The 288358-nt window shown below is 46.8% G+C and overlaps 5 protein-coding genes and 1 long non-coding RNA gene across 27 annotated transcripts in view; 3 read left to right on the forward strand and 3 right to left on the reverse strand.

Annotated features, from left to right (window-relative positions):
- Window positions 1-3166: 3166 nt before the first annotated feature.
- On the forward strand, window positions 3167-155556 carry UNC80 (unc-80 subunit of NALCN channel complex). 21 transcript variants are annotated; one of them, XM_083154458.1, is made up of 65 exons: window positions 3168-3411; window positions 5955-6003; window positions 7842-7998; window positions 9661-9956; window positions 10600-10723; window positions 11590-11663; window positions 12658-12800; window positions 12890-13151; window positions 18756-18887; window positions 19065-19281; window positions 20467-20607; window positions 21273-21541; window positions 23658-24026; window positions 25810-25953; window positions 26146-26293; window positions 27378-27526; window positions 30946-31109; window positions 35505-35603; window positions 41908-42158; window positions 42638-42744; window positions 43278-43337; window positions 47995-48151; window positions 53822-53994; window positions 57717-57929; window positions 58698-58869; window positions 66024-66157; window positions 69779-69944; window positions 76206-76409; window positions 78719-78813; window positions 79690-79890; window positions 82839-82946; window positions 83927-84065; window positions 84834-85015; window positions 85107-85238; window positions 85607-85793; window positions 90440-90571; window positions 90667-90810; window positions 92643-92743; window positions 96509-96595; window positions 99294-99477; window positions 99578-99672; window positions 101761-101850; window positions 102620-102721; window positions 103839-104019; window positions 105513-105781; window positions 108577-108711; window positions 109140-109281; window positions 110255-110351; window positions 110512-110682; window positions 112081-112173; window positions 112258-112476; window positions 112590-112790; window positions 114043-114166; window positions 114388-114513; window positions 114666-114789; window positions 115639-115845; window positions 117021-117205; window positions 118193-118358; window positions 119268-119447; window positions 120883-121021; window positions 123598-123654; window positions 132929-133010; window positions 140575-140737; window positions 148692-148904; window positions 153641-153879. In XM_083154458.1, exons 1-65 carry the CDS (start codon window positions 3320-3322, stop codon window positions 153739-153741), a joined length of 10020 nt encoding a protein of 3339 aa, XP_083010584.1. In that variant the 5' UTR covers window positions 3168-3319; the 3' UTR covers window positions 153742-153879. The 21 variants fall into 21 exon arrangements, with proteins under 21 accessions (XP_083010588.1, XP_083010590.1, XP_083010584.1 ...); XM_083154444.1 differs by having other exon boundaries at window positions 3169-3411; window positions 148692-148888; window positions 153641-155555; XM_083154447.1 differs by having other exon boundaries at window positions 3169-3411; window positions 140605-140737; window positions 148692-148888; window positions 153641-155555.
- On the forward strand, window positions 140755-143787 carry LOC146020886 (uncharacterized). The gene is made up of 2 exons (XR_014450849.1): window positions 140755-142339; window positions 142384-143787. It is a non-coding gene; the product is annotated as an uncharacterized LOC146020886 (long non-coding RNA).
- Window positions 155557-160241: 4685 nt separating the features above from the next.
- On the forward strand, window positions 160242-166319 carry RPE (ribulose-5-phosphate-3-epimerase). The gene is made up of 6 exons (XM_083154467.1): window positions 160242-160488; window positions 162656-162735; window positions 163202-163341; window positions 164966-165100; window positions 165612-165698; window positions 165795-166319. The coding sequence occupies exons 1-6, from the start codon at window positions 160367-160369 to the stop codon at window positions 165915-165917; spliced, it is 687 nt and encodes a 228-aa protein (XP_083010593.1). The 5' UTR covers window positions 160242-160366; the 3' UTR covers window positions 165918-166319.
- Window positions 166320-167746: 1427 nt separating this feature from the next.
- On the reverse strand, window positions 167747-230089 carry KANSL1L (KAT8 regulatory NSL complex subunit 1 like). The gene is made up of 16 exons (XM_083154468.1): window positions 229932-230089; window positions 224680-225717; window positions 207418-207553; window positions 202269-202460; window positions 182683-182801; window positions 182358-182538; window positions 180346-180490; window positions 180153-180266; window positions 179275-179370; window positions 176933-177024; window positions 176695-176843; window positions 174712-174760; window positions 173377-173486; window positions 173136-173295; window positions 170219-170459; window positions 167747-168968 (listed from the first exon to the last, which is right to left on the reverse strand). The coding sequence occupies exons 2-15, from the start codon at window positions 225693-225695 to the stop codon at window positions 170283-170285; spliced, it is 2736 nt and encodes a 911-aa protein (XP_083010594.1). The 5' UTR covers window positions 225696-225717; window positions 229932-230089; the 3' UTR covers window positions 167747-168968; window positions 170219-170282.
- A 6991-nt stretch (window positions 230090-237080) lies between these two features.
- Window positions 237081-256272, reverse strand: ACADL (acyl-CoA dehydrogenase long chain). Its single transcript, XM_083154469.1, has 11 exons — window positions 256089-256272; window positions 252334-252504; window positions 250550-250687; window positions 250299-250463; window positions 250150-250216; window positions 247722-247886; window positions 244467-244568; window positions 242764-242877; window positions 240638-240765; window positions 238762-238848; window positions 237081-237347 (listed from the first exon to the last, which is right to left on the reverse strand). The coding sequence occupies exons 1-11, from the start codon at window positions 256190-256192 to the stop codon at window positions 237254-237256; spliced, it is 1335 nt and encodes a 444-aa protein (XP_083010595.1). The 5' UTR covers window positions 256193-256272; the 3' UTR covers window positions 237081-237253.
- Window positions 256273-272081: 15809 nt separating this feature from the next.
- MYL1 (myosin light chain 1) overlaps window positions 272082-288358 on the reverse strand; it is a 17104-nt gene continuing 827 nt past the window's right edge. The window contains exons 1-7 of one of the 2 annotated variants that reach the window (XM_083152139.1): window positions 278326-278656; window positions 277529-277553; window positions 274422-274565; window positions 273821-273994; window positions 273652-273729; window positions 273349-273391; window positions 272082-272375 (exon numbers count right to left, since the gene is read on the reverse strand). In XM_083152139.1, coding sequence (XP_083008265.1) covers window positions 273363-273391; window positions 273652-273729; window positions 273821-273994; window positions 274422-274565; window positions 277529-277553; window positions 278326-278328 — 453 coding nt within the window. In that variant the 5' untranslated portion in view covers window positions 278329-278656 and the 3' untranslated portion in view covers window positions 272082-272375; window positions 273349-273362. Of the gene's footprint in view, window positions 272376-273348; window positions 273392-273651; window positions 273730-273820; window positions 273995-274421; window positions 274566-277221; window positions 277250-277528; window positions 277554-278325; window positions 278657-288358 lie in introns of those variants that run through there. The other variant, XM_083152138.1, reaches the window with a different exon arrangement.

Consider the following 288358-nt stretch of genomic DNA (forward strand, 5'->3'; position numbering starts at 1 on the left):
ATACAAAACCCCCAATTCCACGATGGTAATGCCCCACCCTTTTTCACGAGCTGGAAAAATGCAGGAATTCGGAGAGTAGGGCAACTAATAGACACATACACTCATAAACCACTCACTTTCATGGAAGCCTCGAGAGATTACCCAATCATAACCACCCTCAACTTAAATTTTATTCAAGCCCAATCATACGTAGACAGGGTCTCAAAACTTATTCCGGAAAAAGACTGGAACAATGACCTTGACAACGTACTCTTGGCCCCCCCTCTACCTAAAAAAGCGATCTCTACCTATTACAAGTTCCTCCGAAAGCCTATGGATTACACATCACAACGCACAGGCCTTAATCAATGGCTAGAGCACTTCCCCACCCTAACAACAGACACTTTGTTAAAAACCCTACAAACCTCAATCACGATATTCCCAATGGCCAAATTCTCGGAAATGTACCTAAACATATTCCATAGATCATATATTTCTCCCTCACGAGGATACCAAATGCAAATCCTAGATTCTCCGAGATGCTCCAAATGTAATAACTCTCAAGCAGACCTATACCACTGCTTATGGGCCTGCCCGTTAGTTAAGAAATTCTGGACAGAGGTCCGCGACTATGCCAACGAACACTTGGTTAATTACACCCCACTCACCCCGGAATGGGCCATTTTTGGCATCCTACCTGAGGAAACTAGAGCCCCTAAACCCATCAAAAAACTAATGCTGGCAATCTCATCGGCAGCCCGCAAAACGATCCTTCAAGTATGGATCCAAACCTCCCCTCCAGCCCTGGCAATGTTTAAAGATAAATTGTTTTTTATTTTTCACATGGATTGGTTGGAGGCTTCCCTCCAAAAAGATTCACGTACCAAACTGTTTTTTGCCACATGGAACAGTTATATGGAAACCTTACCCGTGTCAACTAAACAAACCCTTCGCCAATGTTTCCAGAATACCCGCTGGTACGAGGAAAGAATGTTACTCAACGATCCTCCGCTAATCCTAGAATAAAAGATTCCCCTCTTTTGTTAGGATAGACATCCTGTATACATATGATAATAACATGGCAATATATGTCTAAAATGTAACTCAACCCTACCTCATGTACTTGAACATTTTGTACCTGTATCAAATGCCTGAATGCTCAACAAAATATTTTGTTATGAATGATGCTTTGACTTAATAAAAAAGTTGTTAAAAAAAAAAAAAAAAAAAGATTAGTCGCCCTGTAGGTGGGGAGCAGGAGCTGGAGCCATTGACCTGCAATTTAGTCTTTTGAAATGTTTTAGAAACAATTTCCCTTTTTTTCAATAACCAGTAACTGTTCCCCTGTAGACTGCAGTACAGATACTAGTAATATTTACCTCAGGCTGCATACCTCCCAACTGTCACGATTCCGTCGGGACAGTCCCGATTTTCGGGTCCTGTCCCGACGTCCCACCCGCGGCAGGCATTGTCCCGCTGCGGGGGGTGGCAGTTGGGAGACCCCCAAATGTAGTAGAATAGACGCTGTGCGCATGCGCACAGCGTCTATTCTCGTATGAAAATGAGGTCACGGCTAATTAGCATAAGCCGCGCCCTCATTTGCATACGCCGCGCGAGTGTCCCTATTTCTTCACATGAAAAGTTGGGAGGTATGAGGCTGGACAGTGCTGTATCAAATGAATAGGCCACCGGCAGGTCTGTTTTTGACAGATGGTATTTATTATGCTAATTCCTTCCACTAACAATTTCACAGTTTACTGAAGATACTGTAGATGTACAGAGCGTACATACTGGCATAAAACACACCATATATTGGTGGTGCTAATGGGGAAAGTTCCAGATGTCTCCAGTTCACTTATGATTGTCAAACGTAACATTTGCTTGTCAAAAATGATGAATGATTGCTGGGGTACTACTGTGTGGCATACTGTGTGAAAGGGGTACTACTGTGGAGTAATATGTATAAGGGAAACTACTGTGGTATAACATGTATAAGGGTTACTAATCCGTGGCATACTGTTTTTAAGGGGTAATACTGTGTGTCATAATGTGTATAAGGAGCACTAGTGAGTGACATAACATGAATAAGGGGTACTACTGTGTGGTGTAATGTGAATAAGGATGCACTACTGTGTGGCGTAATTTAAATTGGTGGTGCTATTGTATGTCCATGCCCCTTTCCTATGCACACCATCCCTATTCAAAAGACTCCAAGTGCTGCGCTTGGGTCGCTTCGGGAGCTTTCAGACTACACATGCAAGGTCCGTCCTGGGACGGACCTGTGTCCCAATACTGGGTGTGATCCGGCATTTGCGGTCTGAAAGGGGTATATGAGATTGGGTTCGGACCCGTGTTTAACCCTTATTTTACCCCGGGTTGAAATGCTAGGTTGCTTGACCCGGGTTATTCACTTTGGTGCTTTCACACTGCACATCAACCTGGGTTGACAAGGCAAAGGGGTATTAGAAAGTGGGTGTTAGTTACAGAGTTGCTTCTAGTCACAGAGTGGTGTTTGTTACTTGTAGAATGGGTGTTAGTTACAGCGAGTGGGTGTTATTTACAGTGAGTGGGTGTTAAAGGCAGAGTGGGTGTTAGTCACAGGTGGACGTGAGTGGGTGTTAGTCACAGGGTGGGTGTTAGTTGCAGTGAGTGGGTGTAAGTCACAGGGTGGGGGTTAGTTACAGTGGGTGGGTGTTAGGGGGTGTTAGTTACAGTGAGTGGGTGTGTTAATGGCAGAGTGGGTGTTAGTCACAATGATTGGGTGTTAGTTGCAGGGTGGGTGTTAGGAGCAAAGTAAGTGAATGTTAGTTGCACAGTGGGTGTTAGTTACTGTACAGTGAGTGGGTGTTAAAGCAAGTGGGTGTTAGTTTCAGTGGGTCGGTGTTAGTTACAGTGGGTGGGTGTTAGTTGCAGAGTGGGTGGGTGTTAGTTACAGTGGGTTGGTGGATGTTAGTTGCAGAGTGGGTAGTAGTTACAGTAAGTGGGTGTTAGTTACAGTGAGTGGGTGTTAGTTGCAGAGTGGGTGGGTGTAACTTGCAGAGTGAGTGGGTGTAACTTGCAGTGGGTGGGTGGGTGTTAGTTGCAGAGTGGGTGGTTGTAAGTTACAGTGGGTGGGTGTTAGTTGCAGAGTGGGTGTTAGTTACAGTGGGTGGGTGGTTGTTTGCAGCAGAGCAGGAGCCGCAGTTCCCCCCCGCACCGCCGTCACTGTCAGGGCGCTGTCCACACGGGGAGGTGCTGAAAGCAGAAATCACAGGAGCGGACATTTTACCGAGCCGGAGTCCGGCAGCCGCCAGCTGCCAGCGGGGAGACACCGGGGAGGCAGCAGCCGGGGACAGCCGCGATGGTGAAGAGGAAGTGCTCGGACGGACAGGAGCAGGAGAGGCTGCGGGGGATCCCGCTCCCCATCCAGATATTCCTGTGGCGGCAGACCAGGTACCGAGACCCCGCATCTCACCCTTATCCAGATCTCACCCTCACCCGGATCTCACCCTCACCATCTATCTATCTATCTATCTATCTATCTATCTATCTATCTATCTATCTATCTATCTATCTATCTAATCGCTCCTCTATCTATCTATCTATCTATCTATCTATCTATCTATCTATCTATCTATCTATCTATCTATCTATCTATCTAATCTAATCGCTCCTATATCTATCTATCTATCTATCTATCTATCTATCTATCTATCTATCTATCTAATCTAATCGCTCCTCTATCTATCTATCTATCTATCTATCTATCTATCTATCAAATCTAATCTAATCGCTCCTCTATCTATCTATCTATCTATCTATCTATCTATCTATCTATCTATCTAATCACTCCTATATCTATCTATCTATCTATCTATCTATCTATCTATCTATCTATCCATCTATCTATTCTCTCCCTCTCCTATGTCCTATCTATCTATCTATCTATCTATCTATCTATCTATCTATCTATCTATCTATCTATCTATCCATCTATCTATTCTCTCCCTCTCCTATCTATCTATCTATCTATCTATCTATCTATCTATCTATCTATCTATCTATCTATCTATCTACCGACCAGTGAGAAGTGGACCAATGGAGAAGTTGCCCCTAGCAACCAATAAGCATCTACCTATCATTTTATATAATTTTCCAAATAAATGCTACTTCAAAGCCATTTGGTTGCTAGGGGCAACACATCCACTGTCCACTTCTGATTGGACTGCTGGATACATCAGCCCCTTAGTCGTCATTTCAGCCTCAACTGTTCCATCATTGCCTGTTTGCCATAGTGTATACTCATAGCCTAGCGAACAGGTCAGCACCACCCGCGCCACCCGCATCCCCTCGCCACCCCCATCACCTCGCATGCTGTCACAGGGGAGAAAAATCATTCGATGGTCCCCAACCATCGAATGATATTTCTCACCTTTGGTAATAAAAGTCATGTGACGTCATCGCCCACCTGGAGCAGGCATCGACCCACCCACGTTCCCAGGGGAGCGCCCAATGTTTTCATGGGGACATCCATAAAATGCTGGGTGTTCCCCAGCCTGCCAACGGCATTCGCACAGACGGCCGGCATATGCGCAGACCCCCCACCACCATCGAAACGGGGCCAAATTCAGGTCCGTCCGATGGGTCTGAATTAGGCCCATTGTACACTATGGGGGGAATTTACTAAAATGTAGGGATGCCAATCCCGGGGCATTGTTTCAATCCCGGGAACCGATATTGGCATCCCTAGTTCGCAGGCGTGTCCACGTACCCTCCCCCACACTGGCCGACCCACACATTTACTTACATTGGCGGGCGGGAGGCCGGGCGGCCAGGAGTGGAGTGGGTTTGGAGGTGCACGGTGCCTCCGGGCGTGTGCACCTCCTCCGCAGCAGCCGGAGAAGAGGCGGGCGAAGGAGAAGGAGTGGCAGCAGAGTGGGCGGTGTGGCATGCGCAGCGTGACCACTTACTGTCTCACTGCGCAGGCCGTACGCTGGGGTCGGGAACAGCTGGGCAGCGTCTGAGCGAGTGCTCAGACACTGCCTGGCATTAGAGTGTGCATACACAGTCTAATCCCGAAATCCCGGACCTTTTGGGGTCAAATCCCAGGATCCCGCCGATCCCAGGACTGGCCACCCTACTAAGATGTGTATTTTACTTCACATGGGATGTTGCTATGGGCAACAAATCAGAATCTACTTATTTATTTAGAACCCTCTAGAACAGGGCTGGGCAATTGCGGCCCTCCAGATGTTGAGGAACTACACATCCCAGCATGCCTTGCATCAGTTTCAGCATGGCCACATAGCAAAACTAATGCAAAGCATCCTGGGATGTGTAGTTCCTCAACATCTGTAGGGCCGCAATTGCCCAGCCCTGCCTAGAAGATAGTAGATAGGATCCGGTTGGTTGCCAATAGCAACATCACATGGCCTATGTATTTACATACAATACAATCAGGGCAGCCGAGAGGAATGCCGGGCCCCGGTAAAATGTTGGGGGCGTGGCCTAAGTGTGTGTGTGTGTTGTGGGAACCTCCCACACTTAGGCCACACCCCCAAAATGTTTAGAGGAGGGTGAAAGAAAACTCTAAAAAACTGTAATCTCAGAAGCAGCACACACCTACAGCATGTGCTGTGCTGACTGCAGGCTCAGCATGCCCTCTCACGCTGTCAGTGAGACACTCATGCTGAGCCTGCTGTCAGCACAGCACATGCTGTAGAAGTGTGTGCTACTGTTGTGTGTATTGTATTATACAATATATGTGTTGTGTATTATACAATATATAGTACAACACATAATACAGCCATCATAGATATAGACTATTACTTAACCACTCTGCTGTCATAAATAATATTTCCTGAGGAGAATAGTTCCATAGCAGGTATACACATTGTTATATGAACTGTGTGCACTTTAATTGTTCCTGAATTGCCCATTTAATTCATGCGGTAAATGGTATAAAATCATTGAAGTGACCCATTTATTATTTGCAGCGCCTTCCTGAGACCAAAACTTGGCAAGCAATATGAGGCGTCTTGTGTGGTACGTACCATGCTTGTTACTCCACTTTATATTATTGGATTATTTATGTCTATGTTTCTGCAAGTAGGCAAGTTGCTCACTGAAGCCGTAGCGCAGGTAATAAAAATTTGCAGGAATTACATTTATTTCTCTTAGATCTATTATTATTTTGGGAATTTTTCAAAAATATTTTGTGACTTTGTTTCCAGTCATAGGAAATATTCAGTTATGCGTAACTTTTTTTTATATTTCAAATTGTAGTTTTTGTACAGTAAAAATTGTAACACGTACATGTAGTAAGTCGTTTGGGTCAATTTTCAGTGCTTAGGATTTATGAGTACCGCAATATATTATTCAATTATTATTGCTATGACAACATGTTTGTGTTCCTATTCCTTTAAGTATATGATTTTTCTTTCCTGTTGCATATAATGAAACAAATTACAAACTAACAAATTTACAAATTTGTTCAAACATCTAAAACTGTAGTGATGGATGTTAGCTAAATATTTCACCAACATTTTGTCTGTATTGTATAATTTTAGTTTAGAAAATAAACGAATGATCTACGCAAGTGCAAATTTTCTTGTTGTATCAAACAATGATAAATCTGTAAAAATAAATCTATGTAAAAAATACAGGACAAATACATCGTACATTGTATTGTTCGAAAGTTTACCGTGATTTCCAGGGGTGAATGACTGAATGACAGCATTTTTATTCCATTAAATTCATACTCCCTTATAGTTATGAAAACATACCTGTAATGCGATGTTAAATAATATACAAATACAAAAAAATGGAAGAAAAAACACATTAACTAAATAAATAATTAAATTACTAATAATAAATAAAATATGACTGTAATTCCATAACCTTGAATATTACACCATGGGTCATTTTTGACCCGAACACCTTAGGTGTATGCAACACCCTAGGTAGGTTAAACATCTCCTCCCGTCTCCTCCCTTATCACTGCTTCATACTGTACATCTACCCCTCATTAGGGATGGCCATCGACCATCGATGATTAGAAATCATTGATGGTTTATGGCCGATGCAGAATAGTTTTGCCATCGATGGGGGAGAACCAGATGGTTTCCCACCATCGATGTAAAGCTTAAACAAATAGTTTTTTCCCTAAAGTGCCGGGACACGGAGCATAGCTCCGCCCCGACACCCACGAAGCCCCGCCCCCACATTTTGATTGGCCCGCAGGCCACTCAATCACAGAAAATGGATGACCAGCGATATACAAAAACATCAATGGTCATCCATTGAATAGTTATACACTATCGATGGCCAGTTGCACTTTTGCCATTGATGGCAACCATCGATGGCAAAGGCAACGATGGCCATCCCTACCCCTCATCAGAGGCATAGGGGCTTCTCTTGCCTCAGATCTATATTCATCCATGTTCCTGCCCTTCCAGGTAACTGACCCTCTAATAGAGTAACAATGTATAATGCAAGTCTGTATGAAACATGACCCCTAAAGGATGGGAATGGGCCCTCGGGCAGTGAGGCCCCCCCGGAGATTACTCCTTTTGGCCTGTAGGCCGGTCTGATCTTAACAAGGGATGGATGAGATGTTGTTGATGACATTTAGGTATGAAATGAACAATTACTTTTTGCTTTAAAGGCCCACACACACTAGAATGATTTTTTGTGGCCGATTGTCCGATTTCCGACCGATCGTCCGATATATCGCCAATTTTTACCGATAATCGGCAATAATTGGCCGGTCCGAAATTGGACAATCGGCCAAAAGATCGTTCTAGTGTGTGGGGGCCTTAAGATTCAGATGCCATAAAGTGCTGTCATTGTCATTTCTTCTCTCCTTTTATTTTGGACACAAGTCATTTGAACGGGTTCTCGTTGAGAACAAGCTGCACGGCCTCTCTCCTGCCCTCTCGGAGGCCATCCAGAGCATCTCCAGGTGGGAGCTGGTCCAGGCTGCCCTCCCGCATGTACTGCACTGCACAGCCACGCTTCTCTCTAACAGGAACAAATTAGGTTGGTACTCGCTCCCCTGAAATTCCACTTGTAAAAGTCCAGTTCTCCCATCTGTTGGGTACCAGGAATTCTGTGTCTGTGCCGCATCGTACCAGGGGCCTGATTCAGACCTGTTAGCAAGTTTGCAATTTTTGCAGGTGGACAAAACCATGCTGCACTGCGGGTGGGCAGATGTAACATGTGGAGAGTGTTAGATTTAGGTGAGTTATTATCTTTCTGTGCAAGGTAAATGCTGGCTGCCTTATTTTTACACAGCAATTTAGTTTGATCACACCCCTCCCAAGTCAAACTCTCTCTGCGCATGTTATATCTACGCCACCTGCAGTGCTGCATGGTTTTGTCCATCTTTAAAAATTGCAGCCCTGCTAACAGGCCTGAATCAGATCTCTTATCAAGGTGCAAAGAGAGGTGGGGGCTCAGGTGTTGTCTCCGTGCGGGCTGCGTCCTGTCTCGTGACACAGTTGCATGCAAGAGTCTACAGCGTGTGCTCAGGGCTCTGGGAAAATGAAGGCCACGTCCTCTCCATGTAATCATAATTTCTCTACTGTTCATGGTCAAATCTCCAGGAAAATGGCTAGCTGGCCATTATCCCAGTGATATGTGCTGCACTGACGTAGGACTCCAGAGAGGTGAGTATAATTAAACTCTGCAGGGTGTGCAGTGTGGGCTTACGTGCATTGCATTTCCTGGAACCGATCCATTACAGACATCCCCAGGAGTCTAATGGGCCCCACACACAGGGCAACATTCAGAGGCGGATTGGCACACCGGGAAACCGGACCATTTCCCAGTGGGCTGGTCCAGATTCCCCTCTGGCAGGGCCCCGACTGTGCGTCCGGGGCTGGTGTCATCCTAGATGCAAGCGGCCGCAGCCTGGTCACAAACGGCAGCATAGCCCAAAACAAATATGGCCGCCGCATATATGCAGTGGCCATATTGGTTTTGGGCTATGCTGCACTGTATGCTGTGACCATGCTGCGGCCGCTGGTTGCTCTCGGATGACGTCACCACCGCGGACTGAAGTGTGGCGGCGCGGCGGACGAAGTAAGTAGTACCCTGGGCTGTAGCGTCAGCATCCCCCCCCCCTTCCCCGGCTGGATTTCGCTCCCAATCCGCCCCTGGCGACATTCAGGCATTTTCTGAGCGATTTTACTAAATCACTCGCGGTGCCGCCGTTCTCAATCTGCCCAAGATTCAGAACATCCCGGTCAGATAAGTGAGCAGTCGCTCAGAAGCACCTGCTCATCTCCCGCATGTGTGTCGCGGGCAGATGAGCAGGGCCTTCTGAGCGCACAATGCAGCATTTCTGACCCTCCCCCACATGTTGAACCTCCCATTATGAATCTCTGGCACTAATCTCTCCATGTGTAGGGCCCTTTAAGCTATCTGGCCATTTAGGCCATAAGGCACAATAAATGATTTAATTATGAGGCCAGTTATTGCTTATAGATTAAGGGGGCGAAACAATTGTCCTTGTAGTAAATTCTACATATTTTCCCGTTTACAGTTTAAGTTGGATTGTAGCCCCTTCAAATTAGCCCGCTGCCCCAATACGGCCCCCAGACCAAAATAAGTCCCCAGAATTACCCTTTATACTGTAGTTAACTCCCTGCTTTGATGTTCCGATATGGTTCTGCAATTATAGTATCACTTTGTACGCAGGGCACCAGGATAAACTTGGCGTTGCCGAAACCAAGTTGCTACACACTCTGCACTGGATGCTCCTGGAAGCCCCTCAGGATTGCACTAATGATCGCTTTGGCACGGACCGAAGCTCTAGCTGGGGAGGAGGCAGTAGTGCTTTCATCCACCAAGAAAACCAAGGCTCTCCCCGGCTCTCCAGGAACAGCAACACTAATGAGGAGGACGAGAACAATCGCAGGAAGTTCCTACAGAATTCCATGGCCACGGTTGAGCTGTTCGTTTTTCTGTTTGCTCCTCTCGTCCACCGGATTAAAGTGAGTAGTCGGCATTATAATTTGCTGTTATGTATAAGGTGCCGCAAAGTGTGGGCAGCGCCGTACCGGGTAAACAGAGAAAGCAGTAACAGTATCAGAGCATAAAATACAGTACACAGTGGCAGACCATAGCCTATGTACATGGCATACTGTAAGTGCCAATTGTTAGTATCAAACGGCATTCTGGGTAGGGCAGATATCAGGGGCAGAGGTGGGGTATCTCACTTGAGCTGGCACGCACATCCAGAGCAGAAGCTGCAGCACGGTCCAAAATGTAATAAAAGGGAGTAACACTAACCGCCAGAGAGTCAGTTTGGAAAGGCAGTTGGAGGGGTAGGTGTGGCTTCCCTATTTGAATTTTGAACTGTGCTGGGGCCCCTCCCCTGGAGCCTCCCTTGGTGGCAAGTCAAGGATGAAAGATGATTCAGAGTGTCTGTACCCGAAATATGCTAGGAAAGAACAAGAGGGCGGAGGGCCCTGCCTGTACGAGCGTGTAAAGCGAGATGAAGGGTAAAATGTGTTATCACAGAGGTAATTGTTAGCAGTGTACTCGATTTTCATGTTTAAGGGGATTTTGTTAACCAGACAATAGCGTAAGTAAACCATGCCAATATTACTGACATCAAATGGGGTTTAATTGCAGGAATCAGATTTGACTTTTCGCTTGGCCAGTGGACTGGTGATTTGGCAGCCAATGTGGGAACACAGGCATCCTGAGGTCCCAGCTTTCACAGCACTGGTGAAACCGATTCGGAACATCATCACAGGTACATACAGTATCAAAGTTCTTATGCATTATTTATATGGCGCCACAAGGGATCCGCAGCGCCCAGAGTACATAGACGAATAAGCAGAACAGGGACTTACAGGTGAATACAATAGAGGACGAGTACAGGGCACATAACCATAGCTGCATCAGCAGACGGGACTGACATACAGTGTAAGTATCAGGGTGGCAGAGAACGTAGGATTTGGTGCCATCGAAGATGGTTTACGTAAGACAAGGAAGAGTATATGAGGGAAGAGGGCCCTGCTCGTACGAGCTTACATTCTATCATAGTCCTTATGTGGAGGTGGCTTATGTTACCACCATTGTATACATGCACTCGCCACACCCTAGCCTCTAACTTAGGGGGTGATTCTGTTCCCCTGTGAAGCCGCAGTAATTTGCTGCTTAGGAAACGGCTTAACACCGCCCGAGCGAATGCCCGCTCCCCCACCACTGAATCCCCTCGGTAACATGCAAGGGGATTTACGCGAATACATCCCCTCGCATGCTGCTGAAGGGGAGAGAAATCATTGCTGCAGTATGCTGCACATCTCCATACTGCACATCTCCCATTTGGAAATAAAACTCATAAACTGACTTTTATTTCATATGGTGTCCACCAAAGTGGTGGCGTCTTATGACGCCAGCCGCAAGCCCCCGGCCAGCATCGGCCAGCCTGCGTTCCCAGGGTCTGCACATGTCCAAATATGTACGTGTGGATGCGCAGACCCCCTACCATTGGAACGGAGCCAAATTCGCCCCCGTTCCGAACACTACTGATACACTGCCCTAAAGTGTTAAAGTCTGTACTGAATGGTAATAATGTGCACAAAAGTTGTAACTTCCAACTCATCTGAATTTCAGCAAAGAGAAGTTCTATGTCCAACAGCCAGAACCAAGTGGTGTATTCCCCAAAGCCGTATACTGGGCACAAACAGGTAGAGTGTACTTGCTTCATTTGCTAGAATACCAATTATTACGAAATCTCACTGAGCCAATGGCATGAATGGGAAATAATAGTGAATGTATATACATACAGGGTATACATTTTAATCAAAACTTAAAAACATGTTCTGATATTTATGATTGTTTACTTGTAATCACATTGGTTGGGTGAACATGTGTTCATGGGTCAGGGCTGGTGGTAGACAGGCAGTAATTATTAGGCAGAGCTGGGTCAGGGCTGGCAGCAAACAAACTGTAGTTATTAGACTGATGGGTCAGGGCTGGTGGTAGACAGATACTAATTATTAGGCAAAGCTGGGTCAGGCCTGGTGATAGATATTGTTGTGTCCGTGCTAAGATACCTAAATGTGCGAAGGGGCTGCTGATGGCAAACAAACTGTTATTATTAAACTGATGGGTCAGGGCTGGTGGTAGATAGACAGTAATTATTAGGCCGAGCTGGGTCAGGGCTGGTGGTAAACAAATGGTAAGTGTTAGACCGATGGGTCAGGGCTGGTGGTAGACAGACAGTAATTATTAGGCAGAGCTGGGTCAGGGATGGTGGCAAACAAACTTATTATTAGACTGATGGGTCAGGGCTGGTGGTAGACAGACAGTAATTATTAGGCAGAGCTGGGTCAGGGATGGTGGCAAACAAACTTATTATTAGACTGATGGGTCAGGGCTGGTGGTAGACAGACAGTTATTTTTAGGCAGAGCTGGGTCAGGGCTGGTGGTAAACAAATGGTAAGTGTTAGACTGATGGGTCAGTGCTGGTGGTAGACAGACAGTAATTATTAGGCAGAGCTGGGTCAGGGCTGGCGGCAAACAAACTGTAACTTTTAGATGATTCTTGATCAGGACACATTCTTAAGTTAAGGGACAGGTAAAAGCAACATAATCAGCAATAGGTAACAGGACACAAAATAAACTGTGCTCCCTAGAATTAAACTTTATACTGTAGTTAAACTCCCCATGTAACAACAGGGATTTGACGTGCTGTCAGAGGTGGCGCAGTCAGAAGGCTCCATCTCTCCCCAAGCTACCGTCTCCAGCTGCCAGAGAGCCAACTCATTCGATGGTTGTACGTCCTCCCAAACAACGCATGACAGAGGACCCCCCTTTCCGAGGTAACGCTGGAGTGAACACTTGCAATTCCCAAATAGCTTAGTTAGGGGGAAAGACCTTAATCCTTCTCTTGTTCCACATCGCCTTTCAGAACGTCTTTAGTGATTCCACCGTGTCAGAAGTCTCGTTATGCCACTTACTTCGATGTGGCAGTGTTGAGATGCCTCCTGCAGCCCCATTGGTCGGAGGAAGGAACGCAGTGGTCGCTCATGTACTACCTGCATCGGCTGCGGCACATGCTGGAGGAGAAGCCAGAGAAGTCTCTGGAGCCTGAGGAGCCCCCTCTGCCGCGGCCTCGCAGTAGCTCCATGGTGGCGGCTACGCCTTCCCTTGTAAATACCCATAAAACGCAGGTAAGAGCAGACACCAGGTTATCTCAGACGCTATATAATATCTTATTGCAGGTCATCCGTAACAAACCATCGGACTGTGGCTCCAACTTTCCAAGACCGTTTGGTTATTGGACTCAATTCCTGGCGAGGCGCCATCCGGTGATCTCCTGTTATCGAGTCAGCGATGTTTCAACATCTCACATGAAACTACATTCTATAAAGCTTGTAGCGGCGCAAAAAATATATATATATATATATATATATATATATATATATATATATATATGTTTCAGAATGGAATAGAGAAGCGCTTCATAGTGTAAAACTGTATTTATTTAAAAACACATACAGTGCTGCGGCACATAAAATCAAATGTGGACTCGTACCGTTAAGGTAACCGCTGTGGGCTGGTTACCACAAGATTTTTCAATAAAAGCCTCAGGCAAAACTCCAACCTCCGTCAGGACTCAGCCGGGTAGCTGGACACGCTCACCGCACGGGGAGTGAGGGAAGCGCGCCGGGAACTCCAAACAGGAACGGACGCGGTGGGGAAGCCGGGGCACAGGTACAGCAGACGTCACCAAACCCCGCCCTAACGCGTTTCGTATCAAACTTCGTCAGAGGGCGTGTTTGGTGACCGTCTGCCGGCGGCTTAAGAGTGAGCAGTGACCAATCAGGCTGTGGGCTCGCCGGAGGTGTGTGTTTCCAGGCAGGAGCCAATCAGGCTGTGGGTTTGCCGGAGGCATATACTTCCAAACCAAACAGTACATTTGTACAGACAACGAATACCAACAATTACATAAAAGTGTAACAAAATATAACATGATTGCAATAATCAGCAATATTATACAGTAAAAAAGGCAAGTTAATACAGTATATCAAAATGAATGGACAATATATACATCCAATTCCAAACAGTTTCTGTGGAGCAAGAACTGACAATGACAAGCAAAAATACATACAGTTGGCAAAAAGCCGGAGGACGAGGCTGATAATGAAATATAATATAATATATACATGAAAACCATACAAAGATAGTTATTCACAAAAAACAAGTACAAAAATTACAAAACAGTATATATATATATAAAAAGAGAGAAATCTTTGAAGAAAAGAGATTTAGCGATTAATGAACGGCGTAATTTCATACCCTTCATTAAGGCCTTGGGGTACTAGGCTACCAAGGGTGAGGATCCAGAAGGTCTCGCGTCTAAGCAACGCACGATCTCTGTCACCCCCCCTTCGACTGGACTCCGACCCCACTCCCCTTTTCATACTTGAACTTGAGACCCTGCTTAAAACTGGTTTAGCCAACAAGACTTTGTCTGTTGATGAGTTTAAGTATATGTATAATCCCAACCCCAACTTGGCCACGTTTTACCACCTGCCTAAGATCCACAAAGGGCTTGACAAGCCTCCTGGTCGCCCTATTGTGGCTGGTGTGGGCTCTCTCACGTCGAGAGTCTCTGAATTTGTAGATTCAGTTATTAAACATTATGTCCCTGAACTTGGGACCTATGTGCGGGATTCCACACATATGCTTCAACTTGTGAGGTCAATTGTTTGGGAAGAGGGACTAAATTGGGCCTCAATCGACGTCCAGTCTCTCTACACTGCTATCCCACATGAGGGGGGAATAGCAGCTGTGAGAGCGGTCCTTACACGTGATCCTTCCATCTCCATGGAAGCTAGAGAGTTTGTGTGTGAGTGTCTCAGATTTGTGCTCACACACAATTATTTTGAGTTCTTGGGGAACTGGTATCTACAGCTGTGGGGCACAGCTATGGGGACGATTTGTGCCCCCAGTCTGGCCAATCTATATATGGGGGAATGGGAATGTGATCTGCTTAAAGGTGTATGGGCATCTAAAATACATTTTTTTCATCGTTATATCGATGATATTATCCTTGTTTGGAGGGGGAATGAGAGTGAATTTAATCAGTTTATGGGTGAAATAAATGATAACTCTTTCAACCTTAAATTCACGTCCAATTTCCAGAGTGTAAAAATTGAGTTCCTGGACCTCCTTTTGAGTGTTGAAAATTTTCCACAAATTTCAGAGGTTGAGACATGCACATTTTTTAAAAGTGTTGATAGCAACAGCTATCTGGAGTATGAGAGTTGCCACTCAAAACCCTCGAAGAATAACATCCCTTTTTCCCAATTCCTGCGTTTGCGCAGGAATTGCACTAACATACAAACCTTTGAGGAACAGGCTCAAATTTACACTCAAAGGTTCAGGGAAAGAGGGTATCCGGCGAAAATAGTAGAGTCGGCATTTATTAAAGCAAGGGATTCAGTTCGTGAAGAGGTGCTCCAATATAAAGTTAAAGATCTTGAAAATAAAAACAGTGACTGCCTCTTCATTACAAAGTATAATGATGGAGAAAAACAGATCTCTAACATTTTAAAGAAACATTGGCATATTGTGAAATGTGATCCTGTATTGGGTAAACATTTGGAAGATGCCCCTAAAATTGTTTTTACAAGGGCCAAAACTATCAGTGCCTGGACATCTAAGAGCCAATTAGAGCCTGTCCCATCTGTGTCATCTATTGTCAACCAATCATCCTTCCTTACTCTGAAGGGTTGCTTCTCTTGCGGCAGGTGCAAGATTTGCTCTTTGATCAAAAAGAGCTCATCTTTTTTGTCGCATGATGGAACCACTTTTAGAATAAATCAATTTATTAATTGTAACTCAATCTATGTTGTGTATAAATTAACCTGCCCTTGTGGGTCCATATATATTGGTAAAACCAAACGCCCCTTGAAGGTCCGCATTTTGGAACATTTGAGGAACATAAAACATGGCGTGATTAACCACAGTGTTCCTCGACACTATAAGTCTTGTCACAATAGTAATCCAGAGGGCACTAAGGTTATGGGCCTCGAGTTGGTTCCGGTTGGAAAAAGGGGGGGTGACAGAGATCGTGCGTTGCTTAGACGCGAGACCTTCTGGATCCTCACCCTTGGTAGCCTAGTACCCCAAGGCCTTAATGAAGGGTATGAAATTACGCCGTTCATTAATCGCTAAATCTCTTTTCTTCAAAGATTTCTCTCTTTTTATATATACTGTTTTGTAATTTTTGTACTTGTTTTTTGTGAATAACTATCTTTGTATGGTTTTCATGTATATATTATATTATATTTCATTATCAGCCTCGTCCTCCGGCTTTTTGCCAACTGTATGTATTTTTGCTTGTCATTGTCAGTTCTTGCTCCGCAGAAACTGTTTGGAATTGGATGTATATATTGTCCATTCATTTTGATATACTGTATTAACTTGCCTTTTTTACTGTATAATATTGCTGATTATTGCAATCATGTTATATTTTGTTACACTTTTATGTAATTGTTGGTATTCGTTGTCTGTACAAATGTACTGTTTGGTTTGGAAGTATATGCCTCCGGCAAACCCACAGCCTGATTGGCTCCTGCCTGGAAACACACACCTCCGGCGAGCCCACAGCCTAATTGGTCACTGCTCACTCTTAAGCCGCCGGCAGACGGTCACCAAACACGCCCTCTGACGAAGTTTGATATGAAACGCGTTAGGGCGGGGTTTGGTGACGTCTGCTGTACCTGTGCCCCGGCTTCCCCACCGCGTCCGTTCCTGTTTGGAGTTCCCGGCGCGCTTCCCTCACTCCCCGTGCGGTGAGCGTGTCCAGCTACCCGGCTGAGTCCTGACGGAGGTTGGAGTTTTGCCTGAGGCTTTTATTGAAAAATCTTGTGGTAACCAGCCCACAGCGGTTACCTTAACGGTACGAGTCCACATTTGATTTTATGTGCCGCAGCACTGTATGTGTTTTTAAATAAATACAGTTTTACACTATGAAGCGCTTCTCTATTCCATTCTGAAACAGATTTTCCCTTAACCCTATGAGTCCTGGGTTCTTTGCTGGAGAAAGCTGCAGTCCTTTACATTCTTGGACTTAGTGTCTCACAGGAAAACATCTATCCTGTCTACTTTTCGTCTGGTTGGTGACCACATACAAGCGCAGATTCATCTCTCCTGTTGTTCTACATATATATATATATATATATATATATATATATATATATATATAACCACTGACTTGGGGAGCATTGTAGGTACTTGTGTATTTTGGCGGCGATGCGACGCGATATTGTACAATGGCATACAATTTAAAAATTGTATGCCATTGTATATTGCATACAATGCCATACAATGTGATGCGATGCGATTAAACATTGTATAAGCACCTAATGGGTGCTTACAATGTTAAATGCACCCCCACTCCACCCCCCCACTATAAACGTGAACCCGAAGCGTGGCGAGCGCAGCGAGCCCGTGAGGGGCGGCGGTACGCGTCCTCCTATTTTTTCATACCCCCACTATCCACGTCGGCGCGGAGTTGAGAATAGAAAGTGTGGCAAGCGCAGCGAGCCACCGAGCCCGAAGCGTGGCGAGCGGACGCGGATACCTTCACAGGTATCCGCGTCCCCTCGCCGCCAAATCGGGGGCACCGCCAAAATACACAAGTACCGCATTGTATACTGTACCGTTATCAGGGGAAAACAGTCACCAAATTGACAGTAGGTTAACTTTCATGATGTTGATATTGTGTCAATGACAGCATCCACATGAAGTGAATGGGTAAGAACCGAATCAGGACAACAGAAGGACTGATTAGATCCAGTCCAGGTTTTTTAACTATCTGCTGGAATCGTGGTTTGGCTAATTAACATCACCTGTGGTTTCCTGTTAAAAGTCTGATCAGAGCAGAGGATCAGGGCTCCCAATGCCAATTAGTGGCTGGGCAATAGGCTTGGGGTATGGTGACTATGCTATGGACCCTGGAGCATTGTACCCACATTGTAAAGCCTGTATATCGCCTGCTGTATACCTTCTATGCTGTATCCTGTGAATTGCCAAGCTGCCAACCCTGTATGCTGCCTACCTGCTACAAATAAAAGAAACAAGTTAGTTTTCATCCGGTGTATGTGATTTCTGTCACAATATGTTTAATAGGATAACAGTTAATTATTGATAGTACATGAGTGTTGACATTAGGCAGTAAATCAATTTAACCCCTTCAGTGGTGGGTTTTTTTTGGGAGCGCTCCCCACTGGGTGAGTTTTTATGGGGAGCGCTCCCTTAAAAAAAAACACCACTGCATCCCTGGGTCCGGCAGCGGCGCTGAACTATAAAATAGCCACTGCCCGGCCCTGCACTATCAAACAGCCACTGCCCGGCCCTGCACCCCGACTCCCCGTCCCTACCTGCTGCGACCCAAACTTGTCATAAGCCATAAATTTGTGAATGGCTAGCGGAAGAAAATGTAGCAGGATTTATTTGCGGGATGGCATCGTGTAGGCACATTGCTGCCCAGATGTATGCATATTATACCGTGTATCGCCCCCTGTGCAGATTCACACAGCAGCGATGTGATCCGAATTGGGTAGGGCCAACATCACACGTCTCCCATTGCACCTCTGTGTGGTCCGGAACAGCACATCGCATCCATCAAACACAATTGAATTTCCCACTATGTCGACATGTTCAAGTCAACATTCTCATGTCGACCCAACGTCAACATTCTGACCGGAGACATAACACACCAAACTGCCATTTTCAAATGGAAATCTTTATTCATCTTAAAGGACATGACCAAGTGTAACGAAGAAGACCGGTCTCTGGGCGCCGAGCCGTACGCCAAGGTGTCGCTGACAAACCTTCGCAGATCTGCAGTACCAGATCTCTCCTCTGACATCGGCATCAACATTTTCAAGCGGGTAAGATGCCACTCGGACTGTCTCACCATGCCTACACATGGCATATCTCTGTATGGGTGTGGGAACTATTTCATTGCAACTTTTTGGCATAGAATTTTCGTGTTATCTTTGTCTTTGAAAAAAAAAAATTACCTCCAAAAAGAGTAAAAGCTCCCCTGTTCTATGTATTATTTGTAGCTTAGGACCCGTAGAGACGACCGTGATCGTAAGGGGTCCATACCGTACCACCACCATGGGAAGAAGCGGCAGCGCCGGATTGGGATGCCCTTTCTGTTGCACGAGGATCACTTGGACGTATCTCCAACCCGCAGTACGTTTTCCTTTGGGAGTATTTCTGGTATTGGCGAGGACAGGCGCACTATTGAGAAAGGGGGCTGGCAGACCACAATCTTAGGTGAGTTTAGCGGCTGCACGACAGCTGTTACATGGCAGCCACATCTGACGTGTGTGTTTGGGCTGGTGGCACGTGTCCCAACGTGAAACCTGCTTCTTGGTTACATGCCGGTAACTGCTAAGCGGAAGGTGCCAAATGTATTCAGGATTGCAGGATGATAGAGTTATAGAGGGTGTGGATTTTTAGATAGACAGGTCTACCCCAAAAGGTTGACGGTCAAAAGGTCAACACAGTGAAAAAGTCTACAAAGGAAATACATATATATACTTATAGAGAATGATTGTTAGTAGCCCGATGTGGGTGGGATAGTCATGGTCGTGTAAAAATGTCAATTTAAATAAAGCTAAGCAAAATATTTGTATGAGATTCATCTCACATCTAGATGTACCGTAGGTGTGGACTATCCAGGGCTGGTAGGCCGGTCTAGCTGCCGGGAGGCCTGACTGAGCAGCCCCACCTCCCGGCGCACTGCACGGCCGCCATGCTGAGACGGGAGTACTGTGTGGGAGTACGTGTGCCCCCGTGACTGGTGCCGCACCCTCGTGACCCATGGCCACACCTTGTGATGCCGAGACTAGTCTTGCCATAGTCTGCCCCTGCCTAAGTGTGTTTTCAGTTCTAGATTTACAGGGGAATATATATTTTTTTAAAAGCGGTGTGGCTAGAGCGCATGAGGCAGGTATAGAATTCAGGTGAGTGGAAGTGCTCATGCATGCAATAACCCACAGAGCTGACACTCTCTTACACGTGTTACATGCTAGTACCAATCCCGCAGCATATAGGGCCTTATTCTAGTTCACTCTTTCTGATAAAATCCTTCTTAGATGGACAAAACCATGTGCACTGCAGGTGGGGCAGATGTTAATTGTGCAGAGAGAATTAGATTTGGGTGGGGTTTTACTTCAAAGTGAGATCTATATTGCAGTGTAACAATAAAGCAGTCAGTATTTACCCTGCACAGAACCAAAATAACTCACCCAAATCTAATTCTCTCTGCACATTTTACATCTGCCCCCCTGCAGTGCACATGGTTTTGTCCATCTAAGAAGGATTTTGTCAGCAAGAGTGAACTAGAATAAGGCCCATAGTGAGGTTGATATATGGCATGTTGGTACAGTACCTTAAGAACTACAAGACTATGGCCGAGTTTCCATTTATAATCGTTGCCATGTCCTTGTGCCGCAGGTAAATTCGCGAGGCGCGGGAGCTCAGACACGGCCACGGAGATGGAGAGCCTGAGCGCAAAGCATTCTCACTCCCATCACACGTTGCTGACTGACCTACCTGACCACTCCAACAGTCACGGAGATAATACAGTTAGAGAAGGTAGGTTACCTGTGTGAGTATGTATGAATGACGGCTTAGTCCCTATCTGCTCCTCCCACCAATCGCTGTCCTCACAGCTTCCTCTCTCCATAGCCAGCAAGTTTGAAACAGATCATTTTGCTTTCACTTTCTGTTAAGAAGTAATTTGGTCCGTCCAGTGGCCTCTAGTGGCCACTGGCAGTACTTCACCTCAGAGGTGAGGAGTATTTAACCAGATGTGTGCAGGACCGCCATCAGGGAGTATAGGGGGCTCTACATGTAACTGTCATGGCGGCCAGTACTAATGATTACATTTATTACTTCACTGAGAGTTTTCTCCATTACGTACCACTTGGTGATCCATTGAACCATTACTTTGTCTCCAATCCTGAAGCCAATATGGCTGAGCTATTTACATAGGTCTCAGTGATATTTTTGGTCTTCAGAAAAATGGCTGCTGCTTATACACCTAGGTTGGCGTTAGTTCACCTGACACTGGTGTGCCCAAGGATTTTTTGAAGCAGCTGTCCCCAACAGAATGGACTGAAACATAGATCCATATTCTGTCACATACTGAAGGCTATTGCCAGTGTCTGTTCTGTATGTGTATGAGGGGGGCCCTGCATGTGTCATTTGTACTCTTCATTCGAAGAGATGGTAACAAAAGTCACCCTGTCTCTTTCCAGTGAGGTCCCAAATTTCCACCATAACTGTGGCCACGTTTAACACCACCCTGGCATCCTTCAATGTTGGCTACGCGGATTTCTTCGCCGACCACATGAAGAAGCTCTGCAATCAAGTTCCCATCCCGGAGCTGCCACATGAACCCCTGGCATGTGCCAATCTGCCCCGCAGCCTGACAGATTCCTGCATCAACTACAGCAGCCTGGAGGACACTGATCACATAGACGGCACCAACAACTTCGTCCACAAGAATGGAATGCTGGATCTCTCAGTAAGGAAGCCTACAATGATCCAGTGTACAATAACGCTGTGGTGCACATAATGGCCCTTATTCTGGTTGACTCCCAAGGCTGTGAATTTTGCAGCCTTGAGAGTCCACCAAGGGCAGCCCGCTGCACGCACGGCTGGTGCACAGCTGCAGTCATTACTAACTGTCCCAGATCACCTAGCTGGTGCACAGCTGTAGTCCTTACTAACTGTCACATTACCCAGATCACCTAGCTGGTGCACAGCTGTAGTCACTACTAACTGTCACATTCCCCAGATCACCTAGCTGGTGCACAGCTGTAGTCATTACTAACTGTCACATTCCCCAGATCACCTAGCTGGTGCACAGCTGTAGTCACTACTAACTGTCACATTCCCCAGATCACCTAGCTGGTGCACAGCTGTAGTCATTACTAACTGTCACATTCCCCAGATCACCTAGCTGGTGCACAGCTGTAGTCACTACTAACTGTCACATTCCCCAGGTCACCTAGCTGGTGCACAGCTGTAGTCACTACTAACTGTCACATTTCCCAGACCACATAGCTGGTGCACAGCCGTAGTCATTACTAACTGTCACATTTTCCACATCACCTAGCTGGTGCACAGCTGTAGTCATTACTAACTGTCACATTCCCCATGTCACCTAGCTGGTGCACAGCTGTAGTCACTACTAACTGTCACATTTCCCAGACCACATAGCTGGTGCACAGCTCTAGTCATTACTAACTGTCACATTTCCCAGACCACATAGCTGGTGCACAGCTGTAGTCATTACTAACTGTCACATTCCCCAGGTCACCTAGCTGGTGCACAGCTGTAGTCATTACTAACTGTCACATTCCCCAGATCACCTAGCTGGTGCACAGCTGTAGTCACTACTAACTGTCACATTCCCCAGGTCACCTAGCTGGTGCACAGCTGTAGTCATTACTAACTGTCACATTTCCCAGATCACCTAGCTGGTGCACAGCTGTAGTCACTGCTAACTGTCACATTCCCCAGATCACCTAGCTGGTGCACAGCTGTAGTCATTACTAACTGTCACATTCCCCAGATCACCTAGCTGGTGCACAGCTGTAGTCATTACTAACTGTCACATTCCCCAGGTCACCTAGCTGGTGCACAGCTGTAGTCACTACTAACTGTCACATTTCCCAGATCACCTAGCTGGTGCACAGCTGTAGTCATTACTAACTGTCACATGTCCCAGATCACCTAGCTGGTGCACAGCTGTAGTCATTACTAACTGTCACATTTACAAGATCACCTAGCTGGTGCACAGCTGTAGTCATTACTAACTGTCACATTCCCCAGATCACCTAGCTGGTGCACAGCTGTAGTCACTACTAACTGTCACATTTCAAACCTGTTGCATTCATTCCTACTATAGATCCACAGGTTGCCTGAAAAGCATGAACTGTTGGTAGAACTTGAGGACAGGACTGGCCACCCCTGTTCTAGAAAGTGCTAAATAAATAAAAAGTAGATTCTACTTGGTTGCCCATAGCAACATCCCATGTGAAATAGAACCCATATCTTAGTAAATCCCCAATAAGAGCTGATGGCCTCATAGAATAGAGCGATGAAATCCAATAAATGAAACGGAAATGGTTTTATTTTGCTAATAAGTTATTAATCATGGGATAGTCATATATCTCCCAAAAAGGTGATGTGAACCCATCGCATTCAGTGGTCACATGAGTGAGGACGTTGAGGAATGCATACCTTAGCACCAGTAGCGCTCCTACAACCAGCAATCAGCTTCACTTCTCCTTCCTAAGCCCTCCCCCAGACTCCCATTGGCTGGTTTCACAGGAGTCTGGGGGCGGGCTCATAGAGGAAAGACAAGTTGAGCGCTGTGTTCCGGGTGTATTGAGAGCTCCATGAAAAATAGCGATACTGATCCACAGGTACGGCAGCCAGCACATACATCCTTGCATGTATATGATTATTTGTTTTAAATGTCCCCCACCCCCTGTAATTAGTGGTCTACGCTGCAGCCCACAGGCATCAGCCACTACTGCTTGGCACTATATAGCAACACTTTAATTATTGCCTACAACGCATCAATGAATGTTCCGTATGGTTGTTGACCCAACGTTTCCACTTCACCGTAGGTGGTTCTTAAGGCTGTATACCTGGTCCTGAACCACGACATCAGTTCCCGTATCTGCGACGTGGCTCTGAATATCGTGGACTGCTTGCTGCAGCTGGGGGTGGTACCGTGTGTTGAGAAGAAGCGGAAGAAGAGTGAGAACAAGGAAAACGAATCCGCTACAATGTCAGGGTCAGCCTCGGTCAGTGGGGAGAAGAGGCAGAGCGAGGGGACCTTCCAGATAATGGGGGCGGCCCGAGGGTCCAGCTGTGGATTTGGAGTTCCGTCCAGCGAGGGAACAAGCGGGGGAGGAGGAGGTGGAGGTGGCGGCGGAGATGACGGAAGCGGTGGGGACCGATATTTTGACAAGGATGAGAAGAACAATGAGAAGGTAATTGCAAGACACATGACTGGTGGTGGCGTAAGCGGTGGTACAGATGTCATTAACATCAGTCTCTGCCCTATTGGGGCTTACAGTACTGTGGGCGTAAACTCATGGGAAAACAGAGAGCACATACAAACTCTACACATTGCCTTATTGGGAGCGCTCATGCTGTACGGCAGCAATGCTGGCCACTGTGCCACAAGTGCCGCTAACTACGGTCATCTTGTATATCATTATATGAGACGTTTATATTTTCAGATATTGTACCTATATTTTATCTATTGGAAAGGGAATTATTACGAGACCAAATAAAAAAATATATTTTAATGAGACCGGTGGGTATATTTATTTATCACTTGTCAGGTTTTGTGACAATAACAAATTATTAATATGAAATCACTTTCAGAACCCTGCAGCGCTACTGCACGCGTGTGGCCTGCTGACCATGGTATACGGACGGCTGACACAATATCTAGGTCGAGAGCAGGTTTACATCATAACATGGTCAAAAGGGCCACACAAGCAATAGGTCACCATGGCAATTGTTGACACGTGAAATGTTTAACACGAGTTTTCCGGTATTTTTCCCATTTTGAGGACTGCTTCATACTTTATCATTCACGAGGACTCTGATTGAGAGCGTTAATGTGTGGCGAACGCAGCAATAGCAGAACAAGGCACCTGGCACCAAGCATGGCGTGCTCAGTCACCTGGCCTCAAGCATGGCGTGCTCAGTCACCTGGCCCCAAGCATGGCGTGCTCAGTCACCTGGCCCCAAGCATGGCGTGCTCAGTCACCTGGCACCAAGCATGACGTGCTCAGTCACCTGGCCGCAAGCATGGCGTGCTCAGTCACCTGGCCTCAAGCATTGTGTGCTCAGTCACCTGGCCGCAAGCATGGCGTGCTCAGTCACCTGGCTTCAAGCATTGCGTGCTCAGTCACCTGGCCCCAAGCATTGCGTGCTTAGTCACCTGGCCCCAAGCATGGCGTGCTCAGTCACCTGGCCCCAAGCATGGCGTGCTCAGTCACCTGGCCGCAAGCATGGCGTGCTCAGTCACCTGGCCTCAAGCATTGTGTGCTCAGTCACCTGGCCGCAAGCATGGCGTGCTCAGTCACCTGGCCGCAAGCATGGCGTGCTCAGTCACCTGGCCGCAAGCATGGCGTGCTCAGTCACCTGGCCGCAAGCATGGCGTGCTCAGTCACCTGGCCGCAAGCATGGCGTGCTCAGTCACCTGGCCCCAAGCATGGCGTGCTCAGTCACCTGGCCCCAAGCATGGCGTGCTCAGTCAACTGGCCCCAAGCATGGCGTGCTCAGTCACCTGGCCCCAAGCATGGTGTGCTCAGTCACCTGGCCCCAAGCATGGCGTTCTTAGTCACCTGACCTCAAGCATGGTGTACGCTCAGGTGTCGACATTGACACAGAAAAACTCATGTTGACCTATTGCTTGTGTCAACATTTATCCAGCATCGACCTTATACATGTCGAGTTTTTGGGGCCGACCTATTGATTGTGGATCTCATTGTCTGCGAGCTATACCACGCCGGCTGCCCATGCATGTGCAGGCAGCTATTCCTGGGCAGGATCCTACTGAACCCTCTCCCAGTAAGTTCTGTGATCTGTCGTCCATATCTGCTGCCATCCCACCATGTTATTATATTCATGGGTACTTAATATTGACGGTACCCATTTTGGGGGGCTAGTACCCAAATATTATTTGAAAAATAGGCCCCTAAAGCTCCTAGAATGTTACCATTGACAGTATATCTCTGTTCTCTTCTGTGTCGTCAGGATGAGAATATCCCAATCACCACCCACAAGCTGGCACTAACCATGCTCATTAAGCTGGTGAAATCATTAGGCTGTGCCTATGGCTGCGGAGAAGGGCACCGAGGGCTGTCTGGAGATCGCCTAAGGAACCAGGTATATTATATGGTAAAGTAAGTACCTAGTGGTACATTAAGGAATTCATTTGTGTCTGCTTTCATCAGTATTTCCCTTTGTTGCTTCATGTATTTTTTGTTGGCAAAATAATATACAGTATGTAGTTCCTGCCTTTAATCTGTCAATAAAGATGTAGCCCCATCTAGTGGTGAAATGCCTAACTGCATGTTTTTCTTTTTTCAGGCACAAAGCTGTCTCACCAAGCTATATAAACTGGATAAGGTGCAGTTCCGGCAGACGATGAAAGATTACGTCAACAAGGATTCACTTAATAATGTTGTAGACTTTCTCCACGCGCTTCTGGGATTTTGCATGGAACCAGTCACTGATAGTAAGATACATTTATGATTGGCCCTGTATCACTTTAGCACAATCAAATGGTGGACTTGGGCAAAAGGGCTGCACTAGCAATAGGCTGACATAGAAATTGTTGACACATGAAAAGGTTAAGATGAGTTTTCCCAAGTTTTTCCCATTTTGAGGACTTTTCCATATCAGGGCCAAAGGTAAATCAATCAGTAGCTTGATGTGAGGCCTGCCACTGTAGACAGATAATAGATGTGTATTCAGCATGATGTATTATTGGTTTGAGGTACTTTGCAGTAGGTAAGGAATTGGCCACCTACTTGTAGACAGCAAACGTTTCACTTACCAATAAGCAGAATAAGTGACAGTAACCTCATACTGTAGATGCAGATGTCAGTTTCCTGTTATGGAGCCCTTATTCTAGTTGAATCGGACGGATGCGTATTTCGGACAGGAACCAAGTGTTCTTAGCCCCGCCTACCGTACGGATCGCTCACGCCGTCCAAATGCGGTAAGATGCTGACCGAACGGACCGCGAGTGGATGTTTCATGTGAACACCTCCTCCATCTGTGGGAACCTCCCCCATCCTCCGATGGTCACTGACCATCGAATGATGGACCGAGTGGTCAGACAGCACCGAGTGCTCCAGACCACTCGGACATGTTTCCGTATGAAAGCAGGGATATGGGCGGGCAGCTGGCATCCGGCTATGTCATATGTCCGCCCCCCACATGTGCGTCACGGCCGCATTACCATACGTACGCCCAGCTTTCTCATGGGAATGCCCTTGGAACGCAGGGCGTACGCATATGGTAATGAGCCCAAACAGCCCTTCACGCTCGGATGTTTCCGTACGATAATTTTCTGCACGGACCTCACGCAGTGTTCGTACGTGTGAGGTGTTCGCACATGCGCATATACACCTCTGCACACGCGCAAACACCAACCATCGCACTCGGAGCCATCCGACTCAATCAGAATAAGGGCCATTGTAGGGATGTTCTTTTTGAAAACAACTTGACCGACGGTTTCATTGTATTACATTGGAAATTCTCCCGCATGAGAAGTGTGTAATTAGTTAGTATGTCTGGTTTATGTCTCTGTACAGACAGGGCTGGATTTGGGAATAACTTTGCTACAATGGATAACAAGTCCCCCTCTCAGGGTGTGGAGGGGATCATCGTAAGCTCCATGTTCAAGTCACTGATCACGCGATGTGCATCAACCACACACGAGCTGCACAGTCCTGAGAACCTGGTAAGGTCATTTATCATCATACCAAGGACACGTGTCCATATATCATCATACCAAGGACACGTGTCCATATATCATCATACCAAGGACACGTGTTCATATATCATCATACCAAATGCATGTGTCCATATATCAACATACCAAGGGCATGTGTCCATATATCATCATACCAAGGGCACGTGTCCATATATCATCATACCAAGGGCATGTGTCCATATATCATCATACCAAGGGCACGTGTCCATATATCATCATACCAAGGGCACGTGTCCATATATCATCATACCAAGGACACGTGTCCATATATCATCATACCAAGGACACGTGTCCATATATCATCATACCAAGGACACGTGTTCATATATCATCATACCAAATGCATGTGTCCATATATCAACATACCAAGGGCATGTGTCCATATATCATCATACCAAGGGCACGTGTCCATATATCATCATACCAAGGGCATGTGTCCATATATCATCATACCAAGGGCACGTGTCCATATATCATCATACCAAGGGCACGTGTTCATATATCATCATACCAAGGACACGTGTTCATATATCATCATACCAAGGACACGTGTCCATATATCATCATACCAAGGACACGTGTTCATATATCATCATACCAAGGACACGTGTTCATATATCATCATACCAAGGGCATGTGTCCATATATCAACATACCAAGGGCACGTGTCCATATATCATCATACCAAGGGCACGTGTCCATATATCATCATACCAAGGGCATGTGTCCATATATCAACATACCAAGGGCACGTGTCCATATATCATCATACCAAGGGCACGTGTCCATATATCATCATACCAAGGGCATGTGTCCATATATCAACATACCAAGGGCACGTGTCCATATATCATCATACCAAGGGCACGTGTCCATATATCATCATACCAAGGGCATGTGTCCATATATCATCATACCAAGGGCATGTGTCCATATATCATCATACCAAGGGCATGTGTCCATATATCATCATACCAAGGGCATGTGTCCATATATCATCATACCAAGGGCACGTGTCCATATATCATCATACCAAGGGCATGTGTCCATATATCATCATACCAAGGGCATGTGTCCATATATCAACATACCAAGGGCATGTGTCCATATATCATCATACCAAGGGCATGTGTCCATATATCAACATACCAAGGGCACGTGTCCATATATCATCATACCAAGGGCACGTGTCCATATATCATCATACCAAGGGCATGTGTACATATATCATCATACCAAGGGCACATGTCCATATATCAACATACCAAGGGCATGTGTCCATATATCATCATACCAAGGACACGTGTCCATATATCAACATACCAAGGGCACGTGACCATATATCATCATACCAAGGGCACGTGTCCATATATCATCATACCAAGGGCACGTGTCCATATATCATCATACCAAGGGCACGTTTCCATATATCATCATACCAAGGGCACGTGTCCATATATCATCATACCAAGGGCATGTGTCCATATATCATCATACCAAGGGCACGTGTCCATATATCATCATACCAAGGGCACGTGTCCATATATCATCATACCAATACCAAGGGCATGTGTCCATATATCATCATACCAAGGGCATGTGTCCATATATCATCATACCAAGGGCACGTGTCCATATATCATCATACCAAGGACATGTGTCCATATATCATCATACCAAGGGCACGTGTCCATATATCATCATACCAAGGGCACGTGTCCATATATCATCATACCAATACCAAGGGCATGTGTCCATATATCATCATACCAAGGGCATGTGTCCATATATCATCATACCAAGGGCATGTGTACATATATCATCATACCAAGGGCACATGTCCATATATCAACATACCAAGGGCATGTGTCCATATATCATCATACCAAGGGCATGTGTCCATATATCATCATACCAAGGGCATGTGTCCATATATCATCATACCAAGGGCATGTGTACATATATCATCATACCAAGGACACGTGTTCATATATCATCATACCAAGGGCATGTGTCCATATATCATCATACCAAGGGCATGTGTCCATATATCATCATACCAAGGGCATGTGTCCATATATCATCATACCAAGGACACGTGTTCATATATCATCATACCAAGGGCACATGTCCATATATCAACATACCAAGGGCATGTGTCCATATATCATCATACCAAGGACACGTGTTCATATATCATCATACCAAGGGCATGTGTCCATATATCATCATACCAAGGGCACGTGTCCATATATCATCATACCAAGGGCATGTGTCCATATATCATCATACCAAGGGCATGTGTCCATATATCATCATACCAAGGACACGTGTTCATATATCATCATACCAAGGGCACATGTCCATATATCAACATACCAAGGGCATGTGTCCATATATCATCATACCAAGGACACGTGTTCATATATCATCATACCAAGGGCACATGTCCATATATCAACATACCAAGGGCATGTGTCCATATATCATCATACCAAGGGCATGTGTCCATATATCATCATACCAAGGGCATGTGTCCATATATCATCATACCAAGGACACGTGTTCATATATCATCATACCAAGGGCACATGTCCATATATCAACATACCAAGGGCATGTGTCCATATATCATCATACCAAGGACACGTGTTCATATATCATCATACCAAGGGCACATGTCCATATATCAACATACCAAGGGCATGTGTCCATATATCATCATACCAAGGGCATGTGTACATATATCATCATACCAAGGAACATGATTCCTGTTGGGTGGGACTATGCTCCCCCCATGAACTTCTAAGCATTTCTCATTGACTGCCATAACCAGTGAGGCAGTGACTACGGACATATGAAGATTCCCAATCATGTGAAATTGGGCTGTCAATAAAATCTGAATAAAAACTAGGTTAATGACATTACTGCTACCATTTTCTCCTCCTTTGCAGGGGCATGCAGTCAGGGGAGGCAGAGCCGCACCTGTCATAAATGATTGAAAAAAAAACCCCACAAAACAGGAATAACTGCCGTGTGTTTCTGTCGCTGCTCTGAGGCTTAGTATAGCCAGCTAGGCTGCGGCCTATAATGCTGAACAATATTGTGAGCTCTGAGGTGGTCAATATTGAGTGCAAATAAGTGGAAATTAATGTTTTTGAGGTAAAAACATGCCGTAGGAACAAAAAAAGGGGCCAAAATAGTGTGATTTTAGCGGGTTTTATCCATTTTTGGAAAAAGACAGATCCAAAACCCCCCAAAAATTGAGGTGTTTTGGCAAAACTAAAACCAAAACAGAAAGGGAAAACTGATCCAAACACTGGAGAGGGCAAACATCTCTGTATCATTGTCGGGATATAATGGTGCACGTGTCTCTTTTGCCCCAGGGATTGTACTGCGATATTCGACAACTTGTGCAGTTCATCAAAGAAGCTTACGGCAACGTATTTCGCCGGGTGGCGCTGAGTGCCCTCTTGGACAGCGCAGAGAAGCTGACGCCAGGGAGAAAGTCAGATGACTCACAGGAGCCGAGGCCTTCAGGAAGCAAAAGGTTTGAGTTTCTTCAGAAGTAATGCCATGTTTATATATATATTATTTATTTTTGATTTGCTCTGCTGCTGAATCTGTGCTGAAAAAGCTTTTTACTTTTGCTCACCTCTTCATACTTTACCTGTTATATTTTGCACTTATAATGGATTCCAATAGCTACTCTGCGGGGCCTATGTACAAAGAGACCAATATTGTTAAAAACAAATATGGCTCCTATATTACATGGAGTATAGGAGTGTGCGGTCAGGTGACATGTATGACAGCTTCTTACAGTAGTTCAGTAACCTGAAATGCTGCAATTAGTACATTGTAGGAACAGACGTGTTTCCTGCATTCAAGCATATGTGAGATTCCACAAGAAAAATGATTTTTTTTTTACCTAAATGCTTGTTGACAGGGGATTAATGCTCATTGCCAGGGGTTTACATGCTCATTGCCAGGGGAAATATATATATATATATATATATATATATATAGTCCCGGGGCAAGGGGCAATATCTATCGCTACCCAGCAGCAGATACCATATGTAGGGCTAGGCCCATTGGAATCTGCAGCAGAGATCATGCGCCCCAGCAGCACCGACTCCCCCAAGCCACCGCTGGGGCTGCAGTGCCATTTTTAAGCCACTGGTGATTACTTTGGTATACGAGTGCCTCCATAACTGTGTCCATAAGTGTTCCTGGAAGGTTCACTAGGATGTATTGGCTGCCGCTCCATCTTCAGTTGGACGGGATGCACCAATCTCTTGTATTACGTCCCACCACCCATACATATGTACTTTCATATGCGACAAGTAATGCAAAGGGCAGCTCTCCTGATAATTGCTGCCATTTGCGATGGCCGGACTTCCAGGTTTGTGACCCGGGAGACCCTTTGTGCATGCGGTCCCTCTACAGCATTGATGTGGAGAGAAGCCCATAGGGTAACGTATGCTTTTTCTGGCATTACTCTCCACATAGAAGACCTGGCAGCAGGGTCATAGTACATATGGGAAGTGCGGCAAAACTGCAAAAACTTTTTTTTTTTACTGCAGTTTTTTAATAGTGCGGAGTATTCATGGCAGATGTGCAGTTATACCGCTTCATACATTACATTATGTCATGTGTATGTTTGTACATAGGCCCTGCTTTTTGTTCTGCTAAGGCTTATTTAATCTTCTGTGTTACGGAGACCCTCTCTCCCCATACCTTATCTACTTTCCTCATACTGCAAAATAGCTATATATGTGCCTCTCGTTTGCTTGGCCTGAATGCAAGTAACAATGGTCAGTCAGCAGTGATTCAGTAGGAAGGCTGATGGCGGTCAGCAGTGATTCAATAGGAAGGCAGATGGCAGTCAGCAGTGATTCAGTAGGAGGGCAGATGACAGTCAGCAGCGATTCAGTAGGAAGGCGGATGGCGGTCAGCAGCGATTCAGTAGGAAGGCGGATGACGGTCAGCAGTGATTCAGTAGGAAGGCGGATGACGGTCAGCAGTGATTCAGTAGGAAGACAGATGGTGGTCAGCAGTGATTCAGTAGGAAGGCGGATGACGGTCAGCAGTGATTCAGTAGGAAGGCAGATGGCGGTCAGCAGTGATTCAGTAGGAAGGCGGATGACGGTCAGCAGTGATTCAGTAGGAAGGCGGAAGACGGTCAGCAGTGATTCAGTAGGAAGGCAGATGGTGGTCAGCAGCGATTCAGTAGGAAGGCGGATGACGGTCAGCAGTGATTCAGTAGGAAGGCAGATGGCGGGCAGCAGTGATTCTGTAGGAAGGCAGATGGCGGTCAGCAGTGATTCAGTAGGGAGACAGATGGCGGTCAGCAGTGATTCAATAGGAAGGCAGATGGTGGACAGCAGTGATTCAGTAGGAGGGCAGATGGCAGTCAGCAGCGATTCAGTAGGAGGGCAGATGGCAGTCAGCAGCGATTCAGTAGGAAGGCTGATGGTGGTCAGCAGTGATTCAATAGGAAGGCAGATGGCAGTCAGCAGTGATTCAGTAGGAGGGCAGATGGCAGTCAGCAGCGATTCAGTAGGAAGGCTGATGGTGGTCAGCAGTGATTCAATAGGAAGGCAGATGGCAGTCAGCAGTGATTCAGTAGGAGGGCAGATGGCAGTCAGCAGCGATTCAGTAGGAAGGCGGATGACGGTCAGCAGTGATTCTGTAGGAAGGCGGATGACGGTCAGCAGTGATTCAGTAGGAAGACAGATGGTGGTCAGCAGTGATTCAGTAGGAAGGCGGATGACGGTCAGCAGTGATTCAGTAGGAAGGCAGATGGCGGTCAGCAGTGATTCAGTAGGAAGGCGGATGGGGTCAGCAGTGATTCAGTAGAAAGGCAGATGGCGGGCAGCAGTGAATCTGTAGGAAGGCAGATGGCGGTCAGCAGTGATTCAGTAGGGAGACAGATGGCAGTCAGCAGTGATTCAGTAGGGAGACAGATGGCGGTCAGCAGTGATTCAGTAGGAAGGCAGATGCTGGTCAGCAGTGATTCAGTAGGAAGGCAGATGGTGGTTAGCAGTGATTCAGTAGGAAGGCAGATAGTGGTCAGCAGTGATTCAATAGGAAAGCAGATGGCGGTCAGCAGTGATTCAGTAGGAAGGCAGATGGTGGACTGCAGTGATTCAGTAGGAAGACAGATGGTGGTCAGCAGTGATTAGAGATGCCAATCCCGGGGAGTGAGTGCTCAGACGCTGCCCGGCATTAGACTGCGCATGTGCAGTCTAATCCAGAAATCCCGGATTGGATACACCAATCCCGGGATTGAAATCCCGGACTTTTTTAGGCCAAATCCCGGGATCCCGCCGATACCGATCCCGGGATTGGCCACCCTAGCAGTGATTCAGTAGGAAGGCTGATGGCGGTCAGCAGTGATTCAGTAGAAAGGCAGATGGCGGTCAGCAGTGATTCAGTAGGGAGACAGATGGTGGTCAGCAGTGATTTAGTAGGAAGGCAGATGGCGGTCAGCAGTAATTAAGTAGGAAGGCAGATGGCGGTCAGCAGTAATTAAGTAGGAAGGCAGATGGCCGTCAGCAGTAATTCAGTAGGAAGGCAGATGGCGGTCAGCAGTGATTCAGTAGGAAGGCAGATGGCTGTCAGCAGTGATTTAGTAGGAAGGCAGATGGCGGTCAGCAGTAATTCAGTAGGAAGGCAGATGGCGGTCAGCAGTAATTCAGTAGGAAGGCAGATGGCGGTCAGCAGTAATTCAGTAGGAAGACAGATGGTGGTCAGCAGTGATTCAGAGCTTCAGAGCTAAATGCAATGTGTTTTATAGTGTGTACACACGGGTACAACCAGCATGAGATTTTGACTATATAGTCAAAATCGCATGCAGATCGTGTGCAGATCGCACAGGTTTTTAACCTTGCGATCCCATGTGCGCTCCCGTGACAGCACAAATCGAAACCCAGATAGACAGGGCTGCAATGACTATATAGTGCAAATCTGCACTGTATCGTCAAAATCGCATGCATGTCGGGTGGCTTGCCGTGCGATTCGATCCCGATGCGATCCAGGATGCGATCCGATCCAGGATCGAATAGCAAGCCTAACCGACCGTGTGTACACATGTTCCCTGTATGGTCTCCTATATGAGATATGTACCCTAAGGAGGTTATACAGTATATCCACCAATGGAGAGGGATATAAGTCTACGTGGACTTTAACACAGTGACCCACTGACCACCTTGCTGCCCGGAACGCTATCTTATAGTGATTCATGCAAATATGTGCCGGTTATTTTTTTTACTCAATTTCGCTTGCTTAGGTGACCTAAATAGAACCTCAGTCACTTTAATGATACCATCTGTGTACAACTAGGATATCCCGAAAACCTGGATGGATGAGGACTGCATGTGGGAACCACTGGTTTAGGGACATTCCTAATATGTTATTTGGTTGCAGCAAATCTCATGTTATATTCTCGTTCTTGTGGTCCATAAAAATGGGTGTAAACCGCCTCCTATGTCTGACTATGACTCGGTTGCAAGTCCAAAAAGACGCTTCTCACGTTTATTAACATAATGTCCGCATATTCCAACACATTGTGACCAGCTCGGAGTCAGGTACATGACTGTAATGCACAAGGTCCCCTGCGGGTGGCCCCACCTGCACTCTCTAGCAGCACGGTGTAATCTGGTTATATTGGTAAGTACTGTGCTGGTGCTGTAGCGGAGAACACACAGCTCTGTGTTGGTGCACTTGTGTTGCTGAAGCTTCCATGCTCTTCCATTTCACTGCTTGCTGCTGCTGCTGCTGCCGTTGCCACTGTGTTCCGCAGAGGAATTACAGGCTCCTCCTCCTTTCCGGCTCTCTGTCCTCCACTACTGATAACAAATCCGACGTGATGCTAGCTGATTATAAAGGGACTGGGGCACTGGTTGACCTTTCTCTCCTCTGGTTGGCCCTATTGTACCCTCAGACCAGAAGAAGCGAGTGCTCCTGAAAAGGGGCGGGTGTCCTATGGGCCCGAGGAATGCCGAAGTTACATCTCCAGCCACCCCCCGCAGACTCCAGAGCAGTAAGTAGGCAACTATTGCAAAAGACCCATATTGTGTCTGCTCTGTGGCCCCTAATGTTCTTACTGTCGTGTTCTACAGGGATCATATATTCATTGTCGGACCTCTTACCAGTGCTCAACTACTGTATGTTCTGATGTTATTGGTGATCCCAGTGCCTGATTAACCAATAGGCTGACCCAATTGACTCCATGCTTGGTAGCTATCACCCGTCCCGATGTACTGTGGGGGGTAAAGTTCTTAAGGTGACCGGCAGATAGCTGCGCCTTACTGATGGCACCACTACTTTATGTACATTGTGCCTAAAGCCAATGTCTCCTTCACACGCCACAAGCATTAGATCCTACATGCCAGTTGTATGACCTGTGTTGCATGCACATGGGGGGTTATACTGGTTGTTTCGCTCGGATGCGAATTCGCATGGCGCATGTGTTCGACCCCCACCCACAGGCCGCAAGGATGGGTACATGCACTTAGCGTACAGTCTGTTCGCCGCGGACGCACGCACCCTGCATCGTACATGCACAGAAATTACCCAGACACAAAACATCGGACCCCTTGTGAACGAAGGGGTACGTACAAACGGGCCTGAATAAGATCTATGGGCAGTATGACTGGCGAGCCCCTGAGCGCCCATACACATGTGTGTAGCAGCATTACACGGGGAGCTACAGGGGTATTATCCTAGGGCATCTGTGACCTTTAATCAGGCCCTGTGCGATCCCAATGTTTTGCTACCTGAATATACATTAATAGCATTACAACAGTGTTGCGATACTAGCACCGGAATTTTGACATCACAAAGGATATAGTGGCTGTCAGCATCTTGACAACATCCCCTGGGCAGCATAGTCCAGTTCTTAAACACCAATCTCCACAAACCAATGGAACACGAGGGCGTTGTCATGCTGACATAGGAGAGAGCTTTTCTCTAGCTGTTGGCACAATGCCGGAAGCACACAATTCTCTAGGATGACGTTGTATGCTGCCAGTAACCACAGGAGGTGTCTGGATGCTGCACTCATTGATTCACCTTAACTGCTTACTACACTAGCACCAGAACAGTGATGGTGCAGGGGGAACAGCAGGAAGATGCCAGTCCAATGCTGGCCATACACTTGTGAGATATTGCATACAATCATTCGAATTTCGACCATAGAGAGGCAGAGGGTGACAAGGGAAGGCAACAAGAGCCATAGGGTGACCGCAGAAGGCAGAAAATATCAGGGGGAGGCAGTGGATGACAGGAAAAGTGTTACAGGGAGAGACAGTGGGTAACAGGGGTACAGGCACAATGTCCTGCATGGTGCGGAGAACAAGTGGAATGTACCTTGGTGGAGACACGAACATAAAGGCCTCTTCTCTGTCTGTGACAGTGGACTCCACTGGGCAGGAATGGGCCCCTTAGTCCTCAATTGCTACACCAATGGTAGTTTTCGTCTTTCAATATGGTTAGATACCCCCCCAAACCATATACCCTATTGACTCCCGAATCACATCAGACCCGTGTACAGACTTCAGGTATGTTCTTTTGATTCTTTTGATGTTGGAAGCGCCCAGCTTATAGAAATATCAATTTTAGTTAACATAGATTTAATATGGTGAGGCTTTGATATATTCTTATATATAATATGTATACATTTTTAGGCACATGGCTGAGCCCTTGCCATGTTTGGTTCTAGATGCACATATGCAAGTGAGCTATATGCAACATGGACAAAAGGCTATATTTACCATATCCTCTCAGGTTACTGCCTTTTCCTTCTCACATGACACCATAAGAGATGTACATTTTAATTAAAACTAATCAGAACCACCTTAGGGCATCCTGAGTGGTTAACTTACAGATGGGGTACAGCCCAAATCATGAAAAACAGACCTGGACCATTCTGCCACCAACCGTTACAGTTGGGAGTAGACATTTGCTCAGGAAATGTTCTCCTGGTATCAGCCAAATGCATTGGACTGCCACATGGTGAAGTGTGATTGGTCACTCCAGTAAACATGGCCCCATTGGTCCATAGTCCCCTGACTGGCATTGCAAATGGTGATCTGAGGCTTGTTTGCAGGTGCCCAGACAATACTAGAACCTACACCCAGCAGGCTCCGGTTCTATAAGCTGTGGATGAGCTGTTGTGGCTCCTTGAACACTTCCACATTCTAAAAAGTGGCATATTTAAATTCTTGAAATTATTGGGAAGGGCTAAACTATTGCCTACTAGAGTTTTCCAGCACCCAGGAAATAGGATATCTAGAGAATAAATGCAAAAGCAGTATCACCTTCAGGCTGTTGTCTTTGTGTGACTCTCCTCTGGTGGGAAATTCCTGCAGGGGGGATTCCTGGGGCAATGTCAGGTGGGAACTGGCAGTGTGGACCAAAACCCAGTTGCAATTTTTTTTTTCAGCTGGAGGTGGAACCTCTGTGTCATCACAACAGAGCTATTTATCCATTTTACTTTTATATCGATCAACCTGTCTCTATAGCAGGTAAATGGGCGGTACCCAAAGATGGCATAGAATGGGTGGAAATCAAGACACTGAGATAAGAAGGCTTTGTCATGGGACTTTGAGGAGGCAGTGCACTCTTTGGTTTACACCAGGGCTGGCCAAACCTGTCCTCGAGATCTACCAACAGTCCACGTTTTCCAAGTCACCTAGCTGGTGCACAGGTATAGTCATTACTAACTGTCACATTCCCCAGATCGTATAGCTGGTGCACAGCTGTAGCCATTACTAACTGTCACATTTCCCAGACCACCTAGCTGGTGCACAGCTGTATTCATTACTAACTGTCACATTCCCCAGATCACCTAGCTGGTGCACAGCTGTAGCCATTACCAACTGTCACATTTCCCAGACCACCTAGCTGGTACACAGCTGTAGTCATTACTAACTGTCACATTCCCCAGCTCACCTAGCTGGTGCACAACTATAGTCATTACCAACTGTCACATTTCCCAGATCACCTAGCTAGTGCACAACTGTAGTCATTACTAACTGTCACATGTCCCAGATCACCTAGCTGGTGCACAGCTGTAGTCATTACTAACTGTCACATGTCCCAGATCACCTAGCTGGTGCACAGCTGTAGTCATTACCAATGGTCACATGTCCCAGATCACCTAGCTAGTGCACAACTGTAGTCATTACTAACTGTCACATGTCCCAGATCACCTAGCTGGTGCACAGCTGTAGTCATTACCAACGGTCACATGTCCCAGATCACCTAGCTGGTGCACAGCTGTAGTCATTACTAACTGTCACATGTCCCAGATCACCTAGCTGGTGCACAGCTGTAGTCATTACCAATGGTCACATGTCCCAGATCACCTAGCTGGTGCACAGCTGTAGTCATTACCAACGGTCACATGTCCCAGATCACCTAGCTGGTGCACAGCTGTAGTCATTACTAACTGTCACATTCCCCAGATCGCCTAGCTGGTGCACAGCTGTAGTCATTACTGACTGCCACATTCCCCAGACCGCCTAGCTGGTGCACAGCTGTAGTCATTACTAACTGTCACATTCCCCAGATCGCCTAGCTGGTGCACAGCTGTAGTCATTACTGACTGCCACATTCCCCAGACCGCCTAGCTGGTGCACAGCTGTAGTCATTACTAACTGTCACATTCCCCAGATCGCCTAGCTGGTGCACAGCTGTAGTCATTACGAACTGTCACATTTCCAAACCTGCTGCATTCATTCCTGCTATAGATCTACGGGTGCCCTGAGACACATGAACTGTTGGTAGATCCTGAGGACAGGTTTATGTTTCATAGGGATATAGAATAGTTAAAGTCGATGATTATATTAAGAGTTTATGGTGTATATTTATAATTAAGCAATTAAACAAATGGTGGCAGTGGTCAGTCTACATCCCCAACAGGAAAGTGTAACCCAAAATCTAAAAATAAAATTAAAATATTTGTTTCATTTGGTACTTTATTTACTGCCCTCGTGCAATAAAATATTACAGGAAGAGGTTGCGCTGCTATTGTTTGTAGTTAGGTTACCCCATATTTTACCGCTGCAGGCCATGTGACTCTCACTGTTGAAAGCTATAGCTTCCCATGGGGCTTATTAAATAGGGAGTACTTCAGCTTTAGGAACATACTTATACCCCTACGGCCATATATATATAGTACGTCATGATTTCTAGGAATATTGACTGCTTTTTGCGGTACTTATATGTTAGTTTGGCGCCTATTATAGTTAGTACGCTCATACCCCCACTATCCATGTCGGCATGGAGTTGATTTTATATAGTGTGGCAAGCGCGGAAAACTAAGTAAATAGCTTAGTGGGCTCCCAACTAACATATACGTACCCTTTTTACAATTATTTTTTTCTTTTGTACAGTTTTTTTAATTAGTATTTTGCGAATAAATTTATTCTGATGCACTGATGCTAAAGATTAATGAATTTATATCATGGTATCCAAAGTAGTGATGTGCGGAGATCCCCGTGTTTTTATGTTGGTGGTGTCTCTAATTCATTATCGTGTTTTAGTTTTGGCAAAACTACCCTCAAGTATGCCGGTTTTTTTTGTTATAAAACGATAAAAAAAAACATTGAAAAAAATCTTTAAAAACAGCTAAAATCATGTCCAAACCCAAAATCCGAATTTAAAATTGAAATTTCAATCCACTGGAAGATGTGAACCGGGACAACGTTACAATTGTCTGTCCTTTGGGAGATCTGGACTTGGTTTTGGTTTGGTTGGGATTTCCTCTGTATTTTGTTAATTCTGACCTGCATAGGCGAATCTAGGGGGTGGTCCGGGGGTGCACAGGACCACCCATTAACCCATTTTGTAGCTGAGGAAAGGGGCTTTCCAACGAGCCCAGCCCCGTGTCTCTAGCCCCCTGGGAACCGGAGATACGACCAGGCAAAGCTGGAACGTTTTCCCTATAGAATAACATGGGACCCACTAATTCCGACCCCTACCCAGTGCAATGGCTGCCAGTTCCCCCTTCGGCATCACTGAAGCTCGAGGTTGATCTCAGTCGAACCCAAATCGCTGGGTCTTCAATCTGATACCAGGCTGGATCCATATGGGTTAATTGGTTCCAGGGATATTGAGGTTAAACCGATTGTTTTTTTTTTTTTTTCTTAAATGTAATTTCATGACTATTTATGTTTTTTGAGGGCAGATTTCTCTGGAACCAAACAGCCCAGTTTCACGGGACCAAAATCATTCAAAGCCAACTCAAAAGTTCTTCAATATGATACTGGTCTCATGTAAATGGGTCAGTTGGTTCCGAAGATATAGCTGGTTGGTTAAAGGGGGGTAGGAAGAGGGGAGTGTTTGTCTCTCCCCCTCATACCATAAAATGCAGGCTGGTGTATAAGGGGTCAGCCTGGGAATGTCCCTGCATGATCCTGGGACCATATTCCCGGGAAAATCCCTGCATTTTCTATTGTGAAAGGGGTATTATTTCAAACAGCCGTAACCTGCAGTGCTCTGAATACAGCCGGGCAGCCCCCTGCTCTCTGCCCAGCTGTCAATGACTGTCACCCCTGCAGTTTCCGCTCCAATTCTTCTCCACGCTTTCACCTCAGCCCACCCCCCTTTAATCATGTGCGGCATCATGTGTAATGGGTACTATGGTGTGCGGCATCATGTGTAATGGGTACTATGGTGTGCGGCATCATGTGTAATGGGTACTATGGTGTGCGGCATCATGTGTAATGGGTACTATGGTGTGCGGCATCATGTGTAATGGGTACTATGGTGCCATCAAGCAAGAACCGCCTAGCAATGAGCACGTAGGTAAGCAGCACTTATGTGGCAAATATGTAATGGGCATTACAGTTTGATATGTATGTAATGGGCATCATGATGTGTGGCACAATGTGTAATGGGCATTATGGTGTGTGGCCTTATGTGTAATTGGCATTACGGCGTGTGGCTTTATGTGTAATGGGTATTACGGAGTTTGCTAAAATGTGTAATGGGCATTACTGTGTATGGTCTAAAGTGTAATACCACACCCCTTTTTGTGATGCCACGCCTCCTTCCCATGAGGCCACACCCCCTTTTTGGCGCGCGGCTACGCCGCGCAAAGGTTCCCCTACTATTATGTCTACATCTGGGACCACCCATTACCATAATTCTAGATTCGCCTATGCTGACCTGACCCATATGGCGCCCAATCACGGTTAGGACACGCAAACTATTTCCCATGCTAGGGTCTGTAAGTGACTTGTTAAATGATGAGAGTAACAGGTATCGTTGGGTAAATGTTCAATATTAAAAGGTAATATACTGTACATCTATGTCTTCTTTATCTGTTCGTTTCACAGCAACGTAGAAAATTTAAATGTCCACCCGGATCTGTCTCGCAGCGATGAGCAAATTCAAGGTGCAGGATTGGGGCGCAAAGATTTCTGGCGTAAAGTATTTAAATCCCAGAGTGCTGCCAGTGACACCAGCAGCCAATCAGAACCGGACACCTCGGAATGCACCACCGCCCACTCGGGGAACACCAATGAGAAGCGCTCAAGATCCAGGTCCCGCAGAATTTCACTTCGCAAAAAGCTCAAACTGCCTTTAGGTTGGTGATTATTCAGAATGGAATTAATGCATCCCCTTCTGTAATATATATGGTTGTTAGGTCACACAGAAGGTCTTGATAGATGCACATAGGTGTCTGTAAAAGAGCTGCGGGATGATATCCTTGTAATATCCTTTATATGTTATTGAGGTCCGTTTTTCTTAAAATGCCCAATTTTCAATTTGAAATAAATAATATTGCATGTACAGTATGATTTAATTCCTATTCCCAGGTATTTCCATTTATTGTCAGCTATACGGTTTATCATGGAATGCTTTTACAACTTTTCAGTCAAATTTAAGAGGAGTGACATCACTACTTTTCATAGTGATGACATCACTACTTTTATATGTGATGTCATCGCGAATTACTCACTCTAAGGATATATTTTACAGGATATTGTATTGTGCACTTATAGCAAATTCTTCTCAGTTAAATAATCGGGTGTGTTCTTGTCCCTCTTATCTGCTCTCTCTTAGGCAATTGGTTGAAGCGTTCTTCACTTTCTGGACTAACCGATAACGTTGAAGATCTTCTGGACATCAGCTCTGTGGATCGACTTTCATTTATCAGACAGAGCTCTAAGGTACTTAGGGGTCTATGGACTAAGCGTTGGAGAGAGATAAAGTACCAGCCAGTCAACTTAAATTATCCAATCAACTGCTATGTTAAAGGCTGTGTTTGAAAAATGACAGTTAGGATATGGTTGTTTGGTACTTTATCTCTCCCCAAAGCTTCTTACATGGACTTGTTAAGCAATAATGCATTTTTTTTTTCATATAATGTTTGATGGTTAAGGCTCTAGAACAGTCAATCTCATAGTGAAAAATCGGGGTTAAGAAGACAACAAACATAGACATAGATTACATCCCATCTCTATAAATGGCGGCAGCGGTTTTCTGGAGCTGTCCATTCTGTGCTTAGGCCTGTATTTGTGCAGAATTTGGCCTGCTGCCTCGTTTCCTAAAGCGGACTGATACAGTCACTGCCGGGACTATATATGTACCAGATCTTGGGGAAGGAAATTACAGAATTGGGGGCTAAAATGGCACCGTTAACATTTCTTACTAATCTACTAGAATCCCCACTGAACCTGTCTCCTCCTTCTCATTTGCATAGAGTGCCACTGGCATTAGGAAGAGGTTGCCAGCACAGGAGATGGGGGAGACAGTTAAAAAGGTAAATAGTTTTTAAAAAAAAGAAAAAACCCTTATAAGAAGCAAATTGGTAGCAAAACACACAGTGGGGCAGATGTATTAAGCCTGGTAAAGAGATATAGTAGAAGGTAATAACCAGTGGTGGCTCTTACCTCTGTGGAGGAGGGGAGCTGCCATGATCCCCTCTGCTGCTGGTGGTCCCTGCCACCAGTGCCCGCTGGTCCCCGCCACCAGTGTGCGCTGGTCCCCGCCACCAGTGTCCGCTGGTCCCCGACATCGGTGCCCGCTGGTCCCCCCTGCTGCCGCTGATGCCTTCTTGCCCGCACTGCCGGTCACAACCCCCGTTGCGGCCGTGGGACCGGTGCCTGCACATGCGCTGGCCCCCAGCCTCTATGGGCTGCTTTGGCAGCAGTCCATAGAAGCATATTTACGGGCCCAGGCCCGGCGTATGCGCAGTATCGTCCTTGGTACTGCACATGCGCAGAACCCGTTTTTATGGGCTGCCGCCACAGCAACCCATATAGGACTGCCTTGGGTGATTGGCAGGTTGTACTTCCAATAGGAAGTCAATGCCAGTGACAGTGAAGCCAGTACAGTCTCACAGACTGCATCTGGCTTCACACAGATTTGACCTTGGGGGGCTGCATCCCTGCAGAATATAGGTAAGAAACGCCACTGGTGATAACTTACCAGCCAATCAGCTATGCTTGAATAATGACAGATAGGAGTTGATTGGATGGTGTATTTTCACTTTATCTCCACTTTATCTCTTCAACAGGCTTAATAAATCTGTCTCAATGATACATAACATATATGCTATTTCTTAGCATGTGATGCTATGTAGAAACAGAAAATAATGTAGTTAAAAAAAAAAAAATTCAGTATTTATCGTTATTTGTTTATTTAATTTATTTTGCCCATGCTTTAATAGTTGTTCGGTTGCACTTGGAGCCAATATGCTGCCATTTGGGGCTATAAACGTCTTGTCCTCTTTGCTACACATACTTTATTTGAGTTACCTGCCAGTTTCAGACATGTATTTTGTGACGCCTAAATGAAATGTTGGAAATGATTGCAAACTGTCACAGTGTCTTTTCTTAGCTGTCAGACTCTCCTTGGTTAATGTTATGTCATATGTATGTGTCCTCATACACTGTGGCCTCAGTTGCACTACACAGCCCCTTTTTTAACCATATGTGTTCACTCAAACCCTATTTTATCCTTATTTCTTTGTAAGAATATCCTTATGTCTATCCCGTGCATGCTTAAATTGCTCTTCTTTCTTAGCCTCTACCACCTCTGATGGGAGGCTATTCAACTTGTCTACTACTCTTCCAGTGTCAGTGCATGTCCTCGTGTTCTAATAGTTTTCTTCATTTGAAGAATGTCTCCTTCCTGGGCCTTGGTAAAACCCTTGGTATATGTGACAGTCTCTATCATGTTCCCCCTTTCCCTTCTCTGCTGCAAACTATACATATTGAGATATTTTGGTCTTTGGGATGTCTTTATGGTGTCATGCACCATTTTACTTGCTCTTCTTAGTACTGTCTCTAATGTATTTATATCCTTCTGGAGATATGGCCTCCAGAACTGAACACAGTACTCTAGATGAGGTCGTATCAGTGACCTATTCAGAACTGGACACCGTATTCTAGATGAGGCCATACAAATGCTCTATACAGAACTGGACATAGTATCTAGATGAGGCCATACCATTGACTTATGCAGAACTAGACAAAGTGTTCTAGATGAGGTCGTACCAATGATCTATACAGAACTGGACATAGTATCTAGATGAGGCCGTACCAATGACCTAAGAACTGGACAAAGTGTTCTAGATAAGTTTGTGCCAATGACCTATACAGAACTGGACACAGTATCTAGATGAGGCCGTACCAATGACCTATACAGAACTGGACATAGTATCTAGATGAGATCGTTCCAATGACCTATACAGAACTGGACACAGTATCTAGATGAGGACGTAGCAATGACCTATACAGAACTGGACATAGTATCTAGATGAGATCGTTCCAATGACCTATACAGAACTGGACACAGTATCTAGATGAGGACATACAATGACCTATACAGAACTGGACATAGTATCTAGATGAGATCGTTCCAATGACCTATACAGAACTGGACACAGTATCTAGATGAGGACATACCAATGGCCTATACAGAACTGGACACAGTATCCTAGATAAGGCCGTACCAATGACCTATACAGAACTAGACACAGTATCTAGATGAGGCCATATCAGTGACCTATACAGAACTGGACACAGTATTCTAGAGGAGGCCGTACCAGTGACCTTTACATAACTGAACAGAGTACTCTAGAAGAGGTCGTACCAATGACCTATACAGAACTGGGTGCAGTGTTCTAGATGAGGTCGTACCAATGACCTATAAAGTGGCATTATTGATTATTTGTTTCTGCTGCTGATACCTCTCCCTATGCACCAAGCATCTGAATTACCTTCCTCATTGCTATGTTACATTGCCTGCCTGCATTTACGTCACCTGAAATAGTGACACCTAGATCCCTCTCTTCCTCAGTAGTACCCATTATAGTGCCAGTAATACTATATTTAGCCTTTGGATTTTTGATACCAAAGTGCATGATTTTGCATATTTTGGCATTAAACTGTAGTTGCCATGCTCCTGACTATTCCATAAGTGTACCTGGATCCTCAATCATTTGTTCTACCCCTCCTGGTCTGTCTACCCTGTAGCATACCTGCAATGTCAATAAAGAGATTTAAAAGCACTGGTCCCAGTACAGATCCTAGCACTCCTATAAACGGCTCCCCTCTTTTACATTTGAAGTTAAGTTTTTGTTACAAAAAGCTGCCCTGAGGGCTGGAGCACAGATCACATGAAGGCCCCCATACACTAGGGCGACTTGTCCCCGACTTCCCCCTGAACTTCCCCGGCTGCTCCCCGGGGGAGCTTGATTAGATAGGCACTTGATGTGCCATTTTTTACATGTGATAAATCGTCTCGATTTATCACATGTAAAAAACCCGGGGAGCAGGGGGGGGCCTACAGAGCAGGGCTGCTGGTGGGAGCAGGGGGGCTGGGGACGCTGCGGGGGACACAGGTGGCATAGAGCCGGGAGCTGTCAGTGCTAGAAAAAAAAAGCCTATACAATGAATGGGCAGCCTGTGATTGGCTGAGCGCTCTCTCAGCCAATTGCTGACTGGCTGAGAGAGCGCTCAGCCAATCACAGGCCGCCCATTCATTGTATGGGCTTTTTTTTTTATTCCGTACTGACAGCTCCCGCCGGCTCCCCCTGCCCGGCTCTATGCCGCCTGTGTCCCCCGCAGCGTCCCCAGCCCCCCCTGCTCCCTCTACCGCCGCGCTGCCCCACTAATTCCCAAGTCGGGTGGTCGGGTGCAGCAGGTCCGACCACCCGACGCAGATCCGATGCGCACGGGACCACGCATCGGATCTGAGGGGACATCAAAACTAGCCGATTTTGGTCCGATTTCGGCCAGATCCGACTGATCTGGCTGAAATCTGACCAAAATCGGCTAGTGTATGGGGGCCGGGCCTTGACACTAATCACATGTGATCTATCATAGCCAATGAGTACTTCCGATAGTTTGATGTCATTGAGAGTTTATCCCCTGAGACAGATCCTATCACTACTTTGGATGAAGATCACATTATAGTTAATATTTGTGAATTTATATAACTTTCCAGCAGTGGTGCAAGTAGAATTTTTTTCTTGGTGGTACTGATAGCCTCCACCAAAAATGGGCATGGTCATGTGTCATCAGGGGGCGTGGTCACACAAAGCTAGAGAAGTGACTAAATGACAATAGAGGCGTGGACACAGGAGACAGGGAATGAGAAACTGGGAATGACTGGGGGTGGGTTGGCTCTTGCTTGGGGGAGAGCTAGACAGCTTGTGCTTACAATAGTGGAGCCTGCTCTTCATGCTGTCGGCGCTGCTGATGCCTGTCAGTGTGACAGGCTAAATCAGCAGTAGCAGGTAGCTGCATACAGCACCAATCATAATGCTGGGTGGGCGGCCTGCAGATGCATTATATTTAGACTTAAAATGAAAATAGAAATGACAGTGGATCAGGGGTAAGTGGTACTACGTACCTGCAACATATTTCTTACAGGTACTCCGTACCACGCCGTACCCCCTTACTTGCAACACTGCTTTCCAGACAAAGGGAAAATTCTTGCCGATATGTTAAAAGGCGAATTTTACAGAAAATATAGGATTTTGCAAACAGTAAATGTCATATGTATATATTCTTATGATGTCTCTCCAGATTCTTAGTATCACCTATTACGAATGTTAAATGGCACTTCAGGTAATCAGCACCCAACTGTTATGTGTTTAAGCAATACCAGTTAGGAGCTGATTGGCTAGCTCACTATTGAATATTCGTAATGAGAGATCACAAGATTTCATTTCAAATTAAGGAGCATATTTAACAACCAGTGATATTCTTGTTCTTATCACTCATAATGAGTGCCCCAGACAATCAGCCCCTAACTGCCATTTTTTACAACACAATGGATGCTTATTGGCCACTTAACATCAATAACAAGTGATAACAAGACTATCACTCATTGGTAAATCTGCCCCTTAATCTTGATTTCCGAATGGTTAAGGTTGTGCAGAAATATTATATTTCTCCTTGGTGCAGGTGAAATTTACCAGCGCGGTAAAGCTGTCAGAGGCTGGACCGGGAACGGGGATGGATGGCGGGAGAGACGAAGAAGACAATTTTTTCAAGCGTCTTGGTAAATGGCGCTCAAGCAGAAGGAATACATCCAGGCTTCATCACACAGAAGAAAAAGATGGTTAGATATCAGGGTTTCTCTTTCTTTTCCTTTGCAATTATTTTACCTTCTTTCATTATAATTTTTTTTTTAAAAGCAATTTTGCTGCTGAGGCGACTTGCAATGGATTCACAACTTATCCGCTGCAACCTCCTTCCTTAGCAAAGCATGACCCCATAACAATTCCTACCATTCACGGTACTCCTATCTATACCAGTGACTCATCCTCTCCATTCATCTTTTTTCCTTTTTCCCTTTGTTCTCCTTATTCCTCATCCAGATATAAATTTAAATAAAAAAAACTCCTCAGAAATAAAGTATAGCGGTGCTTTGTTTTTCAAAGCGGACCGCTCAGCTATAGAGAAGGAGCCATTTTGTGAGCTGGTCCGATTATTAGCCAATCAGTTCACTAGGAGCGGATGACATCAGTGAGACATACGGCAGGTTATGGGAGAGGCTGCATTCTCATAAAGACAGCCCACAAAATGGCTGACTCATGCGTGGGCAATTGGTGATTGTATATATGACAAATTTTACCTCACAAAGGAGGCCTTGGTACAACAATCTTCCGCCATAGAACCTTCTGTCATTTCACTGCATGCTTCCTTCCGTATCCACTGCACTTTTTATTTTATTTTTATTTTGTAATAAAAATTTGGAGTCCATATCCCCCAAAAATTACACAATTAAGTAAATTCCTCCCGAAATGGATTCATTATCCATGTTATTATAATTTTATTTTTATTTTTTTTGCATATTTTGTACGGATATAATTTTTTTTCAATATCTCAAAACATTTTAATGAGATGAAAATCCCGCCCAGATACCTTGTTTTAATTATCTATTTTCTTCTGTGTTTGCATGTTCAGCATTTGCATAACCATTTCCAAATAAGACACTGTCCTTTTTGCATCAGCGCTTTAGAGAATTGTAATTAAACTGTATGGTCATACGGGGGTTCCTGAACGCCCTTACTGGTGTATAACAGGTGCTTTTAGATCTAGAATTGGGAATGATAGTCGTCTACTTAATCTTGTCAATATGGAGGTAAAACGCGATACTTTGCCCAATAAATAGACTCGTAGTAATAAACGCTACAAGGTTATTGTAAGCATATTGCTGCTACTACAGTATCTACATAGCGGATTCTATCAATCTCAGTTTATGCTGTGTATCCAGTAACTTGTAAGATTGCGCTAATGGATTATGGGTCTAATTCAGCATGAATCGCTACAGACGAGTACAAGTAAATAGCCGCCATGACAGAAAGGGAAAACGTCCCACGCAAATTTGAGAATAGATCGGCGGATCGCAATGCACTCGCAGGTCCATACGGAACATCGAAGAATCTTTTGCCATCTGTTCAGATGTGAGTACAGATGGAACCATCCTCATCTACGCGGCCTATGGTGCTTATTCTGACAATTCGTCGCAGCGCGCCTAGCCAATAAGTCTCACAGCATGGTGTATGGTGTTACCGGTGAGCGCAATACCAGCGATTATCCACCAGATGTCGCTTTTTGAAATCATCACTGCGCATGTGTGAGATGTCTAATACAAAGAAAGAATCCGCATTGCACGTTCGTGAAGTCTCCAGTGAAACGGACTACAGTGCAAGGACTACTTTACTGTACAGTACTGTACAGTATGTTAAATAGACATTTCTCTCTGAGAATACTATTGCATACACGTGCGTCTCATTTCGTTATTTATAGCGGCTATGGGGATAAGCGAGCGAGTATCTATCCTCCCTCCGCGCCGTAGCAAACTGCCTCTGTGTACCAAAGAGAAATGGGGTACCAATAGTATCCTTGGGCGCTGATCTTAAATGGGATCTTGGTGAGAGAGTGCCCAAAATAAAGAAACAAAGAAAAAAACACAATAGTGTATTATCAGAGGGTTAATGCAATGTATTAAGGTAATTTCCCAGCAAAAGATTATTGAGGGGACTCGTACACCAAAAAACTGATATGGTGTAATATCGTTTAAACCCCTGAACTCAAGTGGATATCGACAGATGTGCAAAAACCGTACCGTATTTTGAGGTCTACTGTTTTAAGGCAGACCTCTTAGGCTTTGGGGGGAGCGGTTCTCACACCAATCGATATTCCAGAAACTCCATATCGATATCCACTTGAGTTCAGGGGTTTAAACGATATTACACCATATCAGTTTTTTTCTCTCTCCATATGATATCGGAATTGGATGAATTGAGATCAGACGGTACAGAACCGCTCCCCCCCAATGCTCAGATTGATCTACCTGAACAGTAGACCCATATTCAGGGTACGAGTCCCCTCAATAATCTTTTGCTGGGAAATTACCTTAATACATTGCATTAACCCTCTGATAATACACTATTGTGTTTTTTTCTTTGTTTCTTTATTTTGGGCACTCTCTCACCAAGATCCCATTTAAGATCAGCGCCCAAGGATACTATTGGTACCCCATTTCTCTTTTGTATCTGTTTGTGTATGTTGGGTGACACATACAATCTAATAGTGACCCAGGGCAGCGATCAAGCGCCAGGTTAATTCAGAAAGCTACTTTGTTTCTCTGCCTCTGTGTACCATTCACCAATAATGAGATGCGTATGTGCCATATTCGCAGCAATGGGGCGCGGAAGCATCACACACACACATCCCATTCTCGGCAAATGACGCGGCTCCACCTGTATATCCATCCGCCGCAGGATTATCCACCCAGTTGTGGAGATGTGTATTGCATGCTGTATGTTGTTGTGCCTCCACGGGCCTCAAAACCCACGTCTAGGCACGCTGTCGGGATAAATAAGCATGGGTCCATCTGTAGGTGCGAGGTGGCCACTAATATGCGACGGAGAGGGGCTGGATGTGAAAAATGTTAGGTGTCCGTCCCAGAAACGCAAACTTCCTGTCAGTCAAACTGTAGCTACATTGTGTCAACGATCCGTATTCATTTTCAGTCAGTATTTGCGCAAATGCAGTGCGAACGGTACGCATGCGCAGTTGTTCGGCGATCGATCAATTTGCGAAATCTCTGACTAGCGATCCAGGCTGAATTAGGCTCCATATACTGGGCGCTGTGTATGCGGTACAGGCCCAATGCCATGAGCTGCGCAGTTAGCTATACTACATTTTGGGATGTCAGCAGGTGACGCTGTGATGGAGCTGACCTCAGGACACTGCCTTTGGCTGCAAACCATCTCTGTCTCTCTGCTCTTGTTGGTACCGTGCCTTGTGAAGTGTTGTAATTGGCTGGACGTTTGTTCTTTTAGCTATTTTCTGTCACACCTACAGTATTTGTGCAAAATTGCTAGACAGTAGGAATAAACCGTAACCTAGAGACTGCGCAATGGGCTACCGGCTACCGGCGCGGCACAAATGGCAGCTGTAACATTAAGATGCTGTTCCGTGTTGCCAGCCTCGGGTGATGGACAACATCGCCTTGTTTTATCCTGTCAGGTTTTGTTTTAGAATATTTGGCTGTAATTTCCACAGATACATCCTCACTGACACTACGAGACATCGGGGCAATTACTTTCTGGAAATTAGGTTTATATAGGAAATAAGATTTCCCCGGAGGTTTTGTGAGGTAATGCTGTCAGGGCCTGACCGGAATCCAGCCATCACTGAGACCGAATACCCACCCACAGCTAGATTTGCCTTTATTATGGCTTAAGGCAGGGCAGTTGGTCTACAGCAGGACTGGCCAAACTGGTCCTCAAGATCTACCAACAGGTCATGTTTTTCCAGACCACCTACTGTACTGTAGCTGGTGCACAGGTGCATTCATTACTAACCGACACATTCTGCAGATCCACAGGGGGGCGTAAAAACATGAACTATTGGTAGATCTTCGAGGACCAGTTTGGCCGCCCCTGGTCTACAGAATCTCACTGAACCAATAAAACAGAGCATTTACACTTAACTTCAACCTGTTATTATAATAGGAAATCAATTTAATGAACCCTTTACTCTTCCAGCTGGCAAAGAGGTTATGTTTGTTTAACCACTGCCAGCGATGCCACACTTAGTTGATTAGTACATTCTAAATGAAACATAAAACATTCTTTTGAATATTCCCATAGTACATAGTATGGTGGCCGGCCTGTTCTTGGTTCTCAGAACCGTCCTGTAGTTCACCGCGGCAACGACTTCCTAGGTTGTTGCTACAATACCCAACCCCAAGTCACAGGACATCAGCCAAGCGCCCAGTTCTAGGACCCGGATGCCGCAAGTTTAAAGTATAAACGGTACAATAATTCCCAAGCGTTTTTAACTAGATCAGATCGCATGCGATCAAATTGCATGCGATTTGCGTGCGATGCGATGTGATCGGGACCTAGTTCAAAAAGTACAGGCTGCAGAGACTTTGGGCCTTATTCTGATCGGTGCGGCCCGATCAGAATATGCGGCCGCAACCGTGCAGGCGAATCCCCGCCTTCCATACGGATCGCCACCTGCCGTCCGTACGCGGATATGTGGCGATCCGCATGAAATTGGACGGGGATACGCCTCCTCCGTCTTGGGAGCAGCCCCTGCATTCGATGGTCGCCGAACATCGAATGCAGGGCCGCACGCTCCACCAGGTCCCGCAACACAAGACCACACGGACACTTGTCCGTGTGAAATCATGTATGGGGGCGGGCAGCTGACATCCGGCGATGTCAGATGCCCGCCCCGTACCCACGCGTCACGGCCTCATTACCATGCATACGCCCCGCGTTTGCATGGGAACGCCCATGAAACGCGGGGCGTATGCATAGGGTAATGAGGCTAAGTAGCCCCTCTACGCCCCCTGTGCGGCGTATAAAGAATCCGTGCGGCGAAATCGCCTGCACATGCGCAGAGTGACCTCTGCACATGCGCAGACGATCAACATCGGCGGTCCGTCCGCATGCGGGAATATCCGCACCGATCAGAATAAGGCCCTTTATGTCCTGTGCAATGGGATGCCCGCGGGAGTGCGCATCGCACAGCACAATTGTACCGTGTATGAGCCCAGACTGACTTACATTTGCAAGCAGGGGAAAAATAATTTGTTGCAAAACATCCATTTGTAAAGCAGCAAGGATGTTCGGAGCATAGTGGGGGGCGGCATTTACACGCCCGGTGGGTAGCGCTAGAAGGCACACTAAGCAGTGTATTTTCGCTGCCAACCAGAATCACCCCCCCATGTCTCCAACATGCAAATTATTCAGATGTAAAGATTAACGTGAATGAGAAGATGATGCCGTCCTTTCACTTGTGCTTAATATACAGAGAACCTGGTTAGTTTTACTTTTGACTTGAGACAGACTGATATAGGTATAATGTATTGATTTCCCTAAGATATTCCACACCCTGCCCAAGATGCGCCAGCAATTTTGCTAATTACGATCTGTTAGACTAAACGCTCTAATTTTATTATAATGCGGACGCTCCGTGTATAAATTCTGATCGTTTAATCTCTCACTGCATGGACCCCAGTGTACATAGAAGACCATCCTAATTCTGCAGTGTGTGGAATACCTTGAAAGATCATCGTCTCTACATGTCCCCCCGCAATACGCTGGCTGTTGTCGGTGGTGCCGCCATTGCTTAGCTTCAGACCATGCATTAGATTAGAGCGCTGGGGTAAACCAGTCGGATGGGGTTCTGCAATGGTTGTTTTATTTGTGAGATCTTGTGCTCTTCCCCCCTCTTTTCTTCCCACCTTTGCCTCCTTCAGGATGCCAGAGCTTTGATGATCACGCCGCAGCCAATCAGGAAGCTGGGAAAAGTAAAAATGTTGTCAACCTGGGGGCAATCAGGCAGGGAATGAAGCGGTTCCAGTTCCTCCTCAATTGCTGCGAGCCTGGGACTATACCGGATGCCTCTATTCTGGCTGCAGCCTTAGATTTGGTGAGCCGTCAGGTTAATTGTTGGCTGATATATGCTATACATTGTCATATACATTGTCACATTTTCGAAACACTTTTAATTATGATGAATATCCCACCCCTCTATCAATTTCAGCCCATTGCATAATATTCCTTGGACAGGTATGGAATCAATTTTCTCTAGTGTTCGGGATTTCACTGTTACAGATGTGTACTGTACATCTATTATCATTTTGTTCCAAATAGCTTCATGGCGGTTAACAGACTTTGGCATTTAACCGAGCCAACCAGAAACTTTTTTACTAATACGACAAATGTACATTGCAGGGATACCCAAACTGACACTGGGCTTTCATGGACGACCCTTGGTCTTTTGACGTTTTACCCAGATTAGCGACTGAGTGCCACCCAGAAGCTATTGTAGCTTCTGAGTGGCACTCAGTCGTTATTCTGGGTAAAAAGACAAAGGGTCGTCAAAGTTGGTGTGCGAATTTGCAATCTGTTTGTAATCCCTTGCGGTTTCAAACACATGGGGTTGAGTACGGGATACCGGTACTTAGGATGCCGGTTTTCAGAGGACAGACAGCAAAATCCAATGCTGGGGATCCTGACACCTCCTAGGTAAGTATCCTCATATGCTCCACCTACCCCCTAACCCTACTACCTACAGGCTAACCCCTTACCCACCTAATTAGTGCCAACCCTAACCATACCTCATTAGTGCCCGACACCGACACCCCCCACCCCCCTGCAGCATAGCCCTACCCCACCCTATAATGCCTACACCTGATATTAGCATTAGCATATACAGTATTTGCAGGCACAATTATGGCAATAGACGCCAATGCCATTACAGGCTAAGGATTAGATTCAGACCAAGCTTAATCAGGAAACACAACAAAGGGGCCGATTCAGCATTTTGCCCCGTCCCCGATGGTGGGGGTCTCCAGATGCGCATAAATGATAATGCATGTATGCAAACCCCCGTGCGAACGCCTTGAAAAACTCGCCGAGGTGTAGGGATGGCCATCGTTGCCATTGCCATCGATGGTTGCCATCGATGGCAATAATTCAAACGGCCATATGCAATGGATGACCATCACACTTTCTACCTATCGATGGTCATCCATTTTGTTTGACTGATTGGCCTGTGGGCCAAGCAAAATACGGGGGGCGGGGCTTCGCGGGTGTCCTGGCAATTTGAATAAATATATAAAAGCAAACATCAGTTTTGCTGTGCCATCGATGGAGAGAAACCAACTGGTTCTCCCCCATCGATGGTGAAAGTATTCAACATCGGCCATAAACCATCGATGGTTTCAAATCATTGATGGTCGATGGCCATCCCTACCAAGGTGTTCGCAAATTGAGTGACAGGCGGGGGGGAGGGGGGGTGGTCGCTGGGGTCAAAAACGATGGGCGTGCCCATAGAAACACCTGGCGTTCGGTGGGGCATTTACCTGCTCGCTTGACAGCAAATATACACAGCCTAGCGAGCAGGTCTGAATTACCCCAAAATTGAAGACTGAGAATAGTGTAGTGTGTACTGTCATTCATCAATTAAAAATCATCATCTCATAGAATCAACCCTTCTAGACCAGTGATGGCTAACCTTGACACTCCAGCTGTTGTTGAACTACACATCCCAGCATGCCCAGCATCAGTTTTGGCATGGCCAAATAGCAAAACTGTAGCAGAGCATGCTGGGATGTGTAGTTCAACAACAGCTGGAGTGTCACTGTTCTAGACAAATATCTATTGAACACCTAATAACTATTAAACCACTTCAGTGACTGTTTTGTTTTATTTCTGTGAATACGATGGCGCGATGGCAGATTACTGAGGATGTTTATTCTGTTTTTATCATTGATTGTGGCACTTTGTGGTTATTTTCAGCTTTTTCCTCGTCTGGTTCATTCTTCTCCATTTGTGATTTGTGTCTGTGTCCTGTGATTCCATCTCTATCCATTTTCTCCTCACTCCTCCATCTTCCCATTGCCTGTCCTGCAGATGGCAGGTAAGACGAAATAAGACAGACTGACCCAAAGGGTACGTCATTCATTTTCCCACAGGTATATAATGTACGTGGCATCTGGAACCAGGCCACGATTAAGAGGCCAAAGTCCTATCTGGCCCGCTCAGCCCAATAGTCCCTTGTTTCTGAATGCACATCACAAAGGGACTCTGTGCTGCATGGTAGCACTGTGGTTAGCATCGCTGGGGCTGGGGGCTCAGTTCTGGCCAGGATATTAGGGAAGAGATTTGAGAGCATATGTAATAGCAGTTTGCCGGAGGTGCAGGTTGTTGGCCGAACTCAGAAGGTATTTTTAAGTGCCGCGTAAAAAAGGTCAGAGATCTGCTGACATTCCGCACCTTCAGCGAACTCAGGCGCTATGACATGGGTCTTCAAACTGTGGCCCTCCAGATGTTGTGAAACTACAAATCCCAGCATGCCTTGCCACAGTTTTAACACTCCCTTATAGCAAAACTGTGGCAAGGCATGCTGGGATTTGCTGTCTCACAACATCTAGAGGGCCACAGTTTGAAGACCCATGCGCTATGACATTTGCCCTGTGGAGAAAGAACAAGTACAGGTTGAGTATCCCTTATCCGAAATGCTCGGAACCATGGGGGGGGGGGGGGGTTTCTTCGGATTTTGGAGAGAAAAAAATTCATACTTACCTGGTCCCCTGTTGGTGCCTCGATGGTCCCCCGACATCCACGATGTCCCAATGGATCCACAGTGGCCTTCAGGATCCTCCTAAGTGGCATCTCCGGTCCCAGGGGTGCAATGCGCGAGGGCGTGCTGGTGATGTCACCGATGCGGCCGAGCATTCACGCAATGCACCCCTAGGACCGGAGATGCCACTTAGGAGGATTCCGGAGGCCGCTGTGGACTACGGGGGACGAGTATGAAAAAAAGGGGCTGAGGGAATATTCCGAAAAACCAGAGTTTTCGGAATATTTCAGTTTTTGGAATACACGGATAAGGGAGACCCGACCTGTACTAACCAATCAGCTCCTGGCTGATATATTACAGGCTATGTATGAAAAGTAACAGGATATTGGTTGGTCTCCACTTGACCTCCCTCCAAGCTTTAATTACCCCCCCCCCCCCCAAGTGTGCCTTGATGTACTAAGATGGGAGTTCTATTGAAGATGGGATGTTGCTATGGGCAACCAATCAGATTCTATCTTTTATCTTCTAGAAGGTGCAAAATAAACAATAAGAAGATTCTGATTGGTTGTTGTCCATAGCAACATCCCATTGGAAATAGAACTCTCATCTTAGTAAATCTACCACAGATAGAGATAGGCTCCAGCGGGGCAGGAATTAATGTGAATGCTTACACATATGATGTAAAGTGCTACAGAATGTGTTAGCATTATACAAATGGGAATCATTAATCATAGCGCCATTGTGGTCACTTGCCACCTGGGGACCACAGTGATATTTATGTAACATTGGGGTAGATGTATGAAGTAGTGATAAGGGAGGAGAAGTGAGCCAGAGGAGAAGTGGCCCATGGCAACCAATCAGCACTGATGTGCATAATATAAAATCATACAGAGCAGCTGATTGGTTGCCATGGGCCACTTCTCCTCTGGCTCACTTCTCCCTTATCACTGCTTCATACATCTACCCATGTACAGTGCATTTATACAGGTCATAATGTATGATGCATCAAGCTTGATGGATGGCTGGTCCCTTATTTATCCCCCTCTTTATTTTTCCCCTGGTAGGAAGCCCCGGTTGTGGCCAGGGCAGCTCTCTTCCTGGAATGTGCCCGCTTTGTGCACCGCTGTAATCGGGGCAATTGGCCGGAGTGGATGAAAGGACATCATGTGAACATCGCCAAAAAGGGCCTGTCTCGCGGTCGCTCACCCATTGTGGGCAATAAGCGGAACCAGAAGCTGCAATGGAATGCAGCCAAGCTCTTCTACCAGTGGGGAGATGTAAGTGGACCAAGGTGGTTTATGTTAACATCAGGTACTGTACATCCTATGGCAGTTTCCCAGCATAGGAGACCCTTATGACATGACAGCTCATCGGGATCTAACCTGTGATGTCACTCATTGGCTAATAAGTCCTGCTCTGCCCGTTCTATATCGTCTTAACAGAGCCATAGGTCATGCACTGTTTGTTTTTTATGCTTTGTCCTCTGTTCTGTAACTTACTGTGTACCTAGATTGTTCTCATTTCATAAGTGTGCCCACGACTCTGACCTCAGCTTCGTTTGACCTTTGGTGAGTGACTTTGGCTGCCACACCCTAAATAGCCCATTTATGACCACCATCCCCTTAGCTAGTAGCTACCCAGAATGACTAGCCTTGTGTTCCTGACTTATGGGTTCCACAGTTCTTCACTCCCTTGTAGGGTCCCTGGTGAATAAAGGGGTTCTCTTTTAAATTGCATGCTCCAGGATAGCTAGCACAATCAGCTCATGACACATTTGACTAATCCTTACAATCGGGGAGCATCCACCAAAATGTATAGGTAACCAGAAGGCTTTGGAGGCACATGTATTGAACCATGGAGAGATATAGTGAAGAAGTTGCCCAAACCACGAATCAGCTTCAAAGCAACCAACAGTTAGTTGGTTCCTTTGTCCAAGTTCTCCACAAGGCTCGGAACCTCTCCCATTGAGTCTTTGCTGTGTGCAGTCTACAATTAGGGCTTCCGGCCTAGTATTTATTAGAGGTATAATATTAATCTTCTTTCAGGTGATAGGTGCCCGTCTCAATGAGATTTGTCACAGTGAGAGCGAAAGTCCAGCTAACCTGCTGGGTCTTATTTATGATGAAGAAACCAAGAGAAGGCTGAGGAAAGAGGATGAGGAAGAAGACTTTTTAGATGACAGTAAGGAGACTCCATTTACTACAAGAAACCCTGCTTGTAAGGAACTCTGCTTTAGGAGCACTCTATTCTTTTTTTCTCTTGATAATTCGTGCTTGGAAATTTCAGACCGGTTTATCACCTGTTCCTTGCTTCTCACATCAGATCGGCCAGCTGTGTCTTTTTATACTGGGTCAGGAAGCATGATGTGTCGGGTGGATCCGTTGAGGAGCAACCGCTCCTGACCCGGTGTAAAGGATCTGGTATGGTTAGATTGCACTGAGTGACCAAGATGCAGGTGGCAATCCTACTCACAGGCTGTATGCACAGAACTCTTTGCACGTGCCTTTGGTAGACAGAGTAATAGAGGCGGCCCAAAAAGTTTGTCCTTGGATATGAGACTGAGGTAAAGTTTTCTAAACTCTCTTATCTATCTTTGCCGATCTAGAAGTATATTCCGTGAAAACTGGAAATTGTTGGGTTACCTAGATGGTAGAGCCAATCTGATTTCACACCAAAAATGTCAATGATGGCGTGCAACTCCGTATTGAGAAGACCTTTGTCCAAACCGGAGTCATTGATCTAATTTGGCCAATGTAGCTCAAAAGTTTATTCTAAGACAATGACCCGGTGTTGACTGTAGAGGTAGGGCACAACTTCATATTTCATTCACCCAACAATCTCTAGCAGAAAAATAAATAAATCTGGGACTGGTTTTAAAGATGAACTTGCCCAATAATTATATTGAAGTGCCACGTAACATCTCTCGATGATGTCCGTGATCTTTATTTCCTCGATGGGAATGGAATAAAGATTGCCATGTAAATTATCCATAGCTTCTGCATCCCCTAACCTAAACTGCAGCATCTGTTTGTGTCCAGATGGTCTAAGCTGTGTGCCTTATTGCTCTGTGGAAAATACTGTTAAATGTCATTAAGGCTCTTTTTTCTGTGCAGTCTGTCTTTACATATATCCAAGGCATTATGCTTTCAAACAGAAAACAACAAAAACTAAAAAAAAAAAAAAAAAAAAACATTTTGTTGGCTGACAATATAAACATGAATTCGAAAAAAAGAACAATTCAAAAATTAATTTAAAAAAATCGAGCAAAAACAAAAAAATGTCACCAAAATGTTGGTCTCGTGCCCATAAATTACAGGTTCATATAATGCCTTGGCCATATGTACACTTCAACTTTCCTGACTAGAAAATGTCCAGGAATGGGAAACATTTTCTAGTTAGCATTGATTTCTAGATTAAAGTAATAAACATTTTATGCAATGTTAAACCTAAGGTTTGTGATTACTTTAACTGTCAAAATAATATCAGACTAATTGTCTCGAAACAATGCAAATAATAACAAAATTGCATGAACCAGATGTTTCTTTTATCAGTTTTGTATTTATTAGTGCCAATTTAGATCATTTTGGTACAAGTCTTTAAGATTAAGTATATTCAGTCCCGCATTCTGTCTGTCGTAATGTTCAGACAGTCGGAATCCTGGCTCATTTTAGCCCGGATCGACAGTATATCGACAGGCGTGATTCAATGTTCTGCCTGTTCACTGTCGAAAAGGGGGCGTGTCGGCAAAAACGGCCTTGAATTGTCGGGATCCAGTTGTGAATTCGTCAATCCACTGCCGTTTTCTACAAAACAGTTCCGGCAGCATTGAATAGGCGGCCGCCGCTATTTCCCCTGATGGAAATAGCGATGGGGATTGAATACCCCCTATAAGCTGTTAAATCTTTGAAGATAAAACAATGCTCAGTATTCGTTAAGTAGGGTTGTGAAGGGAACTTATGTGAAACACCACATTTAGTTTAATAAACCAAAGTCCCAACTATACCCCTGTGATGATTTACAAAAAATTTATTGGTTGGCAACGCCAACCACATACTCTGGAAAGTTTTCCTTAAATGATTTCTTATTCTTTTTGATTATATCTGGGCACTGTCCCATATGTTTTCATTGTATATTTTGCTGTATTGAACACTACTTATGTGGTGGTGCACATGTGGTGACTCCAGCAGGGTTTAGGCTGGTTGGGAAGTTTAGAGATGAAGATCTTGTTTCATGAGAATTATGAAAAATCAACTCCACGCCGACGTGGATAGTGGGGGTATCCGCGTCCCCTCGCGGGCTTCACAGGTATCTGCGTCCCCTCGTGTGGCTCGCTGCGCTCGCCACACTTTATAAAATCAACTCCATGCCAACGTGGATAGTGGGGGTATGAAAAGGTCGTAGGACGTGTACCGCCGCCCCTCGCGGGCTCGCTGCGCTCGCCACGCTTCGGGTTTGCGTTTATACTTGGGGGGTGGCCTGGGGGTGCATTTAAGCATTGTAAGCACCCATTAGGGTGCTTAAAAGCACCCATTAGGGTGCTTATACAATTTAATATCGTATATGGGTCAAAATCGCATGCCATCGGGTGTATGGCATGCGATGCGATAAAAAATCGGGCGACTAATTTTCGTGGGTGCCGTGCTAGTACACAAGTACTGAAACACTTTTTAGCATCTGCGCACGTGCAGATGCTTGGTGCGAGTGGGCACTGCATTGTCGCTGTCCCGCTCGCACCTAGAAGTGTGGGTGGGCAGCATGGGATGGCGGCGGGGAGCACAGCCCATTTGAACGCCCAGCATTTCATGGACGTCAGCAGATGTCCGCTTCCCGCCCGCTTCCCGCACAGGGTGCTCGAAGATCTGAAAAACCACAGAGGTGTCTCAGATCTGCGAGCGCCGGAAAAATCATTTGATGGTCGCGACCAGTAATTCAAATGTGTATATTCAAATCATCCATTCGCAGCCCTGTGGGGGTTTGCAGCGTGCAAAGGTGGGTGGCATATTGGGGAGTTGCAAGGCTGCGAAATACTAGCTCTAACTTATATTAACAAACAAGTTTTTATCATAATGCACCATTGTCCGTGTGTTTAGCTGAATATATAAAAAAAAAAAGTTAAACCTAATGAACAACAGAAACATCTGGGTCATGCATAAATGCCTAAAATACGTATAAGGTTTCCACACTAGTTTGGAAAACTTCAATTTTGTTCTAGTTAAAGTGATCATTCTATGCTGATTATGTTTTCATGTAACAGCTTTTTATATATATTTTTTTTCATATTTATTTGAGAATATTCTTGACGTCAGATGTACAACCAGACCAAACGCCTTACATGTTTTGCATTCTCCAAATTTATATAAGAACAATCGCTCTTTTTAAAGAACCATTCACACGAGATCGTATTCCTAGACAATTTGGATTTCTGACAATTATTCCAATATAATTATGACCACTGTAGATAAACGATTGAAAAGAAAAACGAACAAAAAAAAACCCCAAACGATTTTAACCCTTTGAGTGCCAACAAATATGCAAAAAATATTGGCTAAAAATGGCAGCGCTGCTCACATTTGTTATATAAATTCAAATATAAAATATGATCTAAAAAAAAAGATTATATTCCTTATGTAAGGTAACATGACAGGTCATTATGAGGACTAAAAATGTTCGCTTGGCAATTTTCACACCAATTTTGACAAATTAACTTGGCACTCAAAGGGTTAATTCTGGTTGCATCTTTCTGACCTATTAATGTTGCTTTTCTCCAGTAGAGGTAAAAATACTGCATGCCTCCATTAATGTTGATTATTATGTTATCTTTGCATGGAACCTTATTGTAACATATTGTGAAACCAGTTGATCAAAATGATTTAGTAAAAGCAAAAACAATTGTTTCAAAAAATTTCCCCGTTGGCCCAGGAAAACTAATTTATGGCTGTTGCATTTTGAAAACACAAAACGTATTGATGTCTTGTGCCACTGAGCGAACGAATCATAAACTGCGGCCATTATAATATTATCTGTGCAGGATTTCATAAAATCAGTTTAGGCTTAAACCATGTTGCTCTACTGAGCTGACTCCAGGTACGGGGGGGGGGGGATGTTATTGAAAGATAGCATTTTCTTTTGTGATATTGCAGCTGCTTTTCCACGTTGCAGTTTGTCTAGAGCAGGGTTGGCCTCAAGATCTACCAACAGTCCACACTTTGCAGTACACCTAGCTGGTGCACAGGTGCAGTCAATACTAACTAGGGCATAAGAATGGTCGATCCCAGGATTCCCGGGATCCCATGTTTGGGAGTGGTGGTGCAAGGGCACGGCCAGTGGGCTGCTCAGTGTGACCTCTGACCGCATCATGCTGTGCAGAGCTGCACCGCTGGAACGGCAGCAGCTGGGCAGCATTTGAGTGAGTGCTTAGACTCATGCGCCGTCTAATCACAAGAAATCTGGGGATTCAAATCCTGTCAATCCTGGGGCCATATCTCTTTATCCCGCTGATCCTGGAATTGGCCACCCTAAACAAACTCACATTTTCAAACATGTTCTGCATTCTAACCGACACATTCCACAAATTCACAGGTGGTATGGAAAACATGGACTGTTGGTAAATCTCGAGAACCTTACTGCTTGCAGGAGGAATCCCGGTTCTGGTTAGGCAAAGCAAGTCGATTTCCTATCTTTGTCCCATTGCTCCCTGAACCACTTCTTGCTTTTCAAAGTGAAGTCCGTTCGTTTCTCATTTTGCTCTTATGTGTTTATTAAGCTACTTTGATAAAAAAAAAAAGGGGGCACGCAATTTGGTTTCTTACGTCTGGTGATCAGTCGCTTGCTACTTATGGCCATCATGATTCGCCTGATTGCCCATGTGCTTTTGCCACTGGTGCCACCAATATGCCTAATTCAGATGTGGATGGAGAGCGCACCGCTGCTGCTTCCAAGAAAGCAGCAGCGATGCACTACAATGCACTACAATAGGAATGCAGCAGGAGGCATCTGATATAAGTAGTCACCTCCTGCATCCATTAGTGATAGGATGCCGCATTTGATCACCCGCGACACCATTATCTTGCCGTGTTACCCATGGGGTGGTGTATTGTCCTAACCTTGGCCCTTATTCTGATCGGTGCGGATATTCCCGCATTCTTACGGAGCGGTCCGTACGCCACGGTGTTTTGCCGCGTGCGGCCATCGTCCGTAGAAACGCCCACGTGTCCTCCGCATTCGGACGGACTCACTCTTTAAGAACAGGGCGTGTTTACGGACGACATACAAACCATGCGTGTGCGGGAGAAACACTCCGATTCTGCACGGTATTACAGAGTATTACAGAGTATGCTCGGGAATACCGCATCCGAACGGGAGCCAAGCGGTGCTACCGCCCGTAAGCGGAGTATTTACGCCAAACAACCCACTATGATGTATATTCTGCAATACATCACATGACCCACTTATTCAATTACCTATCCTCATAAAAAAATGCTTCTTTGGAATTGGAATCAATTAGATGCCAATATATCCTTACAAGCATGCCTAACACATGCATTGCACACATTAACCCTTACAGCAATTGAAGCAGCAATGGTTTCAATTAAAGCACTGACAAGCGTCCTATTAGTGAGTAATGAGTAAAGGAGTAGATTCTATTGGGTTCAGGTGTTAATGCTTGTAGTCATTAGGCGGTACGTTCGCCTACCGCATGAACGAGTGGTGTCCGCAAAGCAATAGTACACTTGTGGACACCGCACATTTCTGCCCTTTTTGGTCGCGTGCATTCGGAGTGCTATCCGAATGTACGCCCCCCAACATAAGTGTACTCCCCCGTGTCCGCCCATGTTTCCGCCCCGTTTTGCCCACTTTGAAACTACGCCCATGTGTCATTCCGCATGACGCCCATAATACGCCCATATTTCCCGACTGATTGCGGTGCACAGTTTTGTACGGGATTTGCCCGAACAGGTACGGAGTCAATGCGTGGCACATGCGCGTTGCGTTCTCCACGCATGCGCAGACGCCGTAAAGACGCGATCCGAAAGTATGCGGTAAAGTACGCGTCAATCAGAATAAGGGCCCTTGGGAGGAAATCTGCACTCAATACTTTGTTCTCGTACCGTATTTATTCAATACAGTAGTTTACGTTCAAGTGGTTTCTCAAAATGTTTAAAACTTCGAGACATATCTGAAAGACCAATTATGGCAATGAGATGGAACATCAAATATTTAAGTGCATAACTATTTTAACATTGAATGTCCATAATTGCACAGATATTGTCTCGATACATACTGAATAATGTTAGGATATCAGTAAATGTTCAATGTTTGCAAAAGCCATTTCTCCTTTCTCTCTCATCGATCAGTTTATTTTGTGTTTACGCTTTACTTTTCCTCCGACTTTCCTCGCAGTTTACGCTTTCAGGTTCGCTTATGTTTTTTTTTGTTTCGTTTTGTTTTTCTCACGTCTACACCCTCTCTTGCCTAATGCGGTAATTGCTATCAGACATGCGTCTGGTCTGGAGCTAAAGCACAGCGTTGCTTCGATGGGAGACCTCCCCCCCGTCAATTCTGATGACAGCAGATGCTGATTTAATCCTCCTTGCGAATGGAATTCGGAGGCATTAAATCAAATCCTTGTATTTATTAGTCTGGCGTAATATAAAATGATTAGGAAGCATTGACAGAGCAGACAGCGTATACTTACCAGAGATCACTCATCATCGGTTGAACGATATCTTACGCCACTCTACTATTTATATACAATTATATTTTACCATATACTGTAACTTGCTTAGGACCAAAAAACTAAAAATAATGGTAAATAGTTGCTGTTGAAACTATTACCTTAATATATGTATTTACTCATTGCATACAATTTACATTTTTCTTAATCAAAGCAGCTATTGCAAACCAATGAGGTACCTCGCACCTCAATATAATAGTTTGCTCTAAGTTACTTAAGGCCTGGTTTATCGTTTGCTGTAAGTCATTGCAATTCTGTTCTACGTGCGAAACTAATGTTTTGTATGTACCAAAATGTGCCCATATTAGAGACTTTGGACCACATTTGCAAAGCATGTTATTGTTTGAAGGAATTTAGATTTTAACACCCCCCCCCCATTCAAATTATTCCTACACAATAGACTTTTTGCAAGCATTACTCTAAGCTGTGATAGACATTGCAATGGTAAATCTTTTAGAGTTTTCCCATTGGACGCTCTCCTGGATAGGCCGTCATTTTCCTATACTTTAGATCCCACTTTGACTTCTGATGACTGATCTCTGGCATGGGCTGTCTGGCAGTATCGGCCACAAGTACATGTGTTTTACTTGACACCTGAGCATCCTCTGCTCTCTTTACCAAAAATATCCATTTGTAGGTTCTGTAAACCCGACAAAGTGCGGCTGTCCTTTTGCGCTGAAGATGTCAGCGTGTCAGTTACTTCTGGAAATCACCACTTTCTTACGGGAAACTTTCCCGTGCCTGCCGAGGCCTCGAGCTGAGCCCCTTGTGGTAGGTGAAATATAGAAAAGTATCATTTATCAGACATTTGTTTCTATGGGCCTTATTCTAGTTCAGTCTTTCTGACAAAATCCTTCTTCGATGGACAAAACCATGTGCACTGCAGGGGGGCAAATGTAAAATGTGCAGAGAGAATTAGATTTGGGTGAGTTATTTTGATTCTGTGCAGGGTAAATATTGACTGCTTTATTTTTACACTGCAATATAGATCTCACTTTGAAGTAAAACCCCACCTAAATCTAATTATATCTGCACATGTTATATCTGCCCCCCTGCAGTGCACATGGTTTTGTCCATCTAAGAAGGAATTTGTCAGAAAGACTGAACTAGAATAACCCCCTATGTTCGTAGATGTACTTTACAGTGTTCTCTTACGTTGCTAGTACACACTGTAGCTTATTTACTAAAATATTTACATATTTACTATATGTCTCTTTCTTCTGAACAATTTGTTGTGGTAATTCTAGGGGTTTTACTTACTATGCGCCAGATTCTAAAACCCCAATCATGTTAGGGCCCAAATTTAAAAGGTCAATGCTTTTCCTAGTGAAATACAGCTGGTAAATATTGGGCATAAACACAATCTGAAATGTTGGGTTTTAGAATCTGCCTCTTAGAAAAATTATTATTATTATTGTTGTTATACAGACTTGGGGGCAGATTTATGAAACTCGGTGAAGTGATTAAGTTTTACTTTATTACTAGCCAGACCTAACTGTCAAGTTACCGGCTGGGTTTAAAAAATGGCAGTTAGGAGATGATTGGCTGGTGATAAAGTACCAGACATATTATCACTTCACCGGTCTTAAAAAATCTGCCCTTGAATTGCTAAAGTAGGTCAGTTTGTACAATAGGCAACATATCAGATAAAACTAGCTTAGGGGCCCATATCACAGAGTTTAATTATACGCAAGGTTTGTTAAAACTCTTTGGTGCTCCAGCCAGTTCATCCCAACTGTCATTTTTTTCAAACACATGATAGTTGGGAGCTGATTGGCTGGAGCATCAATTATCACATGCAATGAGGGTACTTGTTTCCTATCTGGGCGCCCGCTACGTTAATTGCGCACCATGCTATTCTCCGTATAAAAATCGCATCGCATCGGATACCACAAATGCACATACACGATATTGAACGATGCGATGCGATCCGATTTCGTTCCCGCTTTTATGGTTGGCCCATAGGATATATAGGAAACCCCCCCTGATGGTTTAAAATGCGCCTCCATTGTTAACGCCACCCCAGTATTGACGTCAACCCGAAGCGTGGCGAGCGCAGCGAGCCCCGCGAGGGGCGGTGGTACGCGTCCTCCGACTTTTTCATACCCCCACTATCCACGTCGGCGTGGAGTTGAGAATAGAATAGTGTGGCAAGCGCAGCGAGCCACCGAGCCCGAAGCGTGGCGAGGGGACGCGGATACTTCACAGGTATCCGTGTCCCCTCGCGGGCTTCACAGGTATCCGCGTCCCCTCGCGGGGCTCGCTGCGCTCGACACGCTTCGGGCTCGGTGGCTCGCTGCGCTCGCCACACTATTCTATTCTCAACTCCACGCCGACGTGGATAGTGGGGGTATGAAAAAGTCGGAGGACGCGTACCGCCGCCCCTCGCGGGGCTCGCTGCGCTCGCCACGCTTCGGGTTGACGTCAATACTGGGGTGGCGTTAACAATAGAGGCGCATTTTAAACCATCAGGGGGGGGGGTTTCCTATACAAATCGTGGGTTTGCGGGGTTATTACATTGAAATCAATGTAAAATCGGGTCTCAGGGACCATTTAACATTGATTCCAATGTAAAAATCGGGGTTGATCGCGTCACCGCATGCGATGCGATCCGATTTAAAATGAAATCGGATCGGATAGCATCGTATGCCATCGTACATCATTGCGTACCGAATCCGATGCGATACGATTTCTTTACGGTGCCGTACGTTGAAAACCTGGGCGCCCAGATAGGAAACAAGTACCGCAATGAGTTTTAAATAGTTAAAGCTCATAGATACAGTTGGAGCCCCTGTCAACTTTGTAGTGGCTCACCATGGCTAGCCATGGCTATCCTATTGTTCTCAGCAGCAATACAATACATAGAACAATACAGTAGGGGATTAGCATAGTAATCCTATTACTCACTTAATCCAATTAACAGGCTAAATGAGGAGGGCTCCATCTGTAAATGGGCATACTTGCCTATATTTGTGAATACCTCCCTGGGAGATACCAGGAGAGCAGAAGCAGCTGGGCAGCAATGGGGGGATGGGGATTAGCCAATTTTGTCATTACGCCCCATTCCACGAGGGGAATTTCTGCAATTGGAGGTTATTTGCATAGGGGCAGGGCTTAAAGAACAAATTCAGAATAGGATCATGTCATTAGGCCCCATCCCCTCTGCTGGGACCATGGTTTTAGAAAAGGGTCTAAATGTGGTATCTATGGTAGCACCCTTTTCTGTATTATTGTACCATTGGTTGTTCTTTTAATTCATATTTGGGTTTCCTCATACGGTACTATAGTACCCATTGGTGCAGAAATGTTACCCCCTTACCCCTACTGTCCACATTTTTTGGAACTAAGGAGGATTGGGAAATATCAATCAGAATACGGGGTAGAAGGTGAGAGCCTAATGTAGGGATAGTAGGAGATAAGTCAGTGACATTGATAAGAGGTCAATAATAGTGACCTACAGACTACCAAAGCAACAATATAAGTTGGCGTCATGGCTGCAAAATGATGATGCCAATTAAAGTTTTCCTCACAGTAAAATTATTAAGAAACGGATACATCTGAGGGGAAAAAAAAAGAAAAAAAGACAGAAATAATAACACAAAAATAAATGTATCCGTTTCTTAATAATTTTACTGTGAGGAAAACTTTAATTGGCATCATCATTTTGCAGCCATGACACTAGCTTATATTGTAACCAATCAGCTTACAGGAAGCATTTATCAAATACATTCCATAAAACAATTGCTGAGGTTGTTACGAGCAATTGCTGCAGTGATCATAGAAATATAGAATTTGCCAGCAGATAAGAACCACTTGGATCTAGTCTGACCCTTTTTTTTTTGGTCCACTCTTCCACCGTTTTCACTGCTTAATACATCACCCCCTTAAAAACAGTTCTTGGCCACTAACACCCAGACTTAGGTGTACATGATTGACATGAGATGAATAAGGCGGTCAGGCTGATTGAGTAGACCTCATAGAAGGAGAAGTGAGAGAGCTCAGGGGGTAGGAGACAGGAGACATTCTCCTCTATCACCATCAGCTTGCTATTAACCAGAACAATGGGTATGGTAGAGAAGAAAATTCTCGGATGAGAGGACAATGATGGAAGTGATGTTAGAAAGAGCCAGGTTGTAAGAGATGTCCACGACACCCCTGGAGGGAGAATAAATTAGCATGCCGAGCGTAGCGAGGCACCGGGCCCGCTGCATGGCGAGCCCGCAAGGGGGGGCGATCCACGTCCCCCCCTTGTCGGGATTTCGGCGGTCGGGATTTCGGCGGTCGGGATTCCAGCGTCGGGATTTTGAACGCCGGGATCCCGACCGCCGGGATTTCATACTGAATCCAATGGAACGGCAGATGTGTAATGCTTTTTTGTCCATGACGTCTCAGGACCTGGAGACCTGCCGGCTACGCTTGGACCCAGAGATGGACCGCCACCGGTATGAGAGGAAGATAAGCTTTGCTGGGATCCTCGATGAGAATGAAGATTCTAAGGACTCCCTTCACAGCAGTAGCCACACCTTGAAATCAGACACTGGCTATGAGGAGAAGAAAGGTATAGTGGTCCTATGCCACGGAATATGCGCTCAGTTGCCTGTATGACAATTGTGTCAGGAGGGAACTTCAGTGTATATTAGATGTATCAACCCAACATGACTTTGGGCAAAAGACCATTTTAGCCTGAGACTAAGGGGGAGATCTACTAAGATGGGAGTTCAATTACACATGGGATTTTGCTATGGGCAACCAATCCTACTTCATATTTATTTAGCACCTTGTAGAAGATAATAGATAGTGTCTGATTGGTTGCCCATAGCAACATCCCATGGGAAATAGAACTCCCATCTTAGCAAAGTTCCTCCTAATTGCTAAGTAATTCTGTATAAATTGAGCCACTTTTGTCTCCTATCAAAGGTTACTGTTTGCCTTTAATGTTGGTTTAAATGATACTGTAAATGTCCATGTATATAACACCATTTCCCCATTATGTGTATGGCTGAGGAGTGAGCCCGTAGCATTTCTGAACTCTGACGAAGTTAATCTTAAGTGATGTTAAGGGGCCTATTTATTAATATTCCTGCCATTGTAGTGATACGAGACACAGAAAGGGGTTTTGATGTCTGCACACAACTGGATTAGTGCCGTATATTATACGGCGCATAGGACCGCTATATGTAAATTTATCAGCGGGGGTGCCATCCTAACCAACTGGGGTTGAGAATCAAAAAAAAAAGGAGGAAAAAGGAGTTGTAAACAGATGCACTCCATTGATGGATGTATGACATATGAGAAAGAGTATTTCTCAGAAGTATAACTAAAAGTGGGAAGTCCTATTATCTTTATTAATCTTTATTGATAAGGAAACACACCACTGATTTTGCAAAATAGAAGAGGTTAAAATAAAAACAGACAAGTACACATATACAATTAGTGAAAAAGATATGAAAGATGTGTTATTAAGGTTTAAAAACTAGTCAGAAGAGGCTGAAGAATGTGGTGTCCAGTGTTACCAGGATTAATCCCACCAGGATATATAGAAGTTCTTTCTCACAAGAAAGGTTCCATTTATGATCTTTATTTATATTACTCACGTTATTGCCAACATTGGCTTTGTAACATACAATAAAAGGAAAATATTTTGGTCTCCACACAGGACTCAAATGAGTAATTATTAATGGCTACAATCTTTTTATGTTGTAGCTAGTTCAGAAAGAATTACTAGCTGGCATACTGCCCAGACAGATTAATGTTTTTATGTTGCAAGGAGTGTTTATTCATAGAGCTTTAGAATGGATACATTTCTCCTATACCATACTGACATCCAGTGGTTTTATTTGATATCACAGTATGAGAGCAATGTGTAGTTGACCACTCTGTATGCAACAGATCACATAGGCCCTTATTCTGAATCGTGCGGTACGGCCCGCGTGCGGCCGTACCGCCGATGTTTTCAGTCTGCACATGCGCAGAGGTCAATCTGCGCATGTGCAGCCCAATTCGCTGCAGACGTAGTTCGTCCGCCGCAAAGGGGGCGTATAGGGGCGTGAGGGGCTTCATACCCTCATTTCCCTATGCATACGCCCCGCGTTTCATGGGCGTTCCCATGCAAACGCGGGGCGTATGCATGCTAATGAGGGTATGACGCCAGTGATGGGGGCGGGAAGCTGACGTCGCCGGATGTCAGCTCTCAGCCCCCATACAAGCTATCACACGGACGATTGTCCGTGTGGTCTCAGCTTGCGGGACCTGGTGGGGCGTGCGGCCCTGCCTTCGATGGTCGCCGACCATCGAATGCAGGGGGCAGCTCCCACCATGGTGGAGGCGTACGCCCCACCATTTTCATGCGGATCGCCAGCCGTCCGTGTACGGACGGCCGTGGCGATCCGTATAGTAGGCGGGGATTGGTTGGTGCGGCCGGAGCCCCGTATGCGGCTCTGGCCGCACCGATCAGAATAAGGGCCATATAATGGCAGATCTGAGGTTGTGCTGCTAGCTCATAAATAATCACCCTTCAGAATTGATTAAAGGTATTGTATATAGTGGAGTCTATTGTTACTGATGTAGAGACCTAGATATCCTGGCTTATACTTTAACATATACGGAAGATACATTTCCTACACCTACATAACATCAGCCTACTATCTGACACTATCTTAGGACACGTGTTTCGCAAATAATGCTTCTTCAAGCTAAGCTAAATAATGCTTGAAAAAGCATTATTTGCGAAACACGTGTCGTAAGATAGTGGTGTGTTTCCTTATCAATAAAGATTAATAAAGATAATAGGACTCCCCACTTTTTTAGTTATACTTCTGAGAAATACTCTTTCTCATATGTCATAAATGCGCCAATGAAGTGCATCCGTTTACAACTCCTTTTTTCTCCTTTTTTTGATCATTGTGGTGATACAACAGATGTACTCCTCCTGGGGCCAGGAGCCACAGATGCTAGTGGTGCACACAGGATTGTGCAACCTCTACACTATATAGTGCAACAGGACTGAAAGGGAGAATGAAACAAGTGTTGCATCGTTGTATGCGCACATGAATAACCTAACTTGCAGCTCAGTAGGAGCAGTGTGGGCGCAAACTTTTTTAAGTTGTTACAGTGTGCATGACAACATATAATGCAATACTATCGGACTGCTTATCCAACCCCCTACCATCCAATTCAGGACTGGTATTCATATAGGGCTGAATGAGGCCCTAGAACTTAATAGTGTACTATGAGTAGATCATGTGGATATCCTGAGTGGCCCTTTGTTTCCCCCCTCCCCCCCCCTCCCCTCCTTCGCTTGAAAAACACATGAATTGTTCCATTCTAGACGTATAATTATACACATGTCAGTACTCATATATACAGTTGATTGTTTACAGATGAAAACCATGCCTTCATATACATGCTTATGTATATATATTTACATTTATGTATATATATATATATATCTTTCCAATGGTACTTTTTTTGTAAAAAAAAAACAGACACTATATAGTATTAGGTTAAATTATATTAACAATTGTCGTACTGTTTTAGTATGTGCTTACGTCTTGCTATAAAGTCTTGCATACAGTATGGATAAGGCTAAAAGGTTCCGTCTCTCTGTGATTGACAATGGGGGTCCATCCTGCGCATCAGACAAGACAATTAAAGGACACTTTGTAGCTGAGTGGTGTAAAGCTTCCTGCTACCGCTTGTATAACTGGTTTCCATCACTGCCACCTCTCTGGCCTCCTCATACAATACATTCCAACTGAATTATCTAACACCTACCTATTCTAAATGATCTGTGTTTATCATTACTGATCAAAACGATGGAACTCCATACACTAGAAATCTATGAGAATGGAGGTCAGAGTACGTACATATAACTCGGTTCTTGTGCCACTTTTTGTCTTTTTTTTAGGTTAGTGGTGTCTTTTTTCTTTATATCGTTATTCTGTGGTGCTGTCTCTAACAGGCCCCATTTTTTGGACTATGTACTTTTTAACCGTTTGTATATCTTATTGCAGTGACGTGTGATAGAGGCTAGCTTTGTAAGCTCTTTACACTTTTCTGCTGCAAAAGTTCCAAAGCAATAAAATTCTGCTACAAAAGTTTTTTTGCAAAACGCAGGATGTCTTCTCCAAATATGATTGGTTTCCGACTGATACTAGGCATAAAAAGTTTACATAGCAGCCGAAAATGACACGTAATGTTTATACAATACAGCTGCCTCTCCTTTCATCAAACTCTTCCCAGCTATGAATGCAAATGGGTCATTATTGCTGTACCATATATGCTAAGGACATATATTCTTTCGCATATGGCAATGTACAATATAAAAAGGCATATTGCAATATTCATAAATAAACATTGCAAAAAAAAAATCAACTATGTTTACAGCAATCAAAATATTGGAAGTTCCATCCAATATTTGGAACGTCAGTTTGGAAGTATTTGTACTGCTTTATAAGTTGTTCCGTGTTGGATACACAGAATATTATAGCGCATCTCCCACTGTTTTAAAGTATTTAAACTTTTGTATATTGTCTAGTAAAGTACTTGTAAAGTGTAATAAGATTCTCTTTTACACAAAACATAAATACTGTATATAAGATTTATGTGATTTAACTGCAGTGAGTATTCAACTAAAAATAACTGAAAATATGTATCATTTTATACAGATAATTTCCTAAGCAGCTGGCCTGTGTCCTGCCAAATAATGTAATTATTCCACGCGCCCCCCCATTGCAATGTTCTTGTGATATGTTTTTCTATATACTAATACTATCAATGAAGAGTTTGGTGGAAGGATACTATTGGTATAAACAGCAATATGATATACTGTGTGTGTTTATGTATTATTTTTAAAGAAGGAGAACCAATTCAAATGCTATATCTGATGCAGACCTACTGTAATGTAATGTTCTAATAATTATGTCTTCTTGTTAATTAGGCAGCACAATGAGTGATCAATTTACCAGCACCAATGGATCATTTACTAAATCAATTCCAAACTGTTTATGCAATGAGGGAAATATTTACCGTTAACAAAATATTTACAGTACTGTGGCTAAATATTTACATTAGCTACTGTAAATATTTATAATTGAAGGATTTTATTTGTTCCTACATATGCAAAATATAGCACCAATTACTGCCATTCTCTCTTTTTGGGCAAGATTTATTAAGCATTGAGAAGTGATAAAGAGGCTGGTGATAACGCCCCAGGTAATCAGCTCTTAACTGTCAAGTGACAGTATTGGGTTTGAAAAAAATGACAGTTGTGAGTTGATCACTTTATCACTTTACCAGGCTTGATCCATCTGCTCATTTGTCTGGGATCATAACTACATTTGCACAAATGCCGCAGTGGAGATACGTTACTTCCCAACCGCTGTACGGGATCACACCGTGAGCACAGTCAGAGAACATTAAGGCCAACATGTTCTTAAAAGTCCCCAAAAGACAATAAACTAGTGGCGAGGTGACGGAGGAGTCTAGTTACTAAGCCTTGGAGAGAGATAAAGTGAACGAGTATAAAATGGGCTATTTAGACCTGATTGCTTAGGTCCAAATTTGCCCCAATATTCGCATGTGCATGAATCAGTCAAACACAATGGATGACCATCGATAGTTAAAAATATTGATGGTCGTTCTTGCATTTTTTAGCACTATCGATGGCCCGCTGCACTATTGCCATCGATGGCAACCATCGACGGCAATAGCAATGATGGCCATCCCTAGTGCAGAGTTGGACTGTCTAGAGCAGGCCCCCTGACATATGATATATGTAGTAGCTACCCACACTATCGCAAATATCTGCTTTTCTCCTAAACTTTTTGAAGTATGTTATATATATATATATATATATATATATATATATATATATATATAGATAGATATATATAAGCACTTACCCCCTCTTACAGAAAAGGATGGGAACCGGCACACGGGCATGAAGTGAAAAAAAGTGGTTTATTGTACAAACATTATTGCACAAATGGATAGCTGTTCACCTGACAGCTGTTTCAACTGCATGGCAGCAGTTTTCATCAGAGGATGATGAAAACTGCTGCCATGCAGTTGAAACAGCTGTAAGTGGGGGTAAGTGCTTTTATGTTTCATATATGTTCCTGGCACCGGATTATTATCAATCATCAGCAATAAGTGCCATCCTGTGACACATTTCTTTATACATATATATATATATATATATATATATATATTTATTTGTGATTGTTATTAGAAGTCGCCAGAAATTTTATCTTTAGCAGCAGCTTACACAGAGATAACTTATAGATTCACAAAATACATTTTTTTGCTGACAATTTGGAAATAACAAGAAAAATACTTTTGTTGGGAAGTAGTTACTCAAAGTGCCAACAGTGTTATATGAACAGTGTTATGTCCATGGGGCATGCAATGTGTTATGTGATTTAAAACTTTTTATCCGGCGTCGGCATTATAACTATTGTGTTTAAAGTTCTAACGCTGTCACGGTTAAAATGCCTTAAATTACATTACAGTTGTGTCGGCATTGTCCTGTCAACATAATGCTTTTGACATTTTGACTGTTGACAAATCATTTTGGGCTTTTTAAGAACATGGATCCTATTGTTTTAAAGTATTGGCATTTGTTAAAATGTTGTTTTGAACCATACAACTTTTTTACAATATTGGCTGAAATCAGTAACTCATACCACAGCATACAGTATATATGTGATAATAAGCCAATCATATTGCACAGAAAGATAGACTGGTGCAAAATAAATACAACTAATAAGATACAAATCAGAGAAGGGGGAAACTTTCCTCTTGTGTTCTTTCAATGCAGTTCCCAGCAGGAAGATCAGGATAGGAGGCTCCCGCTTGCTCCAGATTAAAGGGACCCGCAGTTTCCGGGTGAAGAAAGGGGGCTCTCTGTCCAGCATTCGCCGGGCCGGCAGCCTAAAGAGCACCAAACTAACACGCCAGGACTCAGGGTCCGAAAATGAGGACATCCAGCTGTCACAGAGCAGGGACACTGTTACTGACATAGGTAACTCAGAGAGGAGGGGAGGTGTGGGAGGTAGGACACAATGATCTCTAAAAAGATCTAACAAGGACATAGGGAGAGATTGTCTTCTCAGGAGGACAACTGGAGTCAACACTCAATAGGTCGACAACATAAAGTGGACATTGACCAGGTCAGCGTAGTCAAAATGTCGGCACAAGCAAAATGTGGGCTCTAATTGGGAACCGTAATGTGGTGCACTCATTTCGAGTCCACATACTGAAACCTACAAATTGGCCCAAAAAATGTGTGCAAAACTCAAGTCGACCATTTTTGTGTTGACCTTTTTTGCATGTGTCGACCTGTCTACGTTGACCTTGTCACTGTGAACATTTAGTGTCGACCTATTGCCTATTGAACCCTTTATAACATAACTGTGAAGGTATTGGCTACAACAACCAAGCACAATCTAGCTCTCATTTTGTAAACTACTTTTTGAATCATAAAGCAGCCAATCCAATAGCAGCCAATCAGATTCTGTCTAACATTTGCTAGCATGTAATGGTCCAGAGATACACAGAATCTGATTGGTTGCTATGGGCAACGTCAACTTTTCATTTTTAGAAGCTTCAGTAAATTGCCCCCCTCAGTGACCCATCAGTGCCCATCGGAACAATGTATTCCTTGAATGACCGAGATCGTTACAAAATGAGTGTAAGAGTATTTGGGGAAAATTTACTAAGAATCTAAGATATGACCGATGGTGAATACGAATTCATACAACTGGCATTGGTCGTGTTTACGGAAAAATATGAATCATAAATAGGACAGATTTACTAATCTGCCATATTTACTGATTCGTATTCTGCCATATGCCACCGTATTCGTATTTAGCGGCCGCATATACGGCCGCTAAATACAACTACGAGTTGACAGCCTGCACGGATTAAATAAAAATGGCATGGGATCCCCCCCCCCCCCACGGTCATAACCAGCCCCGGGCTCAAAGAGCCGGTCCTGGTTTTAAAAAGCCATGGAACAAACCAAGTAGGGGTTCCCCACAATTTTGAAAACTGGCCCCAGACTCAAGGGCCGGTCCTGGTTCCCAAAATACGGGGGGGGGGTCAAATGTAAATGACATAGTAAATTAGGAATCACCGTTTGACTAATTGGTGATTCCTACAGATAGCGCAGGGCTTGTCTTTGCTGGGGATGGCGGAGGACTCGCCACCCGCCATCCCCCGCCCCGCGCCATCTGTATGTCGGAAGGGGACGCGCGTGCACGAGGTGCACGCGCGTCCCGTTCCGACGGAGCTTTTGCCCGGGTCCCCGCCGGCTTCCCCGGGTCCCCGCCGGTCCACACCGCCCCCCCGCAGCCCCCCGCAGCCCTGCCCGTCTCCCTGAAGCTGGAGACGGGCAGGACTGCACCCGCCGCGCCGCCTCGCCGCCCGGCTATTGAGACGCTCGTGCGTGGGAGACGCACGAGCGTCTCATTCAGCCAGAGCGCCAGATTGCTGGCGGATCGCCAGGGACACGGTCCTGGCGCTCCGCCAGCAATAACAAGCCCTGCTCCATCTGTACTTGTATTCTTTTGATGGCGTATGCATTTGTATTTGTAAATAGAAATATGAATACAGTATGCCGTAAATATGAATACAAATTGGCATATTTTTGACATAGTTTAAAATACACATAGGCAGTCATATTTGCATATGACTGCCTACGAATACGCCAAATCCTAGCGTATTTTCATTAGTAAATTGTATTTAGCCCTTTATGTAATATTGGGATAAATTCTGGGGATGCCCCTGATACCACAGATCTCCTGAATCTTCGATGAATAATCACTTTTTTTTATGTTATTAACGCTCTTAAATGCCTAGGGAATTACAGCCGGGTGGTTGACACCCTGAACATGTCCTCAATAATATTTTTAAATGTGAGAGAAAATAATATTACAAGTAAGGTTGTACTGTATGTAGTTACTCCCATATAACCTATTGTAGAAGCAGCCCGATCGAGTATAGATGCAATTCTCAGCGTAGACTCATGGCCACAATGTTCTTTGCAGATCTACTGTACGGTTTGCAGCATCTCTAAGATGCAGGGAATTCGTTCTCCATTTTTTTTTCTTGTCCCATCCCCTTGAAAAAAGGGGACATGTGCCGATAGATGTGCTTGTCATTTGCCAACCCAGCTAGCGATCAGTAGGGGTGGGAGTTGGGTTGATGTGTTGCATTGCTCTGTGGTGATACCATCTGTGCATGGCTGGGCTTTGCTGGGTGAAAATCTGCTGCCATGACAGTTCTTGTTGTGTAACCTTACGGCTTGTTGTAATGTTTGTTTCGGAGAAGAAGGGAGCCCCTGGAGCACTAGCGAGCCCAGCATTGAGCCAGATGGCAACATTAGCACCGAAGAAAGCTACCACCGTAACATGTCCTGGTTGCACGTAAGTACTATGTGAGATGTATTAAGCTCACGTCTAGGAGAAGTCCGCAGAATTTAGTTAACACCTAATACCTGCTTTCAATGCAACAAGAAATGGCCAAGGTCCAACTCTTACACAAAGATGCGCACCACCATAAAAATTAAATAGCTTGATCATCCCATAACAGGCACTGCTGTGCCCTGTGCTGAACAGTGCTCAAGCGATCATAACTAAATGCCCCTGGTAGGTGAAGGGTAGGCCATGATTTTTGGGTCACTAATAAGCTGCTCTTAGCTACCTAGTTGCCCAAACTTCAGAAAAGCTTCCACAGCACTTGGGGAAAAGATATAACATCTAAGTCCACACTAAGTATGATCAGGAGCAGGACGTGGACTGCAGCAGTGGGCAAGTACTCCTCTAACTACCCCCAGGGCATCACACCCGATGTGATGGCAACAGCAGTGGTCCCTATTTACGGCCCTGGCTCAATCCACCTGCATAGTCCCAAGAGTGCTGCATCTTCGGTCACCGCTGATCTGAGAACACATTATAATGCTGCATCAAGTAGCATTAAATCCCAGTTATCCAAGTTCATGTTATCAGGGAAGACGCACAAGGCTGAAGGGTACTGGAATTATGAGAGAAACACCAGGCACATTGCCCTTTGGAACACCCAGGAGGGGATCACAGTTAACAGGCTAGAGTGGCAAGATGAGGAGTGAAGCACATAAATACTGTGAACAATACTGTATACCAGCCGATTGAGAAAGTTCATTAGTAAAAAGTAGCCTTACAATATGCCATAGACATAAAATGAACTCATTTAGTATGAATACATTGTACTCAATGTTTGTTTTGCATTTGTATATACATTTACTTATAACTTTCATTTGTCAGGTAATGATCCTTTTATGCAACCAACAAAGCTTCATATGTACCCACGTGGATTACTGCCATCCACACTGCTACTTGCATCACAGTCGCTCGTGTGCCCGATTAGTCAGAGCCATCAAGTTGCTTTATGGAGACACGGTGGACTCGCACAAAGAAGACCACCAGGGTTGTGGCTCAGGAATCAGAGGCAAGAAAGGGAAAGAGGTTTGTTCATTCCATGTGCAGTTCCCTAAATATTCCAAATGTGTGCCTCACTAAACATTCCACATGTGCGCCTACCTAAATATTCCATGTGCATTTCACTAAGTATTTTACATGTGTGCCTCACTAAATATTCCATGTGCGCTTCACTAAGTATTTCACATGTGCACCTCACTAAATATTCCATGTTCTCTTCGCTAAATATTCCATGTGCTCTTCGCTAAATATTCCATGTGTGCTTCCCAAAATATTCCATGTGCGCTTCCCTAAATATTCCATGTGCGATTCCCTAAATATTCCATGTGCACTTCCCTAAATGCTCCATGTGTGCTTCCCTAAATATTCCATGTGTGCTTCACTAAATATTCCACATGTGTTTCACTAGGTATTCCACATGTGCACCACACTAAATATTCCACATGTGCACCTCACTAAATATTCCACGTGCGTTTTACTAAATATTCCTCATATGCACTTCAATAAATATTCCACATGTGCCCCTCACTAAATATTCCACATGTGCCTCTCACTAAATATTCCACACGTGCACCTCACTAAATATTCCACCTGCATTTTACTAAATATTCCACATATGCACCTCACTAAATATTCCACATGTGTTTCACTAAGTATTCCACATGTGCACCTCACTAAATTTCCACGTGCATTTCACTAAGTATTTCACATGTGTACCTCACTAAATATTCCATGTTTGTTTCACTAAGTATTCCACATGTGCACCTAACTAAATATTTCACATGTGTGCTTCACTAAATATTCCACATGCGTTTCACTAAGTATTCCACATGTGCACCTCACTAAATTTCCACGTGCATTTCACTAAGTATTTCACATGTGTACCTCACTAAATATTCCATGTTTGTTTCACTAAGTATTCCACATGTGCACCTAACTAAATATTTCACATGTGTGCTTCACTAAATATTCCATGTGCATTTCACTAAGTATTCCATATGTGCACCTCACTAAATTTTCCATGTGCGTTTCACTAAGTATTTCACATGTGCACCTCACTAAATATTCCACGTGCGTTTCACGAAGTATTCCATATATGCACCTCACTAAATATTCCACATGTGCCTTTCACTAAGTATTCCACTTGTGTTTCACAAAATATTCCACATGTGGGCCTCACTAAAAATTCCACATGTACACCTCACTAAATATTCCACATGCATTTCACTCAATTTTTCACACTCGCACCTCTCTTAATATTCCAAATGTGTTTCACTAAGTATTCCACATGTGCACCTCACAAAATTTCCATGTGCATTTCACTAAGTATTCCACATATGTACCTCACTAAATATTCCATGTTTGTTTCACTAAGTATTCCACATGTGCACCTAACTAAATATTTCACATGTGTGCTTCACTAAATATTCCATGTGCATTTCACTAAGTATTCCATATGTGCACCTCACGAAATATTCCACGTTTGTTTGAGTAAGCATTCCAAATTTGCACCTCACTAAATATTTCACATGTGTGCTTCACTAAATATTCCATGTGCGTTTCACTAAATATTTCATATGTGCACCTCACTAAATATTCCACGTGCATTTCACTAAATATTCCACATATGCACCTCACTAAATATTCCACGTGCGTTTCACTAAGTATTTCATATGTGCACCTCACTAAATATTCCACATGTGCACCTTACTAAATATTCTGCGTGCGTTTTACTAAATATTCCACATGTAGACCTCTCGAAAATACTACATGCGTTTCACTAAATATTCCACGTGCGTTTAACTAAATATTCCACATGTGCACCTCACTAATTATTTTACGTGCATTTCACGAAGTATTCCATGGGGTATCCCCAAAGGAATCCCCAGGCATGGGCTTAAAGAACAGGGTCATTCCCTGTACCCCAGAGGCAGTTTGTGTGGGTAATGGTTAAAGAATAGATAATATTATTATAAGAAGACTAGCAAGCCTTCCTAGACATGTCGACACATGGTACAATATGCCCCCTCATTCTCAGCCAACCAGCAATCCTCCATTCAGTTCTGTGCAGTGACTGGGTGGTTCATGCTGGCACTGGCTACTGGAAACTAGAACCCCTCACAGAAGTGCTAGATAGGGGTATGACATACTCACCCCAAATATGCACTAGATGGGTGAGTTCCTGAGCGGCATTAAATACTGTGTTGTCTGTGGAGTATGGGTGCAGCAAGTGGATTTCTGCTGACAAAATCTCCTAGCAAAACACAGAGAGCTTCTAACAAGTCTGGGACCCTCCTCTCTAACCTGCAGCGCTGTGGACTCTGGACACTAGGGGAACCTAATGCTGTCCCACAGTCTACTGCGCATGCAAAAGTATTTGGGAAAATGGTGCCGTGTCCATTTTCCCAGTGATTATCTTTCTGCATATATGCAAAACGCCAGGTAAGTGGTCATCACACCATTTTCCTGGTGATTTCTACAATGCTGCTGCTGATGTGAGGATAAGTATTGAAAAAAGTAGCGCACCCATTCCAAATACGCCAGTGCCCATTAGACTCCACACCTCAGAACTAGCCAGTGTCAATTATTATCATAGTGGGTCCATATCGGAGGGTGATTTAGAGCTCATGGGGTCCTAAGTGAGGCAATTATTTGAGGCCCATCTTAATTAAACAATCCCCTCAGTCATTCAGTGTATACCATCGGGGGGCTGCAGGGACCCCAGTCCTGAGCCCCACAATTTCCTATGGCAGCCCTGGCAGTGTGCATATCTGACTGTTAAGTAATCTAGACATGTATTCAAGGGGGAAATTTACTAAGATGAGCGTTCTATTTCACATGGGATGTTGCTATGGGCAACCAATCGGATTCTATCCATTATCTTCTAGGCGGGGCTACATAAATAAAAAGCAACATCCCAGGTGAAATAGAACTCCCATCTTAGTATATTTCCCCCATGTGTTTTGTTCCCACAGTGCTCAGACAAATCCTGTCTGCGGACCCCATCCCTTAAGAAGAGAGTTACAGAAGCCAACCTGGAGGGAAAGAAGGACAGCGGAATGCTGAAATATATTAGGCATCAGGTGCGTTACTCGTCTTCATCACCTACTATACTAAGACCAGATGTAAAGCAGGATGTAAATATTTTTTTAAGGTGCACATGGATTGTAATGGTTGTATCAATTAACCTACCAGTATATTTTTGGATTGTGGGAGGAAACCGGAGTACTCGGAGGAAGCCCACTCAAGCATGGGGAGAATATACAAACTCCACACAGTTGGGCCATGGTGGGAATCGAACCCATGACCTTACACTGTTAGACAGTAATGCTAACCATCGCCAGCGCCATCTGAGCTAGGAACACGAAGGAGTGCGCTGCCACCAGAAATAATGCCCAGTACACATAAACGCCAGCAGGACCCCTTTTCCTATCTTCTTTCCTTCCACCACACAATTTTTAGAGGTTACCCCAAATATTATATGTGTACAGGGGGAACACTGCAGTTATCAGAGATATGTGCTGTGGTTCCCTGTGTTCCAATGCAAAATCAGCTCCCTAGGGTTCTCTGGAGGCTGAATCTTTGTTAAATTTACCGAGCTCTGGAATATTCTAGACTGGCTCTGGCAAAGGATGGCATTAGCTGCAGTGGCCTATGGGCTACTCTTATCAGAAATGACCAGGAGTGGATTCCTCCCAGGCCATTGCACCCGCACATGCGTGGTCAGCAGTCCCTGCATACACAGCAATGCGCCAGGGTCTGGTGGTGTCATTGGATGCCACTCTGACTGATGTCATATTTGCAGCAGTCGTTAGGGTTAACAATTGCACTGAGCATGCCGTTGTCTGTCACACCAATGACACCTCCTCTGGGATGCCATGTGACTCTCTGTGCTTCCCATTGGCCAGGTTGCATGAGCTGTCTATGTGACCGCCAATATGTTTATGTAAGCAATAACTTTGCTAATGTTGCACAGCTTTATGTTGCTAATGGTTACAGGTGAGTATTATTCCCAGGACTATAGTTGTTCTTTATAAATAACTCATCTTCCCTTGTCACTCAGGTTATGAGCTTGTCCCCTGCTCCTCTGTCCTTGCTGATTAAGGCAGCCCCGATACTGACGGAGGAGATGTATGGGGACATACAACCGGCTGCATGGGAGCTCCTGCTGAGTGTGGATGAGCACATGGCCGGGGCCGCAGGTAAGACGTTCTCTCTCCTCCCGCAGGGGTCTTGTGGATATAAATCTTACTGATACGCCCTCGCTGGGATTGGGCACCTGGTACATGGTTTTAGATTCGGGATGTTTGTAGACACCACAGTCAGGGAACGCTACAGTAGTAATGTCCAGGTAGGGGCTGTGCCAGCTGGGGGCGGTGGGAGCACTCTGATTGGACGAGAGAGGACAAATAGATCTGCTGCTGCATACAATTATGTGGTTGGTCCCTCTTCAGGGGACTGACTACAATATCAAATCATCATAGGCCAGATGGGGGCAACTGGAAACCCCCTCTAGGTGTTTGCAGGATGACTCCTTATGTCAAGAAGCTGGAACTGACTCTGACTCAAGGGCAGTCGTGCACTGCACACACTGCATCCATTATATACACAACACTGCAATGCATATATCCTGTTTTAGTTTCCGTGGCGCGCCCATAAAACGCTGGACGTTCCCCTGCTGCCACCCCCCTGCCTGCCCCTCCTGGAGCGAACAGCCCGATGAGTGTGAAACTCCCCAAAGCTGTTTGCTCCCAGGGCTTGATCGATGTTGGCCGAATTGGGGACCCGCCTCGAGCAGGTATGGGCAGGCATACATCCGCAGGGGTACGTCCGGCCTTTCAGTGGGCACGCCCATGAAATGCTGGGCGGACCCCAGCTACCCCCCCGACACTGAATAAAACACACCAGCTAGATTTACATTACCAAAGTCTATAAAGTTAGTTATAAATAAAACCATTGTGTTCTTGCAGCGGCCATGTTCCTGCTTTGTGCTGTGAAGGTTCCAGATGCCGTCTCCGAGATGTTAACCTCTGAGTTCCAGCACCCAGAGGCAGGGCAGAGACTGAATGCTATTCTGAAGTTCCACACTCTGTGGAGGTTCAGGTATCAGGTGTGGCCTCGGATGGAGGAAGGAGCTCAGCAGATCTATAAGGTTTGCAGGAATCATGATCTGGGGACATTGTACAGAAATGTGTAAAAATTGGTCCGAAAAAAATCTGAAACTCATTATTTTGAATTGACAGATTCCTCCTCCCAGCATTAATTTCACTTTGCCCTCTCCCATCCTGGGCATGCCCTCTGTGCCAATGTTTGACCCACCCTGGGTCCCGCAGAGCAGCGGAAGTGTCCAAGACCCAATCAGTGAAGACCAGTCTGTAAGTAGATGGTTGTATGAAGGGGAGGGTACAGAGGGGGCGGGGCTGCAGCTCAGATCAAAATTTAAATACAAGAGTCACACTAACTGCCACCAACTGCCATTCCAAACTGTCTTAATGGTAGTGGGCGTGGCTCCACTATTTGAATTTTTAGCTGTGCTGCAGCCCCCCTCCCCTGGAGCCGCCACTAGTTATATGTTGAAGATTATTGTACTAGGCTCCTATTTTTGTTATAGAAAACAATACTTTTCTTACGGCCAGTTGTCTTACATTAATCTCTTTATATTCTGGTTTACAGTGTAACATCAGTGTAACATCATACTAACATCATACTAATTCATTCGTTTTTACTGTCTGTCGAACATCAGAAATCGTTCTCTGCTCGTGCCGTGTCCCGGTCCCACCAGCGAGCTGAGCACATTCTCAAGAACCTCCAGCAGGAAGAAGAGAAGAAGCGATTAGGCAGGGAGGCCAGTCTGATCACAGCCATACCAGTCACCCAGGAGGCATGCTACGAACCAACCTGCTCCCCTAACTCTGAACAAGAAGAGGAAGGTGCGCTCTGAGATTGATACCTGGGAGCGTGAGATTGATACGTGGGAGCGTGAGATTGTTACCTGGGAGCGTGAGATTGATACCTGGGAGCGTGAGATTGATACCTGGGAGCGTGAGATTGTTACCTGGAAGCGTGAGATTGATACCTGGGAGCGTGCGATTGATACCAGGGAGTGTGCAATTGATACCTGGAAGCGTGAGATTGATACCTGGGAGCGTGAGATTGATACCTGGGAGCGTGAGATTGATACCTGGGAGCGTGAGATTGATACCTGGGAGCGTGAGATTGATACCATGGAGCGTGAGATTGATACCATGGAGCGTGAGATTGTTACCTGGGAGCGTGAGATTGATACCTGGGAGCGTGAGATTGATACCTGGGAGCGTGAGATTGTTACCTGGAAGCGTGAGATTGATACCTGGGAGCGTGCGATTGATACCAGGGAGTGTGCGATTGATACCTGGAAGCGTGAGATTGATACCTGGGAGCGTGAGATTGATACCTGGGAGCGTGAGATTGATACCATGGAGCGTGAGATTGATACCATGGAGCGTGAGATTGATACCTGGAAGCGTGAGATTGATACCTGGAAGCGTGAGATTGATACGTGGGAGCTTGAGATTGATACGTGGGAGCGTGAGATTGATACCTGGGAGCGTGAGATTGATACCTGGGAGCGTGAGATTGATACCTGGGAGCGTGAGATTAATACCTGGAAGCGTGGGATTGATACCTGGGAGCGTGAGATTGATACCATGGAGCGTGAGATTGATACCTGGAAGTGTGAGATTGATACCTGGGAGCGTGAGATTGATACCTGGGAGCGTGAGATTGATACCTGGAAGCGTGAGATTGATACCTGGAAGCGTGAGATTGATACCTGGGAGCGTGAGATTAATACCTGGAAGCGTGGGATTGTTACCTGGAAGCGTGAGATTGATACCTGGGAGCGTGCGATTGATACCAGGGAGCGTGCAATTGATACCTGGAAGCGTGAGATTGATACCTGGGAGCGTGAGATTGATACCTGGGAGCGTGAGATTGATACCTGGGAGCGTGAGATTGATACCTGTGAGCGTGAGATTGATACCTGGGAGCGTGAGATTGATACCATGGAGCGTGAGATTGATACCATGGAGCATGAGATTGTTACCTGGGAGCGTGAGATTGATACCTGGGAGCGTGAGATTGATACCTGGGAGCGTGAGATTGTTACCTGGAAGCGTGAGATTGTTACCTGGGAGCGTGCGATTGATACCTGGAAGCGTGAGATTGATACCTGGGAGCGTGAGATTGATACCTGGGAGCGTGAGATTGATACCATGGAGCGTGAGATTGATACCTGGAAGCGTGAGATTGATACGTGGGAGCTTGAGATTGATACCTGGGAGCGTGAGATTGATACCTGGGAGCGTGAGATTGATACCTGGGAGCGTGAGATTGATACCTGGGAGCGTGAGATTGATACCTGGAAGCGTGGGATTGATACCTGGGAGCGTGAGATTGATACCATGGAGCGTGAGATTGATACCTGGGAGCGTGAGATTGATACCTGGAAGCGTGAGATTGATACCTGGAAGCGTGAGATTGATACCTGGGAGCGTGAGATTAATACCTGGAAGCGTGGGATTGTTACCTGGAAGCGTGAGATTGTTACCTGGAAGCGTGAGATTGATACCAGGGAGTGTGCGATTGATACTTGGGAGCATGAGGTTGTTGAATGACCCTCTATTATGTTGGTTTTTCAAATCTTATTACTAATGCCCTTTGGTGCGCTGGGGGTTAAATCCCCCTCCCTTGCAGCACATGGGCATTACTAGTTTGATTGAGCAGCTCTCACCACTGTTTTTATATGCAAGAGGCATGCTGGTTCCTGTAGTGCCACACGGAGGATTTAGGGGTAACTCCTGATAGGCTGGCTCCCAACTTAGATATATTGGTAAGTGCTGTTATCATGTAGCCTTACAGTAGACAATTATATGGCCCAGATTTGGGTGCTGTTGTCATGCAGTGTAGGACTTCCGGTATCAGAAGCCTTGACGAGGCCTGCAAGTTTATCATATCTTTTGAGATTGATACCTGGGAGCTTGAGATTGTTACCTCTATGCCCTAGTGTAGCGGTTCTCAAACTGTGAGTCCTGACCCCAAAGTGGGTCCCGACCTCCTCAGCATGGGGTCACGACTCCATATTGCTCACCATAAGGCTGATGACTTTTCTAATCTCAGTAAGTGATTGAAGGAGTCTAAAAGGTGTTGGATTGTCTGTTATTTTAGACTCCTCCCATCACTCTGTGCCTCCACAATGCTGCCATGTATGTGCTGTCTGCTGACTACACCTGTGATGTGATGGGTTATGGTATATCAGACTCCTCCCATCACTCTGTGCCTCCACAATGCTGCCATGTGTGTGCTGTCTGCTGACTACACATGTGATGTGATGGGTTATGGTATATCAGACTCCTCCCATCACTCTGTGCCTCCACAATGCTGCCATGTGTGTGCTGTCTGCTGACTACACATGTGATGTGATGGGTTATGGTATATCAGACTCCTCCCATCACTCTGTGCCTCCACAATGCTGCCATGTATGTGCTGCCTGCTGACTACACATGTGATGTGATGGGTTATGGTATATCAGACTCCTCCCATCACTCTGTGCCTCCACAATGCTGCCATGTATGTGCTGCCTGCTGACTACACATGTGATGTGATGGGTTATGGTATATCAGACTCCTCCCATCACTCTGTGCCTCCACAATGCTGCCATGTATGTGCTGCCTGCTGACTACAGATGTGATGTGATGGGTTATGGTATATTAGACTCCTCCCATCACTCTGTGCCTCCACAATGCTGCCATGTATGTGCTGTCTGCTGACTACACATGTGATGTCATGGGTTATGGTATATTAGACTCCTCCCATCACTCTGTGCCCCCACAATGCTGCCATGTATGTGCTGTCTGCTGACTACACATGTGATGTGATGGGTTATGGTAAATCAGACTCCTCCCATCACTCTGTGCCTCCACAATGCTGCCATGTGTGTGCTGTCTGCTGACTACACATGTGATGTGATGGGTTATGGTATATTAGACTCCTCCCATCACTCTGTGCCTCCACAATGTTGCCATGTGTGTGCTGTCTGCTGACTACACATGTGATGTGATGGGTTATGGTATATCAGACTCCTCCCATCACTCTGTGCCTCCACAATGCTGCCATGTATGTGCTGTCTGCTGACTCTACACATGTGATGTGATGGGTTATGGTATATTAGACTCCTCCCATCAGTCTGTGCCCCCACAATGCTGCCATGTACGTGCTGTCTGCTGACTACACCTGTGATGTGATGGGTTATGGTATATCAGACTCCTCCCATCACTCTGTGCCCCCACAATGCTGCCATGTATGTGCTGTCTGCTGACTACACGTGTGGTGTGATGTGATGGGTTATGGTATATTAGACTCCTCCCATCACTCTGTGCCTCCACAATGCTGCCATGTATGTGCTGTCTGCTGACTACACCTGTGATGTGATGGGTTATGGTATATCAGACTCCTCCCATCACTCTGTGCCTCCACAATGCTGCCATGTGTGTGCTGTCTGCTGACTACACATGTGATGTGATGGGTTATGGTATATTAGACTCCTCCCATCACTCTGTGCCTCCACAATGTTGCCATGTGTGTGCTGTCTGCTGACTACACATGTGATGTGATGGGTTATGGTATATTAGACTCCTCCCATCAGTCTGTGCCCCCACAATGCTGCCATGTACGTGCTGTCTGCTGACTACACCTGTGATGTGATGGGTTATGGTATATCAGACTCCTCCCATCACTCTGTGCCCCCACAATGCTGCCATGTACGTGCTGTCTGCTGACTACACCTGTGATGTGATGGGTTATGGTATATCAGACTCCTCCCATCACTCTGTGCCTCCACAATGCTGCCATGTATGTGCTGTCTGCTGACTCTACACGTGTGATGTGATGACATTCTGCAGTAACGTGCTGGGGTCCTGTCATTATTTTTATTGTTTGATGGGGTCCCAGAGCAAAATAATTTGAGGACCCTTTCCCTAGTGGATGGTACAGTATGAAATACTGCTTGTCGGCACAAGTTGGCTGAAAAAAACGTGAAAAACTTGTATCAACCTTTTGACAGTGTCGACTGCCCAACCATGTCTACCTTAGCCATTTGGACCTATTTCATGTGTCCACCTATGCCCCGTCGACCTTTAGTGGTGGACCTAATGCATGTCAACCTTTATAGTGTCAACCTAGCGACCATATCCCCTTATTTTAAAGAGTTTTAAGTAAAGTAATATTATACTGTGTACCGTTCAGTTCCTTTGGTGATATCCTGAGTCTCAGATGTATATGACTGGTGGGAGATGTATGAAAGCTTGGCGAGAGATAAAGTGGGGCGAGATAAAATACCAACCAATCAGGTCCTAACTGCCAGTGTCCAGGTGGTGTAACAGATGACAGTTAGGGGCCGATTGGCTGGTACTTTATCTCCGTCCACTTTAGCAAACGTTTTACGCGAATATATCTGCGATGAAAGCAAGCGGTTCAGATGACTGTGTGTCACTGCGCCGGTGGCGAGCGCAGGTTTCACCTCTATATTTTTATCCGCCAGTAGAAGAAGCCACGATTCTGAATTCCCGCCGTCTGTCCGTCAGTCCGTCCTGCACGTCGAGCACCTCTCACCGCAACTACTCGTTCCGCCGTGGCTCTGTGTGGTCCATACGCTCTGCTGTGAGCGCAGAAGGTGCATATCCGCCTCTAATTATCTGAGATGTAATCGATGTTTGCTTCCTCAGCGCGTACACAGCGCCGCCTCATTCTCCATAATCCATATTTCAGATGAGGAACATGCCACCGATCACACTGCAAACCATCACATGTCCCAGCCTCCGCAGCCCGTGTTTCCTGCGTGCATTTGCGCCGCTGTCCTGCCAATTGTTCATTTGATGGAGGATGGAGATGTTCGGGAAGACGGAGTTGCAGGTAAAACATTTCTACAAGCTTTGAACCATGATGCACTCAGTGGCAATCTGTGGATTTTTTTCTTATAAGTGCAACAAGTCGCCAATGGTGCGCTACAATGTGAAAACTAGTATTCAGAATCACGGTTCTATACTAAATTGGTCTTAACTGTTGCTGTGTTATCATTAGTGTAACACAATAAAGGTAATTGGTTGTTAAAGTTATTACAGTCTGGGGGTTCTTCAGATGTGGTTGGAGTTGCTTCCTGATGTGCAAAGTGCCAGTTATCTGTCTGCCTTAAACATGCACAGGAACCTTCCTGTCAGTGTGCGTGAACTGGGTCTGGTGACACAGGATGTAGGATGATTGACAGTTTGTTGTTGTTCGGAGGGTGGGGAGGAGGAGGCGGCCTCTGTTTGTGAAAGCGGAGGTGTGTTACCACCATATAGCAGTTGCACAGAGGTTTCCTGGCCTTAGCGACGGGTGTCTTGCACATCCTCATGGATGCTAATTAGTAGAGACAGGATGATATGCAACATAAAAAGCTTGAAATATGCATGCAAATATGCATGAAAAATACTTAAAATATGCATGAAAAGTGTTAAAATATGCTACATTAAATAATAAAAAAAAAGTTATTTTTAACTTATTTCTTTAAAAATCAGCATACAATTAGTTGCAAATAAACCTCAAAACTAGGCCCACAGCATCTGCAGATGTCTAGTTCTGTACACAGGATTTTTTTACTTCCTGGCTGCTACAGCAGACTGCAGCGTCCAAAGCTCTTCTTTCATCAACTACATGGACCCTCATCTCCAGCGCCGATGGATCAAATGTCAGCACAGCGTGTGAGGGCGGCGCAGTGGAAGACTTCCTCCCTGCGCCGCATACTCACTATGACTTCCTCCCGCGCCTCAGGATGTCACAACCCTTCCGCCCGCCGCCTCTGCTGCAGAAGTCTGCCGCTTGGTGTAAAGTCTCAGGCCAGGGGCAGGCAAAGGTTCAGGAGCTTTGTAATAGCATCCGCCCCGACTGACTTTTATCAACATGGATTGGCAGCCTAGAGCAGTGTCAGATATATCGTACATCCAAGGTTCCCCACACTGCGCACATATTGCCCCAGCCTGCACACACTACCACTACCTGGCCAGCAGCAGCAGGGCAAAGCAGTGCTGTGACTCGTGGGTGGGAAGAAGGTGAGGCCTAAAATACGCACCATCACTAGATTTTAGGTAAAATATGCAATAACCAGTGAGAATGGGCAAAATATGCAAATGCATATGAAAATATGCAAATGCATATAATCCTGGCTCTACTAATTAGTCTCATTAATAAACAAAAAAGTGATATTCTTGTTGTTAGCTCAAGTTTTCAACAGGGTCCATTTAATCATAGCCACTTCCAATCTGCAATTGACGCCATCCTAGTAATATCATTGATCATCGTGACATCCATTGTTACTTTAACTCCAGTGAGGAACATTATTAGACATATACCAGGACTACTTTGAGTTTCTGTAATGGCCCTATATACTAATATCTCTGGTGTGTACATAATACTTCAACTTTTAACTTTTCTAAGAACTGTTTAGTTCAGTGATGGCTAACCTTGACACTCCAGCTGTTGTTGAACTACACATCAAAGCATTCCCTGCTACAGTTTTACTATTTGGCCTTGCTAAAACTGATGCAGGGCATGCTGAGATGTGTAGTTCAACAACAGCTGGAGCGTCAAGGTTAGCCATTACAGGTTTAGTTGTTGCTCAGGGCTTTAAATCTAAATCAGCCAGTGGCTCTTGACTGCGCAGAATTAAGTCTGTACGTTACATTGCTCCTTTCTGATTGGTCACGTAGTGAGCGCAGTAGCCCAGCAAGTGCTCTGGAATTGCCTAATCGAGGATCCATCCACTGTCCTGCGACATTTCCTGGAGAAGCTGACTATCAGTAACCGACAGGTAACGTTCCCGTCTTATACAAACACAAAGAATGATTCCCGCACCAGTCTTTTATATTTGTGAGACTGTCCTATCTCCTCTAATATGAGTATTCCTTGGGGAAATTCCCCTATATTTTTTCAAAAAGGAGGTGCCACCTACTACTTAAGCAAAGACACACATTTTTACAAGAAAAGTAAGTATATTGTAAGTGCACTGAAAGTCACAATGTTTATTTTTAAGATTTAACTTTTATTTTATTCATTAAAAGGTGAAATATTTAAAATATGAAAAAGATAAAGAAAGAAATATAGTTTAAAATATCAATGACCCCTGCTCCCCAAACAAAATTATTGTAGGGTTCTCTTATCCCTGTATGCTTCCTATATGCTTTATATTAGCACTTTTCTCCCTGTTCAGTTTAAGGAAGAGATATTTTGTGCTCAAATGTTGCGAATTTCTATATTGCAATAGGGGCCTTATTCGAGTTCACTCTTTCAGACAAAATCCTTCTTAGATGGACAAAACCATGTGCACTGCAGGGGGCAGATGTAACTTGTGCAGATCGAATTAGATTTGGGTGGGGTTTTACTTCAAAGTGAGATCTATATTGCAGTGTTAAAATAAAGCAGCCAGTATTTACCCTGCAAAGAATCACCAAAAAATCACCAAATCTATTTCTATCTGTACATGTTACATCTGCCCCCCTGCAGTGCACATGGTTTTGTCCATCTAAGAAGGATTTTGTCAGAAAGAGTGAACTCGAATGAGGCCCTAGATCTTTATGTATCAGATCTTGTCTTTTCTGATTCTGTTCTATTCTATTAATGTGTGTGTTTAGAGTTTAATTTCGTTACATTCGATTGATGTAGCAAACTGACATCTCATATTTTCTGCAGACAGATTTTGTCAAATATTTTGCAGAGAGAAGTACAGTTTTTTGTTATTATATATATCTCTCATGCAGCTGTACTATAGTTCATAGATCATGATAGATTATACCTTGCGGGCTGACAGGGGCTGTGGGTTGGCTGTCAGAAATTGTATTGGTGTTATTATGATTTTATTGTTACTGACAGTATTTTACATAACCGCAAATTATGCCCACTGTATTATATATTACAGTACTTGGGGTTTAAGTTTTAATATTACTAATTGCACAGAGGTAATGGATAATTGATAACCTCTTTATTCCGTGCTCATGTATTGGAAAGGCACTGATTGTATTATGATTAACTGTCGCTGTATATGTCTCAGATTATAAGTTTTAAGATGTACAGACACTGAGCTATATCTGGTATTGGTGCTATTCAGTAAGCGATTATGTAACCCAGCTCATAAATCAGAAGGTGTCTGACAGACGTTCTGCCTTATGCAATGTGGCTTTCTGGAGTATTTTATTGCTGACAGTAATTCAAATACACGGTGTTTGTGCCTGCTGCACTAAGTGTTATAATACCTTGTGCTTAGGTTCTCTTTTCACGGATTGTGCAAATGTAATATACAGTAAATAACCATTTTACACTGTTTATTAATATGCAGATATTGCTTTTCAAGTGTACATTCACTGAGCTATATCTGGTATATATGCTATATAAATGATAGTCATACAACCCAGCTCATAAGATGGAGATAAATGGTTATTATTATGTTTGGTATGCTGCGGTAAATGTGAAAAAACTGCCGCTGACAGTTATTTCATAAATGTTATTATTGCCCACTGCGTTTAGTATCGCCGTATTGCGGGCTTGTTTAACAGTTCTCCGGCGGCTATGAGTCGGCTGTAACAAGCCAGAGAATATGCTCATACCGCCGCTGTCTATTATGAATGTCCGGGCAGCTCCGTGTCTCACGGGCTGCACGGAGGCTGTGAGCCGGCTCCTGTCAGCCGGACACGCACCCACGCCGCTTCTGTCACTGTATCCCGGCTACTGGTACAGACTGCTTAACTCCGTAACACATCACATACATTTCATTTCATTTCTACAACATTGAGTGCATTTTTAAAGAAGCATAAGAAAGGGAGCTGAGGTCATTGCTAGCCAACGACCGTTTCACCAAGCTTTCTCAGGGCATCAACCCTGAGGAAGCTTGGTGAAACGGTCGTTGGCTAGCAATGACCTCAGCTCCCTTTCTTATGCTTCTTTAAAAATGCACTCAATGTTGTAGAAATGAAATGAAATGAAATGTATGTGATGTGTTACGGAGTTAAGCAGTCTGTACCAGTAGCCGGGATACAGTGACAGAAGCGGCGTGGGTGCTTGTCCGGCTGACAGGAGCCGGCTCACAGCCTCCGTGCAGCCCGTGAGACACGGAGCTGCCCGGACATTCCTAATAGACAGCGGCGGTATGAGCATATTCTCTGGCTTGTTACAGCCGACTCATAGCCGCCGGAGAACTGTTAAACAAGCCCGCAATACGGCGATACTAAACGCAGTGGGCAATAATAACATTTATGAAATAACTGTCAGCGGCAGTTTTTTCACATTTACCGCAGCATACCAAACATAATAATAACCATTTATCTCCATCTTATGAGCTGGGTTGTATGACTATCATTTATATAGCATATATACCAGATATAGCTCAGTGAATGTACACTTGAAAAGCAATATCTGCACATTAATAAACAGTGTAAAATGGTTATTTACTGTATATTACATTTGCACAATCCGTGAAAAGAGAACCTAAGCACAAGGTATTATAACACTTAGTGCAGCAGGCACAAACACCGTGTATTTGAATTACTGTCAGCAATAAAATACTCCAGAAAGCCACATTGCATAAGGCAGAACGTCTGTCAGACACCTTCTGATTTATGAGCTGGGTTACATAATCGCTTACTGAATAGCACCAATACCAGATATAGCTCAGTGTCTGTACATCTTAAAACTTATAATCTGTATAATAAATAGACAATGTTTGGCCTTGGAGACATATACAGCGACAGTTAATCATAATACAATCAGTGCCTATCCAATACATGAGCACGGAATAAAGAGGTTATCAATTATCCATTACCTCTGTGCAATTAGTAATATTAAAACTTAAACCCCAAGTACTGTAATATATAATACAGTGGGCATAATTTGCGGTTATGCAAAATACTGTCAGTAACAATAAAATCATAATAACACCAATACAATTTCTGACAGCCAACCCACAGCCCCTGTCAGCCCGCAAGGTATAATCTATCATGATCTATGAACTATAGTACAGCTGCATGAGAGATATATATAATAACAAAAAACTGTACTTCTCTCTGCAAAATATTTGACAAAATCTGTCTGCAGAAAATATGAGATGTCAGTTTGCTACATCAATCGAATGTAACGAAATTAAACTCTAAACACACACATTAATCTGAGAGAATCAGAAAAGACAAGATCTGATACATAAAGATCTATTGCAATATAGAAATTCGCAACATTTGAGCACAAAATATCTCTTCCTTAAACTGAACAGGGAGAAAAGTGCTAATATAAAGCATATAGGAAGCATACAGGGATAAGAGAACCCTACAATAATTTTGTTTGGGGAGCAGGGGTCATTGATGTTTTAAACTATATTTATTTCTTTATCTTTTTCATATTTTAAATATTTCACCTTTTAATGAATAAAATAAAAGTTAAATCTTAAAAATAAACATTGTGACTTTCAGTGCACTTACAATATACTTACTTTTCTTGTAAAAATGAACGTTCCCGTCTTGTCTGTAGGCTCAGCAGTCATAGCTGTGTGCCCTGGGATTCCCCATCTGATAACGCCTCTCTATAATCATTGCAGGATGAGCTGATCTACATGCTGAGGAAGCTGCTACTGAACATCGGCGACTTCCCCGCACAAACCTCGCACATCCTTTTCAACTATTTGGTAAACGTAGCACATAAGTGTATTGTGGGCCTTCAGCTTTGTTAGCAAAGAAAACAAAGCACACAAATGGGTAAAGCCATGCTGTGCCGCAGGTGGGCCAGATGTAACATGTGCAGAGAGCTTTAGACTGTGCAGGTGGGGTGTGTTCAAACTGAAATCTGAATTGCAGTGTACATATACAGCTGTCAAACATCTATGGGCTACAGGCAAAAGCAGCCAGTATTTACCCTGCACAGAAACAAGGTTGCTCCAGACACAAACTGGGTTGCTTTTTGTGTTTTACTGAATCTGGCCCTCTCCACAACTGTCATTAATAAGACTTTAATGGACTGTAACGGATCTACAGCAGGGGCGGCCAAACCTGTCCTCAGGATCTACCAACAGTTCATGTGTCTCTGGGAACCTGTGGATCTATAGTAGGAATGAATGCAGCAGGTTTGAAAATGTGACAGTTAGTAATGACTACAGCTGTGCACCAGCTAGGTGATCTGGGGAATGTGACAGTTAGTAATGACTACAGCTGTGCACCAGCTAGGTGATCTGGGGAATGTGACAGTTAGTAATGACTACAGCTGTGCACCAGCTAGGTGATCTGGGGAATGTGACAGTTAGTAATGACTACAGCTGTGCACCAGCTAGGTGATCTGGGGAATGTGACAGTTAGTAATGACTACAGCTGTGCACCAGCTAGGTGATCTGGGGAATGTGACAGTTAGTAATGACTACAGCTGTGCACCAGCTAGGTGATCTGGGGAATGTGACAGTTAGTAATGACTACAGCTGTGCACCAGCTAGGTGATCTGGGGAATGTGACAGTTAGTAATGACTACAGCTGTGCACCAGCTAGGTGATCTGGGGAATGTGACAGTTAGTAATGACTACAGCTGTGCACCAGCTAGGTCAGGACTGGCAAAACCGGTCCTCAAGATCTACCAACGGTCCTCTTTTTCTAAATCACCTAGCTGATGCACAGCTGTAGTCATTACGGTACTTGTTTCCTATCACGGCCACAATCTGGAGTAATCGTGTCCCTTACTTAAGGGACACGATTACCCCCGATGGACCCGATTTCTTTTGAAATCAGGTCCATTTTGCCGGCTATGATACAATATCGGGGGCATCGCGTCGGTCGGGACCATTAACATTGTCCCGACGCGACCGACGCGATGCCCCCGATATTTCCATAGGCTTCAATGTTAAAAAATATTTTAACATTGAAATCTTGTCGGGAAAGTTAAAATATCGGGGGCATCGCGTCAGTCGGGACCATTAACATTGGTCCCGACGCGATGCGACGCGATGCCCCCGATTTTTGCATAGGCTTCAATGTTAAAATATTTTTTAACATTGAAATGGTGAAAAATTGTGAAAAAATGTGAAATGGGCCAATATGACCCATTTCACATTATAGATGTCCCCGTCGTCACCCCACGATAGACGCCAACCCGAAGCGTGGCGAGCGCAGCGAGCCCGCGAGGGGCGGCGGTACGCGTCCTCCGACCTTTTCATGCCCTACTATCCACTAGGGCGTGGAGTGAGAATATAATAGTGTGGCGAGCGCAGCGAGCCACCGAGCCCGAAGCGTGGCGAGCGGACGCGGATACCTTCACAGTTATACGCGTCCCCTTGCGGGCTTCACAGGTGTCCATGGCGACGCGGACACCTGTGAAGCCCGCGAAGGGACGCGTTTACCTGTGAAGGTATCCGCGTCCCCTCGCGGGGCTCGCTGCGCTCGCCACGCTTCGGGCTCGGTGGCTCGCTGCGCTCGCCACACTATTCTATTCTCACTCCACGCCCTAGTGGATAGTAGGGCATGAAAAGGTCGGAGGACGCGTACCGCCGCCCCTTGCGGGCTCGCTGCGCTCGCCACGCTTCGGGTTGTCGTCTATCGTGGGCTGGAGTTTACGCGCTTACATTTGGGGGGGTTTGGAATTTTTTTAATTTAATCCAATGTAAAATTGGGTCCCAGGGACCCAATTTACATTGGATTCAATGAAAAAAATCGGGTCCAAAATCGGTCGGTCGCGTCGATCGCATCGCATGCGACCAAATCGCATGCGATGCGATCGACCCGATTTTTCCGTCACGACCACCCCGATCTAAATCGGTGTGGCCGTGCTAGGAAACAAGTACCGTCATTACTAACTGTCACATTCCCCAGATCACCTTGCTGGTGCACAGCTGTAGTCATTACTAACTGTCACATTCCCCAGATCACCTAGCTGGTGCACAGCTGTAGTCATTACTAACTGTCACATGTCCCAGATCACCTAGCTGGTGCACAGCTGTAGTCATTACTAACTGTCACATTCCCCAGATCACCTAGCTGATGTACAGCTGTAGTCATTACTAACTGTCACATGTCCCAGATCACCTAGCTGGTGCACAGCTGTAGTCATTACTAACTGTTACATTTTCCAGATCACCTATCTGGTGTATAGCTGTAGTCATTACTAACTGTCACATTATCAAACCTGCTGCATTCATTCCTACTACAGGTGGCCTGACACACATGAACTGTTGGTAGATCTTCAGGACCGGTTTGGCCACCCCTAAGCTTGGTTATTTGAAAAACATGTACCGTTGGTAGATATCAAGATCCGTTTGGCCAGCCCTGGTGTAAGACCATCATATACTTGACAGATACTTTATCAGTCCTTGCCTGTCCCTAATCCCTATGAACCTCTCTTTCTCTTAGGTTGGCCTAATTATGTACTTTGTCCGTACCCCATGCGAGTGGGGCATGGATGCCATCTCTGCCACCCTGACCTTCCTGTGGGAAGTAGTTGGCTATGTGGAAGGTCTGTTCTTTAAAGACCTGAAGCAAACGATGAAGAAGGAGCAATGTGAGGTGAAACTTCTCGTCACAGCCTCGATGCCAGGTGAGGGATCACCAGGTCCTTCTCCGTCATTTCTCTCACTGGTTGATGAGTGTGAACATCACTGGCATTGTGTTACTGATGTGTTCTGCTGTTTGTGCAGGTACAAAGACACTAGTCGTTCACGGACAGAATGAGTGTGACATACCTACCCAGCTGCCGGTGCATGAAGACACTCAGTTCGAAGCTCTGCTAAAGGTGAGACAAGAATCTGGCGAATAAGAATGTAACAAAGGACAAAATGAGAGATATCAAATAGAAGGAAGGGCGCCACCTACAGCAATAACACAACACAACACCAAAATATGCAGAGAAACATTACGTGTTCCGTACCAAAATCAAATAAAAACTCTGCTTAATTTGTATGACTATATAAACAGTTCCAAAGACCAGTTTTCTCCAGGTAGATCTTAAATACCTTAAAAACATTGCATACAGATATGCCAACATACATTCGATACAAGTCACGTTTTACATAACGCCAAGCTCTGTTTGTAGTGCTGAGCATCTTATTTGCAACTTTTTCCATTAAAATAGAATCTTATTTGCAAAACGGAGCAAATAGGATGCACAAGCAGCATCTGATGATTGAAATAATATGCAGCATGCCTATATGTGTGCGACTAGCTGTACCTCTATACAATTTGCTACATTCCATTTCTAATTCAGATACAGTCGCATTGACATACTGTACTGATTATAGACATGCCAGATACCATTTTAATCAGCAGAAGCTGATTGTGCGTCTTATTCGCCTGACATGCTAAGTTGGCACCACTAGAGGGGCTGTTTGTAACGAACAGAGGCTAGATGTACATGGACACATATGTATTGTCATTATAGTAAAGTAAAAAGGAAGTTCCATACACACAGTTACATTCTGCATACAATCAGCGGCGTAGCTAGAATTTATGCGCCCCCCCGCCGATATCGGCAGCGCCGCCCCCCCTACCCCTCCCACCCACCTTCCCAAGTTAAGTTAAAACCACCCCTTACCCCTCCGCGTGCCACCGCCGCCGCATTCAGGGTCCGGCAGCCGGCTCCGTCTCCGTCTTCTCCTGCAGTTCTATAATGACCATAAGGGATGCTAGAGGAGGCCCGCGCCTCCTCTAGCATCCCAAAAAACTGTCTGCTGTTAGGGGGCAGCCATTTTCTGATAGTTATTTTTCATTAGAAGTACTGCAGCAAGATCTGCGCTGCGGCCGGGACTGGAGTCGGGACCCTGAATGCAACGGCGCTTGCGGCGGCTTGCGGAGGGGTAAGGGGGGGGGGTGTGTTAAACATAGTTGTAACTATAGCCCCGCATATCGGCGCCCACAGCCCCTCAGCGCCTCCCCGCCACCGCGGGGGCTGCGGGGCTATAGTTACGCCACTGCATACAATAAAAGCGAATCAGTGCTTATCTGAATCCACCTGAGGGCAGTACCCAACGCATTTCATGGTGCTGCCGTAAGTCACCTATGCTTTCTCAATGGGCACGGGCAGATATAGAAGTATATTGTTCTACATTTGTAGATTCCCTCTGTTTTTTTCTAGTGTCTTTATATAAATCCCGGAGTCGTTGCTCTTCCGTGAAAATGACACGACTACTATATAGTGAATAATGCACAATACGTGTATAATAGAGGGATGCGGTCATTTGGTCTACAGCATGATGGTCGACAGTCGTTAGGTCGACACCATTATGTCGACATGGGAAAAGGTCGACATGGGTCTAAGTCGACATGGGAAAAGGTAGACAGGTCATTAGTTCGACAGTGTCTAGGTCGAAAGTCAAAAGGTCGACATGGGGCTTTTCACTGTTTTTTGAGCCGACATGTGCCGAAAGGCGGTGTTTCATGCTCTACCATCCACTAGGGTGTGGTTGGAGAATAAAATAGTGTGCCGAGTGTAGCGAGGCACCGTGCCCGACGCATTGCGTGCGCAGCGAGCGATGCGAGGGGATGCGGTGCACTTTAAGCTGTGTCCATGTCGAATGTGTTGACATTCAGGTAAAAAAACAGTGAAAAACCCCATGTCGACCTTTTGACTATCGACCTAGACTTTGTCGAACTAATGACCTGTCAAACTAATGACCTTTTGACCTAGACCCATGTCAACCTTTTCCCATGTCGACCTAATGGTGCTGACCTAATGACTGTCGACCATCACGCTGTGGACCAATGGATCCGAACCCATAATAGAGATGACTGTCTGTGGATGAGGAATATGTTATATGTGGTTACGGGGACATTGAATCCATCTGATATAATAACACTGCACCTTTATCATTTCTGCGTCTTTTAGGAGTGTTTGGAATTTTTCAACATCGCCGATTCCCAGTCTGCAAACTACTTTCTTATGGACAAACGCTGGAATCTGACCCACTACAACAAGGTGAGTGTGAATCTGGCACTTACTGCATCAGACATGCCTGTGCGAATAATACAGAGCTTGCCAATGTGTCACAGATATTGTCAGCTCTGTAACCAAGGCATCACATAACTGACAGCAAGAGAACGGGATTACTACGAAGAATGGTGCATCCCCTCCCCACTGACTGACGTTTATTTGCAAAGGCAGGACAAATCATTCGATGGCTGGGCCATTTGTGTCCTTCTCAGTAACACTAATGCTGGGTACACACCTGACAGATTTGCCAAGCGATGCTACATGATAGACAATTTGTGGAGCCTAAGAAAGATATATTTTTTTTAACCTATGGACGGTCATCCATTTTCTTTGACTGATTAGCCTGTGAGCCAATCAGAACCTGGGGGTGGGGTTTCATGGGGATTGGGGGCGGGGCTATGCTCCGTGTCCCAGTCCCTTGAGGAAAAAAAACAAAAAAAACAATTCGGTTAAGCTGTGCCATTGATGGAGGGAATCCATCTGCCTCCCCCCATTGATGGCAAAACTATTCTGCATCGGCCATAAACCATCAATGAATCATCAATGGTCGATGGCCATCCCTACTATCAGATAATCAGAATGAGTGGTTGGAAATATTCTATTCTGCCTGATTATTGTATAATGGTCACCCGGCTTAATTGCTTATTGATTTTATCAGAAACATTTCCTTTTACTGTATGCCAATGGCAGATACATTTTGTGCTATAGACAGTGACTACTGTAGTATATACTGTATGTAATTATCTGTTCCCAGACCTATGTACGTGACATTTATCCGTTTCGGAGGTCAGTGTCCCCACAGCTGAATCTGGTACACATGGCACCTGAGAAAGGCCAAGAACTAATTCAGAAGCAGGTAGGTAACATTACATATTTCCCTCTGTATTCTAATTAAATGATATCTGCAACTAGCAAATACCCTCCTCTAATGCAGCGGCTCTCAATAATTATTATTATTATCCTTTATATGGAGCCACAAAGGGATCCGCAGCGCCCAGTTACAGAGTACAGCAGGCATGTCCAAACTGTGGCCCTCCAGCTTTTGTGGAACTACACATCCCAGCATGCCTTGCCATAGTTTTAGCATTCCCTAATAGCAAAACTGTGGCAAGGCATGATGGGACTTTCACACCAGCTGGAGGGCCAAAGTTTGGACCTGGCTTGAGTACAGTGGCTACAGTTGAATACAATAGTGGACAAGTTCAGGGTACATAAACATAGTTGAGGACACTGACATAAGTATCAGGGTGAGGGAAAACCGCAGGAATTGGTGCCATCGAAGATGGATTAAGTAAAGGAAGGAAAAACACACAGGGAAGAGGGCCCTGCTCGTGAGAGCTTACATTCTAAAGGGGAGGGGCAGACAGACAGGGGTGACACAGGTGGGGTAGATAGTGTCAATGGAACAGAAGGTTGCGATGAGAATTAGCTGGATTTGATGAATAAGTGGGTCTTGAGAGCCCGTTTGAAGTTTTGTAGAGAGGTGAAGGGGGTTATTTACTAAGATGGGAGTTCTATTGAAGATGGGATGTTGCCCATAGCAACCAATCAGATTCTATTAGTTATTTAGCATCTTTCAGAAGAAAATAGATAGAATCTGATTGGTTGCGAAAAGCAACATCCCATCTTCAAAATAACTCCCATCTTAGTAAGTAAACCCTGGAGAGTCTGAGGTAGAGAATTCCAGAGAAAGGGAGCAGCACGTGAAAAGTCTTGGAGGTACTGTAGAGGAGTGAGAGGAAGTAATCAGTAGGCAGGAGAGGCGGCGTGCATTAGTAGAGCATGGAGGGAAGGTGGGAGTGTATAGGGAGAGGAGGAAGAGATGTAAGTGGGAGAAGTGTGGGCTGTAGTACAGTACAGCTATAATACAGTACAGTAAACCAAAGTAGTAGTGATGATAGATTCAGTTTGGGCTAGACCCATATTTATCAGATTCTGAGGTCAGTCGTGTGTAATGTTTTCCATTCTCTCAGGTGTTCACTCGGAAACTGGAGGAAGTCGGACGCGTTCTCTTCCTCATATCGCTGACACAGAAGATCCCCACTGCCCACAAGCAGTCCCACGTGTCCATGCTACAAGAAGACCTTCTGCGTCTGCCTTCCTTCCCCCGAAGTGCCATTGATGCAGAGTTCTCGCTATTTAATGACCCACAAGGTACTTACTGTATACAGTATCTGATGCCAGGCACAAGGACCAACACCTAATTATTACTGGCTATTAAAGTGGTTTTCCACCATTGGTGCAGCCCATGATATTTAAGAATTAGCACCTCAATGTGCAGCTTTTGAGCCCATGTGATCTCCAGGAGAGAACAGGGCAGTGCCGCACAGCCAGGCTCGCTCCATTGTAGATGATGAGGTTGCCAGGAGTTAGTGTAGTACAGTAAGTGAATTGGACTTAGCTGAGGAGCTGAGATTACTGTGTAGGCATTGAGCGAATTTAATTCTGCTGCTGAATATTTCACTAACAGTGCTACCTGCTCTCTCGTTACTAAAGGACAGTGCTACCTGCTCTCTCGGTTATTAAAGGACAATGCTACCTGCTCTATCCTTTACTAACTGACAGTGCTACCTGCTCTCTCGGTTACTAAAGGACAATGCTACCTGCTCTATCCTTTACTAACTGACAGTGCTGCCAGCTTTCTACTTTACTAACTGACAGTGCTACAAGCTCACTCCTTTATTAACTGACAGTGCTACCAGCTCTCTCCTTTACTGACTGACAGTGCTGCCACCTTTCTCCTTTACTAACTGACAGTGCTACCAGCTTTCTCCTTTACTGACAGTGATACCCACTATCTCCTTTACTAATTGATAGTGCTACCAGGCCTCTCCTTTACTGACAGTGCTACCAATTATCTCCTTTACTAACTGACAGTGCTACCAGTTCTCTCCTTTTCTAACTGACACTGCTACCAACTAACTCCTTTACTAACTGACAGTGCAACCAGCTTTTTCCTTTACTGACAGTGCTATCAACTATCTCCTTTACTAACTGACAGTGCTAGCAGATCACTATTTTACTAACCGACAGTGCTACCCGCTTTCTCCTTTACTGACAGTGCTACCAATTATCTCCTTTACTAACTGACAGTGCTACCAGCTTTCTCTTTTACTAACTGACAGTGCTACCAACTATCTCCTTTTTCTAACTGACAGTGCTACCAGATCACTATTTTACTAACTGACAGTGCTATCAGATCAGTCATTTACTGACAGTGCTACCAGCTCTCTCCTTTACTATCTGGAAGTGCTACCAGCTTTCTCCATTACCAGCTGGCAGTGCTGCCAGCTCTCTCCTTTACCAGCTGGCTGTGCTACCAGCTTTCTCCATTACCAGCTGGCAGTGCTGCCAGCTCTCTCCTTTACCAGCTGGCTGTGCTACCAGCTTTCTACATTACCAGCTGGCAGTGCTGCCAGCTCTCTCCTTTACTAGCTGGCTGTGCTACGAGCGATATGTGACTAATATTAGGAGTCACCCAAAGCTTTATAACACCTGTATGCTGTTATGTTCACACGCACCATATTAGATTTGTAAATGTGAGTTTTTGTCCTGCGATATATATGTGTCCATGCCCCATGGAGGAGCTCCATACGTAGTGAGAACAAACTGAGGACATTAACCCGCTCCCCTCTGCTGTCCTCCAGGCGGGAAGGAGCTGTTCGGCTTGGATACACTGCACAAGAGCCTGTGGATAAAACTCCTGGAGGAGATGTTTTTGGGAATGCCCAGCGAATACCCATGGGGGGATGAGATCATGCTTTTCCTAAATGTCTTCAACGGAGCTCTGATTCTTCACCCGGAGGACAGCGCCCTCCTCAGGCAGTATGCCGCTACTGTCATTAACACGGCTGTACATTTCAACCATCTCTTCTCACTCAGCGGGTACCAGTGGATCCTGCCCACCATGCTACAGGCAAGTGACAGGCGTGTGGGCGTGCTTGGCACTACTAAGAGCATAAGCGAACACGGGTGGGGGAAGTAAGGCTGGAACGTGCAGAGAACCATCAAGGTTTTCAGCTTCCCTTACCTGATGTTTGTATATGTATGTATATACGCTGGTCATTCAAGCCTCGCTGCTGCCTGTGCTACCACCACCGCTGTCTGGCATCGCCACATTTTATAGTGATCGGTATACAAGAGAGAGCCACTATTATTGGCACAACATATGTAACACATAATATTGTACCCAACTGGAACCACTAGATCTGCAATGCATAGGCCGACAGACAATGGCCTCATTCTGATTTGATTGGTCCCCTGCGTGTTCGCACGGGGGACCGATTTTTGTGCCTCATATGCGCATGTGCAGGGATTCTGTGCGGCACTTCCGCCGAACTGCACTGTCAGCGTGGTGCTCGCACAGGGGGTGGTGGTGGTGCTTCAATATGGGAACGCCTAGCGTTTGATGGGTGCCCCCATGCAAACGCCTGGCGTTCCTATGTGAAATGTAAATGCGGCCGTGACGCGTGGTGCTGGGGGCGGGCGAATGACGTCCCATGACTTATATTTGCGAGCCCAGAAAAAATCCTGCTGCGGGCACATGTGAGGGTGTTTTCATAACATATTCCCTGGCATGTGTGGAAGTCTAGTTGCACACACGCCATTTTAGGATAGTATGGCCGCCATTTTGGTTCGCAGAGTTGCGCAAATAAAGTTTCCATACCCGAGTATGTGTGACAAAGTGGACCAGAAGAGTAGCCATACTATCACACATAAATTCATAAATACATACTGACACTAAGTAAAATGTAGTTAAAGGTTTAGAACGCCACACATAGCTTAGTTAGCCCTGCATACATCTGTCTGTATCATGTTTAGTACCGTTCCGTTCCGTTTCTTATGCGTAGTATTCCGGTCATTGCGAATATTTCGCAATAGACACGGCCCGATAGTTATGGACATAATCCATATTCCAGAGACAGTTTCTGTTGAAAGTAGGTAACAAAGGAATCTAGATGAAACTGGTTCTTATCACTGCTGACGCCGAAACCATCAAACAAAGGACTCTTAAAGTTCACTCCCCTGTACCTAGTCAAACCAGTTGTATCATCTTACCCCCCAATCACAGTGGACCTGACATACGATCTCTGACCAATGGGAATGGCCTTTGACCTCCCCCTTCTGACCCTATAAGATAGGTGACCCAGGGCTGCCCGGTCACTTCGGCACATCTACCTTTCCCTGACTTTCCACCGGGCTATAGTTCATCCCTGAACGATAGCGAGCTCTGACCGGACTGCGCTTCGCATATTTGATGAGACGGTAACGGTTGCATTAACGGTATTTATTCTTATTAGTATTGTTGGCTGATTGTGTCTTGTATCTGTTTCCTTCCCCCTAGCAGAGCCTGACATAGATATTCATTGTTAGTCTATTGTATTACCTGTTAAACCTGTATTTTCTATTCCTGTAACCCCCTTTGTCCATTAGGGACTTAAATACAACCTTTTTACGGAGTTCTTATCTCCATACTTCTATACTGTGGTTTGTGTCTGTTATTCGCATTTTGCGACAAAGGTATATTACGGACACTGTCCATAAAGGTATATTCGCAGATTAGAGACAAATTACTGCGAAGGGATCTCTTATTAAGGTATTGGTTCTTGGGTGTATAATACACAATAAAGGTACGCTACGCTGTGCTACGTTTTGTTCGCACGTAGTTAGGTATAAAGGGTACGCAGGTTACGGACATAATACGTAACCTGCGCTTTTCACTTATTGTTTCTTTGGTCAAAATTCATCAGCATTAACACATGATTGTAAGGCGATACGGTGGGGGGCGGAGATTCGGCAGGGCGGCACCACAAGCGAGCTTCGCAGCTTACCGAGCAGATCAGAATTAAGCCGAATACAAAATATTTGACATGCACAAAGTCGACATTAAAAAAAAAGTCAACATATCAATGGTTGACGCATGACACAGTTATCTTTTTTTTTTTCTTAATTTGTTTTGACCTTTTGTGTAATGACATCCACGTGGGTGCGTGCTACACTAATTGGGGATCCTTGTCCTCAGGTGTCGACATTGACACTAAGAAAATGTGGAAGATTCACGTCGACCTTTTCATGTGACAACCTTTTGCTTGTGTTTACTATTTTCCAGTGTCGACCTTTTGCATGTTGACCTTTTATGGTTAACCTACTGTCGACCTAGATATTGTCTTTGAGCTACACCACATCCAACAGACAATGAGGGTCCTTAATGACACGGTTACAGTTCAGCCGCTGCTGTGCAAACACAATTTTTTCCTATGTTATCTGGATTTGTGGCAATCACAGCTGAACACGGGCGCACTTGGCACCTCGTGTCACGGGCAAACATGTAATGATTGAAATGACCATTTAGGGGGGTATTCAATATGGGATTCCGACTGTCGGAATCCCGGGCCGTTTTCCGACAGTCGGAATTTACTGTTCTAGTTGTCGAGTGTCGGAAAGTCTGTGGATCGCCGAGAACGGCAGCGGATTGACATAAAAGGACCGTGAACTTGACAATCCGCAGCTGTTTCTGGCAAAACACATCTGACTTTTTAGAAAGTCGGATCTGACACCCTTCAATGTTGTCGTTAACTGCAGTATTGAATAGGTGAGAGTCGATATTTCCCTTGTCAGGAAAGTATCTGCTTCCGTTTACATGACCACTAATATCGCACAGTGTTGCACGCACCGTAACTCTACCTTTGGTATCTCCTCTATGTACCGTAGGTGTATGCCGACTATGAAAGTAACCCGCAGCTGCGCCAAGCCATTGAATTCGCCTGCCGACAGTTTTACGTTCTACACCGCAAACCGTTTGTGCTCCAGCTGTTCGCCAGCGTCGCTCCTCTGCTAGACCTGCCCGTAAGACGTGTCATAACCTGACTTCTTCTGTACTCCCCCTGCAATTCATATTTATTGTATTCTATTGTGGGATGTATTGCTACTATGCCAAACGAATCTTACGCTGTATTTGTTTCATGTTTATTATATTATGGTGCGGCTATACACATGTGTACATGCAAATATACGCATTTGCAGGCCCTGCCCCGTCTTCGTCCAGGCCTATGGGTGCAAGGTCTACAGTGTGTACTTGCCTATGGGCTCATACCCATGACTAACCAATGCACTGCTGTGGCAGGACTGGTAGTTACGGGCATCAGTGTGGTTTCAGTTAGAGTCTCAGTGCAACTCTACTGTGCAGCAGTGGCAATTGTTTGTGGAGGGTGAGCAGCACATACCCCTTGTCTCGGGGCCTGTGCCATTTACTAATACGCCATGTTGTTCCCCAGGATGGAGTGAGCAGCTCCTCGTCTAGCAAGGGAGTGTCTGCCCAGTGCCTGTTCGACCTTCTTCAGTCCCTGGAGGGAGAAACAGCTGACCTGCTGGACATCTTGGAGCTAGTGAAAGCAGAACGCCCCCTTAAATCATTAGGTAATTATAAAGCAGCTGTACAGACACAAATGTTATTCAATTCTTCTATCATTGAAAGTTTTCAGGCCAATTTTATAAAAGCACATGATGGGTGTCACCCAGGGCTTAATGTGGTCATGCAGAGGTGGGGGAACTCATTTCTATATGCCACCCCTCACTATAACCCCTGGTGTCACCTATGATCTGACACAGTAATTATTATTCTGGAAATGTGCGGTTCAATCTATTCTGTTACATTGGATAACATTACAGCCTGAGTCCTCTCACTCCACCAATAGCTGTATGGGAGCAGTAGTAGTAGTAGTAGTACGTTTATTTATAAGGCGCCACAAAGTGTCCGCAGCGCCGTACATAGCAAACAAAAAAACAAATGACAAGGTAACGTACAGGGTGTGTTGATAAAATACAGCATAAATAGGGGTATAGCTGGTAGAACTAAAATCAGCATCAGTTCTGAAGTAGGTGTCGGAATTGTCGAGAAGACTGAAGATGAAGTAGAGCAAGGGAAGAACAGGGCAGGAGCACTGGTGAGGTAAAGAGGTGGGTGGACGAACGAAAAACAATAGGATAAGTAGGAACGTAGGCAGGATAGGAGGATCAAAAGAGGTTAGGAGGAGGGATAGGCTAGTCGAAAAAAGTGGGTTTTGAGGGAGCGCTTGAAGGAGGTAAGGGAATCAGAAAGCCTGATGGGTGGCGGGAGGTTGTTCCAGTGCAGGGGGGCAGCGCGAGAGAAGTCTTGGACACGGGAGTACCAGCCAATCAGATGCATTTTGCTGTGGGAAGCTGAGACATTCATGGACATCAGCCAGTCTGTGTTTTAAGGGCCGATTCAGGTTGGTTCACAGTTTCCTGGGACTGACTATTTACATGTCAGTCCCAGAGAAAGTGCTGATGATCTTCTAACGACCAGGACTCTGTCAGTGTATTTGTAGTGCGTGATAAATGCTCTTATTTGGTTTCTTATTCTTTGCAGACTTTTGCTACGGCAATGAGGACATGGCCTTCTCCATCAGTGAGTGCATAAAGCTCTGCGTGACAGTTGTAGCCTACGCTCCGGAGTCGTTCCGCAGGTAACTGCCCCCTTTCCTTTGAGATATCTATTTGAAAATGAAATTCTAAAGAAGGGATTTATTACAGAACGCAATATAAAGCAGGGCTGGTATATTACTCAGTGTAGGTGATACTTTGCTGTTGTCTAGTATTAATCCTGTCCCTGTGATCATTCCTCAGCCTCCAGATGCTGATGGTGTTGGAAGCGATGGTTCCATGCTACCTGCAGAAGCTGAAACGTCAGACCTCCCAGCTAGAGACCGTGTCGGCTGCGCGGGAAGAGATTGCTGCCACCGCCGCTCTGGCCACCTCACTCCAGGCCCTTCTCTACAGCGTGGAAGCCCTGACCAGGTCATATACATAGTTAGATAAAGGACCACCAAGACTACAACGTGTCCTGCTTTGTGTTGGTCCAGAGGAAGGTCTATAGGTATTTGCGAACATATGTGATGCAGATGGGGTCGGTGCTGAAGTCCTTTGACGTCAGCCTCCCACCTCCAGCAGGTGGTTCACCTGTGTTTGCATGGGGACACCCTGCATTTTTCTGGAAAACCCACCGTTTTTGTGGGAACGTTTAGAAAACGCTGGGCATCCACACGCATCTGCCCCCTCTCCGCATAATAGCGCATGCGCAGTCCCCAAAACATCGGGACGGGGCCAAACTAACACAATTGCGAGTCAACGTGAATCGCCCCTATATCCACATGTGGCCACACCTAGGGACTTTGAGAAAACTGTGCATGTGCTATAATGTGCAATCGCATGTTGACGCGAGTTGACCTTTTCTGGGTCTCGAAGTTGACTCAGTATCCGGTAGGGATGGCCATCGACCATCAATGATTCAAAATTGTCAATGGTTTATGGCCGATGTTAAATACTTTTGCCATCGATGGGGGAGAACCAGATGGTTTCCCTACATCGATGGCATAGTAGAAACAATGTTTCTCTTTTTTTCCCCCTGTATGGACAAAAGAAGAAAAAAGAGAGTTGCAGGTTTGGACGCACACCTAATTGTATGGGAGGTTTTGTCTTTTTTAGAATATATTTTTATTATAAATGTCCTTCTAGTTTTTCTTTTATTGTGTGAAACTAGAGGGCATGAGGGCTGTTAGACATTGTGAAATAAAGAGGTTAAAATTAACATACTGTACAATTATGACATGAAATGACCATATAGTGAGACAAAAGAAATTGGACCGTGAAAAATAGAATAGTATTAAAATTGGTGCAGAGCTGGGGCTGTTTGTGCAGTTTTTGTAGTTAATACGTATGAGATAAATGCTGGTATATTTTTCCTTTATTTGTGGCTATATTGCCTTCCCCCGCTCTATTTTTTTCCTTCAAGGTGCCGGGACACGGAGCATAGCTCCACCCCCGACACCCGGAAGCCCCGCCCCCATATTTTGATTGGTCCTCCGGCCATTCAGTCAAAGGTGATGGATAACCATCGATAGCTAAAACTGTCGATGGTTATCTATCACATAGTTTCTGACTATCGATGGCTGGGAACAGAATCGCCATTGATAGCAATGCACTGATGGCCATCCCTACTATCCGGCCCTTCTTGGCAGATTAGTCAGTGCCATCATCACCCACTGAGCAATTATACTTACCTAAATCTCAGTATTGGATCTTCTTGAACCCCCTACTCTGATGAGGACTCTCACAATCTGACCAGTGACTTCTTCCCTTTCCTATTTTGTGATGAAACTCCCGTTTCACCCTGCTTAGTCCTGATTTTATTTTTAGGCCCATGACTGCTCCCCAGATGAGCCGAGGTGACCAAGGTCACAAAGGGGCCACAACCACCAACCACACCATGTCTGCTGGAGTCAACTTGAGGTATTGGCTTTCTTGACTGTCTACGGCACCTACGTTTCAGAATGCCCCATGTAACAGCTACGCTAATAACGTGCCATTCTCCAGAGATAACCTTCATCTGTTGGAAGAGGGTCAGGGATTGCCCAGGGAAGAGCTGGATGAAAGGATCGCTCGGGAAGAGTTCAGAAGGCCCCGGGAGTCTCTGCTGAACATCTGCACAGAGTTTTACAAGCACTGCGGCCCGAGGTTGAAGATTCTTCAAAACGTGGCTGGAGAACCACGGGTCACCTCGCTGGAACTCCTGGATGTCAAGTCGCACATGAGGTGAGGGTCCCATGGAATGGTGAAATATTTCACTGGCTCGATCCCGTGAGTCTGGCAGATTGATGATGGACCAGGAGATGGTTGGTAAAGTTTCTCATTTGGTATTTCTCTAGGCTTGCAGAGATTGCCCACTCGCTCTTGAAGTTGGCTCCATACGACACGCAGACTATGGAGAGCAAAGGCCTGAAGCGTTACATCATGGAGATGCTGCCCATCACGGACTGGTCAGCCGAGGCAGTGCGGCCAGCCCTGATTCTCATCTTAAAGAGGCTGGATCGTATGTTCAATAAAATACACAAAATGCCAACTTTAAGGTGAGCAGTGGCCCCAGAAACGTGCTTTGAGTTTCTGATGTTGCAAACCTTGAAGTAAGGGCATCGAAAAGCCATTTCTTCTGCTGCTGCCCACAAACACGGATGCAGTGGTTTCACTGGGCGACAGCAGAGGAAATGAGACCGCAAACTACAAGGTAGGTGAAGTCTGGATACACCCTGATATTACGTTACTACTCGTATACGCCTACAATTACTGTATGCTCCCAGAAGTGGAATAATTGCATGTACCAGTCATTTGAGAACCTCAAAGAGCGCGTAGGTGTTAAATGTTCAGACCGGTTGTCAGCAAGGCTGCAATTTTTGCAGATGGACAAATCCATGTTGCACTGCAGGTGGGACATAGGTAACATGCAGAGAGTTAGATTTGAGTGGGGTGTTCAAACTGAAATAAAGCAACCAGTATTTACCCTGCACAGAAACAAAATAACTCCCCCAAATCTAACTCTCTCTCTGCACATGTTACATCTACCCCACCTGCAGTGCAGCATGGTTTACGTAATGTCAAATCAATTTTATACTTGTATAATGCATACTATTCAGCATGGATAATGGAGGTGATGACATACAGTTATTGCAGTCATGTACGGGAAGCACCTTATTTTAATTTTCACTGCTTTGAAAAATACTAAATAAACTCAAATTTTGTTACTATGTGGATGGAGACAATGGGTCTGATTCAAGCTGGCTTGCAAAATCTAAATCTCTGTTATGGGCAAAACCATGTGCACTGCAGGTGGGGCAGATGTAACATGTGCAGAGAGAGTTAGATTTGGGTGGGGTGTGTTCAAACTGAAATCTAAATTGTAGTGTAAAAATAATGCAGCCAGTATTTACCCTGCACAGAAACAAAATAACTCACGCAAATCTAATTCTCTCTGCACATGATACATCTGCCCCACCTGCAGTGCAGCTTGATTTTGTCCATTAAAGAAGGAGTTTGCTTTTGCAAACCAACCTGAATCACACCCAAAGTACTGACCAATCAGCTCCTGTCATTTTTGAAACACAGCCTGTAACATCGCAGTTAGGAGCTGATTGGCTGGTACTTGATCTCCACCCACTTTATCTCCATAAGCTTTGGTACATTGACCCCTCAGTGAATACAATGGTCCTAGTTGGCTGATTACATATTGATCTTTCTCTGCTGGGATGTTGACTGCACTAATCACCTGGATCTTCCTCTTACTTCCGCCGTTTCCTTTCTCTAACCCATGCCCCTGTTGTATTGCAGGCGACAGGTTGAGTGGGAGCCTGCCAGCAATTTGATAGAAGGGGTTTGTTTGACTCTGCAGAGGCAGCCAATCATATCCTTCCTGCCTCACCTTAGGTCTCTGATCAATGTTTGTGTAAATCTGGTGAGTAAGCAAGAACCAATGGGAGCCCTCTGTTCTGTTACCGGGCCGCTGTCTGACTCTCCCGCGTCTGTGCTTAAGTCCTGCATGCTACATGGATGCACATGTGAGGGAGTAACCAGATATGTCTTGTCCCTTGTCTGGAGGTGTTTGGTTGTCTCCTGTCCTCTGTCTGGAGGTCTTTGTGTTGCTACTCAGTTGACCTTACGGTGTTTGCATTGCAGGTAATGGGGGTAGTGGGGCCCTCTAGTGTTGCAGATGGATTGCCTCTACTCCACCTCAGCCCGTACCTCTCCCCTCCCTTACCCTTTAGCACCGCAGTAGTCAGGCTGGTGGCACTTCAGATACAGGTGAGTACAAGCTGATTGTGACATGTTACTGCAGGAACCTAACGAGAAATATACCTGCTCATGTACAGCCTCGGAAATACGTCTTTGCGGAATGTTGGCAATCGGAGGATATTTATTTTATTTTATGTTTGTGAATGTCCTTTGTCATTCAGGCATTAAAAGAGGACTTTCCGCTAAGCCACGTGATCTCCCCCTTCACCAACCTGGAGAGGCGAGAGGGAATGCTCCTCAACCTGCTCATCCCATTTGTGCTGACGGTGGGATCTGGAAGCAAAGGTCTGACTTGGTGGCATCTCATATATAACGTAATTGATGTGCAGTCAATGAAATGTAGGTCTGCCTTCCTATCGTGAATTATCATTGGCTAGATGTAGGAGTTCGCAAGGGGAAACAAAACAACATGACTGAGGTTCTAGATCCCTTAAACCAAGGGTTCTTAAACTTGGTCCTCGGGACCTTACATGTTCATGTTTTCTAGGTCACCTGTGGATCTCTGAAGGGTTCCGTATGATTTCAAAATCCCGACGGTCAAAATCCCAACATAAAATGTATACAGGTTAAAAAGTAAACAAATTTTGCGGGTGTCTATGTTGAATGGACATCATATGTGTGTACTGCGTCCCCTCGAATCGCTCACTGCTCTTGCCATGCTTTGGACACGGTTTCAAAGAAAAATCATCAAAAAATCGTTGACTATTTGACCTGTCCACATTTTAAATGTTGGCATTTCGACCCTGTCTGTATTTTGACCTGGTTGTTATTTTGACTATCAGCCAATGGTTGTCGGGATTTTGGCCGTTGGGAAATTTGCATCTTTTGAAATGTGACAGTTGATCATACACCTGTGTCCAGCTGGGTGACCTGGAAAACGGGACCTGTGTGGGGTTCTGGGGACCAAGTTTAGAACCACCGCTTTAGACGTTACTCTCAAAGGGGAGGCTATATCAAAACTTGGAGAGCGATAAAATGAAGATGTTGATCAAAGCAACCAGTCTTTGAGATGACAGAAACTGATTGGCCTCTTCTCTACTTTATCTCTCTCCAAGGTTTGATACAAAGCTCAAACTGTTGTTCGTATTTTCTTTACGTCCATGTGATTGGCTTCTCCTGTCTTGCACCACTCAGACAGTCCCTGGCTGGAACAGCCTGAAGTGTTCCTGCTGCTGCAGACTGTGATCAACATCCTGTTGCCCCCGCGTATCATCAGTACTTCTCGCAGCAAGAACTTTATGCTTGAGAGCTCCCCTGCTCACTGTTCCACTCCTGGGGACACCGGGAAAGACCTCCGCAGAGAAGGACTCGCCGATTCCACCAGCCAGGCTGCTTATCTTGGTGAGAAATTACTAGGCAGCAAAGAACCTCACAGACAACAAGTAGTGAATGGGTTAGTACACAGTGACGTTATCATGGAGAGAGTGTAATGGATCAACTAGTTGATGGATAAATCCAAGGGTTGGTGAATGTTCATTAAATTATGAATGTGATCCTTGGTTTGCTTGTACCCTCAGAATTTCTTCTCTCTGCAAAACCATGGTTGGTTGGACGTATTGGCAATCTGGAGTTGCCCCAATAATTCAGTGGGATAGTTTATATATTTACCACCCTGCGTGCAGACAGTAGGGCGGTGGTGGCAGAAGGAGATGTGATTTGAGAGCTCTTCAAAGGTTGAAGGTTAGGGGGGTGTCTGGTTAGGAAGTATAGACGTTCTTCAAGTAGGGTGCAGCACGGGTTAAGTCTTAGAAGCTGGAATGTAAGGGGCAGGGCCAGCTTAACAGGATTGCACTGGGGCCCAAACCGACCCTTTTATGGAAATAAATGAAGGAAAAAAAACATATATTACCCTCCTGCGGTTCGCGCTGTCTTTCCTCATGCTTCTATACGGTGACTGGCTGTTTATTTGTTAATGGCTTCAGCTATCTACCAATCAGCTTGCTGTCAACCATACACTTTCTGGATGCAGTTTGGGAGGCAGGATGGGAAGGCTGCCCTGATTGGGTGTCATTCACAGTCGGAGTGGCTGGGCAGTATTCTACCTGCCAAGAAGCACCAGCCCACGCAGTCTGTCCCCGTTTGAAGGCCCCTATAATCGTGGGGCCCTGGACAATTGCCCAATATGCCTTTAAGATGTCCCTGTTAAGGGGATCTGAAGGTGAGGGTGAGTGAATTAATATCTGGAGGCGATCGGAAGTGAGTATGTGGTGCAGTGTGGTACTGCGGATGTGACTTATATCGGACTCATAGCGGTATATAGGATGGTTGTAATGGAGGAGAGACGGATGAGATGAATTCCAGATACCGGGAGGCTACAGTAGTCCATGTGGGGGGGAGAGAATGGGAAAGGGCCGTGGTGACACTCTTAGCGAAAGGGGGCAAGATATTGCTGGGAAGACATCAGATGACGCTGAATATGTGGGGTGATATAAAGCCACATCTACCTAGAGTACAATGATATTATTACATTTATACATTACACTTACCCATACTCGTACTGTAACATCATTTTCCAGCTCTGAAGGTTATTCTTGTCTGCTTCGAGAGACAGCTGGGAAGTGAATGGTATCAGCTGAGCCTTCAGGTGAAAGAGATGGCGCTGAGGAAGGTGGGGGGACTGGCCCTTTGGGACTTCCTGGATTTCATTGTACGGACGCGGATCCCAATATTTGTCCTCCTGAGACCTTTCATCCAGTGCAAGGTTCGCTCAGCTCCGAATTCAGAAACATTTATTGATATTTGATCAATGTATTGTTATCCTCCGCTGCAAAACGCACACATGCAATGGAACTAGAGATGGCCATTGGTGCAGTCACCATCGATGGTTGACATCGATGGTGATACTGCAAACAGCCGTCAATGGTAATAAACTATGTGATGTATGACCATCGATAGTTTTAGTTATCAGTTTCTTTGACTGAATGGCCCATCAGAATGTGGGGGCGGGGCTTCATGGGCACCAGGGGCGGAGCTACGCTCCATGTCCAGGCACCTTGAAGAAAAAAAGAGGGAAAAAAATTATTCTGCTTTGACATCAATGGAGGGAAACCATCTCATTCTACCCATCGATGGCAAAAGTATTTGAAATTAGCCATAAACTAATCTGTGATTTATAATCATCGATGGTCGATGGCCATCCCTAAATGGAATATACTGTAAGGTGAGAGGTATCAAACCTTCTAAAGAGCAGAGACATTGCCCCTAGCAACCAATCATTGGGGAAGGGTAGCTGATTGGTTGCTATGGGCAACCTCTCCGCTTGTCCACTTCTCCACTCTTTGCACTGTTTGATACCTCACCCCTTACAGGCAACGAACTAGACCCAGCTATTCGTGCTAAGAGATGGGAACGGGCCATGGGGGTTATTCTGGTTGAATTTGCAGCCTTGCAAGTCCACCAAACACCGCCAGGCAAATGCCGGGCCACCCCCGACCTCCCCATTCCACCCGCAGTGCCCACATCATGCTGGGCGTTCCCATAGGTGAGTACCCTGGCCCGCCGCCCCATGCCCCCTCCCAATGTTGGGCGAACAGTCTGTCTGTTGCGGCTGCACATACCCAAAACATCAAGCTTGCGTGCGAATTCGCATGCGCGCGAACAGACCTGAAGGTCCAATGTTTATCCAGGTTAATTGGTAGAATGTATTCCTTTTGTAGAACGCACAGTGCTTTTTTCCTCCCACCCACAGTTATTGGCGCAGCCGGCAGAAACTCAGGATGAGCTGAGCGCCCGGCAGCACATAGCGGACCAGCTGGAGAGACGCTTTATCCCGCGACCTCTTTGTAAGAGCTCCCTCATAAATGAGTTTAATAGTGAGTTGAAGATCCTTAAGGAGGCCGTACACAGCGGGTCAGGTGAGAGCTGTCTATGCAAAATATGGTGTTTCAGTACTTTTTGCCATTTTATCTCATTTATCTGTTCCAATCAAAGTATGATAGGCATACTTTGTGTATAGTTACATCATTTATATGAATTTAGATATATTTACTAGTTAGCCCGTAACAATGGCGGCTTAGTCCTTATCTGCTCCTACCTCCAATCTCTGTCCTCACAGCTCCCTCTCTCCATAACCAGGAAGTTTGAAACAGATCATTTTAGTTTCACTTTCTGGTAAGGAGTAATTTGGCCCATGGAGTGGCCTCTAGTGGTCACTGGCGGTACTTCACCTCAAAAAGGTTAGAAGGATTTACCTTTGTATATATATTATTTTATATCACTATATATATAGTTATAGTTTAGGGTGCTTGGATTCAAGGGGACACACTACAGCGATGTCGGGACAATTTGCCATATCGATACGACAAATTGCATACAACCATTGGGTCGCAGGCGTCACGATACAAGATATTGCATGCAAAGGTATAGAAATGCCGACAAGGGCGATCGCCCATCTCCCAGCTAATGGGTGGACCCAATAGGCTGAAATGGAGCCAGGAGCTCAGATGAGGCGTTAAGCAGCCTTGCGGTGTGGCCAGCCATGTGCCACCACCCTGGTCATCTTTACTGATGAGTATAAGAGAAATAATGGCAGTGCTGAGTCTGTCACGCACAAACCTTACCAAACCTTCTTCCAAAGAGGAGAAAGTTGAGAAGTTGCCGATGGCAACCGATCAGATTGTAATCATGCACTGGTAGCGACTCTCATTTACGATCCTGTATATTTAAAATGATACACTATACGTGCAGCGATTTCTAGCGATTGTATAAGGCATGTGGGACATTTACGTCCTGTTCCCCTAACCTCTTGTGTCGGCTTTATATAGCATACCAAGGGAAGACGTCTATCAGCACCGTCGGCACCTCCACCTCTGCCTACCGCCTAAGCTTGGCTACCATGTCTCGCTCCAACACGGGCACTGGGACTGTCTGGGAACAGGAGAGTGAGCACTCCCAGCAAGCATCGCAGGACACACTCAGTCGCACTGACGAGGAGGAGGAGGACAGTAAGTGGTGAAGCCAGTTCAGCAGCAAAAACTCATATTACAATATATACCTCTGACTAAACTGGAATCTGGGACATATAGACAATTCAGGAATAGGGACTCAGGGGTAGATTTGTTAAGCTTGGTGAAGTGATAAAGTGTCTGTCTTTATCACCTGCCAATCAGCTCCTACTGTACCTGTCATTTTTCAAACCAAGCCTGTAACTTCACAGTTAGGTGCTGAATGGCCGGTGATCAGCGGCGTAACTATAGCACCGCAGCCCCCGCAACCGCGGGGGGGCGATATGCATGTGCGGGCGCCGGGGGCTGCAGTGCTATAGTTACGTTACACCCCGCCGCCCGCCGCACCAACCCCCGCAAACCCCCCCATCCCCAGTCTTTACCTGTGTTCAGTATGCGCTGGTCCCCGCTCCCTTCTTCTGCTGAGGACCACCACAAAATGGCCGCCCCATATAGCACACAGTTCTCTGAAACTGTCTGCTGTATGGGGGCGGACATTTTGTGGTGGTCCTCATAGCAGAAGAAGGGAGCCGGGACCAGCGCGTACTGAACCTAGGTAAGACTGCGGGGGTTGGTGCGGCGGGCGGAGGGGCGGGTGAGTGACTGGGCGCCCTCCCTTTAACGGCGGGGGGGCGCCCAAAATGTAGTTACGCCGCTGCCGGTGATAAAGTACCAGCCACATTATCACTTCGTCAAGCTTAATAAATCTGCCCCACACTGGTGTTCAACTGCAATGCTTCTATATTTTTCCTTACAACATAGAAATGAAATACAAAATATTAGTCCCTAAGGGGCAGATTTATTAATTCAAATGGCTGGTACTTTATCAACGGCCAATCAGACCCTCATTTTTTCCTCATTTTTCAAACCCAGTCTGTAACTTGACAGTTAGGGGCTGCTTGGCCAGTGATAAAGTACCAGCCACTTTATCACTTCACCAAGCTTAATCAATCTGCCCTTACAATAGTCTTTTTCTAAGCTGCAAAAAATATCGACTTTTAAGATAATGGGCCAGATGAATCAAGCGTTATTTTGCTGTCAATGCCATTGTCGGAGGTTTGACTAATTTTCACATATCCACCACGGGCCTATAGGCTTCCATTAGCATTGCCCTCTGAGGGTGATCCAATCGGATTCTTCCCAGCACACCCCGCAGCATGTGCGTCATGCATGCGCAGATGGACTCCCGATTCACTAGGCCATCAACGTTGACTGGCAACATTTGGTTGCTGGCATCACAGCAGATGGCACCAAAGAAGAGGGGTACACCACCGGACTTCACCAGACGAGTATGACATCTTAAATACTCGTTGGAACGTTTTTCATCCAGGTCATAAAAGAAGGAAGCAATATATATAAACCAGGATAAAGACCAAGCACTTATCTCCAATGTCGTGCTTACAATCTCACAACAAATCTTTCTCTTTGGTTCTAGATGACTCGGTGAGCATGCCCAGTGTGGTAAGTGAACAGGACACGTACCTCTTGAGTGCCATTGGCAGAAGACGTTTCTCCAGTCACACATCCAGCATGTCTGTTCCCCAGGCTGAGGGTGGCATGCTTCCCAGCCAAAGGTAAACTGTGCTGTCCATCCAACGCCTAGAGGCCAGTAGCCCATGTAGAATGGGGACTAGTTGACTATACCATAGCTATCCCTCAAGAGTTGGGTCAGTGGTGGGAGCCGTCATAAAAACAGAGCATCACCTCATCCCTAAAATCGTCTATTCACGATGGTCCCCGAAACTGAAACAATTATGGGAATAATCAGATACATAATGATAATAATAATAATAATTCAAATAAATAGGTTTTCTGTTTCTTTTCATTTTACTGCTGAATAAATGACCATTTAAAATTAAATACTCTTTAATCATTCTATTTAATAGATAGGTTTTAGAGAAAAAAAAAAAAAACTGCTGGTACATAATGATTGCACCATGAGATTATTGGTACGTGTTGTCGGACGTGGGGCGGCAAACAGTAACACAGACTGATGCCTCCTACTGGTGTTGGCGGTGTACACAGCAGCGGTTAGGGACACGTTTCTGTATATCATGAGTTTCGTCCATGTTAGATGTTGTTATCTTGGCTGATTGTGGACCAGGACTTAGTGAGGAGTTGGATCCCACCGTCAAACTTCAGTACGAAATATAGAGACTTGGACATTTGATGGTATACTGTATAATCCTGATGTTGACATTGATCTACATTCTACGCTGTTTAGGTTACGTATATGACAGTTACATGAGTCACGGTCATGATTTCCAAGTGTTTCCGCGATGAATAGATTAAAGCAGCAGAACTAGTGTTAGTTGTTTTTGGGGTTTTTTTACCTCTTTTCCCCAAAATGTTGACATTAGTCGCATTATTGAATGCGCTGCTTAGCGAGATGTTGTCAGATTTAGGAGCTACAGTAAGTAAGTTGCGTGCATTTTGGCTGGATTGCGCTCCGGGAAATAAATGCGGATATTCAGTGGTGGCCGCTCTGGTGCGGACTTGTGCCAGCTCTGTCTCGGGAGCAAGAGGCCCAGCTGATCTGTTCCAATGCTCTACTGGCATAGCCCACAATTCTGTAAACCCAGCACGCCTATGGCTCACTCGCTTTATGCTCGGTTGTCCCCATATTGCCACTCTGTTACATTTGCTAACCCACAAGCCCACCCTGCTAGCCAGATGCTGGGGCAGTGGGCCAGTGACGCCATACCCTGCCTTCGACCGTGCACAGTTTGTGCGCAGTTCTGAATAAGGCCCCTAATGGTGGGTTCGGTGTCTCATCACTATAACCTTCTACATCTAAGGGAACGCATAATGTGCATTGGATACGACATTGTCTACCTTCAATGTTACTTTGAGGTAGACAATGTAACTTGCCTAAATATATGTTATGCTTTGCAGCACTGCAAAGCGACAAAACAATCATATATAGGAATTCCCATTGCAGCCCCACCTTTGTCAATCCCAGGCTCCAAGGGACCATGTGTACCAGACTTGGAAGCATTGGGAAGGTTGTCATAGTAACTAAACCCCGAGACATCCCCAGCTGTCACCATAAGGAAACTGAATCATGTAAAGCTAATTGGGGAAGATTAGGTCACTGTGCGCAGTATGACATCATTAATAGAACCGTGCTCAGCTGGACATATATATATATATAATCTGCTATGTTATTTACCTATATTGCATTATTGTTATGATTGTTGGAAAAGGCCGACTCCACAGCGTCGACAATTATTATATTTTCCCCATCCCACCCTGGACCAAATTAAAAAAAAAAGGTTATACAAGTTTCTCCATACTCTTTATTACGGGTGTGGATACGACCATACATTAGGATGACCACTAAAGGTTGACAGGGCTTAGGTTGACACATAGGTCGACATGACTAAGGTCGACATGGCCGGGAAGTTGACACAATCATTCGGTCGACAATGGGAATGTTGACGGTCACCGTACCTATTATATTCACCCTTCACTCATGTCGACGTTTTGATTGTTGACCTTCCCATTGTCGACTTAATGCTTGTGTCGACCTGTCAATCTTTAGTGGTTGACATAATGTATGTCAACATTCATATTGTCCTAACGACCGTGTCCCTTATGTTACCGTGTCAGACTTGAGTAACTATATAGGGGGTATCTCTGTGCTGGCCATATTTTGGGTACTGTGCTAATTATTTTAATGTACGGGGGAAAAATTCTTCTCGTTCAACAAAAAAGGGAAGAAAAATCATATAAAACCTATTCTGATGGGTATAAATGTTATTTTGGACTAAACTGATGGATCACGACCCCATTGGTTAATCAGGACTCTGCAATGTTACGCGTTACCCAATCCTAGTACTGCTGCTTTAATCCTGAGGCCACAGGCTCTTGTCCGTACCCCTTAGCTCCGGTTACCCCTTAATTCCATTTTATGGCTCCGCATTTCCCTCTCCCCAGCTCTCTCTCTGCCCCCCTTACTCTTGTACACCTAAAAGTGCAGAATGCAGAGAACCGTAGATGATTTGCTGTTGTTTCGTTCAGTTCTTTCAGTTACATATTTTGGTACCTTTTCAGTTTTTGCATGCAGATTTTCTGTTTTTGTTTTTTTGTTTTTGTTTGTTTGCTTTTTCTTTCCCTTCAATGCTTCATCTCCCTCCCCGTCCTGCAGCGAACCTAATGTTCTTGACGACACCCATGGGCGTGATGGCGCAGTCAGCCTGTCTAGGTATGAATGCTTCCTGTGTGTCATTTGTGATGTCGGGTGGGGAGAGAGAGGATTGAGGTGCGATCTCCTCCCTCTCACTCCCAATCTGTTCTCCATGATTATTTCCATGTCCCATTTGGGCTGGACGTAAGAGGTGCAGATCGCTCTCTCTATGCTCCCGCGATGGTTACAGAGTAATCGCTCCCGGTCAGGCATAATATCTTCACGCTGATCTCTGTTGGCGCACTGTTTGCATTTCCTGTATTCGCTGCCTAGCGTACTATTATTTATTTATTTCATTATTAACAGTTTCTCATATAGCGCACACATATTCCGCAGCGCTTTACAGAGTATAGTTAAACATTTACATCAGTCCCTGCCCCAGTGGAGCTTACAATCTATATTCCCTACCACATGTACACGCACACACAGACATTCTAGGGTTAATTTTTTTGGGAGCCAATTAGCCTAACAGTATATTTTGGGATTGTGAAAGGAAACCGGAGTACCCAGAGGAAACCCACGCAAGTACGGGGAGAATATAAACAAACTCCGCACAGTTAGGGCCATGGTGGGAGTGGAACCCATGTCCTCAGCGCTGTGAGGCAGTAATGCTAACCATTACACCGTCCGTACTGCCCCGTATATATAACACATGGTGGGGATAGAACCCAGGACCTCAGTGCTGTGAGGCAGTAATGCTATAACCATTACACGTCCGTACTGCCCCATATATATATAACACATGGTGGGGATAGAACCCATGACCTCAGTGCTGTGAGGCAGTAATGCTAACCATTACACCGTCCGTGCTGCCCCGTATATATATATAACACGTGGTGGGAATAGAACCCATGACCTCAGTGCTGTAAGGCAGTAATGCTAACCATTACACCGTCCGTACTGCCCCATATATATAACACATGGTGGGGATATAACCCATGACCTCAGTGATGTGAGGCAGTAATGCTAATCATTACACCATCTGTACTGCCCTGTATATATAACACATGGTGGGGATAGAACCTATGATCTCAGCGCTGTGAGGCAGTAATGCTATAACCATTACACCGTCCGTACTGCCCCGTATATATAACACATGGTGGGGATAGAACCCATGACCTCAGTGCTGTGAGGCAGTAATGCACCATTACACCGTTTGTACTGCCCCGTATATATAACACATGGTGGGGATGACCTCAGTGCTGTGAGGCAGTAATGCTAACCATTACACCGTCCGTGCTGCCCCGTATATATATATAACACATGGTGGGGATAGAACCCATGACCTCAGCGCTGTGAGGCAGTAATGTAACCATTACACCATCCGTACTGCCCCGTATATATATAACACATGGTGGGGATAGAACCCATGACCTCAGCACTGTGAGGCAGTAATGTAACCATTACACCATCCCTACTGCCCCGTATATATAACACATGGTGGGGATAAAACCCATGACCTCAGTGCTGTGAGGCAGTAATGTAACCATTACACCGTCCTTACTGCCCCCGTATATATAACACATGGTGGGGATGACCTCAGTGCTGTGAGGCAGTAATGCTAACCATTACACCGTCCGTGCTGCCCCGTATATATATATAACACATGGTGGGGATAGAACCCATGACCTCAGCGCTGTGAGGCAGTAATGTAACCATTACACCATCCGTACTGCCCCGTATATATATAACACATGGTGGGGATAGAACCCATGACCTCAGTGCTGTGAGGCAGTAATGTAACCATTACACTGTCCGTACTGCCCCGTATATATAACACATGGTGGGGATAAAACCCATGACCTCAGTGCTGTGAGGCAGTAATGCTAACCATTACACCATCCGTACTGCCCCGTATATATATCACACGGTGGGGATAGAACCCATGACATGACCTCAGCGCTGTGAGGCAGTAATGTAACCATTACACCGTCCGTACTGCCCCGTATATATAACACATGGTGGGGATAGAACCCATGACCTCAGTGCTGTGAGGCAGTAATGCTAACCATTACACCGTCCGTACTGCCCTGTATATATAACACATGGTGGGGATAGAACCCATGACCTCAGTGCTGTGAGGCAGTAATGTAACCATTACACCGTCCGTACTGCCCTGTATATATAACACATGGTGGGGATAGAACCCATGACCTCAGTGCTGTGAGGCAGTAATGTAACCATTACACCATCCCTACTGCCCCGTATATATAACACATGGTGGGGATAGAACCCATGACCTCAGTGCGGTGAGGCAGTAATGTAACCATTTGGCCCTTATTCTGGTTCACTCGCAAAGGCATATTCCTTCTCAAATGGACAAAACCATGTGCACTGCAGGTGGGGCAGATGTAACATGTGCAAAGAGAATTAGATTAGGGTGGGGTTTTTATTCAAAGTAAGATCTATATTGCAGTGTAAAAATAAAGCACCAGCAAGCTCAGGCCCGGGTAATTAGTACCCGCTCCCCCCCCCTTCGGCAGCCCTGTACATCAATACATCACAGAAATTATACTTTGGACACAGAACTTTTGCTTGCAATATGATATGTTATATGTTAATATGCTAGTTAGTTTCCTTGCAATATGATATGTTGACATATTGATGACATGGTTGTAACGTCAACATTGTTGACCCTGATAAAATGTTGATAGGATCGAATGTCAACTAATCATGCCTCATGGCCCAAAAGTGGCCTAACTGCTCCCAGCAGCTGCAGCAGCATCTTCCCGGTCCCAGCAGTCATGTGACTGTCACTTATTGCAAAGTCATGTGACTGTGTGGTTATCCAATGAGTACACTGACCCTTTCGGGGCTCGGAAATTAAAAAAAAATATATTTTGCAAATAAAGTCTTCCATTGTCTCATGCAAACCTGCCGACATTATTCGGTTTTACACCCGCTGTCTGCCAATATGGTTTGTCTTGACAGACAGTGCCAACCATGTTAAAAATACAGAGATGGCCGGTGATTACTCTTAACGATGAGATTATAAGTGGCGCTGCGCAGAGAGAGATCGCACCTTTACCGTTCAGATCCGTAACTTAGTACAACTGTGGCTCTGTGTCTAGAATCGTCCAATCTCTCACCTGTTCCTTACCAGGGGCTAATCGAAAGTGGTCTCCAAAACTCCTTGCAAAATAAAATCAGAAGTTAAAGTGGGGGTTTTATAACAGGGACTAATTTTGCTAACTCCGTCACTGTGCACCCTATAAATGCACACACACATGCGAGGTGGTCGATGTTGTGCAATGTTGGAATTTACTTAACCGCAGCTATTTGGTTTAGAAATAATTTTCCATTTTGGCACAGAGATTTGTCATGACGATAATGCTAATCCCTATTATACTAGCTCTGTTCCACGCCAATGTATTATTACCAACCATCGGTTCAATCATGGCTCCCTCTGATACAAAGGAGACGCTGAGAGACGCTGTATTAGTAGATTGTCAGTGGTCCTTGTCTGTAGCTCTGATCTAGAATTATACTCTGTAACCATTAGACAGATGTATTCGATGTCCCATTGTCATCCTTCATTGTCATTGTTACTAATGTGTAATTATGCTGTTTAGTGACTTAAAGACCGACAGCGACCGTCTCGATAACGTCCAGACAGTTCAGGTGGGCTGATGAGATAGCGGTATTCCCCACAGGGCGTCCGATAATACTGCCAAGTGCTGACACACGTGCTCCCAGGAAAGTATCCAAACTGCCAGATCCCCAGTAAAGTGGGACAGGAAAAGAAAAGAATTTCGTCATTGTCACCTCAAAAGCTGCAGTGCCGGAAATTGCTGCATTTGGGGCCGGGTAATGATGACGGAAATCTCATTGCCGTGCCCCCGGTCACTAGCCTCCAGGACTTCCCCTCCCAATGTTGACAAGTATTGTATCTACCAGTTGACTTTCCACAGTGAAGGCGGGTGTGGGTTATTCGGCTGACCAAACTAAGGTCAACATGCATTGAGTCAATCATTGAATGTTGACAGACCTTAGGTTGGCACATGAAAAAGGTCGACATTGGGAAGGTCCACAGTCAAAAAGGTCGGCATGGGGTTTTCATGTTTTTTTTGCCCTGAATGTCGACACAGTCAACATGGACACCAAAAAAGTGCACCGCGTCCCCTCGCATGGCTCGCTGCACTCGGCACACTATTATATTCTCCCTCCGCGTCCTAGTGAATGGTAGGGCGTGAAATACTGCATGTCGGCTAAAAAAAAACGTGAAAAATGTATGTCGACCTTTTGACTGTCAACTTTAACAATGTCAACTTAATGCTCGTGTCAACCTAAGGACCCTGTCAACCTAAAGACATTTTCATGTGTCGTTCTAAGGCCTGTCGATCTTCAGTGGTCGAACAAATGTATGTCGACTTTTTGCATGTTGACCTAGGGAGTGTATACCATGAAGACATCAGTTCTGTGGCCAGTAGTTACGAGACTGTAGTCTGCGGCTCTGTTAGAGAACAGTGACATCACTCCGAATTGCTACATTGCTTCCCACAACGATTGTCTCTACTACATGACTGTTGTACTGATCCCCGTGACCTGCGTCGCTCATCTGAGGCTCCGTGTGTTTCACATTTCATAACCGTTAAGAAACTTGAAAGGTCTATGTCGCCTCAATCCGCTAACTGCCGGACAATGGGGATCGTTTATTGACTTATTGTCATATTTGTTTGATGGCGCAGTGTTCCGTGGGATCCAGCTATAGCGCAGCCAACTGCTCCCCGTTGCGTCTCCTTTATGGGAACAAACATAAACAGCCTGAGCCGTAATCTAATACAAGCTGTGCTGGCGCTGTTGGGGATTAAGCTTGTACCATACACTTTTATTGCCACTCCTTATAGTGAGACACAATGGTCTCTTAATGGCAACTAAATCCAATTATCTGTTTTAGTGATCCCATATTTTCTTTCTTTTTATGTTATTTAAAAAAAATAAAGATAAACATTAACGTTGCTAAGAGCTGTGATGTTAGTAAAACATTTCCTTTATGGCTCTTACAAGTGGGAAATGGTGAGCGGTATAATTGCGCATTTATCACTTCACAAACAGGCTGTGGGCTGTATCACCGTAGTGCAGTAACCCTTCGTGATTACTGTGCAGCAGAGGTTGTTAGATCACTGGCAGGGGAGGCTCCAGGAAGAGGGCGGGGGGCTGCAGGACAGGGGAGCCACGCCCACTGCCACCAACTGCCATTCCAAACTGAGGGTCGGTAGTGTCTAGGTCAATAGGTGGACCCCAAAAAAGGTTGACATGAAAGGTCGACCTACCTAGTGCATGTCAACAATATGGTGTCGACCTATTGACATCCTTGACACTGTCCACCAATCATCCGGAAACCATATTTTATAAATTAAAAAAATGATGTGCAAATCCTAAAACATCCTGGGGAAAAACTATAAAGGTCCTAAGAAATTCCTACATAAGGTCCTACAGCAACAGTATCTGATGCTAATAGCAGGGGTGTAACTCTCGGAGACATTGGAGTCGCCAGCGTCCTGGCTCCCAGCCCTGAAGGGGGCACCTGCATATACAGCAGCACCTGTGTGGTTCACAGCGGGATCCAGGTGTTACCACTGCTCTTCCTATGGAGCTCTGCAGCGCACCTGTTACTGCTGCAGTGTTAGTTGTCTCTGTCCCAGGAGCCCTGCTTACACCTGGAATAAGGGACCATGTGGCTCTCATCTGGTACCGCTCAGCCTGTGCTGCAGCAAGAGACAGTGCACCAATAGGGTTAAGGGGAGGGGGTACCAGACTTTAACCTGCCTCTGGTGACTCAGAGGAACCTGCGCCTCTGGCTCATAGCCCTTTACATTTGCAGCACAGATTGCAGGTAATTATACTGTAGATTACAAATGGCTGAGGCATGGTTTGTGGCGGTTACGGTCGACACCTTGAAATCGTCAACATACCATAGGTCGACATTGAAAGTAGGTCGACACAAGCTTAAGGTCAACCTGGGCATGGCTAGCACCTGAAAGGTCGACATGCACTTTTTCACGGTTTTGTAGTCTATGTCGACCTAAGTCGACATGGACGCCGTATAAGTGTCGGCTCCTCGTATGGCCGGCTGCGCATACCAACACTATTATACTCTCACTCTATGCCTACTTGGATTGTACAGTATGAACCAAGTTGGTCTACATAAAAAAAGTGAAAAACGCATGTCGACCTTGTGGGCGTCGTCCATGCCCATGTGACCTTAAGTCACTCTCGACCCAGAGACTGCGTACCGTTTGTGACCAAATAATCGAGGAAGTTTATGAAATAGTTCCGTAGGTAGGTATTTACATAGAAACACTGGGTTTGCTGCCACAAACTGACCTGGATGTGCAGCTGCTGTGTTCTTGTGTTTGTTTTATTTGAGGTCGGTGTTCGCTTTTATTTTGTTGGTATTATTGCTTTAGTCTTTCCTTACATTGTAATAGAAAGTATATTAATGTGTGTTCTGTATTGTACTGTAAGTAGTGAGTGCACAGTTGGCTATTCCGTGGAGCGTCACTGTTCTAGAGCTCGAGGCTGTCATAGATCAGTTCCCAAACTGGGTGCCGCGGGGAACTTGCAGGGATGCCTGCATACCTCCCAACTGTCACGATTCCGTCGGGACAGTCCCGATTTTCGGGTCCTGTCCCGACGTCCCACCCGCGGCAGGCATTGTCCCGCTGCGGGGGGTGGCAGTTGGGAGACCCCCCAATGTAGTAGAATAGACGCTGTGCGCATGCGCACAGCGTCTATTCTCGTATGAAAATGAGGTCGCGGCTAATTAGCATAAGCCGCGCCCTCATTTGCATACGCCACGCCCCCTTTTCGGGCGCTCGCGCGGCGAAGCCGCGCGAGTGTCCCTATTTCTTAACATGAAAAGTTGGGAGGTATGTGCCTGTAGTTGGTGGTCCAGGATCAATTCATATGATTTACGGTGACTGTAATGGGTTCCCGGCCTCCATTCGTAAACTATGCAGACAAACAGTAGCAAATCCTGTCCCTCGCCACATAGCTGACCGGAAGGATGGCAGATCAACATAGTTTACTGAATTTCAGATTTTCTTCTGAATTTCTCAATCAGAAACGTTTGGCCCAGGGGTGCCATGAAAAGAAATCTGATAATGTAGGGAAAAAGTTTGTCAATATAGCTTGATTTATTATATACTGGTTGTGCTTTATCATAATATTCGTTCATGTTGTAAAACAACCATAGCAGTCAAAAGTTCATTTATGGTACTTGATTTCTGTCCATTTCCTTTGGTGTTATATATTCCAAAGAACTTGACTAAAATATGGCATATTTATATTTATGGGGGGTGTGGTTTCTTGGCCTCACGGGAAATGCTGCACCCACAGGCCACGCCTCTCCATCTGCTAGGCCGCCCCCAGTTCCTCTCTCCGCTGAACAGACGGAACAATTGAGAGGTATGGCCATATAATGCCATGTGGGCCCCATAGCAACATTTTGTGGGGCCCCTGTGCCAATACTTCTTGAGTGTAGAGACATCTCCCACTAGCAGCTATTCATTTTATGCCCCATAATTGTTTTCTAGACCATTTTGTGAACCACAATAGCGCCTTAGTTAATACCAGCGTTTGTCTGTGGCTTCGCTCGCGTGGATGGAAAAAAAAAAGTACTTGACACACAGTTTAGGATATCAAAATCAATATATGGTTTTAGTTTTATACGTAATCATACAGAGCTCCTAGCAGAATATCAGAGGGAGTTTATGATGAAAAACATTGTTTCCCAACCTCGGTCTCCACACAGAATCAAAAATAAAATAATTATCTCCACCTGTGGATCTTTTAAAATGTGCCAGTGTAATAAATGCACCAGTGCACCTGCCTTGAGACCTGGAAAACGTGAACTGTTGGGCGTACTTGAGGACCACTGGCGTCGCAGAATACAAAGGACATGTTTAACTGTCTGTATATATGGAAGTCAGGCTTTCGTTAGCATATTGCTTTGTTCTCAGGAATTGCTCAAACACACATAGGAATGCTATAAGTTGTGGTGCGGGCACTACCATGTTTCCCCGATAATAAGACACTGTCGTCTTTATTTATTTTTTTGGAACAAAAAACACCATAGGGCTTATTTTTGGGTAAGGGCTTATTTTCATTAACATTGACAGCAATTTCAGTCCTGCTTTTACCTAATCCACATTATGCCCCTCAGTCCTGCCCCTCACCTCTGCAGTCTTCAGCCTTTTCTCCGTACAGACGCCGCTTGGGTGGTGCGCGGTCATGTCACGCGCAATGCCCAATGCATCCCTGGGACCGGGAGGCTTCAGTGGTACCAGGGCTGCTACTGTCCCGCAGCAGCATCCATTTCTCCATTTCATGCAGGGCGGGGGTGAGGGGGATAGTGTGGGCGGAGCTGAGAACATTGTACCAGTAGTTTAGCGCACAGACTCGAGAAAATGGGGATTTTGGACCTTGGTCCAGAAATAAGGGTAGGGCTTATTTTTGGGGTAGGTCTGATTATTGGGGAAACACGGTATAGGGTTGTGTGTTCCTAGTGCAGCTCAATAGCTTGGGAGTGTCATGGGTGTGTAAGCCTGCTTCCTTAGTGTGCAAACAGAAATTGGGCGTCTGTTTAAGATGGATCTTTTGGCAACAGCTTGGGCCGATATGAGCCCCCTACACTTGCGGATGTCTGTGCTGTGGATGGAATAGGCCCCACATGCACACATGCACACATACAGATTTTCAGTATTCCCTTGCATAAGGACATCATTATTCCACCGCAAATCAGGCCCTTTGTGCATCTTTGCAATCCAGAATCTGCGAACGCACCATCGTACGTAAAGGGGAGCGTGCGCTGTCATTCCAATGAAATTAAATGGTCCAGCTGTAGTGCAATTATTGCGTACAGAGCATTCAAAGGCTGAATTTATTCATTTTTACGGCTATTTGTGTTTGCTATAAAGTGCTTTGAAGTTTTTAATAAATCCGGGAAGAACTCAGGGTTACTAGAAAGCAATGCTGAATTCTTCTGTCCCCATACCAACAGTAGATGTGACGCACAGTCTGGCCACTAGGGGTCAGGCAACAAATGAACTATGCTTCCTCTACCAGACAGGAACGTACCATATCTGGTCTTATCTGCCCAGAAAATTAAATGGTAAGAAAATGAGTCCTTGGTTTGACTACATGATTGAAGTCCTCATTCCTGCGCTTTAGGACACCCGATGTTCTTATACTTGCACTTAGTTACTCACTTGTCGTCCTTGTCAATGTCTGCCATACTTCCTTGTCATGTGTACGCATTCCATATGTTAACACTGTTAACACTCAACAGGGTAGCCAGTGTGCAGAGCGAGCCGGGCCACCAGAACCTTCTCATCCAACCACCCTTGGGGAGGAAGAGAGGCCTGAGGCAGGTAAGGACCGCATAATGCTGCGGATGAAGGGTCAAGCAGGTGGCCCCTTACTTCAGCGAGGAAGTTTGTGTCCTTCAAGCCATACACAAACATAGGAACGTCAACTATGTGTTTGTCACCCCCCCCCCCCTTCAAGTTCTATGTTTATGTTTTCAGTTCATCCTGTTTCTCCTACGTCCAACTGTATTTCACCGTCCTCCGGCCTCATTTCCTCTTCATCGTCTTGCGTCCCAACATTTCACGGCGCTGGGATACATGATGTCGGAATTACGCCGGAGCTTGAAGCGTCTCCTGTCGGCTGCCAAACATTGTTGGATTCTCTGTTTGATTATGAAACTTACAATGTTGTTCCGCCTACTCTGTGCTTACCCTGCGCTTACGTTCTACGCGAACTGCATGTGTCATGCTTATTGGGGGACATTTATGCGAATTGGTGCAGATTACAGTATATAAGCCTATAGCAACATCAAAAAAAAAATTAGGTACTGCCGCCCTTATGACGTTACTATGGGCAACAGGATTTTTTTTTCCTTTCAAGTGATTTCTATATAAATGCTTTCCTTGAGCAGAAGCATCGTAGATGGAATAGATGACACGGGGACTGGTTATAGGAACTGGGGTACAGTGGAGTTTGCCATAAAAGTCAATATATTAGTACACATGTATGCTAATTGTCGTAGATGCTATCAATGCTTTAATAACCATAAAGCTGAGGTTTATAGAGGTTTTACCAAACCTCTATAGAAGGTTTGGTAAATGTCTTCCTCTGGGACAGATGTACTAAGATTTGGAGAGTGATAAAGTATCACCCAATCAGCTCATAACTGCCATTTTTCAAAAACAATTTTTCAAACATAGGCCCTTATTCAGATCTGATCGCAGTACAAATGTGTTCTCAAAATGGGAAAAAACATGTGCACTGCAGGGGGGGGGGGGCAGATACAACATGTACTGTATATAGAGAGTTAGATTTGGGTGTTAATTGCTTCTGTGCAGGGTAAATACTGGCTGCATTATTTTTACGCTGCAATTTAGATTTCAGTTTCAACACACCCCACCCAAATTTAAGTCTCTGCACATGTTACATCCGCCCCATCTGCAGTGCAGCATGGTTTTGCCCATTTTGAGAACAAATTTGTACTGCGATCTGAATAAGGGCCATAGTCTATAACATGGCAGTTAGGAGCTGATCATTTATCTCGCTCCGCTTTATCAATCTCCCAATCTTAATACATCTCCCCCTGTGTGTTATAAAGCTGCCGTCTGTGTCTGTGTTTGTGAGCTGTACTCTCTTACTGCCCAAAGTCGGTGAAGGGAGGATAATTTCTGCATATAAACAACAGTAAGTGCTAAAGTATCGGAGGCTGTCCATTACAAGAGTAATACATTATAACAAAAGCTGAAGAACGGTTCTTTTTCTGTTGACGTTATCGTTTTACTTCTAAAGCCACATTACATTAATCATGGAGCCTGTTATGTGATATCTGCTTATTACCCCCCCCCCCCCATATTCTTATTGTTTATATATATCGCTAATAATCTGCAGATATATACATGACCTTATCTAGTTACTCAGCGATTTCAGTTTCCAGACTGTACAGGTGAAAGATGTGGTTGGACAGCACAGAGCACTAATATAACATTATCACGCCCTGACAAGATTCCAAATGTGAAGGTTCCTTTAGGAATGGGATGATGCATTAATAAGCATTGTCACCGAGTACTACTCCCAACACGATTACATTTCCATCATTGTAACGCTGCACAAGGACAGTGCTGGGGACATGACAAATGCAATGCTACCAATAATGATTCTGTCAGCTACACACAGTGGAGGAAGCCAACATACTTGAGAATGTTGCCTGTCAATTAATTGGACACCAGTGACATCACTGAAACATATATTGCTTATGTCACTGGTGGCTTATCTCAATAGGGTTTGGGATCATTTATTTATTTATTTTATTTATTTATTTACAGTTTCTTATATAGCGCAGCAAATTCCGTTATAATGTGGCCGAACCTAAGCCTGACCCTAACCCCAAACATAATCCTGATTCTAAATCCAAAAATAAATCTGACTCCACCACCAAATATTCATACCTGATCACACCACTGCAAATTGGCAAGGTGAGGGAGTGGATGAGTGGGGGTGGTAATCGGACTTTTTTGGGAGTGGCAAGAAAAACGCTGGGCAAGCTGAAAAAAAGTGCCAAGCCGGCTTAGGGGAGGGTGTCTGACGTCAGTAGGAGGCCGGATACACCTATATTTAGCGATGACATATACCCCGAGTAAAAATCATTCGATTAATATTTGCAAGAACCCCCCCAAAACACCTGCAAATAGTTGTTGATAAATAGGCCCCCAAATTTTTTACTGTACCATATTTGCGTCACTTAATCCATTTGAGCACAGAGGTCAAATATTCGCTGCAACTTTTTGAATCTTGCATAACGTTTCCAAAGTTGCGGCAAGAAGTACATAAGTCCTGTGACATATCTATCATGTGCATAGAACTGATAAGAACCACTTGGCCCATCTACGCACACACTTACACACTAGGCTTAATTTTTTGTTAGAATTAACCTACCAGTATATTTTTGGATTGTGGGAAGAAAACACAAGTGCGGGGAGAATATACAAACTCCACACAGTTAGGGCTATGGAGGGAATATGAGGTCATGAACTCGTGCTATGAGGTCATGAGTTCAATTTCCACCAGAGTACCCACAGCAAACCCACACAAGTGGGAATTGAACTCATGACCTCAGTGCTGTGAGGAAAAGAGTTCAATTCCCACCAGAGTACCCATATGAAAACCACGCAAGTAAGGGGAGAATATACAAACTCCACACCGTTAGGGCCGTGGTGGGAATTGAACTTATGACCACAGTGCTGTGAGGACAAGAGTTTGATTCCCACCAGAGTACCCAAAGGAAACCCACACAATTACGGGGAGAATATACAAACTCCACACAGTTAGGGCCGTGGTGGGAATTGAACTCATGACCTCAGCGCTGTGACGCAGTAATGCTAACCATTACACCGTCCGTAATGCCCCCAACCCAATATGTACTGCCTGTACTACCTCCACTGTGTGTAACAACACTTACAGCGTACGTTTCAGTTGTTATCAGTTTGTGTATATTTTTATTTTTAACTATTCTGCTCAGACTATTTGAAAATCCTAATTCTAGGTGATATTACACCCACCCAGCCCTTTCTGATATCAGCGAGCGGCATTGATCCGACATCTTTCTAAAGATACCTTCACATTCTCAGGATACATAAGAATCCAAGTCTAATATGAAATAATTATTCGCATCATTCACAAATTTGTCCAGTGTCCTAAATATTTATTTGCTGCCTCATAAAAACAGAAAATCCACATGGAATATATGATTTATTTCGGATTTGAACAAATACTTGTTACGCATCCACGTGACTGATTTGTGGCCACGTTTTCTGTGTCGCTTTTATGTGAAATGTCGCCGTGTCCACGTGGCTAGAAGCCCGGAAGTATTCTGATATAATGGGGCTCATTTAGAGTTGGACGCATTTATGTAGAAAAAGACGCCTGAAGGATAAATGGTTGCTAATGGCAACATCACCTCTCTTCATTTTTAGAAGCTTTAGTAACATTTACCCTTTTGTACAACTAAAAAAACATAATTATTCACAACAGTTGTAACAAGTGTATATTTACACCTATTCACATTGTACAAATGTGAATTGACAGAGAGAGGGGGGGGGGGGGTATTCGCCAGTCTCAAAATCTGAAATTTTCACCCGTTTTTAGGGTGAATTGGATTTGCCCCATTCAACCCAAGTGCCAATTTTTCACCTGGGCAAAAAAATCCAGCATCGACGAAAACCGCGTGGATCAGCAAAGTTGCTGCAAATCCACGTGGTTTTGTCAGATTTCGGATGTTTTCGCCTATTTTTGCAACCATTTTCGCCCATCGAATGTCATGAAGCATTATCACAAGAGAGGGAGGCATTTTTATATATGTAGTAAAATATACAAACGTTCACATCCTCCGTTTACCCCATTAAATACCCAACACAGATATTATTTCCTGCAGCAGTAATAATAATAATTATAATGTTATTTATATAGCTCTTTTCTCCCATCCGGACTCAAAGTGCTTTACATTTGTCTTGAACAAATTATTTGAATCAACAACCACCGCTTGATGTGATTATATAGCTGATTAAAGAATTAATGTAGTAATATAAAAAGAAATCAGCTTACAGTAGGTTTCACAATGGGGCAGATGAAACTAAGGGCCTAGTTCTGGTTGATTCGGCCCCTGGCGTGTTCGCACCGGGAACCAATGTTTCTGACCTGTCACTCCTGTGCACATACATATTTGCATACGCGCATGTGCAGGGCTTCTGTGCGGGAACCTTCAGAGACTTGCATAGTCTCCGTGGCGCTCGCACGGGGGGTGGGGGGGTGTTATAGAGGCGGGCAGGGGGGCGTTTGCATGCACCCAGGAAACCGCTGGGCATCCCCATGCAGACGCAGGCGGGCACCTGCCTTCCAGGGGGGGGGGGGTGGTCTGACCTCAGGACGTCATCAGCCCACCCAATTTTTGGACCCGGACCCCGCAAGTCTAACAGCCCAGACTGATTTGTGAGCAGGGTAGAAATCGTTCGATGGTCGCGACCATCGAATGATTTCGGCCTTGCACGCTACCATACAAATGGATGCAATACATCCATTCGCAGTGGGGCGGGGATAAGTATTAAAATTGGATATCTGTTTTCATCAATAAATGCAATTTTTCTACTTTTACTTATTCAGGGCTCATAGTGTAGGGAGCTCTGGCCACACCCACACAAAACTGACCATGCCCACATGTCACTGGCCACACCCACAGGTCACTGCCACACCCACGCAGACCCACATGGCCCTTAATCCCCGGCCCTGGCAGTCAACAATACGACTAAATATACAGATTTTCCATGTGAATTCACACACACAATGAAAAAAAGCATAAAAATGGATTAAATCCAACTCTAAATGAGATCCTATATCCTTATATTACACAAGTGATGCTAATATATATTTATATACTCATGATTAATGTCTGTATAGAAGGGACATTTGTGGTGTATTCATTCTGAATACTGCTGTAATTCCGTCAGCATTTATAAGGAAACCTTGTTATTATAAGGAACATATACCGTAAGTTAATACTACTATTCCTAGTCACCGTGCATTTCCGTGACCTGTATATAAAGCCCACAAGCTGGTGTCTTATACAGTCAGTGGAACCCGTCTATGACATATACACAGTATATAGTGTACAGCAGTTATACTGTACAGTTGGATTTGCTATCCGAGCATCATGTTGGTTTGGCCGTATTAATATCACGCACAGAGGTTACAGGTTCCCGTCTTTGCTAACGAGCAGTTGCAGACATCATATAAATTTGTGAGTGATATAATATATTATTTCGTATTACAGCCATTTGCAGCCTATCCCCCTTTGTTCTTGCATGCTTCTAATATAAACATCTGTCTGTTCCATTGTTCTTAGCAAACAATTGCATCAACAATTACAACAGTTATTTCTTTTTAATGTCAGTTATTGTTTATTTTGCTGCATGAATTAATTATTGCAAGTTTGCTTTGTTGCTGCAATGTTGCTGCAAAACTGGTTTATGGAAGAGGCCTTTAACTATTAAACTTTTGATTCTTTCCTCTTTCTACTTAGGCAACTTCCAAAGGGGTGTGCATCACAGGATAGACAGATGGGCATTCTATTGAAGATGGGATGTTGCTATGGGCAACGAACCAGAATCAACTTCTTAGCACCTTGCTTTTAGAAGATAATAGAATCTCATTTGTTTCCTACAGCAACATCGCATCTTCAATAGAACTCCCGTCGTAGTTAATAAACCCCACAGTGTCAAGGTCGATAGTCAATAGTTCAACATTGACAAAAGGTTGACACAAGCCGACGTGGAAAAGGTGAAAACATGAAAATGTTGACATGAGTTTTCCACTTTTATTGGTGTTAATGTTGACAGCTGATGACATGGACCGCCAATTAGTGTAGTCCGTACCCCATCATGTCTCGCTTTGTGCACCATGCTTCCAGCCAGGTGCCTAGCTCCACTACCGTTGGCACACCTTACCCAATCATAGTCCACGTGGATGTTAACTAATGATAAAGCCAGAGGGAAAAATTGTGAAAAACTCAAGTCGACTTTTTCATGTGCAATACGTGTCATATCGACATTTTGCTTGTGCCGAATTTGACACCAATGATGAACTAGTGTGTGTCGACCTTCGATCTCATCCTTGTGCATGTCAACATTTTGACGTTGATTCATTGAGTGTCGACCTCTACATTGACGGATTTGGATCCTTTTCCAAGTATTCTGAAGTTGCTAGGTCTGAATTTGGCCAGGGTTTGATATAAGAGAGCAAAAAGCCTTAAAATACAAGTTTTATATAGACCAGGGGTAGGCAACTACGCCAACTATTGTGGAACTACAAACTCCAGCATGCCCTGCACAGTTTTAACCTTTCTAAAGAGAAAACTGTGGAAGGATTTGCTGAGAGTTGTAGTGCCACAAATATATATATATATATATCTATATATTGAAGCCTCTATAGCAGGCATGTCCAAACTATGGCCCTCCAGCTGTTGTGAAACTACAAGAACCATCATGCCTTGCCACAGTTTTGCTATTAGGGAATGCTAAAACTAGGCTAAGGCATGCTGGGATGTGTGGTTTCACAACAGCTGGAGTGCCACAGTTTGGACATGTCTGCTCTATGGAATTGTAAATATTATGGGTGGTATTCAATCCCAGATTCTGAGTATCCAAAACTCCCCAACAGTCGGAATCCCGGTCCGTTTTCGCCCAGCTCGACTGAAACTCGACAGACGGAATTCAATTTTCCGCCTGTCTAGTGTCAGAAAGTGAGAGTGTTGGCGAAACGGGCACGGATTGTTGAGAAACGGACGTGAATTCGACAATCCGCTGTCGTTTGTGACAAAACAGATCCAACTTGTTTTAAAGTCGGATCTGTTTCGTCGGAATCTGCCTTCAATACTGTCGGAAATCGCAGCGGTGAATAGTCGGTGCCCACTATTCCCCCCCTCGTAAATAGTCGCCAAGATTGAATACTCCCTTAAGTGGCTGTTTTACACAACGTAGGTGATGTTTTAGGTTCAGTTGCCCTGTACAGAGTCACATTGCCGCTCCTTAGATATTTGCTGTGTTCTCATTGGCTGCCGAACAGTTCCACCAACAATCCTTTAGGTCTCGGAGTAGATGTAGTTGAGTCCCAATGCAGAATTTGGCGTATACCCTGCAGCATTTATTAATCAGGACAAATGAAGTCATCAGTCTTTATGTTTGTGACGGAGATGCGATACATTATGGGTGGAACTGCATTGTAGCCGCCACGCAGGAAACGCAAATATGCAAGCAGCTAATTATTGACCGTTAGGGTTCTCTGAACCGCCTGTGCCCAAGGCACCCATGCGCCTGAATCTTCCCGAGTGTTAATATGTCCCCCTGTATTACGGTGTAACAGGGGGCTTTCTCTCCTTCTCACCTGGTTCAGCTACGAAGGCCTTTGCTCTCCCGTCAGAAAACTCAAACTGAACCAAGAAGCCGGCACGGAGCAAGACTCTCAACCACCCGCCGCAGCATCCAGCCCCGGACCAAGCAGATAAGCGCGGAAGATCAAAAAACAGGTGAGATTCGGGTTTTGTTTACTGATTTGTGCAAATGTATCATTAAAGTACCCCGAATCTAAGTTACACCTATTAAGAGTCCGTATAGAAGGGAGGGTTCTGCGATTGGAGCAAAACATAATCAAATATTGAAATAATGTCAAGTCAATTGTAATTGAAGTTTTTGTTTTCGCACCCACCCCAAAAAATATATATATATTCTGAAAACCTAAGGTTTTTGGAATATTCCGGTTTTCGGATATCCGGATAAGGGATACCCAACCTGTAGTCTTCAAAGTATTTATTTTTAACTATATATGAGTAAAGTCTACAGGCAGATTATTGTAGGTGCAGGATTTACAGCAGGGTATTAACTCCCGTGTTGGGTGCTATTCAGTTACTGCCTCTGGTAAGCCTCCCTGAGGTTCAAACAGAAATTTGCAAAAGCTAGTGCTTCCGGGCTAGTTGCTAGGCAGGTGGTAATCGTATGGCTGCGGGCACTTAACCTGGCAGTTATATCTAACAAAGGGAAACACTTGTGTTTACAGAAGAGGGGGCCAGGTGCACGGTTCAGGCTCCGGCTGAGCCCCCACCTCAATGGCCGGCAGCCCAGTAGACTCTGAGAACTAGGGTCACTAGGACACCCCTAGTGCTAAGCCAAACTCTAGTGCCCATGGGCAGGTCTCCAGAGAAATGGTGCAGCTGAGAAATAGGTAACAGTGAGATACAGGTCAGTGCACCGACCAGGTAAAAGCCGAGAGTGCACACTCGTTAACACTACTAAACCCATTGTATAAATAGGTCTTTCAGGGTGGTAACATGTGCAATGTAATGCTAAACAATATACAATCCGTAGTTACATTTCTAGTACTGTAGACCCCCACCCAGAACACCCAGAACATCCTGAATTCTTCATTGTATGGACACACCAAGGTTCCTGTGACATCCTTAAGGACTGTAGTCCATGGTGATCAGTGGCGGCTCCTACCTTACAGTAGGAGGGGGGCTGTCGCTGGCCGCGATGCCGGCACCCCCACCCTCCGCCGCTCCTGCTCCCCGCCGCTGCTGCCGTTGCAGTCCCCGACGCCTGTACAATGATGACAGATGCAGGGACCAGCACCTGCAGAGTACCGTCATAGGTACTGGGAATGTGCATGCCTCTGTTTCTTTGGGCTGCTTTGGCTGCAGTCCACTGAAGCCAAAGGGGCATCCTGGAGAGAAGGAACACCTCCCAATGGGACTGACTTGGGTGACTGACAGTTCGGACTTCCAATAGTCCAATACTGCCAGTCACATTGAAGACAGTGCAGTCTAACAGTGGGGGATTTTACCAGGGGGGGGGGGGGGTGTGTCTGCCTGCCATGAAAACCGCTAACTGATGGTGATACAGTTGCTGCAGATTTTCCGGTAGTCCTCATACTACGAGTCTCTGGTTACACCACATCTCCAGGGGACCTTTTGGGTTTAGATCTGCTAACTGCGGAGACCATTGGAGCCCACCGGACTCATGGACATATTTGTGGCAGCAGCTTTCAATGACTTGTGCATTACCCTGCTAGAATGCTCATGTTCAGCAGCGATATAATCAGGTAGCCTGCAGGTGGCAGCTGTGGGACTGCTAAGGTGCCGTCTTCATACTGCTAAGGTGCCGTCTTCATACTGCTAAGGTGCCGTCTTCATACTTTCATTTGAAGAGCTGGAAAGTGGGTATTGGTGGCAGTGTGCTGTTGAGGATGCAGTAGGTTGGCAGTAGTAAGTTTTGCCTACGGTGTCGAGAAGGGGTGCCGGACGCGGTCCCGACAGTCATTTACCCGACGTCGGGATCCCGACTGTCAAAACGCCGACAGATAGGTGCCCAATGGCCACCTGCTATTTTCCCTCATGGGGGACCACGACTCCCATAGAGGAAGAATAGAATACGCGAGCCACCTTTGTTGCCCTCACCATGCTGTCTGAGTCCGGGCAGTCGGGATCCCAACATCGGGCTAATGACTGTCGGGATCCCGACTGTCGGTACCCTATACCACACCCGTCGAGAAGCTTTCCACCAGCCCTGACCAAGTTAAAGGTCAGTATTGGTGGAGGGATTCAACAGATTAAAACCTAAGACACTAGAGAATAACTGCGCCTCCTGTAACAGGACTTTTTTTTTTGTGGGGGGGGGGATGAATGTAGGTGGGTGGTTTGTACGAAATAGTTTGTTTCAACATCCCAGACAAACTATCCAAACAGGGCCCCTCCAGCAAGCCTGGGCCCGGGTAATTAGTACCCTACCTCCCCCCCCCATCCTCTCAGCTGCCCAGCTCATGTGCATTTTTTGTACATCCCCCCCCCCCCCCCCATAAGGGTGATTTGGTGTGTTGTCCTTGCAACATCACACCAAATTGAATTGCCCCGTTAGATTTCATTGAGAACTGGTAAGAAGCTGATGCAGTGGTTTGGGAATGTGATGCCAGGGGTGAGGGCTTCTTCTTCACCAAAGGGGGGTCAATATAAATGTTATAAATATAAATCATTATTAGTATTTGTAAAGAGATGACTCTGAGCACAGTGCGAACCCCATTGTATTATACAGAATGTAGTAAAAGAACCAGCAGTGCATAGTGTAAATGAATTAAGGACATGGTAACAGAAGCCTTGTATAAGAAGAACTACAAGTCAGCAGCCAGGGCTTTCTGGAACCAGTAGTGCTAGAGTAGTGTCAGTAGTGAAAATTCCAATTTTGGACTTATCATCGCCCACACAGCTAAGAGCACCAGGGATATCAGCATTCGATTATTGATATGTCCGTAGGTATATTTTTTTTAATTCAAGTTGCATTCTCCTAGGGAATTCAGTCCTATGCTAAACAGACTGGGTCTCTCTTTTACCCCTACAGGCAGTGGCGGATCCAGGGAGGGGGTTATTAGGGTGACCTCCATCCCCTGTAGCACTTTCCTCCCTGAGTCCCTGCCTACAGCAGTCAGGCCTGATTTAGCAGAAGGGTGCGGGTTTGCAGGACATCAGGACAGGGCTGTTATAGAGGGCTCTATGTATCACTGTTGTAGTACGACCATGACCGTACAACGGAACCCCCCCCCCCCCAACACACACACACACACACACACACACCCTTTCCCACATATTAGTGACAAACTGAAGGAAGGCAGTATCATTTTTCTTATTATTATTTGTATACATTAATAAGGCGCTTCAGTGACGCCATCTTGTCCTGCTTGACGCCCAGCTATGACCGGCTTCCGTCTGTTGCGGGAATAACTGGTTCCCGGTTGGTAGATCTACATTATCTAGATAGACAGCCAATAGGTTTTTCCCAAAATGATGACAGGGTAAACATGTCGAAAAAGGTCGACATGCAATTTTGTCGAATGGGTCAAACTGTTGACATGAAAAGGGTAGACATATGACAAAGTCGACAATCATTTTTCTTTTTTTTCTTTACAACCGGCTTGCTATTCGGGGGTACATGATAGACTAATTGGGGTCCATATTGACAGTTCTTGACACTGACGCCAACATTTAACAAAATAAAAACAACATGTTGACCTTTTTTATGAGTACCTTATATCATGTCAACATTTTGACCCTGTCGACCTTTCCCATGTTGACCTTTTGACCCTGTCAACCTATTGCATGTCGACCTATTGATTGCTTATGAAGACACTGCCTATCTAATATTCCTCATCCAGAATAACTGGGGGGCTCCACTTAATATAAAACATTAGAGGTCAGAAATAAGAATCAGAACTATTGAACTAACTATTTCTTGCCCCCCCCCCCCCCCGCCGAAATTTTGCCCCCCCCCTAAAATAAAGCCTGCGCCCCCCCTTAAAATAAAGCCTGCCTCCCGCCTCCAACCCCACTACTTACCCCTCTGTTCTCCACCACCGGGACCCGCAGATCTACTTGCGGCGGCCTCCTCTATCATCCTCAAAAACGGTCTGCTGTAAGGGGGCGGCCATTTTGTGAGGGCCATTTTCATTAACAGAAGCCTGCCAGGAGGAGAGCCGGGACTGCAGACAAGAGACAAGTAGATCTGCGGGTCCTGGCAGCGGAGACGAACAGAGGGGCAAGGTTGGTCCCGAGCCCCAGCAGCAGTACAGCGCATAACAGCCCCGCAGACCCACGGCGCTCACACTTAATCAGCACCTTCCCGCGTCCGCGGGGTCTGCAGGACTATTGTTACCGCCACTGGGGATAGAATACACAGGGGACATATATTCACTGCGCTGCACAGCGCCTAGGCAGCCATCAGCACCCGCCACTGGTCATTGCAGCAGCCAGGTACGTAACAGATAAGCAGAGACAGTACAGTTATCACACAGGGAACACTTACCCGCCGAACTGCACAGCGCCTAGGCAGCCATCAGCACCCGCCACTGGTCATTGCATCAACCAGGTAGGTAACAATATAAGCAGAGACAGTACAGTTATCACACAGGGAACACTTACCCGCCGAGCTGCACAGCGCCTAGGCAGCCATCAGCAGCACCACTGGTCATTGCAGCAGCCAGGTACATAACAGATAAGCAGAGACAGTACAGTTATCACACAGGGAACACTTACCCGCCGAACTGCACAGCGCCTAGGCAGCCATCAGCACCCGCCACTGGTCATTGCATCAGCCAGGTAGGTAACACTATAAGCAGGGACAGTACAGTTATCACACAGGGAACACATACCCACCAAGCAGCACAGCGCCTAGGCAGCCATCAGCGGCGCCACTGGTCGTTGCAGCAGCCAGGTAGGTAACACTATAAGCAGAGACAGTACAGTTATCACACAGGGAACACATAACCGCCGAGCTGCACAGCGCCTAGGCAGCCATCAACGGCACCACTGGTCATTGCATCAGCCAGGTAGGTAACACTATAAGCAGAGACAGTACAGTTATCACACAGGGAACACATACCCACCGAGCAGCACAGTGCCTAGGCAGCCATCAGCGGCACCACTGGTCATTGCAGCAGCCAGGTAGGTAACAATATAAGCAGAGACAGTACAGTTATCACACAGGGAACACATAACTGCCGAGCTGCACAGCGCCTAGGTAGCCATCAGCGGCGCCACTGGTCATTGCAGCAGCCAGGTAGGTAACAGATAAGCAGAGACAGTACAGTTATCACACAGGGAACACATACCCGCCGAGCTGCACAGCGCCTAGGCAGCCATCAGCGGCACCACTGGTCATTGCAGCAGCCAGGTACGTAACACTATAAGCAGAGACAGTACAGTTATCTCACAGGGAACACATACCTGCCGAGCTGCACAGCGCCTAGGCAGCCATCAGCAGCACCACTGCTCATTGCAGCAGCCAGGTAGGTAACAATATAAGCAGAGACAGTACAGTTATCACACAGGGAACACATAACTGCCGAGCTGCACAGCGCCTAGGTAGCCATCAGCGGCGCCACTGGTCATTGCAGCAGCCAGGTAGGTAACAGATAAGCAGAGACAGTACAGTTATCACACAGGGAACACATACCCGCCGAGCTGCACAGCGCCTAGGCAGCCATCAGCAGCACCACTGCTCATTGCAGCAGCCAGGTAGGTAACAGTGGGGCAGATGTATTAAGCCTGGTGAAGAGATAAACTGGAGATAAATTGGAAGGAGATAACGCACCAGCCAATCAGATCCCAACTGTCATATTTCAAACACAGCTGATTGGCTGGTGCGTTAACTCTTCCAAGTTATCTCCACTTTATCTCCAGTTTATCTCTTCTCCAGGCTTAATACATCTGCCCCAATATAAGCAGAGACAGTACAGTTATCACACAGGGAACACATAACTGCCGAGCTGCACAGCGCCTAGGCAGCCATCAGCGGCGCCACTGGTCATTGCAGCAGCCAGGTAGGTAACAGATAAGCAGAGACAGTACAGTATCACACAGGGAACACATACCCGCCGAGCTGCACAGCGCCTAGGCAGCCATCAGCAGCACCACTGGTCATTGCAGCAGCCAGGTAGGTAAAAATATAAGCAGGGACAGTACAGCATCACACAGGGAACACATACCTGCCGAGCTGCACAGCGCCTAGGCAGCCATCAGCGGCGCCACTGGTCATTGCAGCAGCCAGGTAGGTAACAATATAAGCAGGGACAGTACACTTATCACACAGGGAGCACATACCTGCTGAGCTGCACAGCGCCTAGGCAACCATCAGCGGCACCACTGGTCATTGCAGCAGCCAGGTAGGTAACAATATAAGCAGGGACAGTACAGTTATCACAAAGGGAACACGGTACTCTTTACCTAGAACGGCGCCCGCGATTAGAATCGCGGGCGTCGGGGGTAAAAAATCGCGGGTAAATCGCGGGTACATAAAAATCGTGTACCCGCGATCACCGCGATTTTCCCATAGGGAACAATGTTAAAAAGCCTGATTGACCGCGATTTTACTTTAAAATGCCTCAATGCCCGCGATTTTCACATAGGAATCAATGTTAAATGGGCTACAGAGCCCAAATAGGCACAATTAACCCTTAAATGTCACCCCAAATTTTGTACGCCACCCCACGATCCACGCCAACCCGAAGCGTGGCGAGCGCAGCGAGCCCGCGAGGGGCGGCGGTACGCGTCCTCCGACCTTTTCATGCCCTACTATCCACGTCGGCGTGGAGTTGAGAATAGAATAGTGTGGCGAGCGCAGCGAGCCACCGAGCCCGAAGCGTGGCGAGCGCAGCGAGCCCCGCGAGGGGACGCGGATACCTTCACAGTTATACGCGTCCCCTCGCGGGCTTCACAGGTATCCGTGGCGAAAAGCGGACACCTGTGAAGCCCGCGAGGGGACGCGTTTACCTGTGAAGGTATCCGCGTCCCCTCGCGGGGCTCGCTGCGCTCGCCACGCTTCGGGCTCGGTGGCTCGCTACGCTCGCCACACTATTCTATTCTCAACTCCACGCCGACGTGGATAGTAGGGCATGAAAAGGTCGGAGGACGCGTACCGCCGCCCCTCGCGGGCTCGCTGCGCTCGCCACGCTTCGGGTTGGCGTGGATCGTGGGGTGGCGTACAAAAATTGGGGGGACATTTAAGGGTTAATTCTGCCTATTTGGGCTCTGTAGCCCATTTAACATTGATTCCTATGTGAAAATCGCGGGCATTGAGGCATTGAATGCAAAATCGCGGTCAATCAGGCTTTTTAACATTGTTCCCTATGGGAAAATCGCGGTGATCGCGGGCATCGCGTCGCGGCCGTTTATGTACTGCCCGCGATGTCGCGATCACCGCGATGGGCGCCGTTCTAGGTAAAGAGTACCGGGAACACTTACCCGCCGAGCTGCACAGTGCCTAGGCATCCATCAGCGGCACCACTGGTCATTGCAGCAGCCAGGTAGGTAACAGATAAGCAGAGACAGTACACTTATCACACAGGGAACACTTACCTGCCGAGCTGCACAGCGCCTAGGCAGCCATCAGCGGCGCCACTGGTCATTGCAGCAGCCAGGTAGGTTACAGTATAAGCAGGGACAGTACACTTATCACAAAGGGAACACTTACCCGCCGAGCTGCACAGTGCCTAGGCATCCATCAGCGGCACCACTGGTCATTGCAGCAGACAGGTAGGTAACACTATAAGCAGAGACAGTACAGTATCACACAGGGAACACATACCCGCTGAGCTGCACAGCGCCTAGGCAGTCATTAGCTACCTAGGTAGGGTTACCATTCCCAGTCATTATATCTATGACTGAGGAGGAAACCTGAAACCTCCTAAAGATGACGAAAGAAGTTTCCTATAGCAACGTATGAAAGCTGAACTGAGTGGTTACTATGGGCAACTTCACCTGTTTTTTAGAAGGCTTGATACATCTTCCCCTTAAGTTCCTGCTGCCTATTTCTGGTTGTTTTATATTTGAATTGTGTTGACGTTAGTCCCCTTGTAACGCACCCACTATAATCACTGTGCTCGGATGACATCATATATTACCTGCCTTATCACGCCCCCTTCTACTTTTTTTTTTTTTCCTGCAGCGGATCAGAAGAGATCTGTAACCTTTACTGAGACACAACCTCAGCCATCCACATCCCATGCCGATGTCCCTCCCATAGCGCCACCTTCTGGCTGCAGCCCTGCACCATCCATCAAACAAGTGTCTGCAGAGAGCCCTGTGCTCACATCCTCTCCATCCATCACTGTAGCTGACCTCCACAGCCAGACTGACAGCCAGGTAACACCGCAAACAGGTTAGAGCACGTGTAACACACCTCCATTACACACAGGTGACAGCTGCCGCCACCGGGAGACTAGACCCAGATCAGTAATGGGCTAGTAGGGGTTTTAACCCTTTGAGTGCCAAGAGAATTTGCCAAAATAGGTGTGAAATTTGCCAAGCAAAGATTTCTATTCATCATAATGACCTGTAATGTTAAATAGGAAATATCATATTTTTGTACACAACATTTATTATTTGAATTTATATAACAAATGTGGATGTTGACACTCAAAGAGTTAATGACCTTTGACCCTAATGACTTTAACCGTTATAGGGGATTGATGAAAGTGTCTAAAAAGTAGGCTTGGGGTGTTACCCGTAGCAACCAATGCAATTCTAGCTATCGTTTTATATTTATTACCGAAAATTGTTCTGATTGGTTGCTGTACTTCTCCTTACAAAGTAGGTTAGATAAGTCTCCTCTTATAGACGTTAGAGACCCGGGGATATGATCAGCATCTTACTCTCTCCAAGAACGTCCCCGGAATACAACTGCTACTATAACTCCGCCCCCAGGATCTGTACACAGAGAGGATTGGCAGGTGATAGTACAGTCATCTTGGGTTTATCTATTGATGTTGAGCATAGCAACCAATCAGGTACGATCTATTATTTACTAGAAGGTGCTAAATAAAAAAGAAGTAGAATCTGGTTGGTTGATATCTTCAATAGAACTCCTATGTTAGTACATTTGCCCCTCAGCCTCTACAGCTGTACTAGAAAGCAGGATTCCACTGAAAATCCATAAACTTGATCTCTATTTGTGTGTTAACATAACTAGAAATCGTACGCATACAGAATTTAAAGTTTGGTGGATCAAGCCTGTTTCGCAGACCTTACGGCCCCCATACACACGCGATTTGGGCATATGTACGAAATCTATCTGATGCGCGATGTCAGACAGGCTGCACATAAGATAACTGGTATGTGCAGCCGTCAGCATCGCGTCGCATCCTATACGGTCTGTAGTAGTACCGCTGGCACACACCTATCTGCAGAGCGGGGAAGCGGCGGGCAGGAGAATTTAAAAAAAAAAAACATACAAAAAAATGGACAGCCACTGATTGGCTGAGAGAGCTCTCTCAGCCAATCAGCGGCCGCCCATTCATTTGCACGGGTTTTTTTTTTTCAAATTCTCCTGCCCCACTATTGATTGACAGGCAGTAGTTTGACACATGAAAAAGGTCAACATGCACTAGGTCGACAATGACAAAAGGTTGACATAAAGTAAAGGGTAATATGCCAAATGTCAATACAGTAAAAGGTTAACGCAAGTTTTTTAACTTTTTTTTTTTGGTGCCTATATCGATATGGCACACGATTATAATCTCAGTTTATGCCGACATGGATTGTGAAGTAAGAACAAATCAGTTAAAGGGGGAAAAAAACATGAAAAACTGATGTCAACGTTTTCGTGTGTCGGCCAATGACATTTGGACAGTTTTGCTCGTGTCAAACTTTTTGTCAATGTTGACCCATGGCATCCTGACCTTTTTCATGTTTCAAACTTTTCCCTGTTATTCTTATTGTTATCTTTTATTTATATGGCGCCACAAGGGATCCTCAGCGCAAAACAGGGACTCACAGTTGAATATACTAGAGGACAAGTACAGGGGACAGAACCATGGCGGCATCAGCAGACAGCACTGACATATCAGGGTGGTAGAGATTTGGTGCCATCGAAGATGGTTTAAATAAGAGAAGAAAAAGCGCATGAAATGGCTAAAATGGCTAAAAACAGCTGAAAACAGTCTGTTTTTAGCCATTTAATTCAGGAAGTAAATAAAACCTATTTAGATGCATATTTCTTAATATTTTTGCAAACATCGCATGGGTGTGTCTTGAAAACCATCGTATTGTCTATCTATATACCTTTGATCTCTTAATCCCGGCCCATGCTTGACATGCTGGGACTAGTTGGGGCAGGACGGGGGCAGCGCTGGCTTATTGCATGCGATATACAGCATAATGCGGTCCTTTACCATACAATGTATCGTATGCGTCCCTCAGCAAGGGAACGCACAATGGATCAGAATCGGAGGTTAGGCACATATGATTTGGGTACTTTTCATCCGATTTCTCATTCCGATCAGTGAGAATCGGGTGAAAAGGGACCAAATCTTATAAGTGTATGGGCACCTTTAGTAACTGGACTGCCAGCGCCTGATGCCCCTCACCACTCAACAAACCTTGAACCCAAAGCACCATCTCCTCCCCTTCTTTCCCCTTTTGTAACCTTCCCCTTGTACCTGAAATAACCAGTCGGAGTCTAGTATTTTTGGTGAATTAAATGGTCACAATTCATTAACTTGAGTAAAAATTTACTGTTACTTAATTTGGGTGGCAAAGATAACACTGCGGTCCACCAGCCCTTATCACAACTGAATCATGTAACCGCCTGGGGGGACGGGATCCCCTTCTCGCAACTGACAACCTGTAACCGCCGGGTGATCCCGTTTTGCCCCCCGACGCCAGGCCTGGTGCCCCACCTTGGCTGGCCCGCAGTGCTTCTGCCCCGGACGCCAGGCCTAGCGCCATACCATGGCTGTTCCGCAGTACTTCCAACACCGCTAGGTCCTAGGACCGCAGCCCGCCACCCTACAATAACCAATGTAAATTGACCCTTATTGTTGATTGGGGTTCTTGTGAAGGATGAGTGATAAATAGATTTTCCTAACTGTGTTTGTATAATAAGTAATGTCCCAGGATAATTTGCGCTATAGGTCCTGAATGTATAAATGGCGGAACATGGAACATGGATGTTCCCCTCTCTGCATGGGGAGCATTCTGTATGAACTACGGTATGGTGCATAAAGCCCAGCAAAAAAAAAAAACAAATATTGGATCAAAGTTAAAATAAAAGGAACTTGAAAGACCCCAGATTATTTTCTGTCCAAATAAAGCAGTTTGCGCTAAGTGGATGCTGTTTGATGTAATGCCAGGCTCCGTTGATTATTATTTCAAAGACTTGAAACATCTGAGAAGCGGCTGCAGCCTGTTGGTTTGAAGCTGGACGTATTTGCGGCAGTAAATACATTTGCAGCTTTATCTCCCACATTCCAGCCAGACTGTACATTCCATTTTCTATGATATATTAAAATATTTCAGTATGACTTTAGATAACATCAGACCAGTAAGTAGGTCGTGAATATTCAGCATCGATGCTTATAGTGCCACAGGGGCTATTTCAGACTTGACCGCAGTGCAGATTTTATTTCAAAATGTGAAAAAACATGCTACGCTGCAGTTGGGGCAGATGTAACAGGTGCAGAGAGAGTTAGATTTGGGTGTGGTCTGTTCAAACTTAAATCTAAATTGCAATGTAAAATTAGAGCTTAAAAATACCCAGTGTGTATGGCCCATTACTCTGCACAAGTCGCATCTGCCCCACCTGCAGTGCAGCATGGTTTTGCCCATTTTGAGCATACCTCCCAACTTTATTTATAACATGTGCGTTGCAATCGGGACAGTTGGGAGGTTTGAATTGAAGCACAAATTTGTCATGCGATCAGGTCTGAATTAGGCCCAGAGTCGCAACAGTGGGCAGCAGACAGGATCTGATTGGTTGCCAATAGCAACATCACATGTGAAGTAGAATACACATCTTAGTAAATTTCCCCCAATGGGGTAAATTTTACTAAGATGGGAGTTCTATTGAAGATAGGATGTTACCCATAGCAACCAATCAGATTCTGTCATTTTCACAGTGCCCGGGTGCTGTCCTACTGCGCTATACTCCTTCTACATGATTCCCTCCTACATCCAATCCCAGGAGCAGATAATAAATGTACCCCGTCTACTGCGCTGTACCATCTCTCTGCATGCTTCCAGTCCGCACTCTGATTGGTGGATAGTTAGAGCGACTTACCAATCAGTAAGCTAAAAGCCATTCGCTGCTCTCAGCTCCGATTGGGTGTAAGTCACAATCGGAATGGCTGGGCAGCTTTCTCTACCTACCTCCCAAAGGGTGCCGGATGACGTCCCGACAGTCGGGATCCCAACGGCCAGTCTAACCGACATCAGAATACGAATGTTTAAATGCCTGACAGTTGGAATCTCGGCTGACGGGGGTTATTCTCCCTTGTGGAGGGCCACGACCCCCATAGAGGGAGAATAGAACCTGTGGCGAGTGCGGCAGCCACTGAAGTGAGCCCGCAAGGGGGCTCTTTGCACACGCCCCCCCCCTTCATGTCAGAGTGCCGGCGGATGGGATTCTGATGTCGGTATACTGACTGTTGGGCAGTCATACTACACCCCCTCCCAAGAAGCTCTGGAGGCACTGGTCAGGGGTAGGCAAATGTCCCCAGGCCGAACCCACCCCTGCTTGAATGCCCCTAAAATCGTAGTGCCCTGGGCAGCTGGCCAGAGTGCCAATAGGTTATGGTGGTACTGACGATGATGCCAAACACATTTAAGTGAAAACATGGTGATTAGGGGCCTGATGGTACAATGATTATAATCTTGACTGGCATCATCAATCAGCATGCCTTCTGTCGTCGTACCTTATCTTCACATGTCCTGGAATTGAGAAGTTGGCAAGGTTGGTCTAATAGGGATAATAATAATAATAATAGCAATCTGCTCTGCAGTGCTGCCTACAACTCTGCCTACCTACACATGTACTATAGACATATATAGCCTTGTTACTAGTATGGGTTATCTCAATATCCCTGTGACCTAACTGCTCAGCTGTCTCTCTTATTGCAGAGAAGAGCCCGCTTCCGGGCGAAGGAGGACAAGCAGAGCAGCCGGGGAGGAGCAGCAGCATCCCCGCTTCTCCACAGCTCCCTGTCGTCCCATCTGTCTGACCCCGAGGACTTCTCTGGACTGGAAACCAGCAGCTTGCTCCAGTACACAGACACCGTCCTCCATATCACTGAGGACAACGGGATGGAGAACCCCCTAGTCTCCAGACACTTTAACTTCAGTCACACCGAGCTGGGGGAGACGGACATTGACCTGGATGAATCTCATGTTTAGCTCAGCCTCTGTTAATGTGGCGTGTATTGTTCTCTGGTGCCTGGCGGAACCATGCTGGGCACTCGCCAGGCCTCCCATGTAACCCTTGTTTGCTCTGGAGGGTGTGTGTGTGTGTGTGTGTGCTGCACATATGATATTGCTGCTTTGCTACTTGGTGTAATACCGGGCGGATAGGCCTGCCTGGTGTAGGACCAAAGAGAGCTACTCTCAAACTTACGTTGCTGGTGTGGTCTGACCTACGTGTCGATGGGCTGTTGTCTCCTCATCCTGTTTATCACCATCCCTTGCTATAGAAACGTACAGGAGGCGTATGCCATAGAGCACTTGGACTACCTCAGATGGAACTGGGAACTATTTTTGCAATGCGTGGTTGTTACAGGAACGTGCCCAGACTATTGCCACCCACTGCTTCATCTTGTACTGTCAATGCATTCTTACAGGCCAATCACTCAATTTAAGGAAATCCTGGCCTGCATTTGGCACCAGTTCAATGTAGAGGAGCGCAGAGATTTTGGAAGAAATACATGTATAAAGAGCGCACCCTTAAATAAAAAAACAATGTAAATAATGGTAACTGTCACTTCCAATCCACAATAATTGTTTTCAGACTCACCTGCGAGGAGTATGGGTCATTGGTTCGACCAAATTAAGGCCGACATACATTGGGTCAGAAGGTCGATAGGGCTTAGGTTGACATGGCTAAGGTCGACAGTGGTAAAAAGGTTGACACAAGCATTAGATCGACAGTCAAATGGTCGACAAGAGACTTTCAGATGTTTTTGCCCCGACACGGGCACTTCGGGTACTCTATTCTCCCTCCACGCCCTAGTGGATGGTAGGGCATGAAATACCGCCTGTCGGCACATGTCGGCTCAAAATAAAAGTGAAAAACTCATGTCGACCTTTTGATTGTCGACCTTCCCATTGTTGACTTGTGTCTCCCTTTTGACTCTGCGAACTTTAGCAATGTCAACATTTTTCATGTGTCGATCTAAGCCCTGTCGACTTTCAGTGGTCGACCCAATGCATGTTGACCTTAATAGTGTCGACCCAACAGCCGCATACCCCTGCGAGTACCAGTTTTATTTACAACAGTGTAAGATTATATTATATTAGACTTCCTCCATGTAACCTCAGTGATGTCATTAACCTTAGTGATGTCATTAACCTTAGTGATGTCATTCTGGTTATTATGGCTGGATATAGGGTTAGCTTCAGGCTACGACACTGTGGGCCTTATTCTAGTTCACTCTTTTTGACAAAATCCTTCTCAGATGGACAAAACCATGCAGCACTGCAGGGGGCAGATGTAAAATGTGCAGAGAGAATTAGATTTGGTGAGTTATTTTGTTTCTGTGCAGGGTAAATACTGGCTGCTTTATTTTTACACTACAATATAGATATCAGTTTGAAGTAAAACCCCACCCAAATCTAACTCTCTCTGCACAGGTTACATCTGCCCCACCTGCAGTGCACATGGTTTTGTCCATAAGAAGGGATTTGTCAGAAAGAGTGAACCAAAATAACCCCCTGTATGAGATTATGAGCAACTTCAGCAAAGTAAAATGTGTTTCTAAAATATATATGTCGTAAAAAATGAGAAATAATGTTCTATGTGATGTACAAATAAATATTTATTTTAAAATGGTAATAATGTTCTTATCACAGATCTCAGTAATGGAATAACACGCAATAATACAGCGCTCTCAGTAAAGGTCCGGACACACTTGCCGCTGCCGATATGGATGGGCACGGGCACCTGGTACACACCCACTTGCCGATGCCAGCGGGTGGCGAGTGTCAGCAGGGGAGTGGATGCCATGCAGCATGGTGGCCCTCGTTAACCATCCGCTCCCTTGTCTTAAAATGCGGGAGCGCTCTTCATCCGTCATTGGAGGCGATAGTGCTCATTATACCGCCCAGCGCGTGCGCGCCTTGACACCAACAAGGAGGCTGCAGGGTGGATTCATCAGGAGGCTTTTACATGTGGCTAAATACAGGACTTCTTGGCAAATGTGTTCTACTCTAGCAATATTTCTATCAGTTCTGTATATAGCGCACACATATTCCGCAGCGCATTCCAGAAAATATTACATTCACATCAATCTCCGCCCCAGAGGAGTTTACAATCTACTGGGTTTATTTACTAAGCCTTTGAGAGGGATAAAGTCGATGGAGATACTCTACAAACCAACTGGCTCCTAACTGCCATTTTCCCAATTGTCACCTAATGTGTGACAGTTAGGAGCTGCGTGGATGCTACTGTATAGCTGTGGTGAGCTCAGCACTCCAGCAGCTGCTCCTGGCAGTAAATAGATGCAGAGCACCGGATGAGCGGGACTGTCACACTAAAATCCGGACGATTGGTGGATACGATTGGAATAGAATGATGTTTGATGTAGCACAATACTCACCTCTCATCCGCCATAACTACTGTTGGACAGTCCTAGACTGAAAGAAGTTGGTGGGATAGGGCTCAAAATACCCCTACCACATCCCAATATGCCACAGAAACGGCACACACATCCCAATATGCCACAGAAACGGCACACACATCCCAATATGCCACAGAAACGGCACACACATCCCAGAGCCCCCGCAACACCAGAGACACAGACAGATAGCACCAGAGCTCTTGTGCTCCCCCCCTGGGCCCCGATTGCAGGGGGATATGTGCGTCGCCTCTCTGGTGCTAGCAACGTCCTCTCACTAGGCTCCATGAAGCAGCAGGGTAGCAACAGCCTAAACCTGTGGGGAGGAGTTTAGCATGTAGTAGCTTCCTATTGGAAGCTGCTACTGCTCACCAGCTGGTAACTCCTCCCCCTCTTGGGCTGCCAGCAGGGGCGGATCCAGGATAAAATGACAGGGAGGGGCACCATGATAAAAAAGGGTTTGGGTGGGGGAGGGGCGGTGTTAGTGGTGCCAGTGTACATGCTAAGAGAGCGGCAGGAGAGGGTGGGAATGGAATTAAAAATAGGCCCTGGCATTTAAAGTATGCAGTCCCACCATGGCGACAAAAGTGAAGGATGTAGTTGAGCGCGCGCCAAAGGCGCGCTCCAGAAAAGGGTGCGTGGCCACTCAACAGGGGGTGTGTCAACACCATATACAACTTCTACACATTATGCAACAAAATACTAGACCCCATTATACTTGCCCCTTACACATGATGCCAAATGGAATGAGCCAAAATTGACATAATTCCACATGGATTGAGCCAAAATTCACATAATGCCACATGGATTGTGTCAAAATTCACATAATGCCACATGGATTAAGCCAAAATTTACATAATAACACACACGGGGCCTTATTCTAGTTCACTCTTTCTGACAAAATCCTTCTTAGATGGACAAAACCATGTGCACTGCAGGGGGGCAGATGTAACATGTGCAGAGAGAATTAGATTTGGGTGAGTTATTTTGTTTCTGTGCAGGGTAAATACTGGCTGCTTTATTTTTACACTGCAATATAGATCTCACTTTGAAGTAAAAAACCCCACCCAAATCTAATTCTCTCTGCACAAGTAACATCTGCCCCACCTGCATTGCACATGGTTTTGTCCATCTAAGAAGGATTTTGTCAGAAAGAGTGAACTAGAATAAGGCCCACGGATTGAGCCAAAATTCACATAATGCCAAATGGATTGTGTCAAAATTCACATAATGCCACACGGATTGAGCCAAATGCATAAAATGCCATACTGATTGAGCCAAAATTCACATAATGCCACACGGATTGAGCCAAAATTCACATAATGCCACACGGATTGAGCCAAAATTCACATAATGCCACACGGATTGAGCCAAAATTTACATAATGCCACACGGATTGAGACAAAATTCACATAATGCCACATGGATTGAGCCAGAATTCACATAATGCCACATGGATTGGGAAAAAATTCACATAATGCCACACGGATTGGGAAAAAATTCACATAATGCCACACGGATTGAGCCAAAATTCACATAATGCCACACGGATTGAGACAAAATTCACATAATGCCACATGGATTGAGCCAGAATTCACATAATGCCACACAGATTAAGCCAAAATTCACAATACACTTCCTAAACAGGGACATTGTCCACCAAAGGCACGCATTAAACATTTACACCATAATGTCCATTACACGTTAAGTTACACGCCATTATGTCCATTATGTGTTATGCCAAACACCATAATGCCTATTAAAAATTGTGCTACATAAGTGCTGCTTCTCTGCATGCTCATTGCCAAGAGTTCCATGCTCATTGCCAGAGGTTCCATGCTCGTTTCCATGTGGGATTACATGCTCGTGGTAAATGGGGGACAGCCCCCGCCAGGCAGAAGTGATAGCCACTGACAGTGTCAGAGCCTGGCTGTATTCAGAGCACTGCAGGTCCCGGCTATTTGAAATAATACCCCTTTCACACCAGAAAATGCATTCCCAGGTTGGCCCCTTTTACACCAGCCTAGTCCCTGCATTTTCTGGTGTGAGGGGGAGAGAAAACCACCCCTCCCCCCTTTAACCAGTTATCTCATTTAACCGGCTATATCTTCGGAACCAACTGACCCATTTACATGAGACAAGTATTATATTGAAGAACTTTTGAGTGGGCTTTGAATGATTTTGGTCCAGTAAAACTGGAACGTTTGGTTCCAGAGTAATCTGCCCTCAAAAACATGAACAGCCATGAAATTACATTTCAAAAATAAAGAAATAGGTTTACACGCAATATCTCTGGAACCGATTAACCGATTTGGACCAGCCTGGTATCATATTGAAGGACCAGCAATTTGGAATTGAATGAAATAAACCACAAGCTTCTGTGATGAAAGGACGGGAACTGGCAGCCGTCGGAACCGGGTGGGGGTCGGAATTGACGGGTCCCATATTATCCTATGGGGAAAAAACGTTACAGGTTTGCCAGGCGATATCTCCGGTTTCCGGGGGGCTAGAGACACGAGGCTGGGCTCATTGGAAAGCCCTGGTCCTCAGCTACAAAATAAATGACAGGGGGGGGGCACATTCCCGGGTGCCCCCCCCTGAATCCGCCACTGGCTGCCAGTACATGGAGTGATGACAGCAATAGCTTCCGACAGGAAGCAATTCTGTGCAAAACGCCAGAGCTACAGTGCTTCTATGGGCTGCTGTCTGTGCAGCCCAGAAGCAAATCCTCTGCAGTGAGCATGGCCAGACGTCAGTGAGTCAGTGATGAGTGTGATGCAGCTGAAGGAAGGTATGCATTGCACCAGAGAGGGGCATGGAAGTTTATTTTATTTTAATTATATTTGTGTGTAGATCTTTATTAACCCCTTGAGTGGTATGCCTGGAAATTTCTCGGGCTCAGCTGCGCTGCCGCAGCGGGCTGTCCGGAAAATTTCCGGGCATACCACTTTACATTAGGTGCGCACCAGTAGTGCCTCCATCTATCATTCTTAATTTTCTAGCTTAATTTAAATCTCTCATGCTGAATCTCTGGCACAAATCTCCATGTGTACACAGCAGGCCGGGCGATAGCGATGGCTCTGCAGCGTCCCTATCGCCCAGACGCATACCTCCCAACTTTTGACCTGAAGAAATAGGGACACAGCGCCCGAAAAGGGGGCGGGGTGTATGCAAATGAGGGTGCGGCTTATGCTAATTAGCCGCGACCTCATTTTCATACGAGAATAGACGCTGTGCACATGCGCACAGCGTCTATTCTACTAGATTGGGGGTCTCCCAACTGCCACCCCCCGCAGCGGGACAATGCCTGCCGCGGGTGGGACAGCGGGACAGGACCCGAAAATCGGGACTGTCCCTCTAAAATCGTGACAGTTGGGAGGTATGCAGACGAATACCCTGTGTGTATGTACACCCATTTATGGGATGGGTTATGTTATATCACTCTCATAGGGGGTTATTCTAGTCCATTCTTTCTGACAAAATCCTTCTTAGATGAACAAAACCATGTGCACTGCGGGTGGGGCAGATGTAACTTGTGCAGAGAGAATTAGATTTGGGTGGGGTTTTTCTTCAAAGTGAGATCTATATTAAAGTGTAAAATCATGCAGTCAGTATTTTCCCTGCACAGAAACAAAATAACTCACCCAAATCTAATTCTCTCTGCACATGTTACATCTGCCCCCCTGCAGTGCACATGGTTTTGTCCATCTAAGAAGGATTTTGTCAGAAAGAATGAACTAGATTCGAATAAACCCCATAGTTAGGTTAGGTCACACTGGGACACAGAGCGCAGTGTGTGCCGGGAGATGTAGTCTTCAGCCTGGTTCTAAGCACATGTGACAGCGGGAACTACAACTCCCGGAGTTCCCCGCGCCGCTGGCTGGCCGGTCACGTGGTGGGAGGGGGCGCGGCTTGCGGTGGGGGCGGTGCTGCTGTAGCTAGTGGATGCTCGGCACAGTATAATACCGTGCGTCCTGCCCCGCACTGTGTATATATACCGTGTGACCGCAGCGGCCCCGTCATGGCCTCCGGGTGTAAGATCGGTCCGTCCATCCTGAACAGCGACCTGTCCCGGCTGGCGGCGGAGTGTGAACGCATGCTGCAGTGCGGGGCCGACTACCTGCACCTGGACGTCATGGACGGGTGAGGGGGGCCCGGGGGTGTGTGTGTATATATATATATATATATATATATATATATATATATATATATATATATATGTGTGCTGTGATAGTGTAACCCTCCAGTGTCAGGCCGCGGTATTGCACACTGTACCGTGCGGCGCTCCTCCTAGTGTTATCCCATGTGCTGCGCTCCTCCTAGTGTTATCCCATGTGCTGCGCTCCTCCTAGTGTTATCCCATGTGCTGCGCTCCTCCTAGTTTTATCCCATGTGCGGCGCTCCTCCTAGTGTTATCCCATGTGCTGCGCTCCTCCTAGTGTTATCCCATGTGCGGCGCTCCTCCTAGTGTTATCCCATGTGCGGCGCTCCTCCTAGTGTTATCCCATGTGCGGCGCTCCTCCTAGTGTTATCCCATGTGCGGCGCTCCTCCTAGTGTTATCCCATGTGCGGCGCTCCTCCTAGTGTTATCCCATGTGCGGCGCTCCTCCTAGTGTTATCCCATGTGCGGCGCTCCTCCTAGTGTTATCCCATGTGCGGCGCTCCTCCTAGTGTTATCCCATGTGCGGCGCTCCTCCTAGTGTTATCCCATGTGCGGCGCTCCTCCTAGTGTTATCACATGTGCGGCGCTCCTCCTAGTGTTATCCCATGTGCGGCGCTCCTCCTAGAGTTATCCCGTGTGCGGCACGGAGCTCCCCTCGGTGATATCCCATGTGCGGAGCTCACCGCGGTGGTATTCCATGCTGCCTAGGACACTGTGCAGCACTCCTAGTGATTCCCCCATGTGCGGTGCTTCTAATGACCCTATACACAGCGCTCCTCCTAGTGATTCCCCCATGTGCGGCACTCCTCCTAGTGACCCCATATTCAGTGCTCCTCCTAGTGATCCTATGTATTAGTTGGTGTGATGGGAATCCCCTCTATGCCTGAGTATCACTGCTGGGGAGACATGGAATTATTGCTGAGCGCCAGTGACTCAGCTCTTTACCAGCTATACTATTACTTTACTATATAGAGGCTTTTTCCATAGGGATTAGTTTGACTCTGCTGTGTCCTGCATAGGACCACACATTATAGATACATGTATCAGGTCCGTGTCCTATTCCTGTGTACAAATCTGACTCTGTTGTGTGGATTGTTACAAATGTGTGCTCAGTACACACCCACATCTGTTCTTATAGAAAGCTCAGTACAGTCGCCCAGCGTACTTCCTCAGTGGTGTAGCTGATGTGATAAGCCGTGGCCATAGCAGTTCCTGTGTCAGTTATATGGTGCAATCCTGATACTTAGCTACAATGGGATCATTCAGAGAAACAACATTTACTACTGTATTACTCAAACTTACAATAAACTCAGAGAAGCGTCCGTCCAGCACTTGTGCACTGGGCCCAAGGCATGAGAGAGACCCAGAAGCTGGGGGATTGGTATTAGTGAGATGTGGGAGGGGTCAGATATGGGGTGAAAGGGGACAGATGTGGGGTGGGAGGGGACAGGTGTAAGGGGACAGATGTGGGAGGGGACAGGTGTGGGGTGAACGGGGACAGATGTGGTGAGGGGTCAGATGTGGGGCAAAATGGGACAAATGTGGGGAGGGGTCAGATGTGGGAGTGGACACATATGGGGTGGAAAGGGACAGATATGTGGGAGTGGACATAGATTTTGTAGGCGTCAGATATGAAGTAGGAGAAGTCAGATATGGGGTGGAAGGGGACAGGGATGAAGAGGCAGTTGGTGGGGGAGGGGACAGGGATGAAGAGGCAGTTGGTGGGGAAGGGGTCAGAGATGAACAAACAGTTGGTGGGGGAGGGGACAGAGATGAAGAGGCAGTTGGTGGGGGAGGGGACAGAGATGAAGAGGCAGTTGGTGGGGAAGGGGACAGAGATGAACAAACAGTTGGTGGGGGAGGGGACAGAGATGAAGAGGCAGTTGGTGGGGGAGGGGACAGAGATGAAGAGGCAGTTGGTGGGGGAGGGGACAGAGATGAAGAGACAGTTGGTGGGGGAGGGGACAGAGATGAGAAGCTGGGGGAAGACACTGGACACGGTAGTGGGGAAACTTCTGTATCTTCATGACTTATTATAATACAAGTTTGAATTTGGTGATGGGTAAGACAGAGTGAACCGTGCATGGATTACATCATAATAAAGGCCAATATATACGTCATGGTGACATTGTCCTGTTCTCATTGCAGACATTTTGTTCCCAATCTCACATTCGGACATCCAGTGGTGGAATGCCTGCGCAAGCACCTGGGGAACGACCCATTTTTCGGTAATGTTTGTACTTCAGATGATGACGATGATCCACACTTCCTGTCTTGCTTTCCTGCAGCCACTGTCATGTGCTGCACAGTAGTGTGTCCTCCACATGCCACACCCGTGATCAGTGCTAGAAATCGCATGCTAGTCTATGCACAACATACATGTGATGTGTCTAGGTATTTGGTATTCCACGCTTTGTCACACTGCTGTCATTATCTTTGATTGCAATTATATTTATGTTGTCTAGTATCCTGCATCATCCAAAACCCAAGCGGATGCTTATCCATGCCTGGGGCGGTGATTTCTGCTGTGGTGCGTCTAGCACAGTGTGGTCTGCATATCCGTGCTTAAATACAGACCACACTGTGCTAGAAGCAACACCGCAGGACAGAGGAACTGCAGAGGGGTTGGAAGATGCAGGGTGCTATATTGAACACCAATATGGTAACCGTCTGCTAATCACGTGTGTCCCACAGACATGCACATGATGGTGGCAAAACCAGAGCAGTGGGTCAAACCTATGGCAGCTGCTGGCGCCAACCAGTACACATTCCACTTGGAGGCCACGGACAACCCTGGAGCCTTGATTAAAGATATACGGGAGAGTGGCATGAAGGTAGGAGAAAAGACGACGCATTGGCAAGTATAAATGTCTCCGTCATGTCTATTGTCAAATGACGCTTTGAATGTTGATGTAGGCCAGGGATGGGGGAACCTTCGGGCGTCCAGCTGTTGTTCAACTACACATCCCAGGATGCCCTGCTACAGTTTTACTATTTGGCCATGCTAAAACTGTTGCAAGGCATGCTGGGATATGTAGTTCAATAGCTGGAGGGCCGAAGGTTCCCCATCCCTGATGTAGGCCAATGATGGCTAACCATGACTCTCCAGCTGTTGTTGAACTACACATCCCAGCATGCCCTACATCATTTTTAGCATGGCCAAATAGCAGAACTGTAGCACAGCATGCTGGGATGTGTAGTTCAACAACAGCTGGAGTGTCAAGGTTTAGACATCACTGATGTAGGCTGTGATTATCAAGCACAAGCGGGATTCAAAACCTATTATAAACCACTGACTTTTAAAATGAATAACCCCTTAGTACACTGACACCACACACACACACACAACTAATCCCTTAGTAATTTCTCCAACACAAACTTTCTGCTTCACTTTGTTTTGTACCGTTACATTAAAACGTCCGTTAATGCTCCTCTGTCACATCTGTGTCCCATAAATAAAAGACGGTACTTGTTTCCTAGCACGGCGCCCATCGTGGGTCATCGCATACCTTAAGTTAAGGTATGCGATGGAAGCGACCAAAGTGATTTTTGGGCTATTTTTAGCCTTTTCCCGACAATTAAAAAATCGCATCCATCGCATGCCATTATAATGGCATGCGATGCGACCAACGCGATTTAACATTGAGTGCATTGTATTCAATGTTAAATTCCTATGTAATATCGGGTCCATTGTATGCCATTATAATGGCATACAATGCGACCGATGCGATGGACCCGATTTTACATAGGGAGCAATGTTAAATGGCCCAATGGACCTGATTTTTGATTGTATACCCACCCTGATGGGTAATTTGTATGTCAAATGCCCCCCCATTGTTAACGCCACCCCACGATGAACGCCAACCCGAAGCGTGGCGAGCCCGCGAGGGGTGGTGGTACGCGTCCTCCGACCTTTTCATACCCCCACTATCCACGTCGGCGTGGAGTTGATTTTATATAGTGTTGCGAGCTCCGTGAGGGGACGCGTAATACCTGTGAAGTAATGCGCGTCCCCTCGCGGGGCTCGCTGCATTTGCCACACTATATAAAATAAACTCCACGCGGACATGGATAGTGGGGGTATGAAAAGGTCGGAGGACGCGTACCGCCGCCACTCGCAGGCTTTCTGCGCTTGCCACGCTTCGGGTTGGCGTTCATCATGGGGTGGCGTTAACAATGGGGGGGGGGCATTTCACCCATCAGGGTGGGGATACAATGAAAATTGGGGTCCGGGGGGCATTTAACATTGGGCCCAATGTAAAATCGGGTCTCATGGACCATTTTTACATTGGTTCCAATGTAAAAATCGGGTCCATCGCATGCGATTTGGTTGCATGCGATCGACGCAATTTTTTTTTAGGACCCGATGGATACAATTTTAATCGCTGGCGCCGTGCTAGGAAACAAGTACCTAAAAGATTATATTAAAACATTTTACCCTAATCCGATCTCTTTTAGGTGGGGCTGGGTATTAAACCAAACACTACGGTGGAATATCTGGCACCGTGGGCGAGTCAGATTGATATGGCGCTGGTGATGACCGTAGAGCCTGGTTTCGGTGGACAGAAGTTCATGGAAGACATGATGCCAAAGGTGACAGTTGCACTCGGTGTCATTTTTTTTTTTTTACCGCAAGAGAAAGATAAGCAGATAAGTCTGGCTGTGTATTTACATTTAGGGTTCGGTTGGGTTGCGGCTGACGCCCCCTTGTGGTGCACATATACACCGCAGTTACAGTAGTCCTGATATTTCAGATTTTTGCATGCACCCCTATGGGATTGTGGACAAAAATGACATGATTTCGGGGTGTTTTGGTGCGCTGCTCAAACTGAAAATGTGATCCAGACTGTCGGGTTATATTTCCTGTCTGCCCAATGGTGGGGGAGTGCGTATAGGAACTATAGCTCCCGCACCACATTTCCCAGCATATCTGCTATTCTCCCAGCGATCTGTGCAGCAGAAATGGAGAGGTAGTGCGTGTAGCGCCAGACCCACTACAGGGACATCCATGGGTCCTCCAGTACCATGAAGTCTAGAACCTCCCTATGAAATAACTGGTGCTGTAATAAGTATCTCTGCTCATTATTGATGCATCATTCACCAGGTGCAGTGGTTAAGATCCCAGTTTCCATCACTGGACATCGAGGTGGACGGGGGTGTGGGAGTGGACAATATCCATCGATGCGCAGAGGTAAGAACCGGTCTGCAGTCTGTTACCGGGCCTTGTGCAGATCATGGGTGCAGCAGGTGAGCGGTCCGTAACTCCTAACGTGTCGTCCTTTGACAGGCTGGTGCTAATATGATTGTCTCTGGAAGCGCCATTATGAAGAGTGAAGACCCGCGCTCTGTGATCAACCTGCTCCGGAACGCCTGCTGCGAAGCAGCGCAAAAACGCTCATTAGATCGGTGAAGCCTGATTCTGGTACTGTAATCCGACGGCTGAAGGGACCCCCTTCCTGATACAGAAAGCAGGCCTGGGATACAGACTAGGGTGGTATACCACGGACCACCCGCAGCAATGCAGAAATTTCCAGGGGAGAAGAACAAAGACGTTTTATTTAATACATTTCAAGGTCGTGTTTCTGGAATTTATCGTTTTGTTCTATAAATAAAGTGCTGCTTCCATTTACATAACTCAGACTGAAACGTAATAGACTGAAACGTAATGTACAATGTGAGCTGCGCTATGTTGCATCTCCAGTTCTATTTGATTACAGGAAGTTACTATCCGCACAATGCCATATTCCGTGTCCTGTTTGCCCCCCACGTGCTTATTTATGTGGGCTAATAAACCATGCCGCTTTCTTTTCTATGGAAGACATTATTTTTCTGAATGTTTTTTAAATCCTGGCACGTTTTACATACTTATTAGGGGGGAAAACCAATGTACTATTAACTTCCTTTATGTATTATGTTCTAATTTTAAGCGGACTGATCGGTTCTCTCTTAGCCAGATTCTTGCGTCCACGTGAAGCAGACGATATTTTAGGTGAATACCAAAACCGTTTTCAGCCTTATGGAAGGGGAGGGGAGGGGGGGGGGGGGGAAATAAAAAGGTGTTGATGGAAGTGATTTCACAAATATTTCAGCTGTTCTAATGTTCATACAGACTTGTGGCACTCCAGCTGCTGTAAAACTACTACTAATCCAAATGGCTGGGAATGCTGGGATGTGTAGTTCCACAGCAGCTGGAGTGCATCTTCTCTAGCAGCATGTGAGTGAGGTGAATGTTGTGCAGCCACGGACTTATCTTGTACTTGTGATGCCATTACAGGTTGGGTATCCTTTATCCAAATTATTCTGAAAACCATACATTCCAGAATGTGGATTTTTTTGTTGTTGCTAAAAGCACTACTGGGGACATTTGTAACTGGCACTACTGGGGACATGATATGTAACTGGCACTACTAAGGATATCTGTAACGGCACTACTGGGGGCATGATATGTAACTGGCACTACTAAGGATATCTGTAAAGGCACTACTGTGGTCATCGGTAACTGGCACTACTGGGGGCATGATATGTAACTGGCACTACTAAGGATATCTGTAACGGCCCTACTGGGGACATCTGTGACATCTGTAACTGGCACTACTGGGGGCATGATATGTAACTGGCACTACTAAGGATATCTGTAACGGCACTACTGGGGACATCTGTAACTGGCACTACTGAGGGGAATGATATGTAACTGGCACTACTGGGGACATCGGTAACTGGCACTACTGGGGCCATGATATGTAACTGGCACTACTAAGGATGTTCGTAACGGCACTACTGGGGGCATGATATGTAACTGGCACTACTAAGGATATCTGTAATGGCACTACTGGGGACATGATTTGTAACGGGCACTACTGGGGGCATGATTTGTAACGGGCACTAAATTTCTGCAAGATAATGATTGCTTGGCATTTAATTCAGTATCAGTACACAAACTTTGTTTCAGGTTTTGAAACCTTGTGTTATGCACAAATTATATATATATATATATATATATATATATATATGTGTGTGTGTGTGTGTATTTCCTGTGTTTGAACAACATAAATGTAAGATATATCATTGAAATATAAAAATATTCTGAAATACGGAATAATCCGTTATCCAAAATATTCTGGGCCTGAGCATTTTGGATAAGGGATACTCAACCTGTACTTAGCAGTGAGTCTGGAGCTCCCAGTCACATCCACCACAAAACACATGGGGGAATCAGGAACGAATGCAGCCCACACACTGTCTACAGAAATAACTTTATTATAAAACGGAACCTGTGAAACGCTCACAGCTTGCATAACAGTCGTGTTCTAATCCTTTCTTCCGAATAGAATTAACTCTTCTAGTGCTGAAATACTGTCTACAGGACCAAGATGCCCGCATAACTGGTCATTGTATTCTACAGGCAGGGTGGACTACGGGTGCTTTACCCATGACAAATATTTAACACTTAACCTCTACGTTGGATGTATTCAACATGCAGCCTGCCAGCCGCTGTGGAACTGCACATTCCAGCAGTTAGGGCATGCTGGGATCTGTAGTGCCACAGCAGCTGAAGGTCTGCAAGCCACGTCCCGCTGCTCTTTGTCCTGTAACCCTACTATTATGAAGATGGGGGTCTGCACACTTGTTAGCCACAAAAAAATAAAATAGTCCGAACGGGCTCAGCAATGGACCAAGTGGTTTTAAAAATGTTCCTGGCACCAAGTTCAGGAAAATGTAAACTTTACAGTGCCAGCGCTGTCCCTATCCTGGTGCGTGGGATGCAGCCTGCACCCAGATGTGACACCAAAGTGCCAGCACTTCTGCCGTGACAGGAGTGAGGTGCTAAAGTGCGATACTCTCCTGCAGCACTCATTCAGCACTGCGGACAGCCCCGTCTCCGGGAATGCTGGAAACTCCCCCGTAGTGACTAACACTGGGTCCCTGTGAGGTCACGCCTTTTTAGGCAGCCATGCCACCAGTGCGGCGAGGGGTGGTGGTGTTAATGCGCAGTGCGCAGTGGTTGACACTACGCTCGGTGACGCCTCAGGTCTACACTATGGGAATCGGTCATACCGCTTATTACAGACAAAGTTTAGTTTTAAACATTTAACAAAACAGCTACAACCAGGAAATCCTGAATTATACGACACTGCTGCAGTAAGGAACCATACGAATAACTGCAGTAAAAACGTTGCAACAACGGAGATCGGGTGCTGGAGGCTGAACCGCCATTTGTGCTGCAATGAGCTAAGACCTTTTGCAACTGTCCAACTATCACCTAACTGTAGCAAAAGTCCCATCCATAGAAGTAAATCATTCTAATTAGTCAACTTTTAACTAAATAGCCTCATACTTGCTCTGACAGACGCCCAGTGAGCGTGAACAAGTGCCAGAGTTGTCGCAGTGAAAGGAGTGCGCACAGTGATCGGAGATCCGGTCTGGGCTTGCTGAGTGATCATCTGCAGGTCTTCAGCCACACCTGTGTACAAGAGAGGCAAGACTCAATATACAGGGTAAAGGGGTAAGTCATGGCGCAGTTCTGGAGAATAGAAATCGCAGATCGAGCTTTATATCCTGAGTAAGGTACATATATCTCTAGTGCGTGACGTACACATCTAATCTGCACACGTGTGCTTTGGTATTACTTCTCACCTGTACAAACACAGGCGTGGATAATTATACTATGTGTATATACAATACTTGGGGCGTAAAGCTGGCAATGGCCTTGAAGACGCTGACATCTGGTGTAACCGCTGCCCATCTGGCTCTGTGACCGGATGCGGTCAGACATGGGGACAATCCGGCAGAGGGGTGTGGTATAGGGTTCCGAAAGTCATTATCCCTACTGGCCGGACTCAGACAGCGGGGTGAGCGCAACAAAGCCCCTTTGCGGGCTCGCAACGCTGCAGACACTTTGGCTCGCTAGGATCACCACTTATTCTATTCTCCCTCTGGGGCGTGGACCCCCACGAGGGAAAATAGCGGGTGACCGTCAGGCACCTGTCTGTCGGCGTTTTGACGGTCGGAATCCTGACTGTCGGAACCGCGTCCGGAACCCCCCGGCAGAGTAGGGTTCTAGGGCACAGAAGATCGGTCTGTTCTGGTGAGCAAGGAGAACGTAAAGGGCAGAGGGCCGTTACTAAGCGGTGCTGCCACCTAGAGCCTAGCTAGCCTATATACCATTGCTGCTCCTGTGGCACCAGTATGTGTATTGCAGAGGGCCTGCACCGCGACCTGAACAGCCGCAGACTTTGCCTGTACTCAGAAGCCATCACCACTATCAGCGCAGCGTTGCACCAGTCCTGTCTGAAAGAGGAGCATTGTGTATATTACAGCACCGCTGAGTCACCCATAGGGAGCTCATGTAAAAGTGTCACATCGCCTCCCAATTACACCCGTTCAGTGTTCTGTAGAGATCTGACTTCAGAGTTAAGATGGGCCTAATTCAGACCCCATCGGAGGGGGACGAATTCTGCCCTGTTTCCGATGGTGGGGGTCTGCGAATGTGCGCCTGGGCGGGTGGCTGATGTCACATGACTCCAGCACCCGCCCTCTTTTCAGCCATCTCCGGCAGAGGGGCACTGACATGCGACTATACGCAGCCTAGCGAACCGGTCTGAATTAGGCTCTATGTCTAGTACTACAGATCTGTAATGATGTGACGGCCCCTTAGCCTGCAGCGCTAAACCGGGTCCAGGAGGCCCATTTACTACACAGACTTATTTGTACCTCATCCCTCTGCCAGGGCTCAGACGCCGGCCTGTGAGCCTGCATTAGTATGCAGATTGCTCCGTCACTTCTCGTCGCGGTTACTGCTGGAGTGTTGTTCCTCGCCGTCTGCCTGCGGTAAGGGCTGCGGAGCATGTTGAGTTGACGGCTGCGGAGCATGTTGAGTGGCACTTTGTGTGGATAGTAACGCCGCAGTCGCTGCTCCTTGTAGCGGAAATGTTCTGCACTCCCAGATCTCTACCTGCCACACAAACACATTAAACAAATGCCAATATTTAAAACCTTGGAAATCGAAAACACGTAATGAGACAGATTTATGTCTGTTTTTTATTGATCTCTTGAAAAGTAAACAATATTTCTGATTGTGTTGCATGTGCCAAAATGCAGACTGTACCTGCAGGAAACCCGTTGCCAGAGACTTTCTGTGTACAGTGTCGTGTGAATAATATAAATATAAAACATAATCTCAATATACAAAATAAAGGAGACAAGCGGCCAATGAGTGCAGAACTATCAAAGTTATTCCTTAACCAGGAGGAAACCATGTATAAATCGTATTCCATGCAGTTGGGTCATAGGAACAGAGCAACAGCAATTAGCCAGGTGACAAGGGGGAGTTATTCTGCAGGGAGGAGTTAAGCCGTGGGAGGGTTTGGTTAGGCTTAGGTGCTGCGTGGCAGGATTAGTAAGCAGGAGGGACCAGTTAAGATGTGGGGTAGAGTTAGGCAGGGGGAGGAGTCAGACTGCGGTATTCTCCCACCTAGAGTCTATCCCTCCTACCTAGTGCCTAACCCTCCCCCTCTACATTCTAGAAATGTCGTTTTGTCATTACAGTTAATACTGTGAACACGTTGACATTCTGAAGGTTGACCTTATGACTGCATGTGGTCCTTAAGCATCTCTCACAAATAGCTTCTGGCATATTGCAGTAAATTAACTTAACAGCCTGCAGTACAGTACTGTTACGGTGACGTCAGGCTTCCTGACAGTACTGGTGGGTGATGTCAGGCTTCCCAGCAGTACAGTACTGGTGGGGGACGTCAGGTGTCCCTGCAGTACAGTACTGGTGGGTGACGGCAGGCTTCCCTGCAGTACAGTACTGGTGGGTGACGGCAGGCTTCCCTGCAGTACAGTACTGGTGGGTGACATCAGGCTTTCCTGCAGTACAGTACTGTGGGTGATGTCAGGAATCCCAGCAGTACAGTATTGGTGGGGGACATCAGGCGTCCCTGCAGTACACTACTGCTGGATGACGGCAGGATTCCCTGCAGTACAGTATTGATGGGTGACATCAGGCTTTCCTGCAGTACAGTACTGTGGGTGGTGTCAGGCGTCCCTGCAGTACAGTACTGGTGGCTGACGGAAGGCTTCCCTGCAGTACAGTACAGGTGGGTGACATCAGGCTTCCCTGCAGTACAGTACTGGTGGGTGACATCAGGCTTCCCTGCAGTACAGTACTGTGGGTGGTGTCAGGCGTCCCAGCAGTACAGTACTGGTGGGGGACATCAGGCGTCCCTGCAGTATAGTACTGGTGGGTGACGGCAGGCTTCCCTGCAGTACAGTACTGGTGGGTGACATCAGGCTTTCCAACAGTACTGATGGGTGACATAAGGCTTCCCGACAGTACTGGTGGGTGAAGTCAGGCGTCCCTGCAGTACAGTACTGGTGGGTGACGGCAGGATTCCCTACAATACAGTAATGGTGGGTGACGGCAGGATTCCCTGCAGTACAGTGCTGGCGGGTGACGGCAGGCTTCCCTGCAGTACAGTACTCGCGGGTGACGGCAGCCTTCCCTGCAGTACAATACTGGTGGGTGACATCAGGATTCCCGACAGTACTGCTGGGGGACGTCAGGCGTCCCCGCAGTACAGTACTGGTGGGTGACGGCAGGATTCCCTGCAGTACAGTACTGGTGGGTGAAGGCAGGCTTCCCTGCAGTACAGTAATGGTGGGTGAGGGCAGGCTTCCCTGCAGTACAGTACAGGTGGGTGACATCAGGCTTCCCTGCAGTACAATACTGTGGGTGATGTCAGGCATCCCAGCAGTACTGGTGGGGGATGTCAGGTGTCCCCGCAGTACAGTACTGGTGGGTGATGGCAGGATTCCCTGCAGGACAGTATTGGTGGGTGACGTCAGGCTTTCCTGCTGTACAGTACTGTGGGTGATGTCAGGTGTCCCAGCAGTACAGTACTGGTGGAGGATGTCAGGCGTCCCCGCAGTACAGTACTGGTGGGTGATGGCAGGATTCCCTGCAGTACAGTAATGGTGGGTGACGGCAGGCTTCCCTGCAGTACAGTACTGATGGGTGACATCAGGCTTCCAGACAGTACTGGTGGGGGACGTCAGGCGTCCCCGCAGTACAGTACTGGTGGGTGATGGCAGGATTCCCTGCAGTACAGTATTGGTGGGTGATGTCAGGCTTTCCTGCAGTACAGTACTGTGGGTGATGTCAGGTGTCCCAGCAGTACAGTACTGGTGGAGGATGTCAGGCGTCCCCGCAGTACAGTACTGGTGGGTGATGGCAGGATTCCCTGCAGTACAGTAATGGTGGGTGATGGCAGGCTTCCCTGCAGTACAGTACAGGTGGGTGACATCAGGCTTCCCTGCAGTACAATACTGTGGGTGATGTCAGGCATCCCAGCAGTACAGTACTGGTGGGGGATGTCAAGTGTCCCCGCAGTACAGTACTGGTGGGTGATGGCAGGATTCCCTGCAGTACAGTATTGGTGGGTGACGTCAGGCTTTCCTGCTGTACAGTACTGTGGGTCATGTCAGGCGTCCCAGCAGTACAGTACCGGTGGGTGACGTCAGGCTTCCCTGCAGGACAGTACCGGTGGGTGACGTCAGGCTTCCCGTAACTACAGGTCGGAACGCCGGATGAGGCTAATTAGATGCAGTAGTGAGTGTGTGCTCTCACCTTCTGCCGCTGCAGATCACCTGCAGACTGGATGCTTTGGGAACCAGCTGCACTGGGAGATGTTTCCTGAGGCACAGGTGATACTGAACTAGGACTGCAGCTCTCTTCATCGCAGAGGAACATGTTAGCTGACCACACACCCAAGCTATGGCCAGAACACCTGCAAAGAGACTTGGTTGATATATATGCTTGGAATAAAGATACAACGGAAATTGCATAGACGTGACCTTGGGGGCCGAACCTGCTTCTTTTGGGGCATTTGTTCTCTTTCCAAAATAACCATCGTGCTTTCTCCCTCTGCTCATACTTCTGATGTCGGCAAGAGTAAGCCTCGTCCGACAGATCTTCCAGCTGAAACGGCAAAGACCAAATACGGTGAATAAAACCCACAGGGATATAACGTGTCTTTGTGGGGTAAGTTAATCAGAAAATGTGCCGATTATCATGTATGTGGCATGCTGTGCATAAGGGGGGCGTACTACTGTGTGACATAGGGCATTATTCTAGTTCACTCTTTCTGCCAAAATCCTTCTTAGATGGACAAAACCATGTGCACTGCAGGGGGGCATATGTAACTTGTGCAGAGAGAATTAGATTTGGGTGAGGTTTTACTTCAAAGTGAGATCTATATTGCAGTGTAAAAATAAAGCAGTCAGTATTTACCCTGCACAGAAACAAAATAACCCGCCCAAATATAACTCTCTCTGCACATGTTACATCTGCCCCCCTGCAGTGCACTTGGTTTTGTCCATTTAAGAAGGATTTTGTCAGAAAGAGTGAATTAGAATAAGGCCCATACTGCGTATAACAGGTTTGCCGTATATAAGGGGTGTACTACAGTGTGACATACTGCGTATAACAGGTGTACTGCTAGGTGGCATGTTGTGAATAAGGAGCGCACTACTGTGGTGTAGTATATTTTATTATTAGGCTATTATGCCCCCTCCCTATGAGACCACACCCCTTTTTTGGCAGGGCACCTTAAGTGCACACTATCGCTGTTTAAAGTATTGTGTGGGAGTGTGTGTGGTGGGGACCGGTGCCGATATCACATGGGTCCCTACATTATTTCTGACGCACTGACAGAGATTAAATACTACACAAAGGGTGCACAGGTGCCCACGTTCCCAGTGCCCATGGGCCCCCCTTCTCCCTTACTCTCCATTTTATTGTAATACGAGGAATATGAAACCCTGGATGTAGAATGAGTGTGACCACAAACGTTGGAACAAACAGAAAATTATTTTCAATGCAAGCGAGGCATATTATCTTCCTCTGAGCAAACCAAACTGATACTGATAATCTCCTAGCTACAAACATTGTCTCCGGTACCTGGCGTATTACTGTACACAGACCCAGAAGCCTATGTGAGCCACATCCAAGGCCAAGTACTTATCTCTGGCTCAAAATAAGTCTCCGTTCTCCCAAGCGTTGACAGTCCTAAGGCCCAGACAGAAATCCTTTGTCCTGTACCTGATGAGCTTTGCCAAGTGTGTTCTGCAGTAAATTAACTACTGCGCCCGCCATCTATATTGAATGTTTTCTTATAGCAGATAAAACCAATCAGCCAACTGACCTCTTCGCTGGGGGCAATTTCCAAGGGTTCATGGACCACTTCTTTCCAACTGTAGACGGAGAAGAGTATTTTAAATTAGAAGCGCATAAATGTAAATCAGGTTCAGATACAAAGTAGGTAAATATTTACCCTCAGAGCGACAATCAAATAAACAAGGCAAGCGAGTGAACAATCAAACTGAGCAGTTACCTAAAATGTCCTAAGAAGCATTATGTCCTTCAATCTGAAATTTGATTGCACGTAATAATAAAATAGGCTGCCTATGTGTAAGGTGACATTTATCCGTCAGTTAAATCCTTTTCTTGAAATCTATCGGGGACACTGGAACAATGGGGCATAGAGGTGCAGGCAAAAACAAGGGCAGTACATTTTTTTTTTCAAAAACTTGGGCTAAGAAATCAGGTGAAAAAAGTGTCAAATCGTACGTGTTTTATGTACGATTCCGATCTGCGGTCCTGTATTTGGATATCATAAGTGCTTCCACTAGGATTTGTCGGATCCCACAGCACTTGCTAGGATCGCATACAATATATTGTATTAAAAGGACTGCATACGGCGTATTGAATAATTGAATCCTTGCCCCCCCAAATAAGATCCTGCCCCCATCGCAAGCGACTTCTCCCCTTTACTTGCTCCACTGGAACATTATTGAGCAGGAAGATCATGTCCCACCACAATAACTTAATGTACAAGAAGAACAAAGCGTATTGGTTGGGAATCCAGTAATTTTCGCACACATCCAATTGGTAGACACTGGAGTCATGGGGACTTCTCCAAGCTGTCCATACAGAAGACAATGCTCTGACGTTCTATCCTCTTATAATGCAAAAACAGACCCTACTGAAAACAGGACCATGAAGAATTTAAAAGGTAGATATTATTGGCCAAGCCAAAGTGACTACCATTATATTGATATCACCCTTTACTTTTAACCTTTATTTAGAATACTTGGAGACATAGGGCCGTATTCAATGCTGCCGGCGAGGGGGTTAAACGTCGGGGATCGCTGAAAACAAGCGACCCTCGCCGTTTAAGCCCCGCGCCGGCCGCTCACCCTATTTTAAGTTCCAGGGGAACCCTTGCTGTCAGAGGACAGCGAGAATTCCCCCAAACAGCGTGGCTTGCGGCTAATGCAGGGAGCCCGCTGCATTTAGCCACGAGCCTCCCTGTTTTAGAGGCCGCAGACCCGGTTTCTCCGTCGCTGCAAAAACCTAGTGAGGGGGAAACGGCGTGTGAAGGGGGGTCAGTTGAATACTGACCGACAGAGTCTATACTACGCCATAAACTTGTGTATACCCAAAATGACCCATGTGTTTGTTTCCATTTTAAGCAGGATCAATACCAGGACTTGATATGCAAGTATTCAGGAATTGTAACTATTTGTAGGGATTGAGAATGAACGGGCTCAAGACACACCATCGCAAAAAGAACGGTTGTATTTCCCTCTAATCCTATATTTAAAAAAGAAAAAAAAACACATTATAAGCATTAACCACTACTGTGGCAATCCTGAGAATTTTCCGGGCTGTGCCTCAGTGTCCAGTCTGGCAAGCCCGGAAAATTCTCGGGATTGCCACTGCTTAGAGCCGGGCAGCGCTGCTGAGTTCAATCACTGAACTCAGGCAGCTTCGGAGCTGCCCGGCTCCCTCCCCTCCGCCGCACCTCCTCCTCCCCCCTCCCCTCCAGGTTTTCTATTGAAGTCCCCGGCTTATGACAAGCCGGCTGCCGGGGACATGGACGGGGTGCGGGTGCGCAGGTCCGGGCAGCCGCTGATTGACAGTTCAGCGTCGCTGCCCAGACCCAGAGAGGCAGTGGTGTTTTTTTTAAGGGAGCGCTCCCCATAACAAACTCACCAAGTGGGGAGCGCTCCCAAAAAAAAAAACCCCACCACTGAAATTTTTGGTAACTATCCTGTGCAGGTTGGATAATAAAAAGAAACACTAGGGGGCGACACATGACTGAAACCAGAATTATAGCAATTACCTGGGAGTGATGATTTCTTTGTACTGTAATTTCTCCACTTTAGCGGGTGCGACCAGGTTCATGGGAATCACAATGTTGTTAATGTCGTACGAGGCCCCATTCCGCAACCTGCGTCTGGTCGCGCTGTATACAATACTGGCGGCGGGCATCTAACATGAAAACCACAAGAAGTAAAACATAAAAAAGACTGTTTTTTGTATGTTCAGCTTTTCCGTATTCTGCTTTATAGCGGGACAACCTGTGCAGCGGATTTCTGCTCAGACAGAGTCCTATTGGCGACATCATCTTGTGTAGCGCGGCTGAAGGCGTCTGCCGACAGAGGGTGGGTTCCTGTGGCACAGGAGAAAGGAAATCGGTGGCATTACTGGGACAATGTATCGCTCTTACCGGGAGAACTCTAGAAGGAGCGATGTCCTTTTATTGCGCTATAAATATCACATACAGATGTGTCCGTACCCGCCACCTGCCAATCGCCCCATTTAGCGCACAACAGAGTTTGCAACTTGTGCCCAAACAGAAATGCTAAGTACCTAGTACACTGGAAGCATACGAACAGATGTATCAAGTGATAAACAACCAGCCAATCAGCTTCTACCTGTCATTTTTTTCAAACCTAGCCTGTGATAGGGCAGCTAGGAGCTGATTGGTTGGTTTGTTATCACTCCCCATTTTATCACTTTTTGAAGCTTAGTACATCTGGCCTTAAGGCACAAAACTGAGAAAAATGACAAAACATAATCTAGGGCCCAGGTTCTCAAACTGGGCCCTCAGGACCCCGCACAGTGCATGTTTTCCAGGTCTCCTCACAGAATCACAAGTGAAATAATAAGCTCCAAGTGTCAATGAGTAATGACTGCACCTGTGCACCTGCAGGGTGACCTGGAAAACGTGAACGTGAGTTTGAGAACCCCTGATCTAGGTAAAGGCGCATACACATCCCCGAAGCCACCAATATCGGCGGTCGTGGGGACCGGGATGTCCAATACTAGTTACCCCATTGTGCATCGTTATGCATTATCTGCGCCTTTATAACAATTCCTGTGCTACCAAAAAACAAATGTTATTATCTAGTACACTCATTGGCGTGTGCAGCTCCAGGATGTCACCCGCCGAGAGGTGACACTAAAATACCTGCCCCTCTTCAATGTCACTAACTGGGTGGTGCACTGTAACTGCACCAGGCTCCTCCCACAGTGCTGGCACTGCAGTGAGATTGTCAGCTTCAGGTGGCAGCCCAGTATCTCCAAGACCCCATTTGTGATGAAAAAGGGGCTGGTCCGTGAGGCCACACCCCTTCATACAAAGCCACACCTCTTGAATCCACAACCGCTTTGTTATACTGCAATATACAGCAGTGTGCTTCAAGTTCATCTAATGCAGGTCCGTCTTTTCGTATGGGCTTAATGGGCACTTGTCCAGGGGCCCCAGGTGTATAAGGGCCCTATTCTGATAACTGAGGATCCCCTTTTTCCAGGGATACCAGAATTTAGAAAATCGGCCCTGGGGAACTGGAGATATCCAACTTCAAATCAGTAGTACATATTTCCCAGTCATATTTCTCAGGTTCTTTCTGACTTAGAGTTTTCCTGATAGTATATTCCAAAAGCTGAGACTTTCCCCTTTCTGTCGACCTTAGCGGCTTGTCTCTATCCTACCTAGAAGCAGAGATATCCGCCTTCCAGCAGCTGGTCCCTGCTCCAGCTCCCCAAACATCTGGTGTACAATTTTATATTTTTGGCAATGGATTGCTCTGGCTCCTGATCTCTGATCCCCAAGTCCCCAGCACCTCCTAAAAGTTGGGACTCTAGGTTTTTATACTATTGAAGGCTAAGAAATCTCTTTCCAGATAATGGCGATATCTGCAGTCAAACAAGCTGCCCTTCCACCGGAAAATGACGAATATTAAGCCCACTCCATTATCCAACCATCCCCTGTGTATAAAACACCCCCTATACATCCCTGGAAGTAATTTACAAGGGACCCTTCATACAGCTCAGTGCCCCCTTCCACACGTTAGTGTTCTCCCTCCCACCACCTGTGCAGTAAAGGAGTAATTAGCAGAAGTTACTGCTCCAGGTCCTACATGTTGAATGGAAGATAGAGCACCCCCTGCCACCCGTGGGACATCAAAGCTGCTGCTGATAGCACCCCCCACCCCTAGGAGGGGAGAATGGGTAAGGGCCCCAGTGCATTGCTTTGCCCAGGGGCCCACACTGCTGTTAAGACGGCCCTGATCTAATGTTATTAACCAATCACCTGCCAGAGTTTATTATACTGACACAGGACCGCTGACAAAATACCCTTACAGAAAAAAAACTCCCCCCCCTCAGCGGAGTGGTACCAGTGTCCCCCATATGTTCCCGTCTTCAGGCTACACTGCAGGTGGGCGAGTAACTAAGGCCCCTGCTGTAATCAGGCCAAGATAGAGGACTGTAGCACTAGCTAAAGTTTTGAATGAAAAAGTTACACAGTGGTTTCCAAACTCGGTCCCGAACGCTCCAGGTTGTAAGGACAACCATGCTTAGGCACAGGTGACTAAATTAGTACTGTTAGGACGGTTTTCCACTATTCTGATTTTACCGGCCTCCGCCAGGCTTCCGGGTCTTCTCTCTTGGCTGCGTGTTTGGTAACCAGGCCTGAAGTGGTCTGTGCAGTCCTTGCTCCACGGTGCAGTTGCTAGAATCAAACATAGATAAACATGAAAGTGCAGTGAAAGCAATTAGGCTGGACCAGGGGTTCTCAAACTATTGTGCTCTGGGACCCCATCAGACAATATTACTGGACCCCAACAAGTTGCTGCACAATGGCCGCCACACGTCACCCCAGCAGATGGCACATGGACGGCAGCATGGTGGAGGCAGAAACAGAAGTGGAGTGACCGCTACTGCCATCACTTCATTTCTTACACAATAGCAGAGACAAGCTCTTTTTGGAGTCCCTTCCATGCGCGTGTTTATAATATGTTCATGCGAGTGTTAAAGTTTTTACCTGCTGCAAAGGTTTTGAGAATGACAGGGAGACAGTGGGTGACAGGAGGAGGCAGTGAATAACAGGGAGGAGGCAGTGAGTAAAAGCAGGTGATGGGAAAGCAGAGGGTGTCAGGAAGAGGCAGTGGGAGACTGGGGAGGCAGTGAATGACAGACAAGGAGAGGCAGCGGGTGGCAGGGAGGAATAGAAAGTGGCAGGGAGACAGAGGTTGAGGAAGTGCAGAGGGCGGCAGGGAGAGGCAGAGAGTGGCAGGGAGAGGCAGTGGCTGATCACTGACTGAGAGATCAGAGAAATCATCAGCCTGACGGAGTTGCGTTCCCATGCTGAGATGGCCGCGACCTACTTTGGCGTAAAGACCCACAGTTTGAGAACCGCTGGTCTAGTCCAACATCCAGGAGAACATTTTGGTACCTTTTACACTCATTAATTTATATACCACAGATTATTATTTTTTATGCCACTAAACATACCGCGGGAGGGGTGTCTCCTGGCCTTGTGTGCGCATAGTGAGCTGTCCAGTGCATCTCCTTTAATGTCCTCGTGATTCTTCAGCAAAGCCTCAAGATGCAAGTACAGCGGCCGATCTAGGAACAGAAAGGAACATGCAGATACCGTATCCACAGCACGGATGCCACTGCGCCGGGAATCTGTGTTTCTGCTTACCGCATGGTAGTGACAAGACAGGGTGGAAGTGTGGCTCGATCCCGCAGACCATCTGCCGCTTGTCACAACCGATCCAGGTGGACCTGTGCTTTGCGGATTGCTGTGACTGATTGCAACCATAGACAGCTTTGGGCGAGTGTACAGCCTGCAGTATGAAGACCACAACCCTTGTAAGTGTCAAGCAAACATGAAGACAATTATGCAGCTTAAGCGTCCGGCGTTTCTATTAGATGGAACATTTCTGAGCGAGCGATGAGGTTGTACATATTTACACAAACTAAAAACAAACAAATAAACAAAGACAAGAAAAGAGTAAACAGGGACAGCCAATCAGCATTCATTACTAGAGTACAACAATGCTGGGCAGGAATGCGTTGGGAATGGTGAAGAACGCATACAGCAGGCCAAGTACAGTATAGCTGGCAGTGACAATGCATTCCTCGCATTCCTGACTTGTTCCAAGCTCAGCAGCTCCCAGCCTGCAGGGCCACCTGTCTATACACAGGAGAACATCAAGAGACTGTCACGTACTAAGGGCCGGGCAGTGATTTAGGGCTCGCTAAGCAGGCCCTAAGACTGGTATCCGGACGCTGGGTCAACAATGTCTACGTCAACAGTCTAGGTTGACAACAAAAGGTTGACATACTGTATACTTGGTCGACCTTGACAAAATGCTGACATGAGCAAAAAGTCAATGTGGCAGTGGTTGACTTGAATAGGAGTTTTTAAAAAAAAAATGTACTTCCTCGTACTTTACCACCCAAGTAGACCGATTGGGAATGGTAAAGTGTGCCGAGCACAGGAAAGCGAGCCATGTGAGGGTAAGCGGGACACTATTTAAGGGTCCATGTGCTCAGGTGTCGACAATGACACCAAAAAAACCTGAAAAACTCATGTCGGCATTTTCATGTGACTACTTTTCCATGTTTTGCTTGTGTTGACCTTGGGTCATCATCGCCCTTGTGAATGTCGATATATTGACTCTCTATCAATGGACACCATTGACCCTTTTATCTGTAACTATGAAGACCTTGCGTAGGGCAATAAAGATGGAGATACCACCGATCTTACATAGAATCACATAGCGGCCCTTTAGGTTTTATTTTATGGATGTCACAGAGGATTTTTCGCTGACACAAACCATCGCAATATCCTTAAACCCGCCCGGGGCTCAGCTTCACGGTAAATTCATTTCTCCGATTCCATTTGGGGTCATTGTGGGGTTTGGTTATTAAGATGGGAGTTCTATTGAAGATGGGATGTTGCCCATAGTAACCAAACAGAGTCTACTTCTTATTTAGCACCGTCCTAGAAGATAATAGAATCTGATTGGTTACCCATAGCAACATTCATCTTAAAAACTCCCATTTTAGTAACTTTACCCAGGTGACCACAGGGTATGCAGGTCCTTTAGACTAATTACTAATTAGGCATTTGAGAGTTGTCAGCTTGATTGGGTCAATAATTTCAAGTCATTATTGGGGCTAAAAAATGGCCTCAAATTACCCCAAATTAAACTTTTTCATTTCTACAGTATATGCAACACAAATTGAAAGTATTAATTTCAATAAAAATAATTACATTTTAGCTTTTTCTTTTTCACAAATTTAAAGGGGCCTCAAATTATACCATAATCTTATATATATATATATATTTTTTTTTTTTTTTGCATTTTTGTTTCATTTTATTTGTAAATTTAAAAAAAAAAACTTTTTTCCTTTTTTATCATTTTTTTTTTACTTCCAGATACTGTATGTCCAGTCATCTCTATCTCAGTCAGCCCCTCTTGTCCTGTTTAGATGGTTTATTAAATCTCCCCAGAAAACCACCAGATTAGACCTACCGTACAGCCATCTTAGGGGTGTCAGTGTCCCACAAGTTCCTTGGGCCGTCTAGCACCGCTAGGGGGAGCAGATCGTCCTCTCTATCTTACCGCATAGCACATAGGTGGAAACGGGACTGATGTGTAAAATATATAATATGTCTCTGTAATTTACATCTACAAGCCTCACCAAATGTATAGGTGTGTAGCCCGGGCACAGTCTATAGAGGTTCCGTTTGTAATACAGCTGCAGGGGTCTGGTGCGGGCCGAGCTTCTTCCGGGAGTGGCGTAGGCTTTGGCACGGATCCGCTTCCTGTTTCTTACTGGTTGCTGCTTGTTAAATCCATTACAGGTGGTGGGTCCTGATGTTCTAAAAGGAAGCAAACCGCTCAGCCATGACTAGAAGGAAGAATGTTCCCATAGCTTACATTGGCCACGCTGGCCCCGGAGACGCAGTCCTGGTATCCATTTCCTGTCTGCCTTGTAGAGCGCAATCTCAGCCGCTGGGCCTTACCCATGAGGGAATCCGGCAACCGCCTTGTCACGCGTGAAGGGTTTAACTGGCTGTGTAGGAGACAGGCTCCCGGGGTCCGCCGTGATCAGGCTGCTAACCATTTCAGTCAGCTGGGCACTCTGCAAAACAAGGCAAAGGATGATACCTAAGGGGATGATTCATGTTTGTACGCAACGCCGATGTCCACGGAACTGAGCGATTATCAGACAGTGCATACTCCGCCATCGCACGGCGCACTACGGTCACAATCGTTTTCAGGGCCTTTATATGCGATCGTGTACATAAAGAAACATGGTGCAAGCATCGTTACAGAGTCATTGTTCAGATGTCCTGTAGCGCTCCCAGGGGCAGATGTATTAAGCCTGGGGAAGAGATAAAGTTGTTATACAGTCGAAGATGATAATGCACCAGCCAATCAGCTGTTTGAAAAATGACAATTAACAGTTTGACTGGTGCGTTACCACCTTCCACTTTACTTCCACCTAGGGCCTGATTCTAGTTCACTCACAAAAGCAAATTTTCTCTCTAATGGACAAAACCATGTGCACTGCAGGTGGGGCAGATGTAACATGTGCAAAGAGAGTTAGATTTGGGTGGGGTATTTCGTTTCTGTGCAGAGTAAATACTGGCTGCTTTAGTTTTACACTGCAATATAGATATCAGTTTGAAGTACAAAACCCACCCAAATCTAACTCTCTCTGCCCTTTTTAGTGAATTGTCTTTTGCAAGTGAACCAGAATCAGGCCCTTTATCTCTTCACCAGGCTTAATACATCTGCCCCTAACTAACATATTGTAGTATGTATAGCGCAGCAAAGAGGAGTGCGTGCGATCGCACACTGCCGTTATGGGTGATTTTCCTTTAATAGATATTAAGAAAACCCCCAGCGTGATTTGTATCATCCGCTGCCCATGCATGGACTCTGGTACTGTGTAACTGGCAGCAGTGCCAGATTAAACCTTCGGGGGGCCTGGGGCACTTCAGACAGGGGGGCCCCCTTGCTCTTGTTATTACTGGCCGCAAACTGCATGGGAGAATATTACACTGACAAAACATAGAGTAAAGGCAGTATAAACTTGGTCAATGGGTAACTGCAGGGAGGAGATATATATATACATACACACATACACACATACACACATACACACATACATACACACATACATACATACATACATACATACATACATACCACATGAAAAGCCTGTGTTTGTCCCTTTGCACCTTACTCTGTAGGACTTTAGGAGACCTCACAGTCCCAGTGCTGCCTCTGATTAAAAACCCTCCCATGACTAGGCTGCTGCTGTCCTCCATGGGCCTGAGAAGCATGTAATGAGCTCCACCAATCAGAGCTCAGCACAGACCTCTCAGCCTCTGCCCTCTTGTGCAAAGTGTCATGGGACTTAGTAATGCACTGCACACTTGTGCAGTCAGTGTGCCCTGACTCCTGATGCTCAGCACCATTAATCATTGTCATTTTGGCAGATAGGCGAATGCACAAACCTTTAGCTAAAAAAATAATAATAATAAAAAAACATGCCAACCACAGGGGGCCCCTAGCTAGAGGGGGGCCCAGGGGTACTGAACCCTTTTGCCCCTGCTTTAATCTGGCCCTGACTGGCAGCAGAATCCCCTTCAGCCTGACTTGTATCATCCGCAGCCCATGCATGGACTCTGGTGATGTGTAACTGGCAGCAGAATCCCCCCAGCCTGACGTGTGTCATCCGCAGCCCATGCATGGACTCTGGTAATGTGTAACTGGCAGCAGAATCCCCCCCCCCCCAGCCTGACGTGTATCATCCGCAGCCCATGCATGGACTCTGGTACTGTGTAACTGGCAGCAGAATCTCCCCAGCCTGACGTGTGTCATCCGCAGCCCATGCATGGACTCTGGTAATGTGTAACTGGCAGCAGAATCCCCCCCCCCCAGCCTGACGTGTATCATCCGCAGCCCATGCATGGACTCTGGTACTGTGTAACTGGTAGCAGAATCCCCCCAGCCTGACGTGTATCATCCGCAGCCCATGCATGGACTCTGGTAATGTGTAACTGGCAGCAGAATCCCCCCCCCCAGCCTGACGTTTATCATCCGCAGCCCATGTATGGACTCTGGTACTGTGTAACTGGCAGCAGAATCCCCCCAGCCTGACGTGTATCATCCGCAGCCCATGCATGGACTCTGGTAATGTGTAACTGGCAGCAGAATCCCCCCCCCCCCAGCCTGACGTGTATCATCCGCAGCCCATGCATGGACTCTGGTACTGTGTAACTGGTAGCAGAATCCCCCCAGCCTGACGTGTATCATCCGCAGCCCATGCATGGACTCTGGTAATGTGTAACTGGCAGCAGAATCCCCCCCCCAGCCTGACGTGTATCATCCGCAGCCCATGCATGGACTCTGGTAATGTGTAACTGGCAGCAGAATCCCCCCAGCCTGACGTATATCATCCGCAGCCCATGCATGGACTCTGGTACTGTGTAACTGGCAGCAGAATCTCCCCAGCCTGACGTTTATCATCCGCAGCCCATGCATGGACTCTGGTACTGTGTAACTGGCAGCAGAATCCCCCCAGCCTGACTTGTATCATCCGCAGCCCATGCATGGACTCTGGTACTGTGTAACTGGCAGCAGAATCCCCCCAGCCTGACGTGTATCATCCGCAGCCCATGCATGGACTCTGGTACTGTGTAACTGGCAAAAGAATACCCCCAGCCTGACGTGTGTCATCCGCAGCCCATGCATGGACTCTGGTAATGTGTAACTGGCAGCAGAATCCCCCCAGCCTGACGTGTATCATCCGCAGCCCATGCATGGACTCTGGTACTGTGTAACTGGCAGCAGAATCCCCCCAGCCTGACGTATATCATCGGCAGCCCATGCATGGACTCTGGTACTGTGTAACTGGCAGCAGAATCTCCCCAGCCTGACGTGTATCATCCGCAGCCCATGCATGGACTCTGGTACTGTGTAACTGGCAGCAGAATCCCCCCAGCCTGACATATATCATCCGCAGCCCATGCATGGACTCTGGTAATGTGTAACTGGCAGCAGAATCCCCCCAGCCTGACCTGTATCATCCGCAGCCCATGCATGGACTCTGGTACTGTGTAACTGGCAGCAGAATCCCCCCAGCCTGACGTTTATCATCCGCAGCGCATGCAAGGACTCTGGTACTGTGTAACTGGCAGCAGAATCCCCCCAGCCTGACGTGTATCATCCGCAGCCCATGCATGGACTCTGGTACTGTGTAACTGGCAGCAGAATCCCCCCAGCCTGACATATATCATCCGCAGCCCATGCATGGACTCTGGTAATGTGTAACTGGCAGCAGAATCCCCCCAGCCTGACGTGTATCATCCACAGCCCATGCATGGACTCTGGTACTGTGTAACTGGCAGCAGAATCTCCCCAGCCTGACGTGTATCATCCGCAGCCCATGCATGGACTCTGGTACTGTGTAACTGGCAGCAGAATCCCCCCAGCCTGACATATATCATCCGCAGCCCATGCATGGACTCTGGTAATGTGTAACTGGCAGCAGAATCCCCCCAGCCTGACGTGTATCATCCACAGCCCATGCATGGACTCTGGTAATGTGTAACTGGCAGCAGAATCCCCCCAGTCTGACCTGTATCATCCGCAGCCCATGCATGGACTCTGGTACTGTGTAACTGGCAGCAGAATCCCCCCAGCCTGACGTGTATCATCCACAGCCCATGCATGGACTCTGGTACTGTGTAACTGGCAGCAGAATCCCCCCAGCCTGACGTGTATCATCCGCAGCCCATGCATGGACTCTGGTACTGTGTAACTGGCAGCAGAATCCCCCCAGCCTGACGTGTATCATCCGCAGCCCATGCATGGACTCTGGTACTGTGTAACTGGCAGCAGAATCCCTCCAGCCTGACGTGTGTCATCCGCAGCCCATGCATGGACTCTGGTACTGTGTAACTGGCAGCAGAATCCCCCCAGCCTGACCTGTATCATCCGCAGCCCATGCATGGACTCTGGTAATGTGTAACTGGCAGCAGAATCCCCCCAGCCTGACGTATATCATCCGCAGCCCATGCATGGACTCTGGTACTGTGTAACTGGCAGCAGAATCCCCCCAGCCTGACGTGTATCATCCGCAGCCCATGCATGGACTCTGGTACTGTGTAACTGGCAGCAGAATCCCCCCAGCCTGACGTATATCATCGGCAGCCCATGCATGGACTCTGGTACTGTGTAACTGGCAGCAGAATCCCCCCAGCCTGACATGTATCATCCGCAGCCCATGCATGGACTCTGGTACTGTGTAACTGGCAGCAGAATCCCCCCAGCCTGACATATATCATCCGCAGCCCATGCATGGACTCTGGTACTGTGTAACTGGCAGCAGAATCCCCCCAGCCTGACGTGTATCATCCGCAGCCCATGCATGGACTCTGGTACTGTGTAACTGGCAGCAGAATCCCCCCAGCCTGACGTATATCATCGGCAGCCCATGCATGGACTCTGGTACTGTGTAACTGGCAGCAGAATCCCCCCAGCCTGACATATATCATCCGCAGCCCATGCATGGACTCTGGTACTGTGTAACTGGCAGCAGAATCCCCCCAGCCTGACGTGTATCATCCGCAGCCCATGCATGGACTCTGGTGATGTGTAACTGGCAGCAGAATCCCCCCAGCCTGACTTATATCATCCGCAGCCCATGCATGGACTCTGGTACTGTGTAACTGGCAGCAGAATCCCCCCAGCCTGACGTGTATCATCCGCAGCCCATGCATGGACTCTGGTAATGTGTAACTGGCAGCAGAATCCCCCCAGCCTGACATATATCATCCGCAGCCCATGCATGGACTCTGGTACTGTGTAACTGGCAGCAGAATCCCCCCAGCCTGACGTGTATCATCCGCAGCCCATGCATGGACTCTGGTGATGTGTAACTGGCAGCAGAATCCCCCCAGCCTGACTTATATCATCCGCAGCCCATGCATGGACTCTGGTAATGTGTAACTGGCAGCAGAATCCCCCCAGCCTGACCTGTATCATCCGCAGCCCATGCATGAACTCTGGTACTGTGTAACTGGCAGCAGAATCCCCCCAGCCTGACGTATATCATCCGCAGCCCATGCATGGACTCTGGTGATGTGTAACTGGCAGCAGAATCCCCCCAGCCTGATGTTTATCATCCGCAGCCCATGCATGGACTCTGGTAATGTGTAACTGGCAGCAGAATCCCCCCAGCCTGATGTTTATCATCCGCAGCCCATGCATGGACTCTGGTACTGTGTAACTGGGAGCAGAATCCCCCAGCCTGACGTGTATCATCCGCAGCCCATGCATGGACTCTGGTACTGTGTAACTGGGAGCAGAATCCCCCCAGCCTGACGTGTATCATCCGCAGCCCATGCATGAACTCTGGTACTGTGTAACTGGCAGCAGAATCCCCCCAGCCTGACGTATATCATCCGCAGCTCATCCATGGACTCTGGTGATGTGTAACTGGCAGCAGAATCCCCCCAGCCTGATGTTTATCATCCGCAGCCCATGCATGGACTCTGGTAATGTGTAACTGGCAGCAGAATCCCCCCAGCCTGATGTTTATCATCCGCAGCCCATGCATGGACTCTGGTACTGTGTAACTGGCAGCAGAATCCCCCCAGCCTGATGTGTATCATCCGCAGCCCATGCATGGACTCTGGTACTGTGTAACTGGCAGCAGAATCCCCCCAGCCTGATGTTTATCATCCGCAGCCCATGCATGGACTCTGGTACTGTGTAACTGGCAGCAGAATCCCCCCAGCCTGATGTGTATCATCCGCAGCCCATGCATGGACTCTGGTACTGTGTAACTGGCAGCAGAATCCCCCCCCAGCCTGACGTGTGTCATCCGCAGCCCATGCATGGACTCTGGTACTGTGTAACTGGCAGCAGAATCCCCCCAGCCTGATGTTTATCATTCGCAGCCCATGCATGGACTCTGGTACTGTGTAACTGGCAGCAGAATCCCCCCAGCCTGACTTGTATCATCCGCAGCCCATGCATGGACTCTGGTGATGTGTAACTGGCAGCAGAATCCCCCCAGCCTGACGTTTATCATCCGCAGCCCATGCATGGACTCTGGTACTGTGTAACTGGCAGCAGAATCCCCCCAGCCTGACGTGTGTCATCCGCAGCCCATGCATGGACTCTGGTGATGTGTAACTGGCAGCAGAATCCCCCCAGCCTGACGTTTATCATCCGCAGCCCATGCATGGACTCTGGTACTGTGTAACTGGCAGCAGAATCCCCCCAGCCTGACGTGTATCATCCGCAGCCCATGCATGGACTCTGGTACTGTGTAACTGGCAGCAGAATCCCCCCAGCCTGACGTGTATCATCCGCAGCCCATGCATGGACTCTGGTGATGTGTAACTGGCAGCAGAATCCCCCAGCCTGACTTATATCATCCGCAGCCCATGCATGGACTCTGGTACTGTGTAACTGGCAGCAGAATCTCCCCAGCCTGACGTGTATCATCCGCAGCCCATGCATGGACTCTGGTACTGTGTAACTGGCAGCAGAATCCCCCCAGCCTGACGTGTATCATCCGCAGCCCATGCATGGACTCTGGTACTGTGTAACTGGCAGCAGAATCCCCCCAGCCTGACGTATATCATCGGCAGCCCATGCATGGACTCTGGTACTGTGTAACTGGCAGCAGAATCCCCCCAGCCTGACATGTATCATCCGCAGCCCATGCATGGACTCTGGTACTGTGTAACTGGCAGCAGAATCCCCCCAGCCTGACATATATCATCCGCAGCCCATGCATGGACTCTGGTACTGTGTAACTGGCAGCAGAATCCCCCCAGCCTGACGTGTATCATCCGCAGCCCATGCATGGACTCTGGTACTGTGTAACTGGCAGCAGAATCCCCCCAGCCTGACGTATATCATCGGCAGCCCATGCATGGACTCTGGTACTGTGTAACTGGCAGCAGAATCCCCCCAGCCTGACATATATCATCCGCAGCCCATGCATGGACTCTGGTACTGTGTAACTGGCAGCAGAATCCCCCCAGCCTGATGTGTATCATCCGCAGCCCATGCATGGACTCTGGTACTGTGTAACTGGCAGCAGAATCCCCCCAGCCTGATGTTTATCATCCGCAGCCCATGCATGGACTCTGGTACTGTGTAACTGGCAGCAGAATCCCCCCAGCCTGATGTGTATCATCCGCAGCCCATGCATGGACTCTGGTACTGTGTAACTGGCAGCAGAATCCCCCCCCAGCCTGACGTGTGTCATCCGCAGCCCATGCATGGACTCTGGTACTGTGTAACTGGCAGCAGAATCCCCCCAGCCTGATGTTTATCATTCGCAGCCCATGCATGGACTCTGGTACTGTGTAACTGGCAGCAGAATCCCCCCAGCCTGACTTGTATCATCCGCAGCCCATGCATGGACTCTGGTGATGTGTAACTGGCAGCAGAATCCCCCCAGCCTGACGTTTATCATCCGCAGCCCATGCATGGACTCTGGTACTGTGTAACTGGCAGCAGAATCCCCCCAGCCTGACGTGTGTCATCCGCAGCCCATGCATGGACTCTGGTGATGTGTAACTGGCAGCAGAATCCCCCCAGCCTGACGTTTATCATCCGCAGCCCATGCATGGACTCTGGTACTGTGTAACTGGCAGCAGAATCCCCCCAGCCTGACGTGTGTCATCCGCAGCCCATGCATGGACTCTGGTGATGTGTAACTGGCAGCAGAATCCCCCCAGCCTGACGTTTATCATCCGCAGCCCATGCATGGACTCTGGTACTGTGTAACTGGCAGCAGAATCCCCCCAGCCTGACGTGTATCATCCGCAGCCCATGCATGGACTCTGGTACTGTGTAACTGGCAGCAGAATCCCCCCAGCCTGACGTGTATCATCCGCAGCCCATGCATGGACTCTGGTGATGTGTAACTGGCAGCAGAATCCCCCAGCCTGACTTATATCATCCGCAGCCCATGCATGGACTCTGGTACTGTGTAACTGGCAGCAGAATCTCCCCAGCCTGACGTGTATCATCCGCAGCCCATGCATGGACTCTGGTACTGTGTAACTGGCAGCAGAATCCCCCCAGCCTGACGTGTATCATCCGCAGCCCATGCATGGACTCTGGTACTGTGTAACTGGCAGCAGAATCCCCCCAGCCTGACGTATATCATCGGCAGCCCATGCATGGACTCTGGTACTGTGTAACTGGCAGCAGAATCCCCCCAGCCTGACATGTATCATCCGCAGCCCATGCATGGACTCTGGTACTGTGTAACTGGCAGCAGAATCCCCCCAGCCTGACGTATATCATCGGCAGCCCATGCATGGACTCTGGTACTGTGTAACTGGCAGCAGAATCCCCCCAGCCTGACATATATCATCCGCAGCCCATGCATGGACTCTAGTACTGTGTAACTGGCAGCAGAATCCCCCCAGCCTGACGTGTATCATCCGCAGCCCATGCATGGACTCTGGTACTGTGTAACTGGCAGCAGAATCCCCCCAGCCTGACGTATATCATCGGCAGCCCATGCATGGACTCTGGTACTGTGTAACTGGCAGCAGAATCCCCCCAGCCTGACATATATCATCCGCAGCCCATGCATGGACTCTGGTACTGTGTAACTGGCAGCAGAATCCCCCCAGCCTGACGTGTATCATCCGCAGCCCATGCATGGACTCTGGTGATGTGTAACTGGCAGCAGAATCCCCCCAGCCTGACTTATATCATCCGCAGCCCATGCATGGACTCTGGTACTGTGTAACTGGCAGCAGAATCCCCCCAGCCTGACGTGTATCATCCGCAGCCCATGCATGGACTCTGGTAATGTGTAACTGGCAGCAGAATCCCCCCAGCCTGACATATATCATCCGCAGCCCATGCATGGACTCTGGTACTGTGTAACTGGCAGCAGAATCTCCCCAGCCTGACGTGTATCATCCGCAGCCCATGCATGGACTCTGGTGATGTGTAACTGGCAGCAGAATCCCCCAGCCTGACTTATATCATCCGCAGCCCATGCATGGACTCTGGTAATGTGTAACTGGCAGCAGAATCCCCCCAGCCTGACCTGTATCATCCGCAGCCCATGCATGAACTCTGGTACTGTGTAACTGGCAGCAGAATCCCCCCAGCCTGACGTATATCATCCGCAGCCCATGCATGGACTCTGGTGATGTGTAACTGGCAGCAGAATCCCCCCAGCCTGATGTTTATCATCCGCAGCCCATGCATGGACTCTGGTAATGTGTAACTGGCAGCAGAATCCCCCCAGCCTGATGTTTATCATCCGCAGCCCATGCATGGACTCTGGTACTGTGTAACTGGGAGCAGAATCCCCCCAGCCTGACGTGTATCATCCGCAGCCCATGCATGGACTCTGGTACTGTGTAACTGGGAGCAGAATCCCCCCAGCCTGACGTGTATCATCCGCAGCCCATGCATGAACTCTGGTACTGTGTAACTGGCAGCAGAATCCCCCCAGCCTGACGTATATCATCCGCAGCCCATCCATGGACTCTGGTGATGTGTAACTGGCAGCAGAATCCCCCCAGCCTGATGTTTATCATCCGCAGCCCATGCATGGACTCTGGTAATGTGTAACTGGCAGCAGAATCCCCCCAGCCTGATGTTTATCATCCGCAGCCCATGCATGGACTCTGGTACTGTGTAACTGGCAGCAGAATCCCCCCAGCCTGATGTGTATCATCCGCAGCCCATGCATGGACTCTGGTACTGTGTAACTGGCAGCAGAATCCCCCCCCCAGCCTGACGTGTGTCATCCGCAGCCCATGCATGGACTCTGGTACTGTGTAACTGGCAGCAGAATCCCCCCAGCCTGATGTTTATCATCCGCAGCCCATGCATGGACTCTGGTACTGTGTAACTGGCAGCAGAATCCCCCCAGCCTGACTTGTATCATCCGCAGCCCATGCATGGACTCTGGTACTGTGTAACTGGCAGCAGAATCCCCCCAGCCTGACGTTTATCATCCGCAGCCCATGCATGGACTCTGGTACTGTGTAACTGGCAGCAGAATCCCCCCAGCCTGACGTGTGTCATCCGCAGCCCATGCATGGACTCTGGCGATGTGTAACTGGCAGCAGAATCCCCCCAGCCTGACGTTTATAATCCGCAGCCCATGCATGGACTCTGGTACTGTGTAACTGGCAGCAGAATCCCCCCAGCCTGACGTGTATCATCCGCAGCCCATGCATGGACTCTGGTACTGTGTAACTGGCAGCAGAATCCCCCCAGCCTGACGTGTATCATCCGCAGCCCATGCATGGACTCTGGTGATGTGTAACTGGCAGCAGAATCCCCCAGCCTGACTTATATCATCCGCAGCCCATGCATGGACTCTGGTACTGTGTAACTGGCAGCAGAATCCCCCCAGCCTGACGTGTATCATCCGCAGCCCATGCATGGACTCTGGTACTGTGTAACTGGCAGCAGAATCCCCCCAGCCTGACGTGTATCATCCGCAGCCCATGCATGGACTCTGGTGATGTGTAACTGGCAGCAGAATCCCCCAGCCTGACTTATATCATCCGCAGCCCATGCATGGACTCTGGTAATGTGTAACTTGTATCATCCGCAGCGCATGCATGGACTCTGGTGATGTGTAACTGGCAGCAGAATCCCCCCAGCCTGACGTGTATCATCCGCAGCCCATGCATGGACTCTGGTACTGTGTAACTGGCAGCAGAATCCCCCCAGCCTGACTTATATCATCCGCAGCCCATGCATGGACTCTGGTAATGTGTAACTGGTAGCAGAATCCCCCCCCCCCAGCCTGACGTGTATCATCCGCAGCCCATGCATGGACTCTGGTACTGTGTAACTGGCAGCAGAATCCCCCCAGCCTGACGTGTATCATCCGCAGCCCATGCATGGACTCTGGTACTGTGTAACTGGCAGCAGAATCCCCCCAGCCTGACTTGTATCATCCGCAGCCCATGCATGGACTCTGGTACTGTGTAACTGGCAGCAGAATCCCCCCAGCCTGACCTGTATCATCCGCAGCCCATGCATGGACTCTGGTGATGTGTAACTGGCAGCAGAATCCCCCCAGCCTGACGTATATCATCCGCAGCCCATGCATGGACTCTGGTACTGTGTAACTGGCAGCAGAATCCCCCCAGCCTGACTTATATCATCCGCAGCCCATGCATGGACTCTGGTAATGTGTAACTGGTAGCAGAATCCCCCCCCCCCAGCCTGACGTGTATCATCCGCAGCCCATGCATGGACTCTGGTACTGTGTAACTGGCAGCAGAATCCCCCCCCCAGCCTGACGTGTGTCATCCGCAGCCCATGCATGGACTCTGGTACTGTGTAACTGGCAGCAGAATCCCCCCAGCCTGATGTTTATCATCCGCAGCCCATGCATGGACTCTGGTACTGTGTAACTGGCAGCAGAATCCCCCCAGCCTGACTTGTATCATCCGCAGCCCATGCATGGACTCTGGTACTGTGTAACTGGCAGCAGAATCCCCCCAGCCTGACGTTTATCATCCGCAGCCCATGCATGGACTCTGGTACTGTGTAACTGGCAGCAGAATCCCCCCAGCCTGACGTGTGTCATCCGCAGCCCATGCATGGACTCTGGCGATGTGTAACTGGCAGCAGAATCCCCCCAGCCTGACGTTTATAATCCGCAGCCCATGCATGGACTCTGGTACTGTGTAACTGGCAGCAGAATCCCCCCAGCCTGACGTGTATCATCCGCAGCCCATGCATGGACTCTGGTACTGTGTAACTGGCAGCAGAATCCCCCCAGCCTGACGTGTATCATCCGCAGCCCATGCATGGACTCTGGTGATGTGTAACTGGCAGCAGAATCCCCCAGCCTGACTTATATCATCCGCAGCCCATGCATGGACTCTGGTACTGTGTAACTGGCAGCAGAATCCCCCCAGCCTGACGTGTATCATCCGCAGCCCATGCATGGACTCTGGTACTGTGTAACTGGCAGCAGAATCCCCCCAGCCTGACGTGTATCATCCGCAGCCCATGCATGGACTCTGGTGATGTGTAACTGGCAGCAGAATCCCCCAGCCTGACTTATATCATCCGCAGCCCATGCATGGACTCTGGTAATGTGTAACTTGTATCATCCGCAGCGCATGCATGGACTCTGGTGATGTGTAACTGGCAGCAGAATCCCCCCAGCCTGACGTGTATCATCCGCAGCCCATGCATGGACTCTGGTACTGTGTAACTGGCAGCAGAATCCCCCCAGCCTGACTTATATCATCCGCAGCCCATGCATGGACTCTGGTAATGTGTAACTGGTAGCAGAATCCCCCCCCCCCAGCCTGACGTGTATCATCCGCAGCCCATGCATGGACTCTGGTACTGTGTAACTGGCAGCAGAATCCCCCCAGCCTGACGTGTATCATCCGCAGCCCATGCATGGACTCTGGTACTGTGTAACTGGCAGCAGAATCCCCCCAGCCTGACTTGTATCATCCGCAGCCCATGCATGGACTCTGGTACTGTGTAACTGGCAGCAGAATCCCCCCAGCCTGACCTGTATCATCCGCAGCCCATGCATGGACTCTGGTGATGTGTAACTGGCAGCAGAATCCCCCCAGCCTGACGTATATCATCCGCAGCCCATGCATGGACTCTGGTACTGTGTAACTGGCAGCAGAATCCCCCCAGCCTGACATATATCATCCGCAGCCCATGCATGGACTCTGGTACTGTGTAACTGGCAGCAGAATCCCCCCAGCCTGACGTGTATCATCCGCAGCCCATGCATGGACTCTGGTACTGTGTAACTGGCAGCAGAATCCCCCCCCCCCCAGCCTGACGTGTATCATCCGCAGCCCATGCATGGACTCTGGTACTGTGTAACTGGCAGCAGAATCCCCCCCCCAGCCTGACGTGTATCATCCGCAGCCCATGCATGGACTCTGGTAATGTGTAATTTGTATCATCCGCAGCCCATGCATGGACTCTGGTACTGTGTAACTGGCAGCAGAATCCCCCCCCCCCCCCCTCCCAGCCTGACGTGTATCATCCGCAGCCCATGCATGGACTCTGGTAATGTGTAACTGGCAGCAGAATCCCCCCAGCCTGACGTGTATCATCCGCAGCCCATGCATGGACTCTGGTACTGTGTAACTGGTAGCAGAATCCCCCCAGCCTGACCTGTATCATCCGCAGCCCATGCATGGACTCTGGTAATGTGTAACTGGCAGCAGAATCCCCCCAGCCTGACTTATATCATCCGCTGCCCATGCATGGACTCTGGTACTGTGTAACTGGCAGCAGAATCCCCCCAGCCTGACGTTTATCATCCGCAGCCCATGCATGGACTCTGGTACTGTGTAACTGGCAGCAGAATCCCCCCAGCCTGACGTGTATCATCCGCAGCCCATGCATGGACTCTGGTACTGTGTAACTGGCAGCAGAATCCCCCCCCCCCCCAGCCTGACTTATATCATCCGCAGCCCATGCATGGACTCTGGTACTGTGTAACTGGCAGCAGAATCCCCCCAGCCTGACGTGTATCATCCGCAGCCCATGCATGGACTCTGGTAATGTGTAACTGGCAGCAGAATCCCCCCCCAGCCTGACATGTATCATCCGCAGCCCATGCATGGACTCTGGTACTGTGTAACTGGCAGCAGAATCCCCCCAGCCTGACGTGTATCATCCGCAGCCCATGCATGGACTCTGGTACTGTGTAACTGGCAGCAGAATCCCCCAGCCTGACTTATATCATCCGCAGCCCATGCATGGACTCTGGTACTGTGTAACTGGCAGCAGAATCTCCCCAGCCTGACGTGTATCATCCGCAGCCCATGCATGGACTCTGGTACTGTGTAACTGGCAGCAGAATCCCCCCAGCCTGACGTGTATCATCCGCAGCCCATGCATGGACTCTGGTACTGTGTAACTGGCAGCAGAATCCCCCCAGCCTGACGTATATCATCGGCAGCCCATGCATGGACTCTGGTACTGTGTAACTGGCAGCAGAATCCCCCCAGCCTGACATGTATCATCCGCAGCCCATGCATGGACTCTGGTACTGTGTAACTGGCAGCAGAATCCCCCCAGCCTGACATATATCATCCGCAGCCCATGCATGGACTCTGGTACTGTGTAACTGGCAGCAGAATCCCCCCAGCCTGACGTGTATCATCCGCAGCCCATGCATGGACTCTGGTACTGTGTAACTGGCAGCAGAATCCCCCCAGCCTGACGTATATCATCGGCAGCCCATGCATGGACTCTGGTACTGTGTAACTGGCAGCAGAATCCCCCCAGCCTGACATATATCATCCGCAGCCCATGCATGGACTCTGGTACTGTGTAACTGGCAGCAGAATCCCCCCAGCCTGACGTGTATCATCCGCAGCCCATGCATGGACTCTGGTGATGTGTAACTGGCAGCAGAATCCCCCCAGCCTGACTTATATCATCCGCAGCCCATGCATGGACTCTGGTACTGTGTAACTGGCAGCAGAATCCCCCCAGCCTGACGTGTATCATCCGCAGCCCATGCATGGACTCTGGTAATGTGTAACTGGCAGCAGAATCCCCCCAGCCTGACATATATCATCCGCAGCCCATGCATGGACTCTGGTACTGTGTAACTGGCAGCAGAATCTCCCCAGCCTGACGTGTATCATCCGCAGCCCATGCATGGACTCTGGTGATGTGTAACTGGCAGCAGAATCCCCCAGCCTGACTTATATCATCCGCAGCCCATGCATGGACTCTGGTAATGTGTAACTGGCAGCAGAATCCCCCCAGCCTGACCTGTATCATCCGCAGCCCATGCATGAACTCTGGTACTGTGTAACTGGCAGCAGAATCCCCCCAGCCTGACGTATATCATCCGCAGCCCATGCATGGACTCTGGTGATGTGTAACTGGCAGCAGAATCCCCCCAGCCTGATGTTTATCATCCGCAGCCCATGCATGGACTCTGGTAATGTGTAACTGGCAGCAGAATCCCCCCAGCCTGATGTTTATCATCCGCAGCCCATGCATGGACTCTGGTACTGTGTAACTGGGAGCAGAATCCCCCCAGCCTGACGTGTATCATCCGCAGCCCATGCATGGACTCTGGTACTGTGTAACTGGGAGCAGAATCCCCCCAGCCTGACGTGTATCATCCGCAGCCCATGCATGAACTCTGGTACTGTGTAACTGGCAGCAGAATCCCCCCAGCCTGACGTATATCATCCGCAGCCCATCCATGGACTCTGGTGATGTGTAACTGGCAGCAGAATCCCCCCAGCCTGATGTTTATCATCCGCAGCCCATGCATGGACTCTGGTAATGTGTAACTGGCAGCAGAATCCCCCCAGCCTGATGTTTATCATCCGCAGCCCATGCATGGACTCTGGTACTGTGTAACTGGCAGCAGAATCCCCCCAGCCTGATGTGTATCATCCGCAGCCCATGCATGGACTCTGGTACTGTGTAACTGGCAGCAGAATCCCCCCCCAGCCTGACGTGTGTCATCCGCAGCCCATGCATGGACTCTGGTACTGTGTAACTGGCAGCAGAATCCCCCCAGCCTGATGTTTATCATCCGCAGCCCATGCATGGACTCTGGTACTGTGTAACTGGCAGCAGAATCCCCCCAGCCTGACTTGTATCATCCGCAGCCCATGCATGGACTCTGGTGATGTGTAACTGGCAGCAGAATCCCCCCAGCCTGACGTTTATCATCCGCAGCCCATGCATGGACTCTGGTACTGTGTAACTGGCAGCAGAATCCCCCCAGCCTGACGTGTGTCATCCGCAGCCCATGCATGGACTCTGGCGATGTGTAACTGGCAGCAGAATCCCCCCAGCCTGACGTTTATCATCCGCAGCCCATGCATGGACTCTGGTACTGTGTAACTGGCAGCAGAATCCCCCCAGCCTGACGTGTATCATCCGCAGCCCATGCATGGACTCTGGTACTGTGTAACTGGCAGCAGAATCCCCCCAGCCTGACGTGTATCATCCGCAGCCCATGCATGGACTCTGGTGATGTGTAACTGGCAGCAGAATCCCCCAGCCTGACTTATATCATCCGCAGCCCATGCATGGACTCTGGTAATGTGTAACTTGTATCATCCGCAGCGCATGCATGGACTCTGGTGATGTGTAACTGGCAGCAGAATCCCCCCAGCCTGACGTGTATCATCCGCAGCCCATGCATGGACTCTGGTACTGTGTAACTGGCAGCAGAATCCCCCCAGCCTGACTTATATCATCCGCAGCCCATGCATGGACTCTGGTAATGTGTAACTGGTAGCAGAATCCCCCCCCCCCAGCCTGACGTGTATCATCCGCAGCCCATGCATGGACTCTGGTACTGTGTAACTGGCAGCAGAATCCCCCCAGCCTGACCTGTATCATCCGCAGCCCATGCATGGACTCTGGTGATGTGTAACTGGCAGCAGAATCCCCCCAGCCTGACGTATATCATCCGCAGCCCATGCATGGACTCTGGTACTGTGTAACTGGCAGCAGAATCCCCCCAGCCTGACGTTTATCATCCGCAGCCCATGCATGGACTCTGGTACTGTGTAACTGGCAGCAGAATCCCCCCAGTCTGACGTGTATCATCCGCAGCCCATGCATGGACTCTGGTACTGTGTAACTGGCAGCAGAATCCCCCCCCCCCCAGCCTGACGTGTATCATCCGCAGCCCATGCATGGACTCTGGTACTGTGTAACTGGCAGCAGAATCCCCCCCCCAGCCTGACGTGTATCATCCGCAGCCCATGCATGGACTCTGGTAATGTGTAACTTGTATCATCCGCAGCGCATGCATGGACTCTGGTGATGTGTAACTGGCAGCAGAATCCCCCCAGCCTGACGTGTATCATCCGCAGCCCATGCATGGACTCTGGTGATGTGTAACTGGCAGCAGAATCCCCCCAGCCTGACGTGTATCATCCGCAGCCCATGCATGGACTCTGGTAATGTGTAACTGGCAGCAGAATCCCCCCAGCCTGACCTGTATCATCCGCAGCCCATGCATGGACTCTGGTAATGTGTAACTGGCAGCAGAATCCCCCCAGCCTGACGTGTATCATCCGCAGCCCATGCATGGACTCTGGTACTGTGTAACTGGTAGCAGAATCCCCCCAGCCTGACCTGTATCATCCGCAGCCCATGCATGGACTCTGGTAATGTGTAACTGGCAGCAGAATCCCCCCAGCCTGACTTATATCATCCGCTGCCCATGCATGGACTCTGGTACTGTGTAACTGGCAGCAGAATCCCCCCAGCCTGACGTTTATCATCCGCAGCCCATGCATGGACTCTGGTACTGTGTAACTGGCAGCAGAATCCCCCCAGCCTGACGTGTATCATCCGCAGCCCATGCATGGACTCTGGTACTGTGTAACTGGCAGCAGAATCCCCCCCCCCCAGCCTGACTTATATCATCCGCAGCCCATGCATGGACTCTGGTACTGTGTAACTGGCAGCAGAATCCCCCCAGCCTGACGTGTATCATCCGCAGCCCATGCATGGACTCTGGTAATGTGTAACTGGCAGCAGAATCCCCCCCCAGCCTGACATGTATCATCCGCAGCCCATGCATGGACTCTGGTACTGTGTAACTGGCAGCAGAATCCCCCCAGCCTGACGTGTATCATCCGCAGCCCATGCATGGACTCTGGTACTGTGTAACTGGCAGCAGAATCCCCCCCCCCCCCAGCCTGACTTATATCATCCGCAGCCCATGCATGGACTCTGGTACTGTGTAACTGGCAGCAGAATCCCCCCAGCCTGTCGTGTATCATCCGCAGCCCATGCATGGACTCTGGTAATGTGTAACTGGCAGCAGAATCCCCCCCCAGCCTGACATGTATCATCCGCTGCCCATGCATGGACTCTGGTAATGTGTAACTGGCAGCAGATTAGGAGATACAGCATTACACAGCAGTCTTTGTTCTGGACCATAGATTTGCTTTTTTTCAAGGCTTTCGTCAGAATTTCCCAGCATTAGTCACTGATGGACAGCGCACGGTTCCCTCTGTCCGCACGACTGAGCAGCAGGACAGTTTTACCTACAAACCTGCAAACTCATCGACCGGTCACATGAGTTACAGTGAAGCAATAGATTTCTCGTTAATAAGAAACGTAACATCTGACATTCTACACGGACACCAGGCGCGGGATTCCGAATCCGGCGCTATAATGATGTTTATTCATCTGTGCACGCGTCTGAGTTTTGTACATACAAAGTTACAGTACGAACTTTGGGGGTCATTCTGGTTGGCTCGCTATGCAGCAAAAGTTCCCTTCTCAGCGAGCTTTCTAACACCACCCGCCAGGCACGCAAATGGTCACCGCCCCGCCATGCTCGGAACACCCCCCCTCCCCCCCCACCACTTAGCGAATGGATGTTTTGCATAAACATCCATTTGCAGGGTAGCATATGGGGGGCAAAATCATTCGATGGTCGGTGACCATCGAATGATTTTTTCCCATGCTCGCAATTCTAAGTCAGTCTGGGCTCACTAAGACTTGTGGCGTCCGTGTCTGAGAATGGGGCGGGCAGCTGCCTGCCTGCGTTTGCATGGGGACATCCAGCGTTTTCGTGGCGGCTCTCCTTCCCGCCCCCCCCCTCTCCATCTCTGTCACCTCCGTCCCGCCCAAAACCCTGCCTCCCCCCTGTGCGAGCATCACGGCGACTATGCAAGTTGCCGAAGCCCTGTACATGCGCATATGGGGCAGAAACATCGGTCCTGGGTGCAAACACGCCGGGGACCGAATCAATTCGAATCAGGCTCTTAGACACATGGGGGTTTAATTACTAAGATGGGAGTTCCGTTGAAGATAGGATGTTGCCCATAGCAACCAAACCAACCAATAGGGCCTAATTCACACCTGATCGCAGGCCGGGAGCGATTATCGATAGACTGCATGTGCGTACGACCCATAGTACGAATGCGTGACGCCGTCCTGTGATAAAATCCTGCTACTTTTTTTCATCTCTGGCCTTGTGCAAGGTGATTGGCAGGACGCCGGCATTTGGGGGTGGTAACCGGACGCTTTTTCTGGGAGTGTCAGGGACAATGAAGGCGTGCCCAGATGTTTGTAGGGAAGTCATGTGACGTCAGCTCCGGCCCTGTTTTTATCGCAGGCACAAAGTAAGTCCTGGGCTACACACAGACTGCGCACTCTGGGGAATCATTGCATGAATGGCTTACGAATGGATTTGCAGCTATTCAAAGGCTTGCACAGATTTCGCTCTGGCGTGACAGCGTATACCTGATCGCTGGCTCCAAAAACTAGCAGTCGTGCAATCAGGTCTGAATTAGGCCCATAGCATTATACTTTATATACCGCAAGACTGAGCACCACCAAATGAGACGGCCAGAGTACACGCAAGCACCTGAAATAGGTTTCACTGTGCAGCAACTTTAAGTTAATGTTAAATCCATTAAAAATTCATCATGAAGTTAAAGCGGCTCTACATAGCTGCCAATGGGAAGGCGGAATCCCGTCACGGTTCTGCGCACTAGAATCACGTGGCTCAGAGACTCGCCGCGCCGCGGTCTGGGATTATCTGCCTGCTGTGCGACATTACCTGCTTCTCTATGTTTCTCAGGAGCAGAGTCGGGCTGCTAGGAGACATGTCTAAGTCCTTCACAGGAGGCAGATCTGTGTCCTTTGGGGCCGCCGCCAGCCTCCCTGCAGGACGTAACAAGATGCCTTTATCTGGGAGATGTGATTCTTCCCTGAGAATGTGATCCGAGGGCTCTGCAAACACCAGCGTCCCCTAGGATACACAAATAACAGCGGCCTGGTTAGGAACGCTAACAAACATTTAGCAGCATTGTATAGGACGAGACCACACACATTATAACAGGCAAGTCGTCAGTTGTAACGTATATAATAAGGATGCTGTACAATGATTGCTGCAATGTAACATTCCCCAGTTCCTCATATCCAAAATATACAGTATCCCCCCAACACGGGTATTACACCTGCTTACAGGCCTCCTTGTGTGCCCTAAATATACAGTATCCCCCACACCACGGGTATTACACCTGCTTACAGGCCTCCTTGTGCGCCCAAAATATACAGTATCCCCCACACCACGGGTATTACACCTGCTTACAGGCCTCCTTGTGCGCCCTAAATATACAGTATCCCCCACACCACGGGTATTACACCTGCTTACAGGCCTCCTTGTGTGCCCTAAATATACAGTACCCCCCACACCACGGGTATTACACCTGCTTACAGGCCTCCTTGTGTGCCCTAAATATACAGTATCCCCCACACCACGGGTATTACACCTGCTTACAGGCCTCCTTGTGCGCCCTAAATATACAGTATCCCCCACACCACGGGTATTACACCTGCTTACAGGCCTCCTTGTGTGCCCTAAATATACAGTATCCCCCACACCACGGGTATTCCACCTGCTTACAGGCCTCCTTGTGTGCCCTAAATATACAGTATCCCCCACGCCACGGGTATTACACCTGCTTACAGGCCTCCTTGTGTGCCCTAAATATACAGTATCCCCCACACCACGGGTATTACACCTGCTTACAGGCCTCCTTGTGTGCCCTAAATATACAGTATCCCCCACGCCACGGGTATTACACCTGCTTACAGGCCTCCTTGTGCGCCCAAAATATACATTATCCCCCACACCACGGGTATTACACCTGCTTACAGGCCTCCTTGTGCGCCCAAAATATACAGTATCCCCCACACCACGGGTATTACACCTGCTTACAGGCCTCCTTGTGCACCCTAAATATACAGTATCCCCCACACCACGGGTATTACACCTGCTTACAGGCCTCATTGTGCGCCCTAAATATACAGTATCCCCCACACCACGGGTATTACACCTGCTTACAGGCCTCCTTGTGTGCCCTAAATATACAGTATCCCCCACACCACGGGTATTACACCTGCTTACAGGCCTCATTGTGCGCCCTAAATATACAGTATCCCCCACACCACGGGTATTACACCTGCTTACAGGCCTCCTTGTGTGCCCTAAATATACAGTATCCCCCACACCACGGGTATTACACCTGCTTACAGGCCTCATTGTGCGCCCTAAATATACAGTATCCCCCACACCACGGGTATTACACCTGCTTACAGGCCTCCTTGTGTGCCCTAAATATACAGTATCCCCCACACCACGGGTATTACACCTGCTTACAGGCCTCATTGTGCGCCCAAAATATACAGTATCCCCCACACCACGGGTATTACACCTGCTTACAGGCCTCATTGTGCGCCCTAAATATACAGTATCCCCCACACCACGGGTATTACACCTGCTTACAAGCCTCCTTCTGCACCCTAAATATACAGTATCCCCCACACCACGGGTATTACACCTGCTTACAGGCCTCCTTGTGCGCCCAAAATATACAGTATCCCCCACACCACGGGTATTACACCTGCTTACAGGCCTCCTTGTGCGCCCTAAATATACAGTATCCCCCACACCACGGGTATTACACCTGCTTACAGGCCTCATTGTGCGCCCAAAATATACAGTATCCCCCACACCACGGGTATTACACCTGCTTACAGGCCTCCTTGTGCGCCCAAAATATACAGTATCCCCCACACCACGGGTATTACACCTGCTTACAGGCCTCATTGTGCGCCCAAAATATACAGTATCCCCCACACCACGGGTATTCCACCTGCTTACAGGCCTCCTTGTGTGCCCTAAATATACAGTATCCCCCACACCACGGGTATTTCACCTGCTTACAGGCCTCATTGTGCGCCCTAAATATACAGTATCCCCCACACCACGGGTATTACACCTGCTTACAGGCCTCATTGTGTGCCCTAAATATACAGTATCCCCCACACCACGGGTATTACACCTGCTTACAGGCCTCATTGTGTGCCCTAAATATACAGTATCCCCCACACCACGGGTATTACACCTGCTTACAGGCCTCCTTGTGCGCCCTAAATATACAGTATCCCCCACACCACGGGTATTACACCTGCTTACAGGCCTCCTTGTGTGCCCTAAATATACAGTATCCCCCACACCACGGGTATTCCACCTGCTTACAGGCCTCCTTGTGCGCCTAAATATACAGTATCCCCCACACCACGGGTATTACACCTGCTTACAGGCCTCATTGTGTGCCCTAAATATACAGTATCCCCCACACCACGGGTATTACACCTGCTTACAGGCCTCCTTGTGCGCCCAAAATATACAGTATCCCCCACACCACGGGTATTACACCTGCTTACAGGCCTCATTGTGCGCCCAAAATATACAGTATTCCCCACATCACGGGTATTACACCTGCTTACAGGCCTCCTTGTGCACCCTAAATATACAGTATCCCCCACACCACGGGTATTACACCTGCTTACAGGCCTCATTGTGCGCCCTAAATATACAGTATCCCCCACACCACAGGTATTACACCTGCTTACAGGCCTCATTGTGCGCCCTAAATATACAGTATCCCCCACACCACGGGTATTACACCTGCTTACAAGCCTCCTTCTGCACCCTAAATATACAGTATCCCCCACACCACGGGTATTCCACCTGCTTACAGGCCTCCTTGTGCGCCCTAAATATACAGTATCCCCCACACCACGGGTATTACACCTGCTTACAGGCCTCCTTGTGCGCCCTAAATATACAGTATCCCCCACACCACGGGTATTACACCTGCTTACAGGCCTCATTGTGCGCCCTAAATATACAGTATCCCCCACACCACGGGTATTACACCTGCTTACAGGCCTCCTTGTGCGCCCAAAATATACAGTATCCCCCACACCACGGGTATTACACCTGCTTACAGGCCTCCTTGTGCGCCCAAAATATACAGTATCCCCCACACCACGGGTATTCCACCTGCTTACAGGCCTCATTGTGCGCCCAAAATATACAGTATCCCCCACACCACGGGTATTACACCTGCTTACAGGCCTCATTGTGCGCCCTAAATATACAGTATCCCCTACACCCCGGGTATTCCACCTGCTTACAGGCCTCATTGTGCGCCCTAAATATACAGTATCCCCCACACCACGGGTATTACACCTGCTTACAAGCCTCCTTCTGCACCCTAAATATACAGTATCCCCCACACCACGGGTATTACACCTGCTTACAAGCCTCCTTCTGCACCCTAAATATGCAGTATCCCCCACACCATGGGTATTCCACCTGCTTACAGGCCTCCTTCTGCACCCTAAATATGCAGTATCCCCCACACCACGGGTATTACACCTGCTTACAGGCCTCCTTGTGTGCCCTAAATATACAGTATCCCCCACACCACGGGTATTCCACCTGCTTACAGGCCTCATTGTGCGCCCTAAATATACAGTATCCCCCACACCACGAGTATTACACCTGCTTACAGGCCTCCTTGTGTGCCCTAAATATACAGTATCCCCCACACCACGGGTATTACACCTGCTTACAGGCCTCCTTCTGCACCCTAAATATACGGTATCCCCCACACCACGGGTATTACACCTGCTTACAGGCCTCCTTGTGTGCCCTAAATATACAGTATCCCCCACACCACGGGTATTCCACCTGCTTACAGGCCTCATTGTGCGCCCTAAATATACAGTATCCCCCACACCACGGGTATTACACCTGCTTACAGGCCTCCTTCTGCACCCTAAATATACGGTATCCCCCACACCACAGGTATTACACCTGCTTACAGGCCTCATTGTGTGCCCTAAATATACAGTATCCCCCACACCCCGGGTATTACACCTGCTTACAGGCCTCATTGTGTGCCCTAAATATACAGTATCCCCCACACCACGGGTATTACACCTGCTTACAGGCCTCATTGTGCGCACTGAGAATGCAAGGAACCTGACAATACGATACTGTAAAAGGAACAACCATGTGACTGCAGATTGGCTGGTTTCCATATATTTTGTCGACGTTCTTACTGTCGACATAAGAAATGAGAATGTTGACATGCTTAGCACAATGACATTGACAATATCAATATTCATGCCGACACAGATGAATTGAAGAATGCCAACAAAACAGTGCGTCGTCAAACCGATGTGTCGTCAGGACACCCACAAGGCGGCAATTGAATTTGCCTGTCCAGCTATGGTGTCGGCCAATGCATCAAGTGTCGGCAGACTGTCCGTCCATTCAGCCTGATGCGCAGATGTATATGGAGATTGATAAGCCATCGCATGTGCTGCACCGCTGACGTGATATATCTGTAAACTATGTCGTTTATAGGTGTGAGCATTAATAGATTGACAATGTATAATTCCACAGTCAGATTAACGTGCACTGAGTTGACATGGGGGCCTGCAGCCTAACCCTAATGTCAGCATTCTGCAGAATGCTGACATTTTACATGTCAACATGCAAACTTTTTAGACATGTCAACAAGTTCCACAGCACCCGAGGCCAAAAAAATATTATTAACAAATTCAGAAGAAAATAAGAAATGAACTAAATTGTGTTTATATATAATTCACTTCTGTATGACCACATGTTTTACTATTGACAGGGAGCCATGGCACACAGTCTGAGAACCGCTGGTGTACAGTGATACAGCACTGAGATACAGACCAGAGTGTGTTAGAAGCACCAGAGCAGAGAACGACATCACAGCACTGATATGCAGAACACATGGATATCAGAGGTCAGTCGCGGAATGCCCCATTATGTACACATCACCTGAGCTTCCAGTAAGCGGGCAGTACTGTACCTTCCGCCGCCGGATCGCACCATGAAGATTGGCGTGTTGCTGGATTCTGTACTCCAGCTCTGAGATCTCAGCCTGAAGCCAGGCCCAGCGACTCCCGAGTTGCGCTCTTACTGACAGCCAGTCCCGCTCTGCATTACTGGGAATACACAGAATAGATTTGTTAGTTGACACTATAAGACATACAGCAAATACGGGCATTTCTATAGACAATAAAGATATATCGGCACCGGGGACAGTAGCAGGTGGCGAGTGTGGCTGGGGCGGGGCCATAGCCAGATTAAGGTCGGGATGCAGGGCATACTGTCAGGGGGCCCCCCGGCTGGAGCGCACTTTATATCACTAGCTGTCCCTCTTGTGCAGCAGCAGAACCAGGCAGTCAGAATGGGCCACAATCTGATATAAACCCCTCCACCTTCCAACTTCTCAGGTGCCCCAGGCACCCCCAAGGCTTACGGTGCCCACACACTAGAACGATTTTTTTTCCGAACGCTCGATTTACGACCGATCGGAAGATTTTTACTGCAAAATCGGCCAATCTCGATCAGATGCACGCTCCCGCAGATCTTTTGCTAAATCTTCTGATCTTACATGCTGCATGAAAGATCAACAGATTCATAGGAATCAAGATTTCATGGCTAATTTATGCGCACAAGTTAAGTTTGCAGATCTTTCTAGTGTGTGGGCATTTTTAATCCGGACCTGGGTGGGGCACCTGCCAAACCGTAGCACAGGTGTACTAAGGCGTGCTCGGGGAGGACAGACACCTACCGTGCTGCTGAACAGCTGCATAAAATGGTTTATCTCACCAAAATAAATGTGGACTAAATAATATTATGCGAAATACTGTGACTGTGAATATCTGCATATACAGGCTGTGGTATAACATACAGACATGACAATCGGGTATGGGGTGTAGTGTCGACCCAATTAAGGTCGACACTCGATAGGTCGATCACTGTTGGCCGAAAGGTCATAGGTCTACCCTTTAAAACGGTCAACATGGCTTATATTTATATAGGATTAAGCACGGGGCGACAGGGGCGGGCGCCCCGGGGACCCCACATGTCAGGGGCCCCCACAACATCACTGCTGCAGCGGGTGGGTGGCAGGCACCGGGGTCGGGAGGGCAGGGGGTCCTGCAGTCAGCGGCGGGGTCCCTGCAGCGGATGGGAAGTGAGCGGCGGGGTCCCTGCGGCAGAAGGGAACTAGTAGTGCTACTAGTTCCCATCCACCACAAGGACCCTGCCGCTGACTGGCCATACGCCGCAGGGACCACGCTGCTGTCTTCATATCCATCCCAGGGACCCCGCTGCACGGATCCCCACTGCCCCGGATTCCCGCTGCCCAGGTACCACCTGCCTCCGTGGGAGGGGGGGGGGCGCAATTTTGTTGTCTAGGGCCCACACAGACCTTAATTCAGCCCTGATATATATAAATATATATATACACACAGTATATAAAAGGCTAACTACTGTACTCATTTGTCAAACACAGCCTGTAACATGGCAGTTAGGAGCTGAATGGCTGCCGCTTTATCCCTCTCCGAGGTTTAGTACATACACCCCACAGTCACACTACACTGCACGGTTGCACCCCAGGCAGCCGTATGACCTGTACTATGCTGGAGAAATGAATATATTTGTTTGTCACCACACGGGGCGATCAGAGCTGGCAGACTGCTGAGGACACATAATAAGCGTTTGCACATCCTGCTGAGTACTGGAAGCGTACCCTGTTGTTTCCATGGCACAGCCCAGCTCACAGCTGGCAATCCGTACACTAGTAAGCACTTCTCAGATCCTGGGAGGCCAATTACTTATCACAACATGCCTGCGTGCATCATTGTATAACGCAGACATCATCGCGGCTGCCGAGATGTGCTTTTTATTATGTCAGAGATCAACGTGATGCGGAACAGACCCACAATCCTGCAGGCCAGACATGCTGTAGTCACAGAGCTATGTTCTAAATAACAACCCAGATCCTGATTGACTGATATATATACATATAATATATTAATTATCATTTTTAATTAAAAATTACTTATGTTTATCCGTATATTTAGCTGGGTGTGGATCATTTGGTCGACACGTCGATTGGCCAAGCACTATTGGTCGAAAGGCAAAAGGTTGGCAAAGCAAAAAGGTTGAAAAAGGTCGGCATAACCAAAAGATCGACACCGGGAAAGGTCAACGTGAGGTTTTCATGGTTTTTTTTATGTCTATGTCAGCAGATGTCGTCATGGTCCCCGTACTGCGCTCGCTAGCCATGCTTTGGGCACTTTCATATACTCCCTGGGAGCATATGCCCACTGGGATGGTAAAGTAAGAACAAGTTGGTTTAAAAAAGAAAATCATGAAAAAATGTCGACCCTATGAACATTTCGACCTTTCTTCATGTGTTCGACCAATAGTGGTTGACCAAATAATGGCATGCCATTTAGCTGACTAGAAATACACATCTTTTTTTTATTCTGTTTTTCTTTTTTTTTTAAGTGTTTTTTTTTTTTTCAGTTTCTTTATATCATCAGAGACTGGAATAATAACCACATAAAGCTGCTTGTTGGACACATTCATATCTAATGCAGGGAACACCTGAGATGTGTCGCCTTTTGGGCAATTAAACAAATGCTCATGTAAAGACAAGGCTGAAAAGACGTCAAAATGAAAAAACTTTGACTGAAATTAAAAAAAATCCAGAAATCAGTCAACCACCAAGTCTTTATGGCTAAATGTATTTGATCGCGTTTCGTCAAAGTCGCCAATCATCAGAAGCTTTGCCCGGTAGATTTCACACAGCAATAAGAATGAATGGTGAACAAATTGGAATCGGAGAAAAGGATTTAACGGTAAGTAAAAAATCCTGTTTCCTCCTTCATCCACCAGGTGTCACTGAAGTAACAGTGGGGAGGTCCCAGAGCTCCCAACATGGGCGGGGCAGCGCTGAGATCCTCTCAAGACTACGCGACTAAACTGAGAAGCAGGGTCTGCAATGGTATCAAATTGATAAAACCTGACAAAAGCCTTTCGGCCCGACCAGGCGGCTGCTCGACAGATCTGCTGCATGGAAACCCCTTGGGCTGCCGCCCAGGAAGGACCCACCGAGCGAGTAGAATGGCCAGATATGGTAGAAGGAGGAGGACGAGCATCTGCAATGTACGCCTGTCTGATAGTAAGACGAATCCACCTCGATAGAGTCTGCTTGGTTGCCGGCCAGCCTCGCTTTCCCGGATCATGGACCATAAACAGAGCATCCGTCTTTCGAAAGGAGGCTGTTCTATTCACATAGATGCGGAGAGCCCGCACCACATCCAGAAACCTGTCAGCCTGTGAATCCCCTGCAAACACCGGGACTACAATTGGCTTGTTTATGTGGAAGGCCGTCACTACCTTTAGGAGAAAGGCCTTGCAAGTGCGAGGTTCCGCTCTATCTGTGTGGAAAATCAGGAACGGTGCCTTACAGGATAGAGCCCCTAGGTCAGAGACTCTCCTGGCTGAGGTTAGGGCCAGTAGAAGCACTGTCTTCCAAGTGAGATATTTTAACTCCACGGTATCCAAGGGTTTGAACAGTGAAGCTTGTAAGAAGCCCAAAACCAAATCCCACAGAGCCGTTGGGGGCCGGTAGGGTTGTTGGATGCTTAGAACTCCCTGGAAGAAAGTTTGTACCTCTGGTAGGATGGCTAACCGTTTTTAAAAGTAAATTGACAAAGGCGATACTTGAACTTTCAGGGAGCTCAATGTCAAACCTGAGGACAGCCCCCCTTGTAAAAAGAGAAGTAGTCAAGACTTTTTAAACAGACTGGGGGAGACTCCTCGCCCCTCGCACCAAGAGATGTAGGCACGCCAGATACGATAATAATGTGATGATGTCACCTCTTTCCTGACTCTCATCATTGTAGGGATGACCGCAGCAGGAATGACAGCCCTCTTCAGGATGGACCACTCAGTAGCCAAGCCATCAAATGAAGACGCCCTAAGTCCGGACGGACGAAGGGAGCCTGACTGAGAAGGTCCTCCTGAAGGGGCAGAGGGCATGGCTCGTCGACGAGCATGGACGTGAGGTTGGTGTACCAAGACCTGCAAAGCCAATCCGGAGCCACCAAAATGACCGTGGCCATCTCCCTCTGAATGCATGTAACACTCGGGAACATCGGGAATGGCGGAAACAGATAAACAAAGCGGTACGGCCAAGGCATCGTCTGAGCATTCACTCCCACTGCCTCTGGATCCTGGGTAGAGGGGTAACTGGTGACTGCGTCTTTGGAAAACCTGAGGATGAAGGCACCACTCTCCTGGGTGCATGTCGTGTCGGCTAAGGAAGTTGGCCTCCCAATTTTCCACCCCTGGGACGAACAATGCGGAAATGGCTTGCGTGTCCAGGGCCCAGAGGAGAATTTGACTGACCTCCCTCATGCCTGCCCGGCTGCGAGTGCTGCCCTGTTTGTTTATATAGGCCACCGCTGTGGAGTTGTCGGACTGAACTCGAATTGGTTGGTCTTGCAGTAGATGTTCTGCCTGTATCAAGGCGTAATACACCGCCCTGAGCTCCAGAATGTTGATGGACAGGAGGGCCTCCTGAAGAGTCCAGAGACCCTGAAACTATTGACCCAGGGTGACTTCTCCCCAATCCTGGAGACTTGCGTTTGTGGTGAGGAGTGTCCAATTCCAAACACTGCAGCTTTTCCCTTTCTGAAGATTTGCGGAGTTGAGCCACCATAGTAAGGAGAGCCAAGCTTGAGGTGATAGGATCACTGTGGTGGAGACACAGGTGAGAGCAGGACCACTGATTTAGGAGACAAAGCTGAAATGGCCGGGAGCAAAATCGCCCCTACTGAACTGCCTCGAACGTTGCCACCATTTTTCCTAGCAGTCTGGTGCAGATATACACCGTCAACCATTTTACCTTTAAAATTGCTCGAACTAGACTCTGCAGGGACAGGATCTTCTGACCGTGTCCATAATCATCCCCAATAACAGCAACCGTTGTGTGGGTTGGAGTTGAGATTTTTGGTAGTTTAGGATCCACCCATGTTCGATCGAGTCGATTGTGTTAGGTGAAAACTGTCCAACAACGTCTGCTGTGAGCGGGCCTCCAAAAGGTCATCGAGGTACAGGATTACCATGACCCCCTGTGCCCGTAACAACTCCATCATGACCGCCATGACCTTGGTGAAGATTCTGGGTGCAGACGGGAGGCCAAATGGCAGGGTTTGAAATTGCTAATGTTGATCCCGCACCGCAAATCGAAGATACCCTTGATGCGGTGGCCAAATTGGGACATGTAGGTAGGCATCCCTGATGTCGAGAGACATCAGGAAGGTGCAGCCTCTCCATCCTCTACCTTAAGGGCCTGTCTTACCATGAATATAAGGTCTTCTAGACCCTGAGAAACTGGTTCAGGCTTCTCTATCCCGCACTGTCCGTCTCACGGAACCTGGGGTTGAGGTGCCAGGTCTTTTTGGAGGACACCACAGTGTCAGGAGCCTCCAGCCGCGGTAAATGGCGCCAGTGTTAAAAAAATTGTCTGCCGTCGCGTGAAACTGGGGAAGCTGGGAGTGTAGAAAAACTCTGCGCACTCCCCGGCGAGCTCCGTCTCCTACAATGGCGCCATATTTTTAAGTAGAAGAGGGAGGAGCTGGCCACACTCTCTAAAAGTGCCCATGCTCCCTGCAGTCACCCTTCTATTCCCCACTGTTACTCCAGTGACACCTAGTGGATGAAGGAGAAAGATTGCTATGTTGCCTGCCCAGGTGATGCTGACCCTGAATCATGCAGAGTGCAGTCATTTTCCAGCGAGTCTCTTCTGCCAGTTCCATAATGTCATCTACAAGTGCTTTTTGGGAAGCGATAAATCTGGGGGGGGTCCAGCTAATCTGACCGCCCTCCGTCACTCTTTGCCTCTGCAATGAGATCTAGTGAACTGATTTAATAGAAGGGATGTGAACACATGTTGGGATCACTCCATGGTATGTGCTGTATGGAATGCAGGCTAGTATTGCCATTCTGCACAATTACATAAGCTGGAACATTCACATTACTGTTTCCACCTTCCCACCAGTCATAACAAAATCTCACATTCATGCAGTTATTACAGGGAAGCGGCAACTCCCAGTATCACCCCACCAGGAATCCACAAATATGTTGGCTTTTCATTTAGAAATATGACAGTTACTGAACTCTTTACACTGATTGTTCACTATCGCTGCACGTGTTGTGGAGGTTATCAACTTTTCAAAATAAAGAATAAAAAAAAAAAGTTGCCTAAGCAGGATTTCAGAATTCCAAAGCGCCCAGGAGGATTACTAGCACGGTGCCTGGAGCATCAGTTTAGCAGAGTAATGGCGCGCCTTGCTTTGGAACACGCTGCAGAAATGCTATTTCAGTTTGTAGATCAAGACTGCTGAAAAAGATGAAGGTGTGTAGATCGGGCACTTTTTGGGGCCTTCCGTGTGGTGAAGAGGGGTATGTAACCAGTGTCACTCCACAGGAGAATTTTGCACCTGTGCAGTGCCCCACCCAGGAGATTTCTTTATATCCTCTCTTGGATATCTTTTTCGAATCTACTGACCCTACTCCCTGGGAACATCTCCACAACCATACAACGAATCATTCAGTCATTTTGTTGTACGGAGTATGCCTTCATCACCCATAACAAATGAATCCTGTGTCCTAGGCCCACCTCCCCACTTCCCCCCAAGAATTAACAACCTGCGTAGATTTGCCAGAAGTCGGGTTCTATCTAGGTTTTATGGGATCATGTTGCACTTTGGTGGAGAAATCAGAGCAATAATAAGCTCCAGTCACACAGATGTGATGTTTATACTATATCATAGTTTAAGGGCCGGCGCCACCACTGGGCAGCTTTAGGCATTTGCCTAGGGCGACGGCCACTGGAGGGCGGCAGTTTGGAGCAGGTCCTCCCCCCCCCCCCCCCCCCAGATGGAGGTGAGCGGAGGTGAACTCCCCCTCCCCCTGGCTATATGCAGCAGGGGGGTCCGTGCGGTCAGAGGGGTCCCTGCGGCGCTATTCGGCAGAGGAGGGGCTATATGCAGCAGGGGGGTCCGCGTGGTCTGAGGGGTACCTGTGGTGCCCCCACCGCAACTTACAAGAAGAGAGGGAGCCGCCCGCTGTACCGCCCAGCCGGAGTGAAGTGCTGCCGCCCATCAGCATCCGGCGGCGCGGTAAGCACTTCTGGGTCTGAAAACACTGGCCGCACACGGATGGGCAAGTGCCTAGGCCTAGTAGTTTTAATTGCTATTAAAGTAAACACTAGAGGGTACGCTAATACCCTGTATACTAACTGGGAATGGGTCGACTCAATTAAGGTCGACATTCATCGGGTCAACCACTGATGGTCAACACGGTTTAGGTCAACACCTGAAATAGGTCAACATGGCTGTCGACAGGGTTGGAAGGTTGACAATGGGAAGGTAGAGTCAAAAGGGTCGGCATGACATTTTCACGTGTTTTTGACATGACCTGTTGACATGGACACCGTCTAAGCCGCGCCCCCCTCGCATGGCTCGCTGCACTTGGCACAATATTTTATTACCCCATCGTAGTAGATGTTTGGGTATGAAATACCGCCTGACGGCACATGTCGGCTAAAAAAGAATTATGCAAAAAACTAATGTCGACATTTTGATCTGTCAACCTTCCCATTATTGACCTAATGCTTGCGTCGACCTTCCAGCCCTGTTGATCCAAGCCCTGTCGACCTTCAGTGGTCAACCCAATGTATGTTGACCTTACTTGAGCCGACCTAGTGACCATATCCCCACTAATTGCCGGTCCACATGCTTATAAAACAATAAAAATTCATGCCGACCTTTTCCGTGTCAACCTTTTCCAGTGTTGACCTTGTGCATACTGACCTGTTGACTGTCAACCTAGATACCATTGATCCTATTATTATTAATATAAATTTATTAATAATAATAATAACCCAAAATCACTGAGGTATGCATCCTAGGATCCCTACCCCAGTGACCTCAGCAACTGTAACTGTGTTCTTGACAACTGTCAGGTAAAATGTAAATATTTAAATGTTTTTTTTTTTTTTAAATAAAGATGTTTTTGTTTTAGTTTGGATTGTTTACATCTCAACACTGATTTTAGCTCACCAGCTCAGATTTTGATCAAATTTGGCATATGGAGAGTATTTATATATATATGTAGTATGCGCAAAATTGCAAATTTTGTTATTCAAATATCTCACGCTGTTTCCAAATTCTGGCTATGTAAAGTTTTCAAAAATCTGTCAAAAACGCACAACCAGCATATGTTCAAAAAGTCATTGCAGCTCTCCTAATCCAGCTGGAGCGGTGGTGTCATTTTACAGGGATTTGTCTGCCCTTTCCTACGATATACAACACAATAGGCTTTGTGGAGAAACTTTTTCCAAATTCGAATTTACATTTTTTATCATGATTATCTTAAATCAACAAAAAAGTGTAATAAATTTCAGGAAATACTTTATATTAATTTTAAATGTTTGTCAAAATGTAAAAGTGGAAGGACAATGGGTTTATCGTTAAAGATACTTTTAAAGCAAGGTTGTTTATTCAAAACAGTCGGGTGTATTACAAGAAGTAATGGGTAATAATAGTTGGAGCTTTAGGGGCGTATTCAATCGGGTGTGGATCGTTTTATCGACCATAGTTAGGTTGACAGTCATTAGGTCGACAACGTTGGGTCGACAGGTAAGAAGGTCGACAGGGTTCTAGGTTGACAAGGGTCAAGGTCGACAGGTGTCTAGGACGACATGGGACAAGGTCGACATGGGTTTAGGTCGACATATGCGTTAGGTCGACATGGGTTTTTTCCAGTTTTTTACCCGAATGTCGACACAGTGGACACAGTTGGAAGTCAACCGCAGCCCGGTAGGGCATGAAATACCGCCTGTCAACACGTCGGCTCAAAAAAACAGTGAAAAATCCCTGTCGACCTAACAACCTAACGACCTGTCGACCTAACCCATGTCGACCTAACGCATATGTCTACCTAAACCCATGTCGACCTAGACAACTGTCGACCTTGACCCATGTCGACCTAGAACCCTGTCGACCTTCCCACCTGTCGACTCAACGGCATCGGCCTAATGATTGTCGACCTAACTATGGTTGATAATATGACTGTATGCCATTCAATCTTGGACGAGATTTTCACCAGGTGAAAAAAAAGGCAAAGATTTCCCTTTCAGTATTAAATCATGGACATTTTTAGTACATTTTTGTCCACGCCATTTCACTTTATTGGAAGGGGGGGAATCGGCATGGCAAAAACGGCCGCAAAAACAGGCAAAAACTAATGTGAATTTGCAATTTCGCCGATACATGCGGTTTTCAGCCAGGCAAAAAATTAGCACTGAGATTGAATAGGGCAAATCAAATTAGTCCGAATACAGACCATAGGGTCAAGTTTATATAAGACATCTAGTAATACATAGTACATCAGGCTTCCTGGGATAGGAGAACATCGATGAACATACTGGATGAAGGAAGGACATCATCTACATTCTTGTTAATCACATAAGCAAGCCCCACCATTTCTTGTTATACACAACGGATATACAGATGGAGTCCCTCTCATTTAGCCTCAGCACCCGCCAGAATGTCCCCGCTGGCGATCACTGGCTGAGAGGGGACACGTCAGACTGGGACACGCAAACGTCTCAGACGCAGGCGCGTCCCAGTCACTGTCAATGGCAGAAACCCTGCTCGTCTCCACTTCAAGGAGATGGACAGGGTTAGGGGGGAGGTGCGGCGGCGACCAACAGGGACCGGAGGCGAGGCAGCGTGGACTGACGGGGAGCTCTGTCGGAAGATGGCGAAGGCTGGCGATTCGAATGCCGGGCTCATTGAGGCTGGCCTGAATGAGCCGGGCTCCCTCTGTATCTGCTTTTATTTGTATCTGCATTTACCTGGAGTTTGTCTAGAGATTTTGTAATGAATACTGTAGATCAGTGATATTCAACATTTTTAAATTTGCTGCGCACCAAAAAAATATTTTAAAATTGCCAAGGCACACCATCAATCCCCCATAGGAAAAAAAACACATTGGCTCCCCACAGGAAAAAAAAAACCCATTGGCCCCATATGAAAAAAAAAATCACACTGGTCTCCACAGGTAACTAAAAATAAAAGATATTGTCTCTCACACATGAAAAAAATTACCATTCACTAGCGGCCTCGCCAGATGCATTTATATAGTGGCTTTTTAATACTATTGTAAAGTGCAATGGAACCTGCTGCGCTCTATACGAAACTGTAAATAAATAAATAAATAATTGTGTATATTGTCATTCATTTTAAGAAGGTATTTTAAGAAAGTAATAAACCACTTGCATATATTCTGGAGATCTTGACAATAAAACATTTATTCTAGGCTGTTTCACTCGTGTAGGATACAGTTTTCCTTTTGTACAGTGACAGACAAGTGCCTTATTTATATGTAAACTGGGGCCCCCTTACTTACAGTGTGTTTAAGTTCAAAATTTAAAAGGGTAATGTTTTTGATAGCAATTTAAAAGCTATTAAAACATTGCCCTTTTAGATTTGAGCTTAAGGCCCCCATACATTAGGCCGACTTGTCCTAGGGACAAGTCGGACCCAATTTACCTGCGAGCCGCCCGGCAGCTCCCCGGGAGGCTCACATACAATTTGGCACTTGATGTGCCATTTTTTACATGGGATAAATCGCATGCGAGCTGCAGGGCGGTGAGGAGTAGTGGGGGCGGGCAGCAGCGGCGGTGGTGGGGGCGGGCAGCGGTGGTGGGGGCGGGCGGCGGGTGCGGTGAGCGCTGCTGACCTGGCCGGGCAGTGTACTTACACATAGCAGCAGCGGGGACAGGCAGCGCAGTGGCGGCTATTATATTTTTAAAATACTTGTCAAATGACCGGCCGCTCTCTGATTGGCCGGAGAGCTCTCAGCCAATCAGAGAGCGGCCGGTCATTTGACAAGTATTTTAAAAATAAAATAGCCGCCACTGTGCTGCCCGTCCCCGCTGCTGCTATGTGTAAGTACACTGCCCGGCCAGGTCAGTCAGCAGCGCTCACCGCACCCGCCGCCCGCCCCCACCGCCGCCCGGCCAGGTCAGTCAGCAGCACTCGCCGGTGCTCAGGGACCCGCTGCCCGCCCCACTGCTCCCCCGGTGTCTGCATGCATATGCCTGTCAGGTGGCAGGCATATGCATACAGGGAGGTCGGACGTGATCGTATGTACAGACCGTCCAACCTCCCTGATCCGGTCCGATGCGCACGGGACCGCGCATCGGATCGGATCAGATATCACACACCTACGATTTTGGGCCGATTTCACCCGATTATCGTCCCAAAATCGCATAGTGTATGGGGGCCTTTAGACACACTGGGGAAGATAAGTACATAACACCCCCCCCCCCACACACACACACCCCTCCCCCCCTTGCAGAACTGCTCCCAGAGGCTGCAATCTGATGGCCTCTGTAGTAAATGAAAGAATAAGGTGCTTAGTTTTACACAGTAACTTGCAATATTTAATAGGCTTACCATACTGTCCCTTTTACCCTTTGAGTGCTAACATCTCTGTGAAAGATGTTCAATGGTTAGCATTACTACCTCACAGCACTGAGGTCATGGGTTCTATCCCCACCATGTGTTATATATACGGGGCAGTACGGATGGTGTAATGGTTAGCATTGCTGCCTCACAGCACTGAGGTCATGGGTTCTATCCCCACCATGTGTTATATATACGGGGCAGTACGGATGGTGTAATGGTTAGCATTACTGCCTCACAGCGCTGAGGTCATGGGTTCTATCCCCATCATGTGTTATATATACGGGCAGTACGGATGGTGTAATGGTTACATTACTGCCTCACAGCGCTGAGGTCATGGGTTCTATCCCCACCATGTGTTATATATACGGGGCAGTACGGACGGTGTAATGGTTAGCATTACTGCCTCACAGCGCTGAGGTCATGGGTTCTATTCCCACCATGGCCCTAACTGTGCGAAGTTTGTATATTCTCCCTGTGCATGCGTGGGTTTCCTCCGGGTACTCCGGTTTCCTCGCACAATCTAAATATATACTGGTAGGTTAACTGACTCCCTTTAAATGAACCCTTATAATGTTTGTGTATATGTGGTAGGGAATATAGATAGCAAGCTCCACTGGGGCAGGGACTGATGTGAATGCGCTATATACATAATTGGTATTAAGCCCATTTCTTGGGCTTGATATCAATTGAAATGTTTCATTGTTTGTTGAAAAGTTCAACAGGGGTACTTCATGTAGCTGCAAGGGGTTAAAAGAGGGAATTTACAGTAGATCATTAAATAGGAAAAGCTTTACCTGTGCGCTGGGCTGTTACCTGTGCGATGGGCCGTGAGGCAGGCCAGGCATGCAGGAGGCTGTTACCTGTGTGATGGGCTGGTGAGGCAGGCCAGGCATGCAGGAGGCTGTTACCTGTGCGATGGGCAGGTGAGGCAGGCCAGGTATGCACGAGGCTGTTACCTGTGTGATGGGCTGGTGAGGCAGGCCAGGCATGCAGGAGGCTGTTACCTGTGCGATGGGCTGGTGAGGCAGGCCAGGCATGCAGGAGGCTGTTACCTGTGCGATGGGCAGGTGAGGCAGGCCAGGTATGCACGAGGCTGTTACCTGTGTGTTGGGCTGGTGAGGCAGGCCAGGTATGCAGGAGGCTGTTACCTGTGCGATGGGCCGGTGAGGCAGGCCAGGCATGCAGGAGGCTGTTACCTGTGCGATGGGCTGGTGAGGCATGCAGGAGGCTGTTACCTGTGCGATGGGCCGGTGAGGCAGGCCAGGCATGCAGGAGGCTGTTACCTGTGTGATGGGCTGGTGAGGCAGGCCAGGCGTGCAGGAGGCTGTTACCTGTGCGATGGGCTGGGGAGGCAGGACAGGCATGCAGGAGGCTGTTACCTGTGCGATGGGCTGGTGAGGCAGGCCAGGCATGCAGGAGGCTTTTACCTGTGCGATGGGCCGGTGAGGCAGGCCAGGCATGCAGGAGGCTGTTACCTGTGCGATGGGCAGGTGAGGCAGGCCAGGCATGCAGGAGGCTGTTACCTGTGCGCTGGGCTGGTGAGGCAGGCCAGGCATGCAGGAGGCTGTTACTTGTGCGATGGGCTGGTGAGGCAGGCCAGGCATGCAGGAGGCTGTTACCTGTGCGATGGGCTGGTGAGGCAGGCCAGGCATGCAGGAGGCTGTTACCTGTGCGCTGGGCTGGTGAGGCAGGCCAGGCATGCAGGAGGCTGTTACCTGTGCGATGGGCTGGTGAGGCAGGCCAGGCATGCAGGAGGCTGTTACCTGTGCGATGGGCCGGTGAGGCAGGCCAGGCATGCAGGAGGCTGTTACCTGTGCGATGGGCAGGTGAGGCAGGCCAGGCATGCAGGAGGCTGTTACCTGTGCGATGGGCTGGTGAGGCAGGCCAGGCATGCAGGAGGATGTTACCTGTGCGATGGGCCGGTGAGGCAGGCCAGGCATGCAGGAGGCTGTTACCTGTGCGATGGGCTGGTGAGGCAGGCCAGGCATGCAGGAGGCTGTTACCTGTGCGATGGGCCGGTGAGGCAGGCCAGGCATGCAGGAGGCTGTTACCTGTGCGATGGGCCGGTGAGGCAGGACAGGCATGCAGGAGGCTGTTACCTGTGCAATGGGCCGGTGAGGCAGTCCAGGCATGCAGGAGGCTGTTACCTGTGCGATGGGCCGGTGAGGCAGGCCAGGCATGCAGGAGGCTGTTACCTGTGCGATGGGCCGGTGAGGCAGTCCAGGCATGCAGGAGGCTGTTACCTGTGCGATGGGCCGGTTAAGCAGGCCAGGCATGCAGGAGGCTGTTACCTGTGCGATGGGCCGGTGAGGCAGGCCAGGCATGCAGGAGGCTGTTACCAGTGCGATGGGCTGGTGAGGCAGGCCAGGCATGCAGGAGGCTGTTACCTGTGCGATGGGCTGGTGAGGCAGGCCAGGCATGCAGGAGGCTGTTTGCTTTGCACATTCCGCTTTAGTAAAGTAACAGTTTAATAACCCATGACTTTATACAGGCTGCAACTTGCTGCTGTTTAATTGTACATAATTAAAACCAGTTCAGAATGCCTAGTAATGGGTGTGCTGGCAGCTCAGTAATGGGTGTGCTGGCAGCTCAGTAATGGGTGGGCTGGCAGCTCAGTAATGGGTGGTCTGGCAGCTAGATTATTCCAAGTTCAGCATCAGATTTCAGGTATATTTACAGTTTACAGAATTTGTAATTTTCTGGCTATTTGTCAGAGAATATGAATGATAAATCAACATGACAATGATCCAAAACACAATGCCAAGTCTACCTGTCATTGGCTACAGCAGAATAAAGTGAAGGTTCTGGAGTGGCCATCTCAGTCTCCTGACCTCAGTATCACTGAGCCGCTCTGGGGAGATCTCAAACGTGCAGTTCATGCAGGACAGCACAAGAATTTACAGGAGCTGGAGGCTTTTTGCCGAGAAGAATGGGCAGCTTTACCATCTGAGGAAATAAAGAGCCTCATCCACAACTACCACAAAAGAGTTCAAGCTGTCATTGATGTTAAAGGGGGCAATACACGGTAATAAGAGCTGGGGTATGTAAACTTTTGATCAGGGTCATTTGGGCAGTTTCTGATGTCATTATGATGTAAAAAGAGTAAACACAGTTGTTGGACAATAAATGGCTTCACACAACCACTAACCATGAGTGACAGAAAAGTCTGTGAGTTATCATTCATATTCTCTGACCAGAAAATCACAAATTCTGCTGGGGTGTGTAAAATTAAGAGCACACCTGTAAATATACTGACAAATTATATTCCAATTAAAAAGAAGAAAAAAAAAAATTTTTAATCCATTATCTGGTCTCAAATCCACTAGTGTAGTGGTTCACAAACTCTGTCCTCTGGATCCCACACAGTTCATATTTTCCAAGTCACCGGGCAGGTGCACAGGTGCACTCATTACTCACTGACTTATTTTTAAAGATCCACAGGTGGAGTTAATTACTTCACTTGTGATTCTGCGAGGAGACCCGCAAAACATGCACTGTGTGAGGTCCTGAGGACCGATATTGAGAACCTGTGCACTAGTGACACCGGCTGGTGAAGCTGCCAGAGATACAGGTCAGGACAGAGCTAATTGGGGGCCTCCTGCCAGTAATTATACCACCGTCTTCTCTGAACAAACAATGATCTTCTTTACAAGTGACGAAGATTGGAAAATATTTTCTATTACAGATTTACTGATTGGTTCTACTGGAGACTAGCAGCGAGTGGAGACGTCTATCAGCCTTCGCAATGCAGGGGGGTGGGGGGTTAATGATCACCCTGGTCTGCTCTCAGTCTGGGCAAGTCACCATCGGAATATTCATGTCATTGAATAACAATTAGTAACTCCAGGGCAGATTATGTTTCATTGTAAAACCAAAGGGAGGGCAGGTTACTGTGCGGTTTTACAACTATGAAGATAAAAAAGATTGTTTGTCCTCACTTATTCCATACACCAGGATTATAATGATCCCAGAAGGAAATCAGCAGATGGCACAACTGGTGAACAAATCCTATTAATAGGAGCAGATGCTGGGTAACCGCCATGCAGTGGCGTATCTGTAATGGGCGCAGTCCCAGGGGGAGCCCACACCACACCATTTGCATAATACCTCCGGAGGGCAGCAGCAGGAGTGCTGATAAAATCCCCATAAAAATGGCGCGGCTTGCATTGAAGAAGTGGGCAGCGGCAGGTTTCTAGCATCCAAACGAAATGTCCCAGTTGGACGCAACACGCCAGGAGCAGTAATGGCGGACTACGGGGATCATCAGACTCGTCCTGCCCCAGCATACTTTGCGCTCTGCCTCCTGTGCATATTTGAGCGCATGCCAAGCGGAGTGGCATCTTCACATCCGGTACTTGTTTAGTTTCACAGCGGCAACGGGCGCACAATCTAGCTATGAATCTTGGCAGCTTGCCAGACTGCCTTAAGCTACTTTATCAGCGTAGCGCTGCCTTACTTCTGTAATCTACGTTATCAGCGTCCTACGCCAACTCCGCGGCAGCCCAGTGCTGACAGCCCAGAAATAGACAGCCAGCGTAGCTCGGCAGCACTTTTCTAAGCTACGTTATGAGCGTAGCGCGGCAGCAGCACTACGCAAAGCTCCGTTATCTGTGTAGCTGCCTTACTTCAGCTATTTCTCTGTGGAACTACAAGTGCCACAATGACCTGTCAGCCTAGTGACTGAGCGGCAGCCCAGCGCTGACAGGTCATTGTGGTACTTGTAGTTCCACAGAGAAATAGACAGCCCGGCACACCGCTAACAAAGGGGGCGTCTGAATTTTGCGTCTACTACTTAGACGCAAAATTCAGACGTCTAAGTACAGCACCAGCATACTGTTCATTTAGACGTGGATAGTGGGGGTATGAAAAGGTCGGGAGGACGCGTACCGTGTCCGCTCGCCACGCTTTAGGATGGCGTGGATGGTGGGGTTGTTTCAGGAACACATTCGCACCTGTCATATCATGCACCTGAGACAGTAATGACTTAGTCGCGAGAACTAGACGCTGTTTCTGACAGTGACAGTAATTCTGACTAGAAAAAGACGCTAGACGCTTTTAGAACTAGATGCTAGACGCTTTTCAGTACATACAATGACTACACTACTCGCGTAAACAGTACTGCCTACTCTGACTACACTATGCTACTTCTCGCGCCGCTGATAACAGATTACAGATGTAAAACAGCTGGGGAGCTGCCAGAATTCAAACACGCGCTGCGCTGATAACGTAGCTGAGAGAAGTTTGGCAAGATTTATCGCTAGAGTGTGCGGGCGCTGCCGCTGTGAAACTAAACAAGTACCTCACGTCCTGCCGGGCAGCCGCTCATTACATACGCATCATGCATATGTAATGGACGGCTGCCGGACGAGCAGCAACACAGTCTAGGGGCCAGATGCACCGAGCTTCAAAAGTGATAAAACGGAGAGTGATAAACAACCAGCCAATCAGCTCCTACCTGACATTTTTCAAACACAACCTGTGACATGGCCGGTAGGAGATCAGATACTATATCAATACATTATTTTATAAAACTTTGTGGGCGCACCTTTCCATCTGACCTGCCGGACGATGACGTGGACAATCAGCTGTTGTTACAGTAGGTATGTCACAATATACTGCATTGTCCTACAGCAGATCATACTGTATTAGTGTGCACAGTGATGTGATATATTAGTGACTACTCATCAATGATTTACTTCATCCACTGTTAATGGATCACTTACCAGTCATGCGTTTTATGAGCATATTCACCCCAATTCTCATCAGAGCTGCTTTCCGTAGCATCAGAGTCCAACTCCTGCGCCAGATGGTTAATAAGCCCCGCGGTGGGTACACAAAACTTTGTGACGGCAGCTGGCATTGGCTGACATGCTGCATTACCAGAATCTATATGCATGCCATTGGCCGTTCCCAGTGGGGCCAGCACCTGCGCATCTCTCTCTGTGCAGGTACTTGGTTGGCTGGCAGAACTCCGATGCATCTTCAGCTTCTCAATCTGATTGGTCACAAAGCCACTTATCTGTTTGCTGCAATGTTCCGCAGCATGCGTTGCCAAGAGCAACCGCAGGCGCTTTTGGTTTTGTTGTGCGCGGTTTAAGAGCATTTGTTGCCGATTCAGACAATTCAAAAATACCAACTTTGCTTCGCTTTCCTTATCGGCGGCATTCTGCGGTTCATGTTCCGAGCCCAATAAATCGGACGAGACGCAATTACTAGTAAATGGCATGGCAAGACTTTCCTCCTCTATTATTCTGTGTAACTTGGATTTTGGGTCAGGGAACCCATGCCGGCTTCCAGCCACTGTCATGTCCCAGAGTTTGTGCACATCAGCTAAGACCTTGCTCACTCTGCCGGGGAAGAGTTGCCTTCTCACCTTTTTTTCAGCCAGCGGAGGACTAGCAACTTTCTGCGCGAGGGACCCCTGACTGCAGGCGCCTTGCTCCATCTTCCGTGCCGCATCGCTCTTATGTTCTAGATTCAAACCAGAACTGGATGTCAGCAAAAAGAGCGTTTTGTAATGAGCGGAGGAAAGCGGCTCGGCCTGCTTAAAGCTTGTTAAGTCTTTGTGCAGACGCAAGTCCGTACCAGCAAATACTGCACTAGAACAGTTGGCTTTGGAATTGGACTTGGAAGTACCCAGGCACTGGCTGGCATCGGTGCTCAGGCTCCTTATACCAAGAGACGGAGGGAGGTGAAGCTCCGGATGGTGGGTTACTGTATCTGTAAGAACTGGGGTCATTTTGCAGAACGTTTTAGTGGCCCTGTGAATAAAGACATGAAAAGAATATTTATTATTACATGTCATTTATTTAGGCAAATATACACTCCGCTATGCGTATGGAGGTGTACACTCACACATCCATTTGCACGCGAGCGTACGGCCCCAAAAAAAATCAATCGATGGTCACCGAACATTGAATGATTTTTTTTAGCATTGGCAAATGAAAAGTCAGCCCAGACTGTCTTTTGTTTGCCTTGGAAATGTCCAAGAATGGGGCGGGAGCTGATGGTACTGGGACCTCAGGCGCCCGCCCCATCCAGGCTTCGATACGCCTGTGTTTACATGGGGACGTTTTTTTTTGGCGCACCCACCGTTTTTGTGGTCACGCCCAGGAAACACTGAGTGTCCCCATTGGCCACCCCCCTATGTGGGAACGCCACGACGACTGTGATAGTCCTTCACATAGCGGCCCTGCACATGCGTATAATCGCTGTACGCTTGCGCAGAGCCGCACCATCGGTCCGAAGACCAAATTCAGGAAAGAGCCCAGGTAACAATTGGCAGCATTATTCGTAGTACCCAAAACAGCTGAGGTTTAGGGAAGCACAAGAGTTGTCCGCATAGTACCAGGGGGGACTGTCGTTGGTAGAGATGAATGAACACAAGTGAGAAGAGATGCGGGTATAGACGATTGCTGAGTAGGAGAGAGCAGTAATGGAAGAGCGACAGAAGAGGGCTGTGAGAACAAGAGGGCCCTGCTCCAAGGAGCTTACAATCTAGAGGCCATTTATTTATGACTGCAACTTTGCTTAATGCTGGGAACCTGTTATTACATTATTATCAGAACAATAGTAAAACCACACAACAGAACATTATCGCCCACATCCAACGTTACAGTTTATCATTAACAGCCTGTTTATGGAAATTCCGCAAAAAAAAATGTAAAGCCTTAAGTAATTGGAAATAGATGAAGTCATCGTTATAATGATGTGTGACTGGCTCTCTGGGAAAGGTCACAGTTATAAACAGAACAAAACAAGTTCTAACTATAAAAGAAAAGTACTGTAATATTCTACGAGTGACAAATCTCTATGCGGCATTGTGAATGAAATACAGGACTTACTACTACCGAGTGCTCAGATCCCAAACAGCGCACATTCTCTGGGTCTCCCCAAAAAAGGGGCCCAGATGGAAATACAAACTGGGGAGAATGAAGCCTGGCTTTAAACAACATAAAGCTACACATGGGGAAATTAAAACAACAAAAAACAGAAATTACCATTGTACAGGTCGAGTATCCCGTATCCGAATATCCATTATCCGAATTATTCCGAAATACGGACATTCCAGAAAGTGAAAAAAAATTTTTTTTTTTGCTAAAAACTCACTGGGGACATTTGTAACAGCATCACTGGGGACATGATAAGTAACTGGCACTATATATGTGCAAGACAATGATTGCTTGGCATTCAAATTCAGTGCTGAGATAGTACACACATTTTGTTTCACGTTTTGAAACCTTGTTTTTTGAACAATTAAAATATATTTGTGTGTATTTTATGTGGTAATAAAATATATTTGTGTGTATATTATGTGTTTATACAGCATAAATGCAAGATACTTCAAAATACATCATTGAAATATTAAAATATTCCGAAATACGGAATAATCCGTTATCCAAAATTCTCCTGGTCCCGAGCATTTTGGATAAGGGATACTCAACCTGTATTCATTTTTATAGGTTGGAATGGTTCGAAATTTAAAATCAACTTTTTCGAATGCATAGGAAATTTCAAGAGGATGGGGCACCAAACCGGTTATCTTGCCTAGGGCCTCGCGGGATCCTAATCAGGTCTGAATCAATGCCTTGTGTAGAAGGCGATGTATCCGGTTCATCTCTGTAGCTTATAATGAGTAAATGACCAATCAGAGCTCTTAAAGAAAACAACAAGCCAATAAGGTGCCCCTTTTGTTTGTGGTTGGACAATTAACTGATGTTAGAGGGGGTATGGGAGGACACTATTAAGATCGACCTATATTGAGTCAACCGCTTAAGGTCAACACCTGAAACAGGTCGACATGGTCAAAAGGTCGACATAAGCATTAGGTTGACATTGGGAAGGTTGACAGTCAAAAGGTCGACATGTGTTTTTCACGTTTTTTAAGCCGAATGTCAACACAGTCAACATGGACACCGAAAAAGTGCACCACCTCCCCTCACATGGCTCGCTGCACTCGCCATGCTTTGGGCTTGGTGCCTCGTTATGCTCGGCACACTATTTTATTCTCCCACCACGCCTTAGTGGATGGTAGGGCATGAAATACCGCCTGTCGGGACAAAAACACCCCCTAAAAAAAACATTTCGACCTTTTGAAGACAATAATATTTTATATATAGCTTCACCCATGTTGACCTAGAACCCTGTCGACCCAACGGTGTCGACCTAATAACTGTTGACAATACAATCCACACCCTTAGGAACATCTATATTAATATTTATAAACGGCTAAATACTCATCTCTGAGGGGAAGTACCACCAGTGACCACTAGCGGCCACTCATCTGACCAAATTACTCAACAGAAATTGGAAGCAAAATGACCCGTTACAAACTTCCTGTTTATGGACAGAGGGAGCTGTGAAGACAGAGATTGGAGGTAGGAGCAGATAGGGACTAATATTTAATAGTAGGAATGTTTTAAAAGTTTAAATAGTAGGAATGTAGACATTTTTTATCTCTGCAGTTTCCTTTACGCATGACTAAAATATGAAGGGTCTGTAAGTAATGGCTAACAGGGAATAGGGAATATCAGAGATACCTTTGGCATTAAACAAATTATAGAGGTATATACACTTTAAGGTTATCTGTCCAACCATCCAACTGGCTGGTAATGTATGGGAGAAAATGACAGCGGCCCATTTGCTCTCAAACACTGGGACAATGACAAAAGCGATTGCTCTGACAAATTGCTTTTCTTTAGTCACTTTGGCTGAATGACCATTTTTTTACCGTCTCTGTTTTCTTGTCTGAAAAGAGACAAGTGTGTACGGGGCAGCGGTGAGCGGTGCTGCGTCATCGCTGCCGGCCGCCGCTCATCTGCTGGTATTACCTGCAGATGAGAGACAGAAAGGACGGCTTTCCATAGGGTCCTGTTATGGAAAGCTGTCCACTCACAGGGAAGATGGCTGGGCAGGCGGAAAAACGCTCAGTGTGTATTATTGGCCGACCACGTGATTGTTCCTCTAGACATCGTTGATCCGTCGACTGGATACGATTTTGTGAACTCTGCTCCTGGAAATATGGCCTACAACAAGTTCAGGCCACCCAATACCCTTTCAGGGCTGCTTGGGTGAACCTGGAACCTTAAAAGGGACTATGTAATAACCAGACCCCGATTAAACCCCGGACCGCCGGACCGGACATCAAAATCTGCAGTCTGGAGCTGGTGGTGTCTGGTCCAGGGGGTGTCTTGTCCAGCGGGGGTCCCTGTGATAGCTTACACCAGGGACATGGGGAAGGGGAGATTACAGCCTCCCCGTGTGGTCCGGACCATGCGTTTTTTGCGACATGCCCGGATCATACAGGGAGGCTTTATTCTCCCCTCCTCCTCTCCCTGGAGACAGGTGTCACAGGCAGCCCCCCGGACAGGAGTGTCCGGGGGGGGGGGGGGGGGGTAAAAACCGGACTGCATTTTGGAGCATGTAGCGTCCGGTATGCCAGCCCTACCAGGCATTTTACATACATTACAAGTTCTAACAACTATAGCTGCCAGTATTTACTAAACCAGGAAACATTTGTTATGTAAACATGCACAGAGTGTAAATATTTTAGTAAATAAATATAATAGTGCAGGAGTGGCTATGGCCAGGTGTAAAACATCGATGGTTACTACCAAAGATCAATGGGTTCACTGCGATCGATGGTAACGTTGGAATGGTGGATGTGATGGGGGATCTAAGGGTCTTTGCCCCAAAGAAACTCTATGCTTTCCCTCACCATTCCTGCCATGGAGTATCATGGAGCTGTCGATTGCAAACTATTCAATAGAATATATGTACTTCGCACTTTGGCGTAACTTACTCGCCCGCCCCTGCGCAACACAACCAGCCAATCACAAGCGCCCACGCCGCTGGCCGTGCGCACCCTTCTGAGAAGCACGAGCCGACCGCTATGTGATGGACGCCCGGACCCCCACCACCACCACACCGTTGCGACACGCTAAGCACGGCTACGGTCGGGACCATGAGCGGTTACCTTGTCCGCGGCTGCTGACGTGCAGGCTCCGAGGAGCAGACACCGTTCCTCACGATGTCGTCTGATCGTTGACTCCCGACCCCAACCGCCGCCGCGGGCACAGCTCGGTTACTAAGTATAGTATACTACTACTACTACGAAGTGATGGAGAGAGCACAGAAGTCACTGGACCAATCCGGCGGGAGGGTAGGCGGAGACTGACCAATCAGGTGGCGTATGGTAAATAGGCGGTCAGGGACGTCATTGGGCAGCCAATCGCTGAACGCGGAGATGGGTTATTTATTTATTTATTTCTGTATTAAGTTTAATGGGAATCGAGGTGGGCGTGTCTATGCAAATGTTCACCGCACGCTAGCCAATCCGGACAGAGGCGTGGGCGGAGGGATCGCGCTGAGGGGAATGCTGCGCTGGAGGCGATGTCCCGCGTATTAATAATAAACATCATCATGTAACGTGAATGCAGCAAATAGTGCCCCAGCCTGACTCACACACTCTGACTGACTGACTGCGTGTGTGCTGCGGCTGCTGGGTGTTGTTACCCGTATGTGACAGCACTACATGCACCTGGCCAGATGTCACAGCCCATCCCATGTGATGTACTACACATACTGTACATAGATATACTGTATAACATACAGTACATAAAGCCATGGGTAAACGTTGTGAGAGTGACACAAACATTCATTATCACAGTCTGCTGCCTCAGTTTTAGGGGCCCATTTATCATTCAGTTTTGGGGACTTAGCAGCAAATATTAAGTATCCCCTGATGTATCAGAAGGGACAGCAGTAGGAATCTTTGATCTATGCTGCGATCCCTTCTGCACCGCTGTTTGCCGCATCCCCCCCCCCCATGGTTTCTATGGGGGATGCATAGCTGCCCGATGTATCAACGGGCAGCATCGCTTCACATCCCTGGGCTATCGCCATTCTGAGATGGGTATATACCTTACGCCACCTGATTGGTCAGTCTTTGCCTACCATCCCGCCCGATTGGACCATTCGGAGATGGCGGTAGCCCATTGTAGCCTATGGGCCACACACTGGTCGGGTCGGCGGGGGTTCAGCGCTAACCGTAATGTTCCACCCGGATCGCATTTACAATGCGATCTGGGTGGAACATTACGGTGATAAATGGGCCCCTCTATGAGGCCAATTTACATATACTACAGAATGTCATGAAGATGTGATCAGATGAATTGCAATGTCCCTCTTTGCCATGACAATAAATTTAATTCCAATAATATTTCCTCTGCATTTCAGCCACAAAAGGACCAGCTGACGTCAGTGATTCTATAGGTGCCCATTCTGTAGGTGCGGACGTCAGTGATTCTATACGTTGTGATTTTAACATACGTTTTGAACTTTTAAAGTTCAAAACGCATCGCATAGGTTAAAATTGCACCGTATATCTGCGGGGATGCGATGCGCGTCCCCGCGGATACAATATTGTATAGCACAAAAAGTATCTGCAGGCAGTACTTTTTGTGCTACATCGCATCAGTTTTGTAGTACATGCGATGTGATGCGATGTCCATTAGGTAACTATAAACTAAAAAAAAAAGAAAGAGGCTAACATCGCATCACATCCCCCTACAAGTGCCAAAATCGCACGGCACAAATGAAGTTCAAAACGCACAGCACACATTTCGCAACGTGAATGGGCACCTTAAGGGTGAAATTTAATAGGATGAGAGATTCAGAAAGTGAAAGATTTGGTAAGACATCTCCAAATCTCTCACTTTCTGAATCTTTCATAGTTAGCATTACTGCCTCACAGCACTGAGGTCATGGGTTCTATTCCCACCATGTGTTATATATACGGGGCAGTACGGATGGTGTAATGGTTACATTACTGCATCACAGCACTGAGGTCATGGGTTCTATCCCCACCATATGTTATATATACGGGGCAGTACGGACGGTGTAATGGTTTGCATTACTGCCTCACAGCACTGAGGTCATGGGTTCTATCCCCACCATATGTTATATATATGGGGCAGTACGGACGGTGTAATGGTTAGCATTACTGCCTCACAGCACTGAGGTCATGGGTTCTATCCCCACCATGTGTTATATATACGGGGCAGTACGGACGGTGTAATGGTTAGCATTACTGCCTCACAGCACTGAGGTCATGTGTTCTATCCCCACCATGTGTTATATATACGGGGCAGTACGGATGGTGTAATGGTTACATTACTGCCTCACAGCACTGAGGTCATGGGTTCTATCCCCACCATGTGTTATATATACGGGGCAGTACGGACGGTGTAATGGTTAGCATTACTGCCTCACAGCGCTGAGGTCATGGTTCTATCCCCACCATGTGTTATATATACGGGGCAGTACGGATGGTGTAATGGTTACATTACTGCCTCACAGCACTGAGGTCATGGGTTCTATCCCCACCATGTGTTATATATACGGGGCAGTACGGATGGTGTAATGGTTAGCATTACTGCCTCACAGCACTGAGGTCATGGTTCTATCCCCACCATGTGTTATATATACGGGGCAGTACGGATGGTGTAATGGTTACATTACTGCCTCACAGCACTGAGGTCATGGGTTCTATCCCCACCATGTGTTATATATACGGGGCAGTACGGACGGTGTAATGGTTAGCATTACTGCCTCACAGCGCTGAGGTCATGGTTCTATCCCCACCATGTGTTATATATACGGGGCAGTACGGATGGTGTAATGATTAGCATTACTGCCTCACAGCACTGAGGTCATGTGTTCTATCCCCACCATGTGTTATATATATACGGGGCAGTACGGACGGTGTAATGGTTACATTACTGTCTCACAGCACTGAGGTCATGGGTTCTATTCCCACCATGTGCTATATATACGGCAGTACGGATAGTGTAATGGTTAGCATTACTGCATCACAGCACTGAGGCCATGGGTTCTATTCCCACCATGTGTTATATATACGGGGCAGCACGGACGGTGTAATGGTTACATTACTGCCTCACAGCGCTGAGGTCATGGGTTCTATCCCCACCATGTGTTATATATATATATATACGGGGCAGTACGGATGGTGTAATGGTTAGCATTACTGCCTCACAGCACTGAGGTCATGGGTTCTATCCCCACCATGTGTTATATATATATATACGGGGCAGTACGGATAGTGTAATGGTTAGCATTACTGCCTCACAGCACTGAGGTCATGGGTTTCGATTCCTACCATGGTTCTAACTGTGTGGAGTTTGTATATTCTCCACATACTTGCGTGGGTTTCCTCCGGGTGCTCCGGTTTCCTCCCATAATCCAAAAAATACACTGATAGGCTAATTGGTTCCTAACAAATGAACCCTAGAATGTCTCTGTGCGTGTGTACATGTGGTAGGGAATATAGATTGTAAGCTCCATTGGGACAGGGACTGATGTGAGTGTTCAAATATTCTCTGTACAGCGCTGCGGAATATGTGGCACTATATAAATAACTGGTAATAAATAAATGATCACAGGTGAAAGTAGTGGCCAGGACAAGAGGTCACGCTGCCATGCTGATTGAGGCAGAATAATGGGGTACATACACTGGGCGATTGTAGCCATTATTTCTTTATTTTCCGTCACTTTGTAGTGTGTCACGTTTTTGATGGACTATAGGTACGACCCTTATGGGCTGCCGCACTCCCCATATTACCAAGGCTCTCTCCTTTTGGGGCTGAGCTGTGGTCCTCAATACCAAGGGGATGCTTCGGTTAACCCTGGGGAAGTTAGGGCGAGCTGAGCCACAAGGCAGAGGGATCCCCATTTAGGGTCTCTCCAAGCTTTGGTAAGGAGGACCCACTGATCCCTATTTTCCACTATAGGTTTTGCAGGTGTCAGGGGAAGTAACAGGGCCCTTCTCCTTTTTTATTTGTAGTTACTTACAGATTCTGTTGCGCTTTACAACTGATGACAACACTGAAAGAACAAACTGGGTAACAACAGACAGACATAGAGGTTGGAGGACCCTGCTGCAAGCTTACAATCTATAGGGAAATAGGAGCATATCTCCCAACTTTTCAGCTTCCCAAAGAGGGACAGTGCGCTCTGCACCGAAATTTTGGTGGCGTGGCCTAGCGGGAAGGGGGCGTGGCCAAAGCAGCCTGAGCTCGGCAACTACTGGCAGCAGGATCCCCACGTTACTTTGCCCTCTAGTAACAGCTAAACATAGCTGCTAGAGGGCGAGCTATCTGTTCTGCAACATGCGCACTACATCTGCCTTTGGCACCGCTCATCTGCAGTGTTTGTATAGTGCGCACATGCGCACTACATCCGCCCATGATAGCTATGCGCTTACAGGCTGTGATAGATCCTTCTGGCAGTCACTGTTATATACCTACCGCAACCTCCTGGGACACCGGGACGGGCCCTGGAATTCGGGACTGTCCCTCTAATATCGGGAAGGTTGGGAGGTATGTAGGAGGGAAACACAAGGACAGGCACGAGTAATAGCATAGCAGTCCCACCAAGTTGCAGTTCCAGAAGGAAATCTATATAATACATAAGTGTCTCTGAGGGTTAGGTGGGTGATAACTAAATATGATAGGCTTGCCTGATGAGGTGAGTTTTCAGGGAACGCTTGAAAGTTTGGAGGCTTGATGAGAGTCTAATTGTAGGAGGGAGGGCATTGCATAGGGTGGGAGCAGCCCGGTGAAAGTCCTGTAATAGTCAATGGGAGCCGGTGATCCGTGCAGAAGAGAGACGCAGATCTTGTGCAGAGCGGAGCGAGCGAGATGGGAGATATTTGGAGAGGGTCCAAAGGTACGTATACGCTCCCTTTGCACAATTCACTTTGTGCACTGGGTGAATGAAGTCACGCCCCTCAGGCTTCAATTAAAAATATAAGATAAAGACTGTGACAGATCACTCAGCACTGGCCAGTCCCGGGATGGGGATCAGTGGGATCCCGGGATTCGACCCCAAAACCACCTAGACTTCGGAATGAGCCTGTGCAGTCTAATGTCAGGCAGCGTCTGAACACTTGCTCAGACGCATGCACGGTCTACCGCTTCAGATTTCTTGGTCCAGAAAGTGACCGATGTAGAAGAGTTGGCACACAAATAGTCCTGGTTTGAAGGAAAGTAATACTTGAGCACAGGTAACTTCATTAGCAGTTATTTTGATTTAACCTTCTGTGCTCAATCAGGAATATCCTGAAAACCTAGACTGTAGAGCAGGTTACACACAAGTATGGAACAGAAGGTGACTTGTGTGTGACTATGGCAGGTAAAAACATTGCAGGACTCACAGGACCATCTTCATGCTACACTTAATGAGCTTGGTATTTACATCTGTGTAGACTAGTCATTGCCTGGAATAGGTTTACAAATGCAGCACAGCCAATAGATCAGATCCCAAGGCGTAATACAGCAAAGGGACTGGTGAAAGACTATGAAGCCGTAGTGAGCAGGGCCAGCGCCACCACTAGGCAAATCTAGGCATTTGCCTAGGGCGCCGGCCACTGGAGGGCGGTATTTCGCCCCCCCTTGCCGCCCGGGTACCTGTCCTGCAGTGTAAAAGCTGGCGGCGGCAGCGGGGGTCCCTGCAGTCAATAAGAAATAACGAGCGCTATCAGCCGGGCTATGCGGAAGCGCTTCCGTTTTGGAAACACTGGCCGCACGCTGATTGGCTGAGATTCAGCCAATCAGCGTGCGCCGTGCGGCCAGTGTTTCCAAACAGAAGCGCTTCCGCATAGCCCGGCTGATAGCGCTCGTTATTTCTTATTGACTGCAGGGACCCCCGCTGCCGCTGCCAGCTTTACAGCACCGCAGGACAGGTACCCGGGCGGCAGACACCGGGGCGCCCCCACCCCAACTTGCCTGGGGCGCTCTGGTGCCTTGCACCGGCCCTGGTAGTGAGGCTTCATTTGCATTTGACCTTTAAGCCCAATACATACGGGGCAACGGGGGAGCCGGTGCTGAGCGATGTGTATAACCACGGATCGCTCAGCACACATCTTTACACACCCGTACAATGCCAATAGGCAAAACGCTGCAGCCGCCATCGCTATACTGTGTACACAGAGACCAATCCGGGCTTACTTTCTAAGTGATGTAATCAGGTTGCTTATATTAAAAAATTGCCCCATGTGTACAGGCCTTTACAGTAACTGGAGGCTGTTTATTTGCAGAAGTCATCACATTGTAAACATTTATACCAGTCACTTGTTTGTTTTTCATTACACATTGTTTGCAAATAAAAAACACACAGTATTAGCTAAACAAAGAACATTATATTTTAAAATTATACGCTTTTTTATAGTGAATACAAATGTTTGCTTGCCAATTTCCACACTTGTTTTGACAAATTCACTTGGCACTCAAAGGGTTAAAAAACCCTTTGAGTGCCAAGTGAATTTGTCAAAACAAGTGTGGAAATTGGCAAGCAAACATTTGTATTCACTATAAAATGACCCGTAATGTTTACCTTATATAGGAAATATAATATAATTATTATAATTGTTTGTTTATTTTTTTGTTATTTATTTTTTGAATTTTTAGCAGATACTTCACACATCTCACAGATGTTGGCACTCAAAGGGTTAATACCGCTACAGTATCTCTTCCCCCCCCTCAAAGGGTTAATACCGCTACAGTATCTCTCTCTCTTTCTCTCCCCCCCCCCCAGGGCTTTCGTTTGATGTGTCTAGATAGATGCTCAATGGGTCTACCCCAAAAGGTTGACAGGGTAAAAATATCGACATTAAAGAAAATAGACATGACAAGACATGAGTTTTTCATGATTATTTTTATTTATTTTTTAACTGGCTTGTTCTTACTTTACCATCGATGTCGGCATAGCCGCCATGCCAGGGTACACATTCCTCTAATAATGGAAAAATCATGTCTACCTTTTCATGTTGACTTTTTTGACCCTGTCGAGATATTGACCCAGTCGACCTTTTGCGGTAGACAGACAAACTCCAGCTGTTGTTGAACTACATATCCCAGCATGGCCAAATAGCATATATGTAGCCGGGCATGCTGGGATGTATCAGCCGGGCGCCAAAGGTTCCCCAAATATCCTGTTAATGTGAGAAGCTGTTGAACAGTAGGTTTATTCTGTGTTTGAGGTTTTGTGAAAGTATTTAAAATAATAATAATAATAATAATAATAATAATAATAATAATAATAATAATAATTTGTACTATAATAATTTATTATTTTCAGAAGACAAACAAACAAGTCAGTTACAGAGATTTTAATTTTTCTTTTTAAACAGTTTATACACTAGGAGGCACTTTTGTTGTTATCTGGTCAGATTGCACAATTGGATGAATTACAGGCACCAGGTGACCCCACTGAAGACCATCACTTATCCTGTACAATCGTTCTTGCAATGAGCTCCTTCATAATTTCATTGGTGCCCCCGTAGATGGGCTGGACACGGGAATCTACAAACGCTCTGCAGGAATAAAGAGAGGGGGCAGGTTTTCATTTCATGTAAATAGATGTTCTGCTCGTTCTACCGCCATGGTCGGACTAACTAGTGACATTCTAATCACAGTGATGGTGGATTTAGGGATCCTCGCCAGCAACAAAGGGATGGGGTCCCGACAGTCGGGATCCTGACACTCATTTTCCCGACTGTTAAAACACAGACAGCCGGACCACGACCCCCAGGAGGGAGAATAGAATAGGTGCGAGCCACCGTGCCCACAGCGTGGCGAGCCCGCAAGGGGCTTTGTTGCGCTCGCCCCGCTGTCTGAGTCCGGCCAGTCAGGATTCCGACTGTCGGAACCATATACCACACCCCAACAGAGCTACTCCTTTACCTTCATTATTTTCTATAACCATCCTTTTTTTTTTTTTTTACTGAAATAAGAACTCCACACACACACACCTCTGTGGAAATATCCAAATACACACTATTATTAATAATATACTAAATAATAATAATAATAATAATAATAATAATAAAAAGAAAAGCCTTATTTTTTTTTTATATGGTAATTAACATTCAATTTAAGTCTACTCTTCCGTTGCTGTAGCAGAACTTCAATGAAGATTGAGGGGCTCATCCCAGATCAGAGGGATCTCTTTGCAAGTATGAAAATAGTCATCGTTCGCATATGGCAGGACAGGCCAACCTGTGGCTCCCCAGATGTTGTGAAACTACAAATCCCAGCATGCCTTGCCACACTTTTAACACTCCCTTATAGAAAAAAACTGTGGCAGGGCATGATGGGATTTGTAGTTTGACAACATCTGGAGAGCCACAGGTTGGCCCGGCCTGGCATATAGCGTACAATGGAGAATAGAATTTATTCATCACTGCGGCTGGGGACACCAAGGCCCATTTATCATATATTATGTGCTGCCAATTCCCCGAAAGGAGTTAGCAAGAATCTCTGATCCCTGCTGTGATCCCTCCTGCTCCACTCACGGCCACATCCCCCATAGGTTTCTATTGGGAATGTGATGCTGCCCAATGTATCAACTTTAAGCACCATCACAGGGGGGACCCTGGGCTACCGCCATTCTGAGACGGCGGTTGGCCATTGTAGCCTATGAGCTACAGACCAGTGCAGTTGGCAGGTGGTGGTGGGTCTGGTGTAACATGTGCAGAGAGAGTTAGATTTGGGTGAGTTATTTTATTTCTGTGCAGGGTAAATACCGGCTGCTTTATTTTTACACTGCAATATAGATCTCACTTTGAAGTAAAACCCCAGCCAAATCTAACTCTCTGCACATGTAACATCTGCCCCACCTGCAGTGCACATGGTTTTGTCCATTAGCCAACCAAATGTGCTTTGCAAACCAACCTGAATCACCCCTTTAATCCTGTTACACTATATTGCCGGTAAGAATCTACTTACTTTGCAATGGGGTATTCCGACATGTAGCCCCATCCGCCGTGTAGCTGGACACATTCTGTGGCCACTTTATTCTGCAGCTCAGACGCCCTGCGGGATAGGTAGCAGCCAGCCAGTTACATTACAGAACACAGAATATACATGCTGCCACACATCACCACGTAGTACATAAATAAAGGAAGATTTGTACAAAGAAATTTGTAGGGTAAAGCTCAGGGGGTAATTCAGGCCTGATCACACGGGTGCAAAATTCACAGCGGCCAGCGTTCAGTTAAGCCACTGCCCTGCTACAGTGAAATCCCCCCACGTGAATTCATGTGCAAATGGATGTGTATGCTGTGCGAAGACGTCGCAACCAATCGAATATGTTCAAAACCATCTGGCATCCATTGGCTGATTTATTCACTGGACGTCAGTCATCGTAGGCTCAGAGTAACCAGAGACGTACTCGGTGGTGCGATGGGCTTGGTGCTGACATCACACACCCTCCCCTGCAATGCTCAGGCACGCCTATCCTTTTCCTGGACACTCCCAGCAGTTTCCTAGGCACGCCTATCGTTTTCCTGGACACTCCCAGCAGTTTCCTAGGCACGCCTATCGTTTTCCTGGACACTCCCAGCAGTTTCCTAGGCACGCCTATCGTTTTCCTGGACACTCCCAGCAGTACCCTAGGCACGCCTATCGTTTTCCTGGACACTCCCAGCAGTACCCTAGGCACGCCTATCGTTTTCCTGGACACTCCCAGCAGTACCCTAGGCACGCCTATCGTTTTCCTGGACACTCCCAGCAGTTTCCTAGGCACGCCTATCGTTTTCCTGGACACTCCCAGCAGTACCCTAGGCACGCCTATCGTTTTCCTGGACACTCCCAGCAGTACCCTAGGCACGCCTATCGTTTTCCTGGACACTCCCAGCAGTACCCTAGGCACGCCTATCGTTTTCCTGGACACTCCCAGCAGTACCCTAGGCACGCCTATCGTTTTCCTGGACACTCCCAGCAGTACCCTAGGCACGCCTATCGTTTTCCTGGACACTCCCTGCAGTACCCTAGGCACGCCTATCGTTTTCCTGGACACTCCCAGCAGTACCCTAGGCACGCCTATCGTTTTCCTGGACACTCCCTGCAGTACCCTAGGCACGCCTATCATTTTGGGATTTGCAGTGCTACATCAGCTGGCAAGCCACAGCGACTGTGCTCTGGCCGAAGTACCGTTGTTCAGGCAACCAATTGTTACCATGAACAATCAGATGAAATGCCTTAAATGACGCAGAACGCAGAGCAATCCGTCAGCCGCCATACCTCAGTGTACAATAGCCCGGAACTTTATGTGCTTGTAAAACGGGGAATTTAAAGCCCACTTTCCTCGCACCAGACAGAGAACGTCATGAAAAGATCAAGTGGGAACAAACCGCCAAAGTTGTGAGAGCTGAAAGGGCAGCGCCATGGAGACGAGGACGGGGGTCACCCCCGGTAACCCTTTCAGCATTACAGGTGCTTATAGCTCGCGGCAGCGATGCTGTGAGGTGCACGGGATTTAGTTAACCCTCTCAGTGACAACTTTGCTGTGAGAGAGGTGTAAAATATCCGCTAAAAAAGGCCAGCAACTTTTTTTTTTTCCGGGGGCGCAATATTTAACAAGACCTCAATTCATTGACTTCATTTGCCAACAATAACGAAAGTGGTTCATATTCCTCAACCACGGCGCTGGTATTCTTAGCGAATATTATGCATAACTCACAGCAACGTTGGCACTCAGGGTTAATAGACAGAGTCAGCTACTGTACATTATATCCTGTAGTAACTGGGAAGTTTGCCAAACACATGTAGGCACATACAGGAGGCTGCGTGTCCATGGAACGAGCCCCCCTCTCATACATACCAATATTTCGCCATGGAAGCGGTGGCAGAGTCCAAGCGTTTCTCCGAATGAAGCCGGAGACAGCTGTCCAGAAAGGCGCGACCCACGCAGACCTGCGTCTTCAGCTCCGCCAGCTTGTGTTGCACCGTCTTCAGAAGAATAAAAAAAAAAAATGATATCATATACAGAATTGTAAATCAGATGCTGGGAGTCCGTGGTGGCTCCTGGGGGGGTTCAGAATTCAAATAGGGGAGCCACACCCACCACCAGTGAGTCAGTTTGGAATGACAGTTGGTGGCAGTGGGTGTGGCTCCCTATTTGAATTTTGAACAGTGCTGCAGCCCCCGCCCCTGGAGCAGCCACTGCTGTGGACATTGTATTAGTAATAGGCAGGAACTAAAAATGCAGGGGGTCTCCAGTTGGGTCACAGTCAAGTCTAGGTAGATCGTCAATAGGTCGACGTGCACTAGGGTTGACATGGCAATGGTCATTACATGTAAAGGGCGACATGAGTTTTTCACAATTTTATTTTGTTAGCATCTACGCGGACACCGATCAGGAAAGGTTAAGTGTACCAAGCGAGGCGCCTGACCGGAATGGGTGTGGATCAGTTGGTCACCAGCAAGTTGTTAGACAGTCATTAGGTCGACATGCAGGAAGGTCGACATGAGTCTAGGTCAACAGTCAAAAGGTAGACATGGGGTTTTCGCTGTTTTTTGACCCGAATGTTGACACAGTCGACATGGACACAGGTTAAAGTGCACCGCGTCCCATCACATGCCTCGCTGCGCTCGGCACACTATTTTATTCTCCCACAACACCCTAGTGGATAGTAGGGCATGAAATACCGCCTGCCGGCACATTTTGACCTTTTGACTGTCGACCTAATGATTCTGTCGACCTAGACTCATGTCGACCTAATTACTGTCTAACAACTTGCAGGTGACCCAATGACCATATCGCACCTAAAGGATGGCAAGCGAAGCACACTACATTAACTGGCGGTCCACGTCGTCAAGTGTGGGCATAAAAAAAAAAAAACTGAAAATGTCGATATTGTCATGTGTCGACCCTTTCCACCCTTTTGTCACTGTCAACCTAGTGCATGTCAATGTTTTGGTGTCGACCTATTGACAGTCTATATAGACATAGTCTGAACTAATCCACACCCAAATCCAGAGAATGCACAATGATAGTGTAACATTGTATGGGAGCGCCCCCTGCAGGACAAATGCTATGATCAGTTATATTCTTATTACGTTTTATTTATATGGCGCCACCTAGTGTCCGTAACAACATCTTCAATTGTAAAGTGAAAAACAACAATCTTACATAAACAATTCATTGTAAAAAGGTCCGAACAGACAGCACATGGGGATAAAACACAGTAATGGCAATGTCTGATCACCCGCTCAGATGCTGCCAGGCTGTTCCTGACCGCGGCGTGATGTGGTCAGAGGTCAGGCTGTGCAGGTCGCACCACTCTGATCCACCCCTGCCATCTTCCCCGCTCCCAGCCGCACGGCCCATCCATATAAGTTTTTTTTTATTAGGGCGGCCACTCCCAGGGAATAACAAAAATGCCCCAGTATTGGCATCCCTATCTATGACCCAATGTCCCGAGAAGGGCCAGCGGGGAGTGGTTATTTGGGGTTATTCAATCTGTTCCAATATTTTTCGACGAAAATATGGACACTCACCTATTCAATACTGCCGTTACTGATAGCATTGAGGGGTGTCGGATACCCCATTTTTAAAGTCGTATCAGTTTGGTCGGAAACTGACGCGGATTGTCGAATTCACATTTTCCGACAATTTGCGGACTTTCGGACACTCGGTACATTGAATACCGACTGACAATGTACGGTCACTCGTCCCAACAGTCGGAATCCAGGATTGAATTATCTCCACTGACTGGGAGTGCCCAGCAGAGAACAAGTGGGCGGAGGGCCCTGCTCGTGATGGCCAACAGTCTAGAGCAGTGCTATGTTTGGGCTTTAGGATTGTAACTCGTGTTGTAGGCATTTTCCATTACATTAACTGCCTAATTATTGGTGATCACAAAGCTTCCTGAGGGTAACATGCTGGTCTAGAAGAACAATGTGACATTACACCCCAATGTATCAGCGGTTATTAATAGGTATTACCTGTAAGTGCGCAATGGTTTTTCCGAAAGCTTTCCTTTGTTTGACGTAGTTCCTGGTTTCTTCAAACATGAACTCACAGCTGGCAAGTGCCATGTCCCCGATGAGAAGTCTCTCCTGCAGGGTAACGGGAGGGAACAGTGAAATTTAACAAATAGCGCAATTGTAATAGACGCAAACACGTATCAACAGTTTTTCTGTCAAAATGGATTTTGTGTTATTTAAATTAGCTGTTGGCGTAGTATGTTCTGCAAGTTGAAGACCCCGTGACAAGCACTTTAGGCGGCCTGGTACAGATGGAGCTGGCCTCTTTCTTGCAGGGGCTGGAGAGTCTATCGCTAGCCCCCGCCAGCGGTCGGGCGCGTCCTGTGGCTACGGTGCTTTCACCACCGCCTCCCCCGGTGCCCCTATCCCTGCCAGTCTCCCTGAAGTGGAGATGGGCAGGGACCCGCAGCGGCGCTGTCCAGATACTGGGACGCGTGTGCGTGTGAGACACACGCGCATCTTAGTCAGATGGAGCGCCTCTGCGCCGGCGATCGCCAGATCAAACATGCTGGCGATCCCCGGCCAAGAACCAGGGGCGCTCCATCTGTAGGTCGTCTTAGAACAGATTCGCTGCAGAAGACCGCGTGTGTGTGGCCCCAGGGGTATGGGTCATAGGGCGAACTATAAAAAGGTTGACCGCTATTGGTGGACAAGCCATAGGTTGACAGGGTGGAATGGTCGACACAAGCAATATGTCGACATGAGTTTTATTTTAGTTTTTTACGTTTTTTTGGGGTGTCTGTCGACATACAATCGGCACATTACATTACATTCTCCCTCTAGGTCCACTTGGAAAGTAAAGAATGAAAAACTCATGTCGACCCTTCTTCACAGCAACCTTTCCCATGTTGACCTATTGTATGTGTCGACCTATTGACCATGTCAACCTTCCTTGTTTTGACCTATGACCTGTCGACCAATAGTGGGCAACCTATTTATTGTCGACCTGCTGACCATCACGGATTGGATTACGCAGGAGGTGGACAAGGAACCATGGGCCTCATTCAGAGAAAAGAGAAAAAAAACGCACTGCGCTAAATTGCGAATGGATCGCTAATCTCTTTTTTTCGCAAATCTATTTGCAATTCCCAAACCATTGAAAGGTTTTTGCAGTCTGCGCATTGCGAATAGCTCCGACCCTTTCACGAATCTGCAACTGAGAGGCGCTGATGTCACAGACCCACCCATAAAACCCCTGGGTACACCTGTGGGGGGTTTTTTGGACACTCCCAGAAAGCGTCCGGATCCCACCCTCAAACGCCGGCTTCCCGTCAGTCAAACTCTGTCCGCTTTGCGTTTACAATCCATATGTATTTTGTTTCGCTAATCGACCCCGCGAATGCGCAGTTGTATGAGAATTGCTCTTTTTGCAAATTCTCTAATTAGCAATCGAGTCTGAATCAGGCCCTCTGTGCGGTGCAGTAGTCATCCGACTGCGGGGATATGGTTCCGTCGGATCAAACCAATCAACCCAATTGGCGATCAGACATTAGAACATTATGATGAATAAAAAAAAAAAAAAAAAAAAGTTTGCTTGGCAATTTTCACACCAATTTTGACATTCACTTGGCACTCAAAGGGTTAATACGCCACACAAGACCTTGGTCACCATCAGTGACATTACGGGATACAATAAAGCTTTTGTTGTTATGTAGACGCACCTGAGGTAGTTCCGCCATCAAGTAATAGAAGCCCTTATTTTCCTCTCCTAATAGAGCGTCTGCAGGAAGCCGGACATCTTCAAAGAACAATTCTGCAGTGTCCTGAAATTAGGTTACAGATGCTGTTAGAGGACGGGAGTACAGGACTCACTTAAATGTAGGTCTCCATAGAAACCGTGTTCTTCTGATATACAAAGGAGTATATAAAGATCTACAGAACAATGTTCAGTCACATAGACGACGGAACATCATCACATGGGACCACAATGGCACTAACTGTGTGGAGTTTGTATATTCTCCCCGTACTTGCCTGGGTTTCCTCCGGGTACTCCGGTTTCCTCCCACTATCCAAAAATATACTGGTAGGTTAATTGTCCACAAACAAAAATTAACCCTAGAATGACTGTGTGTGTGTACATGTGGTAGGGAATATAGATTGTAAGCTCCACTGGGGCAGAGACTGATGTGAGTGTTCAAATATTCTCTGTACAGCGCTGCGGAATATGTGTGTGCTAATATATACATACACACACACACACACACACACACACACACACATATATATATATATACACACACACACACATATATACACACAATTTAAAACATAAAAATGTCGATAGGTCAAAAAGCCAACATAATTTATTCTTTCAAACTTTCTTGCCCGAGGCATGGCGAGGGGATGCGGTACACTTATACAGCGTATAACATGTCGACATAGACACCAAAAAAATTTAACAAAATGAAATCGACTTTTTGACCCGTTGACATGTTAAATGTCGGCATTTTGACCGTCTATTAATGGTGGTTGGTATTTCGACTGTAGTAAAATCATACTGAACCCCTATATTAAATTACAAGAGACAGAGAAAAGGTAAAAAAAATATAAAAAAAACTGTGGCCCCCACTGTATAAATGATTGTAGAATGCCTGTGGTGTAGTATAATATAACTTGAATAATGGGTACTTATATGTTAGTTGGGCGCCCACTATACTTCGGGCTTGGTGGCTTGCTGCGCTCGCCACACTATATAAGATCCACTCCATGTCGACATGGATAGTGGGGGTATGGGCGCCCAACTAACATATAAGTACCGAATAATGATCTGTCCCATATTGACACACTGAGGCAAACTGAATTAAGCATAAGGTTCTGATGGGACATGCGGCTGCACACCAGATGGGAGTTACTACGAATCGTTGTTGGACTTCCAGGTTTAAAATACACATTTACTCACATGATTTATTTAAAATTATTATTATTCCATTTTTGAATGTTAGTTAATGTGTCAGGGGCGTAGCGCCAATTTTTGCGCCCCCCCCCCCCCCCCCCCCGCGGGATCATTTTGGCACCCCCCCTCCCTAAATTTAGCACTGCCTCAGGCTCCCCGTTCTTACCCTGCCTCCCCCGCCGCGTCTGTATTCCACCGGGAGTCGGGACCGCATATCTACTAATTTGCGTCCCGGCGCCTGGCTCCTTGAGTGGCGGGGAGGCAGGGGCCGGGCACAGTAAGGAGAGGGGTGGAGGGCAGTGGCCGGTGCCAGCATCCGGCGCCCACGCAGCCCCCGCTCCCCCAAGCAGCAGCCGGGGCTGCCTTACGATATCTACGCCACTGAAATGTAGATAGAGATATACACCTTTAGTAGGGTTGGGATCATTTGGTCTACTGCATTATGGTCGACATGGGAAAAGGTCCACATTGTTCTAGGTAGAAAGGTCATTAATTCGACTGGTCGCTAGTTCGACATGTCATTAGTTCGACAATGTCTAGGTCAATAGTGAAAAGGTCGACATCCAGTTTTTTTTACCTGAATGTCAACACAGTCGACATGGACAAAGTTTCAAGTGCACCGCATCACCTTGCATCGCTCGCAATGCGTCGGGCACGGTGCCTTGCTACGCCCGGCACACTATTTTATTCTCCCACCACATCCTAGTGGATGGTAGGGCATGAAATACCACCTGTCGGCACATGTCGGCTCAAAAAGCAGTGAAAAACCCCCATGTCGACCTAGACATTGTCGAACTAATGACCTTAAGACCTAGAACCATGTGGACCTTTTCCCATGTCGACCTAATGACTGTCGACCATAATGCTGTAGACCAAATGACCACATCCCCTTTAGTAAATATTCCCCTTAGTCTTCAGATTTAAAGGGACAATAATATTATATACAAAATCAGGGGGTAAAATTATGGTACTTGTGTATTATCACGGCGCCCCCGATTTCCATCGTAGGGCATTGTACAACCACAAAATCGCGTTGCATCGCATGCGATATGATCGTATGCGATGCGACCCGATTTTAAGTTGTACAAACACCCAAATGCCCCCCAGACCCGATTTTTGATTGTACACCCACCCTGATGGGTAATGACTATGTTAAATGCCCCCCCATTGTTAACGCCACCCCACTATCAACGCCAACACGAAGCGTGGCGGTACGTGTCCTCCGACCTTTTCATACCCCCACTATCCACGTCGGCGTGGAGTTGATTTTATATAGTGTGGCGAGTGCAGCAAGCCACCGAGCCCGAAGCATGGCGAGCCCCGCGGAATACGAGCCCGAAGCGTGGCAAGCCCCGCGAGGGGACGCGGAATACATGTTAAGTAATCCACGTCCCCTCGCCGGGCTTGCTGCGCTCGCCACGCTTCAGGCTCGTATTCCGCGTCCCCTCGCTGCACTCGCCACACTATATAAAAACAACTCCACGCTGGATAGTGGGGGTATGAAAAGGTCGTAGGACACGTACCGCCGCTCCTCGCGGGCTCGTTGCGCTCGCCACACTTCGGGTTGGTGTTGATAGTGGGGTGGCGTTAACAATGGGGGTGCATTTAACATAGTCATTACCCATCAGGGTAAATATGGGGTCTGGGGGGTGGCATTTAACATGGAAATAACCCCAAATCGGGCATGATCGCATCGCATGCCATTAAAATGGCATGCGATGCGACGCGATGTTAAAATTGTATACTCAGCCTGGGGCAAGACGGAAATCGTGTCCCATTGAATTCCATCGCATACCTTAATGGGCGCCGTGATAATACACAAGTACCAAAATTATTAAAGCTTTTAAAAGCCCATATACAATCAGACTGTAGCTATCATTTTTATATTACATCCTACAAAATAATGGAATCTGATTGGTTGCTAAGGGCAACATCACATCTTCATTTTCAGAAGCTTTAGTACATTTAACCCCCAGGTCTCTTTTGTATTTAATATTACTGCACCTGCCAAACATGAGGTTACCTGCGCCTTCAGGCCGATTTTGTCCAGCTTCCGCCCCTTCACAAAGCCTTTCGTGCCATTGTCCACCAGGAAGAGGCTGATGCCGTGAGCAGGGGTGCGTGCTTCGCGGTTTGTGACGGCGACCACAATGACAACGTCACTCAGCCAGCCATTTGTGATAAATACCTGCAAAAAACATACACGGACCGGTGTCAACAGTGTCGGCAAAACTCCCAGCTAGCGATTTGGAAGGGGGTGAAAAAAATTTAAATAAAAAGTGTATAGGTTTCGTTGTGCAGGAACAAACATTCAGCCCAACGCTGCTCCTCACCTCTATGTCTTGTGTGCCGACAGCCAATAGTCAGGGATGGAGAAGTTTTGGCCCTTCAGTTATTTTTCAACTACACATCCCAGCATGCCCTGCTAACATTTTGCTATTTGGACAGGCTAAAACTGTAGCAGGGCATGCTGGGATGTGTAGTTCAACAGCAATTGGAGGGCCAAGAGTCCCCTATCCCTGCATTAGGTGCCTGACGAAGTGCTGCGCCGTTCAAGAGCGCAAAGCCGCTGGAACTACAGTGAGGTTTTGTCATTTTCACAGGCTGCGGACTAGCTCTTTATAAACTGCTCCGCAGACGCCACAGACAGGATACAGTAAAAGAGCTCTACGGAGAAATGCTGAACTATATGGTCTTTCATTTATTGATTTATACAAATTGTTTGTGTACTAGAACAATACTGAAATAAATAAAAGCAGCTGGGAATACAGCTGGGTGCGTACTAGACGATTTTTTTGGGATGATTTTTCTTTCATCCACTACGTGCACAGTACTGTGAACTCTGAGTCGTTCTTGGCGTCTACTGCTTAATATGATGGTATCATTAACGATGTTTAGCACGTCTTACAGTGTGTGCGCACTACCTAACATTTATACCGATCTCTCGTTGACGGTCAAACTATGCACGATTTATCGGTCACACATTGGTAAGATTTCAGACTGTATACTGTTTGGTTGGGCTAAATACCTTAATAAATACCCCAAAAACTCCACAAGAGTGATTCACATATAGCGCCATAACAGAACAACAGTGCTCCGTGTGTCAGCCTGTCCCCCTAAACCAGTGAGGTCATGCTGTCACACTTCGGGGGTGAGGCTGCCAGCGTTGGGAAATAGAGCACTGCACTGCTTGGGGCACCCTAAGGACACGCCAGGATGCTCTGCAAGCTGCCGTTACATAACAAACCTTGGGCGCTCTGTTTGGCGCTGCTGTAGCGCTAATAGCTCAGGGTGCTGACACCCGGCATGCCGTAAGCGGGCGCACGGAAGGATTTTCATGGAGGTCTGACTGTTACTGATCAGCACCCGGTACCTCCTCAGGTTCTGCATCTGAATTTCTTCTTTTTATAATTCAAGAATCTTGTTTCCATAACGATGTACTCAATGTTGTGTCATTATATTGCTCTTCGGCTACCTCCCTCTCTCCCTGGTAGAACACGCAGATGCTCCCCAGTACAGGAGGGAAGGCTGACGCTTCTGGGGCCAGGTCTGGAGCACTTCTCCAATATCACCAAGGTTTAATGACTGACCCCCTCCCCCCCCCCCCCCCACACCCCACCCCACTGCCTGGGGCTGCACTGCAGGTAGTGTGAGCTCAGAGACGGATGAGAGTCAGGTCATTTGCCCAAGCTGGTTCTGCCAGACAGCTGTCACCCTCGGATGCTACACCTCAGGCGTATACGCAGATCAGACCGTCATTCCGAACAGAGTTACTGGTTAAACACGTCCAGACTTAGAACACGTTTATGACCTTAGTCTGAGATACTACCCCACCTACAGATCTGCAGCGCTCAGCAGGGACCAGCCCGCCACTGTCTACAGCACTTACGGACGGTATGGGATCATTAAGTCGATCGTGTCTAAATCAACAGTTAAAAGGTTGACAGTGAAAAGGTAAACATGATTTTCTTATATTTTTCTTTTTAACCGATTTGCTCATACTTCATACATCCAAGTAGGCATAGAGCCATGCGAGGGGACGAGATACACTTACAATGTGTCCAGGTCCCCCCCCCAAAAAAAGAAACTACAAAAAACTCATGGCGACCGGTTTCCATGTTGACCTTTTGCTTGGCGGGCGGTGCCAACCTGTTCACTAGTCTGAGAGTATATGCAGCCTAGCGAATGGGTTTGAATCGGGCTCCCTATTGCTACGCGGAGGGAGCAAACACTTTTACATTTTTTCTGTGCAGGGTAAATACAGGCTGCTTTTGCATGTAGCCCACATAGACAGCTTTAGTTTTACGCTGCAATTTAGATTTCAGTTTGAACACACCCCACCCAAATCTAACTCTCTGCACCGGTTTGGTTACAGCTACCCCACCTTTTTGCGCTGCTAATAAAGCTGGATCAGGAAGGGGGGGGGGGGGAGATTTAACACAATAGCCCACCTTACTGCCATTTAAGATCCAATCACTTCCGTCTTTCTTGGCGTTTGTCCGCACCCCCTGCAGGTCACTAGAAACACATCAGAAATAGTTACCGCTTATATCACCATATTCTGTATCAGTTGTATATCAGCCCCTGTACTGTAGCTTACCTGCCGGCTCCCGGCTCAGTCATTGCAATGGCCCCGATCCATGTACCAGCTGCCATTGGAGGAATATATTTCTGGATCTGGCTCTTGGTACAGTACTTGGAGATATAAGGCATCACTATGTCGGAGTGTAGGCTGAACCCTGGTCCTGTACAATTCACATACATCCTGCAGATAACAGACACAGCAGAAGGTTCTAAGAGACAGGAACTGTACGGATGGCAAGAGATACAAGCTACTGATTGGTTACTTACTGCTCCTCCCATACAATGGCAGCAGACAGGAGATCACCGCCGATTCCACCATGTTCTTCTGGGATATTGACGCCGAGCAGCCCCTGCTGTCCAGCCTTCGTCCACAGTTCCCGGCTCACCTCTCCGGCTTTCTCCCACCTGAAAGGACAGAAAGGCCGAATCATACATCAGGGTGCGAGTCTGCGATGTGTCTTATATGGTGATTGCCGACATTAATGCAGTCATGGAGAACAATCGCTCATGCAGGTTATCCATCAGCCTGGAGCCCTGATCACACTGTTCTCAGTCACATGCTGCTCTCTGCTACATAGAAATACCCGAGGGCACTAGTGTATGGTGTATTAGGCCACCACAATGTTGGTCGACAGTCATTAAGTCGACATGCAGGAAGGTCGGCAGGGTCATTAGGTCAACAGTCAAAAGGTTAAAATGGGGTTTTTCACTTTTTTGTCCCAAATGTCAACACAGTCGACATGGACACTGAAACGTAGCACCGCGTCCCCTCCCATGGCTCGCCATGCTTCAGGCACACTATGTTATTCTCCCACCACGCCCTAGTGGATGGTAGGGCATGAAATACCGCCTGTCGGCACATAAAATTATTATTATTATTTTTTTTAAACCCCATGTAATTTTGACTGTTGACCTAACCCTGTCGACCTAGACTCATGTCAACCAAATGACTGTCGACAATCATGCTGGTGACCCAATGACCGTATCCCGGTATTGGCGCCACCACAACAAGATCTCCTATACGGCACTGTGTACTAGTGAGATTGTACTGTATGTGCCCCAAATATTGAAGATCTAAGGAACCAGGCATTACTCAGTTTAAGCTCTAGACCATGGGTCCTGAAATTTCGGCCCTCCAGATGTTGTGAAACTACAAATCCCAGCATGCCTTGCTACAGTTTTAACACTCCCTTATAGCAAAACTGTGGCAAGGCATGCTGGGATTTGTAGTTTCACAACATCTGGAGGGCCGCAGTTTGAGGACCCATGCTCTAAACATCACTAATCTGGGTAATTCATCTTTGTCATTTCTGTTAGATACTATGGGAGGCAAATCAGCCTGACCGTAAAGTTAATTGAAGGATCAAGCATCATAGTCTTTTATGGGAATGCGAACAGCCTATCAGGCTCACAGCTCTGGAGCTCACACCTGATTGACTGAGGGGAGTCCCTTTGACGTCAGTGGGATTCCACTTTAGCTTCGGGGAAGAGCTGCATGTGGCTCCTCGGTCCGCTGGTACAGGTATATAGTTGTTGTGGGGTTTTTTTTTGGGGGGGGGGGGTTGTACCCTTGGGGTGCTACATGGACAAAAGAGGACAAAATCTACGCCGAAGCTAGGTGAAATGTTTTTTTTTTTTTACACAGCACCCTAATGGATTCTACGTGGACAAGGGGACAGATCTCCGTGGCATAGGCGAGTATGTGATTACATTTTCACTTTCTATGGTGTTTTGTCTATTTGTCCCATTGAGCCCTTTAATGCCCTGCATGCAAGTACTTGTGGTTCTTCAAGACTCTGCATGCAGGAGAGGCCTGTTCGGACTACTTTTAAACAGATTAATTACAAACAACCCTGGGTGTCGGGCTGATCAGAACTCGGGACTGGTTATGCGGGTGTGTGTGTGTCTGTGCAGGCAGCAATGCTAACCACTACGCCAACCATCCTAGTACATCGCATGCAGCATCCTGTAACTGGTAGCACTGACAACAGTAACAGAATGTTTATGATTCCTGGTTAATCCGGATTATGGACACGCGCTCGTGTACTTACTCTGCATGGTACGGCACCACCTCCTGCTGGAAGAACCTCCGGACACTCTCTCGGAAAATGTCATGATCCGCAGTTAAGATGCCTCTTGTTCCGATGTCCATTAAGGATTTGGCATGAGAAGGCTCTGGCCGTAACGCCTCCTCTCCGGGGCTGGTCTGAGTGTGCTGGCATCTAGGATTAAGAATTACAAACAAACTATTTATTATAAAAAGTTTGTTACCATGGTAATTTATTATTTTAGAGAATAGATCCAAATGTCTTCAAACAACAAGATATCACCTGCCCTGCGTGGCCCTAGGGTAAGGTGCCCACAGCGGTTTGTTAAATCGCTTTCCCATTTTTGACAGATGAATGGAGAAGATACTGAAGATTATGTAGGGATCATCCCAACACTGTGAGCGGTACAGATTACAATGTGAGGGGGGGGGGGGGGGGGGGGGGGGGGGAAGGGTACGTCAGGAAGTGTTTGATTTATGTCCTGCTTATGATGCTGCTGAATGCATTCGTAATGAAACGCCTCAAGGGCAGCAAGTACAATGAGATTGGAGATGGAATGAGAAGCAGAAATACACAGCCTGCAATTCCCTCGCATGTCTTAGCATGCTCTGTAAGTACGGTCAGGCTGGCAGCAATCAGGATCACACCGGCGACGGAATTCTGACATCACTGGAAATGGCAACGCCGGAATCAAGAACAGCCGGTATGCCGGTCATAAGTATGCTGGGATCTCTTAGCGTTGGCCACAGGATGAGGGGGTTAGGCATTGAGGGGGAGATTTAGGGTACGAGGGAAATGGTGAGTATACTCCGCCTCTTTTGGATTCAGATCATCGCAATGACACGATCTGTGTTCTGAACGCCGACATCCCGGCATCCGGACATCTGTATGAATTCCGAGGCATACGGAGGCAATATCTAATGTGGCTGCTCCCACTTATGGGGATACCAGTTCCTCGGACAGTCTGGTGAAACCTTAATCATAGCATTAATAACGGCGGCGAGCTCATACCGCAGTCTTCCTCTACTGCACTGTTCCTGGTGGGGGGCTGGTGTGGCGGATACACAGTGGGACGGGTTGGGATCGTTTGGTCTACAGCATGATGGTCGACAGTCATTAGGTCGACATGGGGAAAGGTCGACATGGGTCTAGGGTGACATGGGTCTAGGTCAAAAGGTCATTAGTTCAACAATGTCTAGGTCGACAGTGGGTTTTTCACAGTTTTTGAGCTGAATGTCAACAAAGTCGACATGGACACAGTTTAAAGTGCACCGCATCGCTCGCTGTGCTCACCATGCGTCGGCACGGTGCCTCGCTACACTCTGCACACTATTTTATTCTCCCACCATGCCCTAGTGGATGGTAGGGCATGAAATACCGCCTGTCGGCACATGTCGGCTCCAAAAACAGTGAAAAACCCCATGTCGACCTTTTGACTTGTCGACCTAGACACTGTCGAACTAATGCTTTTCGACCTAATGACCTGACGCCCTAGAACCACGTCAACCTAATAACTGTCTACTATAATGCTGTAGACCAAATGACCGCATGCCCAGTGGGACCCCCCCAACATGCAGCAAAAGTCCCTAGTGCAGTGGTAGCCAACCCTAGCCCTCGAGAGCTACCAACAGTTCACATTTTCCAGACAACCTAGCTGCTGCACAGCTGCACTCATTAATCACTGACACATTTTAAGAGATACACAGATGGAGCTAATTAGCTCACTTGTAATTCTGTGAGGAGACCTGCAAAAAATGCACTGTTGGTAGCTCTCGAGGGCTAGGGTTGGCTACCCCAGATCTAGTGGGTCCAGCAGGCACCAGTGGGGTTACGGCTCCCTCTGCCCCTGCATTCGTGTCACTGGAACATCTCAAGGTCACACGCAGAATCTGAGTGTCAGGTCTGAGCACTCCTGGCATCAGATTGTCCCAGCAGACGTCAGAGAGCAGGACTATCCCCGGGACTGTGCGAGATATCAGGGACTGTAAGCCTGCACTTATCCAGCACTCTCACTGCCGACACAGATGGAGAGGAAAGTTCACAGCGGACATCAAACAGACGTCATAATAACCTGGAGATAAACTGCAACTTGTGATCCTGACACAAGATGTTATCACAGCGTAACAGGTTAAAGCCAATTAGGTTTGTGCTAACTAAGCCCTTTCAGAGCGATAGTCCCCTGATGTAAACATGGTCTATGCTGTGAAATACATTAATAACTAAACATATATCTTTATAACTACAGTATATCATCAGCGCCTCACCTGTATACATACCAGTACTGGCAATAATCATCAGCGCCTCACCTGTATACATACCAGTACTGGCAATAATCAGCAGTGCCTCACCTGTATACATACCAGTACTGGCAATAATCAGCAGCGCCTCACCTGTATACCAGTACTGGCAATAATCAGCAGCGCCTCACCTGTATACATACCAGTACTGGCAATAATCAGCAGCGCCCAATATTACACCAGTGGTGCTGCTCAAACTCAATGACAACTGCCCCCACAGTTATACCAGCAGTGACCGCCACATGGACAATTACCCACTGAAGCTAAGAACATGCCAGTGACAGCATGATCATACCCGATCACAGGGGTAAGAGAGGGCACACTACAGACACCCGTGCATTTACCTGCCGTTCCCGAGCACATACACACGACGACGTGGGTATTGGATATACAATCTAATGCGATGTACGGGAGCGTGGATGGAATGTAATGGTGGGCACCAGTGGTAAATTGGTGGTACGCTGCCATTATACTGGTGGCTTAGTAATATATACTAGTGCTCACAGCTGGCATAATGCTGCACTATTTTATCGCCAGGGGGTAATGAGCCCATATACACAGAGACACCGTCTACCAGTCATTAGCCCACTGTACCCACAATCATCTGGTAGCATCACCCAGCTGGGCACAGCCCGCAGCCGCTGTTTGCTGGTGAAGAAGTGCCAGTGTCTAACGAGGCTCGGGAAGCAACTGTGATGCCCCCGCTGCCAACTCTTCCTGCTGCCAGGGGCTGTTCCTGGTTATAAAAATCTGCCCTTTGCCAGCGTTGTCCCTGTTTTTCAAAGCCTTCATCACTTCTCTGACGAGAGGACAAGAGCGGGGTATGTGCAAGGACGGCCAGAGTGCACGCTCCTGTTACACACTCACTGCCAGCGCACAAGTAGGACAAAGGTCACAGCACTCACTGAGCAACACACACACACACACACTGCCATTAGCATTCTGCGGGCTTGTCCATATACTGCCGGGGATGTTATAGTCCAAGTAAGGGGGAATACAATGGGACCGGATTACTGGCAGCGGCCCTTTCACTTATGTACGACTCTCACTGCGGGGGGCCAGATGTACTAAGAATGGAGAGAGATAAAGTACCAGTCAGACCATAGCTGTCATTTTCAAACACAGTTTGAAACATGACAGTTAGGGCCTCTTGCTGCTACTTTATCTCTCTATACTTTACACCTGGCCCCGGATACTTGCAAATATTATCCCTATAGATTGTAAGCTTGCAGCAGGGTCCTCCTACCTCCGAGTCTGTCTGTTGTTACCCAGTTTGTTTTATCACTGTCTACTATTGTAAAGCGCCACGGAATCTGCTGCGCTATATAAACATCACTACATCACCCCTGGTCTAATAAGCTAGTAGACAAGGGGAGATGCTGTAGAATTCACATGGAATGACATACACAGTATATACACTATGCAGCTGCATGTATGAGGGTACTTAGTAGCAGGACTTACCTGAGGCCAGCAGTGCACACTGGGGGTCTGGCAGGGGAGACATGGCTGGAGACAGTGCCCAGCTGCTGGAGAGATCTCCGGAGAAGTCTGAGTGGTGCAGCCATTGTAGGTTATTGTGTGTATGTGTCTGCGGGGATGAAGGAGAAGCAGGAAGGGGAGAGAAAGGGAGGGATCACCCACATTGCATAAGGCTGCTATATTATATATACAGTAGTGCTGCCCTCTAGTGTCTGACTGCGGCATAGGCTATAAAACACAAACATGGGTCTGATTCGGACCGGCTCGCTAGGCTGCGTATATTTGCTGCCTAGAGAGCAGGTGTACACTTTGGAGGGTCGACCACTTACAGTCATCATGGACCAATGTTGACCCCCTCAGAAGGTCGACATGGGGTTAGGTCAACAGTCAAAAGATCGTCATTGGGTTTTTCACTTTTTTTGTCCAGATGTTGACACAGTCGACATAGACACCGTAACATTGCACCGCATCCCCTCATATATGGCTCGCCATGCTTTAGGCACGGTGCCTCGCTATGCTTGGCACATTATTTTATTCTCCCACCACACCCTAGTAGATTGTAGGGCATAACATAGCGCCTGTCGGCACATTTCGACTCAAATAAAAACATGAAAAACCCCATGTTGACCGTTTGACTGTCGACCTTCCCCATGTCGACCAGTGTTTTTCCAGCAGGAACCAGCAGGAATTCCTTTCCTGAACCTCTAATTAAATCAGGGTTGCCGACCCTCCCGGAATTTGCGGGAGTCTCCCGAAAATCGGGTCCTTCCTCCCGGCCCCCGGAAGGGTGGGCAACCCTCCCGGAATCAGGGGGACCCCCACTCCGGGCTTCTCCCGGAGAGGATTTTTTGAAAGTCGGCAACCCTGAATTAAATATGACATCATCAGGAACTGGATTCCTGAACCTGTTCTGGGCCAAAGATAAGTTGTTGTTTTTTAAAGTCCCCTGTGAGTGCCTTTGTTTCTAAATCAGGGTTGTCTGCCTGACCCCCTCCATGAGGGAGAAAATGCTCTGTTCCTGGGCTTCCCTGGTAATGTATGATTGCCATCACCTGTGGTGACACCTTTCTTATCAGTGACCTAGCTCCCCACAGGTGATGGCAATCCTACATTACCAGGGAAGTCCAGGGACAGAGCATTTTTTTCCATGAAGGAGAGGGTCAGCAGTGGCGTAACTACCTATTATGCGCCCCCCCCCCCCCCCCCCCGCAAAATTTTTGGCCTCGGCGTACCCCCCCCCCCCCCATGCTCGTACCTGCCCGGCCGAATCTGCAGTCACAGTCCCGTCGCCGGCTCCTGCTGCTATAATGAAAACGGACTCTTAGAAAATGGCTGCCCCCATACTGCAGACAGAAAACTGTCTGCAGTATGGGGGCAGCCATTTTCTAAGAGTCAGTTTTCATTATAGCGGCAGGAGCCGGTGCAGGGAGACGGGACCATGAAGGCAGGCAAGACAGCAGTGGGTAACTATAGCCCCGCAGACCCCCGGCGCCCACATGTTCTCTGCGCCTCCCCGCCACTGCGGGGGCTGCGGAGCTATAGCTATGCCACTGAGGGTCAACTGGATTCTAAATACAATATATACTGTATATATATATACACATACTTCCCAACATGACCCTCACGAGGAGGGACAAAATGTTCTGTTTCTGGACTTCTCTAACACCTGGCAATCATACATTAGAGAAGTCCAGAAACAGAGCATTGGTCCCTCCTGGAATGGGTCATGTTGGAAAGCATGTATACATCTCTCCAGAAAAATACTACTGGTGCCAACCTAATGACCCTGTTGACCTAACCCCATGTCGACCTTCTGAGGTGTCAACCTTGGTCCATTTCGACTTTCAATGGTCGAACTCCCTCTTGCTGACCTAATGACCATATACCAATTATGCATTGGTTTCAACATTTCGACTGAAATCGTTGTAATGCTGAACTTGGCCACAAGATGGCACATAATCACCTTGCTTTGACAATATTTTTGGATTTCCAAGCAGCGAGGAGACACCTGTATGCCTGGAGGGGTCACGTGAATCTAGAGGTGAAAGTTACAGGTAGGTAGTGGGCATGATATGTGGATCACATTAATTAAATAATGGAATATATCAGAAATACAGTAGAAATATCAAATGTAATTTAAGTGGCAATCCTTTATGTCAGTGATTCCCAACCCACACAGTTCACGTTTTGGGTGGGAGTCAGGGGCGTAACTATAGCACCGCAGCCCCCGCCACCGCACGGGGGGGGGGGGCGCTGTGCATGTGGGGGCGCCGGGGGCTGCGGTGCTATAGTTACCTACCCCCCAATCCCCCGCAGACTTACGTATCTTGCTGGTCCCGGCGGCTCCGTTCTTCTGATGAGGACCACAACAAAATGGCCGACCCCATATAGCAAACAGTTCTCTGAAACTGTCTGCTGTACGGGGGCGGCCATTTTGTGGTGGTCCTCAGCAGATGAACGGACGGAGCTGCCGGGACCAGCGCGATAGGTAAGACTGCGGGGGAGGGGGTTAGCATAGGCGGCGGGGCGGCTGGGCGGCGGGGGGGGGGGTGCTCGACGGGGCGGCGGTGGGGGGTGGGTATGGGCGCCCCCCCCCCCCCTAACGGCGGGGGGGGCGCCCAAAACGTAGCTATGCCACTGGTGGGAGTCTCACTGATGTCATCAGCGGCCCTTGCAGCATTGAGTCAGTCTAGACCTGGGGTAGCCAACCCTAGTCCTCGAGAGCTACCAACAGTGCATGTTTTGCAGGTCTCCTCACAGAATCACAAGTGAGCTAATTAGCTCCATCTGTGTATCTTCGAAAATGTGTCCGTGATTAATGAGTGCAGCTGTGCAGCAGCTAGGTTGTCTGGAAAATGTGAACTGTTGGTAGATCTCGAGGGCTAGGGTTGGCTACCACTGGTCTAGACTTACTCAGCAATTTTGGACAAGAGGAAAATCATTACACTGTGCAGGATTTTCCGCCGGGGGCTCCGAACACTCGCAGGGTGCTTCCTTTCTGCTGTGCATTCACCATGTGCAGATATCCCTGGGATCCATCATCGGTGTGACTTGCACCTGACGCTGAATGAGGCCCACGGTTTGAGGTTACATCACAATGTATGTGTGCACTCCAGTGTATAACACGTATGGTCATTGCTGCCCTTAACTGTGGGACTAATCCATAGCCCTCATGGGATACAGTCGTTAGGTTGACACTATGAAGACCGACATACATTAGGTCGACCACTAAAGGTCGACACATGAAATAGGTTGCCATGACTAAGGTCGACAGTGTAGGAAGGTTGACACAAGCTTGTCCAAACTTTGGCCCTCCAGCTGTTGTGAAACTACACATCCCAGCATGCCTTGCCACAGTTTTAACATTACCTCATAGCAAAACTGTGGCAAGGCATGATGGGACTTGTAGTTTTCACAACAGCTGGAGGGCCATAGTTTGGACATGCCTGCTTTAGGCCAACAATGAGTAGGTCGACAGTCCACAGGTCAACATAAATTTTTCATGTTTTATTTAGCCGACATGTGCCGACAGGCGGCATTTCATACCCTACCGTCCACTAGGGCGTGGTGGGAGAACATAAAATTGTGTCCGAGTGCAGCTGTATACTGATATGGTGTCAATGTCGAAATTTGGGATAAAAAAAAAACAAACAAACTCATGTTGACCTTTTTACTATTGACCTAATGCTTGTGTTGACCTTTCCAACCCTATCGACATCAGCCATTAGTCAACCTATTTTGTTTGTCAACATAAGCCCTGTCGACGTTTAGTGGTAATAAAATGTATGTCAACCTTCATAACCCTTCAAACTCTATAACCCTTAGGTGAATTTAGGGCGTTTTCAGGATTTCTCCTTAGCTGCCCCTGAACAGGTGAATTGTTGCTGTTTTCTAACGTTCGTTACCAGAGTGAGCGCAGCTGCCGTCAGACCCCCGGGGGGGGCCGCCATCTCTTGCACTTGCTGGGAATCAGCAGCTGTTTAGTCTTATTTAAACCCGATGGAAATTCAGATCGGTCTCGGAATTCCTGACACAAATGTGAGTGCGTCGGTGCAAGCGGCTCATAAACGGGTCCGGCGGATTCATTAACAACAATTAACCTGTAATGTGAATGCACAAGAAGCCAACACCATGAGCGACCTTGTACAACCTTGTCCGCCTGTCAGTACGGTCAGTAAGGGTTTGGTTTACTGACAGGTAGAATTATTCTGCAAAGACTGATGTGCCAGTAAGATTTAAAGGGCACCAGTTCATTCTAGAAAGGGAATTTAAAAATAATTTTTTTTGTGGCAAACAACTCCAAGCCCTTTCATTTGCGTATTTAGGGGGTTATTCTGGCTGATTTCCAAGGCTGCCGCCACCCATTCACCAGCCCAATTCGCATGCAGGGCATGTGAATGGATGTTACACCCACACCTTTCGATGGTCGCAGAAATTGCATTTCCCATTCCTGTAGTGGGAAATGTTGTCTGCGCAAATTTACTAAGGGGAGTTGTGTAAAAATACTGGGCGAGGGAGGGGAGCCCTGCAGTAACCTGCTCTGAGCTGAGAGTCGAGGACTGATTCAGATCCGTTCGCTGGGCTGCAAATTTGCTGCATGAGCAATTATCGGACGCATGCGCACGGTACGCAGTGCGCGAGCCGTATGACCGAAGGCAGCTAGCGAGGGCTAGTCTTGGGGGCATGCCGCCAATGTTTTCTGGGCATCCGCCAGAAAATGTAGGCATTCCACGGCCTTTGGGAAGAGGGGGGGGGGCTCCTGATGTAATCAACGGTCTCCTTCTCCCAATGCCCTTGGCAGCGCCGAATGAGTCCTGGCTTACTCATTACTGCGAGCAGGGGGGGAAATGATTCAATGGTGACTGACTGGCGTGATTGAATAAACGCTAGGCATGCCTAGGAGAAATGCAGACATTTTAGGGGAGGGAGTGTGACTTCAGCCCCAACCTATATCAGGCTGATTTGATCACAGAAGGCGAGTAAGTCCAGTGCTACATGGCGCTTGCAATGGGTGGTGACCAGCGCAAAAACCGATGACCCAATTTAGATGGATGATGAGCAGCTTATGATTGGGTTTGGACATTTTCACTGGTGATTTGGACCTGATGCCCGGAGGAGCGTTTACCGATCACTGGGCAGGCAAGAGTAAGCGAAGGTGGGGGCAGTTGAGGGTGGTAACCACCGGGGGCAGCGCAATTGAAAAAGGAAGTGCACAGCTGTCTGTTTAATCAATTGAGTGGTGTTTCTATAAAAGCCCCATTAAACTACATATAGAATACACCAAGGAGATGGTGTAGGTCATGGGTCTTCAGACTGTGGCCCTCCAGATGTTGTGAAACTACAAATCCCAGCATGCCTTGCCACAGTTTTGCTATAAGGGAGTGTTAAAACTGTGGCAAGGCATGCTGGGATTTGTAGTTTCACAACATCTGGGGGGAGACAGTTTGAAGACCCATGGTGTAGAGTCTGCACATGTGTGGCGGGGCCAGGTGTCCGGATTCGACTATGCCTAAAAAAAAAATTGTAAACGATGGCCGCAATGGTGATTCGAGAGCACTCGGCTCTAGCAAATGCTAAAAGGAGGCGTCTCCAGCAGCATCAGAATTTGTATTACACTGAATCACACAGCTGCTTCCTTATGGCTGTGGTGTTCCATACACGTTCTATGCACGTTCTAAAAGAAAACATTGCTCCACTGCAACCAACATCGCCACTGCGCCCCCAATATCACCACTGCACCCCCAACATCGCCACTGCGCCCCCAATATCACCACTGCACCCCCAACATCGCCACTGCGCCCAACTTAGAATGAGGTTCACAAAGCCGGCGCTACCATTTGCTGTTAAAATAATGACAAATGGCGTGCTCTGAGACCAGCAACAAGTCACGGTGTTTGTATAAAGTGTGCTCCAGACCATATGGGAATATAGATTATTATATATAATAATAATAATATATATAATGCATGGCAAACAGTAAACGCCCATTGTTGTGACGCATAGTAACAGAACCGCTGCAGGAATGTAAAACTGGCGGCATTCTAGAGGTACAAAATACTCCTTGGTATATAGGGATTAAATAATGATTTAAGTTGTAAAGTGCTAAACCCCTGACAGGCGGACCTCGGAAGGGAACGCAGACTAGATTACAGCGGTGGGAACTAATTTAATAATTTTCTCCGTTATATTGTCCTCCAGTGAAATATGACATGAATGTAAATGGATTGGCAGAGGTTAAAACCAATCTGTTAATGGAATAGTGTCAGTTGTCATCCTGCCTTTACAGGAATGGTGAACAGCTGAGACTGGGCAGGTGGGCCGGGCCGGGATCACCCAGGGATCTGCGGGTCTTACTCATTTCCACACATACAATGGGATAAGGTCACTAGGGTGACCCTATTTAGACCAACATGCATTAGGTTGACCGCTGAAGGCTGACAAGGCTTAGTTTGACATGGAAGGTCGACATTGTTGTATGGTCGACACAAGCATTAGTACGACAATGGCGGTGTCGACAGTGAAAAGGTTGACATGAGTTTCTTACGGGTTTTTTTTAGCCGACTTGTGCCGATAGGCGGTATTTCATGCCCTACCATCCACTACGGCGTGGAGGGAGAATCAAATGGTGTGCCGAGCACAGCGAGCCATGGAAGGGGACGTGGCGCACTTTGACGGTGTCCCTGTCAACTATGTTGACATTCGGGACAAAAAAATTTGAAAAACGCAAGTTGACCTTTTGACTGTCAACCTTGCCATTGTTGACCTAATGCTTGTGTCAACCTTCCAACCCTGTCGACTTAAGCCATGTCAACCTATTTCAGGCCCTGTCGACTTTCAGAGGTCAATGCATGTCGAACTAAACTGGGTCAACCCAGTTACCCATACTGTATACAACACTGTGATAAATAGGGGCAGATACAACTTGAGAGTAAAGTAATTAAAAAAGTGCTCTTGCATGTAGCCCCCCCCCCCACCCCCCACCCCCGCCCCAAACATACACAAAATACGAGCTCAGTATGATTTGCCGGCAGCCAGGATCCTGGTGGTCACAATCCGGACAGTGGGATCCTGGCCACTGGAATGCCAGCACTGTTGGGGGCCAATGCATCAAGGCCCCTTGCGGGCGCGCTGCTCTCGACTCGCTGCAGGCACGGTGGTTCACCCTCTATAGATTATAAGATTGCGAGCAGGGCCCTCCGGCCTCTATATCGTCCCCCTGCCCCACAATGGCACTAATCTCCCAGTGGGGGCAGTCATGTATCACACACATGCTGGTCAGTATTATTTTAACATTGCAATCCAGATTTGAGCTAGGAAAGAACCTTCTCTTACTACCATACAATGCCATAACAGGGCTATTTTGCACCTTGTGCTAGCCACACCCCCAAAACACCCACTTATCAACTGCTTTACTAAGAAGGCGGGGCCTTCGAACTGGGACAGGTACCATTATGAAATAGGCGGGCCCACTGGCGCCAGTAAGTGCAGCATTGCCAGCAGTTACCAAGGTAACCTACCTGTCTCTAGCGGCTGCAATAGTTAACATGAAAGATGAAATCCAGTCAAAATAAAGTTAAAATACTGTAAGTCACATTTAAAATAGAGTTGAATAAGATCATGCTGTATGTACAAAGATCGCCAGTGGAGGGGTTGCCCATAGCAACCAAACAGCTACCATTAATTTAGTACCAGGACCAGATTAACAATGGGACTAATGGGATTACATGATGATTAGTCTGCATGTAAATAACATTGGCGCCATGTTACGTAGCAGGCCTGTTATATAACGCAAGCTAGCTAATGTCTTATTATCAACTCTATGTCCAGAGAGGTTGGGGCCTCAGAGACCCGTCTTTAACCTATACCATGAGCTGCCCAACTGCCGCCATTTTTCCTGCTGGTGAAGTTAACCACTTCCAACACCATCCTCACCGCTGGGCCTTGCCAGGGAAAGGGGGTGCAATTGGGGCAACAGTGGAGACTAATGAGTGATGATCCCCAAACCTTCCAGTCCCCTACCTTGTATTTCACAGTGGGGTGGTCTCGGCCTCTGACACTGTCCTGCACATCGCACCGTCTGAGGAGGCGGAAAGCAACAGTTGCATCAGGGCTCCACATTAAAATAAGCCCATTAATATCACTGCATGATTACCAGCCACCCACATGTTGGCCATAAATCATAGGTATTAAAATATTATTAAAATTTCCCTCATAAAAAGATGTAATTGTACAACGTACTTTATTTAGGGAGACATTGGGGCTGATAGTGCCCACGTGGCAATGGTCACACCCACAAATCACTGACCACGCCCAAACGGTACTGGCCGCTCCTACACAACGCTGGCCAGGCGGTTGTGTCCATGGGGCAGATTTATTAAGCTCGGTGAAGTGATAACGTTTCTGGTTTTTATCACCGGCCAATCAGCTCCTACCTGTCATTTTTCAAACCAAGCCAGTAACTTCACAGGTAGGAGCTGATCACTTCACCGAGCTTAATAAATCTGCAGTTAATGCACCACCAAGCGTCCTGAGACTACAAGGGTTATTCAGACCTGACTGCGCAGCTGCTAATTTGCAGAGCCCTGCGATCAGATAGCCGCCACCCGCCAGAGTGAAATCCCGCTGAATAACCCCCTACGTGAATAGCACAATAACATGGGAAATACCGTATGGCCCGAAAAGGCAGGGGGAGGAGCATGGCATAGTGCATGCCCCTCCCCCTGCCTTTGCTTCGCTCGCCAACATGAAAAACCCATGTCGACCGTTTGACTGTTGACCTTCCCAATGACGACCTAATGCATGTGTCGACCTCATGACCCCGTCGACCTTAGGCATGTCGACCATCTGTGTGTGTCGACCTAAGGCATGTCGACCTTCAGTGGTTGGCTCATTGTATGTTGACCCCACACCCGTCCCGCACTGCCAGAGACTCAAAGATGCTCCGTGCTGAATATAAAATGAGGCCAATCACTGTTCCCGATGAGTCCTAAGGGGAATAGGGCCTAATTCAGACCTGATCTCTGATGTGCGAAGTTACAGCACTGTGTGATCAGATAGCCGCCGCCCAGACAGAGTGAAAACCCGCCCCGTGCAGATCTATGACTGGCTGGTGAACAGATCGCTGATCGCATTCCATCTGCAAATCCATCGCCATTGCATGATTCCCCCAGTCTGTGCAAGGGAGCGGAACTCTGGGGATGGGTCACTGGGTCCACAGCACTAAGGTCGAAATGAATTGGATCGACCACTGAATGTCAACATGAGCCAACGTCAACACATGGGAGGGTCGACATGGGCTTAGGTCAATGGGTGACTAGTCAATATCGACACGGTTGACATGGACACCGTACCGGCGCACTGCATCCCCTCGCAGGGCTCGCTACACTCACCATGCTTCAGGCACGGTGCCTTGCTGCACTCGGCACACTATTTTATTCTCCCACCATGCCCTACTGGATGGTAGGGCATGAAATACCGCCTGTCGGCACATGTCGGCTCAAAAAAAAAAAAACAGTGACAAACCCCATATTAACCCTTTGGTTGTCGACCTAGCCCTGGTTGACCTAATGCTTGTGTCAACCTGACCTGTCGACCTAAGACCATGTCGACTTTCCCATCTGCCGACATTGACTCGTGTCAACCTTAGTGCTGTTGACCTAACGACCGTATACCGTAATGCTGACCTTTAAACAACTGATCAAGCCCGGCGCTGACGTCACCCAGCCACCCTAAAACCGCCTAGGCACGGCTAGGTTATTCCTCACACTCCCGGACAGTGATTAGATTTATTGCAGGGCTTTTTGTGGCTATTTGGCATTGCGCATACGGACTGTGATCTGTGCACGTGCGCAGTCGTTCGCCAATAGATAGACTTGCGAATTCAATTGCTAGAACCACAAAAATCACAGACTTATGGGGTTTTCCCGCTGGTGTGAGATTTTTTGGTGCAGGGTTTTCGAATTTTTGAGCGGCGGGGAATTTTTTTCTTCGAATACATTTATAGTAATTGGTACAGTCCATTTACTCAGCTGCTGCCTCCTCCAGCATTGCAGATGGCAGAGACAATCTCCAGGGACTGGCTGGGCACAGGGCAGGTACTACCCCCTAGCCCATGGGCGTGCGCAATCGCCGATTCGTTTGTGCCGCTATCTGGCTTCCTCCCTACGCTGCATTATGGATTACCGCCTCCACCTTGCTCTGCCAAGGAAGTAGGTAAACACCACCACCCGAATGCCTACACGTCCGCACGCACGCGGCCACAAAACAAAAACATTTGAAGGTCGCTCACCATGTAATTATTTTTCTTCCCTTCACAAATAAAAGTAAGGCCAAATTTAATTACCCCCATGGAATGATCACCTGGGGCATACATTCCCGCAGTGTATGTGTGGTGCCCCCCCACACACACATACACACTGCACCTTATATAAATATATATACATGCATGTCTGTATGCATGTCTGTATATTATGTTTAAAAAAAGAGAGTGTGACGTCTATGGAGGGGGAGTCAGCCGCAAAAGCTATATTGACAGCTTTGAATTAACGGATTTGAACTTGCAGGGGAGGAGATGTGCCCCCTTGGGAGCAGGAGCCCGGCAGCAGTTGACTCCATTGCCTCCCAAAGTACTGCCTCTGTGACCAATGGACCAGCTAGTGACTCTGGCACAGCAATACACTAGAAACTGATTACAATAGACCAGCGGTTCTCAAACTGTGGTTCCTGACCCCAAAGTGGGTCCCCACCTCCTTAGCATGGGGTCGCGACTCCATGTTGGTGACCATCAGGCTGATGACTTTTCTAATTTCAGTCATTGATTCAAGGAGTCTGAACAATCTGTTGAACTGTCTGTTATATTAGACTTCTAACATAGGCCCTTATTCTGATCGGTGCGGTAATATCCGCGTGCGTTCGTGCCGCCGATGTTTTGTGTCTGCGCATGTGCAGAGGCGTCTCGCACATGAAATGTGAACACTCCGAACAGGGGGTGGAGAGGGGCGTGAAGGGCTATTTGGGCTCATTACCATATGCATATGCCCCGCGTTTCATGGGCGTTCCCATGCAAACGCTGGGCGTACGTATGGTAATGCAGCCGTGACGCACGTGTAGGGGGCGGACATATGACATCGCCGGATGTCAGCTGCCCGCCCAGATCACTGCTTTTGCACGGAAAAATGTCCGTGTGGTCTGAGGTTGCGGGAGCTGGTGGACCACTCGGTCCTGCATTCGATGGTCTGCGACCATCGAATGATGGGGGAGGTTCCCTGAGATGGAGGAGGCGTATTCCATGAAAAATACACGTGCGGTCCGTTCGGCCAGCTTCTTACCGCGTACGGACGGAGTTGGCGATCCGTATGGAAGGCGGGGTTTCGCACGCACGGTCCTGGCCGCATATTCGGATCCGGCCGCACCAATCAGAATAAGGGCCATAATTTTGTGCCTGCACAATGCTGCCATGTATGTGCTGTCTGCTGACTACACATGTGATGTGATGACCTTCTGCAGTAACTGCTGGGGTCCCGTAATTAGTTTTATTGTCTGATGGGGTCCCAGAGCAAAATAGTTTGAGGACCCTGCAATAGACACTTCATTTTTTTTCTAATACTGGATTATTGACTGACATCAGAAGGTCTGATATTCAGCACCAGCATCTGCCGTCCTAATCCACTAGTCTTAACACCAAGTAGATAAACAAATGTGGGAAATGCATTTCTGTGCCACCATGTACAGCGGGCGGCCTCGTTCTAGCCTCTGAAGGTACCGCATATTACTGGTAATGTCTGTCGCAGGAACACATCAGTAGTGTTGACCAACGGCCAGATGAGATTTCTTACAGCCTTCAATGAACACTGACACAACAAGGCTCAACACTTGTGCGAATGGTCTGTCGAAAAATTCGGGGTTTTCCGGCCTATTTAATTACAGAGAAGCGCAGATGCCAATGTTCCAATTAAATTTGCTGTCACCATCACAACACTGTTGTGGGAAGGCTTTCATCGGCTTTATGGTGATTGAGACACAGTAATATGATTCTGGATTATTATGTTATTATGTTGTGGGGGAGATTTAACAAATCTTGGAGAGAGATAAAGTATCCAAACCATCAGCTCCTACCTAATCTTTCTAGTATGGTCTGTGAAATGACAGCCAGTAGCTTATTGGTTGATACTTTATCTCTCTCCAGGATTTGATAAATCTCCCCTATGATTAACACATATTTAGTTGTTGATATGTTTGCTGTTAGAGAACGAGGGGGGGGGGGGGGGAGGAGGAGTTTATTAAACCACCTGAAGAGGACAAGTGGAGAAGCAGGCCAAAGCAATCAATCTGATACCGATGTCACAGCTGCAGATCCTAAATGCTGTGAATATGTTTAATTCTAGGGATGCCTATCAGTGGGTTCTCCATCGATGGTGCTAATGATGAGTTTCCTTGATGGTGTGGAACCATCTCCAAGAGAAGTTTATATCCACCGATGGCCGTCCCTGCTTAATAATTCATTAGGCAGCGGGCCAATGAGAGTCTTGGGGGTGGAGCCTTGAAGGAGTATCAGGGGGCATTGCTACGTTCGGTTGCACTGTGGGGAAAAACATTTTTTATTAATAATAAACTATTTGTTTTTCTTCTATATATTTGTTGAAATTGAGTATACATTTAAGATATGTGGCAGGTCAATAAGTCTGTGTACCATCTGTTTTACCTCTGGATAATCATTATTTTTCTTATTAGCAGACCAGACAGTTATTTTGCACTACTATATGTCGGAATCTAGAACCTCAGGAACAACCTGCTCCCAACAGTATAAATAAGACGTTTGTCAAGGTCCAACGTGTTCTACTTGTGTGCTCATTAAGGAGGTGGAAGTAAGTTATTATTAGGCGCAGAATCTTCTGGCATTTCTGAATCTTTGATAAGGTTTGAGTTCCTCTTTTGAAGAACATTGCCCTGTTCCACTCAAGCCCCTTATATACATATCATAATATGTATTCAACACCCCCAAAACTAGAAGCTAACGATTGCCCTAAGGGGACCTTTGGGGCAATTAAAGCCTCAAGTGGATAAATGTGTTTAGGGTTAAAACACTTGTCCAGGACCCAAAATCGCACAGCAGCATGGTTTTGTCCATCTGAAAAAAATCGCAGCCTTGCAAACAGGACTGAATAAGGCCCTGAAGTCCCAAGCACAGACAGAGATTCTTAAAAACCAACTTTCCCTGTATATCAACCCATTGTGTCTCATTACGCCTTTTGGCTAAGATCAAGTGTAGTATCTGTTCTTATCAGTGGGTATGGACTGGCCTCTGGCAGAGAATAGAGAAAGGCTGGACTGAGTAGCTGCTCTGATGGGCGGAGGGTGTGGGACCCCTTTTTTTTACCTGGGAGTGGTGAAAAGTCTGGCTGAGTACCTTTACCTCTGCCAGTGGTAGGAGGTGTTGTTTCCGTAAACCCACTGGTGAGAGGGGGGGAGAAACACTGGGCCTAGTAGTTTGGCTCTCTTGACGGGGTTCGTAGCCCCCGAAGGATGAGACAGCGAAAGGCTCAGTCTAGTATCCATTCCCAGGGAGCGGAGAAAAGCTGAGACCGAGTAGATTGGTCCAGGTTGGGCAAGCCACCAGCCTGGGCACAGCGAAAAGCTCAGCCTAGTATCTTAACCCTGGGAGCGGAGAAACACTGGGACTGAGTAGATTGCTCTTCCGAGGGGGGTGCAGCCCCTAAGGGAGTCTTTCGAAAAGCCCAGTGGAGTACCCATTCCCATGCCAGGGGCTGGAAAGTGCCTGCTGTTGAGACGGAGAAACACTTGGTCGGACGCTGACTGGCTGGCTGCTTGGAGTCCGAGGCTGCACTGTGCCCTCGGGGAAACTCGGGGGTGCCGAACATGCACGGGTGATCCCAAAATCACCATGCACTAGTAAGCACTAGCACTGCGCACTTCCCTCTAGGTTAGCGCTGCACGTCCTTACCTCGTCCTTTTGGATGGGGTAGGACAATTTTTCACACCCCCACCCTGGCCCTCTGGCTAGGGCATCTTTATTATTTATTTCTCTTCCCCTCTCACGTTCGTCACTTTTCACGTTCCTTGTTTTTTGTAGTTTTGTCACGTTTTTTTGGGTAGTGTGGTCGACCCTTTCGGGCCTTCCATTTCCCCAATGTGCCGAAGCTCTCGCCTTTTGGGGAGAGCTTCGTGCCCCCCGAGGACGACACCGAGCCGCAAGGCGGAGGGAAGTCTACTGAGGGTCTCTCCAAACCTTCGGGTGCGGAGGACCCACCGTCCTAACCCTTCCGGGGGTTGAGGAATGAGGGTCTCTCTAAGCTTCGGCGAAGAGGACCCACCGTTCCCTATTTTCCCCTCTTCGGCCTTATGGTTGAGAGGGGTTAGGGTAAAAACGGGGCCCGTCTCCTTCGGGAGATGGCCCAATTCGATCGCACGGCCCCCTTTGCACGTGTTTAGGCACAGCACTGGTGGTAGGGAGCACACCTCGGGCTCCTGAGTTTCTTCAAACTCATTACTACAGACCCATGGCACTCCAGCTGTATAAGACATTGGTATGTGTGACATCACATAGGGGTGGAGCACCACGTCATGGCGATGCCTATTATTTATTTGCTGGTAGCCTTTTGGGCATTTTACCTTGTACGGCGACATATCCTCCCCTACCAGAAGATGTAAGAGCTCATTTTTCACGGAATCCCCCTCCCCGTTCCTGGAATAATACACTTAGTACATTTGTTGTATTACGCTTAGTAATGAAAGCTGTGGACAGCTCTGAATATGGAAATTTTAATTATAACTATGTATAATGAGTCTGTTGGGGGAGATGTATCGATCCTCCTAAAGTGGACAAGTTTTTGCTTTTTGTGCGGCTTTTTTAGATACACGTGATCACGTATGTGTTGGTTTAAACTTCTCATTGGCCAGAATTCACTAAAGTTCTGGATTATTTCAAATGTTTACCGGTACCAGACAGTAACGGCTTAATCAGTCCGCTACATGAGACTGGGTATAGTGTCATAGGGGGAGATGTATCAAACCTTTCAAAGAGGACAAGTGGATGAGCAACCAGATTGTAGCTATCACTTATCTAGTACATTCTAAAAAATAATTGCAAAAAAACAGGTTGCTATAGGCTATACCAAGAGGCGTAATTCTTGGAGGTATTGGAGTCATCTGCTGCCGGGCTCCTGCTCACAAGCGGGCACCTCTCCTTCCCTGCAAGATTAAATCAGATCAACGGCTTTCAATGAACTGAAAGCCACTGATCCTAGCTAGACAAAATATACGTCACACTGTCTTTATTCTAAACAATTTTTGCAAGTGTCACATTCTGTACAGTAAATGGTCTGTGTTCCGAAATATACATGTGATGTATACATATACATGTATACACACACACATACATGCACATGCATACATACGTAGTGTATATGTATATAAGGTGGTGTGTGTGTGTGTGTGTGTGTGTGTGTGTGTGTGTGTGTGTGTGTGTGTGTGTGTGTGTGTGTGTGTGTGTGTGTGTGTGTGTGTGTGTGTGTGTGTGGGCACCAATATTTATCTTATCTCCGGGGAAACTAAGATGAAGATATGTCAATGGCTACACCCCCCCACTATCTTCTTGAGAAGTTTGATCACCTCCATTGCCTGACTTATTCTGTTAATATGCATACATCAGAAATCTAAATTAAGCGGACAACATTCCAAGCGACAGAACACAGCACCGTCCTGGGGACAGAGAAGCCCTTTCATAAGCCTCACACTTTTCCCACCGGTAACAAAACATCCTTATGTTTCTTTCAATAAAACTTTATTTGTGTTGACAGTATGGAATACAGAAAGAATAAATTAACCACTCTACTATCAGAGGAGCCAGCTACACCTTAGGCGAGTGGAGCCCCTGGCAGTGAGTGAGGCACTAGTGTTCTTTGGTGTATTGGCCCGAAACTGCGGGCAAATAAATTAAGAGAGACTTTGTAGCCACCGTCTTAGCAAAGGGGATTTTATTGTGATGTCTTTGGTATTACAATACTCCTTGGCATGTTACACAGTGCGGCTTGATCGAAATCTCCACCAGCTTCGCCAGGGTGATGCGTCCTGTGTGATGATCTTAGTTCCTTTAAACAATATCGGGGTTCGTGGAAAAAGATAAATGTCCCAATGTTGGAAAATAGAAATAAATTGGTGAGTGTATTGTACAGTACATTTCCATAATGGCCAGTTGCTGGCCTCCGTTCCATTTCCATGTCTCCGGGTCTTCTGAGACATTTGAAGGTAGTGCTAGAAGGCAAGAGGAGACAAAAGAGGATATTAGATGGATCATTAAAGAAGCTGCAATACAACAGCGATAGACACAAATCTAACGTTACAACAGGGAGAGCACTGAAGTCCATGGAACCGGGAGGTTGGAGTTATATAGGGTGAGATGTTCCAAGTATTGGAGAGATAAAGAGAAGTAGTATCTCATGTATCTAGTACAGGCTATGACATAACAGAAGCTCAGTGACTGCTATATTCAATTTCTCCACTTTATCTCTCTCCATGTCTTGATACATCTACCCCATAAAGTGAACTTGAAGACGGAAAGCTTTAGCCCTTTGAGTGCCAAGTGAATTTGTCAAAACAAGTGTAAAAAATAGCCAAACAAACATTTGTATTCATCATAATGACCAGTAATGTCACCTTACGTAGGATATATCATCTTTTTTTAACAAAACATTTTTTATTTGAATTTATATAACAAATGTGAATGACTCCGGCATTTTTAACGGATATTTTGCATATCTCACAGAGATGTTGGCACTCAAAGGGTTAATAGAATACAGTAAAATCCCACAAAGCAATAGAAGACAGCGGAAACACGGACAAAGGGGTCAATTTACTAAAGCTTCTAAAAAAGTGTTGAAGTTACCCATAGCAACCAATCAGATTCTGTCTATCATTTCTCGCATCCTAGAAAATGATAGACAAAATCTGTTTGGTTGCTACGAGCAACGTCATTTCTTTTCATTTTTTAAAGCTTTCAGAAAAATACCCCAACATGTTGTATGTTTGTTTATGAAGGAAATGGACCTATCCAATTCCATGTTTAGACAAAAAGATCAAATACTTCAGAATGTTATTTGAAGTTAATATCCCCCCAAAAAAGAGATGCTGTTGTCACGGCAACTGAGCCGTACATGAAACAAGTTGACCTCCCTTCTAGTTGTTGAAATTAATCATTATTAGAGGTAACATTGAAAGTTCCACTTACTTTAAAGGTTGAGTTTAGATGGACATGATGTGTTTCACGAAAGCTGTGAACATGAAAACAAAAACGCATAAGAAATAAGATATAAAAAATAATATAAATAATATACATTACATAATAATACAAAAAAAATACTATAATGTATTTGTTCTGCATTTCAAAACTGATCCGCTTGCGTTTGTTACAATGCCAACTACAGATTGGTGCTATGAACAGCAAATGATGAAAGCCACCGTCCAGATCATTTATAATCAGACTGTAAGTGGGTGATTCTTAGAGTAGGATAATATTCAGCTCTATTTTTACCTTCGTAGTTGATGCAGCCGTTGGAGTCTTCCTGTCCTGCCAGGAGGGCCTCTACTTCCTCCTCCTTCATCTTCTCTCCTATCAGAACACAAGAGAACGCCTTGGTCATGAAAAGTTCAGCTTTCATCTCCCATGGTCAACTGCCGCTAAGCAAACCCAAGTCTCTTACCCAGTGTGGCCAATACGTGACGAAGCTCAGCGCCCATAACGGTGCCGTTGCCTTCCTTGTCAAAGACACGCAGACCCTCAACAAAGTCCTCAAAGCTGCCCTGGTCCTTGTTGTTAGCCACTGCTTGCAGCATGGGAAGGAACTGCTCAAACTCGATCAGCTTGGCATTCATCTCTGGAAAGAAGTAACGAGAAGGACGTGAGCTCTCAATATGGACAGGGTTGATGAACATTCAATGGCGACACATGCATTTAACGCACGATGCGTGTCTGGGGGAGGTTCCAGGATTGAATTTGCAATCTATGTTACAGTTGGCCATGGCTTGTTCTAAGAACGACATGTGCAAGGGAGAGTAGCCCTCCACAGTGGGTGGAAAAGGGCAGATTTTAAACCTGGATCCAGCTGAAAAATTAGGCGGCAGGGGTAAAAGAAGGATGGGGGATGATTATGTCTATCCAATGACAGGTCCAATATACTAGTATATAAAAAAAATAGGAGACACTGTGTAGTTGAACCTCTGAGAAGACTCTAAGAACTTCTAACTCATTGGACACGTGAGCTCTTGAGATGTGTTCTGCAATTTATACGAGAGACTAGTTACCCTCATTAGATGGGTTGCCAAGGACTTTCTTGACCTCAGCATTTGTGGGGTTCTGTCCAAGCGCCCTCATGACATCAGCGACCTGGCTGTAGGAGATCTTGCTTTGACCTGTCCTGTCAAACAGCAGGAAAGCCTCTTTGAAGTCTGCGGAAACAAAAAAGCAAGCAATATAAACATGGTAAGCCAGTGGTCCGGTAACTCCTTGGTGCAATATCAGCCCTGTTACTTGGTCAAGTTTTACTGATACAAATGTTGATTTAGCACAACGTAAGCCGGTTGTTGTACACTACTTATTGCCGGTTGAGCACACTCATTGTTACAGAATAATCAACAACTTTATTCATAAACTGTAAAGTTGATTTATTACCGCATTATTATAGCAAAAACAACTCTTAAATTATTAAGATTTAATGACTGATTGTATTGTAGACCACTTAAATTAGAGATGGGTGGTGTGGCCAGGCCTTGACTATCTTGTGTACAGACAAGAAAGGGTTATCTGCCCGGTGGATGGAAGGGGGCTGCTGGTAGGGGGGATGGAGTTTATGCTCCTTCAATTCCTTTGCAGACCGGGACACTTGAAACTGGGTTATTTTGAGGAGAGCAGAGTTTTCCAAACCGAGCCAAAGATGGTTTTACAGACGCCCTGTAAAAAGCTGCTAATGTTAGCGAGGGGTCAGCACTCCTGTAACAGGATAGCCCCTTCCCTGCACTAATCTCATACATGCACAGACCCTTCCACCCTTGCACTGCCGGAATGGCCGGCAATTAGGAAGCTTAACACAAGCACCTGTCACTCCACAACAGCGTGTCAGTGTCAGGAATCCTCTCTTACAAGTAGCTTGCTCTCAACTCTACTGCACCTGGTCAATTTGTTCCTACACTGCCCTAAATATCACTGCAATCCAGAAAAGGGGGGTGATGGGGGTGGCAGGGGTAATATCTGCAAGGATCAATACTATTGAATGCAAAGATTAGTGGGATGCCTACGAAGCATCTACAGTTATTAGTAATTAGTGACCCAAAACACTCAAGAACTGTAATGACTTTTACGGCCCCAGTAGCAACAGAAATTATATATTACTATTTATTTCCATAGCAACACACATAATATGGAGATCTGTACAGAGAATATGTCATCAGTCTCATCCGCCCCTACCCAACGGGAGCTCACATCCAAAATCCAATCTCCTCTTTCCACATACACAGTGAAATGTCCTTATTGCCAGCAGCAAATAAGTACACTAAAGAAGCCTATACAAATACAGGGAGAACAAGTAAACTCCACACAGATAGTGACCAGTTTGAAACCAACCTCAAGATCTCCACTTTGTCAAGCAGCGATGCTAACCACTATGCCACTGTGCTGCTGTTGCAACTACTACTGAACTAATCAGCCCATTTTGAAGGCAGAAGCTACGGATGAGCACTCACATGCAGTGACAGCATCGATGGGTCATGTATAATCCTCCTTAACCCTTTGGGTGCCGAGTGAATTTGACAAAATAGGTGTGAAAATTGGCAAGCAAACATTTGTATTCATCATCAATGACCTGTAATGTTACCTCATATAGGAAATATAATCTTTTTCGTCAAAACATTTTTTTTTTTGAATTTATATAACAAATGTGTGCGACGCTGGTATTTTGTCGCGGGTCATTTTGCACATCTTTCACAGAGACGTCGGCACTGAAAGGGTTAATGGTGAAAGTCTAATAAGAGAGTGATCTCGCCCTTGGATACATGATTTTCAAAACTATTGCTAACTCGTTTGCAACTGAGAAAGTGAGTGAGTGCGTTCCAGCAAATTTTGGGAGCTGGAAGCACGGAGGACTGGTGAGAGACAGCCCAATCCTATTACGGTGACAGACCTACATTACTATTCGTTGGATCCTATAATGTGTGTGAACTGATGATCTGACCTTTGGTGACCAGTAATCCCAAAATACCCTCTGTGACTCACCCTGCTGCCTTGATGTGACCAGCTATCTGTGGTGTACTCCTTAAATGTAAATGAATTGTCCAAACTTGCATATAGGCTTGTTACCTACTATAGAGGGGAAATGTATTAAGCCATAGGGGGAAATTTACTAAGATGAAGTTCTATTTCAGATGCTTGTTGCTATGGACAACCAATCAGATACTATCGATTATATTCTAGAAAGTGCTAAATAATTAAGAAGTCAATTCTGATTGGTTACCCATAGCAACATCCTATGTGAAAAATATCTCATCCCATCTTAGTAAATTTCCCTCTTAGGGTTATATTGACCAAAAAATATTCATTTAAATTGATGTTGTGCTTCCAGGGCTAAAACACCAATTTAATTACCTTTAAAAATGTATATTATCAAATGCGTTTCAGCCCCCGATGCCCAACATCGATTGAAATAGTTGCTCATCAATTTGAAATCGATAACAAATTATCGAAATCGACCTTTAGTAAATGAACCCCCTAAAGAGAGATGAAGTGGAGAAGTTTCCCAAATCAACCAATCATATTATTTCATTTAGCAAGCACAGTATATGAAATGACATCCAAGAGCTGATTGGCTGTCTTGGACCACCTTTCCACTTTATCTCTCTCCTAGACTCGATACATCTCACCCTCTAGTGTAGTAAGCTCTTTTTCTTGGTTAGTGACGTTTTCCACGCAGGATCACGCACAAACCGTTCAGTTAGGGGAATGCGGAAATTGTCTGATGCCCCAATTAAGTATGTGAATTTTTCAAGCAAATAAATAATTCTAAATAGACATTTTTCAGGGAACACCCGTCCCTCGCCCTGGCCCGGAACTCACCATCTTGCTGATCCTGGGAGAATTCAATCTGTTAAAGAGAAAATCAGCCACAAAGACTACAGTTAAAGGCCTGTCGGAATTTGAGTGCCACAGCTTTGTCAGTCCAGAAAATCAGCCCATGCAAACTGAGACTGGCAGGAAGCTGTAACCCAAATAAGGCCGGCAATGAAGGCGATGCCCAGAATGTGGTCATTAGTTTTAGAGAATAAAGGACCTCTCCTTCATTTATAACCTGATTCATTTTGGTCATTGGGTGCCTATTAGGGATGAAAGGCTTCACCTCCAGCGGACTTATATATTCACTTACCAGCAACCTCATCTGCGGAGAAAGACTGCAAGGAAAGAGAGAAAGAAGCAAGAACTAGTATGGTCGCAAATGCATTGACAGATGGACATGATACAAGTATCTCAATATCTACGCTGTGCTATATCAAATCCAGTCTAAAGTGTCAGCTCTTTAAACCCCCCCCCCTTCACTGAATACGATTATTATTTCTTTATTACTGCATATTTTATTGATTAGTGCTTTTATGTTTCGCTGAAAGAGTTGGTAAACTCTTCTGTAAAACATAAGACTGTCATTCATATGCTGGGGATCTGGGGATGGCCATAGGCAATGTCCCGTTCCCAGAATCCTTTGCAACAAAGCTCAGGCTTATCCAAAGGTTCCTGAGTCTTAACTGAATAAGGATAGAGAGGGCGTAAAACAAACTCACAGAGAAAAAGGGTTACTGAAGAACCTAATGCCTAATGCCAAACCAAATATTGCAGATGCATATAAATACAGATAATCAATAATATATTGTTTAGATGCATCGCAATAAAGTCCTTTAAAAGTTTAAAGGTTTATAAAGTATAGTTATATAGACTATCACTATCCGGTAAAGCATAGATAGATAGATAGATAGATAGATAGATAGATAGATAGATAGATAGATAGATAGATAGATAGTGGAATAAACTTTCACTTCTATTTAGAAGCCCCATGTAATCTTTGTAAAGTATTATGTAAATAAAGTAATACAAGCAGGTCCCATATAAAACCTGTGTAAGTGACTGGGGTGCAGGAAGAAGCACCTAGCGTGCTGCTAAGGGGACACCCACCATGGTAATCCTGGGACTGGCGATGAGCCGGGAGCTGAGACGTTGTCCGGAGGAAGGCTTGAGAGTGTGGTCCTTGTCCCCTGGCCCAGCTCCTCTTATTTATCTGGGGGCAGTGACATGACTGGCCAGCTCGGGTATCAGAGGGGGAGGTGGCCCCACCTCCCGGTGAGTTTTTGGCTTTCTTAGGGCAAAGCGAAAGGAGGGATCTCTTTCCAGTGCCACCAGTTGGGAGGGCTATTTATAGTTTGACGTTACTTTAATGAGTTTCAAACCTGTCAGCAGTTTTCTGCTAGAAGGAGGGGGATTCGCAATGGCAATTTTGGGCCTGTCTGCTTTTTGGTGGAAATGCTCAGTTTTTCCTTCATCTGGAGCTTACAACTGTGTCCAGGGGCCTGGGTCTATAAATACCCCCCACACTTGCCGTGACTCCTCACTATTACCTGTGGTGTGGGGACGGCATGGTCCCACAGCTCCCAGTGCTGAAAATACTACGTATGGGGGAGATTTATCATACCTTCTAAAGAGAACATTACCACCAATCAGATGTAGCTATCATTAGGCAGAATGTACTAGGCAGATGATAGGTAGAATCCTATTGGTCAGTCACAGCAACACCTCCGCTTGCCCTTTTTTAGAAGTTTGATCAATCTCACTCTATGGGGGAAATGTACTAAGATGGGAGTTCTAATTCACATGGGATGTTGCTACGGGCAACCAATCAGATACTATCCATTATTTTGTAGAATGTGCTAATTAAATAAGATAGATTCTGACAGGTTGCCCATAGCAACAACCCATGTGATCTAGAACTCCCATCTTAGTAAATTATATGTTGAAGGGACTTAATGCAGAAATATAATAATATAGAGTGGGGGAACGGCCAAAAATACTGAAATATTTAAATAAAATTTTTAATTTCGGTGTCCCGTTACAATCTGAGCTTGTGACGATCCCTGAGATGTTGTCTTTGTGCTTAGCGCCACCCAGTGGCCATTTAGATTGGAAATGTGACTATCCAAAGCCACTGGTCTTAAGGGATTTACTATGTAATCACTGGAACGTGTCAAAGATAACTGGGAAGAAAGTCTATTTGTAATTCCACAAAATGTATCTATAGTTCACTAGTGTTCCCAGCCTACGTGCCCATGTATTAAACAAAGGAAATATGTTAATGATTATAATGTTGGGAGTCAAAGGGTAGAATGTAGGGATCAGAACCTAGGGCCAGATTCTCTAAGCTTCAAAAGTGATAAAATGGAGAGTGATAAACAGCCAACCAATCAGCTCCTACCTGCCATGTCACAGACTGTGTTTGAAAAATGTCAGACAGGAGCTGATTGGCTGGGTGTTTATCACTCTCCATTTTATCACTTTTGAAGCTTAGAGAATCTGGCCCATACTATTTTAGAAATTAACATAGCACAAATGTTAAGGCCCCCATACACTTGTGCGAGACGGACATCCTACCAATGACGGACTGGTACAAAACCGATGGCCAGCATTTCAACCCGGTAAATTTTTTCAGACTACTACTAGGCCCCAAATCAGGTTGGCTTGGTAAGCTGCGAACAGAGACGCAGCCCGCCACCCGGTCGAATTACCGCTGAAACCCCTCGTTACCATACACCCCCTCGCATGCCTCCATTAGCTAGGAGCAGGGAGGGGCAACGGCCACCTCTCATGGTGAGATGGAACATTTTAACCTCTACATTGGCCCTGCACATTAATTCTTACAGGAAAACATTCAAGTTTGCAGGGGGGTGCCCAAACCCTACCACTGGCCCTGTCTCTGCCTAATGGGGGGAGGGGACGGTGGGTAATTAGGTGGCATAGAGAAATGAGTTCCCCCACCTCTGCATGACCACTTTAAGCCCTGGGTAGGAGTAATCATTCGATGTTCACCGGTGACCAGCACATGCGCAAACATCGGTACAGGGCCAAATTCCTACCGTTACAAGTGATCTTGAATTAGGCCCCTAATCTCTACCATCACCCTAACCTCCCCCTCTCGCAACCAGTCCCTCCCCCGTGCCTGCTCCTAACTCTGTAAACCTGGGTACACATTTGAGGGACGGGCATTCATTGCGACATCGTAACAAATGCCGGTCAGCCCATACTGGACACTGGAGCGAGGTTAATGAATTTGTGTTCCGCCTGTTATTAGCATAGTACAGAATGCCAGCGATATTGTCGGAGATACCAGAGATATACATATCGCCTGCATTCACTAAGGACTCACGGAACATCGTGATCCCGTAGATCTCTAAATACGCAGCTTTCTTAACTTGGCCTCCATTGCTAATAGCACCGGTGGCCATTGTATCCTGCAGGCTGCTATTTTTTCTGGGAGGTGGTTCCTCCCAGGCAGCCGTACTATTAGTACTGCCAGAAATATCAGGGGTTATTCCAAAATTACCCAGATCGAGCTACCCAGCATTTCAGCCCGTGAAGTGAGAAAGGTTGAACATGGGTTCAACCCGTCTCGCTGTGCAGTTTAAACAGGTAACCAGGGTCCATGTGACCTGGGATCTGTTCACGGCAATGAAACAGCCAGAGCTGGGGTGTGATCCCACTCCCCGGGTCACTCACCCGGCATTACAGCTTACAGGGTTTCACCAATGAGATTTTTTTTTTCAATATACATAAATATATTTGTTCTATCTATCTATCTATCTATCTATCTATCTATCTATCTATCTACCTACCTACCTATCTAACCGGGGGGTGGAGGCAGTGCTTGGAGCTGACGCTGTCGCCTCCCTATAGTGTAAACAGGACCTGGGTCACTTGACCCGGGTTACCCATTTACACTGCACAATAACCCAGGTCTGACCCGGGTAAAACCCTTATTTTTACCCGGGTCGGAATGCTGGGTTGCTGGACCCGGGTTTTTCCTGTTTGGCTCTTTCACATCGCACAGAGACCAGGGTTGGACCCAAGTTATTTGTGCAATGTGAAAGGGGTATTATTGTCAGATATGCCGGTTGTACCCAAACTAGGTGCCTCCAGGCACTTACAAGGGTGCCACAAGTTGGAGATCCAGGGGAGATTTTCTTTTACTAAAGGTTGATGCTGGTTGATCTTAATCGATGTTGGGGTACCAGGGCTAAAACACACATTTACATTTACTGACAAGTGAATTTTTTTATATTCATTTTAAATTGTTAGTAATGTTCTAGCCCTGGAAGTACAACATCGATTATGATCGATTTTATGTTGTCCAATTTTGACCAAAATGAACCTTTAGTAAATATACCAGGACATACAGAAGCACAGCCCTGTCCACCACCAGTAACTGGCCCTCGGGGGGACAAGTGAGCACAGTTTACTGTATTTAGTATTTTTATATATATATGTCTCAAGTTATCCGGGAAAACGGAGGTGTGCCGCCGCCGGTAAGGAGGAGGGAAGAGTCGATGGTCTCTGTCATTGGACAGAGAACTCCAGTCTCTTATAACCGCTGGCTTGTGAGACTCCATGGGTGGCTCAAGGCCCCGACAGTATCGTATTGATCCAATGCCTGTGACCTAGGCTCAGATCACTACTGCAGCAACAGGCGTCTATCCATGATAGACCCCTCCTGCGGCATTACCATACAGAGCTATTGCAGCTGCTCCCACCTCACCTGTCAGGGCCCCGTGCAATATAACACCCACCAGGGTCTATTTAAGAGCCTTCACAACAAAAGCCACTATTTCATCGCCGATCGCAGCGGGGAAAGATTACACGTCCGATGTTCTGTCGCTGCGGTGACAGAACACCATAGATCAGTGCAAGTGAGCCAATCAGAACATGGGGCAGAGCTTGGTGTTTGTGAGAGGCGGAGCTATGCTCCGTCTCCCTGGACCTTAGATTTGGTTTTTCTGCACCATCGATGATGGGGAACGGATGGTCATCGGTTCCTTTGCCATCGATTGTTGCCATTGATGGTAAAAAGTGCACATGGCCATCAATGGTGTAAAACTATGCAATGGGTGACCATCGATAGTTTTACATATCGATGGTCATCTATTATGTCTGAGTGATTGGCCTGTAGGCCAATCAAAACACGTGGGCGGGGCCTCGTGGGTGTCGGAGCTATGCTCCGTGTCCTGGCACTTTGAAAAAAAAACATTGGTTTTGCTGTGCCATCGATGTAGGTAAACCATCTAGTTCTCCCCCATCGATGGCAAAAGTATTCAACATCGGCCATAATCCATCAATGATTTGAAATCATCGATGGTCAATGGCCATCCCTAGGAACGATTGATGGTATACTGCACAGGGGAAAGGATTACGGGGAGAGGCAATAAACCTACAGAGGACAAGTGCTGTTGTTGCCTGTAGCAACCAATCAGAAATCAGATTGTAGACTGTACTAAATTACTGATAACTAGTATCTGGTTGCTATGGGCAACTCCATTAACAGGTTTCACAATTCTCCCTGAGTATCTTCATTCAGTTGGCTTTCCTGGGGCTCAGGTACTAATCTCTGCCTTCATCTAGTTCCCATGGTGCAGTGCTTCCTAGGCTCCTCCCCTCAGCTGAGCTTGCGAATGCGTACATACCTAACGGGGTTAATCGTGTAGTACAGCTTCTAAAAATGAAAAGAGGTGATGTTGCCCATAGCAACCAATCTGATTCTGTCTATGATTGTTCTATTGCATCCTACAAAATGATAGACAGAATCTTAATGGTTGCTAGGGGCTACATCACATCACCTTTTCAATTTTTAAGCTTTACCCCAAAGCCACTAGAAACAAGTCGCCCGGAACAGCCCTCCTTCACCCCGCCTTTTCCACCAATTAGAGGCGATATTTAAGACTCCAAAATACCAACCAATCAGCTGCTCACTGTCCTGTTACATGTTTGCAAAATGGCTGTTAGGAGCTAATTGGTCAGCTATCTCCAAGCTTTGATACATCTCCCTCTACAAAGTTTGTTTGTTTTTACGTTACAAAAAAATACAAAACATAAAAGTAATGACTTCACCCGGCCATTTATCTGTGTGTTTGGGCAATTGTGATGCGACTTAGACATAGCATCCCTGAGGAAATGACATGATCTCCCTGAGCCGGGGGAGATGTACCGAGACCTGGAGAGAGATAAAGTGGAGAGGTTGCGGAAAGCAACCAATCAGCTTCTGTCATTTATCCAGCACAGTCCCTAAAATGATAATTAGACGCTGATTGGTCCTTTTCAGCGTCCACTCTATTTAATCTGTCCAAGGCTTGATACATCTCCCCCACATCACTATCTGTCAATGCATTGCTCCACCAGATTCTTACGTGGATATATCTCCTTGGTTACCGGACTTGCAGGCTTCCGTCACCGCGTGTTGGTCTGGCAAGTGAACGGGTTACAACGACGCTCCCACACAAAAACACATACACAATCAAAGAAGTAAAATGCACTAACTTACCACAACACTCATGTCATGCTGTGTAGGACATACATGCAATAGTACTACAAGAGACACAATCCTGTAAGAGAGACACAGAAAGGAAACTGTTGTGTTTATTAGTGTAACGCTGTCTTGTCTGAGTACTACGCTGCTGTTCTGTGCTTATATATGTGTAGTGTCCGTGTGACTCTGAAACACTGCCATCTGTTGGCAGCAAGTTAAACTACATCTACTACTGTAGCTTTCGAAGCATTTGCTTAGAGCGGGCATACTAGGGGTGCCTGCTTTATAGTGCTAACCTATAATGCAGCCCATAGTTGGTCTTATAGTATAAAGAGGGTGCTATTACTTACATGTATATTTAGCCCATACACCAGGCATGTCCAAACTGTGGCCCTCCAGCTGTGGTGAAACTACATATCCCAGCATGCCTTGTCATAGTTTTAGCATTTCCTAATAGCAAAACTGTGGCAATGCATGATGGGACTTGTAGTTTCACAACAACTGGAGGGCTGTAGTTTGGACATGCCTGGTATACAGGGTGCATCCATTTTGTAGGTGGAGTCAGTTTGCAGCCTATCAATTTGCTAGGAACCAGTGACATCACAGAGGCAGCACCAAACTAAGAAATCTATTCGTGAAGCAGTGAAAAAGAGTGGGGTAGCGAGCCAGTGGAGGAGTTGCCCATGGCAACCAATCAGCCGCCACCTATAATTTTATAGAATGCACTTAGTAAACGTTACTTCAGAGCTGATTGGTTGCAATGTCTCCACTGACTCACTTCCCCGCCCTTTTCACTGCTTCCTGAATAGAATCCAACGGACTCTATCTATCAAGCAGTTTAATCACTGTAGCAAATAGGAGACATTTGATACATAGGGGGTCATTCAGGTTGGCTCGCAAAGCACATTAGGTTTGCTAATGGACAAAACCATGGGGTGATTTTGATCAAAATTCGCCTTCTAACGCCACCTGCACGAATGCCCGCCAGCCGCCATGGCCCGCGCATCCCCGCTCCTTTGCGGATGGATGTTTTGCATAAACATCTATTTGAAGGGTAGCGTGAAATCAATCGATGGTCACCAAACATCAAATGATTTTTCCCCCTAAGGACTGACCTAGACTTGTGGTGTCCGGGTCCGAGAATGGGGCAAGCGGCTGATGTACTGTGACATCAGCTGCCCGCCCCACCCCCCCAGAAGGCAGGTACCCGCCTGCGTTCACATGGGGACGCCCAGCGTTTTTCTGGGTGCACCCACTGTTTTCGTGGGTACGTGATACGCAGGGCATTCCCATGCAAATGCCCCCTGCCCATCTCCATCCTGCCCCCCCTGTCGCCCCCTCTGTGCGAGTGCCACTGTGACTATGCAAGTCGCCAAAGGCGCCCGCACAGAAGCCCTGTGCATGCACATGTGCAGTGCGTAAACATCGGCCCCCGTTGTGAATTCGGGTGAGCTATTTTGTTTCTGTGCAGGGTAAATACTGGCTGCTTTATTCTTACACTGTAATATAGTTATCCATTTGAAGTACAATCCCACCCAAATCTAACTCTCTCTGCACATGTTACATCTGCCCCACCTGCAGTGCAGCACGTTTTTGCCCGTTAGCAAACCAAATGAGCTTTGCGAACCAACCTGAATCACCCCATAGAGCCTTAGAACTCATATTGCTGAGTTATAGCTGTGGGGTTCTGGTTCTTAGTGAACCGATAGATATGGGATCAGGCCACACAATGGCTGCCTTAGTTATGTGTGGGTGATAGACCACCCATGCCCACTATAATACGGTGACACCCAAAGAACTTTATACTTTTCATTGTGCATTGATGAGGAGACTACCCCTGACCGATAGACACGGCGGTGCTATAAAGGTGTTGGTTTACGGGCAGAGCATTTACTTTATATTATGGCTACGTTAATTAATTATAAGCCAGTATCCAGTATAATGTCATTTCTTGCACATAAAACGCATCACTGCCATTTTTAATAAAATACTGTTGTCGTTATTTATTTAATCTTCAAATACAAAATAAAAAATCATATGGAATAATCCGAGGTATAACGGAACTGGGTCCCATATCAGAATATTCCTATTACTCACCCATCCACTAGGTGGCAGAGTATCATAGGTGATAAGGAGCAGGAGCACTTACAGCAGGGTTAGCCAACTCCAGTTCTCGAGAGCTACCAACAGATCACATTTTCCAGATAACCTAGCTGCTGCACAGGTGCACTCATTACTCACTGACACATTTTATAAGATCCACAGGTGGCGCTAATTACTTCACTTGCGATTCTGTGAAGTGATCTCGAAAACATTAAAGGTGCGTACACACGGGGGGAGATATATTGCTCAGTGTCTCCTTTTCATCATGATGAAAGGGAACGTCTGCCGGCGGTGCCGCAGAGGTAATCAGCTGGTCGCAGGAGCACGGGGCTGAAAACGGGAGTGTGCACCCGGGGATTTATCGTTGGGGCACACTCCCATCACTGGCAATATGGTCGCCAGCGACCATATTCCCAGCGATATCAGCCCCTATTGCAGCCGTGTGTACACGGCTTAACTGTTGGTAGCTCTCGAGGACTGGAGCTGGCTACCCCAGACTTACAGTATGTTTAGGGTGGTAAAAAGACACATGATAAGGTGTCGGCTGAATGTTGCACTGAGCATACTTTTACTTTGGTGAACACTTATTATATGTGTAATTTCTTTAGTTTTACTCCCAATCATGTGCCACTGGGGAGCTTTGACAATGCCTTTTAATAACATAATAATAATAATAATAATAATAATAATAATAATAATAATAATAATAATAATAATAATAATATACGCACTCATACACCAGGTCATAGGTGTAGATGTTGCAGTAGTGTCCTAAACATTTTAGTTATCTCTAGGCCTTTTTAAGATTTTTTTTTTCTGTATTCCCTTGTGATGTCACTCATTTATAGCTACTTCATTAGTAATAATGAATAATTATACATTCTCAGGATTATTATAGTCTCCACTGTGATGGGGACGAGTGGCTAAGAGCAGCAATTGGATGGTATTTATAAACTGCAATATACAAAATATCCACTAGATGGCGATCAATGCACGTTACCTATCAGCACCTCAGTTTAATTGTTACCACTGAACTGTTAAGTGCACGGCAATTACAGTGCTAACAGCTGCTAAATGACAATATATATAAACATTGATGTTTTATTAAGCTCTTAATTATTTAACTGTGTTGCTGAACGCATAACCTTTGTAATAAGGCGTAAAGATAATCTACATTCCATAGATTACTCTTGATACCTAATTAAGAATCCAATCTTCACCAAACGTGCCATTATTATCCTGTTTACTATGCCTTTAAACAAGCCTATACATTCTGTATTCTGGTGTGCAGTTAGAACAGTATATATCAATTATTTAAAACAGTTTAATTAAAAGTCTAAACAATTAAACTTTACATTTAGTGACATTCAAGATCTTCTATTGCTAAATCGTTAAGTCTAAATAGGTTTAGTTAATTTAACGTTTGTATTAGGAAAACATTTCCTCTAAGATAAAATATGTGTATAATATTTAGTTCACTTTGCACTAATTTCACTTTTCACTAATGCAAGAAAAGAACAACTTTTTAAGCAAAAATAAATACATTTTATATATATATATATATATATATATATAAATTTGAAAGTGAAGATGGAATGGCACTTTTTATTTGACATCGATATAATCGATATCAACGTTATACAATCTGTGACATTTGTTTACTAAATTACTTTTCTAAATATTGTGTTTATTAGTTCAGTGTTTATGTAAACAAATCAATAAAAAGCAAAACACAAGAACACCAGTGCGGCCAATCAAACCCGGATCCCCAAAAGCTTTGCTCCTTCTAGATACAATGAAACTGACCACAACGCCATGGATAAGCCATTGACAAACTACCTGCAATAGTCCCACTGTAGAAATATATTTGCCTTAAAGATAATGAATGCCACTGCAATCTGGTTCAAGCTGACTGCAGTCCATTAACCAAAGGGTGAGCCCCAAATTCTGCAGTAACCTTGATTAAACTTGAAACCCACCCTTGGGTCTCTATATTAGGGCATCCTCTCTGTGGTCCTTGTTTATAGACCAATAAGATGCCAGGGAGGCGGGGGAGCTTGCAGGACCCTCCGGCTCTATCTTACCACCTGTCAGAGGACAATCACAGACATGTACCAGTTCCATTTACACTACAAGGAGCAAACTTTTACTGAGAACTCAAAGCAGCCCCACTGCATTCTGCACTCAGTCACAGCAGACACTGGCAATAGGGGGGGACTGGTGGTGTAGTCACTGGAAACCTGAAATAATATAAGTCCTGGTGGCACCAGCAAGTACAGGGGCATACCAGGGTGAGGGGTAAGTAATGTGGGTGTATGGCAGTGTGGCAGCTAATAGTGTCTGTCACTATTATTAATACCACCTGATAGGGAATAATGAGAACCATACTGTATATATTGCACCAAACAGACATATTGTATGTGATACTAGGTGGAAGACTAGGTTACCTAGTGTTACCAAAATATATGACACTAGGTGCATGACTGGGTTACCTAGTGTTACCAAAATACATGACACTAGGTGCATGACTGGGTTACCTAGTGT

The sequence above is a fragment of the Crinia signifera genome, chromosome 7, assembly GCF_055691185.1.
Source record: "Crinia signifera chromosome 7, ASM5569118v1, whole genome shotgun sequence".
Taxonomy (NCBI): Eukaryota; Metazoa; Chordata; class Amphibia; order Anura; family Myobatrachidae; genus Crinia; species Crinia signifera.

Bases quoted from the DNA above. Each gene is read 5' to 3' on its own strand.
- UNC80 (XM_083154444.1), top strand. From the start codon at position 3,320: ATGGTGAAGAGGAAGTGCTCGGACGGACAGGAGCAGGAGAGGCTGCGG. The intron at 10,724-11,589 runs GTACATACAGTA...TCTGAATTTCAG, and splicing joins GATTCGGAACATCATCACAG to CAAAGAGAAGTTCTATGTCC. The intron at 69,945-76,205 runs GTATAGTGGTCC...CTTTCAATGCAG, and splicing joins TGGCTATGAGGAGAAGAAAG to TTCCCAGCAGGAAGATCAGG.
- RPE (XM_083154467.1), top strand. From the start codon at position 160,367: ATGGCCTCCGGGTGTAAGATCGGTCCGTCCATCCTGAACAGCGACCTG. The intron at 163,342-164,965 runs GTAGGAGAAAAG...GATCTCTTTTAG, and splicing joins TACGGGAGAGTGGCATGAAG to GTGGGGCTGGGTATTAAACC. The intron at 165,699-165,794 runs GTAAGAACCGGT...GTCCTTTGACAG, and splicing joins ATATCCATCGATGCGCAGAG to GCTGGTGCTAATATGATTGT.
- KANSL1L (XM_083154468.1), bottom strand. From the start codon at position 225,695: ATGACCCCAGTTCTTACAGATACAGTAACCCACCATCCGGAGCTTCAC. The intron at 173,487-174,711 runs GTCAGTTGGCTG...TTGCCGTTTCAG, and splicing joins AAATTGCCCCCAGCGAAGAG to CTGGAAGATCTGTCGGACGA. The intron at 170,460-173,135 runs GTGAGAGCACAC...TTTGTGTGGCAG, and splicing joins GTGATCTGCAGCGGCAGAAG to GTAGAGATCTGGGAGTGCAG.
- ACADL (XM_083154469.1), bottom strand. From the start codon at position 256,192: ATGGCTGCACCACTCAGACTTCTCCGGAGATCTCTCCAGCAGCTGGGC. The intron at 250,464-250,549 runs GTAAGTAACCAA...TGTTATCTGCAG, and splicing joins GCCATTGTATGGGAGGAGCA to GATGTATGTGAATTGTACAG. The intron at 242,878-244,466 runs GTGCGTCTACAT...GTTACCCTGCAG, and splicing joins TGATGGCGGAACTACCTCAG to GAGAGACTTCTCATCGGGGA.